We start from the raw sequence: 269,779 nt of genomic DNA on the forward strand, positions 1-269,779 counted from the left end.
CGAGCAGAAATTGATTATGTTATCCGCTACGCTCTTGTGGATAGGGGCAAAGGAAAATCAATTAGAGCAATCGAAGCGGATTTCCGCGCGTATAATCGCGTCGTCGTGCGACGCGCAAAAACGCTCTAATGGAGACGGGCCTTTAGTGTTTTATAATGAATCCTGAACAGGAAAAAGGTCATTTTCGCACGTACTGGCTGTTATTTTGGCCGAGTTATATCTAATCTGAGCTTGGATCAGTGATGAAATATTAAGAGCCCTATATAATTAGTGGGAGATTGTTCTTGAGAATAATTTCAAAAGTGCCTAGAGGTGCTTTGATCAGTTCGAAGGGCTTTAGGTCAAGGATTTCGTTTGTAAATCAATACGAAAATATCCTATTATGGTCTCGTGACTCCTTGCTTGGCAAACTACACTTCTAGCCTCCATGATTGGTCAAAAATGGAATATTTCAACCTTTATTAAGAGCTGTGAGGGCAAAACTTCCCCCATTTCGTATGTGCGGGCAATTTACGCACACACATTTTGCTGAGAAGCAATCGGGATAAAAGGTAGGCCTTATAACTGTTATTTTTCCGTTTAGTTAGCAGCTCGGCTGAAAGTCTTCAGAAACAGCCTTAGTAATATCCGTCCATTATTTTCTCTTTCAGAGGGATGGCTTATACACAAGCGCCCCAAAGCCGAGAAACATTGGCCCGTATTCAAGAACGTTCCTTTATCACTAAGGGAGACTTTAAGCCAGACTTTAGCTTAATTTCATTTCAAGAACCATCCTTTACCTCGGGCTAGAGGATTCCTTTAAATGTCTCCCTTGGGCAAAGGTTGGGTCATTTCTAGAACACTCCTTTATTAGAGGAACTGCTTTATTTTGCCCTAAGGAGGCCTCTAATCGTAAGGTTGGTCTGGAGTAACCTTTAGACCTCCCTTAGCAGCCAACGTGCAAAGACGTCTTCTGATATTTCAGCGATGGGTGATTATGTCAACCGACTACTACGTTTTTATGATGTCAATGTGGGTATGCCACGTATTCGGACACTGCTTCCTCAGTTTCGAGAGAATGTTTTCAGTGAAAACGCCTTTTTTGATCGATTTCGGTTTACCAAGGATGGATTTAATCACCTAATGCACTTCATTTGCGATGACATTCCAGAACCTGAGAACAATCGTGGACACCCCCTGTCACCAAGGACTCAAGTGCTGGTTGCACTCCGTTACTATGCGACCGGTTCGTTTCAGATCGTTCACGGAGATTTGCAAGGAGTGTCCCAGCCATCGGCTTCACGAATCGTCAAAAGTGTTTCAGGAGTGTTAGCAAGAAAACGGGCCGAAGTAATTCGTTTTCCCATTGGATAGGATGCTGTTGGAAAAGGAAATTCTATGAAATGTATGGTTTTCCAGACGTGCTAGGTTGCATCGACGGAGTTCATGTGCCCATCCCAAGGAGGATACCGCGGTGACGTCACGGCTTTTCCAAGATGGCGCTGCATATTGTAAACAAACTCGATCCACGGCCAAGGGAAAATCAAGTCATCAAACAAAGTTAGATTTTTCGCATCAAATCAGAGTTATTAGTACTTTTCTGCTATGAAATAAGTCTTCAGACAATAAGTTATCATTTGAATAATGAAAAGTGCTGTTTTGATGGGGAAAAATAGGGTTTTTTAAACCAAATAGCCGGGCACCGATCTTCCAAAATTAGCGATGGTTTCAAAACAGTCTCCAAGATATGGGGCAATCTTTTCATTATCATAATGGGATTTGGAGGCATGTTTACATATTTTACAAGTTCGAGACCTGTAGGACCTAAAACTCGCATAGATCCCCATAGATCCCCTCTATTTGTCGAGTTAGCGCCCCTGTAAGATCATGCATTTTCGGACACTAGAACGAAATCTTCCTGCGGATATCGCGGTTTCAGTGATGATTAAAGGAGAAATTGACTATTCTTAGAGTTGTATGGGACAGAAATGAGTTCATACTTCATGAATACATGAATATATTTTGATATGATAAGTCAAAACAATAACAAACTCAACTGCATCTCTACCGTGTATCGCGTAGTGCATTGCCTAGTGTATTTCGTAGTGTATTTTAGCGGATACATTATTTCCGCACTTTGGCCACGCCAAACGTCTTTTTTATTCGTGGAAGTTAATCCGCTCTGTAAATTTTATTTTACACAGGAAGAATCCATACTAGGTATTGCAATATTTCATGTCTATTGGTTTTTTTGTGTACAGGAGCGCACCAGACAGTGGGACGTGGAGATGCGTTCTGTGCTGGTGCTGTCAGTAGACTGAATCTGATTGGCCATAGCGATCACTCAGTCAGTTGGCCGCGCCCCCATTTCCGCGTAATTCTCTCTGCGCTATGACGTCACTGCATATCATTACGAGCTCATTATCGCGTACATTTAGGTGTGAAAAATATGAAGTCGGAAATCGATCCTAAACTTGCCAAAATCTTTCTGAATGACATGTAAACGGAACATATTATTCTAGATGAAACATTAATTAGTAGTTTCATTAAGAAAAAAGTGTAAAAAGTCCTGAGGTTTGCTGTTTACGTGACTTTGAACAGCGGTCGTCGCCCGAAAATTTGCAATTTTTTCACGTAATTTTGTTGAATAAATGCACCTAACTCATCAAAAACATCGCGCGTGCTCAGAAGTAAGGACTGATATTTATTGTTATATGTATCTTTGACTGAATAACACGATAGTAAAAATGATTATTTCTGTCGCACGGCTGGAAAATACGTTTAAGTTGCCTCTGATTTTTATCAGAAAATGTTGCAGCCGGATTTAGGTTCCGACCACACCCGAAGTTGAGCCGAAGAGGCCCGAACACTAGGATCGCCACCATCGCTACAAAACGTGTTCTAGAATACTGATTATGAAAACTTGTCCAATAGCCCATCCTGCCGTCCCATCCCTCCTTTCATGAAACCACCATTGCCCAAATTTAACGACAAAATGATGCAAAGAAGAAACTTAACATTAAAGATAACTAATCCTCTCTTCTGCATCTTGAAACTTAACAGTGAAACGCTAACATTGAAACAAGAACACCAATAACAAACAGACAGTCAATTGTTGAAGGGTGTAAAAGACAATGCCAAATTCAAATTCTTGCAAGTGGTGATGTTGAACTTTTCAAGTGGAAGGAATCAAACTTATTTTCATTCGTGACGTTATTTGCTAATGATTGTTTACACCATTCAACAGCTTGACATGTTCATCAAACCCGATTGACTGGAGAAGTGAAAGTATTAGCTGAAAGATAAAACAGATTTTTCCTGAATGACAACAGCATGGATGTACAATTACAACAGACAAATTGATGACAAACTTCAAGTTAAACCAATCACAATCTTGCAGGAAGATGTCCTGTAATAGGTTAAGTTTACACCTTTAACACTGGCATTGGTCATGCTGCTCAAATTACATACTTTATCAGCTTTTTGTTATTATCTTTTACTGATACAGCAACTCTAAAAATGAGATGATGGCAAGTTCTGTGCGCGATGTCTGGCACAAAATAACTCTTGTGGGGGTACTGATGAGGCTATTCCCGGCTTTATAAGCATCATTGATGGCTTGGAAGCCCGTTCAGACCCAGGCCAGGGTCAGGGAAAATAAACTATCCATCCAAAGGTCGTCCAAAATTACCAGAAAATGCCTATTATTGAGCCATGTCACCTAGTAGGCCCTGGTGTTTTGGACCGTTAAGATCCACATTGTAATGTGTATATGATTTCTTTTCCTGAACTATGGCAGCCTTTTACAGGCAAATCTGGCAAAAAAGTGCCTAAACATAGGCAACTAAAATTACCAAACAAACAAAAGATATATCATTATGAGAAAGTTTATTTTTACAGAGGATATACAGAGAAATTTCTGAAGAATCAGCCGGATTGCCCAACAGTAGTAGTAGACATCTCAGTCACCTGGATCTTTTCGGAAGTGAAGCATCATGGCTCATGCTTTACTGTTTGAGCACATCCACACACATCGATAGTATTTCTGGTCAATATCAATGACGATATGGTGGAACACATGACATACCTCCAGTCTCATAACATAACACTCACTCAGTCACTGTCGCTCGGACATTTCTGATGACTATTCTACCAGTAGCTTTATCAAAAGGCTCAAAATCATCTGGTCATTTGGCCACAAGTTGTAGAAATTATAGTCAGACTAAGCATATTCATCAACAGAACTCAAACAGGCTACCATCATGCCATTCTCACTTTTAACCACAATTTTTTTGAGACACGCTGTGCATTAAAATATTTTTACAATATCGCGTCGTGCACGCAATTGCCGCGAAAAACGGCTTGATTAACATCACGTGATCCAAAACGTCATAAATATTAATGAGATTTCTTCGAAAAATAACCAAATTAAGTGCCAAAAAAGAAATATTTAGGAAACCGGGTGCTCAAATGTTTTAAAAGATATGAATTCATTTGGGATTGGTCAACCACTTCGCAAAAAATCAATTTACCAAATATCGTCGCAAAGTGGGAAAATATCTTTGAGTGAGGTATGTTCAGCGAAGATTGCGAAAATATCATCTTTCGAAAAATTGATCCAACTCGGTTGATTTTGCTTGGAATTTGATGAAATAAACACCAATTTTGTCTTTCAATAACTAACAATTTCGCCATCTTTGATCAATCGCTCTCCCCGAACAGACGTGCATGCTACAGAGGTTTTAGTCTCTGCCACAAATATGGCGCGAGTTAGTACCAAATTTTTACCGATAGGTGACAGTAGCAGCGCAACGCAGAGAAACGCTTTTTGAGCGCTGCGAACGGGGGCGCGGCCAACTGACTGCACTAATATGGGATGTGATCACGTGATATGACGTCACCGCGGTATCCTCCTTGTGCCCATCCAAGCCCAAGCTTGGAAGAACGTGAAATTTATAGATGTCGCAAGGGTTTCATGTCGCTGAATGTTCAAGGCATAGCGGACGCAGATCTGAAATTCATAAACATTGTTAATCGATGGCCTGGGTCAACTCATGATTCACGTATTTTCGATAATAGCCGGATTTGTTTCCAGCTTGAACAACGCCAATTCGATGGCCTTCTGCTTGGAGATAAAGGCTACGCTTGCCTCCCATTTTTAATGACGCCATTTCGGAACCCAGCTGGCCGTGCACAAAATCGATACACCAGATCACACAAGGGAACACGATGTGCAGTTGAAAGAATGTTCGGCATATGGAAACTAAAATTTCCGTGTTTGAAACAGGGTATACGAGTGAAGCTTGATACAGCAATGTCTGTGATCACTGCGACTGCAGTATTGCACAATATTGCCATTGATCTGAAGGAGCCAAATTTCGGTGGGAATAAGGATGCGGAGCAAGATGACCTTGTAGTCCATAGGGATGATGATGTCATGGGGGCTGCTATACGACAAACAAAGTTTCAACAATATTTTCAGTAAGCACAATATTTATCGACAATTTTGTGGTGGACTGCACATGAACTTATACATGTAAGGTTAATATTATTTCAAATTTTATCTGCTGGTGATAGATCAATGCAATGTACGTACACCAAAGGGATTTGATTGTGCATCAAATGACAAGTTTATAAGTATATTACAACTCTGTATAAACCTGATGGAATAAATGAAAGTCCTCTACAGGATTGTTGTCTGTGGCGCCATGAACTGTGACTACCTCAGATCCTCGACTAGTCAGCTTCCTCAAAAACGAATGCTGCAACTTGAAACCCTCCATCCGTTGTTCATGTTCCTCTTTTGCAAATTTGATTTGGTTCTGCAGATGCGTCATCCGGAGCTCGTGCTCATCCCTCTGCATTGTCAACGCTGAATCCACTGCATTTGCGCGGTTGGCTCTACTACGGCTAATGGAGACTTAATACTACAGGCATTCTTAACATTGCGGGTACTGGGAGCTTCTTCATCTGGGGTGTGGCTGGCCGCGAGATTGGTTCAAATTCTTCAATGACTTGGGATTCATCGGATTCATAGTCGTCAGGCTTTCCTGCACTAGCGCTAGCAGATGGGTTTGTTTTCTTGCCTGCAAAAAACGTTCCGCTTTAGATGAATATGATTTGTCATGTTCATTCAATAGCAGCCTTTTACATGTTTTAAGCCTCTTGTTTTAGCCAGAAGCAAAAATGAATTTAGTTTTTCATTTCATCCAGATAACTGCTGGATATTTGTTATTGTGGCTTCAATAAAGTTGGGGAACGTCCCTAACTAACATGATTAATGTTCTTTAATTCAATGCGATATCATGTGTGCTAAGGATACGTGGTACTCGGAGGACAGAGCCATATTGGACCAGTTACAGATGAAATTGAGAAAGGTGGGCGCAGGAGTGAAAAGAGTATAATATTAGTTACAAGGAATTTTGGTGATGAGTGTCATGAGAGTTGAGACAGCAGCCACCACAATTGGCACATATATTTCGACATTAAAATAAATAATGAAGTATATAATCACTACTTTACCTTCTGGGTTATGATCGCCTGTATCATCGTCAAAATCATTATCCAGTGGCTGTAGTACTTCTTTACAATACGATGCTACCATGTGGGATACATCATCAGCTACAGAATCTTTCTGCATTGGTCCACCTCCTGTGAGTTGGCGACTTTTTTTTCCCTTTGCAACGTCTTTCTTTGCCTTCAAATTATCGATAACTTTCTTGAGCTGTGGGGCATCGCTAGGTTTGACACCTGGCTGCGCATTGAAATTTTTCGTAATTCTGTCCCAGGCTTCATTTTTGCCAGTCAGAACCTTGGCAGTATTTTCCCGCAGGTCTACTATTTTCTTTTCCTTTGTCACTAGTTGCATTAATAGCTGTTTTTCTATTTCGGTGAACTGCCGACGCGGTTTTGGGATTTTCCCGTCGTTATCCTGAGAACCTATTTTTCCTGTTTTCGGCATGTTCTGCAATTCACTACCATGTACAACAGCCACAGCAATACCAAATGAACTTTCCTATGTTTTTTAAGTCTTAGCTGCATATGCTTACTTCAGATCAAGACAATTGCATAATACAACAATGGTAGGGAACTGCCATCTTCCTATTACCTCTGATCATTGGAAGGATAAAGGGACCCTTTAGAAAATTTGAGGTGAAGGACGACCTTAACATAAGGGTGATAAAAGTGTTGTTCTTGAATACCATTTTTTTTTTTTTTACAAATGGGTGATTTATTTACTAGCTAATAGAATGATACATAGAAAAAAGGCTATTTTGCAGACAAAAGCCAAAGGCTTAAACCATTACAAAATGTGGTAACTTAACAGAATTTTACAGAATTATACAGAGAATTATTATGGAACGTGGGTACAGAAATGTAGTAATCGACTAAAAATAACTCATTTAGTGAGGTTTCGCAGCCACCCGTCTGGGCCCCACGACCACATTTATCCATTGTGTGAGTTTACCCGAACAATATATAAACGCCGTCCTAGGACCCAACCGGGCGGCTGCGAAAGCTCACTAATATCGAGTGCATGTGTGCGGTGCGGTGCGGGTGGGGGCGATGGGTTTCGGGCTGATCTTAGATTTGTTTATTGAGGCATTAAGTTTGGAAAGCGGTCAGTTGCTGCAATGAAGTTTAAGGTAGATTTTATCAGAATAGAATTTTCGCTGTCCGAGAGGGTGAGGTGTCCGTTGAGCAGGATGTTTGAAGTCAGAGTTATATTGTGGCGTTGTATTATTTGGAGGGTATTTGCTTTTAGAGAATGACGCGGGTTATCGTAGTTGGGACATATAAGTAGAAAGTGTGAAGCAGTTTCCGGGACATCCATGAGACAAAGAGGGCATGTGGGGTGATCAGAAACGTGGTTTAGAAAAAGGTCTGCGTTGAGTCCGCTACATTTATTTCTTATGCGTGCAAGGATGATGTTAAGTGGACGAGGGCCGATGTCAAGCCAGGAAGGAGAGGGTTTGCTAGAGAATTCCGGAAGTTTTGATAAAGAGGATTTGAAAGAACTAAGGGTTGGTTTGTTACGAACTGTTATGTTTAAAGCATTCCAGTCGCGGATTGTAGAGGGGAAATAGCTTGAGTATAGACTGTCTGTGCGCCACGTAAAAGGGGTTATGGCGTTGTTTGCTGTTGTGCGAGTGTTGTGATTGTGTCTATTGGCGGCTAACTCTGGGATGAAATCTTTGAGGTACGTAGGAGCAAGCCCCGTCAGAATTTTGTAGAACATCACGAGTCGGTGGAATTTTCTGCGCTTTTCGAGTGGTAGTAAACCCATTTCTCTGTAAAGATCACGGTGGTGAGAGCTGACGGTTAGTCCTGTGATGCAACGCATTGCATTTGCTTGTGTCTTCTCGATTTTGGCGGCTAGGTGCTGTGGTAGACCGTCCCAGACTGCATCTGCGTACTCGAGTTTACTTCTGACAGAGGTCTTGTAGAGGGTTAACAGTGTTTGTTTATCTAATTTGTATTTAAGGTTTTGAAGTACGCCAAGTCTGCGGTTTGCAGTCGATACGATCGATTGGATGTGGTCGTCCCAGGATGCTTTGTCGTTGAATATCAATTTCGAGATGTTTATTGTTATGAACTTTTTCAATTACTATGTTGTTAAGGTGACAGCGGATTTCTGATGGTAATATTCGTCTGCTCGTGACCATATAAACTGTTTTCGTGGGGTTGTATGTTATGGCCCATTTGGTAGCCCATGCAGATATATTGTTTATGTGCTGTTGGATTTCTGGTGTGCATGCTGGGAGGTCTACTGATGATACTATGTGTGATGTGTCGTCGGCAAAGAGTTTCGTACTGCCATCGGTTTCTTCCGTTACGTCATTTATGTAAATCAGGAACATGAGGGGGCCGAGGATTGATCCCTGGGGGACATCGGCATGGACCTGTAGCCACTCTGAGGTTTTTCCATCGATTACTACCCTTTGCTGTCTGTTTTGTAGGTAGCTTGTGAACCAGGATAGGAGTTTTCCCCGAATGCCAAATTGGTGAAGCTTGGATACGATGCCCTTGTGGGAAGTTTTGTCAAATGCCTTGGCTATGTCGCAAAAAAGAGAGAATACTTCTTTTCTATCATCAAGGTCCGTGAGAATATGGTGGTTGATTTCAAGGAGCTGTGTGACTGCAGAGTGATTTGCCAGGAACCCTGACTGATTTTTTGAGTTGAGAGAGCGGGTATGATTGTAGACATGTTTATGGACTAATTTTTCAAATAGTTTGCCAATGACGCTTAGAAGAGATATTGGTATATAGTTGCTTTTGTCGTGCCTGTCGCCTTTTTGAAGATTGGAGTAATGTTTGCTTTTTTCCATAGATCTGGGAAAGTGCTTTCATCTAGAGATCGGTTGAATAGAATATGGAGTGGTTTAGTCAACTGCAGTTTCAATGAGTGGACAATGCGTGGGCTGATGCCGTCAGGGCCGGTGGCTTTTTTCGTGTCCATCAAGGAAATTTGATCAGCGATGTCCTGTTCAGAGATGATGATGTGGTTTAGCTCGTCATTCGTAATGTTAGGGAGATCTTCTTGCGTTGGTATATTCGATTCATCGAAATTACATATGTCGGCAAAGTGTGAGTTTAGGATATTGGCTTTGGTTGTAGAGTCGTCAATGGATAAGCCGTTGACGTTCAGGGATGGGGTCTTGTTTTCTTTACCTGGACCGCAGACACTTTTGGCAAGTTTCCACCACTCCTTGTCGTTCTTGCCATTCTTCAACTTGTCAGCTATCGATGACAGCTATCGATTAATGATATGACGTGGTTGCGTTGTTTTTTGAAGGTGTTATAGTCGAGTAGAGCTCCGGTTTCTTTTGCATTCCTAAAAAGCGTATTTCTTTTGTCCATTTCCAGTTTGATTTCAGCCGTTATCCATTTTTTGTCGGTTGAGGAGAATTTGATCCGTTTGTAAGGGATGTGTATTTTGCTTGCTTCAAGTAGAATAGTTGTAGATTTTTCTATCGCAGTGTTGAGGTTGGCTGTGTTTAGCTGGTCGTCCCATTCAACGTGAGACACTTCGTGTTTGAGGTTGTTCCAGTTTGCTTTTCCTTCAATGATATAACCCCCCCCCCCCCCCCCCCCCAACAAGCTGGAGCTTCCGCTCATGAATGTTGTTCAGGCGATGAAAAAGCCTTCGTACAAAAATATATTCGTCCAATATTTGAGTCGACAAATAATAGATTAAAATATCCTCACATTATTGAAGATTTTGTAAACATTTGTTCTGTCCACGAAAAACAAAGGTCGCTTTGGAAAAGATAAAACCTTGGGCTGAAAAATGCGAAAAATACCACAAGGATGTTGTTTCACGAAAGGCCTCTGTAGACAAACTCATGGTGCGGGAAGAAAAAGCTGTCGAGACTTTTATTTCGGGCGTGAAAAAAAATGAAGAAGCCATGACAAAATGTCACTGTTTCTTCGACCAAAAAACCACAGCTTTGCAAAGTTGTAAGGGCTGTCTAATGCACTGTTTGCCTGTTTTGACGCAAGCTATCAAACCGTTTAGCGGAAAGCCATGTGGAAAAGGACGTGGGGGCAAGAAAAAACAATGACTTTTAACGAAAACAGGGAAGAGAATGGCTCCTTTAAAAACATCTTGCAAGAAGAGCTCCATTCATGTCATCTGCGATCCACGAGAATATTGTATTCCTTTGAGCGCGAAAAAAAAACACAGCACATACCAGAAAGAATGACACTAGCACAGTATGAATTTTACCTTTACATAAAATATTTGGCAAAGAAATACGCAAATAAAACAACCGCGCGCAGCTTAAAACAAACTAACTCTTCGATAAGAAAACAACATTTGTAACAAAACAGTTTAGAAGAAGCTCACTGGAGCTGACACGCCTGGAATCACTGTTGTTGTTGTTGTTGTTGTATATATTTTTGTAAATAAATTATATAGCCTGTACTTTGAACATATTAATACTGGTATATGAGTGAAAACCAATCGCTCCTGCTGTCTGTCTATTAGAAAGGTACATTCTCTTGTTTGTATCACATAGCAGAGAAAGGCAAGAGAGCAGTTCCCAATGTCTACGCTCATTAGGGATTTTTTGTGAGCTCTCGAATCGTTTATTCTTTAAGATCTTTAACACAAATATATCCCCGATCTTGACTTATTTTGCTGAATTATGGGGCCATGAGGAGTTCACGTCAATTGAATGAGTACACTATTGTGCATGCAAGCATTTTATGAATGTTTCAACAAAGGCCCATAATACTGCGCCTTTCGGAGATTGTGGCCGCCGTGAGTAGTTTCCTATTCCAAAGCCAAGGTTCTGAAATACTGGTCAGGATTGATACAATATTTATGTGTCTTGTATTTGCCTTTCAATCATTTATAAATATCATGTCTACAAAACGTTATGCAATTTTACGAAATGTATCGGCCACGTATCAGCAAAAAATGAAAGAGCGGATGCATTAGTGTATGTGTATTACAATGTACAATCATGTTCAAAAGTTTATGGACACCAGTTTTTTCTCAATTTTCCCGAAAACCACTGGGCCAAAAATTGCCCGACAACTATCAATAAGTGGAGAAACTTTTTGGGTACAAGATGAGACTAATTTTGCTGACCGGTGTGATGACATAATGATGCTGCAATGCAATTTCCAAGGGCATATTTTTTCAACTTTTTTATTAACAGACTTTTCTCTGTATTTTTCCGCCCTAACTATCCACCTTATCTAATAGACATTCCAGCATGGTCAGTTACAGCCATTACCAATGGAAAGGCCTTTTTTCTTCACTTTTCCACTTGGAATTTCCACCAGTTTTCAATGGTGTCCAAACACTGATGAAATGGTCCCTCAGTGTTCATTGAGCGTTAGGCCATGAATGACACTAATAGTTGACATAATCGGGTAATGCCAGGAAGTAGGTACTTGTTGCATAAATGAGTCGTATCTTACACTGAGGAGTTCATTTCAATTAAATTACTTCTCAATAAGGGAAATGCTTTTATTGACTTCGGGGTCAACATAGCGAAAGAAGCATAGGCCTTCAAATGAAAGCTATTGTTAGGCAATTTCTGGATTAACCTCTTAAACATCGTTATTGAGGAAAATGAAAGGATCTAATTGTGTACTCATGGACTGAAAAGAAAACGGAAGACATGGGATATCTATCTTACAAAATTATGTTTCATGACCTTTTTGGTGAACTACAGGACTATCCAGGAGTAATACTTGTCCCCAAAATGTCCAGAATTTTCAATTCCTGCTATACAGGGTGTTTAAAGAAATGAAATAAAACCAACAGTTGATTTTGTAATCCACAATGTTCAGAGTATCTGAAGTCTTATCAGATTCTTCGCAGTAAACTACATTCCCAAAGTCACAGAACTCTTAATATCCATGGCCTCTTATGGCTTAGTATCTGGTCCAGCCTCCTCTTGCTTCGATAACTGCCTCCATACGCATTGGCATGGACTCCACAAGATTATTCCAGTATCCTTCATCCTGACAGAGGGCGTTCCAAGTGTCCTGAATCCTGGTCCAAAGTTCATCAGTATTTGCGACACCTTCATATTCAATACTCTTAACCATAGCAGCCCAGGCGTTTTCGATGGGGTTCATGTCACAACCTTTTGGTGGCCAGTCAATTACTTCGAAGGGTTGAGTAGCGAGGTAGCCCTGGATCATGCGAGCAGTATGCATGGGGGATCTGTCGTGCTGAAAGATGAATCCCTCTGGGATATGACGTTGCATATCAAGCAGGTGTGCCTCCAGTATCTCCCTGTACTGATGTTGATTGAATCGCCCATGTATCCGGTGCAGAGAAACATTGCCACGGTAATCCATCCAGCCCCAAAGGTTAACGCTGTATCGACCACTTCTTTGGCATTTCTTGATATTTTGGGAATTGTCCAGGCGCTGTTGCTTGTGACCTTCTGTTAAAACATCTTTTTTGGCAGCGGTTCGCCCAAATAATCCAGCATCTCTTAGACGGCGCTTTATCGTTGCTCGACTGACAAGTTGTCGGTGTTCCTGCACATCGACTTGGTGATGTTTTGGTAGAAGGAATGGCTCACGGCGTGCTTCCCGAACTAAGCGACGATCCTGTCTCCGGTTTGTAACCCTTGGACGCCCAATCCTAGGCTTGCCATCAGTGTGTCCCTCTTCCAAATGACGGAGGATCCAATTTCCCACAGCACTCTTACTGCAGCCAACCTGATCAGCAATATTTCTATATGAAAACCCAAAGTGACGCAAGGCCAGGATTTGCTGTTTTTGAGCTTGGGTAAGCTCAACGTCATCTCTAACTTTCCCCATCTCTAGTTCATTGACCACACATTTCTTATGCACTACATGTATTTCTATATTTAGAGTGGAATCCGTTCTTATTTTCATAGTTACACAATTAGACAAAGGGCCAATACCTAAGCAATTCATCTTATCTCCCTATTTGGTCATTGGAACTTCATAACTGAAGATTATGATGATTAATTGTGTTCGGATGAAACTGACATCATGCGACAACCCACACACTTGTTATCCCATTCAAGTAGCTTTGTGAAGGCAGGCCTATTACACTTGGCTGCCAGTAGAATTAGAACAAGGGGCCGTATCATTGGGAATTTTTGTGTAATGCAGAACCTCAGCGCGAAAAGGCACCAAATAGGAGAAAAAAGCACAATATCATTAGAACGAGCAGTGATTTAGAGTTGCAAAGCTGTTTTTGTAACAAAATGAATATTATAGCGAAAAAAAGCAGAGAAAGTATGTTAATAAAAAAAGTTGAAAAAATATGCCCTTGGAAATTGCATTGCATCATCATTATGTCATCACACCGGCCAGCAAAATTAGTTTCATCTTGTACCCGAAAAGTTTCTCCACGTATTGATAGTTGTCCCAGTGGTTTTTGAGAAAATTGAGAAAAACTGGTGTCCATAAACTTTTGAACATGATTGTACATAAGTATCATCGTGTCTTCCTATTGTATCATCCCGGTGTATATGTCTACATTTTCATGCTGTAAGGTGGCCTAAAATCAGTTGAAATAAATTGAATTGAATTGTACCGATAGACAAACCACAGGGGTGCCACTAAGTGAAGACACGTTTTGAAATTAAGAAATTAAGAAATTAAGTGTTCGCTGCAAAATATTTTAGCTCAGCTGACAAAGTCAGCGGAGCTTGTCCTATACCTATTTGATTGGTGTCTGTCCTTCCATCGTTTCATCCATCCATCTGTAGACAAAGTTGGGCAGTTGTAACCGTAGGACCTAGGAACTTTAAATTTGGTTTGGGTGGTAAAACTAGACGACCTAAGCAGTTTACCAAAAATTCAGCGCGATTCGACTCAAATTCAGCCCACCAGGGGGAAAACGTGTAAAGTACAAAACGTTTTTTCGCCGCTTTATTCCAGCAAATAAAAGCTTGAAATAAAGTTGAAGAGGTCCGTATTATAAAGAAGTTTTGATATAAAATAGATTAGTTTCGATTTATATCACCAGTTTGCAGTAGTGAGCAAAATGTCGTTTGACCACGTTTTTTTCCCGATTTGAATTTCCCGCCCCGAAATAAACATACATGTACACCCCTGCTAGAATTGGCCGCCATTATTGCCGAGTATGCCAACGTAATGTATAATGTACGGTGACTTTCTAACATGGAAGCTAGTGGCAGAGGATTTGGCGGGAGATCTTGTGTTGGAGAGTGTGCTTGCCCGCTGACCCGTATGATCACATGATAGAAAAATGGCGACTATTTTATTTCGACTGCATCTATATTATAAGAGAGAAGACCGTTTCTTACGCACGCTCCTTTGAGACTCTGGGATCATGTACTGTACCAATGTCGGTACATATGTAATGGATTAGTATCAATCTGGGTTCTTAGCACAAAAAAGCTGAAATATGTGGTGTGAATGGATGTTTTTGGAGGCATTTCATATGTGTGGGTGCTCCAATCTATTTTTAGATGCAATGGGATTTCCTGCTGTAATGTCATCATCAAGGGATTTCCTGTGAGATTCCAAGAGGCTCTTTCTTCTCTGTTCTTGGAGGGCCTTTGGAAACCGGGGGAAATTCTGGTGTTTTATGGTAGCCTCAGAGTCGTGATTGCCTGTGGTTTTTCGTTTAGAAGATTATCACTATTAGTGTTAGAAGATGGTCGGAAGACACTGAAATAACTGGGGTGAGTTTGGTTTTTTTTGGTACTAACCCGTTGTGTGCCCCAATCTATTTTTAACTCCTAACATCATCAACCAAGGGACATGGTTTGGGGTATGACACCATCAAGCAATGGACATGGTTGGGGGTATAAACTCTAGGCCTAAATGGCGGCTGTTTTTTTGCGTCTTGGCAATTTTGCAACAAATCTCGCCATTTTACGTTTGTTTTCTCCCTGTCTGGTCATTGGCCGTGACAACAATTATTTTGAAAGTCACATTATGACGTAGTATGAATTCCACTGCAGTTTCGTTACGCAGCAATGCTCATGTTTTTGGTTTGCAATCCTGTACTGTCTGTACACTCTAATAACACTGCGCTGTGAGTGGCTGTGCTGTAGGCTGTAAAAAAGACAAAAACGATAGCCTAGCCCTATATATGCTTGAGTATAACTCAACAGGCCATCGTGATTCATTTGATGGACACCCTATTTGATAGTACCTCATCATTAAGTCCACTAAATCCTGTTCTGTCACATGTCGTAGAAGATAGACAATTTTCAAAATGAAGCACACCACTCGGTCATCTTTAAGCCCAGCTCTCGGCTCACATCATGTGAGCACGGTTGGCTGTTGAGTGTTATGGTTCAGTCTGTGAGACTAATTTAAAGAGGTTACACTTTTATTTTGAATTGGAAAACAGCCCACAGGACTCCCACAAGACTGACTTTTTACTGAGTAATTGATTTTTTATTTATTTATTTATTTAATTGTACATAATAGTACATTCAACAGAGTGCAGTGCTGTATTGTGCAGTGAGAAAATAAATAGATGGAAGAACATTTTAAAACAAGTTAGAAACAGGCAGCGATTGCCACAACTAAATACCAGTGATACTCAATTGAACTTGTTTATACAGATATTATATTGGCCATCAACAAATTATAAGTGTGCCCTTCGAAGGTTAAGTCTCTTTCTGGATTTGCTTCCATAGATGCCTTGTTCAGGATATCATCTGACAAATGCCTGATCAAGCACAGACTCTATCCGGTGGTGTACATTTCCCCGTCTATGTCACCCTTTTTTAGCTCAGCTGACAAAGTCAGCGAAGCTGACCATATTACCAAGGGAATGGTGCCCGTCCTTCCTTCCATCCGCGTCACTTTTGGGCATTTTATAACCGTAAGACCTAGGCACTTTGTTGACGCTGCTAAATTAGGAGTAGCCGAAGGGGAACTCAGAAACCAAATATCAGCGCGATCCTACCTACATTCGGCGAATGAGGTCATCGGGAAGTTTAAACTTCTTTCCTTTATACCTCGGTCCACAGAGGAAATTTTGTTTTCAAATTTGGCCGAATATTTTTTAATAATTTTTCATTTTGACATGTAATGGAATTAGTTTAGTTTTTACCGCCAATTGGCGCTACAGGCACATTTGACTGATTTTTGACCATTCAAAAGCCCGGGTTATGACGTATAGTTGCGCAATTGTATTCTGCGCATTGAATTGGCCAAGGAACCAGGCTAGTTTCAGCATAGACTAACCACTGTGTGACCAGTCTAAAGATGGAAGATTGATTTTGCAACAAGTAACCAATTTTCTACTAAAAAGTAGTCAAGTAGGCGATATTATCACTAGTTCCTTTCAGTGGGTAGTCATAAGGTCTTAAGGGAATACTTTCAGAAATTAGTTCTTGAAAATTTCGCCACAATTCTGTGAAAACGATATCGGAAGTGCACGCTCTGTTCGCGATGTATTTTGAAGTGGAGAATTCCCACAGTATGTGCAGTGAATCGGCATGATTCCGTTTGCATATTAGTTTTTAGTACTACGATTCTTACATGAGTAAAAAGTAGACATTCCAAGCAACACAATAATGTTACTCCCATAAAAGTTGATTCAAAATTGACGGAGCTACGGCATTTTGTTCGGCAATTGGCAGCGCTGATAAAATACATTGCATGCTAATGCATGCCAAATGGCACACTTTAAAAAGCGCTCATTGGACAACGTAGGGAATCACCAGAAATGACGTCATCGCTGGTCTAAATCTATATAATAATACTGGAAGGGGGACGAATAAACTCACACTTGCCGATGTTGTTTTGCCTCGAAATTCGGCATGGTTGTTTGGAATATACTCTCCTGATGCAACGTATAGTTCAAATCGCTAATCATACATGAAAAGTATTAAAATTTAAAGATTTTATATAGATTTTTCCCGTCTCAGTCTTACTCCGACCGCCATGTTTTCGCAGCAAGTGTCAGTAAATTTTTAAAGATCGACCATTTTGCAACTTCTTTTTAAGCCCTCGATTCGACTATACGATTCGACATGCATTTTTAAACTTGCTTCCTCGGCACCATTTGTCAAAGTCAGCGGCCAATTTATTCTTGCATTTGTCAGGAAAACGCAAGAACTCACTTGCTAAAGCACTCATTTGCGATTTCGCTGGAAGTTTCTCTACGCGTTGCTAATGACGTCATCACAGAGAGAATCACACCGTTCGTGCGAATTTGCGAGATTGTCCAAGTTGAATTTGTCGACTGCATGTTGAGCAAGGCGAGTGCAATTTTGTCGTTCTAAAAAGGAAATTTCCCACAAATAATGACTGCATGCCGGAATATCTGATCGACCCACCGCCACGCCGACAAGTTGAGTCGCGACGGCGCGGTGTAGGCCTAGCATACCGCCTGGCCCAATAGATCGCGCGCCATACACCACCAATGCCAACGGCCAAGCACCAATCCATCAGCAATGATCAGCGTGTCATTGTCAACCAACGCCAGTCGCCCAGCAACTTACATGTACAAAGGTTGCACTCATTTACGTTCGTATGTTCGTTCAGTGATATTGTCCGGAAATAGGTAGGCCTAGCCGAGGGTGGTGGTAGCCGGCTGGGTCCTATCATGCAAAAGACAAAAGTCAATAAAGAAATAAATGCGTGTCCGGCAACGCCCCCACACCTGGCCTTTTGGGTGACTCCAGAAACTACCGGGCCGATTTCTTCAAAGTTTGGTTTTTATATTTCAGTAACCATGGTTACGATATAGGGGCCATTTTGCGTACTCTAATACATTAATTTGCTGTACATTACTTTGTATCACCTATGCGTACACGGGGGGGGGGGGTATCTAACATTGTTTGGGAACGCTCAAAAATAGATTGACAAGTTTTTCTGTGTATCCCCCCCTATTGAAAAGTCGTGGTCTCTCTAGCTGCCTATTGTTTGGAAACACTGACACATGGGAAACAACCACAGATGTTACACCCGTATACCTGCTGACCTGTTGAACCCAGGTTAATGTTATTTTCAATCCACGATTGCAGGTCACCTGGTTTTCGAGATTTCGCGGGAAATGAAATTGTAAACAAACGCATGTGTGCAGTTCAAATGTAAACAAAAATGTATTTTTGGTACTGTTGGTTGCTGGACTTGGGTTTTCCCGCAGTTAAGAGTTTGGGTCAAATTGCTGGTCTATTGTTTATGGGTGGTGTTTTAGTCAGAGGTAGCCCTTGATTATGAAGGGATTTTCAAATTAAGGTGACCATGGTATTTTTATGTGCTCACCACAGCTTTCAATACTTGATGTATCTGCAGAGGCGCGCTGAACCTGACATGGCCTTATCAAGGAGCTGCTCACGGTGCTGAACTTCTAGCTTGCCTGTCGACTACGTGCCTTGCCCGAGACATGTAGGAGGAGCACGCATTTTAAAGTTATAGTATTGATAGTACAGTTGGTTCGAGCCATTTGGAAGCCGGTATGTGAAGGCCTATCTGGGTTCTCTTTCTTCTCCGTATAAAAGGGGCATATTGCTGACTAAGGAACAAGGCATATTGACATTGCCTCATCATCTCTATCGGACCGATTGATATACTTTTATATGCACGCATACATCACGACATTGCAGGGTCCGAATCTGTGGACAATTGGTTTGATTATTTTGTCTCTTTGATATTGCTCCTTTATTGCATTAGATTTTCATCGCAATTCGATCTATTCAAGATATAGCCAATTTGAACCTGTCTCCGCCACGGATAGATTGGTTCCCGATCGACTCACTAGGGATACGCAGTAGAGCACAATGCTGGTAAAAAATAGATTGGTTACCGATCGACTCTTTAGGGATACGCAGTAGAGCACAATGTCATGAAAAACGACCCTTTGTATTGTAAATTCCAATCACCTGCAGGACAGGTCAATTTCTCTCAATGAAATTAATTTTGTTGACTCCTGTAATCTCTACCTTATAAAAAAAAAGACAGTGGTGTTGGGCAGAGACATGTATTCATCCACGACCGGAAGTGTGGCACGTCACATAGAGCTTATCAAAATGTCAAGTTGTGGTAAATACATGGCTGGGATAGACCAAAGTGGAATTAATTCTCAATCTGTGGTTGATTCTTAATCTACAGAGTCGGGCCATCACAGAAATATGCCTTTTGATAATATATTTAAGAAAATGTGGTCTCACTGGTCAGTTTAGAACTTTTACTTTGACAGGGCCATATCAATGCGCCAGTGACGTTTTGATGGATATGGTGTACGGAAATCTCTTTTTCTCAGGCAATCGGTATTGGAATGTTTTTAAACTTTATTATGCTATTGGCAAAGGGTTCTTCTTGACACATATAACATTTTGTGCAGATTGGTTGGTCCAATGAGTACTTTTTTTACCAAAACTTATGCACAACAATGTACACGTAATGTACACATGTTTTAATAGAGGACTCTGGCCTGTTAGTCCCAAACTTGTCATTTCTATTTATTTTGACCTCTGTTAAATCAGGATACCTCTCAATTACAGACAGCATTTTGTATCCTTGTGCTGTACAACCCAGCCAGGACATACTACAGTTGTCCATGGAGAAGTCACATCCTCTCTGACACTTCTTGTCTGTAAAGCTACCGATACCACATACTGAACTAGGGATATCTTTCATTGCCTCCTGTAATATTTACATACCATGGATGATTAGTTCAATCATATTTCATCAAGCTGGCAGCTCTGCATTGGAAATTTTAGTGGTATAACGTGTTCTCTTGACTTTCAAACAGTAGTATAAAGCCGATATTTACTACTTTACACCCTCAGTCATGTGTCACGTATCATATTCGAGGCCTGATGGGCCGCAGCCTGGTGTAGGTACCGACGTTATGAAATGCCTGGTGTAGGAACCGCCAATCTCCTGACGCACACCATGTTGAGAATGCCTGGTACAAAATATATGGACATGTCCGAATTTACAAGCTAGATTAGAAATGCCACTACGTGTTTCGTTGTTTGAGCTCGTCCGAACTTTCCCTTAGTCATTCGTAGGATTTCGTCATTTCGTTCACTGGATTCGCATATCTTGATTCTTCGAACTCTTTGTGTTGTTTTAATTATTGGACTCATAACTTTATAACCGGACTTGTATTTCATTCAGGACTTGCATATTCGGTAGGAGGAGTCGACTTCTATATGTTATCATCATATATCATTCATTATTATAATCTATTTAATTTTGTGTTTCATTTCGTTAAATTTATATATTGTTATATAACTGTTCCGTGTCAGTAAGTGATCAACCCAATGCCTTAAACGTCCGCTTTTTCACAACGTATAACAATATTCTCGTGCGGATGTTCTTCCTTGTTCGATCCATGAGTTAGTTCCCCAAGGCAGAAACTCCCAGGAGATCGGAAGTGGAGCCCGATAACACTCGTTTTACTGCTTTCCATTCCCGGAGAGCGTTATCAAATATCTGCCGCAAGGCAACATATATCTGCCGCAAGGCATCAAATATCTGCCGAACGGCTTCAAATATCTGTTGAAAGGCATAAAATATCTGCCGCACCAATAAAGTTCATTTTGATAACCAACTCTTTATCTCCTTTCTTTCATATACAAAAAAGACCATCCCAAACATTTGGCTGCATCCACTTCATCCATGTCCAGACAACAGTCGGTTCATTTGACCATTGTAAAGCACCAGGCCCCACCTCACAAAATACACTGTAATAATTATGTACCTTGTGTCCATGTGCATGTTATTAGTTCCACCTACGCTGCATGAAGACAAGGGCCCAGTTCCTGAAATAGCGCTAGACTTAGCGTGGCGCTACCCCTAGCACCAAGCTAGCCAGTGATAGCTGGCGTGGCGCTAGATAATGGTTCCAGCATCAGCGTTAGGCCCAGCGTTAGGTAGCGCTGGGCTTAGCAGGACTTGGCGCTGGTTGTTAGGGATTTTGATCATGTGACAGGAGGTAGGGTCCCCATCTTTGTGAATTCAAGATGGCAGCCATGGAGGCAAAAAATGATACCAAAAAAGTTAGATTGCCAAATTTTAGTCAAGCCGAGATGGTCACACTGACCCAATACGCAGTGGAAGAACTTTCAAACCTCAGGGCCAAGTTTGGGCCACTCATCACCCATGAGATTAAGGTTTCACGATGGGAAGCCATAGCAAATGTCATCAGCTCTCTTGGAGTGGCCCAGAGAAGCTGGGAGAAAGTAAGAGAGAAGTGGAACAAGATGGTTTCTCAGGCGAAGACCTATAATTATGAGAGAAAGAAGCATGCAGGAGGCACTGGAGGGGGCCCTGCATTAAAGATCGACCCAATTAAAGAGCGGATAGCAGAGGCTTTTAAAGATGATCCGAGTTTTCAAGGAATAACTGGAGGCACTGAAAGTGCCATGCCAGCACCCCCAGCAAAAAACCAGGGTAAGTTTGTCATATCTTCTCAGATTCCATTTCTAAGCAGCCACAACAATCAATTGGCTTGGCCTACAGACAACTTCTACTTTTAATTTTGTTTGCATGTTGAATTAAGGCTAGCATATCATCGTTATAGTAGGCCTAGGCCTAGGGAAACATCATGTCAAATGATCGTCTGCATTATAATAATTACCAATTAAATCACAATAAACTTATCAAATGTTCACTCATGCCTTTAGGTGAAAAAATACTGATTTTTCAATCATTCTCAATTTTACAAATCACCAATCACAAAAAGAAATAATGATGCAATTACCCAAAATAGATGAGATTTGACCACTGGTATAATTCCGCCATCTCAGATATCGGCATCGTCACCACCACTTCAAATTCTAAAGTCTTATTCAGGCCTAATATGTGTCACCTGATGTGGTAAAATGGCTTGTTTTATCAATAAATAACAAAATATGATCTTTGTAAATAAAATCGGAGATCTTCTGGTGTGTTTTTATGTGAATTTATTACGAACTATCAATGTAGCGCAGGGCAGCCATCGTGTTCTCATGCGTAGTGGCGATGCGATAGCCATCCGCGGCACTGCTTTTCAAGATGGTGGCAATTGCCCAGTGCTAGAGGCGTTGTAAGGAAAATTGAGAGCAGGCCCCTAATGAATGATTTCTCAACGATATCGATATATTTTCGTAATTCCAGCACAACTGTTCAACAATGAACGTCCACCGACAATCCCACTTAACGAATATTAATATTCATATCATGTATCTTAAAACGCTTTTATTTCATTTTAAAAAGAGTTATCGAGTGAACGATGACCTCCTACCGTACCCTCGAAATAAACAGCCAAAATGACCACAAAAACACCTTTTTAGAAAAAAACAGCGATTTTTGCGAAATAAATGTCATCAGAGACGAAACTAGACACTAATTTAGCTAGGTATGCACAGTAATAGTACCTGAAGTGATCGATTTCAAGGAGAAAATACACTGAAAACAACTTTTCAGGAACAGAAATAAGATCACATTGTGAATAATATTCAATTTTATGTTTAGAATGGATATTTGGTTCGTTTAGTTTGGCTTGTTGCACTTGGCTCATTTCAACATTTAGATACCACCCGGTTGAATCGCTCAATAACTCAATTTAGTATATATCCCATACCATTATAGGGCCCGTCCGGTATAGTCGATAGCATGGGCTAAGTATAGCTGCATACCAAAATAGACACTGATTTTTTGAGAGGAGATAATGGCAAACTTAATTAGAGTTACCAAAGCCTCGAAACCTTCTCCATACATACCATTGACCTCATAATTTGTGCAAAGTGAGCATTGTTTTTCTACAGAAGCGCCACATGTTAAACTGAAGTCCGAAGTATAGCCATAGCATCGCTAGTATATAGCCCGGTCGTTTGTATACCGTACCCATAGATTGGGACTACTTCTTTGTAGCAAAAATCTAGTTAGAAACCGTAGTGATATCTTTTGGGTCAAATTTGTTGATGACGGCGCATAGGAATATAACGGGGTTGTGTCTTTTTCCATCGAGGTCATACATTTCAAAAGCTCATTTCCTTTGGAATTATTTTGGCAAAATGGCAATTTTTTCAGAAAAAGATGCGATGACTCAGGAAAATCTTCCAAAAGCGCGTTTTTCTAGGCTCCGCAACTAGAACTAGTTAAGTACTTCAGACGCCAAAGCTCTGATATTATCATAGTTATTTATGACCTGTAAAATTTTGTGGGTGAGGTTTTTCTACCATGAAAATGATATTAGATTACAGTGAGATATTGGCAAAAGTTTATGGCAGTTGGTGTCCAGTGTGAAATGGCTTAAAATCCAGTAGCCACCTCAACAACCCGCCGGCTAAATAGCATGATTGCGTCATCAGAATAGTCGCGACATCGAGTCATCGAGTCGATTACTACAAGCCGATACACATAGCTTAATGTAATGGTTGGACTAGTTGTGCGGTAACGGATCTAGCCCGCTAATACCTGTCCCTATTGCCGCTGGGTCTATTCATTATAGTAAATAAGTACATGGGGATTTTCTGTATCATACTGTGTAGACGCTACTTAGCCAGTTTTGGCGCATCTGTTCGACATAGGCCTTTTACAGGTAATACATGTCATTCTGTACTGGCCTTTTCTACAGCCCTTCAACCGCCTTAATTGCATGTACACAGTATTATATAAATGGCCTATTTGGTTCAGCAATAATCCTAAACAGGCCCTAAATCTCTTAATCAAATTCGGTATAAAGTCGAGATAGAATTCCACTGAACAAGAACCACTAAGCCCTTGCAAATACATAACATAACACACGTCCCGTTGTTTTGTTAAAGTTCGCTTTCAGTTAATTCTCTAATTAATGCGTTACCAAAGGACTCTTAACCTCCACAGTTGTAACAAAGTAGGACAGAAGGGCAATAGGGATTGCGAAAAGCAGTGGTCATTTGCGAGATGTAGCGGTTTTTCCTTAAAATACGCAAGGACGATTTTTTTAGCGAAATGGGTTTGAGGATTCTTTCGCTAACTGTGATACTGGTAATAACCAACTGGCCGACACCGACTGACACCCAGATACCAAATTTAGTACTAAACCCATGGATATTATTGAGTCAAGCTTTTGGATGGCCCCTCATAAACCCATCAACGTAAGTATAACCACATGGCTAAGTACTAGCTCGTATCATTGTTCAATTTCATACCGTAATTTCCTCTTTAAAGCCCGCAGCACACTAGCCGCCAACTTTGGCGACAAGAAGCGTTCGGCGGACGCCTCTCGACGCCAAAGTTGGCGGCCAGTGGATCCCGGTCAGAGCACACCTGTCCAGAACTGGCGTCCAGTAGCGTCTTTTTCGCCACTTTAGGCTGCCATTTTGAAATCATGTCAGTGACATCAAGACGCAAGCTGATTGGCCATAGCCTCGCTGCCGACGCCAAGTCAGGCGGCCATCCGTAGCACACCTGGCTTCTTCTTGCGTTCAAACGCGGCGACACGCGTCAAAAATCAAACATGTTAGATATTTGGCGTTTAGCTGCGGCAAGTGGCGTCAAGTTGCGTTCGCCGACGCCGTTCGTAGCAGACTAGGGATTTTTCAGGCGTTCAGGCCTCTTGCGGCAAAAAACGCCTGTGAACGCCGAAGTTAGCGGCTAGTGTGCTGCGGGTTTTAGGTTTCTAAAATGGGTCTTTGCCCCCTTTAAGCAAATTTTGTTTCTTATACTTTTTTCCTTTGTTTTCTCTGTATCAATATTTTGTGCGAAATAGTACATTTACTTTGATAGTACCAAAACTGGTCGCACACGTATGCACATTATGCTGGTGTTCAAAAAAGGGGATGTTCATTTTCGGACGCTGCAGAGTAAAACAATATTGTGTTACAATAACACAAATTTTAGTGTCCATTAGCTCCAACGCCAAAAAAGTAGTGTTCAGGTCTGAACACCAACTTGTCGTCAGTGTTAGTACAACATCCGCAGTGGTGTCAGGTATTTGACAGTTTGAGAAGGTGTACATCCGCCTCTGTTTCACAGTGAAGGCTTACCAATTCTCTTCAACTTGGCAGTGCTTCAATGATATAAATTCCTCCCAACTGCACAAGCTTTCGCAGGCACCACCTTGGTAAAATGAGTTGGGCTCTCACTTCATCCCAGGGGTGTGAGGGTAAAAATATGAAGTCAGCGACAGTATCTTCATCACTGACAAACCACCACAAGCATTGTATAATCAGATTTGCGAAGACCCTTGCCTCATATTTCCGCGACACTTTAAGCTCTAGGTTAGCACATTGAAACATGAAAATTCGTTTTGAGTAAATTAAATTACTTGTCCTTTGCATTTGCTTCGTTGATACTGCCCGAATATTGTTTTTCATCAATTGGTTTTGAGCAAAATAATGACAATGATTCTCACATTATTCGTTTACTTTCTTAATACCACTTTAGACACCAGGTTTTGGTGTTATCACAGACTCGACACTACATTTTAGTGTCGGATGAACACTATTATCATCTGGTTATCGTTGTGTCTACCGTCGCTTAAAACACTGGTTGCAAGTGTTAAAAATCATTTACACTGCATGATCACTGAAACTACTTGTTTGTGCTGAAACTGATTGACACCATTCAAACTGATGAAATAATCCCCAAACATGTAGGCCTGGGTTTTCAATGAAGTGAAGCAAAGTTGTCTCAAGTTGCCGTCGACAAGGACAGAATTCGCATTTCGATTATGCAAAATATGATTATGTTAGATACGATTATACTTTTTCCACTCTGTCTGATAATTTAGTCAGATGTGGATAACTTCTATTTGATGTGTTGTTATATCTGCACTCTCGAAGAAAGTTCGCGGGTGTATATTGTTTTTTTCAGATCCGTCTGTCCGAGCGACCGTCGGTCGCGATCCGTATGCCACACTCTTGTGACTTTTCTGTATTCTGAACAAGTTCACATCGACATTTCATATCCGGCGTGCATGTGTTTGGGCTAAATATCAAGGCCTAGTTCGATGGCTTATCTCGTATTCAAGATGGCAGACCGTTAATACTCCGTAGTGTATACGCCTTTCTCCTTCATCACGAACTAGTGTAACCAGTTCAGCAAATCTCGCCCAAATGCATAGATCATCATGTAGCCATTTATTGCATTGCGCTATTCACAAAGTTCCTGTGCTACGTTAGCTACTGATAAATGTGCGCCATTTTGCAGCGACTTCGGAATGATTTTTTGCAGTGCTTTGGAAGGGGACAAAATGATGCGAGAGGAAGTTTGATTAAATCCAATGTTTCAAACTCAAGTCATTCGGCCTTCTTTAAAACGCACCTGTTTTAACTCTGGTAACGGGCCGCATAACAACCTGAGAGTCCAGTAAGATCAATTCGCTCTAAATGAACCGTTTCGAAACATGGTCACAAAAGTTATCTGCTTTGGCTTAGTGCTTTCACGCAACACCAAAATATATAGACTCTCTTTTTTACATTGTCTGCTCACTCCAGAGAAAATTCAGGCACCTCCCACCACTGACCAGGTGACCTGATGACGGGTAGCAATTTTGTTTGCGAGACAAGACCACTAATGAATATTCATAGGTTGGAGGGTCCAGGCCTATCTATTAGACGAGTGCATGTTTTTTACTCTCAAGTACATATTTGGAGAGGTATTGAAAAAATATTTGTTGTGGCAAGTCTACAGATATAAAGAAATTATTTGATGAAAAAATTAATTTCGAATTTTGCTAATTGGGTAATAGGGGGCGTGTTTTGAGTTTTTTCTGCCAGTTGGCTGAAAAGAGTGGAAATATCAAAGTCTGTCTAATTTGTCGATTAAAAAAAAATTTCCGTGGTCAATCACCATTTTATTTTTCACCATTTACTTGCCCGACTGTCCGGAATAACATAATCTAAATTTCAGATTCACAACACCACGCGTTCTTTGATGCGTCGCGGTCAAACATTGACAATTTAACTGCTAAAAGGCTTAAAAAATCAATTGTGGTCTTGTCTCTATTTACACTACATTTTGGGTCAATATAGTGAAAAATTTGAATGTGCTCAAATCACTCTAATTCATTTAGAATATTGTATTGCTGATGATTTAAGGTCAAAACAAGCCTAAATAATGAGAAAAAAACTTAATTTGACCCAAATAAGAGTCAACCTAACCCCGGTCTAAGTTCGTCTTCATTTTTACAAGTCTTGTTGTGTTGCCATTCATTTTGTAATTTCTTTGAAACTACTTAGGCCTTGATTCTGAAAGTTGTGCCCTAAGCAGCAAAGATATTCCTAAATCACATCCTAAAGTTTCAGCTCCATAGCTTGCTTATTCAGGCCAGGGCAGGTCTTTGAATTTGGTGCTGTTGGGTGCAAAATCATGACTTTTTGTCGATTTTGTCCTCTTTCGTCGCTTTGGCACAGTTGTACCACTCTTTGAAATGTCTCTCATTTCTCCAAAAATGTCCAGATATGACTTTCCTTTATTGGAGAGTTGTGGGATGTCATGTACATTAGTTTGAAAAAAATCTCAAAATGTTAACCCCTGAAATGTACCTTCATTGAGACAAGACCACTAATGAATATTCATAGGTTGGAGGGTCCAGGCCTATCTATTAGACGAGTGCATGTTTTTTACTCTCAAGTACATATTTGGAGAGGTATTAAAAAAATATTTGTTGTGGCAAGTCTACAGATATAAAGAAATTATTTGATGAAAAAATTAATTTCGAATTTTGCTAATTTGGTAATAGGGGGCGTGTTTTGAGTTTTTTCTGCCAGTTGGCTGAAAAGAGTGGAAATATCAAAGTCTGTCTAATTTGTCGATTAAAAAAAAATTTCCGTATCAATCACCATTTTATTTTTCACCATTTACTTGCCCGACTGTCCGGAATAACATAATCTAAATTTCAGATTCACAACACCACGCGTTCTTTGATGCGTCGCGGTCAAACATTGACAATTTAACTGCTAAAAGGCTTAAAAAATCAATTGTGGTCTTGTCTCTTGCAAAGCCCATTAAATGGGGGCTATCAATTTCATGCTCGGTTGAACTGAGCTTGGAACTCGATGATTATTTCAGTCACTTGCTGTTTGAACCGTACGTTGGCATCTGCTGGGAGTGCACTGATGTTCTTGTTCTTTCTTCGGACTGATATGCAATGGCGTTCCATGAAACCTTCCGCCCAATCAATCAATCAATCAATTAAAATATTTATATAGCGCCTGATTCGAGGAAACAATTTCCTCGACTCTCAGGCGCTGTTGAAAAAAGCATGCCTGAATAAGTGAGTTTTTAGAACGGCCTTGAAAGATACCACTGAATCCGCCTTGCGGATGGACGTAGGGAGTTGATTCCAGAGGTATGGAGCAGCCCTGCAGAATGCTCGGTCACAAAATGTCTTGCATTTGGTGCGCGGAACAATCAGCTGGGCGGCTCCATCTGAACGCAGAGAGTATGAGGTCCCCCGCTGTAGCTCAACCATATCACTCAGATAAGCTGGCGCAAGTCCATTGAGTGCCTTGTATGTGAGTAGAAGTATCTTGAACTCTATTCGGGCCTTGACTGGGAGCCAATGGAGTCGCCTGATTATCGGAGTGATATGATCAAACTTAGGGACAAGGCAGACCACCCAAGCCCGAGATGCCTGAAATTCGGACATGATGACAGGTCGGCGACGAAAGAGTTCATCTTGTCTGGATTGAGGTATACCATTCCAGCAAGCTTGTAACATAGTTTCTGCTCTCTCATGTAGATCTTTGATGGATACTGGAAGGGCCTCGTGACGTTGCTGGACCAACCACATCTCTAGCTGCTGTTCCATATCTGGCGACAGACCATGATGATCTTCTGTGATCTTTCTCTTCTTTCCTTACTGCCTATCTGCCGCCATTAGTAGTTGCTGTAGATTCCATTTTCGCATTTTGTGGATTGGAATTCGGTAGTGATCTGCGTAGTCTTTCACTGTAGCAACTCTCCCTCCGAACAGACGTCACATGAAATATCTTCTCCTCAACATGGTAGCTTCGCAAATATCTTGGTAATGGTTCTGCAGCCATGGTGGAACTCTGTTGAAGCAGTGAAAGTCTGGGAGGTGCCCGCGGCATTTTCTCTGGAGTGACCAGACAATGTCGAAATATACCATCCGTCAGAATTCAATAGAGCCTGGGACTTTTCCAGGGGGAAATTTCTATTTATTATACTAGCATTATATTCGTGGCGCAGGTAGGTTCAAATGGGCTTATACCATGAATTGCATTGGTCGAAAGATCGAATTGCAATGGAAATCTATTGCAATATCAAAGGGGTCATATCGAAGAGACAAATTAAACCAACCAATTGTTCACAGACCCAGACCCTGTGCTGTTGCTTGCATTTTAAAGTATATCAATTGGTCCGATAGAGATGATGAAGCAATGTCAACAGCAATAGGCCCCTTGATATACGGAGAAGGAGAACTCAGATAGGCCATCACACGTCATGTCGGCTGCCCAATTGCTCCATACTCGCACAGTGCCAACATTTAAAAAAAAATTGTAAGGAACGAAATCCGTGCCTCTAGTGTCGAGATGGCAATGGCTTGAACCGATTACAATAGAGAGGATAAGAGATCCTTCCACTAACACTAACGCAAACGCTTTTTGTGTCGCGTGACCTTCACCCTGATAGCGTTGATACGCAATTCGCCCAGCCGCGACCGAAAATCTCGTCCCCAAATCATCTTCATCTAGACATATACTTTGACAACACGCAGAGCTACTGTGGCTGGTATCACCTGTAGTTGTGAGGATAGGTCCTTTTACGTCTTTCTTATCACAATTTCGTCGTTTCAACATTGCCTCGAATAACCAACTTGGTAACATTTATTGATGTCATTATTACGGAGTCTTTTCAGCCCTATTACGACATGCCATGTTAGTCTGCGGATAAGTATCGGTAATAGACTAAGCCTGATACCGTGCCCACCGCAATTTTCTGACACTGATTCGGCGGGCTTACCGTTCCAAGTACTACAACCTTATTTCAATGAAATGAAGAAGATCGTCAGTCATCAGGTCGACCACTGTTCAGAAGTTGGTGTGCCAACACATTTATATCAGAGTGCTGTTTGAGTTGAATTTAATTGTTTATTCTTCTTTTCAATGTAGGAACACAGTGAAAGGACATCACATGTTTCTGCCAAGTTTATTGTGATCCGAATCTTGTATATCAAACTATTGTCCAGCCCGCACTGTATGATCGCAAAGATGGTCCCTTGTTGACGGTTGTGTTTGACGTAATTACAATTGGAAAGAAATAAACGTTAGCGGTGAAATAGCGTACATTTTCCTTACCTGAAATACGTTATACGATAACGTTAAAAATAGTGTTATAGTTATCGTTAGTGTTAGCGGAACGATCTCTTATCCTCTCTTATATCACTACTATAACTTTAAAATGCGTGCTCCTCTTAGCAAGGTCTCTGGCAGGGCACTTAGTCGATAAGCAAGGAGGCTACGCGGTGACGTCACATCGCGTGATCACGACCCATATTACTGATCGCTATGGCCAATCAGATTCAGTCTACTGACAGCACCAGCACTGAACACATTTCCACGTCTCACTGTCTGGTGCGCTCCTGTACACAAAAACACCAATAGACATGAAATATTGCAACACCTAGTATGGATTCTTCCTGTATCAAATAAAATTTACAGAGCAGATTAACTTCCACGAATAAAAAAGACGTTTTGCGTGGCCAAAGTGCGGAAATAATGTCTCCGCTAAAATACACTACGAAATACACTAGGCAATGCACTACGCGATACACGGTAGAGATGCAGTTGAGTTTGTTAAAACACTTTCAATAAACAAGATTTAGAAGTTTGGTGGAGTTTGCAAACCTAGTTTTTGAATAATTATCACCAGAAAACGATCTTAGTATGCGTCCAGCTGAAGTACTACTACTTCTAAATCTTGTTTATTGAAAGTGTTTTAGGAGCTTGAAAACATTTTTAACCATATACACCCTATTATTTCGCGTTGGACGCCACTGGTCGCCACTGGACGCTAAATAGGATGACCCGTCTCGAGCGCCACCCAACGTCTGTTTTTTTATACGACCGCGTTCTTCGACGTCCTCTTTCACAAAGACATGTGAGGGAAGTTTGCGCGAGCGCCACCCAGCGTCTGTTTTTTTATACGACCGCGTTCTTCGACGTCCTCTTTCACAAAAACATGTGAGGGAAGTTTGCGCGAGCGCCACCCAACGTCTGTTTTGATATACGACCGCGTTCTTCGACGTCCTCTTTCACAAAAACATGTGAGGGAAGTTTGCGCGAGCGCCACCCAACGTCTGTTTTGATATACGACCGCGTTCTTCGACGTCCTCTTTCACAAAAACATGCAAGACAAGTTTGCGCGAGCGACGACCGCTTTATACAAAAACATGTACAGATTTTTTGCGGTTTTCACGGCCCATAGAGATGCCCAATTTCTCTATTACATGTACTTTGCAAACTCCATTAATTTGCGAGAGGAGGGTGTGCACAATGTGGTACGATTACTAATATATTAAACTGACTTATTTTTCTTTTCAGGCCAAACAATTGTCCAGTAACTGTATACTATAGTCAGAGATATTCGACAAACTGCGGGTTTATCGGCTGGAGTTCCTGCACCAAATACCGCCAGAGTTCCAGGCAACAGCCCACTTGCTGCACCGGCTATACTACTGAGGACACTAATTATGAATGCACAGTCCGTAAGTATCGTTGCAGTGCCGATGTCGTATCCGAGCAAATACGGGTTTTGGTCCGTGGAATGTGAAATAGATGGCTCTTTTACAACCGTTCATGTACACTCTCGCAACCGACTTATTACATGTTCTTATTACATGTTTGTCGAAATATTTTCATCGACATATTCCAAACAATAATCATATTTATGTCCAAAACAACCGAGTTTGAAATTAGCGCATAATGTCGAAACATTTGGCAACTTTTGTCCAAACTTTTGCAACAGTTTTACACTGTAGTCATGGCAGTACAAAATATAAAATCAGTGGGAATTATGGAAACCCGGGCAAAGTATATTTCAATACACGAATGGCGCCTGCTATCACCAAAGCTGGCTATAATTTATTTAATACTGTATTCAATATTTAACTTAGGAAACATGTTCTATAATAAAAATGACAAGGTGTCGGAAGGTCGTGATTCCTTCATCTAACGTGACTTTATAAAAATGTGTGAATGCGTCGCCTGCCAGTCAGAAACGTCAGAGGTTTGTGCTCTCAGAATTTGAAGAGCCGGTGAAATAAAGGCTTTTCGAAATGACGCATGGATCAATTAAGGAATCAACAGCGTCTTTGTATTCGAGAACAGGAGGGTGGCGCTAAATATTTGTTCACAAACCTATAATGCCGAAAGTTTTATTTGAGACATAAACGACAGTATATCTTCATCATCATCACAAAGCCATTGGGGCAACTCCTTTTGTCAATGAGCCACCATTGGGTTCGGTTAGCCCCTGCTCCATTTATTCTTCAACCGAACCCTGGATAATAATGTTCGCCAGTGAGCCCTTTGCACTCTGTCGTTGTCTGGTGTGGAATCTGGATCATGAAAAGGAGACAACATTTTCCAAAGATATTATGCCAGAAAAACGATCCCTTACGCCAAATGTAGGCCTAATTTTCCATTGATCCCTGATAAAACTTACCCTTGTTGTAGATATGGATAAGAAATATGCGACGGATAACGAACAAATACGTTTTGTCAAAAGTTGGTACATTATCCACCTCAGTAGATTTGTTGTCTTCACTTTGTTCAAACCTTTAAAATCCTAACGTTGGATTTGCCGAATACTGAACATGATCAAATCAGCTTCGCTGCAACCAATAAGATGTTGAGATGTGAAGAATTCCCTCCAATATATTAAATGTGGCGACGACAGTAACAGCACACTCCGGCATTCCATTTTTGGCGCACGCGTTACTGTATTGATTGCAACAGGAATATCAAAAAAACTATAAAGCTATAATACTAAACGTATGCGAGATCATGGACTAGCATGTTGCGGTTATCTTTTTTTTTTGTTAAATTCGATGAACTTTTATTTGTGGCCACCCGATAAGGTAAAATGGGGTAATTGTAGCCCCTTTTTCACCTATAACTTTGGTTACGCAAGAGATTTCCAGGCAGATTCACTAAAACCGGCCTGCATCTTGTAGTGGCACTTCTTCCAATTTTACAGCCTGCAATTTAGGACACTAAATATAAAACAATGCCTCTGAGAGACAATACCAGACTCGTGGTCAGGGGCTACAAATACCCCGTTTTTTTCACAGGTTTATGGTCTTTATTGGTAACAAAAATTTCCATATTATTCCAATCTAGGTTGACGACAAGATTTTGTTGGTATCAAACGGTATTTACACATTAAGGGATGTTCGATGCAATCACTTACCAACAATTTAAACAATATCGACGCAAATCAGACTGTTTTTTAACTGGTGTAAAAACACAAAGTTCTATTTGTTGCCTCTGTTGTAATTACACCTTGTGTCAGACAACATCTTGTGATATTCTGAATTAACTGACGGTCTTGTCGTGCTCCATTAAAAACTGTATTTTCAGGTATGGGTCATGTATCAACTCCAACTATAGCTGGCATCACTTTATGGTAATGCAATGTACCATAAGAAATGCTGCTATCTAGTCAATGGTGTGACTTTAACTAGGGACACCAGTAACTTTAAAAATATTAACATTATTTCGAAATATGTTAGATAAACTAGTATGAAACCTCAAATGTATCATTGTTGGAACATAAAGAGTTAACATTGTATCTAAATCGGATAGATTTATGATCAAATAATATACTTCAGGTAAAAGAATAAAGAAACCTAGCATCTTCATGATTTTTAACAGGATATATTGAGCTTTTTATAGGGGTTACAAATACCCCGAACCAACGGGCTACAAATACCCCGAGGGTATCCTGGTCAGAAAAGTGTCTCTGAAAAATTTTATTTTGATAATTACATCAAATACCACATACAGCATTCTCTACACTCAATACTGATCACCTGAACTAAGTTTCAAATATATCAGTGCGCTTTAAGTGTGGAAAATTCATATCTGCAAAAAGTTCGATCCCAACTTTTTTTGTGCATGTGTCTGATTTGTTTACTTATAGCCAAAGCTCTTACATAACATGCTGCATAATCCAAAAGTATTTATGTTGTGATACTCAAGAGTCGCCTCTTTCATATCCATACTTGCGTTGGCTGAATAAATCTATGCTTACTAGAATATGAATCACAAACATTGTCAAGGGCTACACTTAGACCGGGGCTACAAATACCCCCATTTTATATTACATAAAAACCATAGCATAATGATATCTTCACGAACTGCTTTTGTTCGTTGTGGTCAAACAAATGAAGATTTAAAGCGTAATTTGATCATCTGATCATGAGTACACAATTATATGTCGTTTCAATTTTTTTTTGTAGCCATCTGCGGAGGAAAGACGGACCCTGATGCCTGTAATATTGACTACCCAGCCGGTCAGATCGTGATAGGACACACCAACTCGATCACTAGGAGTGGCGGGACCTGCTCAGCACCCGACTCCTGCACGGGATGCAGCGAAGGCTATTATCCAGATACATCCCGATGCTATTGTGAGTCATTTAATCACATACTACACATATCACTCTTAAAAGTAAAGGTTTCGAGCTTTTAGAAAACTGTTTTATGATTTTTTCAGCTACGGACAAATATGGACCAAGTGTAAGTTTTTCAGGGATATGAAAAACTATTCGACATGGGGGGATCCAGGAGCTTGAAAAAGAAGGGCATGCACAGCACTTCTCATTACAATTCCTGGTGTTTTCTGAAATTTCAGGGTAAATTCTAAAGGGTTTTTATGAATTAGGGGCGGGGGGGGGGTGCATATTTGTGTATACCCCAAATCATCATTTTTAAAAGTGTATGTCAATCAAGAATAAGAGAGTTTGTCAGACTTTTTTTGATGTCCACTTTGGGAAACCAAACTATTGATATCAACTCGATTTATACCACCACTTAGCCATTCATTTATTTTACTTGGTTACATTACGTAAACGTCTACCTTTCATGTCGGGATTGCGATTTGCAATTATTGATTCTGGGTTTGTTGGCGCTGGTTTTTGCAGATGCGGATATATACGATCTCGGCGATATAACGGAGATGATAATTACCGTGTATATAATGAACGTACTGATGCAATTATGTTTTAACTTACTAATTATTCAATTAAAAGGCAAATTCAATCATTTGTGATACGGACTGATGCAAATAGCAGTATGCAAATCAGAAATTTAGGAATTAACGTGTGCTGTGGTGCGATTGCCTTAAATGAATTCCTTTCCTTTCAGTGTGCACCCAAATTGGTAACTGTGACATCGAGCACTGTAGCAACAGTGGCGACCAGACATGCTATAGATGTAACGGCAAATATGGCGAATCGGTCGGCATGAAAGCATATGTTCCCAGTGGTGACGCAAGGTCCTGCCTACGTGAGTTAGCAAATCTTTCTTTCACAGACCAAATGTTACTACTTCACTTTTACTTTAGTGTGTTGAGTTGAGCCGGTGTAGCCGCTAATACTATCCGATGATAGAGTGACCCAAAGTCAAAGGATTGTATCTGCGCTTAATCTCGGAGCTAATAAAGGAAGAGACGTTCCTCACTTTCTTCTTTAATATAATTGTAACAGCAGATCAACCGGTGACCCGCTAGAGACGGGTGCACTACCAACTGTTGAATGCCGGGGCTGTCTTGCTACGCATTGATGTATGGCACGTTGCCACATTCAGTCACTGCTTTGCTTCATGATTTAGTTTGAATCGGCACTTTATCACAGCTCCTTGTTACATCAAATTGTTTTTTAAGGATCGGAGACCGGGAACGTGATGATATGGTAAAGTTTTTCATTGCGTTAACAGCCATTCAAAAAACCGTACAAAACTATATTGTTTCGAATTGAAAAATAACATCAAAAATGTTTGCTAAAATAATGACAGAACACAGAATCCTGAAATCGTTGATATCAACTTCATTACATTCGAACAACCGATGCCAGAGATATATGACAATAAATGCAATTTAAGGGACGCACTAAAGACAATGGCCTGCAAACCACGCAATAGAAAACAATCTGATAACTCCCATTGCAAATAGTACAGCCGATATAGCTTTTTATTAGCACAGCAAATAAAGGGGACACATGAATTACACTTTACGCTGCATTACTTTTGCTTTTCTATCACATTTTAAAAACGTTGAAATTCCAAACAGTTTGCGCTGTTCGTGTGAATACGTCAAATGCATAAGTCCAGCGTATGCACGAGCATTAATCTAAAACTGCTGATTGGAATTTTTGACATGAGTCATTTCGGATTTCGCATTTCGGTAAATTGAATATAAGTCCCTACAACCCAAGATTTTACATAAGATTAACCGTAAGCTGTTATGTAACTCGACCAAAATTAATCTCAGTAATTTAAATCGTGAGCACCGAGGCGCAGAGAAATATTCGCTTCACCAGATATAAGCAGATTAATGGCATATCGACAATGTCAAATATTGGGAAGTATTACTTGAGGGATATAAATAAAAGTTTACTGAAAACCGCGAACTAAATGTTTACCAACCAGCACCGTTTTCGTTAACTTACTCTTATTCATTGCTCAATACTGCACATTCCAACGACGTTGCATAAATGGTAAACTACATGTATGGCTAAAAACTGGTGGTCGAATGACGCCCCGCCTCAGAACATCCGGATACTACCTGCTCCCGACAATCAAACACACATTTGGTTCAAAATACATTGTACAACAAAGCAAATGTCGTTCCCAAAATCGTATAGATTCTGTATTTCTTATGTTTTATAACATTTGCTGAACCTCTGCCACAAACAAGTTCGTATTGGCCGCTTGTGAAACATTGCTTGCAGACGTTAGTCCCTGACGCATGTGAACTCATTTTTGACAATGATAAATTAGACAGTGGTAATCTAGACACAAGGATAGGTAAATTAGACAATTTGAAGAGGTTGTTCAGCTCTTCAAATTCAATACCAAAGATTAGGAAATATCTTCTTTTTGGGAGTTGGCATGATCTTAGGTCTATCAGCACAAATTTGATCAGTTGACTATTTGACTGTTATTTCTCAGGTAATTAAATCAATAAATGACCAACAACAGAATGATCGTTTTCAATTACTTTTATTCAAAATTGTATTCTTTTCTTCACAGATCCAAAATTCAATGGTACAAGCAAGCACATAGCAATCTATTTTTCTTAATGAAATAATTATGTGAATGGTTGAATAGCAGAACTTACCTTTGTAACGATGACCATCTTGTTATCAGGGTCGTGATTGTGTTCGGTATTCATGGCAAGTTTCTGGATTGCTAACGAGGTACGGACTCGTCCGGGACATCCATGATTAACAGTCAGTTTTTATAAGAATCAGGCGGATTTCTATTAGAGGGTGGTATATGACTGTCTCAGATTTGCCTGAATTTATTTTCGCTGGAAGGCCTGTGGGTAGATAAAAAAGTCCTGAAATTCCATGTCCCTGAGGTACTCAACAATGTGTCGGAACAACTGTGCCATAGTTTGTTTAGTATGTGAGGAAATCTAAAAGGATATTCCCCAGGCCGGTTTACCGTCCCGCGGGGGTTGAAGGCCAGTTTATCGTCCGGCGGGATTTGAGGCATTACCTACTTCTGTGGCTCATTGACTTGAAAAACTTCGTCAATTTTCAAGAAAACAAATAGAACCCCTATGTTCTTCGGTGAGTGATTTAGATATTTGTGGACCAACCATCAATATTTAAAAGCTTTTCAAAGGTGTCAGAATAATGCTTCCATGAACCATATTTGGCGTCATTGCTAGCTCCAAAAACTCGATATACATGTACAGGCTGTTAACCAAATTTTATGGGTAAAAAGGGTTAATTTCTAGGATATCCAGGCTATATGGCAGTGAGATTTAGTGCATCATAAGTCCATACTGTTCTTTCCATTCAATCATCTCACTAAAACAGTGTGGGGATTCGGAGAGTGTCGGCAAGTCACTGTCCACTATGGTTACCACAGCGCTAGCAGACGACAGTAACAAATTTGAAAACTCCGGCAGATTCAACGGCGAATAATTCCTGTTTTATGGCACTCGACGTGGATTTCTTGGTAGATATTTCTATGTTGTTCATCCACACAGTGCACAACACATGTATCGCAAGAACTTCTGTACTTTTTGTACGAAATAAACAAATACACATAGTAAATATGATATGTATTGTGAAAAGTGCAAGATTTCTTTTTTTCTTTCAGAGGCCTGCAGTTGGAGGTCTAACAGTGACCTCTGCTACCCAGGAGTCTGTGGAGGTGAGGAGAGGTCGAAATGTACTTGTCATGCAGGACACTCCGGGGCTCACTGCGCAACAAGTAGGTATATTTCATACAGGCATAGACATCATTGCACAGCTAAGTTTGAAATGCGTGAAATAAGTTCTTTTTGTGTACTCCGATAGTTACCAAATTTGAACGGAACAACGGTGTATCGGTTGTCACATACATTACCTACTTGTATGATTTACCGAAGCCTAGGCTTCGCAAATTTTTTAAGTACGTACAGTCCTTCAAAAAAGTAAATGGACACACAAAAATCAAATTTTCTTGAAAACGGCTGGTGATAAATCGATGCGGTTTGCTGCATTTGATAGGGCATTTAGTTGTGCATCACGATATCTACCACTTGGAAATTTGCTATTTTACCTATAAGTCAATTTTTTCGATTTATGAAAGGTCCCAAAATCAACTTTTTTATCACACATTTTTTGGGGGCAAATTTTATATTGACTGGAAGCTTCTGTTGAGTTATGAGTGAATATCTAAGAAATTCCACAGTTTTCACTTGAATCTGCAACTTATTAACCCAACATCCCATTTATATTGAAATTGCTGACATTCAACATGCTCATCGGGCCTATTCACAAAAACTGAATTCAAAATTTTGTAGCGTGTGACCGGGTTCAATACACTAGCATGTTCGAATTCAATAGGCTTGGTGGTGAAGATCACCAGGGGGTTTCTCCAAAGTAATTCCAAAGTCAATAAACAAGGTGCAAAATTTTGACATAAAATGCTGTTTTCCCACCAATTAACACAAGATATTTTCATCACCTTAATGGGGACGTGGGTTTTTCATCATGGTGATTCATCCTATCAAGAAAAAGTACGAAAAAAATCGGAAACGAAAAAGTTGATTTTGGGGCCTTTTGTAAATCAATAAAAGTCGGTATTAGATAAAATGGCTAATTTTTATGTGGTAGATACCATGATGCACAACTAAATGTCCTATCAAATGCAGCAAACCGAATCGATTTATCACCAGCCGTTTTCAAGAAAATTTGATTTTTGTGTGTCCATTTACTTTTTTGAAGGACTGTACATATTATGGTTCATACAGTCGGAGTGAGTGTGTCTAGAAGAATAGCCGAATACAATAACACAGATCCCGGCGTGATCATGTAACATGTGTAGTGAGTAATAATATCCAAAACCGAGCCTGAAAGTCGTAATAAATCCTGAAGATGGCCTGTTATGAATGTCTGGTTTTTACTAGGCTGTGGAATTATTGGTTATTCTTTTGATGACATTTCACGATGTAACTGTCGCTTCTAATACACATGACGTAATCCTTTGACACTGAACATGACTGGCGTGTTTTTACTTTCACAATTCTATGAAATTGAGATGTGACAGTGTCAAAAAGTTGTTAAAAAAGCAAATACCCAATGACAAGTATTCTCACCTGAGCAGAATTTTAGCCATGAAACATATATGTTGTCAGTAATTGAATCAATAAAGTTGGTTCTTCTAAAAGTCCTTGGTCCTGGCCTATGATTACTTCCAAATGGGAACGACAGCCGTTTCATGTAATTTGCTCCAAACGAGGCGCAAAAGATGATCGCGTACCATTTTGTTATAAATTTGCTCAAGAGTATACTATATAGTAATGGGGACAACCAAAGCGCCGAGGTCTTCCCCATTGCCCATGATTGTTAACTGTGTTTTGGCCAACGATCAACAGAAATGTCGCACCGCCGAAGCATAGACATAGCAACATTCTCCAACCTGAATACTTCCCTACGCAACAAATTATGTCATGAATGAGTGGTCATTTGACACCCAAGTATGAATGGCTTTATGGCGATGCTCTTCCTATTTACCCCCTTTTGAAATACTCGGACTTGAAAAATGTACGGCTGCTCAGGCTGTGGCAAATTATACAAGTAGGTACTGTATCAGTTGGGTCTCAATACAGATAACATAAATTATAAAAAGCTCTCTTGAGATATCAGCTTTTAAAGTTAGAGGGGACCACAAAAAGCGCCGTGAACCCACTAGTGTGAGGGTCTTATTGACCAATTTATGTGATGATAGTTCAGCGCACGCTGACGATGTGGCGACACTGATTCATTCAATCAATCAATGTCATTGATTATTTCAAACCGCGCCTCCAACACGCCTCCTCATCTGAATTAAAAGGTGCGGAATAACCACCTAAATGTATTGGCCACCCATGTAAGAATGCATATCGTTGGCTTTTACCTAACAGATTTCAACACGACACATTAACTGACATGGGTAATGTCATACAACTAGTTGTGTATGTTGCATAGAGTGAAGAAAACAAAAGGCATTTTGAGCGAATTTTTTGAAAACTGTTTTGAGAAAACATGAAGGACTTCATCGAAGTCACACTCGAACAAGCAGGAAGACAAAATGTCTAGAAAAGTCAAAAATACGTGAAGGAAAATTCAGAGGTGATGTTTAAAACTAATTGCCAAATGCACCTCCACGCAGTTGGAGTCGAAATTGGGCGCGATCTCGGAAAGACAACGGCCGATTGGCGCTCAGTTCGCTAATGAATGCGAATACATTGCTAAGGCCACATTACGCAGCCTATTATTCGGCGAAATTATCCCAATGAGTTCAGGTCTAAGTTATTGTTGAAAGGAGAGTCTGAACGACTCTGCTGAAAGTGAATCTTACGGTTCTCGAAACCGTCCTTACCTAAAATTTAATTTGGAACATGCATTGTGGTTTCGGCTAAAGCAATAATTAAGTATGATATCCTAAATATTGCAAACCAGCCCAAAAACGAAGCGTTGCCATTCGTACGTTATTTGCCATATGTAGTCAGTAATTCTGTTGAAATGGGTTAGGTATGCAAGAAAGTAAGATTAAAGCTAACATGTATGTATAAAACCCCTTACCACTCTGAAACATGCCATAAAAACTGTTCAAAAACTGGTAAAACCAACTAATCTAAACATCCCAAAACTTTTTTTCGGCTGGTCATGTCAATGAGAGTTTGTATGATCGGTGTGTTGCCGTTTTTATTTCAAAATAGGATCACAAAATAAAAATTGAAAAAGTCCAAAGAAATTACCACTGAAAAATCAGTCACAATTGTGCACAACAGAACTGAAAAACATCTCAACCAACATATCCATGATGTATAGCAAACAAACATTGCCCAAAGTCTGCTATGGGCACCACAGGACAAAGCTGACTACTTTTCTTTCTGTATTGTGAGTTTGGCAAGCATGTAGACTCAAAGTGTCAATCATGTAGGCTCCCAACGTTTATCATCTGATGAAGTTGCACAATCTGCCACCAGATGTCTCACCTATACTAATAGTATAATGTAAAGAGTTAGACCAAGTAAGGAAAAAATATGTGCCAAGGTATTATTATAAGAACCCAAATGTGCTGAAATTTGGAGATATCATGAGTGAATGCAGCAGAAACATCAATATGAGGAAAAAAATTACCTCCTTTCTAAAAGAAACTTCTAAGATAGAAGGTTTAGTAAATTCTTAGTTACCAATTTTTATTGTCATTGTTACATGTATGTAAGATTTTATTTTTGGCCTTTATGGCCTCCTGTTCGTAGTATGTGTTAGTATTCATTGTATTTTCAATTATGTTACTTTCTGTATCGCACCAAAGGTACATTCTGTACTATGGTGGAATAAATAAATTCTAAATTCTAAAAGAAGCCTTTGGATTCACAATTGTGGAAAGTGTGGTGAATGCTGCTACATTACTGCGTATCAGTGTAGTACACCTTACTGTGATGTACACACTTGTGACCAAGGTGACAGAAGGGGTTTTAAGACGCCATATCGAACTAACAATAAATTCAATTTATTTCAAACTGAAAATAGTACGGTCCAGGATGGACTCGAACCAATCACTTCGGAAACTTTCGACTAAAGACTCCGTATTGGCAGGGTTACCGTCTTGGCCAACGAGTAACTTCGTCAGAACGGCATCAGAAATCGTCATTAAGGTCTAGCTATACTTACGCGTGGTGTAAAACTGCCCAACTTCAACTCGTGATAACTCATTGATACAATGATTCAAAAAAAAATGGTACGGTACGTTACGTATGAAGCATTTAAGTAAACTTTCATCCTAAATAACTGGATCGTATTTCTGGATTACCCAGAAAAATGACTTTTTGGGGGAAGGTAAAAAAATCACCTTGATCAATTTTACGGGAAGATCAGTGGCGCAGTGGTTAGAGCACCGGGCTCATAATCAGGAGGTCGTGGGTTCGATTCTCGGAAGGGTCACTGCTGTTTCGTCTTTGTGTCTTTGAGCAAGGCACTTAACCCTACTTGCTTCTCTCCACCCAGGATGGATACCTAGCTGGCAGAGATGGCAAACTATGAATGTTAGTCCTGAGCGCTGTATAGCTGCAGCTCGGACCTGTAATACTCCCAGAGAGTAGAGCTTGAACCAAGAATGTACAGGGGTAATAATGTGAAGCGCTTTGAGCGACTGAAACCAGTTGCATTCTAGGTTTTAGAGGGGCTGATGTATGTTTCACAGGTGACCTAATAGGGTTGCGTCATTTGTACGGACGAGTGCCGCGGCGGAATAACACGGGGTGTCCCACAAAATACTCCACCGGTTTTTACGGGGTGTTTGAGTACCTTAAACGGGGTACCTTTACGGGGTGTTTGAGTACCTTAAAAAGCGTAAAAAAGGCATATCAAGGCTTGTTTGCTAAGTGTAATGGATGATTGAAAGAAAAGAACTTCGAACAACAATGTCTGGTCCATAGTTTGGAATCCGGGAGAATTACCTTGGCATTTTAGTTGGGACACCACGTATGCTTAAAAGGGCAAAAACTATTGAGTAATCAGTGAGGTTTCAGGCGTATATAAAGTTTGGGTACTGTCGGAAACCTCTTCTTGCCTTGCCTACAACTTGTAGAAATATGGATGAGCCACTGCCTAAAAGAAAGCGTAGTTATTCCGTGTCGGAGAAGCTGCGATACCTGCAAGACTTTGAGATTGCCATTGGAAATGACACTGTGCGAACGATGACAGAATTTGCCAACCACCACAACATACCTTTTGAGACGTTTCGCAGGTGGAACCGTCATGACCTGGAATTGAAGGAGCAGAACCGGGGCAAAGACCGAAAGGTGAAGCAGAGGTTGATTGGTTACTGGCCTGAGGTCGAAGACCAACTAGAAATTTGGTTCCGGGTTGTTCCGCGAAGACGTCTACCTGTTGTGATCCAGGATGTCCAGGAGAAGGCCGTGCAACTATTCCACACCTGGTGGGATGCCCTCCCAGAAGAGCGCCGACAACTCGCCACAGAAGCAAAACCACTAATGCATGATTTCCATGCATCCAACGGCTGGGTGGAACTTTTTATGAAGAGGAAGGACACCAGCCTGCGAAAAGTCACGAAGAACACTACCACAATTCCAGAAAACGCCGTTGTCCTGGTTCGAAACTTTCGCGATGAAATAACCAACACCATCGAAAATTTTGGTATACCAATGCGCCTGTTTTTCAACATGGACCAGACTTTCCTCCTTTTTGACCACCGCCTAATGTACACCCTCAATGAGAAAAGGCGGCAAGGCTGTTGATGTACGAACCTCCAGGAAGAATCCAAAGCTGGGATGTTCTGTTACACTTTGCGTGGCGGCGAATGGCGATAAGATGCGAGCCCACATCACCATTCCGAGAAGAGGATTTGTTCGCGCGCTTCGAGCTCTGGAAGAGGCCGAGTTGCCCGAAAACGTTGTGGTCACATCGTCCGCCACGGGATGGGTCAGACAGGAGACGATTCACCATTGGCTTGACGAAATCTTCATACCATACGTCCATGAGGCCCATGCTGAACAGTTCATACTTTTGGTGGATCAGTTCAGAGTACATCGAACGGAGAACTTTAAGAATCGTCTCGCAGCAGAAGGGGGCTGACTCAACTTTGTACCGGCCGGATGCACATCTTTGGCACAACCCCTGGATGTGGCTGTCATGAGATCCTTCAAATGTCACGCCAGACAAGCATGGAAGTCATGGAAGACCGAAAACACCAACGAAGCAGGCCAGTGTGATCCAATTGGACTCAGAGATGTTGTCAACATCGTCAGCCGTGCCTTGGAAGCGATCAGCCCAGAGGTCGTCGAGCATGGATTTGAGAAAGCGTTACGCCCACAGAACATAGACGCAGGTCCACACCCAGTTCCAGATGACGACGATGACGATGAACAGGGGGTAGAATTCCTCAATCTGCCTGATGAGTTTGAGCCTGAGATAGCAGGGCAGTAAGCAATCGGGTCAACAGAGACAATCGGCAACCGGACCAGAATAAAAATCAAAAATAATGAATAAAAAAATTAAAAAAACAGAAATGAGAAATATTTAAAAAAACGATGAATAAAGGCAAAAAAAGATGAATAAAGATTGGCTGAAAGCCAATCTGAATAAACCTGAATGCATGAAGCGTCGCTGTCTTGAAGCGATGCTGGTAGAGCCCCCAAAAGGCCTGTGATGCCCACTCCAACGCGTTTTATGTGAGAAAGGGTTAACGTTGATCTATCAAACAGACCCAAACCGCAAAACCGCACTGAAACCGCAAACTCAGACCGCAAACCACAATAAACGCGAGCGCTTTGCATATCCTATGTGTCTCGTTAGGCCAATCTGTCCTTCTACTAGTAACACACCTACTTCATTCAACTTTCGACCAATGAGTGAAATGGTATTGTGCCCTGTGCTCGCGGTAGGCGTATGCATTAAGCCTAATGAACCGGTCTTACATCTATGAAAAGACGGTATGTCTGTTTATTCCTACTATATAGAAGATTACAAAAAAATCAAAGCAACATATAACAACTAATGTACACTATTTACATACTTCTAGCTGTTGTCAAAAATATGGAGTCTTAGGCAAGGAAAAAATATGTAGTCTTAGAAAAAATATGTAGTCTTTGGCAAGGAATACATTTTAGATAATTAGCCTAAACATTCCAGCACTGTGCTGTGATCCGAAGAAGTGCTACATTTTCTTCATAATCAAAAGCGGAAAGTTGTTTCCCGAGCAATCTTTCTGTGAGTTCATCGTCGCACATGTTCCACAGTGCTGTGCTGAGTTCAACTGGGCGTTCATTTTCAATTTGTTCCCAAAATTTCTCACGTTGGGAGGAAAAACCTGAACATCCACAGAAAAAATGAAGTTGCGGATCGGTATAACATTGTGTACATCGATTGCACTTTGTTTCTGTGATAGTTTCTGGTAGTGTGTTTAGCTTAGCTAGGAAGGCATAGTTGCTTTTGTGCTTCCGATCAGTTTGAGCGGTTGTCCATATTAAAGGACGGATAGTCCAGAGACTTTTCAATGTTCATTATTCTGAAAAGATTATTGCGTGTACATTCTGCTCTGAAGTTTAAGTTTTCTTGAATGAGAACAGATTTTTGAACTAAAGACTACCAGGGGGTACCAGTTGGCACACTTAGTTGACCGCTTTCAGTGAACTCTTAGTTGACCGCTTTCAGGGAGTTTGAAAGGTTATACCTGTCCATTACTGTTTGGCACATACCCGAGACAAGTTTCGGAACTATTTGTTCTGTTCAACATTGAGCAGAACCGAAAATTGAAAACACGCCTGGGAAGTAGGTGCTCAGGCATTCTTGTTAACTGTCCAAAGAATAGAAGACATTGTTTATCGATGAGTGCTTTTAGGCTTATACTTCCTATCAATGCTTGTGTTGTTACAGTTCGAGTGATTTTGCTAAATCCTTGCATTCGTCTGAGACAAAATCTGTTAGCACGCTCTAAGATCATTAAGTCACGTTCAGACATTATAGGTCTGTCTCATAACAGAACGTTAGGAACGGACGGGAACCAAAATCAACGTCCATGGACGCGTAGTAGGATTAATCTAATAGGCCTTCACATGTCACGTGGAGTACGTTTGCGTTCCAAGTTCTGAATGGAGGCTGGCCATGTAACAATGATCTTTGCACTGGATAATTGCATTCAATGGCAATAGACCGCCCATATGGGAAGGTTCATGTAATTTTCCTTTATTGTGCGTCTAGCCTTATCCCTGTGGTGACATGATTAGACACGCATTGAAAATGGTCAATAAAATATCATTCCTTTGTCCGAAATTGAATTGATTATTGATAACATTTAATTGCCATGGTTTGTGTTGGCCAGCAGTCGCTTGGCCTCACGCTACTTTCACCATGGAGAGAATTAGGATGTTTTTGTTCGCTGCTCCGCCGCCCATACCACCGCCACCAGTTTTGCTTACACCAGCATTTCATAATTTAGAAGTGCGTCCGCCTCCGTTGCCTCCAAGACTTGATGAAGTTCTCACCAATCAACCAAATAGTCCATACGGTGGTAACGACGTCTTTACCAGGATTAGAAACCACCAGATGGACTTTTGGTATCTATCAGGTGAGACAGTGGCCTCTTTCCAGCACCTCGTAGAGGACATTACGCCCCTTCTGGAAAACAGGCCAGGACGGTACCGAGATCATTTGCTGTCGGTGGAGAACCGCTTACTACTTTTTTTCTATTGGATCAAGAAATATCCGGACATTGTTGCGATGAGTGCAATGTTTGATATCAGCAAGCAATCTGTTTGCAGGGAACTTTATTTTATGACAGATGTTTTGTGGACTTATTTTCAAGACGGTATAACATGGCCGACCGATGAAGAGTGGGAACAACTGCGGGGCAACTGGGATACTATTCCAGATGCTGTTGGGGCGATAGATGGAACGGTACACGCAATCGAGATCCCAAAGACTGAGGATCCCCACCTTATCATAGTCATAACTTGTTACTGTTACTCAGCCACAGTCCAACAATGAACCGCTTTCTTTTGCATAGTAACTACTTAGATAAAAAAAGACACTCAATTTGGTTAATACGAGCCAACCAGGCTTTTATCAATAATTGACCGCTTGTCTATAACAAGGCCTATTCGGTAACATCGGTAACATCGATTTCCCTTCATTGACAGTTAACCAATGCACGTTGTATGTATAGGTGGGCGTTCCTAATGTGCTTTGGTGACCACCAATCAGAAGAAGGACCTTACGTATGTATTCATCACAGCAGCGCAGCCCTGGTGGTAATGCTCGTGTAACCAATAGCATCAAAGGTAACAAGCATGGTACGTTGAATTAGGTACTTCTTAGGTTCCCGTCTGTCCCGAACGTTCTATCATGAGACAGACCTATTGGACCATAGTTCACTGCCGTAAAGTGCCTTCGGGAGGCATATTCTACAGTAGATATGGTAACTGGAGATGGGATTAAATTTGTTGGGTTGCATCCCCGGACCTAGTATGCACATGAGAGTTTTCTTTAGCTTTTGAGCGGCGGAAATTGCTGTTGTCGTTGTTCGACCCTATTTGTTCTGTATTACACCAAGGTGTATGTGCGAAGCGGCTTCCTTAACCGGTTTGTCTCCAAGCGTCCACGTTCGTTCATGAGAAATACTTTGCCATTGATGCTGTGTCACACCAAACACCACAACAATGCACTTGTCTGAGTTATAGTCGTACCTCCACTTGATTGAATATTTGAAACTGCATGACATCATGTGATCAAGACCATATTTGGCAAGTGACACGAGGGTTAGGTCGTCAGCATGACAGGGGGAACCACATTCTATGTCTCCTAGTTTTGCGCCAAAATTTGTGTTCTCTAAGGTATAGAGGAGATTGTCCATATACAGCAGATAGAGCCACGTGGAGAGCACTCCACCCTGACGAACGCCATGTTTGATGCTAAACCATGGTGAGTACATATCATTTTCCATGACACAGCTTTCAATATTTTGGTAGCAGGTTGCGATAATGCGCCATAGTTTGCCTCGTACTCCAAGGTTAAACAGTTTGTAAAGCAATCCGTCTTGCCAAACAGTGTCATAAGCCTTAGCTGCATCTAAGAAACAGGTGTACACTTCAGAATGCCTTTCCAATAGATGCGAGATTGTTTCTTGTAGTACGAATGTCGTTGAGACACAGCTGCGCATTTCTGATACGCGCTCTGCTGTTGATGGGGGGGAAAATAATGTTCTCCTCACAGGTCCATGTTTTAAGCCGCTCGTATATGAGTCTTTCAAACAGTTTGTACACGGTTGGCAATAGGGTGACTGGACAGTAGCTGTTTGGGTCACTCCTGTCCTTTCCCTTTCTTTTGTGTAGGGTATGGATAGCACCCTGTTTTGCATCTTTCGGTACATGTTCCGTTAACATAAACTGATTAAATAGGTTCGTTAGCGCTTTGTGAAGTGCAGAGCCACCGTATTTTAAATGTTCATTGGAGACTCCGTCAAGTCCCGATGCTTTGTCGTTTTTAAGAAGTCGTAGACATGACTACCTCTTCTTGGGTAAATGGGTCGTCAAGCACAGATATGTGGATTCCTTGCGATTGGTTTGCCATTTCACGAATTCTTTTTTCCACTTCCTCTCTAAAAGTCTCGTCATATTTACCACTCTGGTCAGGTTTGTAAAGATTCGCAAAGTAATCTGCCCATTTGGAGCAGATGTCACTGGTGTCATATACCACTTCCCCGTTAAATCGCATGGGAGGAGGTGGTCTCTCTTGATTGCGTTGTTTACTTTTCAGTAATTTCCAAAAGAGCGTTTGGTCAAATTCTGCTGCTTCATTTATTTCATCATAGAATTGCTCCTGAAGTCTTTCATTTAAACGTCGCATTTCGGCGCGAAATCCTCGTTTGCTGTCCTTATATTGCTTTCGTGTATCACTGGACATTGCTCTGGGTTTTCCCGCTAAGACCCAAGCATGGCGTAATTGACGCATTTTTGTATGCAGGTCTTTTAAGCACTCGTTCCAATACGGACGGAGTCTTTTGTTAAGATTGCTTTTCGGAATAGACAGCTCGGCAGCATTTACCATGGCGCTCATGATTTGATTGTAGTGGTCATCAATATCACAGTTTGAGGCTGAGGGGCTGGACTCGAATGCTGGCAACGTAGCTTTTAGGGCTGCGCAATAATGCTCGATTCTTTGGAAGTTTGACCGGATACAACGTGCCCAATGAAATGTTGTACGTTTCGGTCTTCTCACATTTTCGCGATTATCAGTTTGCTTTACATTTCTATTCTCGCAGGCGTATGTCATAATCACGAAGAAGACTGGGAGGTGATCTGATGTATTGAGTGTTTCATCATCGATTACCTCATTGTCCTTTGAATGTTCTAGTATTACCAAGCTCACACAGATGTGATCTATGAGCGTTTTGTGGGAGCCTTCGTACGGGTCAAATGTAAATATTGGCCCTTTACAACAGGAGCTGACAGGAATTGAGTGCAAGTTAGCATTATTAAGAAAGGCTGTTAGCACGCGCGTTCTTTGGCAGTTCGGCCTTATTGGCATTCTCTCCCCTGTGGTTTGAGCGTTTAGATCTCCTAATACGATTACGTTTCCAACCGAGTCATATGCATCATGCACTTCGGCAAGGTAGTCAACATATTCTACGAAGAACTCCACTGGATGATTGACGCTTGGTAGATATACCATCAGGATAAAAGTGGGTCTGCGATTTGGGATGCTAACACATATTCCGACGATTCGGTCACCCACTATATCTAGTGTTCTTATCAAAGAGGAAAGGGTTTTGTGCCACATGATTGCGTTTCCAAACATTATTATTCGCAAATCAGTGGGCCATTGAAAACGAAGCCCGAAAATTGACTGAATAGTTACAATCAGTGCGAACCGGTGTAACAGTAACAAATGCCCCCCCCCCCCCCCCTGGAAAAAGTGTACGGCCCTATTGTATTCTGCAATATGGTTCTATAGAGACCCTGACCGTCAATAGCTCAGATATTGAAGCGCATAACAGAATCCTTTGTTTCCCGGGCATTCTATCCTAGGTCATTTTAAACTTCTACACCGGCCGACTGGTCAATTTAGTAGGATCCAAGTCCGCAAGAAAAGAGTGCATAACCCATGAAACGCACTTACGCTTTGATGCGTAATATCACCGACGGCTGCTTTGCGGTTAGGCATCAATAAAAGTTCCTTGACGCTGCCTAAAATCGGCGAATAGAGTATAGGCAATTATGTTTCATTAGTTACACTCCAATTGGTAGCTTGGAATGCGCTTACCTTGGGAAATACCCCTTGACTATAGCTCGACCTTAATGACTTTACACAGATTTTTGAGGCTGACAATACTATTGAAACTCCCGATTTCTGGGATGTATATACATACGTAACATAATTGACATTATCATATTTATAGCTCAATAACCGAAACCTTGGTGCCCATTTTGACAAAAAAATGTGTATGTCCATGCAGGTCTCAAGATGTGTTCAGGGAGTGTACTTTCTGATTAGTCAAATCTCCAAGATATACGGCATTATCTAGACATTTCCTCATGTGCCCGTGTAATAAATGCCTTGGTTACGTCCCGTCTCGATTTTCAGAACGGTCTGCTTCTTGGTCTGCCGCATTATGAGTTACATCGGCTGCAAAAAGCACAAAATGCTGCAGCTCGGCTTCTCACCCAGACCAAGAGGCGGGATCATATTACACCTGTCTTAAAGGAATTGCATTGGTTGCCGTGAGTTCGCGCATTGAGTACAAGGTCTTCCCGATTGCCCACAAATCATTGCATCAGGAGGATAGTCCCAGCTACTTGAGAGGGTTGCTCAGCCTGAATGTGCCGTCCCTTGTGCTTCGGTCCTCAGATGATCCATGGCTTCTTACCATTCCACGTTCCAAGGGGTCATATGGGGATCGGAGTCTTGGTGCGATGGCTCCCAGGCTGTGGGACTCTCTCCCAGTTTCTTTGCGCGATCTTGCGGACACCAATGCATTCAAAAAACGCCTAAAAACTCAGCTTTTTATAAGATGTTTTAGTAATGTCTAGTCAACTTTTTTATCAAAAATGTCAAAAATTGTCTTTTATAATGTACTAAAATCTACTTCTTTTATTTCTGTCACACTTATTTTATGTCTTTATATATATATTATCTTTTGTAGAGCGCTTAGGAAATGATTTTATTCGTTAGTGTAGCACTCTAATTTAATAAATAGTATTATTATTATTATTATATAATAAGAAATGCTCTGCTTGATGGAGCCATTTTTTGCGAATAACGTTCTCTAAGACGAGCATGAAGGTGAAAAAATGCCAGCAAAAACTGTTATCAAAATTTTTTTGTCCACCATTGCTTGGATGTTTGGGCCCATTGTGCGGTCTCATTCCTGGAGCTGTTCGCTTTTGTTTCCGTTAGCAGACGACAAAAATGCCTCGCTTTGACTGAAAATGCCCTGTTTCGTTGGATGTTCGGTCCCATACCTCCTAACCCCTGTATAAGGCCGATTCCCAAACCCACTCGGAATGGTATCCTGAAGATAATTGTATAGCGATAACCGTCAAATCAAACACGGAGCCGGGGTGTAAAAAAGACCTAAATTTGTTATTTTCCGCCAAGGGTTGCGTAACTTTGCACGGCCAAATGGCATGAGGAATAGGATGTACACGATGTCCCATAAAAATGCATCAAATGGAATTTTAATAGGATTTTCGATTAAAATCATTTTCGAGAATTTGTTTTCTTGTTCGATAAGTTAGTCGTATGACAGTATGCAATGGGTGAGGTCAAGTATTGGATTTAATCAGTTTTTAAGATCAAATTTTTAAGCTAAAATCAGTATTTGGCCTCTCAACTAATTTTAGTTTCAAACTCAATTTAAACCGCTTTAAGAAGGTTCTATGACTAGTTTTAAGACTTAAATAAAACTTGGCAAGTTTTAATCTGAACGTTTCGCCCATGGAACATTGACGCAGGTCCACATCCAGCACGAGAGGATGAAGACGACGAAGCCGATTTAGAGTTCCTTAACCAGCCAGATGAAGAGATGGTGCTGTAAACCGACAAAGCCATTTGTAAACTTATAAAATTAAAAACAAGATAAAGTAAAAACAAAACAAGAGCAAAAAAGAAATACAAATCGCACGAGAGCACTAATAGTAATTTCAGACGGCAGCACTGAAAATCTGAAATCTAGTTGAAATGTTAGTGCTGCCACCTATATTTTCACACCGGCTCTCGCACGAAAAAATAGATTGGAGCACCAAACTCAGTGCCATTTTTTATGGTGCACCCTTCAGGCCTACGCATGAAGCGTGGGCACCCGCTATTGCAGAACCCGCGATCTTAGATTTTGCAAAGGGTTAACGACCCACTCGCTCATTCAAACAAGGCTAATCCCACATAAATTGTAGAAGCCTACAACCATAATCACTTTCGCAAAAAAATATTCATATCTTGCGGCTAACCTATCTGTCTTTACTTTTAACAGAGGCCCAGCTTCGTTCCATTCCATTCCATCAGACCTACGAGAGTGCGGGAGTATTGTTCCCGTTCTTGGTAGCTAATGAACCGGCCTTATAGCCATGAAAAGACAGTATGTTCGTACAAAATGTGGCAAAGGGTTTTTAGATTCACGAACGCTCTTATTATTCTCAGCCGTTGCCGTTTGGGCATGTTATTAGAGAGGTTAAGAACTCGAACGATAAACGACAACGGTAACGACAATGCCGTCATTAGGTTTATCGTGAAAAAATAACATTAGTTGGGTTAAGAAGCATACATTGAATTCCCGGTAAACGTAAAATGTTCATTTGGCTGACACTGATCCGAGTCCGGAAAGACTAGGATTAGGCCTTTTAACTCACTTTAAATATAATGTTTTAATGTGACCTGTAATGACAATCGCATCCTACACGAATATTTCTTGGCCTTCCAGGGCCTGTTGTTCACGGCTATTCAATGAATTACCTCATCAATTCTAGACGTGTAGATGTGCATGACACTTTTAGATCCAATTTTTGTAGTCAGTATTGGTCAACACCAATATGGATCCACTGCTTCTTTTGGGGTTCACAGTGACATCTTCTCTCAGCAACAGCACATCTTGCTCGTGAGAGAAACGAAACTTCGGCGGTATGTTTCATTCAAGTGACTGTACAGAAGTGAATGATCAATTAGCCCGGTGTAAAAGGAATTGACGTCCTAGGAATGCAGGACCCCATACAATAGCCGTGCATTGTCAACGAATGTGGTTAATGGTTTGGTTAGGGGTAGCTAAATAATCTTCAACAAAGGAACTCGGCGACTCTATTCACTTTAAAAAACGGACTTAGATTCCGCGGGGACTTACATTGCTTTTACACCAGGTCGACAGGGTTTCGACATAAATTCGACGCGCTGAACGAATTAGCTCATTACAGATTATTACATCCGTAAAGGGGGTTAAAGTAAGACGCAATAAAAACGGCGGCCGCCGTTAAAATATTTTTAAATGCTTTCAAAGGATGAAAATGTCCTAACTTAAAGAATAGTCTTAGATCTAAATAACAGAATATGAATTTGAAGCCTGTCCTCGACCTGTAAGCGTGCATTGCTGAACAGTAGCTTTCAGTGAAGAATTCAATATACATTTATGTGCTTAATTATTTTCAGTTGATGCCGCGCCTCCTTTAATCTATCATCATATCATGCTAAAGGACGCAAATGGGCGCCCTCTTGCCCAGAACGAACCTAACCCTCCTGCAGACGGGGTGGCTGAGGGCACTGTCTGGACCAATGCTGTGTCACCACCTACAGTAAGTAAATAGAGAAAGGATGGCCGTGACAATCATGATTCAACGTGAATTTAGAAATAGTTTATCAGACTTTCATTAGACGGCCGTGCAAATTTTGTACGATCCGATTTTTGGCTGCTTTGGATTGCTGTGTCGTGGAGGACAATCGAATAGAGGAGTGCCTTCTCAAAAAAGTAAGCTTTGATGACTCGATAGAAACAGCAAGTGCAATGCCAGATTCCAGACTCCAAGCATCTCAGAATCATGTAGAGGTGTACCGACGGTGGGCACCTAAGCATTAACATATCATCAGAGTAGACATTGAGAAAGTATCCAGGCAAATAATATTGGTATCAGATGTTTCTGCTTTGTCAAAACGTTGGCCAAAATAACTGTTTTCCCTGCTTCAAGGGTAAACAAATATTGTTGCCTGCATGACCATTTATTCAATAATGGTCACTGATTTTGAGGACACATATTGATAATTTGGGTATGTCCTTAAAACTTTATGAATTTAGCTTTACACCATATGTCTCATACCATACAAAAAAAACCACGTCGAAATCTAGTTTATTCGACTGTCATGATAATTTGCCAATAAATTTGAAGATATCTTATTTTATTGCCAGAAAGATACAGATTGTAAAAACACAATTACAAGAAAAATAGGTGCACGTTTTCACTATGATGTTCTTAAAATCAGTATCGAACTAAATTTTTAACGCCAAATGAATACTCGTGGTTACGAATAACGTAACGCAAAAAACACGCCGCTCACTACCCTTCATTCATTAAAGGAATGGGCGGCTTTTTATTTATGCTTCTTTTTCGCTTATTTCATTAGCGAACCACTTCTGAAAATATTAGACAAATTATGAATTTTGTTCTTAGGTATGTGAAAAACATGAAGTGGGCGGAATCCCGTGATGTCAGTGACACTGAGGGCAGTGAAGGCAGTGTTGTTTTGCCGAGATTGGGGGGGGGGGGGGGGCTGGAGATTTTCGGAGCCACTTTAAGAAAATGTTACAAATCTACGCAGTGTATTTTAATGTGTTCAAATAATAACCAAGACCAGTTCTGACATGGTTGATTGAACTGCTTTGTGCTCAGTCATCTGTGACAGTAAAATGGATTTCTTGGTGTCATTAAAAGAAAGAGTATATCATTACGTAATAAATGGTAGTTGCCAATTTCCAAAATATTTAGCCATGTCAAAGAAATTGACAAGTTAAACTCGGTTTCCTTTATTTAAACACTCTGTAGATTCATATTTTTGATTGGAAACAACGTTTACGAAAGTCTTCCCAATATTTTCCTATTTTCGCTTTTTCCGTATCAGTTAAATCATACCATTGGAAAGAAGACGTTTTTTAGATTATAATGGCTTTGATGTTTTAGTGATTACCCGTAGCACTAAGCAACCTCCGAAACGACCAAAGTTTACTAAAACTCGTGGGATTTTGGTATGTTTTGATCATTTTTTTTGTAATCCAGCATACAAAGTTGGCTTAAAAGGGTTGTGTGAATTAGGGGTCCAAAACAGGAATTTTGTCTTCATGAGGCCGGATATATCCAAAACGAGGTTAAGTTACGGAAAAAATGTATATAATGATTTTTTTTTCGAAAATGACCGTAAGTTTCGAATTTTCCGCAAAATGTCCTTATTACGTCATAGTGTACCGGCTTGCGAGCCAGCGGCAGCGCGAACAATTAACGAAGATTTGCCGTTTTGCCACAGGAAGTACCGTTTAGTGATAAACATGGCTGCTTTCGCATTAGGCGACATTTCAGAACATTGCCGAGGCATTCTAGTCTTTGTTTTGTTTTGTTATGGTTAGCCTACGTCAGACATGTCAGACGCGATCGATCGTGTGCGAATGACCACATATCGACTGAGTCATCGCCGAATGCATTCTGCTCCACAATGATACCACGCCCACGCATGCGCGAACTTCAAATTTGTGCGGGAAGTTGCGGACCTTGCTATGCGGATTACTCGGAAACTACTGGGCCGATTTTTAAAAAAATGACATTGGCATCTTCAGCTCAGTGTCTAGAATTTTCACTTCATAATGACGTACCTTTTACTTCACACAACCCCTTTAATAGAAAAAAAATTAAAATCGTATCTAGCATAATCTTATTCTGCATCTTCAACCTCGTCCTCAGAAATGATACCTAAACCAGCACACACTGTTGCTACGTTACTACTTAGCATGTGAACGAGGTTTTAAGTAATGGGCGGTATGATTGTTCTTCCTCTGCTTCATCAATTAACTATTTTCCTAAACTTGTTTGATGCTTTTCCAATTTTTTTCCAGCTCTTAGATAGTAGAAAAACGCGTTATTCGCTATTTTTAGAGCGCTCTAGTCCTGGCTGAAAGACCTTTCCCACCACGTTAGTGCACACCGAGATCCGAGTTCATGTCACCACGCTATAAGGCCTGTGTGCACTAGTAAAATATTAGCAACATTTTTACAACATTTCCAGTTGCAACAAATGTTGCAAAAATGTTGCGTAGTGTGTCCAGAGCAAAACGCGTCTTACAACATGTTGTAAAATTGTTGTAAAATTGTTGCAAATTAAATGCAATGCAATTCTTTGTTGCATGTTGTAAAAATGTTGCAAACTCTTCAGCCAATCAGAAATAGGATTTGCGTAATGTGATCTACCTGAAGTCATGTGACTTGAACAAGAAGCTGGTATAGCAACTCTCAAGTGAGTGTCTTGCTTCGTAGGGTGGTGAAACCTTTTCTAGAAGTTTCATCAATTCGCAGGAAGTTTTTGTATGACGGCTTGTCAGTCAGCCGCAACTCCTTAAACAGGCAGTGATATGTCCCATGATCCACCCTCATTTTGATCCAGGGCCTGGTCCATATTCTCTTTGGTTCGCCGCCTCTTCCGCCTCCGCTCAACAATGACAGCTAAAATTGCTGCGGAAGCACTCACAACACATCTTCTCTCCTTGGAATCATCCATTTTCCCTCCAAAATACCTATTTCCCTTTGTTCCCACTAAAAAGTTTGCAACAATTTACCAACATGTTGTAAAAATGTTGCTAATTTGTTGCAATTTTGTTGCTAGTGTACACAGGGCCTTGAAGGGCTTGCTGCAAAATTGTTGTAAAAATGTTAGTAAAATGTTGGTAAAATGTTGCTAATATTTTACTAGAGTGTTTCCATTATCCTCGCAGTAACGGGGTAATCAAGCCCCATCAGCCAATGTCAGTGTGACGTCGGAAATATCGATATCTACACCAAGAAGTCACAGGGTAGATCCATGACTTCAGGAAGCATTTTACTGGTGCGTCGTTCCAAATGGAAAGGATCGACGCATGACGCATGGAGAGCTTACTTGGGTCATATCCGAGTCAATGGCTAATATTTATAAAGACTAGTAAATGCTTTTACTACAGTTTTCTACAGAGATGGCAAGTGTAAATGTACATGAAGTTTAAAGTAAAAGCATTTACTAGTCTTTTATAAATATCAGCCGGAAAGCATTATAATTCAGTGAGATTTTGAATTTTTCCTTTTTTTGTGCAATTTGTTGATGGAAACTACTTATGTAGAATAGGAGGTGACTGGGTAGCCAACAGCTTGGTAATATTGCCCTTAATAATTCCAACTCGAAAATACCAGTGCTCCGAACGGAGATGAGGCTAAGCGCTTTCGACCGTACACTTACCAGTCAGTGTGTCATGGCCTCTGTGGTACGGATGAAAGTTACAGTATTTCTTTGAAGGCAGCGTTCTGTGTTATGTTTTTTTCCTGTCGGTGGCCTTGTGTGTTGTTGGTGCGTCTACTTAGATTCCTTGAATATCATTTGCTTAGAAATGTTACATGAGAAGGAAATATTCCGTTAGGTGTCACAGTGACTGCCACTTAAAAATCTGTTGGGAGTGATTCAAAAGTTGCAGTTCAAATTCTTCACGACGAAACGTTTTATTGAACTTCTGAATCGGGCAAATCATATTTTTGGCGACCATATGGAGGCATGTTGAAAATTAAGAGAGCCGTGATAAAATGCCTTCTCTCACGGAACTCACGAAATAGGCTGCGGGAAAGCATTTTCCTGGTAACGGTTCAGGTGGATATAGTAAAAACTTTTTTTTTCATGATGAATTAATCACATCACATTATAAAAATATTCTTACAAAAAATGTAAAAAATTGCCTGCATCACATCATGTTCACCAAATTGAATAAAACAAGTGTTGAGATGATAGATGACTTTTGCCAGCCAAAACCCAAATGTATGTGTATATGTATATATTTGTTTGAATTCTCTGATATCGCACTTGGCGACAAGCTTATCAAGGGCACAGCGCATTAAAGCTACAGCCAAGGGCCAAGGTCATTGCTCCATTGTTGCACTTACAATGTAAAGCAGGCTGTGCACCTGTGACATGAAATTTTACGGAAAAAAGGGTTTGGAAGGAATGATGGATGATTCCAAGAAAAGAAGCAATGATTTGAGTTTTTTACAGCAATTCTAGCAGTCGTTGTTGGGAACTTAAGGGGTATAACGTCCTCAAAAACCAAAGAGAGAGGGAATCAGGTTTCAGAGGGGACACTATGGTACATACTGGACGTTTAACGCTGTGTCCCACAATGGCAGTTATCCTATGCACATATAAACCATTCGGTATATTTTTGTGTCCAATTGCAGTGCGTTATATCAACATGCACCACGGGGGATGTTATTTTCTCCAAGTCACATGACTTCAGGTAGATCATACCACGCAAATCCTTTTCCTGATTGGCTGAAGATTTAACAAAATTTTTGGCCACATGCAACAAAGAATTGCTTTGCATTTAATTTGCAATATTTTGACAACACATCTTGTAAACTGCACTTCCCTCTCTGTACATGCTATGCAGCGTTTTGCCAACATGGTGTTGCAACAAGGAATGTTTGCAACTATAGATGTTATTCCAAAAATATTACCGCTATGTACTACATCATTATATATTCATGCCTTTTAGATTTAAGCTAAGATTAAAATAAACTAGATTTTGACAAATTCAGCTTGTTGGCGTAGCAATGTTTGAACTTAGGAACATATGGTGAGGGCCGCCATATGGCTTGGCTGTAATTAGCAAACCACTTTTTATATAACCAAGTGAACGTTCACCACTAAAATTCTTATATTCCAGTTCTACGCAAAGATGACGACTATTCACAAGCTGTCTGGTACCGCCCCCTCAAGACCGGCATATATCACTAATTACGCTGAGGGTGTCACTAATGCCCGAGCGAAGCCATGGGTTGCTAGGCATGGTAGGTATCACTGAATGTCATGACGGGGGGGGGGGGGGGGTATCCCTAGGTCCCGGATTCGATATAGCCCATACACGATACCAAATCATTCCCTTTAACAAAATACACCATTTAAAAATTACTAGATTGCTGTCAGAAGGTAAGTAAGTTTCCATACAGTCAAAGAACAGTGACGCTTACTCAGCGTATTGGTTTCATATACCAGATTAGTGTATATTACATCGTAAAAAGAATGAAAATGTTGTCTGTTGGCTAATTAGAGCCACTTGCAAATGATACCCGCCATCGGGCAGGTTGAATTAGGCTATGTTGAATCATGTGGGCTTATTCAATAAGATTGCATTGGTAGACATAATGATTGTTCATCTTACAAAGACGTGCTGGCCACAGCCACGTGTGCAGTGAACCTATTAGTATCAGGCAATGAACTTGCACACGATCCTGCGGGCTTATTACAGTGGATAATGGGTGAAATAAGAAGCAGTGTTTTGAAAGTTGTTTTTAGGCCTACCATTATTATTGTACCAGGAAATATCCCCCTCCCCAAAATGTTTGCTTTTGCCCCACGTTAAAAATATTTTATAATTGGCTTACTGTACCATTTCCCTCCCCCCTACACTGTTCAGATACCAAGAAAATTGACTTAATGATTTCGGCAAGTGTTGCAACTGCGAAGGTCAGAGTTGTTAAATTGCTAATACGGAACTGAACTGGTAACTGCAGTGTATTACTTCGTAGACAAAAACATGTAGAATGCCGTAATCAAGTAAATGAATTACGGGTGAAATAACAATCACAAATTTTGCTGTGCTGCAGTGAAAAATGGCGGCATTTTACAAACAGAGTGCAGCTAACGTGCATTCAAAATTCCCGCCTGCGAACTCACTTGCGTATCAGCGTGACAGCACTTATGAATTAGTATCGCGGTTGGTGTTGTGAAAAGAATGTCAATATCCGAACTATATAAAGTTGGTTATCTACACGATATTAGAGTGTTAGAAATGAATGTCACGATTAAACCATGCCTCAGAGAAAAATCGTGGTGTTCGAGCGCGGAAATGCGGTGAAATGTGAACATCAGCGGGAACATCAGCGGGAGCACGGTGAGCAAGATGACGAATGGGGCATATAGGAGAGCCATTCTGGTGTTTATTAGCAATTCCAGCTCTCTAGTGGTGTCCTTTTCTGAAAGTCGACACTATTCTCAACAGGCTTTGTGTGTTTAGAAGTGTCTTGCTGAAAATTAGTAATCGATATATAAAAGCACTATCGGACCACCAAGATATTTGACTTATGACACCCTTAAGGTCAATCTTAGGCCGGTCTGGAAGTCGATGGTTATTGGTTATCAGATCAGAGGGGCAAAATGAGGCGAGAGGGGGAAGGAAATGTTACGGCAAGCCAATTCTAAAACATTCGGAACTTAGGGCAAAAGCAAACATTTTGGGAGGGGATATTTCCTGGTACAATAATGGTAGAGTGAGAGGTGCACATGACATAACGTCATGTCTGAAATGCGCATGTCGTGTAGAAGTTGCACCCAAACTCAGTCGAGCCAGTTTTTATCACGTGAATCATGATTGGATGACAGCATACCTTTGTTACTATAATTTTGTTTGATAAACAGTCATAACTTCAGTGCAATCTGTGCATCTTGTCACGTGTCTGTCATGTGTTAGTAACATGGTCCTTCAAATCCAACCCTCAGGCCATGCAGAGTTGAGCTCGCGAAGCTCATTCGGTCAAAAATGACGTCACCAGAGTCGGACCTCGGGGCAAAATTAGAGTTCGGCTGGATATCGATCAGATCGGGTCCAACACCACACTACACCCAAACTCGGCCTTAGATATGATCCACATGCACTAAGCCGAAAGCTACAACATTCAACGCATTTCCACAGCCTCATTTTGAAACGCAATTCGGCTCCTTTTTCGCGGCCAAAATTACGTCCATTATACATGTAGTATAGACTAACTACTGTATGATGGTCCAAAACCACCCCAAAACATTTCTCCTTCTCGTAGCCGCAGCATCAAATGAAACTACGGAAAGAAAAAAATGTCCGATGTCTTACCATGAACTGCCATCGTATAGACGGAATAAGGAACATTTAATCGAATGATTAACGAAAGGATTTAGAGAAAAGGCGTATGTAAGATTTCTGAATCGCACACAGTTTAAGTTCAATCCTTTGACATCACGAATATTATGAGGTGCTACATCTTGTGGTATTAATATGTTCAGGCTTAGCGTTTTTTCTCACCTTGTTTTATGCCTGAAGTAACAGACCCAACGGTGTATCTAGGAATGTATGGACTCAGGAAATAGTAGGCTATTACGGTTAAAATGAAGTGAGTGAAAAATGTATGCAGTTTTAGTAGCATTTCTGCCCTAAAGTCATCAAGAGAATGTGGTGGACCGAGCATGTTGAGGATTCCACGATGTCAATACTTACTTCCTGGAGTTTAGTACCCCTGTTTGAGGAGCTACGTGACGAGAACACACCCTGCCACAGGAGGCTTTTGTGACGTAGATGTCGTGACCATTACATTGAAGTGCATTACCCCACTGGCCCATTCTAATTTAACACTAAACGATGATTTTTGAACTGAGCTGACCGAGTAACCACTGACTGGGGAAAAGCATGTTTTGTTGGTCCTTTTCAGCGTTCAATCCATCAAATTCTTATACGCGGTCCTTAGTTGAATATAACACAACTCATGACCAGACTCATTCATATTTTTATGCTGTCATCGTCATCAACTGGCGCCGACTCTAACACGTAATCGTGTTTCTGATGCGGAAACCTACGAATATATGTACAACGCAAGCAGATTTTCAGGGAGATGAAACGAACTGCCACCAAAAACATGCTTTTTCTTTTGTGTCTATTCCATTCTAATATCAAAAACATTCACATCAAATTTTATGCGGGATTTAAATCAACACCCTGAGGATCGATTTCGTTATAAGTTGGGTTTTGGTAGAAAAATGAGTTAACGTAGGCCTTCAAAATGTAGGTCATAAGTAAAAGGGCTGACGTATACAGGGAGCCGTATATACTCAGCGATTTCAGACAGCTTAGATAATTACTTCGAAATCGACACAAATGCAAAGCCAGTACTATTAGTGTCGCAAACTCATTGTCTATCCGAATTGAGTTTGAGTACATTAAATGGCATCGAACGACAGTGTATAATATTTCATGTTTCTTGAATATTTAGAAACGGTCCTTATGACATACACGCCATTCTCATACTTCGATCAATTAAATCGGAGTATGAGTATGTATGTCATGTTTACATGGTAAAGGTTTATTGTGTAGTTAGGGCATTGAAATGCTCAGAGTTGCGGGTTCAGCCTCGTCCGTGCGATCATCCTCAAAACAGACATAATATTGCGTATTATTGAGATCGTCAAGCAGTACACCAATTCGCCAATTGGGTTTATTTCTGTCTGCAATAATGAACAGCATAGCCAGGTCAGTCATCAACAGCGACAGCCATCAGCCAAAATATAGCGCGTTTGTATGGCGAGCTCTGATTGGCCAAAAGGCACTGGTGGAATCGAATCCGCACTCAAGTTGCATTGTTGATAGGAATAAATCGTAACCTAGGTTGGGCTTTTCCTCAGGTCATTTTGCTATGCGTTCCAATGTACGCAGATGTTTATAAGTATAAGTTTTGCTATAAGTTGCGGATCTCGAACTCTCTAATATATGTCTGGATTCGAGATGGTGTGCATTAGAATAATGGACTATTATTGGGCAAGGTTTTACCACCGCCTCATGTATGTGTGAGAGAGGTCTTATTTCAGCATGGGTTTGTGTGAGTGTGCTTTAGAAACCATCCAAATGCCTGGTATGGGATGATGTGGAAACATCTTGGACTTGGCATAGACGCGACTACGTCAAAAGAAACTTGAAACAAAAAACAGTTTGATTTCAATGATGAGCTACGTCATTGACCAAATACTATAGACGCAACTACCTCATGAGTAACTTAAGAGAGTCATCTCACAAGTTTCAGCACAACAGTGACCTTGCATGCGTAATGCGAGTTGGATGTTGCAAATTTATATTTGTTATCTTACTTTACATATATTATGTAAAACATAAACAAATAAATGCTGGATCCGTGCCTCTACTTAAAATCGGCGACCAATGTCATATCTGTATAAAGTCATCAACGTCACCAGTATGTCGTCATTCCAGGTCGCTCTCTAGTGAGTTCAACCGAGCTGCCGTGTCCAGGAGCAGCCACACTGGCCAACCCCGTTTCTGTTGAATACAGCTGTGAATGGGAGCTCCCCATTGCCATCGGTAGCTTCAACCATATGGACGTGTAAGTGATAATTTTCTTTTCTTTCTAATAATATTTGTAATAAAGAGTGATGTGTCTTTGCTTTAGGCCATGTTTACATCGGGTTCACGGTGTGAAATGTCACATTTCGCGTGTCGCATGTCACTTGTCGCGAGCATGATCCTTCATTGCATGTTTGAAAACATTACGTGACATCGAAGAAGGGTAGAAATAAATCAGTCTCACCTATGTAGCCGCTCTTTTGAAATAACGTGTATGCTCTGCAGGTCACAAGCAATGTGTCACCCACTCTTTGGGCATGTTGGGTGCTTGTTAGTTAGAAAACTTCGATGTAAAAATCCTACTTTATAAGTTAGAGGATGTGGGGGGGGGGGATGAACAGCGCTATTTAAAGGCAGCAACCGTGTATATGCAGTTGTGCAACGGTCGATTAAAGCTCTGGCAGACTCCCCTGTTAAGGTATTTGCTTTGCCTTGGCTTGCCTTTAACAACAGGGGAGTAGCGACTCTGGCAGGTGCCTTGGTCCTCTCCCCTCTAGCATCTCAAGTAGATTTTCCATGGTCCTTTGGGTGACCTGGCTCATGTGTCTTCCTTTGCCGACCCCGGAGTTGACTTCGCCCCACGCAATTTCTCTACCTAAACGTCTCTGCTTTGCCCATGACGGTGGCTGCTCCGGGATCCACTTGCAAGGACCGGCTTTTATCAGCAATGGTCTGCTCCAAGTCTGCAGGAGTCTTTACGGGGTTGCCGAAAGGTTCCGCTCCCCCAGCCAACTTGTCCGGCCGCTCACTGAGTTCGATACCAGCGTGTTCTGGGATGTAAGTAGTTTCAATCCTGGCCGGGTTCTGCAAGATGATTGGGATCCATGTGCTCAGTACCATCCTATTCTGCAACATGCTAACCAAGCTCAGTGAGTCAGTAAGGATCAGTGCATGGTCCTGTTCATTGGTGTTCTGAGACAACCATACAGGGCATCCTGTAGTGCCTCTCCTTCAGCCCGAGGACATCCTTCCATGTCTGCCCGTTGACCATTCCAATCTGGTTTTGCCGTCTTTCCATACTGTCTCGCCCCAGGCAGTGACCTCATATCTGATCGATTCATCCGTCGCAATCGCGATAGTTGGTGCCCTCTCATAGATGTACAGTACTCGCGTACCATGGCACTGTTCAGGTCTTTAATCCTGTCCCTCCATTGACGAGATGATGGTGGTGTCAATAGGGTGCTTGTACCACTCAACCCAACCATCCCATCTGATGTCGTCGATCGGGCAGATTTCCTCGATTCTTTCGCGCGCATTATAGCACACCAACGACTTCACTGTAGAGAGTTGGTGTGGTGTCCGTTCGTCTTCTCTGTCGATGAGTTCTGCTTGCCGGGAAAGACTTCCTGTGTTGATTGCATTCAGAAGGGCTTTTGCTCCCAGTATGATCTGCCTCTCTATGACTGTTGGTATCCCTAGCCAGTGGCGAAGAGCGTCATTTGCATTCCTGCGTGTGCTGCCTGCAACGATTCTCATGGCCTGGTTCTCGACACGCTGCAGTTGTTCCACTGCCCTGTGGGATGCACATCTAGCTATGTGTAGCCCGTAGTCGGCCCTACTGCACGTAGTGGCCTTCATCGATTTCAGTTCACTGCGACGACCTTGGGTGTTGAGATTCCCTTGAGGGCATTCATGTTCATTCTTGAATTCAGCACTACCCGGAGACCTGTTGCTTGCTTTACCAATGGCACTCCCTTATTTAATCGACTCTATTCTGCTGCCTAGAAATATTTTTAGGCACAGTGTCGTTAGATTTTTTGACCTCACGAAAAAAATCAACAACGCAGACTTCGACGCGACAGTGACTTCGAATAGGCGTCAAACCGAGAGGTGCGTCATATTTCCAAATGTACCTATATACCGACGACTGTTTCTATAATCGCTACATTTAGTCTGTAAACATAGCATTTCTGGGAAGCTGACAATCCATATATTGATATTAGCAGTAGTTCAAAATCTATTTATGTCTACCACCTCCTCAACCGCTTGATGGAATCTCCTAATTTTTCATATATGTACAGTCCTACCAGAAGTAAATGTCCACAGGTTTTTTTCAATATCACAGAGATAGAATAAGATAATTGAATGCGGTTTTCGGCAGAGAATGGTATATCTAGTTGGTTATGTATCTGATGTATTTCGACTGGCTAATCCTCTCTCTTCATTATGTAACAGGAAATTCAAAAAATGACCAAAAAGTGACTTTTTATTTTATCTTATTTTCGTTCTTTTTCACATGTATGGGTGCAACAAAGGTTTTTTTGCTTTCATTAGTAGAAAATTCCTGCTAAATTCTTTCATTTTGAAGATTAGTTTTAGCTCGCTACAGGTGTTTGTTTTTTCTGACAGCTGGTGACCTTTGAGAACAACCCACAAAGTCAGCAACGCAGTCTGTCAGGGTCTTTATGGCCAGCTCAGCTCGTACATGACGGATTGGGGGTCTTTATCAAAGGTTATGGAAGAGATTAAAAAAATTACATAAAAATCCTAAGCAAAAATGTGCATTTGTCATGACGATCGAACACACGCACTCTATGGAATTGCAAGTGCCAAAAAATTATGGTGATAAAACACAGTTCATGGGCTCATTTGAATTTTTGAAAAGGCACATGAAATTTAAAAAAAAAGATTTTTGGACCTTTTTGGAAATGTTTGTTACATGATAAAGGGATGGAATTAGATGCATCCAAATACAACAGATATACGACCAACTAAATTTATCATATTGTGCTGAAATACAGTTCTGAGCATTACTCGTGCCCCCCTTCACATTGACTGGCTGCTCAGAGAGTAGGGTCCCATTGGCGTCTTCAACACAACTTAGCCGGCCTGACTTCTGCTGGGTGAACTCCTTCATGATGTCGTAGGATACTTTGGTGTTGTTTGCAGATTTGACTGGATGCTGTCACATTTCTGTTGGATCCAGGTCTCCTTTGCCTTGCCCACCTCTTTTTTTACATCCTTGTAGATGGCTTGTTGGTAGTTTGTCTCTCATCCAACTTTTGGAGGATCGAGTATGTTACCCAGACTTTCTGTTTCCTCGGACGTATTTTCATGAGGGTCATGTTGGCCGCCCTGAGCAGGTTTTTGTCACTTGAAGTCTTCTGGTTCCAGCTGCAGCGTCAGCAACGGTGTAAAATCGGCCACCAATCTCGACTTGGTACTGGCCTAGGATGCTGCTGTCCTTGAGTTTATCGAGGTCGTAGCTTACTCTTTTGCTCTGCTTCTTCTCGATGTTCTTAAGGTGAATGGCCAGTGCAATCATCACAAGGTCGTGGTCGCTGGCCATGCCGCATCAGCTACTGGGAAAGTATGAGCTTTGGCGAGGTTAATGCTCCTCTGGAATCAGTTATCAACCATGATGTTGTGAGTTCTGCCATTTGGAGAATGCCATGTTGCTTTACGACTCAGCTTCCCAGTTTGGAATGTGTTGCAAATCATTACCTCATGGAACTGTACGAATTCGAGTAGCTGCAAGCCTCTAGCTGCCAGTTGTTATCATCAGTACAGGCTGTCTTTCCAATCGTGCCTTATCACTGGTCGTATGCATCTGGACCAATTTTCGCATTTCCATTCGCCCATCAGAAGGCGGATACCCTGCTTTAGGAGCCTTTGCAGTGTTGCTGTGACTGCATCATAGAAGCAGTTCATCTGGTTGTAAGATGCGTCTGTGGTTGGAGCATAGATCTGCATGATTGAGAGGTTGAAGTGTCTGGCACTTGAGATTGGTAGGCATTCCCTCATTGCACCTGCTGTATCCTTGTGAATTAGGAAGGCTGTCCCGCTTGCATTTCGCTCACTGGTAAGGACAGAAATCTTGGAAAGGACAAATCCAACATGGTGAAAGAAGGGGTGTATTAGCATAAAACTAGGCCTTTGTCATAAAATACACAAAAACTAAAACAAATATAGCATAATTAATTAAACAATTTATTTTCACGGAATAATATAATGATCTGTTATCAACACTTCTTCAAATTAGTGAACAATTCACTCCATTTTAAAACTTTTTTGGGCAGGAATTGCATAAAAATAGTAGCAACAGTTTGTTCTAAGAGACAATTTGTAGATTTTGCAAGATTGATTGAATAAACAATAATTACTGGATCCACTCACCAATAGGATCCCAAGCCCGACGATACCCGATTTGTACCACTATTGATCAAAAGGTGTTGGTCGAGTCTAAACAGCCAAACACAATAGTAGGCCTTTCGCAGCCATAAAAGCGGTGGGATATCTATTTTAGGGCTAACAATGTAATCGTCATGTACAGTCATGACTCTACAGCGGAATTTTTCATATTACAATTAAAGACCAATTGGAAGAAACGAAGACAAGATATCCCACCCCTTGTATGGCTGCGAAAGGCATGCTTGTTTTTAGGCTCTACCCAGCAGGTAGTAGAACTCGGGTATTGTCGGGCTTGGGATCTTATTGGTGAATGGATCCAGTATGCATCAAAAGGAAACTGATCGAGTAAAAAACATTTGTTTATCCTAAAATCATATTGAGCAGGGTAAGCAAACTTGACAAAATACGGTGTAATTGGGGACTGCAGGGATAACAATGAGTTCAAATTGACATTTTGTCATGTTTAATTACCCTGCTCGATATATTCAATTAAGATAAATATATGCTTTCTACTCAGTTTCCTTTTGATCCATAACCGTAATCCTTGCAAAATCTTCAAAGTGTCCCTTAGAACAAACTGTTGTTACTTTTTATGCAATTCCTTAAAAAAGAATTCTCACAGGCTTCACTGAATTGTTCACTAATTTGAAGAAGTCTTGACACCACGTGGGCTGAGGACTAACTGGTTGAATGTCCACAAAGCATGAAATGGAGAACAAGAGGCCCAAGGACCTGGCACTCAGCTGAAATACATGGGTACAATGTACAAAACATGGAAAGTACCTGGTAGATCTCTTTCAACCTCAATTTTGTTAACATATCGTTATGCCTTTATCACCCATGTATACCAAAGAATGGCAAAACGTGCCACTTATTAGTGAAATTTAAGAGCAAGAGCCCTATAACCTTGTAAAATTGAAAACCTGGGTGATATGTTTTTTGTGATGGAGACTTATTTATTAGATACACCAACCATTTAGTCACTCTAGCTCCACCCAAATGGTTAATATGGCAAAATATGATTTCCAAGATGGCAACTTGCCAAAATTAAAAAAAGAAGAAGAAGAAAATGTATGATACAAGTGAAAAAAGAAAAATTGGCCCTGAAGAGGGATGGAATCCAACTCCTTAAAGGCCATATATCAAGGTTTGAAAACATGCTTGATACTCATGAAATATGTTGAGGGTTAAAAAAACAAGATCCCAGACATTAAAAAAATTCTAATAATAAAGTCATTATTTAGTTATTTCAATTTTCAATTTTAAACTATTTGAATTTCCCACCACACACAACTTTAGATTAGTTCCACATGTGGCCGCTAGGGATTTTTTTGATGACGTAGATCAGGTCAGTCAGAACAAAGCAAGATGGCTTCCGCATACAGTTCAGAGAGTGAGAGCAGTGAATTTGAGGATGTTTTGGTCGATACAGAAGGATATTTAAACGTTGAGCCGTACATGTTCGAGCCATTAATATCACTAGATCATAATGAGAGTGATCATTCGGACGAAAGTGATTAGAATTTGTGGTTAATCAATTTGCATGGCAGACCTGCGATATAGCAAAGAAGACATTGATAGACGGTTGCAGATGCATAACATGTATGATTTTGAACAGACTAATGTTGCACAATATTGTTTCGCCTCGTCAGTGTTGTATCGCCAGTTATGTCATGACGCTGAACTACTATTGAAAAGTGACGGTATTATGCACAATCATCTTGACGTGACGATATAATGCCGTGCAACGTTAGATAGGCCTAGATGTCAGATGACAATAATCTGTCATTGACAGTGGCTGTCACTGACACTGACCTGTGTCGCTGTCACCTTGCTATGGCTGGAACACAAGAAGACACTATGCGGTATCACAGGCCCCAATAGGGCCTACACATTATGTATAACAACCGACCTCAGCAGCCTCGGGCATTAAATGCAACTGACATGGTTGGAACAGCTGTTTTTAACAAGTGGCATTTAATATTCAGTTGGATGCAGATATCCGGCTTCATGTGATAATCCGTATCGATAAAGTGATCACTGCAAAGTTTGGCCGAAGGCCCAGGCTTCCAACACTCCAAACGTTTGCACTTCCGAATCCACAGCTTCCTCCTCTCTCGTTCAACTGGCTTTGGAAATTCATGAAAATGGGTCCCATCCGTCATTCGATTGTTCTTTGTGCTATCCTTGACACAATTCGGAGCCACACAATACACCATAGTGAATGAAACACATTACTTCCAGGTGTGCATAATTAATTAAGGCCCTCCTGCTTTTATGATTGCATGACATGTACAGATGACCTGATCTACATCACAACTTTTGCTGAACCCGCCGCCTGGCTCTAACAAGCCAGTTGCTAGCCTGATTAGGTAATCAAGTTGTCAAACACATAATTGGCTATATCTTCAAAATGGATGGAGCTAATTGCATTTGGTTTTTCTGTATTGTATAAAGTGTTAGGTACACTTTTGAAATCGTCTTACAGCAGAAAATGGCAAAAAACCTTGATATATGGCCTTTAAGAGTCATACAAGAGCGGGAAATTCAAATCAAGTAAAAACTAGGTCAACACATATTTTTTTCTCCGTAACGCCAACTGGTAGTGGGCCTATCGATCAAAACTATTCCAATTTCATATCAAATCCTACTTGCATGCAGACTTCTTAAACTTTATTTCAAGCCTCTATCCCTTGGAATAAACCAACAAAAAATGGTTTGTAATTTCTGCCTGTAACCCCCGGTGAGAAGAATTTAAGTCGAACCGTGCTAAATTTTCGGTCGGGGGCATTTCCTCATGACCAGATTTGAAGTGCCTAGGTCATACGCCTACAAGTGTGCCCCATGTTGACGGATGGAGGGACAGACGCCATTCTGAATAGTTATTTTACCAGCTCTGCTGACTTTCGTCAGCTGAGCTAAAAAAAACTGTCAAGAAATACAATAAACTACATCTTTATCATCAAATGAGAGGAGTTACTAAAATCTAAAGATCTCAGATGCCAAAAATTTACAAAGATCAATGTGAAAGACCCTTTTCAATATCATTAGGGTCCATGTCCAAAGACATTTAAGTTATTTTTTTTAATTTGATTTTGATATCACAAAGTTCTATATGCAGTGTCATTTGATATGGATCCAAATCTCTGATTGGACGAAGTGGACATACATGCAGAACCTTATATTCGAAGAGGGAGTTGAAATTTAAACAAAGTCCTTTGTGATTTCAGTGATTTTCTACTAACTCCCTCTTTACATTGATTTAAGACAGAGACAGGTTTGATTTTACCAAATGTGGACATAGAACCAGTTAATCTTTAGTGTGAAAATAATTAGTTTAATTAACCAGGCTATATTAATTTTGTTTTAGTTTTTGTGTATTCTATGGCAAAGGCCTAGTTTCACCTTGCTGGATTTTCTCATTATCCAATTTAGAGCATTCTAGCATGACACACCATTGGTCCTCAAGAGTTTGACCGTATGAATGCCTAAATATTAAAATGTTTATGACACAGTAGCAGTTCCTGTGTTCCTCTGATGGTCCTGTTCAGTGGATCTAATAACATTTAGATGGTTTACTGATTTAGGAAGATCACAGATAAATCACGGGTATTTCAGATTTTTCACGAATAATCCAGAAAAATCACGGAAGAAAAAATCCTCGATTTTTGTGGTTACCAGTGGCATGAATTGCCACCTGCTGAAGAACTGGTTTCCTTCGGGTGTTCTTGAGTCCCCTAACTGTTCACAATATTTTACCTCGCTGTTAGAGACGCCATACCTTCATTTTCAGTTGTAAACTCGTCAAAAATATCTGGCCAAAATATCATGATTTTTCTTTCACCGATATTGCAAATTTGTTGCGTAATGTCGTTCCAGGATCGACGTGAACTTTCTGACAGAGAATGGAGCTTGGGCGGACATAAAGGATTGGGACACTAATGGCGGCTGGAGGAAGTACCACGCGGGCAAGAGTTTCGACCAAAGCTTCACCATTACTTTCGATTATGTGCTAGCTTATTCGAACAGTGGAAGTTTTCTCGAAGTCGGTGATCTTTATCATGATGTAAGTGAAACAAAAAATGTTTTCAATAAAATCTGATTAAGGTTTGCATTGAGATAGGGGATGGTTATCTCTTTTACTGCCGCTTGAATGCAGTTTTACATACGTATACCACTCAAAGCAAATCAAATAAAATAGTTCAAGCTGATTGCTCAAATATACATTCCTGGGTTATTTCGAGCCGGGCACTCGGGATTGTTCTTGAAGTGCATTTGGATCTTCTTGAACAAATTTCCCCCAGTGCCCGACTCGAAAGTGAGACATTCTCTACAGGCACTGCAGTTGGCCTAAGTACGCTTTGAGTGAAAGCATCGAGCGACCAGCAGACAAAATATCCGGTCGGTAGCATCCAGCCACGACTCTACTACCCGCCACCGCAAGGCGTTCATCTACAATATTGTATGCAAATGACCAATGACCTACTAGTAGCTTTTAGAATAACGCCATCTGGTCTGAATTCAAGATGGTCTCGAAATACATTCTAACATGTTTCGTTTACCGAGATTGATGTGGTGATTCAATTAATGACGAATCTAAAATTTGGAAATGAAATTGATAGAGAAATCGCAGATTATACGCGTCAACATCGGCGAACGAATTTCATTAGAATGACTGCATTTGGAGACAAATATGATAATAAATCGAAAACAAATAGAGCGATTTGTTGGCGTTGGTTATTTATAGCTACAAATAGTTCGGTCAATTTATCTTTGAACTATTTCGTACATGAAAACCTTATTAATAATAAATGATGATAATAAAAGTGCTTATACAGCGCACTACGTTTCAGTGAAACCTCAGTGCGCTTTACAATATGGAACATTATTGATTTTGAAACATTTTTAAAACCACATTTAAAAGGATTTAAAAAGGTGGGTTTTAACCGCGACCTTGAAGCTGTCCACCGAACCAGCACACCTTATGTGTGGGGGCAGATCGTTCCACAGAAGGGGAGCAGCGACTGAGTACGCCCTAGCACCGTAGAACTGTGTTTTGTAACGAGGAGGAACGATCAGCCCCATTAACGAGGAACGTAAAGTTCGTGCTGGCTGGTGGACAACCAAAAGGTCGCGAAGGTATTTTGGTGCAAGTCCATTAAAACATTTGTATGCTTAGAGCAGAAATTTAAAAACACATCTTTGTTTGACTGGCAGCCAGTGGAGCATCTTTAAAACCGGGGTGATGTGGTCATACTTCCTGACACGCACAACAAGCCTAGCAGCTGAGTTTTGGATTAACTGTAGTCTATTGATGTGTGCGTCAGAAAGGCGGAACAGCAAGCTGTTACAATAGTCCAGTCGAGATGTTATAAAAGCATGGACTAGCTGTTCGACTGACTGTTGGTCGAGTAGGTGACGAATACGACCGATTCGCCAGATGGCAAAAGAAGCTGCCTTTCAGACATTGTTAACACGGTCTCTCATTGAGAGGGTCTGGTCAAGAGTAAAACCAAGGTACTTTACAGATGGTTTTGACTGGACTGCTGTTTCCTCGATATTGACAATGAGCGGTGTTTTGCTCTGGTTTGACCGACGAAAACGAGATATTAGATGTAGGATATCTGTCTTTGGATCGTTACATTTGAGCTTATTTTCCTTTAGCCACGCTCGACTTTCTTTTACACATTCTTCTAAGGATCTTACAGTATCGGGGTGATCTCCTGGCTTCAGTGTAGCGAATACCTGATTGTCGTCAGCATAGGACATGAAACCATGCATCACAATAATGTCATCTAGGGGAGGCTTTATCGATACAGAGAGGAGGCCAGACATTGAGTCGCTTTCGGACGTAACCGTCCGGATATTTTTTGTACTGATCTTCGCATTCACTTTAAGTGTACTCTACGGCGTCGTTTTCGAGTAATGCACTGTGGGTCTCAAAATACAATGTCGAATATCGAAATTCACAAACCAAATATGTAAGAAATTATTTTGAGACCAACTTGTGATATATTAGCGTTGATTATTTCTTAATATACAAATAGTTTGGTCAATCTATCTATCATTTTTCATTTTTAGCTCACCTCATTTTTAGCTCAGCTCATTTTTAGCTCACCTCTTAGCAGCGTCGTTTTCGAGTAGTGCACTGTGGGTCTCAAAATACAATGTCGAATATCGAAATTCACAAACCAAATATGTAAGAAATTATTTTGAGACCAACTTGTGATATATTAGCGTTGATTATTTCTTAATATACAAATAGTTTGGTCAATCTATCTATCATTTTTCATTTTTAGCTCACCTCTTAGCAGAGGTGAGCTTATCCCATACCGTGGCGTCCGTCGTCTGTCGTCGTCGTCGTCGTCCGTCGTCCGTTAGCAGGGCACGTTTCGTAACTGTTAGAGCTATTGAGTTGAAACTTGGTACACATGTACCCTTATGTAATGACACCTTGGAGACCAAGTTTCGGTCTGATTCGTTTCATGGTTTGGCCACCAGGGGGCCAAACGTTAAAAGTGAAAATATGCAATATCTCCCTTAATAGTAGTCGGGAAATTTTGAAAAAAATATGGTAGGTACTTCTAGCAAAGGTGCATCATATATCCTCCGGGTTTTTGATTTGACCTCCTTTTCAAGGTCACAGAGGTCAAATGGTGTAAATTGGCCGTTAGGATGTAACGATGGCACGTTTCTAAACTACAATGGCTATTGATACCAAATTTGGTACACATTTACCCCTTAGTCAGGTGATCTAAGGGACCGAAGTTTGGTCCAATATGATTCACCACTTGACCACCAGGGGGCAAAATCCAAAAACCTTAAAAATGTGATTATTCCTTAACTTCATGCCCGATTGCCACCAATTTGATATCATGGGTACATCTAACCACCATACAGTATATGTCACAAAGGTTTTTAATTTGACCTTCTTGTCAAGGTCACAGAGGTCAAATGGCGTAAATTCGCCGTCAGGCCGTAACTATGGCACGTTTCTTAACTGCAATGACTTTTGATCACAAATTAAGTACACATGTACCCCTTGGTCAGGTGATCTCAGGTACCGAAGTTTGGTGCGATCTGATTTGCCGTTTGGCCTCCAGGGAGGGGGCCAAATCCTAAATTCTTCAAAATGCCATTATTCCTAGTAATGACTTGCCCGATTGGCACCAATTTTATATCATAGGTACATCTAATTCTAACAACCATCCAATGTGTCACCCGGGTCTTCTTTGATTTGACCTACTTTTCAAGGTCACAGAGGTCGAATGTATTGTAAATTGGCCATTTTGGGGGAATTGTAATTGCTTGGACCTACATCAAACCTAACACTACATGACACAATACCATGCTCTTTATCCATCTTTCCTCCACATGAGGTGAGCACAATGGCCCTGGCCATTTCATTTAAGTAAAAGCCTTTAACCTTAGTAGTACAGTGCGAAGGATATTGGTTGAGTAATCCTAAATGACAGATTCTTAAATTTCTCAAAAGGGATTCTAATTTGAAATCTCGAATTTGAGATTTATATTGAAATATCAAATTTAAACGAATGAGTTACAGCATAGAAATCGACGATCCAAATCTTTAAGAATGTATTCCGAGACCAGCGTTATGATTTCTAAAGATAAAAATAGCTTGTCTATCTCGCTTTGCATTACCATGTTTTAAATGAAAGCTTTACCAATACAGTGCGGAGGCTAGTGGTTGAACCGTTTTTAGATTTTTCGTCCAAATATTAGTTATATCATATTATTAATCTCTGGACGATTTCACTCAAAATGCACCCTACGGTGTCTGCAGAGCATGCCTCGCACAGGGGTAATGGGTCTTCTTCTTCTTCTCCGGTGTTCGCTCTGTACTTGGAGGTGATTTTCTCCAGGGAGTATTTCTCCTCCAAGGCGGGATGAGCTTTTATGCGTGACACTATGGTTAATGCGCCAATTGGGTTTATTGGTCTAGTGAATCCGACTTCGGCGAGAGGTTGAGTCCACGCAAGCTACTCATGTTTCTCGCTTGGTTGGGTCTTTAACCTGCCCTGGCATAGAAACCAGATAGAAAGAACCTCGGTTTTAAGTCTAATTCGAAGGACTGTGAAGAACCATGAATTGTAGTTCCTTGAAAAGCCACGCCGGTTCATCCAGAAATGAAATCCTCAGTTCTCCCCGGGATCGAACTCGGGATCTATTGCGTGGTATGTGTAACCATGCAGTGTTCACCACGAGGCTGTGAAGGGTCTATTCAGTAAAATATCCAAATATACATCAAGAACATTCCCGAGTGCTCGGCTTCGGATTCACTCGGAAATGTTTATTTGATCCGTCAACTTTAAGGCGCCAACGGACCAGCTGGAGGCTATCGATATCTGTAGTTTTTTTTACCTCTTCGTTTACGCACTTTGATATCCTCCTCGTCTAATATAATTACCTAAATACATGATACTAATATAAGTACTAATTGCAGACTTCACATCTTCCAGACGCGCACTCTCTCAGCAAGCTGGGATGGCTGGACAGACGACGATTCACAGCTTGACCATTATGAATATGAAGTGTTTAAACTTACCTACGCTGACGGAGTGCTAAAGGAACTGTCTGCCCCTGTGACACAAGGGAATCTAGAGAAAACGGTCACATCTGTCGAGGTAAGTCAGATGGACCGCCCTGCGTCCTTTGGCGTCCGTTACATTTAATTTTAAGAGCTAGTCACACCTAACCGAATTGCATTAACGGTCGTCCAACGGAGAGTAAAATATCCAATACATTGTTGTACGTTCTCATGCATTCCCTGTCGGTTAGTCGTTCGACGATTGCGTTCCTTGTCAGGCAAGATCGGAGGAAGTCTGCTCCATCCGGTATAAAATGCTGTGCATGCACAAACCTTGGAACGGACTCCACCGACAAACGCGTCCGCCGGTTGTACGGTTCTCTTGCGCTCCACGTTCATTTTGCTCGGAAGTCGTGCGTTCCTACTCCAATCCTGCCTGACAAGAAACGCATGGGAACTGAGGAATAACGGATGACCAATGGGGTCCACAGGACAAAACGGACTGCTTCAGGATTTATAAAGTAAGTGCCAAACATGTATATAACGGGTCTTAACCGGATCGTGGACGGAGGACAGCGTGCATCCTGCGAGCTGCAGCATAATGCGCCTCCACTGTCACATCACTCATTGTCCTTTTTATGAAGTATTTATTCTTTGTGTTCCAAAGACAGGGGTGCTCCTTAACCAATACCTGCCCAAGACTTTGCCTTCTTCCAGTTCATCTCGTCGATGTCAAGACTAATTTTGCTGTTTCTTTGACTTTGATTTTTAAAGACTGGTCCTGAAATTGAATCGCCATTTTCAGTCTCAGAAAGGGATTGTTCGTGTCCTCTTGTTCTTCAGTGTCTGCCTCTGGGGCGATAGCCGTTCATAGACATCCGAGGGAGGATGGAGTGGAGGATCTGGCATCCTTACGTGTTGACATGAAGTGCCTTTGCCCACGGATCCCCCCGCAACCCCCACCCCCAACTTTTACATCCGTTTCGTCTAGTTTCGTTCAGCTTTCGTTTTGACGGGATCTTGTCTGTTACTCTCACGACAACGTCCGTTATAGTGCTGGCAATTGTCCATTACGAGTCCCGTGATTGTCAGCTCACTTTGCGTTTCGTCCGCTATCAGTTGTTCTTCCGTTCATAGGGCCACGCGCGTCTATGGATTACTCTTCTACTCGCCCACCACCGAATACTCTCCTTTCGTGGATTGACACGATTATGTGTTTCCCCCTATTACAAAGTCATGGTCTATATAAATCAAAATTAAATCAAACCAAATTTAAACAATTCACGTCCTCCCAAGATTGGGCCTATTGTTCCGTGAGCCTAACCCCTGAACAGATAGTGAACAATAGGGTATAAGCTCTCAGTGAATGGGCGGGTCAGATAAAACGATGGACATCACGCGATATGACCAACACTGGTCAAACTAAATAGATACAAACTCGTTATTTTTCAGTCGGTTTTAAATTTGAAAAAAAGGCTATTTGCAGGTGAACTGTCTGTTAGTTTCCAAAAGCATCGCAGCAAAATGTTGTATTCTTTTTTTCTTTCGTGACTGGCGGATTACACAACTTATTTGCTCTTCTGGGGATATAAGACAAAATCTTGATAACTCTTGATGTAGGTTCGTATCGGGTGCCTGTATTTATGTTTACCATAAGATGGGATAACAATAAAATGATAATAACAATATTGAGTTCTTACAAGCGCTTTTCCATGTTTCCCTGTTCAAAGCGCTTTTGGGATATCATATTATTACCCCGGTCTCCACAGAAATCAATCAGGGGTTTCAAGGCGCATTCAGAAGACGCTAACTTGAACTCGACCAGTAGGGGAACCAAGCAGTGACTCGGCCGGGAGTCGCACCCACGGCCTCCTGACCATGAGGCCGACTCTCTTCCACTGCGCTACCTTTGCTCCATATAAGTTTTGCATTTGGCTGGCCAGAAAACTAGTTTGTCATGCAGGAACCGTAAGTGAGAGGTAATGAACAAAAAATCGGGTCAGGTTATACATTCCGAGTGATCGCCTAAATCCGGCAGTCACGTGGTAGATGACGTATGACAGTTGTATGGGTGTTACTAGGGGCAACAGTGCAGCCATTTTGAATTGCTAATCAAAGTAGTCCCCAGACGAAGAGGTTGACAGATTTATCTTACAAAGCCTGGTACCGAGAGCTAGATAAATAAAATATGTTACAGTAGTATGCATGGTATGTGGATGAGACAACCCAAACTGATATCATTACCGTAAAAAACCCCAAGCAATCGGACCCACGTTGAATCTTGCAACTATGATATATGTATAATTTGTACTGTTTTAATGCCAGACATCGGTCGACGAGGATTACATGTACTCCTTCGTATTGGTACCGTATGACGTAGCAGGCAATTACATCACAGCAAGGAGAATCGTCTGGACCGACACGGATACTGAACCAGAGGCATTAGTAGGGACGGAGCTTGTTATATCCAGGTAGGTTATAATTACGGTGACTCAAAAGTACGGCGACCCATAGCGACATAAGGGGACATGCATCTTCTTTTTTTCTGAGGAGAAAAATTGATTTTGAGGGAGAGAAAAATGTTTCACTTTGGCTCGAATTACCAAGTTGAAAATTAAAAAGGCATTCATCTCTTCTGTTTTCTTCAAAAGTGTGAATAAAAATGTTTGAACAACTTATCTATGACATCTACAGTCCAAGGGACGCAGGAAAAGTGAGAAAGCACGTTGATTTCGTTTTTTGCAGTGCAATGCAACCCAAATCTGGCGCAAGTCACTTTTGTCTGAAAGAGCTGATGTGTGTCAGAGACGACAACATTTCAAGCTCGGTAAGTCAGATAGTGGCGTTACTGATGTCTAGCTCCGGATTGCCCCCCCCCCCGCCCAAATACAGCCATGTTTTAAAGTGTAATACATGTCATTGACAACACTGACGAAAAGCATTATTAGAAATCAGCGTTTACTGATCAACTACTACTTAACACCAAATCACAACTATCTTATTGCAGTGGAGCAGATAACACAACCCTGGAATGGCAACATGACCTTGATCAACCAATGACCTTCACCTTTACGAATCGCTACATGAATGTGCATCATCACAACCAACACCTCCTAGCTCCAGTCGATACCTTTGTGCAGCAGGATGCAAAATACGACGACACTGTGGGTGACAGGCACCATTCTGCCATTACTAACCACCAAGGTAAAGTACAAACTGGCTTAGAGTCACAGAGAATTTATGTAAAGGTTTGTTGACAATAAACAATCCCTAAATCAGTTGAGCCAAACGCCCAAATTTTGGTTTTACCTCCCTTTCAAGAATAAAGGTTATTTACATCGATCTGTTACATACATGTCATAACGAAACATTTTAAAAATGTGGGTCTGGCTCTAAACTCTGAGATGTTGGGAAACGTTATTAAAGCATTTTTAGCACAAAGAGGCATTTTCTTCTCCAAAATGTTACCTTTACAAAAGCACCCGATTTCGAACAGGAGATGCAATTTTCGCTCACATTAAAAAACTTTCTACCCGGTTGAAAACAACCGAAGATCAGTCTTCCACGTTAATAACCTCTGTCTAAAGTATTTGTTTTCGACAGTTTTGATATATTTTTTTCAAATACTTATTTGTCAAAGAAAGCTAATGTCGGTATAACCAGACACAATTAGTATGAGACTGTTCGTAGGATGCCTAGTTGTGAACATAATACATGTATATGAATAGTTGTGCACAAATGACAATTTAAACCTTTTTTGTGAAAGTGTCCCTTTTTAGTTACATATCTTTCCTCACATTTGACATAGGATGAATATTTGGGTGACCAGTCCAAAGTTTTGTGGTCATGGATCGAATTCGTCAAGACCTTTTACAAGCATGTATTGAAATTGCATTATGAGAAGTCCAAAATATTTGCCACGATGGCCCCAACATTTTGTCATTTGCCATATGCTGTTCGTTGGCTGAACATTTCTTGTAGGGTATCCATAATCGTGGCGATTTATGAGAAAACGGGAATGAGGAATACAAAATGGATGCAGTGGTGGCCACCGTATGTTACTGACCATGTTAACATCAAATTGGGCCTGACTAAATTGGCGCATTGACATAGTTTTCAGATAAGATGGCTACAGATGAAACCGGACTAGGTTGGTGTAATGGTTTGGGCAAATAATAAGGACGGGCGAAAAACGGTCAGTCGAAAGGGTCTGCAATTGAATATACTGATAAGAGGCCGCATGCTGCTAGCTAGTTCCACATCATCATTTTGCTGGAATGGTGCAGCATCTGGTTATTCTTTGTTCTTGTTTCATGGAATGGGATTCCTTATATGAGCGAGACAGAGCCACACACTTAGAATGGGGAAGGTTTTATTACCTATTCAAATGACGAGGCAAACAGAGTAAAGTTGGTCTGCCGACCACGCTCAAAACAGATGTATCTGACGGGTATTTCATCATGACACCTAATATTGCTAGAAGAGAAAGCTGTTGAACATATGAATTGATGAATCATGATTAGGGACTTCACAAGAAAATCACATCTGCTTTAAAATTTGTGAACGGCCGATTTCTACAATCTTCAAAATTTGGTGTTTTCTTTAATATTATTTTGGGTCTCAAGAAGAATTTCACATTTCAGTTACGATGGATACAAGTATTTCTTTTTGTACATTGATGTAGTGCATTGATTTTGACAGTTTCTCCTCTGCACGGCTTATTTTTGGATTAACTTACTTTGATGACATATTAAAGCTGAACTGCATGCAAAAAACCAGAGCGTCCCATGCGGCAATGATAAGAAATTCGAACGATCGAAAGGTCCTCCTGAATACGGCCTGAAACATGATAGACCTCCAATGCTTCGATGCGCTTGATTTCACAAACCAGCAAGCCACAGGACGATGCGGACACTCTCGGAGAATTATGGAAGAGAAAAAAATCAACATCTTCTCCAGGGATTCGAACCCGGGAACTCGGGCTCAAAATACGAACGCTCTAACCGTCTGAGCTAGGGGGGCTTTCTTGTGAGCTGCTGCCAGCAAATATAAGAATGGCGATTATGCTTTATTTTTGAGAGATGAACCAGAAATTTTCTCAAGTACATGTGATAGAAGAAGATACCAAGACAAAGGTTAACATTGCTAAGAGAAAACGAAGACTTCGCATACATAATCACGCACAGCAAAGAAAAAATGACTTTCTTCCTGCAGTTGCCCACTGGAAGCAGCTCAAAGATGTTGAACAAAGATTACACAAATGTTTGCACATTCTATGAACACGTATAAAACGACATGCATTTCATGCAGCCCAGTGGCCTTGAGGATAAGAGAGTTGGCAAGTAAAACCAGAGGTCTCGAGTTCGAGTCCGGATGAGAGGACCTTTTTAGCTCAGCAGACAAAGTCAGCAAAGCTGGTAATATTACTAAGGGAATGGTGTCTGTCCTTCCTTCCGTGTCACCGGGCATTTCGTAACCGCAAGGCCTAGGCACTTCGTTGACGCTGCTTAATTAGGCGTAACCCAAGATGACCTCAGAAACTAAAAATCAGTGCGATCCGACCTACATTAAGCGAATGAGGTAATCGGGAAGTTTAAACTTCATTCCTTTATACCTCAGTCCACAGAGGAAATATTGTTTTCACATCCGGCCGAATTTTTTTTGATAATTTTTCATTTTTACTTGTAATGGAATTAGTTTAGTTTTCACCGCCAGTTGGCGCTACAGGCACATTTAACTGAATTTTTGACAATTTGAAAGCCCGGGCTATGACGTATAGTTGCGCAGTTGTATTCTGCGCATGGAATTGGCCAAGATATATTTCAGCACATACCCACTGTGACAAGTCTAAAGATGGAAGATTGATTTTGCAACACGGTAACCAATTGTCTGCTAAAAAGAAGTCAAGTAGGCGATATTATCACTAGTTCCTTTCAGTGGGCAGTCATAAGGTCTTTAGGGACTACTTACAGTAATTAGTGCTTGAAAATTTGGCCACAATTCTGTGAAAACGATGTTAGAAGAGCACGCTCTGTTCGCAAATTATTTTGAAGTGGAGAATTCCCACAGTATGTGCAGTGAATCGGCATGATTCCGTTTGCATATTGGTGTTTAGTACTATGATTCTTACATGTGTAAAAAGTAGACATTCCAAGCAACACAATAATGTTACTCCCATAAAAATTGATTCAGAATTGACGGAGCTACGGCATTCTGTTTGGCAATTGTCAGCGCTGATATAATACATTGCATGCTAATGCATGCCAAATGGCTAATGCCGAATGCCTAATGCATGCCAAAATACATTGCATGCTAATGCATGCCAAATGGCACACTTTAAAAAGCGCTCATTGGACAACGTATGGGAGTCACCAGAAATGACGTCATCGCTGGTCTAAATAAAAAATAGATTGGTTCCCGATCGACTCGCTAGGGATACGCATGAAAAACTACCCTTTGTGAATTCCAATCACCTGCAGGACAGGTCAATTTCTCTCAATAAAGTTAATTTTGTTGACTCCTGTAATCTCTACCTTATTAAAAAAAAAAGAGACGGTGGTGTTAGTCCCAAACTGGTCATTTCTATTTATTTTGACCTCTGTTATCAGGGATACCTCTCGATTACAGACAGCATTTTGTATCCTTGGTTGTGCTGTACAACCCAGCCTGGACGTACTACAGTTGTCCATGGAGAAGTCACATCCTCTCTGACACTTCTTGTCTGTAAAGCTACCGATACAGCATACTGAACTAGGGATATCTTCTGTTGCCTCCTGTAACATTTACAAACCATGGATGATTAGTTCAGTCATATTTCATCCAGCTGGCAGCTCAGCATTGGAAATTTTAGTGGTAGGCCCCTATAACATGTTCTCTTGACCTTCAAACAGTAGTATAAAGCCGATCCCTCAGTCCTATATTATTACTAATATTAGGTCATCCAGCTGAGCGCCAGGCCCTTGGGCCTCTTTTTTTTTTCCTTCCAGAATTCTCTTCGAGTGTCTGCACCGTCCCATGGCTTGCTGGTTTGTGAAATCAACCACATCGAAGCATTGGCGGTCTATCATGTTTCAGGCCGTATTCAGAAGGGCCTTTCGGTGGTTTGAATTTCTTACTATTGCCGCATGGGGTGCTCTGGTTTTGTGCATGCATTTTTTCATGTCTATCTTTAAATGTGCAAAGTTTCAATCAAACACAAGCATAGAAAAATCAGTCCCTGCCCAAGGGTCTGTTATGTCGATCTGTCTCTCGAGAATTTTTATTATTATGTCAATATACTAAATTGTATCACTGAGTTGCAGTTCGTTCTCGTATCCATTTCGCCCTGGTCCTCAGGCTGGGTTCACATAGAACTATACTATTCGGGTATTCGGTGCACGTTTTGACAGGGCACGCGGGTACCTGAAATCGAACAAGGAAATTTCACAATACCGGGCACTATTCGAAAAGGTCGTATACCTGCGTATAGTATAGTATAGTGGGAATCGTGCACGTTCGATTTTCGTGCAGCGTATACCACCCTGTTCAGAAGTGACCAGAGGAATTGGTATGCATTTTAATGTTATCTATCACAATTATTAAACGATTTATTGCATACTATATGATAAGTTAGAAACAATAGTACTAATTTTTACTCATTTTATTGCAATTTCTAAGTACAGGCCTTCATTACATGTTTTATTGCTAATCAACTAAATGATTCTTTTAACTAACATATAGCGAACTTGTTCCTTTCTTTGGTCTTTGTGCCTGGTCAGCTTCATCCTCGGCTAAGAGGAGAAGAGCCAAATCTTCTTCGTCTCAGTGAACTGTCAATCTGATCGGCGCCAAAAGACGGAATACCGCACGCATGCTACCCTACCCACGCATGCTACCCTCCAGATTAACATCTGGATGATCCATGAGGTTTTTAAATGTCCTGTGGTACTCCCCCAACAGAGGTCTCATCTTAAAGTGCTGCCGCACCCATTCTGTTCTTTCTTCTTTGGTCTTTGTGCCTGGTCAGCTTCATCCTCGGCTAAGAGGAGAAGAGCCAAATCTTCTTCGTCTGAACTGTCCATCTGATCGGCGCCAAAAGACCGAATACCGCACGCATGCTACCCTATGTGACTCGCCGTGCCCGTATAGCGAATACCGAATAGCGTATATCGAATAGCGTATACCGAATACCATATAGTTCTATGTGAACCCAGCCTAAGGACTGAACTCCTTCAAGAAGGAGATTGTTGCCTCTTATGGTCTGGACAAAGTCCACTGCAGTTAGTTATTCGACGAGGGACATCGTGTATGAGATAATGGTGTATGCTTTCAGTCATCCAGGCGTTTATACAAATAACACTATGACGTTAAATATGTACTCTGGACTCGCATTACTGGATATTATCTACAGTTTCACCAATTTCCACAGTGGCTTTTTCAGGATTGACGTTGTTCGCGTCCCAAAGACAATCTCCAGGAATGTGAGTTCAGAGAACAACTTGAATGAAAAAGTGTTATCCTGCGTGAGGTGGCCAAAGAATAAAACAACAACACTGTCACTCTCACCATCTTAACTACTGACTCCCAGTATTTATTACGAATCTGACTGAATTTAAATCTAGCCTAGCCATTAGCGATACTAGTGTAAGATGACCATAACAAATATTACCCTTCGCCACAACTACATGTATATAGAACTGGCCAAAGACACCCCTTGAATAAAGTAGGATACATGTTAACAATCGTATGCAACTATAAGATTTGATATTGACCCATGTATATTGCAAGACCTTATGGTCACTATCAATCATTATTTGATAGTCTAGGTAACTGGTTTCAGATAACAAACGTAACGAAATATCCCCGTCTACAAACGGTCTTAACTATGTGCTTCGACATTTCTTTTACCCGATCCACTTTATTTTCAGCTGTTATTCGGTTTGAGACAGCGTTCAAGGTGGATCATGCTGCCGGATCATCTATCACTGAAGTCCCGGCTGACGATGCCTTCAGTTCTACCAGCGACCTGTTTGCTGACACCCAGGATCACACCATTGCCAGAAACGATGGTGACACGGTCAGGTAGGTTGTCAACGCACGCATCCTGGTTCTTTGTCCTTCATGTAGATTCATTTCACACGCCTACAATTGTGTGGTATCAGGGGTCAAATTAACCCGGCACAGCCAAAATGTAAATTCATGAGTCAAAAATCGTACAAAATGACCCCAAAATTGTAGACCCCACAAGCTCTGATATCAACATGGTCAAATTGCCCACAATGAAAACTTGATGGTTTATGAAGTATTTAAGTTCGGTAAATTATAGCCCTCCGGGTATAACTTTCATCGGAGAGGCTGGGAACGATTAACGGCTGACTAATTTTTAAGCATGAATTAGTGTGGACAACTTATCTTAGCGCTTAGTGATTGGGTCGAGTTCCATTGTTTTCTGGACATTTTATATTCTGATTTCTACGGTGACTGGGAAAGGACATCGGTATCTTTTTTTCTTGGTAGGATGACTTGAAAGGGTGCACGGCTTTTTACTTCTGTATATATCTTCATCTCCTGTTGCATTAGCAAAGGTAAAGGTAAAGGTTTTTGACGGTTTTTTTCTTCCTCTCAGGTATAAGAAAAACACGATTTTCATTAACCTTTGACCTCGAAAGGTCCCAGCGCGGGACTTGCTTTCCCATATTTAGGTCTGACTAGCCAGTGGTGGTCAGGTCGGGATTGTACCCTCCCAAAATACAAGTTCTTCACTCTCGGGCGATTACCATGGATACAGATGGGCCTACTCTATCCCTATTGCTACTTGTTCAAATGTAAATGTCCGATGTTTTTTGTGAAGGGGTAGCTCTGACCAATATTTGAGGAAAATACCAGCTTCTTCTGTGCACTTGCGCGCTGAGCAGGCCCTGCATGCTATTTATAGCTCAACAGGAAGTTGACAGAGACTAGTTCCTGTGACATTGCACATGTTCTCAAGGTAAAATTTCGTGGGCAAAAAACTCAAACAAAAGCCGCAACGACACCCTATTTTTATATAAAATATTGAAATAGTTGACAGTTGGCTTTCTAAAGGTGATGAGTAGATGTGTATGAAAATTTTTTTTCACCATCCTTGATAATCTTGAAGTTATAAGGCATAAAGGTGAAATTTTTCAAATTTGCGTTAACATCCAGGGTATCTCATGCATTGTGTTGCATCAGTCTATGCATGACTGTATCTGTAGACGACGTTGAAACTTGGCCAGATGTGTTCTAGAAGTGACAGGCTGTTCAGAAATGTATAGGTTTGTGTGATAGTAAGGTACTGCCAAGTCTACAGCCGCTGGAACTTGGGTATGCATGAAATGACGTCGCATCATTTTTGGAGGCAGGTAGCCCTGGCCTTCGCACTAGCTAGTCAGACCTTAAAGAAAATCCTTGCTTTCCGGGTAGCCGAGGTTGGCGGAATTTCATGACGTCATATCGATTTCACCACGTTAAAAAGAGCAATTGAAGGCCGCGAAGACAGCTTTTTTTGCCAAAATTTTGGAAACTAAAGCCTTGCTAAGTTCGCACTCCTAGTTTTTCGAAGCCGTGCAAGAATTGACATAGTGTATTTTATTTCTTAAAACGATACCAAGTAAAATCATTCGCCACCAAGTTTGATTGGGGCTATCCGCAGAATCGTTAAGCAACACGGCAAACGCGATATCTACAGCGTGACGTCAAGTTGTAGAGGCATTGTTCGAGACAGCGCCTTATGTGAATTCAATGCGAATTCAATGCGAATTCAATGCGAATTCCGGAGACCGTTCCCTGGAATTCGGATCGGGTTATTCCGGATCAAAAGCGGTGGGGTCACACTACAGGTAATTCGCATTGAATTCGGATCAAACGCCGTCACACTGAATGCGGAATATCATATGCGCCACCACTGGCCCAACATATGAACCCTTCAATAAACTATTCGCAGAGGTGAAGGTCATTCAGTGGTAAAATAGGCCGAAATATCGATGAAAATGCATTAAATGACAGCTTTCCCTCCATAAGGTCTCGTTAGGGAGTTTTTCCCGAATGTACGCGATGACGTGCCCCATTAACACTGACGCACATTCCAAGTTCAGTGTACACATACGTCGGCAACAACAGTAAAATGCGTAGTTTCTTGTTAATGTTAGCCGCCTATTGAGTAGCGCTCCAGGTTTCAGAAACTCCAAAAAACATATATTTGCTAAAACAACTGCTAAATCAACGCTGGTATAGTGTGAGGACCAAGAAATCAATGATTTTTTAGGAACTACGGTTAGGGCTTGGCCGCGCATGAATACAAAAAAACCTCCCTAATGAGACCCAAGTTATAACGGAGGTAGTCCACTGCACATGCACGCACAGGTAATAGTTCCGGAGATGCTCGTTGATTCGGAACAAGCGCGCCACACTGCAATCTTGATACGAATCAGCCAATGCGGAACAGTTGTTTCATATTGAATTCGCAACAAACAAGCAGATTCGTTATTTCAGATTCACTTCATTTTGAAGCGAATTGAGTGTGACGCCTTGATGTGGAATAAGGATTTGTTGCGAATTGAATTCGGAATAAAACCCAAGTGTGAACGCACCATTTGTGGCATCGCTTTACGCGGAGAGGATCTCTGCAAGGACAACTATAACGTCATTTTTTCTATTAATTTTTTTCTATTAAAAATGAGTGCATTTTGTACCCTGAATTAGGCATAGGTCTACAACAATAGTACTTTCTCTACTTATTCAAGACAGCTACATCAATATACACCTACATATATCTTTAAGTTATGATCTCGAAATTAGAAATGTCTACCAGAAAATCCACGTCGAGTGTCATAGAACAGGAATTATTCGCTGTTGAATCTGCCGGAGTTTTCAAATGTTGTTATTATCGTCTGCTAGCACTGTTGTGACCATAGTGGACAGTGACTTGCTGACACTGTCCGAATCCCCAGACTGAAAACGGAAAAGTTTTATCATTCACAACAACGGCGTCATCGCATAGTGGGTAAGACGGCAAGGATCATGGTTCGGGGGTCCCAAGTTCAAACCTACTAGAGGAATATTTTTATTTTTTTTATTTTCGTGAGAGCGTCTCCCTGACCTGTCTTGTCAATGAACTTCTTGTTTGTGCGCAGTCGAGTGAGACCAGTTGCTGGGTGTCTATCATGTTTTTAGTACAGTTGGTCGTTTGGTGGTCAGGCTTTTGTGTTTTCTAACTTGGCCGTTTGGGGTTTATGCATGCATGTCACCTTTAACCCCATATTCATGCACACCGAAAGTGAAATGTATACGTGAACTCGTTCAGAATGAAAAGAGGTCACGAGTACGACACGCGGACGGACGGTCTTGCGGATCTGACGGAAACTATAATATCCTCATATGTTCCTGGAAGGTGCAGATAAAACGATTTCGTCTCATTCATGCCACTTTTGACAATGAGGCCATGACCAAGCAAAGGTGAATTGCTATGGAATAATGCATTGTGTTCCTCCAGAACTTGAAAATAAAACTACTGGACGAGTTTGATATTTTTACACTTGAACACGTACACCACAACAAAAGGGATATGCTGGAAGGGCAATTGTTGTTGTGTGTTCAAGTGTAAAGAAATATCAAATTTCTCAAAATATTGATCAATAATATCCAGAAAACATGTGCCTTCTCAACATGTTTGTCAAGTTTGTTACAAATAATTCGGTCAGTAATTTTCTAGTCTGGTTTTACGCAATGCATTATTCCATTGCATCTCACCTTTGCCTGGTTAAAGGCCAATACTATCAAAAGTGGTCTATACTCATGAAATATCTCTAAGAATCAAACTTATTATCGGGCGATTTTTTTCGAGGAGGGAGGCCAATCAAATAATACGAATTAGCCATGACCAAGAATCATATCAGCAAATTTACCAAAAGCAAATTTTGCATGTCTATCTATGCAGCGCTATCATCATGCAGTAATGCTCGATTTCGTTCATACGTCACCGCAACTGCCCTAGAGAAATGACGGTCATGTCCGTTCCGTCAGTTCGTTGAAGCCCAATTCGCTTGTTGGATGAATCCTTGGGCACCACAGGCCAGCAATGAACTTGAAAAACTTCTTCTTTTTCAGAATGTGGATAAGAGCTTTTGATTATTTCGAACGATATGTCGAAGAAGAAAGGATGATCCACATTGACTCGAGTAAGCCAATCATCCAGAACTTGTGGTTGTCAAGGGAGGGTGTCACCCAGCTGGCTGTGCATAGGATTGATGAGCTGAACAACATGACGTGAGTAATGCAATGTGAACGGTTCATTCAAAACCACTTCCCCAGGAAAAAACTTTAGAAACTTTAATGTTGTGTACCAGCATGTTCAACTATCGTTTAGGTGTCACAATGAGTAGCCTGCCATTAGTTGATAAAAAGAGGAAAGCCTGACACATTTACATGTTCACTCCCATCGGTAAACAGGTGAGTGAACGCTACAAATAATATATCAAAAAGGACTGAAATGCAAGTTACCGGCCAAGAGATGAAAAGACAGTTTGACACTCTGCAGTGAGGTAATTTAACTGATGGATATTATCTAACAAATCCCCATTTGCTATAATTTTTATATTTTTAAAGAAAACCTCAAAGCCATTGCAGTCATTATATGATCAGTATTGCTGATCTAGACTACATATAGCAGTATTTTCTAATCGAATTTATATCGAATTCCCTCCACTCTTTAGGTTACAGACTGCACTCTCTGCTCGCGCTTCGTAAGCGGTGTCATTGCTGTCTAACAGTACAATTACCATCACTAGTGCAACCCGCCGCGGATGCTCAGCGATGCAGAGTAATGCATTGCCAATGCATTGTGATGCACATGCAAAGTGCATAGTAGACTATTGTCCCATAGCATGGTTAACATTGTATACACTAAATGTTAACCATGCTATGGGCCAATAGTCTACTATAAACATAATATTATTATGTTTATCCACAAATATAAATGTTTTATTTTGAAAGATTTGTCTTTGCCCAAGTGGGGTTTGAAAGTTGAACAATGGCATTAACCATTTTAATGTATAAACATGCTATGAACAAATATTTCTTTCTCAAATTTCCTTTTTCTTTTCTTGATAGTCATGCTCTATAATATACAGCGAAGATTAGTGTCTGCTACAACCCAATTGTCTACAGTGAATCTTGCATAATAGTGTATTTGGGCTCAGCGTGTTGCACGAAAGACAAAAGACCCAATAAGTTTCAAGTTGATTGTAATGATATAATATGATACTGCTTTGTAATTTTGCTGTGCTTGACGTCTCGCTAATATTTTTTAGGATCGAATTTGAAGCCTATGATCTTCACAGTGGCATAAAGGAGGTATACTGGAAGGTTTTCGATAACTACACCAACACTGATGTCGTCCATGGCCACCAAAATATAGGGCACCAGGGTACCTACGATGTAAGTGTATGACATATGACACATAGTTTTGCGATTTAGACAGAGGTAGCAAGCACCGCTTAGGTCGATTCAGGTATAAGATTCATTAGAACTCCACTGTGTCATGCTTGATACATTCGAAAGCGGGTGCTACAGATAAACAAGAGCATTATAATGAAAGTCCTACCAGGAATTGAATGAATTGCCTATATTGCTTTAAAGTCTAAACAAATTACTTTTGTCAGAAACAAAATGACCGCTTTGTGTTAAAACTCAAAATTCCTTTACCTGTGTACCAAGTAAGGTAGATTATGCAAGGGAGGACCTGCATAATTCCTTTTTTTATCTAGAGCTCCCACTTTTGAATGTTCCAAGAGTGACAAACTTGAGTTCTGGCGCATCTCAGTTCAAACAAAAGCTTTGCTGATTGCTCTAAAACGATACTATAATGTACAAAAGTTTGAATAATATTTTATGTACCAATCAAAGGCATAGATTTCCATGCTCAATGAATTTCGATGCCCAAAAAATTACTTTTTGAAATGCAATACCAGTCGATTATAATAGCCAAGTTATTAAGGTATCCCCTGAAGAAGTGAAAAGCTATCATCCACCAAAATTGAGATCATAGCAAAATATTTTATTAAAAGTATTGTTGGCCTATTAGTTCCCCGTTTCAAATCCTTTTTATTTGTTTGATATTTAGAATATGAACTTAAGAATATATTTACTATGCTACTAAAATGCTTTACCAGATTTAGAATGCAATAAATAGGGCTATAATATGTCTTGAGTAGACCATTCGTAATTGACTGATATCAGGCTCTAAAATTAAAGCATTTGACAAATCGGTGATGCTTTGTACAGTTGACGTTGACTGTCCGAGTGGTGTGCTGTTTAGGACAGGTATCAGCCAAACTCACATCTTATTGATGCATATGCACTGGCGATTTCCTCTAACATTCCTCGTCACTGCAGAAAACAAAACTGACATACGCTTCTGGCCCTAAAGACATGATCCCATCAGCATTTTGTTACGTTAACAACGGCAGGATGTATAACTTATATATTTGACAGGAATTTGGTCTGCCACTTATAGAATTCCCGCCTCGTGGTGGTGGATAATACTTGTCCAGAGTTCATAACAGTGGGATGCCGATTAATCACTGGTAATACACAACCGCAGGGCTGAGTTGACATCTTCCTCATTGACTAGCGCGGAAGACTTCTTTCTGGTACAAAGTTTATTCAGCAGGCAGAATGGCAGCACTTCTGACCTTGTGAGGGTTCTGACTCGGCACTAAACGGGACCGAAGTCGTGGATAGGCTAGGCAACCTTGAGTGAGCCAGAACTGACTGTATTGCAGTGAAAATTCACTGATATATATATATACAGAAATTGGGCCCAGCCTAAGGTTCCCTGAGTCGAGCCTGCACCAAAGCCATACATGATGTTGTAAATCATACATAAACTACATATTCTAAATCATGAAATCAGAGAAATATTTCCCCCATCCCAAGGTTATGTAACAGCAACAGGTGGATATCGATAAACGGATTCCCATCAGCTTGTTGGCAGGAATATCCCAGTGCACTGTTCTATCAACAGGCCTGTGAATCCTGTTAACTAGGGTTGGAATACTCTAGCCGATGCAACCTCCAGATTACCAATACCCCAATTATAGTATGCCCATGACTCATGAATCTGCTGAATTATTTAGTACTAGCATTGTACCCGTGGCGCAGGCAGGTTCAAATGGGCTATACCTTGATTAGATTGAATTGCAATAAACATCTAATGCAATATCAAAGGAGCCATATCGAAGAGACAAATTAAACCAACCATTTGTCCACAGACTCGGACCTAGCTGTGGCGTGCTGTATGCGTATAAAAGTATATCAATTAGTCCGATAGAGATGATGAGACAATGCCTCGTTCCTTCGTCAGCAATATGCGCCTTTTTATACGGAGAAGAGGGAGTACCCAGATAGGCCTTCACATGTCGGCCTCCAAATGGCTCGAACCAATTGCACTATCACTACTCTAACTTTAAAATGTGTGATCCTCCTACATGTAGCCAAGTCTCGGGCAAGGCACTTACTCGACAGGCAAGCTAGAAGTTCAGCACCGTGAGCAGCTCCTTGATAAGGCCATTTCAGGTTCAGCGCTCCTCTTCAGATCAAGTATTGAGAGCTGTGGTGAGCACATAAACATACCATGGTAACCTTTATTATCACGGGTTAGCTCTGGCTAACACAGCACCCATAAACAATAGACCACCAATTTGACCACAGCTCCTTACTGCGGGAAAACCCAAGTCCAGCGACCGAAAGTACCAAAAATACATTTTTGTTTACATTTGAACTGCACACATACGTTTGTTTACAATTTCTTTCCCCGCGAAATCTCGAAGATCAGGTGACCTACAATCGTGGATTGAAAATAACATTAACCTTGGTGCAGCAGGTCAACACGTGTACAGGCTGTTCCAATCACCCCCCCCCCACAGCCAGCCGTTCAACAGGCCGGTAGTGTTAGTCACCCCACAGGGAGTGCAGGTGATTCATTAATCCCCTGCATAACTAAACAGCAATGACTTGGCTTCCGTGAGTGGTAAGGAGAATTGACCGTGTCCGATTAAAAATCCCTCATTACTGCTCCGCTGAAGTAAATTTCCGAAAATAAACATGACGTTGCATCAGGATAACATATCACCTGCAAACGTGCAAAATTTCGAGACGAAACACGACCCCCAAATGGCACTTTAGCGAGCCGCCTTATAGTATTATGATATAGATATACGATTGCACTAGTAATATGTGTAATGTTACCCTTTGGTATCACTGGTGTGCGCCAATCTTTACTGCCAAACCTTTCCCGTCGAAAATCATTCAGACGGACTGCCGAAAAAATTAATTGAATTGATCGGGACGTCCTGAATCGGGACGTAGTGAATCGAAGAAGTGCAACCTGATCATGAAAGCGAGGTTGCCAACATGGGTCAAATTACATTGATTGTGTTAATGAAGACAGACCGTTGTCCTTTTGCCCCAGCAATCCAGCCCCGGGGTCCACCCCGGCCCACGCACACGACTGTTTTGCGACCATTGACCACGCAAAGCACAAGAAGAGCTAGAGGGGAGAGGACCAAGGCACATCAAACAAATACGTGGAATTTTTTTCGGACAAGCAAAATATTTTCGTGGCAGAAGATTTTCGTGAGCATGACATGAAATTCGCGAAAATAGCCTGCACGCACAACGTTTCTATTCTAAAGATTTTCATCACATCCTTGCGCTTGTGTGTATAATCGTGGATTTTTGGATTTTTTTACCAGATGACCCCCAAGTTCGTGCTGTATCATATATTTCCATATAAATCTTACCGTTTGTGAATAATGTCAAGTAAGTTCTTCATGTATAATGGGGGCTTTCATTGCTAGTCTCCTGCGTCACCACGAGTGCATTATTAGTGCTGTCATGATATGGAGGTGGGGCAGAAAGGAAGGGAATACATCGAGACTAGAATTACTGCAGCTATTCTATTCTCCCTACGTCTCTCTTCTATAACGTAACTAAAAAGGAAGAAATGATGGTTTGTTTCATGAGGAATTAGTTCGAATAATAAGTTGGTAAATCATGCAATTGAACTCATGACCGAAAAATCAATATGTTTTGATGGCTGTTATTAGTGTTAAAGTTTTACTAGATGTGGGGGACAACCAAAAATGTACAACAGCACTCCTGTTACCTCATTTTGCGGATCTAAGCGACGGCCAGGAGTGATCTCGACGCACAACGCCGATAGATCAGCATGTCATGGTAGGTAACGAGCATAGCCGGTAGTGCAATGTTGGAGGGGTAATGGAATAAGAAATGTGGGCCCTATGTGCCCCCTCACAATAATCTAGTATTTTGTCCGTCTGTTTCTTTTAATTTTTCATTTCCTCTTTAGGCAAACCGATACCATTACCCAGCGTGATTTATATAAAGACCCATATCAAGATTGTCTACTGGTCTCTCTACCTCTAGCCTGTAGCTTTGAACGATGATTTGAAATCTAAAGATGAAATTTCTTTTCTCATTTATTTCCCGACATACCTGACATGAGTACCGGAACTTTATTTTCCACGCTTTGCTCTTTTTTTACTTCAGACAATTGAAGCCTGCCAAGCAGCTCATTCCTCATCAGCCTGGGGTTCTGATTGTTACTGTTGCCCAATTAAAGGTTGCTTCCACCAGGATTTCCTGATTGTACCTTCTATTTCAAACGATAACGGTCTCTACTCTGACAAGTGGAGGGGCAATCATGATCACGATTACTACCTCTACATAAGAGTTGTAAACTGGGCGAATCTCTGGCAGGAACTGGACTTTCAGGTGAGATAAGTGTGACCTTTAAGCTTAACTACCTTAACTACATAATTACTGTTGGTCTACTCCAAGTGAGGTTTATCTATACGTAGCCTACATTCAGGATGTATACTTTACTACCTACCTAGCGGAGATTATTATGACTCCAGCTCTCTCTCACGCTGGAGTCAGTATTGTTGTCGCTCATCATCCGAGTTAAAAGTGTTTCGTGCACTCATGTGGCCCAAGAAATATACTAGCTTTCAAAGTTTTCTTTTGCCTTGAAAACATTCCTGGGTAATTTCTATGAAATTTTAGTGAGATAATCATGTGCCTCCCGGGGCGTGCCCTCCCGCTTCATTGTAGGTTTGTTACTTTTGTGAGGGCGGGATGATGTACGGCGAAGATAACAGCCAAATTGACATCCCGTCGAATGTTAAAGATTACATCATTATTTAATCTGATACTCGCATTTAAAATATTAATCGGTAGAATATTCCTAGACAAATTCGGCTGTGTTTTGATTGGGGAAGTAGATCCTCATGGCTTATGATGAAAGACGCCCGGACGCTCGATCACGTCCGCCGCCCACCGACGCTCGGTCTGCAGATTTATACCTTCTGGAAATGTAATATTCAATCCACGATTGCAGGTCACGTGATGTAAATAAACACACGCGGTCAAAACTCACTTCGCACTTCAATACCAATACGGATATGGATTGTACGGATTTGAACTGTACATATTAATAAAATGAAAACCACCAATTTGATTTGCATTTTGTTGACATTCGAACTGCAAACGTGCGTTTGTTTACAAATCTCAACGATCAGGTGACCTGCAATCGTGGATTGAAAATAACATGCAGCAAGAGGGGCGGGAAGAGATAATGATAAAATATTTTTTCACAAACATCAGAAGTTGAAGAAACGTGTGAAAATAACACCCAAACTTCATGCTTTACTAATTATCAAAAAAATTGTATATTTTAAGCAAACTTACGATTAGAAAGTGAAAGTATTTCATTACATGTCTATCTGGGGTTTGATCTGTCACCATTCCATTTCGGTAAAGGTAGTATGTGGACGCCGGGCGGGGCGTGGGCGTCCAGGCGTCTTTCATCATAAGCCGATCCTCATGCATGTGTTCGCTCTCATGCTTTATGAAAAGATCAGTGTACATATTGAGAGACCTGTGAATGCTTTCGTTAGTGCAGATTATGAAGGTGATACCTCATTAACTAGGTGATCGATCGACAATTAGTGTTAAATTGCAGCATGCGCTAATACCCAAGTTACACAGTGTAAATCATGGAGGCCGTAAGTTAATGAAAACACTTCATATGTTGAACATTTGTAAGACGTCTACAAATCGATGAATTTTCGATGTTAAAGCAGTGTATTCGGTTTATTCAGGGACACCCTAATCTGCCACAAGCCACAAGCCACGAGCTCTCAGAATAGAGGTTCATTCGTGAGTCACAGATGAGTTCACTGATATGCACAGTCAAATAAAGGGAGGAACAAATAATCAAAAGATGTGGAAAGAACAAGACATTTTCATATAACTTGAGCGATATCGCAATCCCAGCGTACACTAGATTTATCGCGAAGGTGACAGATTATTGCTACAAAGGGGATAAATCGTGTACGTTGACCACGGTGGGGGGAGCTGAACGCGAAAGTGGAGTCCATGGATTATATTTCCTGCCAGCCATTGTTTTGACAATTTTATCAATCATTTCATTCACCACATCGGACTGTTGGACCATGTGACATCATGCGATGATATGATGTTTACAAGCAATGCATCAAAATGAACATATTTACACCTGGCAAATTATAAAGAATGGGCAGTCTCTGGCTGAATTTTTGAAATATCAAACGCGAAACCGTGTGAAAAAATGACAACATCATTTTTGTTCCCGGTCACTCAACGGAGATTGCAAAATTAATTAATTCATCCAAATTGTTTTGACTAGGCCTACACAATCTTAAAATTTATTAGTTAAAACAATTCATCAGGCCTCCCAGCCTAATATTGATTTTACCCCACTAAAAATTCTTCCGGTTTTCTTCTTCTTATCACCTCGATCTGAAGCCCAAACAGTTTTGAATTTTTTAATGAAATTTTACACAAATATCAGTTGTGGGGGGGGGGGGGGGGTATCAACGAATATGACATTATTATGGGCCCCAGACCACACAGTCTGGGGACCATATTGATATTGCTGGAATTCTGCATTCTATCTGTTACCAAACTTTAGTGTGAGTGTTCTCTGAAACAGCTGAACAAACCAAAAATCTTTCACCCCAAACCCACCAAGCATACCCCCATCCAAGGGACGTCACTAAAGACTTTTCAAAATTTCGGCTCATTTTGATGTTATTGACGCTTTTATGCTGAGATTCGTCTGATCGTCTTCTCCCAACATGCCGAAGTCGCGATTCAATCTGACATGCGCTGTGACATGCGCAGAGGCGAGACGCTGATACATTAGCATAAGCTCCGCCCCGTCATAATGACGTCATTATTCTCAGGAGTTGGTCGAGCGATGGGACGATGGAGGTATTATAAAGAAACCCAATTCGATTCATGGACTATCGCAAAACGATTTTTCAAAACTCAGAATATTTCGATGCTTTAGATGCGTTTTTATGACTCCAGCTCCTCCCTCTCTGGGAGCTGGAGTTAGTATTGTTTTCGCTCAGGTTTCTCGTCCAATCACGTGACCTCTCCAACACTCGATAATGCACTCTTTTCGTCCACGTTTTAGGCCAATCTTCGGCATGAACATGAAATCTAATAAGCGCAGTACTTAAATCAGATGTTTCTCTCGCCTTGAAAACATTCCTGGGTAAAATCCATTGAGATTAGCCGAGTTAATCTACTTTTTCCGTGATTAAAATCTCTGCCGCTGAATTCTATAAATAGAAACTATTAACATCGCGGCAGTGTGGTTCCCATTGTGCGCCCTCCCACTTCACACCATGTCTGCAAGTTTTACGGAGAGGGAGGGCGTGCGGTAAGAAGAATGGCCAAAATGACGTCACGTTTTCCTGGCAATGCCTCTTGCCGGACCAGTCAAGCATTGGGAAAGCATCTTTAATTCTCAATGCTATTTCAATTTCATCTCAAACATGTCTTTTTACAGACCCACCCCTTACACAGACAATGGGTAACATCAAGTCTTCTGTTTTCAAAGTGTTGGAGAAAGTGTTTTAGGCCTACCTCAGTAGCTGAACTGATAAAACACTGTCCAAGATCAGCAAAGCAGCAACTGAGAATGGTGTCAACAATGTTTTTAACAGAAACAAGCCTCAAACACTTTCCCCAACACTTTCAAACCCAAGACTTTACCTCACCCAGTGAGTGATGCACTCTGAACTATACTTACCAAGAACTGTCTCCACCCTCATTCTCTGGCTAGGATAATGTAATCCATACAACAGTTTACTATCGCTAGGATAACCCAATGCTCCCTCCATCCAATACTCGGGGGCCCATTTAATTTGCTGTTAAGCAGATTTCTCAATCTAGTTCATTTTATCATTGATTACGCAATTTTCATGAAATGTATTGCTAAAATTCGTCCATGTGGTTTGATTTTCTTTTTCAATTACATAACAAAATTGCATTCTAAAACACTGCGGGACAGCATCCGAGTTCGCCCCGCCAACTCCGGGCACCCCCAGTTTGGTACTTATTGTTGCGCCGGCTGTGTAATTAGTAAAAAAAAGTTGTGAAACAAACCACTAATCATGGGTTGTTCGAGGTAAAAAAGTACCATTGAAACGGTCTAGAATAACTGTCAATAGTTAAAACTGTTTCTAATTTTACATAAGGTGCAATAAGAACTCCCAGCATAGTATTAAATATATTATGAAATTGTCCATTTCATTATAGGAATCATTTTCAGGAGTACACTCTGAAAAATTGAGCTGGCTACACGATGCGTCTAGATTGGAATTCATGTGACACAATTTCGGGGTCTTCTTGGGTTTTGTCTGTTCCTTTCTTAGCTTGTCTCATGCAAACAAGTCAGATCACTATCGCGTTAAAGAGGCGGCGTTTCCAGTGCTCAATGTTTCGCCGGGGTGTTCACTAATATTGATTTTAGGTTTTATTTGTAGATATTAAATCGTCGGATATCAATACAGATTAATCTTGACCTCAAGTTTGATTGTTTCGCAGATCACGGTTGATAACAGTCCACCACACACCGGTGCCATCCACGACGGTGCCCAGGGAAGCCCGGAGGTTGATTATCAGACATCGACAACCATCCAGGGACATTGGGATGGCTTCTTCGACAGGGAATCGGGAATACGATTTTACCAGTATGCCTTCGGTGACCATTGTCGAGATGCCGGCATCTTCTCGATTAATTATGACGACAGTGATGTAAGTTGCTTTGTTATTATTATGCTTAGGTTTTCATATCTTAATAAGCGTCTGCATTTATGTTGCTTGGCGCTTTCTTGACACACATTGATAAGTTTGAATGTGACAACGAGCTTGCAAAATAAGTGCAATCTGAAATATTAACTTGATAGTCGATGTTAACGCGTATCGGGTATCCAAGAACACTTATTCCACTGCACAGTGATCATTTTCATCTTTTGATGTAGTTTTTTTTGTTGATTTCGAATATCTTACTTGTATACCTTTGATTCACAATGACAGCCCAAAAACAAGAACACGTACAAGATAATCCTGAGCTTACAGATAACATAACGAGGCATTTTCAATTAAAGCAAGGTTTTTTTCTGTCGTCTGCACACGGAAACAAAAGGAATGGGAGTTTATTCCCTTCAAACAGCGGAGAGCTTCAGGAATGGGACTGAACCATATTTTTCGGACCGTGCATCCAATTCACGCAGTGGCGATATCTCGCTAAGGAGTGATTGGTTTCGATAAAGATGTTATGGTAGGTACTCCTAGCATGGATACATCACATACAATCATGTATCATGCGGATTTTTGATTTGAAATACTTTACCCAGACGTCCAATGGCGTAAATTGGCCATTAGAGTGTAACTGTTGCTCGTTTCATAATCGCCAAAGCTGTGAACCTGAATTTCGGTTCAATCTGATTCTTGACTTGGTCACCAGGGAGCCAAAACGTGCGATAACATGTTTGTTAGTGACTTGTTTTCTATGATAATATAATGGTAGATATTCCAAGCAAGGCACATCACATGTCATACCAATTTTGATTTGACCCTCTTTTCAAGGTCGCATAGGTCAAATGCCGTAGGCTGATCGTTAGGCAACAAGGGCACGTTTCGTAACTCCAGTGACCATTAATCTCACATTTGGTAAACAGGTACGGTATCCTATAGTCAGTTGATGCCATGGACCGAAGTTCGATTTGATCTGATTCACTATTTGGCCAGTCCAGAATGTCAAAATCTTAAAATACGATTATTGCTTCATAATTACTTGCCTGATTGCCACCAATCTGATATCATGGGTACATCTAAACACTATACGGTATTATATTTATAAGTCACATGGGTTTTTGACTTGACCTACATTTCAAGGTTACAGACTCGGATAAATAGCATAAAATTTCCATTACCAAATATCTATACGGTGAGCACAACTATGCATGACTATGCTTCAATTTATACTTCAATTTCTTTTGTTTCCGTGAGCAGACGACAGAAAGTGTCTCCTATGACTGAAAATGTCTCGTTTTCGTGGTAATGGGGGGGGGGGTATGGGATAAATGGTCCCGTACCCCCCCTTGATTATGTAAATTCGTTCCTTTACTTCCAGTTTCACTTCTGATCATTATTGTAATAATTTTGCCTTTTGATGAACTTTTAAATCAAGGTTACGCAAACACCTGGCCAGACGTCCAACACATGGACAGCCCCGGGAGACGGTACCTACTACCTTACAGTAGTTGCCTTCAATGAAGCCTTGGAAAGGTCTCAGCCAGTTTGTAGCGATGGCGTCATGATTGACAATTCGGCCCCATTCATCAAGGAAATAGCTATCGATAATCTCAAAATGAAGGAAGGTCTTATAAAAAATTCTGCAGGGGAAGTTTGGGTGGTCAGGACAGATGGACATATATTCCCGATTGATAGTCCGAGCTCCGCCTGCAGGTAGGTAAAAGGAATAACATTGCTATAAATTATTAACGACTTCCAAAATGCTTCGGTATTTCTAGTAAGGTCCAGGTTTGTTAGCACAACTTCGTGGGTATATCATAACTTTAACATTCAATTACTGCCAGGCATCATTAAAATATTTCAAATAATTCAAATTTAAAACAAAAATCAAAGTTGCTAGGTGCCTTGAATACATGCATCTAGGTAAGTAGAAAAAGTAGAATAACGTGTCTTTGAATTAGAATACCGTGTACAAGCAGTGTACACGAGTACACTGTATTGAAAGAAAGCAGACCCAAATGGTGACGTTGGAGAAAGTGCCTAAAGGTTTGGAAAACAGGGAGCAACTTATATTAAATAGCGTTCTGATTGAGCAAATGTACAAATGGTCACATTCCACTCCGCCAAGTTGACAATAAAATTCTGGTTTTGGGGGATTTTAGGAGAAACTTAAGGAGAAATAGAAAAGGCCGGGTCTTTTTGGCAAGCCGCTTGCCGAACAGGCATCTTTTTTTGTCCTGTTTGGAGAGCCGCTTGCCAAACAGCACTAAAAAGCCACCCTTTTCGGCCAGCCGGGCTTGCCAAACAGGTAAAAAATCTACCCTGTTTGGCAAGCTGGAGACTTTACTTTAATATTAATGAGTTCGGCTCTCCATTCAGGACAAGAAAAAGTCGCTGTTTGGTAAGCCGGGCTTATGGGCTTGCCAAGTAGTCACTTCCAATAGAAAAATGTGAAGTGTCTTTGTACACGGCCAGAATGCAACTGTTTTCCTACAAAATGTATATGGCTGTACATACATTTGCAAAATGTACATGTCTATAGTTGATTTTGAGAGGAGGAGCCACCAGACGGTGTAGAAGAAAATATAATGGAGATGTTTAGAAAATGGGAAAACACACTTTGGTCTCCAACACCAGGGAACATTTAAACTTGAATCGTCTTTATATTGCGGGAACATACAATAAAGAACCCGGTGAACATGATAACCTTAAATGCATTGCCTCGATATTTGATTCTAAACACACATATATGTGGTGTTTGCAACAAAGTGAGGCTTGTGTCCATCCTTATTATATGCTTTTAAACTTGTTTATTTCTTCGAATGTAAGTAATTCAGCTTATAAATCACATAGGCCTACATTCATTACCAGTCAAAACTTTGTGATGCCTGACAGTCATCGAATCCTAAAATCACCATGACACACCCGTTGCTTCAGGAATTAAAGTTTGGTGTGTTTTGGCCATACTGTATAGGCCTATATAAGATTGCATGGTGGATGACTCAAAAGTTAGATGCATGCTTTTTACATCATCGAAATGTGAGGAGAGTACCACCTTATCTATTGGAAAGATAACGGCAAAAGAGTTGGGCATGTCACAGCCATGATTAAGTCTTTTGGCTGGTTTTGCTGGAAGCATTTCTTGTTGACTCTTTGTTGATGAGTCTAAACAAAAGCACAGTGTCAGTACTCAGTCGTCAGTCCATGTCCGAAACGATTTACCAAAAAGTGTGGTCTGTTTCTGTACCACTATACATGTATAGCTATGAAGCTTATAGTCATGCATGGGCGATTTCTCAAAAATCAGAAGGGCCAGGGAGGTGAAAACCACGAACCAGGTCATTTGTTTGGCTAGAAAAAAAATATTTATAACGATCGCCAATCCAATCTTTTCAGTGGGAAAGCAACAACTGCGGCTAACTTTGACCTGTATCCTTTATGGAGGTTCGACAACGGCACCATTCGAGAAACTGGCAACACCTCATGGTGTGAATCAGATTCCGCTGTTGGTCTTGGATCAGGTTACAACTCGTATCTTATTGAGGACAATTACGTAAGTAAAAAACGTCCTCCACCACACACTGATTCATTGTTGCTGATCTTACATTTCAATTTTTCCTCGAACTCGAGCTTTTTACTGAGAAGTTCTAAAAATGTCCTTATCGAATTAACTCGTTTCTCTGTTGCGACGTGGCTCTGTTGTGTTTCCTGACGCCGTCTGTCATTGTGTCTTGTGCCATAAACTGTATACTTAGTAGACGTGGCTGGTCGGGAATAACTAGGCTAAGGAATTAACAGAAAATAATGCAGGTGTGCATGTTATTAGTTTTATCCGTGCATAAAATGGTTGGTATTGTCTATTTTTTTGAATGATTCTGTTTAAACCCATTATATACTTTGCTTTAGATGTCAATCAACTGGACAGGTGGGGATGGCGAGAGTGGCATCAGAGAGTACTATTTTGGAATCGGTAGCACTGGCTGCAGCGCTCCGGATATTCTCGGCTGGCAGCAGTCAAAGAAGGGAGGCCGGTTCTTCCAGTATCACACCGGACTATCTGCGGGGACCACGGTCTATGCTTGTGTCAAGGTGATAAACCAAGCAGGAGTTGACACTGTACAGGTAAATAAATCATTTGCTTCCTTTTGATTTCATCACTGGAAATCCATTAAACGTTCTCCGTTCGAAATACGTTTATGTTTTTCCTCCGGTGTTCACTGAATATTGTTTGAGGTCTATCATTTGACTTAGTGCCGCACATCGAGATGGAAATTTGAAATGAAGTTCACTCCTTAACTCTTGGGCATTATAGGATGATGCATGTAGAGCTCTGTGGGTATTACGTTGATATGAGGATGATGATATACTATGGCGTATCAGGTTGTAAATAGTCAATTCATTGCTTGATGCACCTCTTCCAGTGTATTTTGCTTGAGACTGCCGATATGGGTGATATAAGGTTGGTGTATCTCTTCTTGTCCATCTGGAGAAGAAACAGCCTATAGTTTGCGGTCAACTTGTTGGTTTAATTAACTCATGCGAGACTTTTGAACGATGTAAAAGGGTTTATTATTTTTTCTAGTCTTGGGGACCCATGATTGTTGAGGTGACTGCACCAAGTATATCTGGGTCTGCACCAACTACGACCTTAGAGAATGGATACCTCGTCACGACATGGACAAGTTCAGTGTTCACTGACTCTCAGGACAATGAAGCACTTATTATTGAAGTGGCATACGGTAGGTAGAACTGAAACCATCCACTCCAAAATTGAGTTGCCATTGATTGTCGGTCATCTTTAGATACATGTAAATTGTAAAGACTGAGACTGATGGTTTTTTAAACATGTAGCTCTATCTAACTTGGATATTTCTTTTGCTAGATGACAAAAAATGCACATTTTTATCACAATTTTTAATTGCCAAATACCATACACTAAACAGTGTTCTATGAATTTAACTTGTAAAATTTATTGAATGTATACGAATAGGATTATGTGACATCATTCATAGGAGCTCCGATTCTATACGTCATCACTGATATGCATGGGACTTCATAGCAACTGCCAGGTCTACGCCTGCGACGTGCAAAAACAGGGAATGGTAAACAGTTCGGTTTTCGCCGTTGACGGCCCCTCAGTGGATTTGTAAAAACGTCGGCGTTTTCTTGTTGCAAAACTTTCGGCAACGTCTGGTAGACAAATGGGTATACTGTTCACACTGGTCATTGTCAGTTATTGTCAACTACAAGCAACAGCTAAGTTAAATGAATCTTTATCAAAGCAACTTAATTTTTTACATTTACTTGTCAGGGTAAATTCGTTTCATTTTGGTATCTTTATTCGTTGGTTGTATTTCTCTTACTGTAACGGTCTTGATTTTGCATTTGATAATAGAGAAACTATATTCAAAGTTCATTTGATGATTGAATTAAAACTGATATGGGTTGATTGAAGAATACTAATACATCGACTTATGCGGATAATTCTGCTTTTGTATCTCGGTCAGAATTAGACAGATAGAAGTGAGATAATGCTGTTCAAGGACTTGAGTTCAAATTGCAAACTTGTACAGCCAGTGAACTATATGTAGTGAAGTGTACTTAGTAAGCACCCTGCCCAGAGAGCAAAGCTATAGTGTCATCCAGGGAGAATAAGAATACATGATTAAGTAACTTACACAAACTTTCACGGTTGTGTTAAATATTTGCCAGGCAATACATAGGTACATGTTCTTCATATTTCAATTCGATATGAGCTTTCTGGTTTGGGAAGAGCAGGCTAGGTCATAACGATCAAAGTTCATCGCAAGATCTCCATGAACTAACACATTTTTCGTCAACATTTGTCATCTTTTCATAGAGTGCTTCGAACAATATGAAAAAAATGCGTTATTTGCAAGGCTTTAGCCCCCCAAATCTCTGCAAAACAACACTGCCTTCACTGCCCTCAGTGAACCTGTTTACGAGGTGAAATCGAATTGACGTCGCACAATTTCGCCGTCTTCGCGGAGTGGGAAAGAAATGTGCATGCTGTGAATCCATTGACCCTTTGAGGGCTGCCCTAAAAGGTTCAACGGCCGCCCTAAAAGGTTCAACGAAAATCTTGATTTTCGTAAACCTAAGAGTAAGAAGAAAATTTTAAAATCGTAAAAAACTGTCAGAAGTACAGGGTGCTTATGGCACGCCAAAGCGGAATTATTTCAACCCTGTACAAAATATTAGCAACATTTTAAAAACGATCCAACATTTTCAGAAAACAAGCCAACATTAGCGGAATTATTTCAACCCTGTACAAAATATAAGCATTATTTTAAAAAAAAGATCCAACATTTTGAGAAAACAAGCCAACATTTTTTTTTTTAAATGTTGACAAAATTTTACGGCAACATTTATTTTCGTTCAGGATTTTTTTCTTGCAACATTTTTTTTCGTCAACAATTTTTTCGTCCAACAACGAGCGCCACCTGTGAACAACTAATTGAACTATATCCCCTCGAGACGAGGTTTAGCTACGGGATACTTCTGGCATGTTTCTTAACACGAATATCTTACGCACGTGGTTGTCACTCGTCATGAATGTGTCAGTGTCAGATTTTTACCGTCATTAAATTACATAAGTTTAACCCCTACAATCATGACAAACAATTTAAATTTGCTAGCGAATACTAGCGATTTCGGAGATTTGCTGAGAGAACTGCGGAGATCTTCCCAGCTTAACCTCGTCCCTGCGCGCGAGTTCTATTAGCAGTTCATAGGTGGTGCTCGTTGTTGAACGGAAAAAATGTTGAACGAAAAAAATGTTGCCAAGAAAAAATCTTGAACGAAAATAAATGTTGCAGTAAAATTCTGTCAAGATTTTTTTTTAGAAATTGCGTGGAAAATATTTTTAAGAGAAGAAAAAAATGTAAACGAATTTTTCGAAGTATCACGAAAAAAAATTGTTGGCTTGTTTTTTCAAAATGTTGACATGAGTCTAAAAAAGTGTATCTTTTTTAAAAGATTGTCGGGTATATTTTTGAAAGTTTAAATAGTATTTCTTCTCTGTTGCCAAGAAATTTGTAGTTGCTAATATTTTTTCAGGGTTGAAATAATTCCGCTTTGGCGTGCCATAGGTGCTAATGAAACGGCAAAATAATAAACTTAGTAAAGTAAAAAGCCGCCCATTCCTTTTTAGCTCACCTCTTAGCAGAGGTGAGCTTATCCCATACCGTGGCGTCCGTCGTCCGTCGTCGTCGTCGTCGTCGTCGTCGTCGTCGTCGTCGTCGTCCGTCGTCGTCCGTCGTCCGTTAGCAGGGCACGTTTCGTAACTGTTAGAGCTATTGAGTTGAAACTTAGTACACATGTACCCTTATGTAATGACACCTTGGAGACCAAGTTTCGGTCCAATTCGTTTCATGGTTTGGCCACCAGGGGGCCAAACGTTAAAAGTGAAAATATGCAATATCTCCCTTAATAGTAGTCGGGAAATTTTGAAAAAAATATGGTAGGTACTTCTAGCAAAGGTGCATCATATATCCTCCGGGTTTTTGATTTGACCTCCTTTTCAAGGTCACAGAGGTCAAATGGTGTAAATTGGCCGTTAGGATGTAACAATGGCACGTTTCTAAACTGCAATGACTATTGATACCAAATTTGGTACACATTTACCCCTGAGTCAGGTGATCTCAGGGACCGAAGTTTGGTCCAATATGATTCACCACTTGACCACCAGGGGGCAAAATCCAAAAACCTTAAAAATGTGATTATTCCTTAACTTCTTGCCCGATTGCCACCAATTTGATATCATGGGTACATCTAACCACCATACAGTATATGTCACACAGGTTTTTAATTTGACCTTCTTGTCAAGGTCACAGAGGTCAAATGGCGTAAATTCGCCGTCAGGCCGTAACTATGGCACGTTTCTTAACTGCAATGACTATTGATCACAAATTAAGTACACATGTACCCCTTGGTCAGGTGATCTCAGGTGATCTCAGGTACCGAAGTTTGGTGCAATCTGATTTGCCGTTTGGCCTCCCGGGAGGGGGCCAAATCCTAAATTCTTCAAAATGCCATTATTCCTAGTAATGACTTGCCCGATTGGCACCAATTTTATATCATAGGTACATCTAATTCTAACAACCATTCAATGTGTCACCCGGGTCTTCTTTGATTTGACCTACTTTTCAAGGTCACAGAGGTCGAATGTACTGTAAATTAGCCATTTTGGGGAAATTGTAATTGCTTGGACCTACATCAAACCTAACACTACATGACACAATACCATGCTCTTTATCCATCTTTCCTCCACATGAGGTGAGCACAATGGCCCTGGCCATTTCATTTTTTAACAAACATCCATGAACAAAAACAACTTGACTTCTCGTATGTTATTTATTCATTCAACGTTGTTTTTCTTCGACGCTTTGCAGGTGAAAATGAGGCCGGTAAAAATGCTAATCTATTAGACTGGGCCCCAGTACGATCTGGCGGGAGCTGTACTGTCGAGCCGTCAACTACTTCCACATGTACGGCCGTGGCCGTGACTGAACTCAAGTGGTCTCTTCATGGACTCCGATCATATGTTCCAAGTATAAGGGCAACTAATTTCGCTGGTTATTCCGCCGAGGTGAAGGGAGCTGCGTATGTGCATGATGCCGAGCCTCCGAATGAAGGCATCGTGATTGAGATTACTCCAGCTTCCGATGTCACCGAAAGGAATATTGTCTTCGGGGTGAGTTCCACTCTAGTTTGAAATCTACAATGAAGCTTCAGTCGTAAAGTGGCAACGGTCTTTCCAACTGCAGTGGGTTTATAAAGGTTGCGACAGTTGGTACATTCCTACGTCGAAAAATGATAAGCAAATTACACAGACATACAAACATATGCTCACATGAGTGTATAATAAACATACAACAACACTTTATTTCGGTTTCTTGAATCGTTCGATGGTATTCCGGTAAACCGTTTTACTGTCTGACTAGATGAGCTTTGGGGGGAGGGGGGCAACTGTTGGAAGGATTGCAGTTGCTGAAAATTGATAAATATTGCCTGCATGGTGCTATGGCAATCAAGCCGAAGACAATATGAGCACAACATGCGATCCCAAAAATTTATCATTCGACAAATAATGCCATCTAATGTCTTGTCACTCCCATCCGAAAATATATTTCTCTATAGGGGCAAGCACACATAAGCCTATTTATTGGAGTAAGATGTAGTAATATAGAGAGTTATGTGTAGTTCTCTTCGATCTCGCTGCATTTACGGATCAACAAAACATTACTGCTAGATAACACAAAAACAGTATTAGAGTGAGCTTTATTAAAATCATTCCATTCTGATTTCAGAAAGCCGATGATATAGACCATCAAACAACTAAGAATCAGCTGATAATAGAATACTGGGGTTTCGAAAGACCAAATGCACCAACTACCTACCAAGTTGCCGTGGGCACGACACCCGGCGCGGTTAACACTCTCAACTGGCAATCAACAACCACACAGAGACAGGCACTGGTTGTTTCCTTGCAGGATTTTACGGTGAGGGATTATATTTTGTAATAATCATCTTTCTCCACTTCTTTCGACTTAGGCCATATCGATAATGTCATTGTTTTAGCGGAACAATGGATGAGCAACTGTTACTCATTCCTTTTGTACTTCCTTCTTTTAAGGATTCTAGAGTTTGTTATGTAACTTCTAACGTGGGAAGAAGATCAGTGGCGTAGTTGTTAGAGCATCGAGCTCATAATCAGGAGGTCGTGGGTTCGATTCTCGATTCTCACCACTGTTTCATCTTTGTGTCCTTGAGCAAGGCACTTTAGTCCAATTGATTCTCTCCACCAAGGAGTTAAATGGGTACCTGGCAGAGTTAGCAGACTATGAATGTTAATCCTGCATGAGCGCTGTTTGCTATGTTAGTCGTCGTAAAATCATCGCGTCAGATTATCATTTGGCCTTCGATATTTGAGTCTTATTTGCGATGATTCGATTCGAAAAGCCTCAAAATATTCAAAATGTTGATTTTCACCGTGCAGTTTTTTCGTTTATGACGTCATCAATGGCGGGTTTGGACTGATGCAGTTGTTACTACGGTGACTGAAAAAAATCGACCTCTATTTTTTCAGACTTATTACGTCAGCATTAAGGCAACCAACGACTACGGAGAAATCACTGTGACGTCAGATGGTGTGAGGGTTATGTCAACTGGTGCAACTCTCAACGGCATCACCATTTTAGATGGCCTCTTCTGTGTTTGTAAGTCGATTGGATTACTTTCAGCTCACCTGGGTGATGAGCACGTTTCTCTTGTCTTACTTGTTGTTTGGTACATTAACGTCTTGTGTGTTGGGGCAAAACTATTGGTATCACGAAGTTCGCGCATACGGATTGAGTTTGGGTCACCAAACGTGGAATACATGCGTTTCACTACGCAATCACCAAGAACGTTGTTAAGCTACTTCGGCATGCGAACTGACTGGTTGAAAGAGTGCGTTTTTTCAATGCATTTCAAGGTATTTTGGGCCTTCAGTTGACCCCGTGGATCTGTCCGAATCTAATCAAACTGGAGGAGCAGAGTGTCTAGATTCATATTTTGTATCAACGGTCATCTTGGCTGTTGATAGAGTCAGCGAAAATCATCGACTCGCGGTTGGCCCTCTTCAATAGTAAACCGTCCAAAATACGTCACAAAATGTCACCTGTCATCTACCGGCCGATGGTAAATTAAAAAAATTATTTAGAAAATGTCTCGTGGGTTCGATCCCGGCGAGGACGGCTCGCTTTCGATCTTTGGAAAATACATCTGCCCTACTTTCCGCCCCCACCCAGGTGTGATTGGTAACAGTTATCTGCCTCAACGCGTTCTGAAGTCAATTTAAGCTTTACATGATATTATTTCTTTTGCCTTTGCCTTTCCAAGTTCCTTGGTCCTTTCCCCTCTAGTACCTTAAGAAGATCTTTGACTGTGCTTTGCGTGACCTAGTCAGTGGTCATGAGTCAGTGTGCGTCGGGCGAGGTGGATCTCGGGGTTGGATTGCTAAGAAGAAGGGGATTGGTCTGCATTCAAAAATCAAATCAAATGTAATCCCCCTGCCCCTCTTTTCTATCAGGCAATTGTATTTGCGTTTTGTGTGTTTAATTATCGATGTGCTCCCATTCCCAAGACTCATAATTGATGCATGTCAATTTAGTTGCCGTTAATTAGAACGTCTTGTTGCAACAACCGATCACAGGAATGTCCTCCCCTTTACCTAACAGAAAATCCATGTGGAAATGAGGCGTTTCCGTTCCCGAAATAACACTTCGCATTGGGTTTTTTTTCGTTTAAGAACAACATTGAGCTGCAGGAGGGCTCTAAGAAAATGTGTCGATGGGGTAACATGACTTAACAACATGGCGGTAAAAACCAACATCACTAGATGCATGTTGGGTACCAATTTGATTCAAACATACCTGAAACCTGCTATCATTAATTTGAGTCCACTTAATTGTTCGATTGCTGCTAATAGTGTTTCTATAATGACATGGGGTTTCGATTTGATCTACATTTCAATGACACAATGGTCAAAACAGCTTGACTTTGCTATGTTGTTTTATACTATATATTGTTTCTTCACGAGAATCACATTTGCATGCCAACGAAAGATTCCTTCCGACCGGTGAATGCACTGACTCCCGATGCCTGTATTATACCATTATTTCCGACAGCTCCAACCGCGTCAGTTGACCTTTCCAACCATGACCAGGACAACCGCCTCGCCTGTGTTGATGACATCGAGTTTCAGGCGTCACGCACTGTGGTTGCCGCTCACTGGGCCATCCCACTCAGCCTTGCTCCTTATATCAGTACCACCTGGTGGAAGATTATGGAAATGGAAGATGTAGTCGACAGTAAGTTGCACTTCTTCTCCATTGCATTCGGTACTAATCTTTTTCTGACGATTTGAATTATGCTACATTTCTTTGCGGAATCCAGGTTTTACCGGGGATTGGCTGTACACATACACGCCAGCCAAAGGGTGTGAAGTGGTCTCGTTCGTAAATATTTAGCGAATCGAAATCGACTAATTAGCGGGCAGTACCGCGATTTACGGTAACCTGTAAGGCGATGACTAAAGGCGGTTTCAGACTATACAAACAGTTTAAAACTTGTTTTAAAATTGGTTCCATCCCTTCAGGTAACTTCCTTGGCAGTGTGGCCGCTCCGCAACACGACTTTGCAAAGTAATTTTATATTTTACAACATGTTGGTGGTTGGAGCAGGCTGCTCTATTCTCGCCAACATCTTTGTTTATGTTGGCTTTTGTGTTGACAAGTGTGTTGGGTCCTAAGCTTGGTTCACAAATGGTAATTCTGAAGGAAAAAAAGTCCTGCCGTAATTTTCGTCCTGACAATTTTTTTTTAAAACGGGAAAATTAATTATTCTGAAGGGAAAAAAATGCATGGCGGGATAGGAATTTTTACCTGGTGTTGTAAAATCTTTGTCCCGAGATAAATTATTGTACAGTTTCGCAATTTGTAGCGTGATTCTGGCGTAAAAATTCAGTCCTGATGTAAAAAATTTGTCCTGAATAAATTTCGCTTTGGCATGCCATAGTTACCGGCTAAAATTGTAGCATAGCAGACCCTTTTTATTACGTAGTGCCAGCATCACTACACCCTTGGTCGTTGGAGTATACTCCCGAGTCCATGCTACACCTATACCATGTATACTAGCCTATGCAATAATGGGCATCCCTCGGGGGGGGGGGACACCATGCTGTGTATTTGATGTACACTGTAAACTATGCTACCTCGTGCTACCTGTGCACGTGTTGACCCATATCCCTTTGCTCTGCTCACAATCGTGGTTGTAAACATTTTTCACTGTGGTGGGAATTATTTTCCACCACGGTAGAGGAGGCATCCTTATCAAGTACAAAGACGAGGAAGAGACAATCTACAGGTAGATCCTCCAGCAACTACAGAGCTTAATCTGTCGCAATTGAAGAGGCAGCCAAGCGACTGAAGCAGAAGAGGAATAAGACCAGACGACCAATAGTCATCTTCACTGATGCCCTCTCTGTTCTAAAGCCCTGCAAGATCCCAAGAAAGAGAAAATGCAGAACCTCACCACATCTCCTTAATCCCCTATGCATATGCAGGAAAAAAGGTCGATCTACGGTGGATCCCAGCTCACTGCGATATCAAGGTGAATAAGAAGGCTGGCAACCTAGCCAAGGAAGGAAGCAAGATACGGAAAATCAACCTGTCCCTAACCTATAAGGAGACAAAAACGAAAATCAAACCTGCCTATCAGAACAAGTGGAAGCAAGAGGGAATAACGTTATATCCCCCTGGTGGAAGGACGAGCACCAGGAATATGATGCAAACGCCAGCTACAAAAAATTGACAAGAAGGGAGCAGGTGACCATATTCAGATTATGTACCAGCCACTACAGGTTACGACATCACATGTTGATCAAATTTAGAATTGGAGAGAGCGACGTCTGCCCATGCGACATGGAACCCATGACCATGGAAAACATCCTGGGGAGATATAACAGATTGGAGGAACCCTAGGAACGACATCTGGCACGAAGGAACTTGCCTACAAAACCAGCTTTACGGAGACAAAGAACAACTCCAGAGAACCGCTGAGTTTATCATCAGATCGAAGTTGACTGTCTAGCAAACGAAGAAGAAGAAGAAAAAGTAACCACTGAAGCTACTGATCCCAATCTCGGTATATATTTACCCCTAGGTATTAACAGTAGCTTCGACCTTTCATTATTCCTGGTTTGGCCATCTGCGGCGCTATGTAAAAACACAAAACATTTGATAACTCGTTTAATATTGGTCGCAGCTTCCTGAAATGTTTATGGCATGTACTTCTTATGAGGGGACATAATGTGCCCCACTGGTTTTAACCTTGATGTTTTTTTCGAGGTCACAGAGGTTAAAGATCTTGTCAAATTACAAAATTTCACATTTCGTAACTACTGCAGCTATTATTGATCCCAATCTCTCTACATATGTACCCCTACGATGGTAACTCATAGATCAGCCATAGTTATGCCACTAGGGCGTGTTACATAAAAACATTAAAAAAATGCGATTACTCACCGATGGAGAGTCGGATTGGTTGCATATTGCTGTGGGACTGGAATGTGGGAGATGGGTAGGGGCCTAGTAATTTTCGACTGATTTCGATATCTGGTATGGCCGCCAGGCGACCATCTTGGATTTTGCATTCCTGATTGTAACTGCTGAACGAGACGCCTGATTGGCTTGAATTTTTCGTGAAATGATGGGGTGGGAGGGGAGAGGTCACCTATTGTTTTTGGGCCCGACCTAATATCAAAATTGAGTGCCAGGTGGCAATCATGGATTTTACATCCTCGGTTGTAACTGCAGAATGATTGTGGTGGTCTTCCATTTTAGTAATAGTAGTAATATATCACCAAGTCATATCAATGCAGCGGCATAATGTATAATGTACAAGCCACATTCTCAAGTGATAGAAATGCTTTACACACTAGTCGATGATACCTTGTGGTTAGTTTTGGAGAGCGGAGGACGAGCGCATACTGCCGCTTTGCGCTTCACTTGTTGTTGAAATCTTTGCAAGGAGGATCTAATTCTAACAGTTGACTTCATAGAGTGAATGTTAGACAGCTTTATTTCAAAGCTGTACCAATATTTGGACGGTCTGTGTTTTTTTTTACAGTAACCTCATGGCGTGAGTTCCGCGTGTCGGAAGAGATTGGCCTGACGTATGAGATTTCTGACGCTGAGGTATATATGACCCCAGGCCGTCGATACAAGGTGGAGGTGACATTTTGCTACGACCAGATCTGCTTCGCTTCGCTGCAGAGTAACGGCTTCCATCTGATATCAAGCCCACCGACCGCTGGCTTAATTACTGTCGAGTATCAGGAACCACAGACGGTAAGCAGATTCACAAAATAATGCATCCTATTAGCTATTCCTTTAAGTATACCAATTGTTGCACAACAACAATTCAAACCTCATTCAATGAAGGAGAGGTATGATTATCTGATTCATGGGCATACATTTATTAGGGTTAATGACACCATGATGTACGAAATGTCACTGATTACGCTCCTACCGCTGTTGAATAGATATTTTTTAGTAAGAATTATACATCGTTGTAAAAATCTTGCTGGTAGTGTATAGTTGTGAGGAAATAATTGTGTGTGACCAACCCCATCACATTAGGAGGGTATATTAGCAGTGGGATATTTAGTGTGGGGATGTGAACAGTGTCAGCAAGTCACTGTCAACTATGATTACCACAGCGCTAGCACTGCTAGTAGCAGACGACAATAACAAATTTGAAAACTCAAGCCGATTCAACGGCGAATAATTCCTGTTCTGTGGCACACGACGTGGATTTCGTGGTATTCTAGATAATAACTTGAACACATCTGTTAATAGGTTTGTGTCGGTGTAGCTGTCCTGAATAAATAGAGAAAACAGTGTTTTTGTAGTCCTATGCCTAATTCAGGGTACATGTTGCGCTTATTTCTACCATATCTGCATAAGTCGTGAAGATTATTGCATGTACTGTGTTGTGTAGGATGTACACCAGATTTGGCAGATATGGTCATAAGTACTTGGCTTAAAGTATTCTATAAAGTGACTTAAAGAGTAATTTAACACATCTGTTAAAACAGATCTGTTAAAACAGATCTGTTAAAGGCCATGTATCCTGCTTTTATGATTACATGACATGTACAAATACTCAAAGACTGGACTTAAAACTCCATATTAAATCAAGTTTGATCAAAATTGAAGCACCTAGTCCAGAGATATAGCAAATTAACTGTTTTGTTTACATGTTATGTAACAGCCTTGGAAAGGTTTCTAAGTGAAGTCAGGCGGCAGGTTTACTGACATAGATCAGGCTGATGTTGGATTTCTGACCATAAATAGTATAAATTTGCATGTATTACCTTACCTTATTATAAGGTATATCGAAGTTTTGAATTAGAAATACATTTTGATAGTTTAAGTAATGTATAAATTGATGCATTTGATGCCATTTTCTGTAAAAGAGTCGAATTTGAAAAATTAATTAAGTTCTATAAATTTGCCTAAATTGTCTATAAAACCTAAATTGAACCATATTTGTGGGGGTCTATATTGTTTTTTGGCATTGATTTTGTTTTCCCACTTCTTGAATTAGGTCAAATAACATTTTCCAGATGTGAGATTTGGCTTCTAAAATAAATATAACCGGTTTTCCAAAAAAATAAAAAATTAGATTAATTTATTTTTTGGAGTACATTAAACTCATTTATCATGGGCAAAAATATGCTTTTATACTTGAACATTGAAAAAGTCAATGAAAAACAGACTTCATATCAAGTTTAAGAGCTTTATTTGCTATTTGTGACCCATTCCAGCAAAACCAGTCGCATGTTGCTCTGAGCGTGGCAGGTTGAGACGGACTGTTTGTTCATTTCACTATTGTCTGCCTTTTGTGAAATCTGAGGACATCAATTTCTTCTATTATCTCCTGGTGTCATATGCTCATCTTATGTGCGACATGCGACTGGTTTTGCTCAAACAGGTCACATTTGTCCTCCCAAGTAGGGCAATAGCCTGATCTACATCACAACTTTCGTTGAACCTGCCGCCTATCTCTAACTAGCTAGTTGCTAGCCTGATGCAGTTGTAAAACACATAAGGGCAGAGACATGTATTCATCCACAGGCGGAAGTGTGGCACTGACACATAGTCCGTACTGAACTGTGAAGCTGTGGTAAATACATAACTGTGATGGGTGAAAGTGGATTTATTCTTCAATCTTTGGTGGATTCTTAATCTACAGAGCCAGGCCGAACAGGGATAACAGGGATATACTTTTTGATAAGTAAATTAAGGAAATATATAAGGAAATATTGTGTCAATGGCCAGTTTAGAACTTGTATTCTAATAGGCCCATATCAGTCTGCGAGTGATGATTTGATGGCAATCCTGTACCCAGATCAATGTTTCTCAGGCAGTCGGTATTGGAATGTTTTGAATTTTTACTATTATTTTGATAAAAGCCTCTTCATAACACATATAAAATTTGGTGGGAATTAAAGCACCCTTGGTGTACTTTTTTCACCAACCTATGTTCATTAAAATGTACACAGAATGTACACGCTGGCTAATAGAGGTCTCGGGCCATAAATGGCCATATCTTCAAAATGGATGAGGCAAATTGCATGGGGTTTTCTGTATTGTATTAATTGTTAGATATACTTTTGAAATCGTCTTACATCAGGAAATGGCAAAATACCTGGAGTCATGGCCTTTAAAAATATCTGCTTTTTCTACTTATTCAAGACAACTACATCAATATAAACCTACTAACAGATGTCTTTAACTAAGTTATCATCTAGAAATGTCTACCAGCAAAAATCCACTTCGAGTACCAGAGAACAGCTGTTGAATCTGCCAGAGTTTTCAAATTTGTTATTGTCGTGCTAGCGCTATTGTAACCATAGTGGACAGTGACTTGCTTACACTGTCCGAATCCCCTCACTGATACTGTCAAAAGTCACCACAAATAGGAATTATCCAGGGTTGATTTTTAACCAGAAAAAGTATGTTATTTCAGAACTAGTGTAAGATATCAACATGAAAACACACCAGGCAGTCATACTTTTGCTGCACTACAACACAATTGCTTTTTTCGAGAAATTAAAAAGTTTGTCAGACCTTTTGTAAATATTTTAAGAGATGTCATAGGTTGATAACAGCGAGCAGGGATTTGAGATATCTGACTGATAATTATGTGGCAAAAAAAATCTTAAAAGGTGACCAAATGTTTTCACCACCTGATGCACATGATGTCTTAACACACACGGATCCACTCTATTGCAGTTGGTTGTTTCGTTCGAGAAGATGTTTGACCCTGACGTGCCAGCGAACTATCGTGATGTGGCCGAGACAATGATGAACTACTATGATTGGTCACTTTCGGCGGGTGGCCATGACGGTCGACTAATCCACCAATGGGAACAGCTTGGTTCAGTCGATGAACACAATGTTACCTGGGTAAGTCTATACCTGTTTTAAAGATTTTGAATTACGCTGTACTGTTGAAACCTTTAGTACCAACATATCCAATCAATGTATGCACGCAAAACTGAATTTTTTTATGCAGAAAACATGCCACTCAATATATTGCGCCCATAATCTGCCGTGAAATACGTAAGAAGTTACAATAAGTGACCGTGTGAACTAGATAATACGAATAGTTTCATATACATATGGGCATAGCCAATATCTCAATTTACCAACAAGCCTGCTATACTAGTGACGCTATGGGATAGAGTAGAATTCCGCAAAAGAGAATTCAAGAAAACACTAGCTTTACATAATAAAAATGCGCAAGCTATACCCCGCGCATCTGGACAATTACTATAATGTGCTACATGTAAACCCGATCTTTGGTTATTGCTATTTCCAGTACAAGTGGACTCTCAACATGGTCACATTTCTGCCAGTTTCAGCAACAGCGCCTGTCCATCACTCTGTATTTACTATAATAAGAAGGCAGTTATAAAAAGCCACCTCGTAATGTTTTGGACCGCATTCTATATGGACAAGAAGCTAACAATTTTGCGATTGGACTCGGAAATGATTTTCATCGATTAGCGTGATGGCACTGGTGATCCATACCAGGAGCCAACATGGTGATGGGTGGGAGGGGATTATATTGTTGTTTTACTTTTTATGTACAAGCCAGGGCGTTTCGCCATGTTTTCTACGGTCACGTTCGGCACATTAAAAAAAATAAATGTCATGTACCTGAAAAAGAGTATTGGAACATGTGGCCAGCGTGCTCCCCCTCCCCCCCCCAACCTGTCGATTCTAGATGCGCCACCTCCCGTTATCTTTCTGAAATATCAAACCAAACTTCAAGATAAGAAATAAATAAAAGTTATGCCGGCGGAATCGAACCTTGGGCCAACGGATAAAAGGCATGATATCCCAATAGGCCGTTATTACCCATTAAAGAAGGCATCAGAATCAGACATTTTTACTCGACGTGCCCTTTATACTGTGTGTCCCAAAAATGAATCCACATATTGGTGTAATACAATGAAATGTGGGCTGTTTAGCTCATCTGGGGAGCTTCTATCATCACTTCTTGCCCGTCGTCTGTCGTCGGTCCGTCGTCCGTCCGTCAACAATGGTGTCACGTTTGCTCACTGTTGCTCACTTGGTGTGTGGATGTCTTATGACAACTAGACTTGACACACAAAAAAACATTGCCATTTGGCCTACTTTCTGGGCTCCAGGCGGCAATCTTATTTTGTCATGAATAATGATAGCTAGAACCATGACATTTTTACTGTCAACACTTCTGATGATACTTTATGACAAGGGTTTTTTACCTACTTTTGAAGGTCACAGAGGTCAAACTCTAAAATTTCATCATTGGTGGCACATTTAATCATTAATTGTCCATGACTCTTCAAATTTGATGTGTAGACACCCTTTGGGCATCTGTACATATTAACAAAAACTCAGGTCAGTCTGACCTACTTTTCAGGTGTACGTAGGTCAGGTCATAAAACTTAATGTCGGTCATCAAGAAAGCTTCGCTATGTGATCATTGATTGATATGATCAAGCTTAAGATAGTGTTTATAACATTTTGACCTTGACTTAGTTTCCAAGGCGGGAAAGGTCAAACTCTAAAATTTCGCTGAAGGTTGTATGTTACACGACTTTTTTTGTCACAGATTCCTCTAATTTTATATGTACAAGTTGACCCAATTTATGTCAATTGTGACCTAATTTTGACCTAGTTATCAACTTCACAGAGGACAAACTCTAAAAGCGTTATTGATGGTGCCACATTTTGACATATTAAAAAGTCAATTGAATGTCCATGTCTCATTTCATCTACAACTAAATCATTCCCAGGTGAGCACAATGTCCTCAGGACATTTCATTTATGTTTATATCTGGTGATGAAAAGCTGGTCTGTCTTAAGTGGCGTGATCATTTTAATCGACTCGACGCTTATTCTGGCAATGGATGATTGTACTGTGGCATATTGGAGCGTGACATTGTCCTAATTGTGATTGAGTGTTTCCGTTTCTGAGTATTTCCACTCAGTGTTGGGAAGGTTCTAAGATATATTGACGTGTTATTCTGTATCAACTCCCATTGAAAAGTTATGGTCTCTCTAGCTGTCTATTGTATTGAAACACTAAAATGAGGGAAACCACCACAGGTGTTACACCGGCAGAAGTATGCATAGCACATGACGTGTATCAGGTTTGTTTACACGCAATCATTAATTAGCTTTTAAAAAAACAGAGAATGCGCTGATACCTTGATTATAAATGTACAGGGGCACAGCCGTAAGCGATCTAACTGTTGATCTTGGCTATGTCCCTGGCTGTTCTTTTCACTACTATTGAAAATTTCATATTTGAATTATGTTGTTGGCCAAATAAACTTACCTATGAACCTATGTACCTAGTCCCTTATACCGCCACTGGAAATATAACCATTCATATGAAAAATCTCACGTTATGCTTGGTTCCCATAATTACAGAAATTAAGCCCTTTCCCCTCCCGCCTATCGCCATGTTGGTTCCACGGATGGATTACCAGTGTCATCACGGTAATCATTGAAAATCGATTGCGAGCCCAACAACAAGATTGTGAGCTTCATATAATTTTATGTCCTTATTCTTGGCTAAACGCGTTCCAAATCATTATGAGATGGCTTTAATATGTCTGGCTTCTCGGAAGCAACGAATTGGGATAATGTCGTTGTCATCACCGACTTCCACATAATCCTTTCAGGTGAAGTGGACAAATTAAATTAATCTTAATCTTAAAAAACAAATTAAATTATTACTGGAAAGATGTCCACACAGCTTGGACAATCTGGAGACAACAAAACGTAGACCCACGTAAATAACCAACTCCCCACAATTGTTTAACCGGGGAGCGGGTACACTGAATGATATGGTTAAAAACACCAGACAAATTTACACATGGGAAATATTCAAACAAAATCTTATTTTGTGGATAACAAATAATTTTTTGAGATATGCAAATATGTCATCAGTGCAAATCCAAAAAAGGTTGAAAGTTGACGTGAAACATAACGGACAAATATTTGCAGAGGTAAATGTTGGCAAAAAATTAAAAAACAAACAGGAAAACAGTTTTACCCAGAAAAAAATGAAGAAGCAGTTACATTTCCAACTGCTGAGAAAAACAGGACATTTATCATAAACAAAGAAATAAATCGAACTTAATGGCAATATATTCACAGTTAAGTAGACGAAGGCACCAAATAAACAAAACTACGTATGTTACAAATGAAAGTATTTCATTAGGATCCTTCCAACCAATGCATGGCTGCTCAAATGTAGATTGAATCTACATAACATTTTGTATCTTGTATCTACAAAAAGCGACTCTTTCTGTAAAATAAACACCGGTACCATACAACTCATTTTCTAGGACTGCTAAATCATAAAGAGCATACTAAACTCCCAGCGGTATTACCTCCGCCCATACCACTGAAGAAATGAATACATGTCATTTTTCTGTATATCACGCACTTCACTTTACGGTGCACCTCACCCAAACAACTGCGTAAGTTTCAACGTAAAGCGTATTGTGGTTTTTGAATGAGACACAAAAATAAAATGCTTCACTTGCCGAGATATCAGACCGCTGACGGAGCAATAGCAATGGTCATGTACCACAGGTACGTACCAACAGACCCCCCCCCCCAATGCAAATTGTCGTAAAAATGTACAGTGTACTCAAACTTGTCCCCCCGCAATGTAATTCTCATATGCATGTGTATGTCAACACAGTCTCCATCGCCTAACTGTACATATTAGTAAAGTAAAGACCACCAATTTGACCACCCATCTCCTACCTATAATCCCCCTTTAAGAAAAACCCTTTTCAAAACACCAGTCCAGCAACCACTCATGTGCATTTTGTTGACATTCGAACTGCGCACGTGCGTTTGTTTACAATTTCATTTCCCGCGAAATCACAACGATCAGGTGACTGCAATTGTGGATTGAAAATAACCATCAGCAAGAGGGGCGGGAAGAGGCCATGTAACAAGATAAATCCAAAATTGAGATGTAATAAAATATTTTTTTCACAAACCTCAAACAGTTTAAGAAACGTTTCAAAATAACACCCGAACTTCATGCTTTACTAACTAAAAAATACTGTATATTTTGAGTGACCTTACGATTTTAGAAAGTATTTCATTACATCTCTATTTGGGGTTTGATCTGTTACCATTTTATTTTGGTAAAGGTAGTCTGCAGACCCCGGAGTGGTGGGGCCTGGCATAGGCGTCGGGCGTCCGAACGTAGCCGTAATAGCCGATCACTTCAGCTTGAAATAGATTGCATACATTTTCGTCGCTCGTTAATTGTATGTCAATACATTGAGGGTCAAGATGATGGCAACGACGAATGGCTCAGGAAGACTTAAACAGCCAACGTTTAATATTAAACATGGAAAGTGTAATACTAATTGCATGTGGGGATTCGTTCGGACTCACAAACATCAAGTTTATAAAACAATATATTTATCATACAACATTTACTTCCAAACATGAAGGGCCTTTTATCAATTGTCACTTACAAAATAATACAATATTGACAATCAATAAACTTTACCATTCCTAAACCTTTCGGGAATTTTGCTACCAACAGTTAGAAGGAAATGACGTAGAATCCTGGTTAAGCTAATATAATTCAGAAACAGGTGATTTGTTCAGCGTAGTTTGAACCATCGCAGCATCTTCCTTCGCTCCGTCCCATAATTGTAATAAAATGCATGTACTCTGTTTAGGACTAACGTATTCCATCTTTGGAAACGCTTTACTAAAATTTTAACTTTGGGTATAAATAATTGGGCATAACAAAAGAAACACAAGTGTGAAAACCGTATAAAAATCAAACTACTCATCTTAAAGTTATAGCAGTACGTAATTCAAACATTCAAGGTATAGTGCAGGAAGAACAAACTGATGATTAAAATTGTGCTATACTGAAATAAAGTTTTGATAGTTTCATGCTTATATTCTAATTACCTTGTCACATGTATGGGCTTTTAGTAAACATGTTAATGTACAATTTTAAAATATTAAAGGCTTGAAACTATAAAAAAACTTTATTTTAGTACAGCACAATGTAAACCATCAGTTTGTTCTTCCCGCACCACCAGGAATGATTGCATTTTATACCTGGCATAACTTGAAGATGGGTAGTTCGATAATTATACGGTTTTCACCACTGTGCTTGTTATCTTATGCCCTATTATTTTTTACATAATTTGAAAAGTGTTGCAGGTGACCTTTAAGGGACTAATATCTCGCATACCTAATACAAAGGTTACAAAGGTTACAAAGTTATGTAGGCCTAGTGGATTGGCCTGATTGGCTCAGATCGTGGCGCAGGCCTATGACCGGAGACACCCACTACTTGCAGTCCACTACCATTGGACCATGGGATTAACGTTTGACCAGACAATCGTGTTTGGGCTTTATTCATGGCGTGACCGAGGCTGAGCAAATGGACAATACCCGTTCATCACGTGGGCAAAGAAAACCGACCCTCATGTGGTGAACCCTTTTGGGCGTACCCACCCAATGTATGGACACTGTTATTTTGTATTAGCGGTAGGAAGACGAAACACGTGAGGAAACAGGGTATTATATGTCATATGTTGGGCAGGTTTTCTTTGTCACTTTAGGTTTCATAGTCATGCTTTTGGATGTTGCAGGTCACGTGTTGATGGTTTTTCCAGTGCAAAATTCCGGTCACATGACATAGGGCTTCGTCTGAGAAACAAGAAATTTTCAATGACGTCATAGAGTTGACATCCGGCTTTTTAGTCGAGATATTTTTATTGTGAAGCCCTGTTGAGCACGTGCACGATGTTTGACACTGAGCGTATATGACGTCATGACTAGATGTCATGTCCTTGCATTCGTGCCTGCATGTACAAAGCATTTGTTGGGGATACCCCCCTTTTTAGCTCACCTCTTAGCAGAGGTGAGCTTATCCCATACCGTGGCGTCCGTCGTCCGTCGTCGTCGTCGTCGTCGTCGTCGTCGTCGTCGTCGTCGTCGTCGTCCGTCGTCCGTTAGCAGGGCACGTTTCGTAACTGTTAGAGCTATTGAGTTGAAACTTGGTACACATGTACCCTTATGTAATGACACCTGGGAGACCAAGTTTCGGTCCGATTCGTTTCATGGTTTGGCCACCAGGGGGCCAAACGTTAAAAGTGAAAATATGCAATATCTCCCTTAATAGTAGTCGGGAAATTTTGAAAAAAATATGGTAGGTACTTCTAGCAAAGGTGCATCATATATCCTCCGGGTTTTTGATTTGACCTCCTTTTCAAGGTCACAGAGGTCAAATGGTGTAAATTGGCCGTTAGGATGTAACGATGGCACGTTTCTAAACTGCAATGACTATTGATACCAAATTTGGTACACATTTACCCCTTAGTCAGGTGATCTCAGGGACCGAAGTTTGGTCCAATATGATTCACCACTTGACCACCAGGGGGCAAAATCCAAAAACCTTAAAAATGTGATTATTCCTTAACTTCTTGCCCGATTGCCACCAATTTGATATCATGGGTACATCTAACCACCATACAGTATATGTCACACAGGTTTTTAATTTGACCTTCTTGTCAAGGTCACAGAGGTCAAATGGCGTAAATTCGCCATCGGGCCGTAACTATGGCACGTTTCTTAACTGCAATGACTATTGATCACAAATTAAGTACACATGTACCCCTTGGTCAGGTGATCTCAGGTACCGAAGTTTGGTGCGATCTGATTTGCCGTTTGGCCTCCAGGGAGGGGGCCAAATCCTAAATTCTTCAAAATGCCATTATTCCTAGTAATGACTTGCCCGATTGGCACCAATTTTATATCATAGGTACATCTAATTCTAACAACCATTCAATGTGTCACCCGGGTCTTCTTTGATTTGACCTACTTTTCAAGGTCACAGAGGTCGAATGTACTGTAAATTGGCCATTTTGGGGAAATTGTAATTGCTTGGGCCTACATCAAACCTAACACTACATGACACAAGACCATGCTCTTTATCCATCTTTCCTCCACATGAGGTGAGCACAATGGCCCTGGCCATTTCATTCTGATCATGTCGGGCATGTCCGTCAAATAAGAATGTGGCCATTAGTTTGCGTTTAGACATCGCGTTTGTGCTATTCATTCGGGTGACATCATACATTATTGTATTTGTGTCCATCTTGATTTTCGTCAGTAAAAACATTATGTTAAAAAAAGAAAGTGAATATTGATGACTTGGACAGTATGGATGAGATTGATTGATCTGAAAGAAATAACTGAACATCTCTCTGAGCCGTCAGTGATCGGTGCCAGATCATTAGCCGCGTAGAAGAGGTTAAAGTACACTGCCGTATTGCTAAACAGATTCGTATATCCAAATAAAGAAATGAAGACCATCTATTACCTGAAGTTTCCGATCTGCTTTACTTTGAACTTTCAAAGAAAGTGTGACACGCGTGGTAACAACAACAGGGGTGTTGGTGAACAGGAGATAGAAGGTATATGTGCACTACCCACATTAATTTACTTGTGAAAAATACTTTCATAGAGGTTACATGGATGTTTTTTGGTAAAAAGAGAAAACGATTAGATTTGGTGAAAAGACAAACCTATCTCATACCGTGGGTATTATTCTTATTTACAGGACCAGTTCACGGTGACATTAAACAATCCACTATCGTTTACGGAGTGTGTGCTGGTAGCTGTGAGAGGTTGGAACAAGGTCAACATGTTCACCAGTATATCAGCAGAAGTCAAGGACTGTGACGCATTTGATCCTATTCTCATCAATCCAAAAATGGTCATCGACGCAGTGGGAACACAGAAGCTTGACGAAGGTAATTCATTTTAAAATCTAATGACTAAAGTATGGCGTTTTAGAAACAACAATTTATGTCATTAACTCGCCGACACTAAAGTGCCAGCTATTCTTGCTCAAACAGCGATCTCTGCACCTGAGGAAGTTATCAGGTCTGTGTAACCCTCGTCGAAGACGTCTCACCTAGCATGTTGGAAAGTGATTTGCCAATCATTTTTAAAAAAAATTAAATACGTACTGATGAATGTCCAGTGTATCGAAGAAACTCGGTAAATGACCACTTTCAATTTAATGTTTTTCAGACACTGATGAGCCGATCCACCAAAACGGCGCCCCTATCTGGATGGAGCAGAATGCCCATTGGGAAGTGGAGGACCAGGACTACTCGCCGTGGACCAATATTCTGTCCGCAGTATGGCCAACACTCAGGCACAGGAACTACACCTACGCCGTCATAATGGACAGTTCTCTCAATGCATACACCCACTATATTCGGCCTGATGCCATGAGTTACCCAGATCCGTGCTCACTTCCAACTGCCATTGCATGTGGTGAAACAAGTATGCTCAATATCTTTTGACGTCATGTCGAATTAACCAATCAATTAATGATTCAATGAATTAATCCATTAATCAAGCAGTCGATCTCCTACAGGATGGCCCAGAATCATTTTCCCCCACACGTACAATGGAAAATAATTCTGGGCCACCCTCTAGAAAAAGGCCATTCGGTTTTTTGACTTAAAGGAATGGGCGCCTTTTACTGCAGTTCTTCTGGTTCATCAGTAATCGTTTTTTCTTGACGTGTTTGATGCTTTTCCAATTTTGTTTCAGCTCTGAGATTTTGAATTTTTCCTTTTTTTGTGCTATTTGTTGATGGAAACTACTTATGTAAAATAGGAGGTGACTGGGCAGCCGACAGCTGGGTAATATTGTCCTTAATAGTACCAATGATCATTTAACATGTTAACGTCTCTTTTTAACTTTGCACGAATCACTAAGCATACATACTGTGGCTTAGAATGATGAACTTTTTCTGTAAGCTATTTTCTATCTGGAAGAAACTTCCTTTTTACATTTGATTTCTGATTAGGTAATGAATATGTGAACGTGGAGTTCCCAGCTGGTACCTTGATCCACGGTAGACGTTACTACATCTGTATCCACGCCAAAGCAGTTAACATCGAATTTGAAAAGTGGACTCAAATCATTCCCGAAGCGTATAACTGCTCTGATGGTGTCACTGTTGATCTAACTGCGCCAACCGAAGGAGACGTCTGGATTGGATTCGATAAGGGAGCAGCATTCACGGTGAGATTCGATGGCAAAAAGTGATATTACATGTCCCAAACTCTCGTGGTATTACTTGGTTTTAACCACTGCTGGAGGCAGCTGAAATTTGCTTTTAAATGTCGTGCAAACAGCATTTTCCACTGCTCCTTATGAGTCATTAATATCATCAGTGGTAAAGTGTGCATGAAATTACATCAGTTTTGCCGCAATCCATGCGGTGGCCTTTTGCCTCCCTGGGCAGATGGTGAAAATTTTGAATAGCCTACAAAAAAGGCTTTCAAAACTATGTATTGCATCACATTGTGTTCATACAATGTCCTACTTTATTTCCTGACAACACTAAAATGGCTACCCATTGAGGAATATTCGCTTCTGCTTCAGACGAGCATCTCTGAAATGTACGTCAACTGGGACACATTTGTTGATGTAGAGGAACACAACAAGGCTCCTCACCACGCCGGGATTGCATTTTACGAATATGCCATCGGTACCACACCCAAAGGTATCGATATACAGGACTTTACCAATGAAGGTCTCAGCAATCATGGACGGGCTCATGGCATCTCTCTACAGAATGGCTATACCTACTATGCCAGTGTTAGAGGTAAGGCATTTCAGTCATTCTCAATTAACTTTCATTCAATCTGATAATTTCATTGCCATGTAAAACCTGTTTCATTAAAAACGTTATTTTGTGAAGTATGTTGATATATCGAGCAATATCTTATTTGTTTGTGAAGATTAGTCATCCTGGTGTCGTAGTAATTCCATGAAAGGTTAAGTCAAATAACTACTGGATTGAGAAAGAAACTTACAGAACGTTTCGAATAGCATCCCCATTTCCTCGTCAGCTGATCTACTGCTGTTGTTGTTGTCGTTGTCTATGTGGGGGAAACTTCACGGGCCCTCAAGGACTGTTTCAACCAGCACTGTAGACCTAGCGCATGTGGCTCCTCGTCAGCCATTTTCCACCATGCTAAGGAATAACAAGGACATTCATTCAGCCTGGAATCCACCGAGATTCTGTCACGGGGATCTCGATGGCACGAACGTGGCATCAAGGAGGCTTTGAAAGACTCCATGCCCCTGACCTTAATCGCAAAGGCGGCCTACGAGTGGAACTTTCAGGCACCTGGGATCCCGCCCTCTTGAGACACACTTCCGAAACCTCCCGTACCGAACAATGACAACAACAACAGCAGTAGATCAGCGGACGAGGAATGGCGGATGCTATTCGAAAACGTTCTGTAAGTTTCTCTCGTCAGTCCAGTAGTTATTTGACTTAAAGGGAAGCTATGGGAATGATTCCCCATTCGACCAACAGTTACGACCTTAACATCTACGTAAACTGCGTATTCTTAAAAACAACTGTGAATCCTTCGATTACAACCGTGCATCAGCAGAAGAACGAGCAGGTCTAGTTCCCTATGTGTTTGAGCCAAGGTACCAGGGCAGAAAAAGGTCTGAAAGCTTAGTGGAAACGAGTAGTACTCGCCTTGATGAAAAAACTCCACTGCATCCATGACGTCATTCGCCGTGGGAGATTTGAACAAACATGGCTACCCCCGCAAACTGCTTATTAAATGCAATTTTCTGCACTATCTAGGAATATTCATCATATCCTTGGTGTAGAGTATTTGTTTGTCATGTACCTTGGTATGTATTTGTTTAAAAAAATATTTTGATTGGTGCATCAATTTATTCCAACAGATTCCCTTTAACCTTTCATGGAATATCTTCTTTGATACCGGTACTTTTTTATACTTTACAAGTATGTCGGTAATTTCTGGGCATGGTTATCGTTTTCGACATCTTATTTTCAGCTACTGATTTCGTTGGCCTTGAGACGGTTGTGACATCCGATGGCATTACGGTAGACACCACACCTCCACTGAAATCTGACGCCAAGATTGATATTGGTCACAGGGTGCACACGTCTAAGACATCTGTGACGGCTAGGTGAGTTTGAAAAAGACGTTTAAAATAGATACGATTGCTACCGACATGTCCGAAGGCGCCGTTCAAACGACCGATTACGTCAATTTCTGCGACATGCGATGGAGCCAAAACAACATGATGATAGACTGCAATTTAGCCGTCGGCGGCCGCATATATTTCAACCAAAGTTGTGAGTGTCATGACTGTTTCGCAGGTAGCAACAACCCAAATACCTCGTTTGTGCAGTGCCTAACGTGCCGGGTCATATTAGCCAAATTTACGGACCATATCGACTTTAAAATTGAATTGCTCCTAGCCATGACGGATTTCCGACTCCTAATGAAGAAATCTGGAATACTGAAGGAATTTTGCGTATGATAAAAGCCAAACAATTTTTTAAATGGCGTTTAATTAGGACAATTACTGATACAATAACGTCGGTATTTTCAACACAGACAGGCTAATCACGCCGAGCTCCGTTTTCCAATTCACCAATTAACACTTGGAATCAACGCACAGTAACTCTTTGCATCTCGTAACAGAGCCCTTTTTGCAATTTAGTTCACGTTTAATGAATAAATTGCTAATAAATTTTTTAAATCGTCTAAAACGCGCAAATTTCGAATTTTCGTTTTTTAAAGTACCTTCTGAAAATTGAAAAAAAACCCCTCTCTGTTACGTGAACGCGAATGTGTATACGATATGAATGCAACTATCAACTTCCGAATGCAATGTTCCAAAAAGGGCAGTAGGAAGTTGAATTTCGTCAGCAATGCATTCGTATTAGTAATTAGCCAAATTAAGAGGCATCTTTTAAAATCTTTTGTGCTTTTTACTTATCAAACATACATGTACATTTTGCTATTCAGATGGAGTCGAAACTTCGTGATGCCTGGCACTAATTGAATGTTTAAGTCACGATGCCCCGCCTATCTTGGTAACATAATCCGGCACCTTAAAACGTGGGATCGATGATAACTCTGAGAACGTATTCCTGTTGTTCTTCAACTTGATGGTTATCGGGCCATCTTTATCCGACTATTACGTCCAAAGAAATCCGGAATAGTTGCTTCAGTGTGTCGTGAATCAAATATGTTCGAAATACCACGAGTATAGGTTTTATTTGAAGACAACTCCTCAAAATCATTTCTTCATGTCTTCTGGACCTCGATTAACAAAATTGAATCACTAACCCCATTTTCATCATCTCCTACAATGATTCCCAAATCATTTTTTTCCAGATTAGTCGATTCATTAATTGTTTTTTGAGTACTTCTTTTCTTTGTCTTCCAGTTGGATTGGTTTATTTAGTGACGCTGAGTCTGGCATTGCGTACTACATGTGGGGTATCGGCTCCCTTCCCGGACAGGTAGATGTGATGACCTGGGAGAAGGTTACATCGGATACTGTTGTCTCTCCTCCGAACGATCCACTCTCGCTTAAGGAAGGACTCACATACTATGTCTCAGTCAAGGTATACACAAAAAAACAGATAAATACCGCCCCCTTGCTTCGTCATCCGAGCCACCGTTATGCAATTATGCGTCCATGATTACAGGCCCTGCCAATCGCTCTTGGGCATGTTGGGCAGAATGTAAATATTACCTTAAGGAAGATAACGGGCCATTTAGGTCGTTTGGAATCAGTTGTTTGTGCGGTTTCTGCGACTTCACCAGAGACATGTAACTGGTCTGTCTGGAGCCGGGAAAACAGCTTACTCGTCTAGTTTTTTAACCGGGTAGATTGTAGAGTGACAGCCTAAAAGATAGAAACACGCGTGTGTTGTTTCATTCAATAGTGACGTTGTATTGCCTTTAAGTATCTTGAGAAGGACAATCTTACAATCATTACTTACAGACGAAAACACAATTGTGTGGTTTTGCCACTTCTTCTTAAAGTAAATGCCATTCATGATATTAAATGACAATAAATATTATCGCAAAAAAAACAAAATTACGTAAGAAACTGTTTCAAAATTACCATAGCGGGGAATCGAACCCGGTGTCGAGGTTTGAAATCTTAATAACTTAATTATTATGCCCACTCAAGAGGCCTTCTTTACTTGTCGGACAACGATTTCCAATCAGTTAGCATTTCGTACAGGCGAAGACTTGTATCCAGTGTTCTAGGGACAAGCGATATCTATATTGCATGAATAATCATATTTGAGTCACGTTGTAGTGTCATAAAAAGAAATTTCAATTGTCATTTGGGCATCTTTAAGGCTGTACCAACAAGTTGTCTTGACTCTCCATACCAGCGGTACAATCTTTAACTAATTTTTACTAACTAGAAAATATCTGGAAACAAAATGTGGCCTATCCCGGGGACCACACTCTTCCCATTGGATGCAGTTTTAGTATATTTGCGCATAAGCATGTAGAATTCTGTTCCCTTAAAGCGAGGGCCAAAATTGAGAAACGCTCAGATTATTTCTTGAGTAAATATGTTCACAGGTCATTTTAACTTTCTACCCTCATGCCCATTGCAGCAACATTAGTTGTGTTGTTGCAGATCAGAGTAGTCTTGATTGCATCTTACTGAATGGAAGTCACATATTTCTTAACCCAATGAACCGATTACTTTCAGGCTTATAACAATGCTGGTCTCTACAGCTCTGCCAGTTCGTGGGGGGCTGTCGTTGACAGCTCTTCACCTGTGATTGGGGTAGTTCATGATGGTGGTGAGATAGACCTTGACTACCAAACCGATCGCTCTGTCCTCATTGGCTGGTGGCAAGGCTTTGAAGATCCCCATTCGGGCATGTCCCACTATAGTTGGATGATTGGAACTTGTGAGGGATGCGATGACGTGCTTCCAGAACAATTTGTTGGTCAAGAAACAGGTTAGTTGTTTGGGGATATACATTTATTACCTGTAGCTCGTTCCCTCATACCGTGTTGCTTCATCCACATTGGTGGTATCGATGCATCTTCAAATTTAGATTCACAGCTAATAGGCGGCTTCGAAAGAATTTAACAAATTGAAGAAATTGCAGAAGTCCTTCCGTGTGGGGTAATGAATGATGCATTCGTGCATACTCAACAATTGTCAGATAACAGTGAATTTGGTAAATGCAGCTTTTCAAATCATAAGTCAGAGACCGAATTTAAGAAATGTCCTTGGCAAAATAAAAGCAGTTATGACATACCAACATTTACTTTCCAGATGCCTCTGCCACGAACCTTGACCTAGTTGCTGGTCACATCTACTACATCACCGTGGTAGCTTGCAATCTGGCAGACATGTGCGTTCAGAAGTCATCAGATGGCATAATCACTGATGACACACCACCAATTCCTGGAGTCGTCTATGATGGTCTGAGCGGCTCCGATATGTTGTATCAGGTTTCAGAGTATGTATTGGACCACCCAAGTTCTCTTTCTTTATATCCTTCTTGTATGTGTGTTGTATTTTATATCCGCAATAAATTCAATGCAACTTGGTTACATTGCTCTTACTGAAAGCATCTCAATATTGCTGATAGACATTATAACTATTGAAGCAACTGTCATCGCGCGAAACACCTTCATGAAATATTTTCATGAGATCTTCCGAATTGACCATGACCTGTCGAGTATATGCACGTTTTGACATGAAGTTGAAGCTGTTGTTTTTTCTTCCAATTTTCGACAGGCCTATAAATTGATGATGGTCACTGAATGAGACAAAGATACATGACGTACCTGCAATGTGATATAAACAGTCTTCATGCTATTCTCTCTTAGAAAGAAACGATGTTTGAGCTTTTGAAAAACCTCTGTGGTTTTTCAGCAAACATAAATTTATATCCCGTTTTTTTAGGCGAATAAAAAGCATCCTTGCAACTATGCAGGGCTCTTCATTCCCCGAAAAACCTCTGAAACTCTTTTTTACTGCTGCCCATCCGATACAACGACATACTCCTGGAGTGCTTCTATCAAGGACATGTTCATGTAATTACTCTGCAATTTTCACCCAGCTTGTCTTTTTTAATACTCACTTATCTACACATTCATGCCGTTTTTGTACAAAAGTGAGCGCAATGGCGCCTTGTCACACTTGTTCTTAGCAAATATTGACTAGTATGTTTCTTGTGTTTCTTCCCAGGACTAAGATAGGCTGCAAATGGTGGGGCTTCAATGATCCAGAGTCCGGAATTGATCATTACCAATGGTGGGCTGGTACAACTTCGGGGGGAGACAACGTAGTTAGTGCCACCTATGTAGGTCCTACTGGTTTGGCCTTTAAGACAGGAGTCAGTCTGCCCATTGATACAAGGATTTACATCACCGTCAAAGCTACCAATCACCTTGGTAAGTCACACATAATATCACTCAGGTAGTCCCTGGGAAACGCAGCAGATGCACTTCTTCTAAGCCATCAAAGTTTCGTTAAGTATGTTACTCACACGTAGTTGTTGTTCCGCTTGGCCTGTTTTTCTTTGCGCAGGCGGTAAGATGGTAGGTGTGACGTGCCCCTTTCCTAATAGCCGGGAGATTTAACGATGTTTTCTTCAGGAGGCGCTTAGTTATCCTTACAATGATCAGAAGTGGGTCTGTCTGAACAAAATATGGACGCCTGGTAGAGGTGTGTTTTTTGTTAGAGTTTTTCCTCCATGTAAGTACAACTACTTACTTTATTTCCCACTTTGGGGAGAAAAGGTTTCGCGCATGTAGTTCATCGTTACGAATCTGAAAATGACACATCGATCAAACTTGAACTTTTGCTATACCCTGAGCTAGCTCTGTTTCCAATCTACCAAGTTAACGTGGGTCTGTTCAATCTCATTTCAAAATTCGCTATTCAGTCTGGGTTTCAGCATTACATGAACAATGTGAACAATTTTATGTAATGAAGAACGAAGTATAAACTTGTGGGAAACAACATATACATGGGTGATATGAATAAAGTTTACCAAATGCTTTTACTTCAATTTTGTACAAAAAGGCCTTGTGGAAATATACAAGGAGTTTTAGATAAAAGCATTTGCTAGTCTTTATTCATATCACCAAAGACAGATTACTTCAAAAAAACCTACAGCTTAAAAACCATAAACATAGCCTTTCTTTCGGCAGCTGTAGATCAGGCACCAGTCGACCGATTCCATCGATTATTGTACCACTGATCGAGCTGCATTTGCTCTCTACTACCAAAATGCATTTACCGTACTTCTTAGTCTTTCAGTTAAGCAATTCATCCCCATTTTGCACTGTATGTACAGCTGTTTTTACAACTGGCCCCTGATTCTGCCAACTTTGAAGCAATAGTCCTGTTGTGTTGTTTTATCCCCCTATGCACCGCTCGTGTAGTAAAATGGAAATTAGAAATAATTGCTCACACATGACAGTGTTCAAAAATAGATTCTGCTTTGATTAGTTTCCTTTTGTACTTCTCAACAACAGGGTTTGACTTGATAGCCAGCATGGGCAGAAACAGCGATGTAAGAGCTTGGTGAAATGACATTTTATTCATATCACATGACTTTTCCCATTCATCGATGGTTTGCAAATCTTGATGCCACTTGTATAGCTAATTAGGCCTACCAGCATTTTGGTAGTGTGAGGTTGGGACAAAACCTCACAGCAAAGACGGGCAGTTTTACGATGGAAGAAATTGAAAAAACTGTGAACAAAATCACTATTTACTCATAAACTGTATATGTGATTTCTTTCTTCAAAATGCTAGCTTGTCCTAACAATGACCCTTATTCATGTATTGATAAGGTTTTTGGCAGAGACAATTCAATAGGTTTCCTTATTCCTTGCACCAAAAAAGTTACTTTGTTTGTCATAGTTACAGTGTTTACTGACCCCAAATTTATACTTGATATAAGATAGCAAATCACAGTTTTCATTTTATTTCATGAATTTGGTTGCAGTGTTGTAACAATTCACCCAGTATCTCTTCACCTTAATCTTCAAACAAATTGGGGGTTTCTTGGACAAGGCATGTTATTCATATTTGTGAAGTACATGTAATTCTTCTGCACTTCAGGTGAAGTATGACATATTGGGCCTGCCAAATGGCATTCGTCCTTGGAGTTAAAGAGCCGAGCACAGGGAGATTATCCCAGCAGCAAAAGTTTGTTGGTTCAATGCTCACATGTGCTCTCTCTCAAAACTCCCCTTTTTCTCTATTCCCAAACTAGCAATGCTTCTATTGTTACCATGACCAAGTTGGCGGGTGAAGTTATGTGTGTTGGTTTAGTGGTATATGCAAATCAATCTATGCGCGCTCTATTGGAATATTTTGGCACATAGCACTCCTCATGACCATCACACTCGGGCAGTTTTTGCCAAAAACAGATGTGCTTATTGTCTTCTGGTGATAAAGTGGCTCATTTAATTGTTAAATTCTCTTGTTCTTCTGTAAGGGGAAAGCATTAGCCTCATTTTGAGAACCATTACGATCCTTCAAAAACTGCGACCGCCAGGTAGGGGTTGAAAAATGTCAATTTCATTCAAAAAATTTAGGAAATCCCGGCTACAGGTTTTTGGCTCAACACAACACCACAGTGTCCGTCGTCGTCCGTATCCTGTTTCAAAAACAGTGGCACGTTTCTTAACAACTTGGACTATGAACTTGTAACTTTGGACAAAGGACTTCCCCCTAGGTCAGGTGACCTATGACAATTAATTTCTATCGATCTGATTCATGACTTAACCACCAGGGGGCCAGAAGTGGAAACCTAAAATGTGTGATATCTCACTTATGCGTGACTCGTTTTCGATAACAAATTTATGGTAGGTTCTCCTAGCAAGGATACATCACATATCATACAGGTGTTTGATTCAACCTAATTTTCAAGGTCACAGAGGTCAAATGGCGTAAATTGGCCGTTTGAGGGTATGTTTCTTAACCGCTAAAGCTATGAACGTTAAATTTGTTACCCATGACTCCCTACGTCATATAACTGCTGACACCGAATTTCTGTCTGATCTAATTCTCGATTTGGCCACCAGGGGGCCATAACTAAAAAAGGTAAAAAATGCAATATCTTGCTTATTAGTGACTTCTTTTCGATGATTTTATGGTAGGTACTCCTAGCAAGGAAACATCACATATCCCACGGGTTTTTGATTTGACCTAATTTTCATGGTCACAGAGGTCAAATGGTGTAAATTGGCCATTTGAGTGTAACTATGGCAATTTTCTTAACCACTAAAGCTATGAACTTGAAATTTGGTACACATGATTTCCTATGTCATGTAATCTCGGACACCGAATTTCAATCTGATCTAATTCTTGACTTGGCCACCAGGAGGCCAAAACTAAAAAAGGTAAAAAGTGCAATATCTTGCTTATCAGTGACTTGCTTTCGATTGTAATTTATGGGTAGGTACTCCAAGCAACGATACATCACATGTCATACCGACTTTGGTTTGACCTATATACTATACATGTAGCATGTTTCTTAACCAGGATGAATTCCTAACCACCAAATATCTATACGGTGAGCAAAATGGCCCTTGGCCGTTTCATTCTGTCTTTAATATCACTCATTGTCAGGGATCTTGGGATGCAGAGTCGCAAGTCTGGCATCGTTGACAAGATTGTTAAGATGAACACATTATTGCTGCTCATGTTAGGCAAATCTTAACTTAAACCAAATATCTTATTTGCAGGATTGTCCTCTCAGAGAACATCCAATGGATTTATCGTCGACAGCACTGCACCTAGCTTCACCATGAAGCCACGCTTATTTAATGAGGCAGGCTCGGGAGCTGCTGATACCCAGATCTATAGAAGTACCTTGAAGGCTGTGTGGCAATCACAGGATGCGGAGTCACATGTTAAGGACCAATACATTTCTCTATATACACATCTTAATGGTGAATTGACTGCACCTACTGTTCATGTAAGTACGTTATTGAAGATATAGATTTTTGTTGGCATAAGTACTACGCCCAGAATGCTCATTTGAGGTGGCATTTTTTGCTCACTTCAAAATTCAAAATTCAATTTTGAATTTTGAATTTTGAATGAGCATTCTGGGCTTTCGTACTGAAGAGACGGCTTTTTAATGCAACCAACTCTACTCGGGAAGTTTTGATAGGGCGATTATCTCGATCTCGGATACTAACCGAGCATGTCCTGTGACGCTGTGTAATGGATCACTGTTTTAAAAGTGTCCCGGCTAAAGTATTAATATTCTACTCAAGCCTTTTCTTGGGCTGGTCAAGCCTTTTCTTGACCTGCTCGGAAACGTTTTTTTATAAGGCGCTGCTCCAAATTTAAACACCCGCGGTTTTAGGTGAATAATCCATAATGAACCGATCCGATTGTCAAGTGGGTAAAGGCGCTACTCCACGAGACAGATTATGTTGACACTTTCTGTCAGCAAAGTCTCGACAGAAACGTCAAACGTCTATCCACTGCAGTAAAAAAGGTCACGGAAGTAACTGTCGATTCATTATCCACAAGAGATTTTCTCTCCGACAGCACCTTCCAACATTAAAAATTGTCTGGTGGAGTAGCGCCTAAGACGTCAACTTCTTGAACGGGTTGTAGTCGTGCCCTGTTGGTAGCTATTTCCAGTGCGGCCGATTGGTCAGCTGCGAGCTATTATAGCGTAAAAACTGCCTTCTCGTCATGCGCCAGGCATATGAGATAGGTGTTTGGAAGTAAAGAGTGTCTCATTAGCCAAAATTTAACTAACCTTTATTTCTGACACAAATAATAAACAAACTTTACATAAATTGTTTGGTTCAGGCCACTTCATTCGATGACGGTACCTAGACTCCCACCCATATCAAGTCATCAAGTAATTTGACTAAACTACAGTATAAACTAGGCAATTGCTATACATGTAATATATTTTGCTATAAGATTTCAGACCGTCTGAGACATGTTGTGTGTCGGGTGTGGTGGGTGAACAAACAAAAACGTTCCATTTTTAAAAAACGTGTTTCTAAGATAAGAAGTAGCAGTCATGTTATTTCATGTTAACCAGGAATTGCCATTTATTTCTTTTGCACAACCTGTGCAAAATTTAGCTTAGCACTACTTTTCTAAATATGTGACTCGCTCCACCAAAACTAGGCGCTTGTCGCATCTGAACTCGACAGGTTGATACGGACTTGTTGTTCATTTCCCTATTGTAGACCTTTTGTGAAATCTATTACAAACTGATTTGGTCACATTTCACAAAAGGTCTACAATAGGGAAATGAACAACAAGTCCGTATCAACCTGTCAAGTTCAGATGCGACAAGCGCCTAGTTTTGGTAGAGCGGGTCACATATGTGACCCGCCATGACAAAACAGGTCGCATGTCGCTCTGAGCTTGACAGGTTGAGACAGACTGGTTGTTCATTTCACCATTGTCTGCCTTTTGTAAAATCGGAGCATATCAATTACTTCTATTATGTCCTGGTGTCATTTTAGGCTCATCTTCTGTGCGACATGCGACTCATTTTGTCGTGGTGGGTCACATATATACATTGTAAAGAGAGGGCGATATGAAAAATTCCGATCTTTATGTCACTAAATCTTTTACTTTTTGTTTGGTGTGAACGCTTAGAAAAGAAATACCGTTTGCTGTACTACTGTAACATATCTGGTCACACCACATTATATCCGATATTGTCTGTTGGCAGATTCCTGGCACAGCTCGCGACTACACATTCACCAACGTGTCTCTCTATGATGCTGGCAAGTACATTGTACATGTCATCGCCTGTAATACTGCAAGACGCTGCACAGCTGACGAGAGCTTGGAAATCATGGTAGATGCCACCCCACCTTCACGAGGTAAGCCTAAATCCAAGACTGGGAAAAGGATGTTCTTTCAAAACAAATGCAAAAAAATAAAGATATTCTAACCATTGAAAAATGCTCATTTTCTTCACGCAGTCTTGCACGTGCCAGGAGTTGATAGTAATTTCCCTTTATCCTGCAGGCAATTGGGCCATTGAAACAATGCACGCTGCCCGTCTGACAAGGCATCAGGACGGCTGGATGAGGTGGACATCAAACAACCTTAAACTCTCCTGGCTCGGATTTACTGACCTCCACAGCGGTGTGGTTAGTTATATGATTTCCGTTGGAAGGGGGCCATTTGGGACCGAAATGACTTCGGTAAGTTTTGATGACAATTGAGATAGAACCGTAATCATGGGTGATGGGAATCGGGCACTGAGAAATGTGGGTTATGCACTCAAAAATACCGCACCGGTCTTACCTGGTGTTGATTTTCATTACTCCAAAACATGCGTTATGTAGGCTATATTAACATGTCAAAATTCAGTATTTTGTAATGGCCACACTTTGAATTAATCGATATCATGGAGGATTATTTTTCTCTTGCTGATGATCGGAAACATCAGGCTGAACTATGCCAGAAACAATACAGTGTACATGTACGTCACCATCCATGAGAGAGAGATGAATTTTTGGGGATTTTTTTAATCTCAGGATATATTCCTGGAGTTTTATCCAACTAAGATGAGACTGCTGTCGCATATTTTTGTTCCAGTAAGTTTTTTAATATGGTTAGGTAGTACACAATGTTGCAGCAAAGACATAGAGTGGACATCATAATACTGCACATCATAATACTGCACATCATAATACTGCCCGTTGATTTTTTTCAGAATGGTTTCCGAACCATATCCCATGCTAATACAGGTGTTGACAAGGCCGACGAAGGAAAGGTCCAGACTGCTGACGTCAGCCTTTCTCAGACATTGAATAGTAATGACCAAATTTACATCACCATGTATGCTATTAACGGGGTATGTATAAGTTGAATGAATCTTAACAATATATGATCCAACTCATCATTAGTTTAAACAGCAGACACGTCAGAACAAAAATGATCAGGCGCAGGTGTGTCATATGGGTAGCCTGAAAAAAGAAACAATTTGATGAAGAAAAAAAATGTTTTCATGTTGGGGCCATGTTCTGTTGCAGTTTTTTTATCCTGGTGATTTCTCTGTAAATCAATCTTGAGTTTTTAGCCAAAAAATCGGTAAGTCAGTTTAATTTTGTCACGATTTTATAAAATCGAAAAGTTAATTTCAATCGCCTTTCAAATGATACTGCACTTCAGAAATAATTTGTTTTGTATTAAGTTTCTATGTACACCGCGTATGTATTCTTGATATTTGCTTCTACTTTGTTTAACGTGTATATGGCCTTGCTGACTTCAGCCTTAGGACTCAAACCAAACGTGTTTAACGGGGTAGGTTATCATGCTTAGCCTAATATGATGACTCTTGGGATAAGTCATGTCATTTGTGTATCAAGGAAATGTTTCCTTCCCAATAAAGGTACACGATTCGGCTGCGATGCTTTTGAGAACTAAACAGTTCGCTCACAAATATAGTTCATATGTCAAATTATATCAAAATGCTTTTTTTATTTTTAAGAGTACAAAATGACAATCTGAGGACAGTTTTACTACCACTAACTTCATTTTTGTCGGATATTGATGCCATTTGTTTATTCGCAAGGCACATGTAAATTTCGGTAGAGGTTTTGGCCAGGAGATATGCCTATATGCTACTGCAAGAATGATATTTGTTTTAATACGATAGAACATTTGAGGAGCTAGTTTTATATTAAACGATTTTTGACCAGGTGATCGGGATAAGCGAGATGTGGATCGTTTTCTCCTCACTCTTTTGTCCTAAGATGACGATGACTATGATGATTTTAGACAATCACGTTTAGAGACCAGTTTCTGTTACAGCAGCAAAAGCCCTGCTTTCGAATACATTGGATCTTAGAGTTACCAGACTTAGTCTGGTTACTCTAAGAGTGGATGAATTAGCATGTTAATTATTGGCATATAATTGGTAATTAACTGCCCGCAAAGGCTGAGAAAGCAGCTAAACTCTGACAGTGTAACGCTGCAGTTGCAGTTGCATGATCACAGAATATGCTATGAAAACCTTCCGCATAATTTGTTTGAGGACACTTCAAGAAACTAGGTTACAATCCCTCGTACATGTGGAAACACATTACTGTTGTCGTGGTTCCTCCCCTGGTTCGTCATAATCTATATTATATTAGTGGATCGCACTTTCTGTAATAAAGTAAGAACTTGCAAAAAACGGCTGTTTTAATCACGCTGATGTTTGACTTAATATATCCTGTTACATTTGAAGATGGCATTCGACCACCTTTGAAGTGCTGAAATGTCATTTAAACTTGGTAAAACATACTTCAAAGACGAAGAAAAACCAAAATGACCTGATGTGATGTGATTACAAGCGCTTGGTTCTAAGTGTTCTATAAAGTGACTTAGCAAAAATATATGGCAGGCTCTCCGCTCACCTCTGGGCACCTGTGTGACTGTCCGCTATGGTTACACAATAAACATAGTTGACAGTCATGACAGTGCCCACATGTAACCATAGTGGATAGTATGCCAGCTATAACTGCATTTTAAGTCATATTATGAAACACTTAGAGCTTAGTGCTTGTTATCACATTTTCCTAATCTGGTGTGCATGCTACACAACACAGCACGTGCAATGACAATGACAATTAAGGCAGATATGGTAGATATGTGTGAAATTTGTACCCTTAATTGGGAGTAGGGCTACAAAAACACTGATTTCTCTGCTTACCTATTAACATATGTGTTTGAACTATCATTTAGCAATACCAACCAGCAAATCCACGTTTAGTGCCATAGAACAGGAAATATTCGCGGTTGAATCTGCCTGTGCTTTCAATATATTTGCTGTCGTCTGCTGGCCGCTTCGGTAACAATAGCGGACCGTGATTTGCTAAACCTGTCCGAATCCCCACACTGGTCATCTTACTTGGGGTATACACCGTTTCTAACAACCGGAAATCACCAAAGTCCAGAAAATGATAAAAATCAGTTCTACACAAAGCCGTAGTGCAGTTATTATTCGAACGAATTTGCTTAAACGTAATATTGGTAATATTTTTATATACGTAGTATCTGTCTTCACATCAGCACGTATCTACACGCTTAGAAAGTTTCAAACTCGAGTACGAATGTTCTTTACGAACGGCGAAGGTCATAATAATCAATGACATGGTCATAAACAAGTTGCCGTCACATATCGAAATCAGACCATGATATGGAGATCACTTTCGCACTGGTTTTGATTTTCAGTTCTAATCTTTAGGCAGAAGATATTTCGTTAAAAGTATCTAAAAAATTTCACTAGTAAAATATCCGGCGTGCCTCACAAGCAGCTTCACTGTGACAAAAATAACGGACTGCGTAGCAAGCATGTGCTTGCCAAATAGCCACTTCCAATTAATATTCATTAGAGGGGCGTATTCTGCTACCTTGTGATTAGATCTTCACTTTAGACGGCAAGCATGCTTGCCACCCAAGTTAAAAATAATTGCTGCATAGCAAGCATGCTTGCCAAATATCCGTTGCCTAATATAATTCAAAGCGATTTTATGTAAAACCTGGCTCAAAGTAGTTTTTAAACATGGGACCTTTATGAAATATCACTACGCATATGCAGGGAGAATGATGGTCAGGTGCACTGAGTTGGAAGTCAAGGCCGTCAAGGTGCCTCAGGTTGTGACGGGCGGACGTGAAGCCTGAGTCAGTGTTGGTCTCTCGCGGTATATAGATATTGTTTTATTATAGTCTTTCTATGTTGATTACAGGCAGGATTAGAAAGTCGGTATATCATGAATGAGTTCAAGGCAGTGCCCGGTGGCCACTTGAACCTTATGCGAAGATGCACTGCACAAAGTTGTGAGGGAGATTGCGTGTGCGCAGTGGAGGACCAGCGATGTGCAGATCGATTGGGTTCATGCGTTGACCAATCGGCAGGTGAGTTAATTTATGCTATAATCCACCATTAACTTTATACTGTGTATTACCCTTTGGTTGCTCCCCCAACTGCAACAATAAAAGATCCTCGAAAATACAACATGTGGGCTGACAGGAGAAGGCGTGTTCAGCACACGTGGACCCTGCAGAAAGTTATGTTGACTGCTTTTCCTAAAAAATGACTTTCGTGGATTTCTATTGTCTGCATGTGTGTACTGAGTGTAGTATAGTATATGAAAGCCGTGTGGCGTAAATCGAACACGTGCAGGACTTGATGCAACCACAGAACTTCGTATTCCGTTTTTCGTAAGGGTTGCGAAACCTACCTGATATTATAAACGGCGTCACGAGCAGGTGTGCTGCAAAAAAAACTGAAACTCGCAACAAGAAGATACTTTATTTCATGAATTTTTATAAATGTGGTGAAAAATACTACCATTTAGTTTTGTCCAAATGTTTCAGGTACTTCGAACACCGAATACGATGTGTTGGATGTCCTGGATTTCAATTGGAATGGAAATCAAATCGACGTTGATTACACCCCATCTAAATGTACCCTGATTGGACGATGGAATGTAAAGACTGCCAAAGGAAAGGCTGCTATTAGGTAAAAAGTGCATTTTACGTTTTTGTCAAATTTACCCTTCATGTTTGGATTGGTTGCCTGTCCATAGGAATTATTGGCATCAAGATTTGAGGACTGTAATGCTCAGTGATGTGTGGCTGCAGAAATGCAATGAAAGTATAATCGATGTTCTTAGCTTGATTGGAGTGGAAAATGTAAACTTTATTATGTGATGATATTGAATACCTTTTTACAAGATCATTCAGTGGAAAACAACTACATGTATGAAACCGAAGTTTAAACCATTTTACTGCATAAAAGAGTTTAGGAGCGTACCTAAGCTTTCGACTCTGCCCAGAGCATTCATCGGACATGCTTGACACATGCCCGAAAGTATATTGTCCAAGATTTCTGGAAGTTGGTATCGCCCCCATCCCTGTAAGAGGGAGGACTTGAGAGTCCTAAGCTGCATAGCTTCCTTCATGCCATGTTTAAACCAGTCCTGAACCTGATCCAATATTTTCACATTGTCGAGGTTGATGTTGTGTCCCTTATGGTGATTATGAGTATGTTGCGAAACCTCCGATGACGTGCAGCTGGACCTGCGATGCTCCATGAATCTAGCTCGGTTTCCCTGAGAAAAGATGCCTCACAGGGGTCATTGTCACTGCCTCACATTTGATCAGATACACTGGTCCACACCGTTCCTTGGGGGGAGTGGGGTCCTTAGGCCACACCAACAACTGACCTAAAGTGTTGGTGGGCTTGAAGTACACCTGTACACCATACTTCCTGAAAACCCGGCGTAGGTTTTCCGAGACGTTCGGTACATAGGGTAGCGTGATGTGGGCGCCCGGTTTGCTCTTAGTCGCCAGAGTAGTCCTTGGGACTGGCTTTGGACCTCGGCTTGTTAAGGGTCCAGCCAGGGTAGCCACAGGTTGCAAATGCCTGTTTGACATGGGCTACTTCCTTGCTCCTCTACTCAGGTTCCGTCACAACAGTGTCAGCCAAGTGAAGAAGAGTTCTTATCACCCCAAGGTTCTGGTCGAGGGAGTGGTTGGACGAAAAAACTAGGTATTGGTCCGTGTGAGTTGCCTACCGATAGACCCTTGTTGTGATACCGCCATCCTGAGATAGGTTGGACAGGGTATCCAGAAACGCCAGCTTCCCATCCTCGTCGCATTCCGTAGTGAACTGAATATCAAAATCAATTGAGTTCAAGTGTCCAAAAATTTCGGTGGTGTGCGGGAGTATGAGTATCATCCACGTAACTGAATCACCGGTGGGTGAGAGGCCGCGGAAGGGCCTTTGGTTCAAAGTCCTCCATGTACAAGTTGCACAGAATAAGCGACACTGGTGAGTCCATGGCAGCGGTAAAACTTCCCTTCAAAACTAAACTAGGTACATCTTGCACAAAGTTCAAGCAGTTGGATCACTTGTTGTCTGCAGGTACACTGGTGAAAAGAGCGCTGACGTCATAGCTGTTCTTCTAAGTTCTTCCTCATCATCATCTTGACACTTCGTGATCGCTTCACAAAAATGCTTTGAGTTTTAGACATGGTGTTCCCTATTACCGACTAAATGTGACAGGATGTCGACAACATGACTCGCTGAACTGTAGGAGGAAATTGACCCAATACTACTAACTACAGGTCTGAGAAGCATGCCCACCTTATGGATCTACTTCCAGAAATCTGGGACAATCTACTTTCGGGCATGCGTAAAGCATGTCCAAAAGATAGGTGACGTCACTCAGATGAAGGCTCTGAACAGAGTCGAAAGCTTAGGTACGCTCTTGAACTCTTTTATGCAGTAAAATGGTTTAAACTTCGGTTTCATATATTTACTAGCTGCATAGATGAAACATTTCAATGTGAACTACATGTACAGTGTATTGAATACGAACACTTCCATCGTTACTTGTTCTTCAGATTTGAATGGAGTGCTGGCTATTATGATGAACCAGAACCAGCGGGCATCTTTGATATCGCCACAGAGGTCGTCTGGCATAATGTTGGCATGTCCACTCATGCTATTCTGGCACTTCCAAGGAGTAAGTTGACTGTAAAAAAACGACTGACGCAGTAAGGGTATCCCACAGTCTCGAACATCTGTCTTCAACGTTTTAATTTTAGATGAATGGATTTGGACAATATCTGAACAGGTTCATGCTGTTGCACAGTTCTCGACGCAGTATATCTTAGGCAGTGAACAGAGTTTGAAAGTTGAGGAAAAGTGGAGAAATGTTGATTAAGAAATAATTCGTCTGTTTTACCATGCTTACTTTTTATTCATTGAAATGATGATAGATCTATTTGCTTTTGCAGTTCGTACTAGAATATTTTAGGTAGTGAAAAGAAAACAGACATAGCGATGGCAGCCAATTAAAGCCCTTCAAAATCTGCCACCGACCAAACACCTCCTATTGGTGACGTACTAATACCAAACACAACTAATGAGTCACGCTGGATTCGATTAATGAGCGAAAAGGTGTATCAATGATCTGACCATATGAAACATGCCTTTAAATGTTTTTTTTCCAGCAAAGACACTCGATATCCATACGAAATATAAGTTTTTTGTGCGGGCCTGGTACTCATCCACAGAGTATGCACAGTTCACATCAGATGGCGTCATCCCTGATGTCATGCCGCCCGAGATCACGACTATCAGAGGTGCACAGGTAAACCATTTTACACCCATAGATCTAAGACCGGTGAAATGTGTGTGGTTGTTCCACATAAGTCAGTCCATCAGTTTCTCTTGCACTATGTGAAATCTACTTTCGGCTATAAAAATATTGTCATGAACGTTGCTTCAGTGCCCGCTAAAATCATACTTTTTTCGCTGTAGAAGCTTTTCATGAGACTAAAGCAGTGCTCTCTCTTCGGAGAGATACCATATACATGCCATTGTGACCACGCCACCACGTATATATGCAGCGTGGTCAGTATTGCTTTTACTCAGGATTTTTCTCTCCCACTTACGATTATAGAGCATTTAAGCGCAAACCACTGTACAGTATATTGTTAAAAGTTGGAGATAACGAGAATCTAATTTACCTGTATGCTTCAAGGAAATCTTTAACGATATAAATGTCTTTCCGGCGAGCTACGATCTTTTGATACAAATTCTATTCCCAGCCGCTATTTTTAAACATGGTATAGAATATAGATTCTAGTTTTGTGAAAGGCCTTTCGTGCAATTCATTCACGGCCTTTTAAACTTCAATGCATGAGCGAGGCTTAGGAGCGGGGTGGGGTCATGAGGTAATGGTTGTCATTGAATGAATAAACACACAGACTACAATCAATTACGAGGTTTATTTAACAGTTTACTAATGACATTGTTTTTTTGTGTCAATTGCGGTTACAGTATTGTAAACGCCCTTATATAACCTCTACCATAGGAAGGAACTCCAATCTATCCGCATTCCCTTCAGGCAAATCATTACCGTCCTCATTATCGTCCCCTTCAGCTTCATTGACGTCATATGGTAGAAGTCCTGCTGATCTCCATCCACTTCGCACCACATTAGGTTGAACGTCACCCAAAGAGTCCGAGCTTAGTCCAGCAACTTATCTCGGTGTGATATGGTTACAAATGCAGTCGTCTTTTGTGGAATTGGCCTTCCATGTCGTCCAACAGTTCCACAACTTGCTTTTGAAACTCTCCATGACTGTAAGGTCAAGGGGCTGCAAAAGAGAGGTGCACCTCGCCGGCACTAAAGAAGCCGTCCCTACGATCTGGATCACCCGCATCTGAACATCCTCGTTCGCATGGACTGTAAATCTATCCTAGAGCAACACGAAGTTGTTATCACCGTCCCTATCCTCAACGGTGACGAAAGGCACCAAAATCCCGTCGATGTACTCATCCATTGTTTGCATCCTCACCCAACCAGTGGGAGTCTGGATAACAAAAATATTAGGTGGGGAATTATCCTCTATATCCTGCGCTTGTTGGCAAGTTAACGACTTGAAGATTACTTGTGGTGTCATTTTCCCACCATCCAGGGTGATTCCAAGAGTCACCGTGCAACCTGGGCGTGCGTTTCCCTTGGAGGACCGTATATCGACCTGTTTTTCTCCTTTCCTGTTGAATGTGTAGTTTGGCATAGCGTCGAATAATGCAAATGTCTCATCGATATTGATGATAATCCTTGGTTGAACATTTCTGATGAGAAGTCTAAACTCAATGCGGAAGTTTGTTACAATTTCAACTGCATTATCTAGTGTGAGCTTACTATCCTTAGTTCGTCTTCGCTGGTGATGCTGTGCCTTTTTAGAAATATGGTGACCCATCCATCTGAAGTGGTAAAAACTGAAAGGTGTGGTACGGTGCTTCTCTAAGAATGTGTCCTTGATGTTCGGCACCGAGTCCATTCCACCAGGCGGTATACTGCTCTCTTGCGGTCTTCACGATGTACTTCCTCACGACAGGAATCCCCAGTCCTCGTCGTCCCTGAAACCAGTCAAAAACGTTCGCTTTGACGTCTGGGAAACGAGCTGAAAAAAATGTCAATATTCAAACCGGTTCTTCTATCAGGGAAGAATATAGGGTTAAGCAGAAAAATCCTAATGAAACAGTGCCAGCTCTGTTGCCTGCCTCTTAGATGGCCCAATAAAATTGTTCATTATAAGGTCCCTTGACACTAGCTTGACTAATACAAATGCCTGCTTTGTACATGGTCACCTGACGTCTGAATAGGACACCCTGTAGTGATTAGTAGTGTTGTTTGTGCCCCCTTCTCCTTATACTCCTCCCTACGGGGAATTTTATTGGGTCACTCTGTATGCCAATAACAATTGTCCACGAAGAGCCGATCGGGACTAGGTTTATTGATAACAGCCGATTGGGGCTTGGTTTATTGATAAAAAAGGAAATTCCTTTATGTGATAATTAGTCAACCCTAGTAGTGGGTGAACATTGTTTCGGGTCCACTCTGTAGATTCAGTCTTTTCTGCAAATACTCATTAATCCAAACTACTTCCCGTTGTTCGACGTAGGATGTTAGAATTTACTAATTGGCTATGTTCTAGTTCTGGTCATTGGTCAAAATTGTTCGTACCTTGTTTCCTTCATTGCCATCTCTGCTCCATCCCCTTTCTCTTTGATGCGTGGTGATGCTGGAGAATGTCTGCCTCGTCTCTCACCCATCATGCGAATGTGTGGTACGGAAGGTGATGATCATTTTCGAAATTTCCCACTGTGGCATTCGTGCTTCGGAAGTCTCACAGCAATTTTTCTTTTTCATTTAGACTGTATTGTCGTTTACGACGAGGTGCTACGGCAGGGTCACCTTCCTCCTCCATTCTTAACAATGAGCGTACATTTTGGATAGGCCTAAGCTCTCTTGTCTATGCTCTCTTGTCTAGGCGTCGGGTCATGTGCACCCATGTTGTAATGTCTTGTCTGTTGTCACCGGGCCTGATTATCAAAGTATTCAGGCTTACGTGTAAATGACAAGCACCCGTCAATGATGGCAAATCGATTACGGAGCGTAATGTCCAGGCTTACAGACAACTCTCCGCCCCATTAGTCTAAAAGTGGGAGGTACAAAACAATTCAATATGGCGCTGGCGTTTTCTCTAAAGTGCACGGATCCAGTATGTTTTAGCTCAACATGATACCAGGGGCAGTCAAGTGACCATAGAAGCGCGCAATGACCCCTAGGTAAACGAGGTTGGTTCAATGTGTATTGTATGTCTTTGGTAACCAAGGCAGTCGACAACAAAAAATGGAGTAGTTATATAACTGTGATGTCTTCTTTGCTTATATTAGTAGGAAGGATAGACTAACCTATGCTTGTTGGTAGTTATAGACAGCATAAAGCTAAAACACATTAGTTTTATGGAGACAGATACTGCCGGCAGATACTGTTACCAGCATTGAGTAGTACGCTTCCTCCTGTTCCTACGACTTGGATACAAACTAGAGAAAGTCTCTCCTTCAATGTTTCCATGTCTCCTTCGGCCAGGAGACAAATACTGCGACCAATACCTCAGACACTGTGCAATGTCTTTTCTACCGCTGCTTCGCTGCCAAATGCAGTTACTCTTTAGTTGAGTACTGCATTCTCAATGTGATATCTACATGTATTTTGCCCTTGGTAGGAGAGCGAAATCCTGTATGATGTTTCATAACATTTTGAAATTCCATAGGTGTGATATCTTATGCAATCGGTTTGAAACTATTTTGACAGTGGAGGTTCCAGAACACTTTAGAATGGGTGGGGATCGGTGAAGGTGCGATCTTGGAAACTTGGTTGCGAGGGCTCTGCCTAAGAACTAATTTGAATTCTATAAGTGTTCCGGCCATCTCTGGGACCAGCTAAACTTGGACTGAAGCACTTTGAATTGTTGCTCTGATGAGGAGGAGGGGGGATTTTGTGCTTCATGATCAACCCTCCACATCCGACATTGCGTGATCATGGGCATGACTTGTCGACCATGTTTTCTGGATCTCCCAATACCACCCAAAAACATTGGCCTTGATGATTCCTGGCCACAGAGAGCAGGCTAAATACCAGTGTTGTCGTGGTCACAATCAGAACAATATCTAACTGTCCAACAAAGTGAATAATTGCTGCCGAAGGGCTTGTTTTATTGCGATTTCTTTTTGAAACTGATGTCTTCAAAATGTTCGACCTATTGGCTTGAGATCGTAAATATCAGTATGATGATTGCTGAGAAAAATTATCACTTGATGCCTTTTATTTGATTTCCTTTTTCAGTAGTGTACCCATTGTTTTGTGACCCACTCGATATATACTCGTAATATTTCTGGTTTTAGGTGAAGGATCTCATTGATATCAGTCACGACTGGGACGTTGACTTCACATCGCAAGGAGATTCTCTTGCTGTCACATGGAAAAACAGATTCCGGGATTTCAGTGACGCTCTTAGTTTCTTCAATGTGTCCATCAGTTCCTATCCTGGAGGTAAGCGCTATATAAGAACTCAATATTATTATCATTATTATCACTGGTGCATAATTTTAGACAAGAAAACGAAATGCCCTTAGCTTTATAATTAAAGGCCCCTACACACCAAAAACACGCGCGTTACCGATCCAAAGACAGTTTCTGAATAGTCAAACAACGGAAGATATTAATAGTTGGTCACTCGATGCCATTCAACATGTTCAGAGTGGGTTAACGATACCATAGTCATGACGTCATCTTTCGGTGTGTGTGGATTGCAAATGAATTAAAGAAGCGATCATAGTTAAGTGAAATTCGAACAATCAGGTTTGTTTCTGAAGCAATTAATGAATTGTGTACTCGTAGTCGCATCTTAAAGCAGTCGGGTCCTAATATATCAGCTCTTGATATGATGGAAGCCGAGCAATCGGGAATATTTTTGTTATTTTTTCTGATTATACCAACTTCTCAGTTTGTGCAGTTGAAAGCAAGGACGCTGTCCGTATGTAAGCACTGTAAGGTACACATCGAATGAAAAACTTCAGTGAAGCAGTCTGCAATAAGTATACTATATAACAGTTATGAGTGGCACCGTCGGAACACGACTCACCAGTCACTGGCCACTTGCCTGTTGCACCGAGTGTCTCTTCTAAAACATTTTATTATACAATCCATGATCGCGTAACTTTAAATTAGTCTTTCCAAACATGTCGCTCGTATGTCTTTCGATTAATCGTTATCTAGTTCACATCGAAAAACATACTTATATATTTCGTGTGTTCAATTCAATGCTAAAACTGTTCTCATTGAAATATCAAGTACAGAAAGATACTGCATCAAATGCAGTAAAATGAAGCGACAAGAAAGTCGTACGAATGTTCCTGATTGCTCGGCTTTGGCCTGACACGGGAGAGTGTATTTGACCCGCTAGCTTTATTTAGGCAATACATACTGTGTACTGTGTCAAGTATGGATTAAATCTATACTTGATTCTGTGTATATTGATGTTATGATACGGGCAATATCTGGAAAAAAATGGTTGGTTGATGGGGGGGGGGGGGGGCCTCATAGAAACACAGCAGAAGTTTAATACTTGGGAAAAAGTATCAATTTTCCTTCACCTATAGAATTTTAGGGATTACCGGTCACAGCTAATTGTTCAAAATCATTGCATATGCTGCATATACTGGTATAACATATCTCTTTTTTTAGGCGAGGATATAAAGGCTTTTGCCCAGGTTAATGGTGGAGTAGGCGCTGAGAGAGTGACAGTTACAGGCCTTGCCATGAACCAAGGAGACAAGTACTATAGTAATGTAGTCGCATATAATCAAGCTGGTCTCCACAGCACAGAGCATTCTGATGGTGTTGTTATAGATACGACTGTGCCTTTGAAGGGCTACATTGAAGATGGTCTTGGTAAGTTCACGTCGTATTCAAAGTGGCTTAGCCACGGGCATCGATACTAATAATTTTTAATGATCTTTGTTGATCATCATTGGATGTATTTTCCTCATCGGTATCTATACCAAAAATGTATACGGACATTTTGGTTTTTCCGTTTTTCACAAATAGTCAGCCGTCTAACCATTCCATATTTCAAAATCCTCTCACTGTGCTTATACACTTTGTTGGTTGACTTGAGCAACTTACTTGTGATTCTCCTCAAGTGTCATGATTTAAATGTTTGAAACTATGATACAATAACAATTTTATAGTGGTCTAACATTCCACCATTATTCTCACAGGACTACACGATCTAGAGTACACTAGTGATGCTGCTATCGTATCTGGCAAGTGGCATGGCTTCACTGACACCGAATCGTTTATTGACCGGTACAGTTTCTGTGCCGGTTCAACTGATGGGCCAACCGATTGCGGTCTAGCTGCATGGCAGGACGTAGGTTTGAAGACGGCATATTTTGTCCATCTCCAGGCACCGATAGCGACAGGTAAGATCATCTAACCAACATATCCGTACAAAAAATAAGACAAATTTGAAACTTCACAAATGCCACAAGTCGGCACTTCTTAAAGTCCTCACTCGGTTACTTATTTCATTATGTAATTGTGAGTAATGTATAAAAGCAAGTTGAACAAAGGGATGCCGTGTTCGGCACTGAATTCTCGAAGCAGAAGAATATATCTGGTGGATGTAAAAAACGTTCTTCATTTCTGATTTATTTCTGCTACTCTAAAGTAAATTAGTCTATGCATAGATCTGATATTAACAGTGGCTGGGAAAAGACATGGTTATTTTTTTTCTTCATTTATCTCGGGTGCCTGACTTACTAACTCAGGCGACTGACTTACGAAAACGAAGCTGGAAAGGTCAAGATAGATGCCATCATTAAGGAATATTTCGGTCTTGCACTTCATTAGAAGGAAATCCTCACTGTTCTCAAAGAGTGGTTCATGACCACGTCTTTATATGTCAAATGTAAATTGTCCAGTACCGCGTGTATCAAACAGCCTCGTTTTTGTAAAGCAGGCGCCTGTGATAGCAAGTCAGCCGCCTGAGTAAGTCAGGTGCCTGGGTTAGTAAGTCTGGTGCCTGAGTTAGTAAGTCAGGTGCCTGAGTTAGTAAGTCATCAGGAGCCTCCAGGTAGTAAGTCAGGCGCCAGAGATAGTAAGTCAGGCGCCAGAGATGGTAAGTCAGGCGCCTGAGTTAGTAAGTCAGGCGCTCAAGAAAACAAAAAATAAACATTGTCATTGAGAAGAAAATCACCATGTCCTTTCCCAGCCACCGAAGTACGATATTAACGAGCTTATTATGAGCATTTTGTGCAAAAAGGTTAGTTAGTCTCTCCAGCTAATTGAAATAAACATGTCCAAAATTGCAGTGTCCAAAATGGTCCATGGTCCACCGATATATATGATTAATTTGAGATCTGATTTTTCTCTAGACAGACAAATGTCATTGTCCGAAACAATATTTTCTTCAGTTGTTGCACGGTAGAAGAGGCTTAGAACAGTATGGAAGCAGGGTAGTGGGCCAATTCATAATTTTGTCTGATTTGCATCGGTGAGTCCCAGGCAATAGTGCCGACATTTAGACAGGCACTTCCTTTATTTGACATACCTTGAACACCCGTGGCTATATCGAAATGACATTACCACACACTGTGAAAGAAAAACACGTGCAGATCGAAAATGTATTTCTATTATAAGTTTACCAAATGCATGTAATTTCAACTATTTTCAGGTGGAAAATATTACACCAAGGTCAAGGCTGTAGATGCTGCAGGACTCTGGTCAGATGTAGCAGTTTCAGATGGAGTCACAGTCGATACCACTTCACCGATCTCACTTAAGAAATTCTCATTTGGCAACAATTTGGTGCAGAATCCATCTTTCGAAAGTGCGGGGTCGTCAGCTTTAGACTTACTTAATTTGGACTTTGAGGACCTGAGTACGCAATCAATGACTCCAGCTAATTGGATTCTAGATACGACAGATACAAAGTGTGCCGTCTTGAGTGGCTCGGACAATGTGGCACACCAGGGTTCAAATTTTGCTATATTCTATGGCTCGTTAAAACAATCTGTCTCCGGTTTAGCTTCCGGTGAGAAGTACAGGCTAAGATTCTACACGAGTCATATCTTCCCGACCCACACTCCGTTGCTGACATTGGAAGGGCGTATCGAAATTCCCGGATACAACCATGTTTTCAAGCTACACAATCGTATATCGCGTCATGACAGCACCGTGGAGAACAGCATGGAGTCGCTCATCTGGCAGGAACATACATACTACTTCCATGCCACTGGAAGCAGTGAGGATATCAGGATATCTACCATTGGGTATAGAAATGGCATGGCTTTAGATATGGTGTCTGTGGAACTCATGTCTATTGGAGATAGGTAAGACATCAGCACAATAATGACAATGCTGGTTATTTGAGTTATTGATGTTTTATTTGTTAGCTTTTGTCCAATAGTGTAATGTTCTTTGAAGTTTCGTTTTTATTGATCTAAGCTTCAATTTTTCGCATTATATGATCACCTGGATAGACCAAACTTCAGGCAATTTCTCTGTCAAACTTGGCACATGAGATGATGGACACGAACAATATTCACCTGAGGATTTCACCGAGATTGATCAAGAAATATAGGGTATATACAGAACGGAATATGTCTAATTCTAATGCATACATGTAGGTCTGTACAAATACATACAGAAATATTCATTTTGTGGCGATATGATTACTAAAATGATAAATCATGTTTAGTTTTTTTCCCCAGGTCAATAAAACTAAGCTACAAAATCATTCAATCAGTAGTTAGCGTTCCAGCGCCCAAAACGATGCGGACTTAAACGTTTACGAATAGACTATAGCTCGTGGAGTGTTGAACTTAGCCTTTGCACACCATTACATTTAAAGTGTACATGTTGAAGCTGTTTATTTCGTTGCAGGACACCTCACCCTATTGCTAACCCTTGGAGTGCACTGCAGACTCCCATCCACGTGCACACGGTCTTGATTAGTGACTGGACATCGGTTCATGCTGCATGGGACTTCATTGATGTCGAGTCGCCAATTGTGGATTACACCTGGGCCGTTGGTATGTTGCCTTTTCCTTCAAACGGTATACTCCATGAAAAACAGTTGATGTGTTGCGCGCCCTATCAACTCCCACTTTAAATGGAACTGTTTTATAAAATTGCAATAGAGTCGAAGGTAAAAGTTAGGAATTATCTAGATCTGATCGATGACTCTCATATTGGTCAGATATTAGTCAATTTCATTTGTTGAACATGTACTGTCTTCGGCGGAAAATATTGTTTTGTTTCATTAACATCCGTCCTGTAATTACTGAAAAATACAGAAATTTTTAGTATTGATGTATATGAAGTGTGCTGTACGTTTTCTTTGTCCAAAATGTGGTTAATATTTATGCTGTGATGTCACAAAAGGAAAGGGATAAATCTGACACTTATGATATTTTGCTGATACAGGATTTATTTCAGCTTGTTGATAATACTTGATTTGGATGTTTGTCATTATAGTATTCCCATCTTTATTTTCTTAAGTTAACTCTAGTCCAAGCAAGAATGTTCGTTACAGATAAACCTTTGTGACACCCCGTTTGATTGCATTGTTTTGTCATTTGGTTTCTTAAACATTCAAATCTAATGAAACTCGTTGGAATTTTTTAACGAAATAAGTAATTCATCTGTATATTTTATATAGCTTGAATGCATCTTTGGTCATTTCATCAACAACAAGTTATACATCTTCAATGTATTAATTGATTCAGTACTTATTAATAGATTCAATACTGACTGCGTCTTACTTTTACTATCGTATAGGTACGGTCAGAGGAGGCACCCAACTTCAAGGCTACAAATCCACTGGGAGAATTAACTTTGGGGAGAATGTGGATCTCCGTCTTGATCACAACTCGTATGTTTATGTGACAGTTGTGGCAACAAATGCAGCTGGTCTCCACACCATGGTCTACTCCGACGCCATTCTAGTTGACTTGAAACCGCCAGTTATCGACTTTGTCTACGACTCGGAGATGGGTAGGTCATTTTTGATAAAATCATCTAGAGTATATCCGAGCGAGTTTCAAAAAGTGAATTGTGCTTGACACTTAAAAAAAGTGATTTCATGTCAAAATGTATATCTAAGTGTTTATTAATTTTTTATTTCATTGAAAAAGTATGTCACACTTCTTCAAAATTAGCGTTTTAAAGCTTGGTCTTCGCCAAATTTTGGTGATATCCATTTTTAAGAAACACAGATTAGTTAGCTCAAAATGTTTACTTCAGGAAGTGCCACTCTGACATTCCCTTTTCTTACACTCTTGAATGTTTCTGTCTTGTCTGCTGTTAAAAATAATAAAGGTTCATAACTTCAGTCGCCGGAGAAACAAAAAAACAGATTTGAATTTAGAAACTAAGTTTACTGGTATTAGCTCTCTAAATGGCGGTAATAACTTTGCGGAAGGCACGGCACGTCTCAATTGGTATGTTTAATTTTGTGGATAATTTGTGAAACAAATATAACCATTGTTAACGGTCACTGCGTTTTGTTAAAAAGCAAGAAGTCGAGCAATAGGAAAATTAGACTAATCGACAATGATAATCTGAGCATTTTTCTTCTTATCATTTATAGGTGACGATATTGATCTCCAAGTCGATCCAAATGTTGGGGGCAATTGGAACGTCAGTGATGTTGAGTCATTGGTCCACTATTGCGAATACTGCATTGGGTTCAACCCAGGTTCATCTGAGGTCATGACATGGACGAAACTTGCTCACGGCGTGAATAACTTTGTTGAGAACATGGATACGGCTTTAGTTGGAGGGAGAAAGATCTTCACAACGGTCAAGTGTTATAACTTTGCTGGATTCTCTAGCATGATGTCCTCCAATGGAATTATAGTTGTGGTCAGCCCACCTAATGTTGATAATGCTGAGTGTCATGTGGTGCAGACGTCACCCACACCGTTCCCAACCAGGGATCTATATCAGAGCAGGACGGACAACGTGCAACTTGTCTGGACGGGATTCGTGGATCCAGTAGGAATCGACTTTTATCAGGTACTGAATTGGAAAGTTTTCACAACCTACGTACGCAAGCACTCAGAGTATGTTGTGAGACAGAAGTAGATTTTCTCGTTAATTGTGTGCTACCGTTGTACCATATCCTTGTTGTCCTATATAAAAATGCTTAGGACAAGATTTCGGTCAACACTATATTAAGTAAATCTAGCGAAGTCAATTTGGCATTCGCGAAGGCTCAGAGATTCAATAGGGAGTTTTCGCAAATCCCCCGAAACGCAAACGTAAACGCCTATCCCATTATTCGACATTCTGATAACTATGACGAACAGCAGTGGGGTAGGCGTTCGCGTTGGTGATTCGAGGACATTGAGGAAGCACCCTACTATAAAGTATATTCTCTTCCGTGAGTCCATGACTAATGCTTTACTGTTTATTGAGCGTAATATCTAGGGGCAGATACGCAATTAAACCAAATAAATACTTAACGTGTTATTTTTCAGCGATGGATTGAGATGTTCTTGATATAATCTATATTTTTAGAGCATTTTCAAGCATTATCCTTGGAGCACATTCAGGACATGTCTATCATATTTTACATGTACAGGTAGCTACTTTTTAAGTTGGTGTACTCTGAGATTGGGGGTAACTTTCAAGATGGCTCGCTTCTACATTTGAATTGTCTAAACGTCATCCACTGATTGCCATGAAATTTATGATGTTGCTTTTCCAAATTACAGATCCAATTGACAGGTGAAGGTATCTGGAAGCCAGTCTGGTATAGAGTGGCGGAGAATGCACAGAACTATCTAAACATCAGTAATATGAACCTAAAGACAGGTCGAGAGTATACCTTGCATGTAAGGGGCGTCAATGCCATGGCTATGGCCAGCGATTCTATATCGACATCTTTCATGGTTGAGACTGAGACGCCAACAGTAACTTTGACTGCCGGGAGTAAGTTGATTTCTCATTGAATTTGTTAAAGATTAGTTGGCTTAGTGCACCTTTATAATTGGACAGAAATAACCTTAATTGCTGACGTTCCGTCTTTCTTTCATACCCTCGTGTCTGCGTTGCGTAATCAACACAATTGTACACCAATAGTAGTTTATTAGAGAACCTCAATAGTTCATTTGATCAGTCGGTATTGCCTTAGACCGTAGAGCAGTCTTGAGTGTCCCTTACCTTATAAAATAATATGCTTCCCTATTCTCGGTATTCAAAGAAATGGGCTATTCTAGCGGGCAGTCACTTCCCATTAAGCTGAATAATCGGCAACAAGTAGGTAAATTCGCTATTTCCAAAATAACCGTAGATGACTTCTACGCAGTTTGGACGCCATTTCTGCATATATATACATTATTTGGAAGATCTTCCGACACAAACCTCAAACAAATTGACGGGGTATAAATTGAGAAATTTGGTAAGATATGATGATTTTGAGGTACAGTCCAGATTAATGTCAACACCTTCTTCATTCAATATCTCCCAAACCAATGCACCAATTCCAATGCGGTTTTCAGGATATTATCAGATATCTTGTTTTCTATTTATACATTATGGCAGGAATGCGAATGCACAAATCTTCAATTTTTATGATTTCTAGCGAAAAATATTTCGAAAAAAGTTTGAAATAAAAACATTTTTTTTGTGAGGATTTTTTAATTGGCTGATTACATAATGACTCACTCATGCATTCACATTCTTGCCATAATGTGTAATTAGAAAACAAAATCCTGAAAACTGTATTGGAATTGGTGTACTAATTTGGGAGATACTGAATGAAGCATAGGTGTTGATATCAATATGATCACGACTGTACATAGGGTTTAAGTCAAAAATGATGCTGTTCTGTAGAGAAACAATGCTACACAAATTATAAAATCAATGCTACATAATATGTATAAAATTTCGAGACTTTGGTAACTATTGAGTTGACCATTATCTCCTCTAAAAAACAGTGTCTATTTGGCATACAGCTATACTCAATTCATTTTATGGGCTTACTAGATGGGCTATACTAAATTGAGTTTTTGCTCTAAGACCGACGAATACATTATTTGCTCAAAATGATTCGCATATTGCTTTGTAATTTATTCCAAAGAGCTAAAACTGTCTCCTTAACAGGGCCTTTTGCGTGAAATGAAACCGAGGACCCGTAAATATTGAATTATGGAATATTATAGGCACTAAAGTGGAACCTTGCTTCAATGAATTCTTTGGGATCAAAGTATGACATTGGATTTTTCATATCAAATGTAATACTTCCTGCAGCTAAATGGTCGTTTGTACACCGTACTATTGTTGACTCCAGAGACCTACCTCAATACCTCAAGGGTCAGAAATATATGATAAATTCCTTGCCCCCAAGACCCAATTCCGGGTATTTTGTTTTACACTGCCATTTCGTTATCGGTGATTTTAATTCCGGTCAGAGGAACTGGATCAACTGGATATTTTTCGCTATTTGAAATTTGCTTTGAAAAATTTAAAAAAGAGAGTATCAAATGGGGTTAAATATTGCTTACTGTAAAATCAATACGATCCTAGGAGTTGCCGTTATCTGACCGAAGTTTCAACTTGTTGCGTTTGCGCAAGCAAAGTCTTCACAGCATTGTGTTTGGTTTTGCTGAAGTGAAGTGAAGAGTTTAGGCCTCACTGCACCCTACCAAACCAACCAAAGGTTTTCGGGAAAACTTGCATTAAGTATAAACTTTTCCCTCACAGGGCATACCATCATGACCATCGCGATCTTTACACAATTTCTAAGGCCTTTTTTGGCAGCGATATTAACTTGTGGTTTTCCCCACTCAATTGTTACTGAAGAGATTAGCAAAACGGTCAAATAAAAATCTCTCTCCTGAAAACTTTCTAACATCTCGGTACAATGTTGATTTCTTTGCAGATGATACTGGTCTCCACGAAACTTGGGTCATGAAGGATGTAAAATTCCAGTTCCAGTGGGATGGAATTTTCGGCAGTTCTACAGAATTGGTTTACGAAGTGACTGTGGGATCAACCGAGGGCGGAAGTGACATCATCCAGTGGCAGGAGACAAAGGGAACAACGATGTTGGTCAAGGTGGACGATGTGCTCAACTCGAAACTTGAAGCATATTATGTCACTGTCACCGCGATTAATCCGTCCGGTCTGTTCCGTACAGTCAATTTCATCATAGACCCTGCTGGAATGTCCTAATTACTGCAAAACATTAAAGCTTCTTTTGTAATATTGCTAATTACCTGAAAACAATTATGAATCGCTAGGTGGTGCAATAGGTTTGTTCCCAATCTTGTGAATTTGGGCAATCTGAAATGACAGCAAAGTGAGCGACCGCCCGGTTTGAACCTACACGTTGTCAGTTATGAGTAAATCTGGGGTCGGCATTTGATATTTGTTTGTTATTGAAGATAATGTGCTCATGTGACATGGGAGTGTTAGTAGAAATAAACTGGGTAAGAAGGAAGGTACTCTCCGTCACTTCAGAAGTAAATGAGACAACCATGAGTGACCCCTAGCATACCACGATCTGTTACACGGACTGACGTTATGCAATCCCGGTCGTTGTGAAGTTATTTTAAGTGGCATTCATGCTCTTTGGCATTTCCAGGAAAAAATTGTCATCGGACACCACTTTTATTTCTTTAACCTCTCTCTTGCTAAAGGTCTGACTTTCACCTAGGATCAAGATCAACATTATGACGAGGTTTTTTTTAGATAAAACTGAAAAGTGACGCACAGAACAGGGGTCGTTTTAAAAATCAGCCGACGAGCACCGTTCCACTTAAAACACGGAGCGACAGGACTGGGTATTGATGTGAATGTACATTAACTACTGGTATTTTTTTCTATATGTGAATATTTTTCAATTACAGTCATGATTGATTCATACAATCAATGTCGGAGGGTATCCCAGTGATCGCAGCGATTGATATGTACACTTGTACATTCTGTTGTTTCTGGTGACAAGATAGCTTATAACTTATTGCAGGTTGCAAATTCAGGCCGACTAAACATGTGTTTTTTCATTCTTTCTTTTGTGATTGATATCATTGTATGCTGTTTTGATTAGCAATATCTGTGATAAAAAATGATACCATTATATATACTCCTTGTTTATGAACATTCATTTGCGTTGGTTGATTACAAGGAATACAACCTCTGGAGAAGGAGTACCGCAACTTCCGATGGCAACTCGGCAAGTGGGTTTGCAAAAGTCAGGAAAATTCAAAAATAGCATCGCAAAGCCTACCCCTCAGCCTATTAAGGTTGATGGTGAGATAATGGTGAAGTTGGCTTAGTGGAGTGGCTAGTTTGCATATGGAAATTATAATTGTGGAAACCTATTTTGAGGATGTGAGCGTGGTGGCCATATTAATTTCGAATCGCGCTGATTTTCGAAAGGACCCTTCCCCTTACTAAACTGCATTAGGCCTACACCGGTTCATCCCCATTTCGCCTACACCCATTTCGCCTACAAAATTTACCCGTTTCGCCTACTCACCATTTCGCCTACACCCATTTCGCCTACTCACCATTTTGCCTACTCACCATTTCGCCTACACCCATTTCGCCTATTCACCATTTCGCCTATTACCCATTTTGCCTCCATCATTTCAAATGTTTTATGATAGTGACTTCAAATTCAAAAGATGCTTCAGCCTTCTAGTCTAATTTGAAATGTCTATTGGTGCCAGAATTTTGTAACGCTTTTAGAAATATGCAGTTTATCCAACTAAATACCAACTAAATACTATCAGACGAACTGAGTAGGGTCATGAGTAGGGTCATGATTTGGCTGAAAACAGTGGAAATATCATGGTCTCTCAAATTTGTCCAATTTGAAGACAAAAAATTCGTGGACAACCACCAGTTTTAATAAAATTTCACCATTTACTCGCCTGACTGTCTGGAATGTCATATCCAAATTTCAGATTCCCAACCCGTAGCATATTTTGATGCAAGGCGGCTTAAAAAATCAATGGTGGTCTTGTCTCAAGAGGCCGGGTTGGAATGATAAAGTGTGGTAAAGTTTAACTGGGAAATATGCTATAATATGAAGGAAAAAAACCAAGCTCAACAATTCGTAAAATTGTTCAAATGTCCAGCGCACACCACTCTTTTCCTTTTTAGTAGGCGAAATGGTGAGTAGGCGTAATGGTGAATAGGCGAAGTGGGTGTAGGCGAAATGGTGAATAGGCGAAATGGGTGTAGGCGAAATGGGGGTAGGCGAAATGGGTAATAGGCGAAATGGGTGTAGGCGAAATGGGTGTAGGCGAAATGGGGTACACCCCTACACCCATTAAAAAAATGGATTCCATCCTCCAAGCCGTTCTCCTCGAAATTGATGGAAACCGATTTCAAGCACGTTGCCCTGGTGACCATATTGAGAATCAGAACGAGCCGGTTTTCGAAAGGCGCCTTCCTCTAGTCACCCCCCAACGTACATACCAAAAATGAATTAGATCGGACGAACGGTTCTCCTCGAAATTGACGGAAACCGATTTCAAGCGCGCCACCCTAGTGGCCATATTGATAATCGGAACGAGCCCGTTGTCGAAAGGAACCTCGCTCTAGTCACCCTCAACGTACATACCAAAAATGAATTTAATCGGACCAACGGTTCTCCTCGAAATTGACGGAAACCGATTTCAAGCACGCCGCCCAGGTAACCACATTGAGAATCAGAATGAGCCCGTTTTCGAAAGGAACCTTCCTCTAGTCACCCCCAAAGTACATACCAAAAATGAATTTGATCGGACGAACGGTTCTCCTCGAAATTGACGGAAACCAATTTCAAACACGCCGCCCTTGTGGCCATATTGATAATCGGAACGAGCCCGTTTTCAAAAGGAACCTTCCTCTAGTCACCCCCAATGTACATACCAAAAATTGAATTGATTGTCAAAGCGGTTCTCCTAGAAATCGACGGAAACCAAGTAGCAGACGCCCGCCCGGACCGACGGTGCACGTGACGACAATACCCCCTAGCCCATTTGGGCTGAGGGGTAAAAATGAATTTAATCGGACAAACGGTTCTCCTCGAAATTGACGGAAACCGATTTCAAGCACGCCGCCCTGGTGACCATATTGAGAATCAGAACGAGCCGGTTTTCAAAGGAACCTTTCTCTAGTCATCCTCGACGTAAATACCAAAAATGAATTTGATCTGACGAACGGTTCTCCTCGAAATTGATGGAAACCGATTTCAAGCACGCAGCCCTAGTGGCCATATTGATAATCGGAACGAGCCCGTTTTCAAAAGGAACCTTCCTCTAGTCATCCTCGACGTACATACCAAAAATGAATTTGATCTGACGAACGGTTCTCCTCGAAATTGACGGAAACCGATTTCAAGCACGCAGCCCTAGTGGCCATATTGATAATCGGAACGAGCCCGTGTTCGAAAGGAACCTCGCTCTAGTCACCCTCAACGTACAGGCAACGTACATACCAAAAATGAATTTAATCAGACGAACGGTTCTCCTCGAAATTGACGGAAACCGATTTCACGCACGCCGCCCTGGTGACCATATTGTGAATCAGAACAAGCCGGTTTTCGAAAGGAACCTTCCTCTAGTCATCCCCAACGTACATACCAAAAATGAATTTAATCAGACGAACGGTTCTCCTCGAAATTGACGGAAACCAATTTCAAACACGCCGCCCTGGTGGCCATATTGATAATCGGAACAAGTCCGTTTTCGAAAGGAACCTTCCTCTAGTCACCACCAATGTACATATCAAAAATTGAATTGATTGTCAAACCCGTTCTCCTAGAAATCGACGGAAACCAAGTAGCAGACGCCCGCCCACAAGTCTTTTGCATAGTTTATGATTTATGAGCGTTGTTTTCGACATGACAATATTACCAGCGCTCGAAAGCTATCACAATTATACTGGTTAGTCCCGCCTACCAATTACTCTGGCCAATCGGAATTCCTCTTACATGTTGATTGGCTGATGCTCGTCAATACAAGGATAGTCACAATCTAGAGAAACCATCTGTGGCACATCGATCTTAGAACATACAAGATGGCACAATCTGTCCTCACTTGAGCAAACTCCCATACGCACCGGAAAATATTTCTGTTGGAGGACCCCCTACATTGTTGTCTTGGGTGGAAATGTGCTCCGAGACAATCTTGCCCTGATTTCCCGTCATCGCTGATATATGCATATTTTTCTCAGAAGACATGATTTCTAAGAAGGATCTCTAATGCCTTATAGACCATTGCATGGTGACATCGTCACAACCTAACTCACTTGCACCAGTCGGCCATCCTATCGGTACCCAAGTAAGGGTAGGAATGGGGTACAGCCCTGTCCCTTCAGTATTGGACGAGACATGTCTGAGACCGTCAAAAGTACGTCTTGAGAGAAAGCCTCATCAATACTCGTATTGCATTCAAACGTTTGTGTTTGACCCATCCCAACCCAAATAGTTGTGACCTTGTCTTCAGTAGAGTACATCCTGCAGTCAGACTGCCTAACCTTTGGCAATGTTTCCAAGACAGGCCTGTTGTGACTGTCTTATAGCTCTCTCATTGATTCGACAACATGTTGGAAGTCCCAAGCTCAATTCAGTCTGGTTGTGACTGTATTATCTCTCTTATCGCGTTGGAAACACAGTGGGGCTCCCAAACTAGAGTCTGGTTGTAGCTGTCTTATCTCTCTCATCGATTTGACAACACTCCCAAGCTCAATTCGGCCTGGTTGTAACTGTCTTATCTCTCTCATCGATTTGACAACACAGTGGATCTCCCAAGCACAATTCGGCCTGGTTGTGACTGTCTTATCTCTCTCATCGATTTGACAACACAGTGGACCTCCCAAGCTTAATTCGGCCTGGTTGTGACTGTCTTATCTCGCTCATCGATTTGACAACACAGTGGAGCTCCTAAGCTAGAGTAGGCCTGGTTGTGACTGTCTTATCGCTCTCATCGATTTGACAACACAGTGGAGCTCCTAAGCTAGAGTAGGCCTGGTTGTGACTGTCTTATCGCTCTCATCGATTTGACAACACAGTGGAGCTCCCAAGCTAGAGTAGGCCGGTGTAACATCTGTGGTTGTTCCCCATGTGTCAGTGTTTCCAAACAATAGGCAGCTAGAGAGACCACGACTTTTCAATAGGGGGGATACACAGAAAAACTTGTCAGTCTATTTTTGAGCGTTCCCAAACAATGAGGGGAAACACTCACACACGGGAAACACTCACATATATTACACCGGTTTGTGACCGTCTTATCTCTCATCGTGTTGGAAACAGTGGAGCTACCAGGCTCAATTCGGTCTGGTTGTGACTGTCTTATCTCGATTATTGTAGGTTGTGACATCATATCGAGCGATCGGGTGTTGTTGAGACACTTGACAGATGGAAATACTGTCCACAGTGACATGGTCTTTACGAGAGACACTTTGGTCGTGTTGGCAGTTGTTTACAGGTGATGCATGGTCTTTGTGACATCATATCGAGCGATCGGATGTTGTTGAGACACTTGACAGATAAAAATATTGTAGGTGGGGCATGCAATAGCAGAATAGAGAGCACCGGGGTTTTGACGTCAGGTACGGTGAGACGTGAGAGGGGACGTAAGGAGAGTCGTTGTACAGCAACAAAATGGAAAGAGAACAAACACGTATTATTTTGTATTCGCTCTTTATTTATTTATTTATTCGACGGAACAGGTTGTGACATCATATGGGAAATAAATTTACACATGTTGTATTTTCGTAAAGGGCGTGTAAATAGTGACAACATAAATCCTGTAACAAAGTAAATAGATTTAAAGCTTGTGCAGTAACGCCACTTTTGATCTGCAGTCCAACATGCCTGCCAATTCAACGCCATACTATGACTGATGCTGATTATGGTAGGCCTATGCTTATGGGTAGGGCTAGATCCAAAGATACTCGGCCCCCTTTGTTGACATCGGCTATTTTAAGAAAAGCACATGGTAACTCCTTACCCACAATACATTGCGGACAAACATTACCACGTGTTTTTTTGTAGTTGTGGTTGTCGTGAATTATCCGCCACGAGGGCCGTCCCCGTCCGACTGACAATTTCCCCCCAGTCCAACTATTGCATATAAGTACAGTGGAACCTCCCTTAGCGGACACCTCTCTATAAAGGACAACCTCTCTATTAAGGACACTAGTTTTGGTCCCAAATTTGTTGTTTCCATTCAATTTGACCTCTCTAATCAGGACACCTCTCTATTACGGACATTACTTGTCAGTCCCGTGGGTGTCCTTAATAGAGAGGTTTTACTGTACATCTATATGTGGAGCTTTACAAGTACATTATATCAAAAAACTTCTTATACAAAAAAGTTTACCGCAATGTATTGTGGGTAAAGAGTTACCATGTGCTTTTCTTAAAATAGCCGATGTCAACCAAGGGGGCCGAGTATCTTTTGAGTAGCCCTACCCCCCAGCTACCCCCTGGCAGAGGACGTCCGCTGATTGACCCCGCTCGATGTTGTGGTAGTTGGTGTAGGCATCGTTGAAGGCCTGGAACCAACTGGCACCTCTCAACACGAGTGAGTTGTCGCTGATGAACTCGGTAACGTCAAAGAGACACCTGGAAGAGATGGTATTTACAGTACAGTACAAATGGAAAATTGCCCTACCCGTTTTTAACGACCGGGACGCCAAAAAAATATGTATTATAAAAGTCACCCCCAATAAGATTCGAACCCTCAACACTTTTGGCGACACTATTTGTAAGTCCGACGCGCTATGCTGTGGACTAAAGTGGCTCTTACCAGTAGTGGACGACTTTGGAACGTTGGATCCGAGAGTTTGATCAACCCTTTCTAAGACAATCTGCGCGTGTCCTGTCATCATTAACCATTTGCGCATGTCTCTGCTCATTCATTCCCGATTTCTCGTGTGGGATAGCTGGAATTTTACGAAGCTCATCTGATGTAAGTATAGAAGTTTCTCCTAGTTCGTATTCCAGATAAAAACGAATCGAATATAGTCTATAAAGGAGTTTAATTCTTAATCATATAAGAGAAGACACACATGTTCATTTTCGCTGTTTATTTGACGGTTTTAGTCTCTCTTGAATGTTTAGGCCTTAATATTATGTTCTAAAGCGACTAATTTTATTCAACATCAAATCAATATTGGTGAAATGAAACGGCCAGGGGCCATTGTGCTCACCGTATACATCTTTTAGTAGGCAGGATCATGCTTAGTTTAGAGGTGAATATGGTGAACACAATCAGGCATGAAGACTTTTTTTAGATGTGTATTGATGTCAAGTAATAAGACAGGGCAGTATATATAAGTTTATGATCCAACCAATAATTGTCTATGACATCAACAAGATCAATATCGTGTAATTGCTAAGAGTCCCTGCAATAAAAAATTCATCGAAAAAAAGTCATTAATAAGCGAGATATTGCATGTCCTACTTTTTCAGTTTTGACTCCCTGGTGGCCAAATCAAGAATCAGATCAGGCCAAAATTCGGTGTCAGAGATTATCTGATGTAGGGGGTTACATGTACCAACTTTCAAGTTCATAGCTTCAGCAGTTGAGAAACGTGCCATAGTTACACTCTAATGGCCAATTTACGCCATTTGACCTCTGTGACCTAGAAAAGGAGGTCAAATCCAAAAATCGTAGGACATGTGGTGTATCCTTGCTAGAAGTCCCTGCCATAAAAATTTTATCGAAAACAATTCACTCAAATAAGCAAGATATTGCACTTCTTCCTTTTTCCATTATGGCCCCCTGGTGGCCGAATAAAGAATCAGATCAGGCCAAAATTCGGCATCAAAGGTTATCTGATGTAGGGGGTTATATGCACCAAGTTTCAAGTTCATAGCTTTACTGGTTAAGAAACGTGCCATAGTTTACACTCTAACGGCCAATTTACGCCATATGACCTCTGTGACCTTGAAAAGTAGGTCAAATTGAAAACCCGTAAGACATGTGATGTATTCTTCCTAAGAGTACCTACCATAAAAATTTTATCGAAAACAAGTCACTTATAAGCGAGATATCACACTTTTCAGATATCCACTTTTGGCCCCCTGGTGGCAAAGTTGAGAATCAGATCAAACTGAAATTCAGCACCAGAGGCTATGTGATATAGGGGGTTATATGTACCAAGTTTCAAGTTCATAGCTTTAGTGGTTAAGAAACGTGCCATAGTTTACACTCTAACGGCCAATTTACGCCATATGACCTCTGTGACCTTGAAAAGTAGGTCAAATTGAAAACCCGTAAGATATGTGATGTATTCTTCCTAAGAGTACCTACCATAAAAATTTTATCGAAAACAAGTCACTTATAAGCGAGATATCACACTTTTTAGATATCCACTTTTGGCCCCCTGGTGGCAAAGTGGAGAATCAGATCAAACCAAAATTCAGCACCAGAGGCTATGTGATATAGGGGGTTATATGTACCAAGTTTCAAGTTCATAGCTTTAGTGGTTAAGAAACGTGCCATAGTTTACACTCTAATGGCCAATTTACGCCATATGACCTCTGTGACCTTGAAAACAAGGTCAAATTAAAAACCCGTATAATATAAAATGTATATTTGCTATGAGTACCTACAACAAAAGTTTTATCGAAAACAAGTCACTAATAAGCGAGATATCACACTTTTTAGATATCGACATTTGGCCCCCTGGTGGCCAAACAGAGAATCAGATCGGACCGAAAATCAGTGTCAGAGGTCAGCTGACCTAGGGCATTCTGTGTACAAAGTTTCAAGTTCATAGCCCTTGCAGTTAAGAAACGTGCCACTGTTAGGATACGACGACGACGACGACGACGACGACGACGACGACGACGACGACGACGACGACGACGACGACGACGACGACGACGACGGACACAGCGCTATCGTATAGACTCCCCTTACGGTGAGCCAAAAAGTATACCCCGAGAACACAAGTCGGCGCCATCTTGGTTTTTTTAGAGAAAATATTTAAGCATTTGCGTGCATGTACATCATGCACATTCTGACGGAACCATGTGGTTGAAAAATATATTCCGCCTATCGATATTTGTCAACGAGGTAGGAGTACAGCAAAAACTGAGTACAGAATGAACGGTATTACCTCCCCCCCCCGCCCGCGAGGTTTTTTTCCCTGGACGTTTGGGGCAGTACAGTGTACATTTGTACATAGAGTCTTAACCAATCAGAGTTCGACTTTGAATGACGTCATCTGAAAGCTGAGTGAACATGGCGGTAGATTTAAAGCAGTTTGACATGTCTGATTCCGTAAATCTTGCTGATTGTGGTCGCAATCTTGCCGATTGTGATCGTATCAAGGTATTTTACTTTGAAATTATTATTATCTAGCCATAAATTAATATGCTTAAGTGACAAATGGTTGATATACGGCGCTCAAGGGACATTTTATTGCCCTTCGCTCAGCGCTGACACTAGACGTGTGTCAATGTACTATAGACATGTGTGTGTAATTTAGTAGTAGGCCTATAATACAGTATAACCTCTTGGGACTGAGAAGTGCTGTTCTTAAATAGAGAGGTGTCCAGATTACAGGGGTCAAACTAAATGGAAGCTATTAATTCTGGACCAAAACTGTCCTTAATAGAGAGGTTACCTTATTAGTGAGGTGTCCTCTAAGGAAGGTTTCACTGTATCTGTTCAAAAGAAGAATAGGCCTATAACACCTTATGCTTTGGCTCATTTGTTGCATACCCGAAGCAAAGAACTACCTGGTCACCGTAATGCCTCAAGAATATAGACCCAGAGTCTTTCTATACATGATGGACCCAAACAAACAAGCACTTAATCTTATCTGTAGCTAGGCTTTAGTGAATTCTTTTCTTTTGCTTTTATTGCAGAAAAAACTTCCTCCCGGGTTTGAGTATCACTTTGTTGAATCCCACGATGATCACTGCACCACAATTCGTGTGAATCTGACAGATGCTGAAAAAGCAGATCAATGGAAGAAAGACCTGGAAGAAATCAGTAGAGTGACTTGGAGGCTCAATGCAGGACAGAGGGCCGGAGGAAAATTGAATGTCTATAAACGTTACTTTAAATGTCAACATAATACCAATCCTCGATCCCTCACTGCTGATGACCGGAGCGGCTCAAAGAACTCCACCTGCCCTGCTTTGCTCAATATTACAATCAAAAGGACAGATTTTTCAAGGAAGTCTCGGTATGTTTAAGATTAGTAGGCTACAGGTACATCACGATGTGTGACATTCTTAACAGTTAATCAGTTGAATACCGGCGACAACAATAGTCGGTAGCTATTGAAGTCAAGTTTTTACCGCTGCACGGTTTTTTCGGTCGCTGCCTAATTATTTTCTGTACACAATTAGGTATAGCCCATCGTTATTTGATCGGTGTATGGAGTTGCTATGGGTTGTACGAAATGGCATGAGAGCCTCTAGTTTGACCTAAAATGTATAGATGGCGAAACTTTTGATTATTTTTGGCGCTGAATCAGGAAGTCTCTGAGAAGCACATGGCGTGTATCGTGACTTTCTGGATCGTTTCTATTGTATTATTTTACATTAGATATGAGCTCGTGGGCTAAGTTTGGGGTGGAGGTGGCCCTTTCTAGGATATTAGAGGACTCTCAAGACTATGACACTAGTGGTGAGGAGTGTCTTGATGGGGTCGATGACCTTGATGAAACTGATTTGCAGTTTCCAGCATCAATGGTTCAGGATGATTTGAACGATGACCGGTGTGATAGAGACGCTGCTTGTGATGATGATAGCTAAAAATCACTTATCAATAACCAATTAATAACCAATCGATCGCTAATCAATAACCAATGAATCAATCAGTATTCATGTTTATATCATTATGTTTGATCATATAGGCATCTATGTTGAGTATCCTTGCTTCAAAAGTCCAAATTCAAAGGACAAAGGTTGATGTTATAGGACGTTGAAAATCTCGATAAGTAGTGATTGATTATCGATCAATATCGATCAGTAACTGGTCATATATAAATTTTTACTTGATCTACTGTTCATTGACAATAAAGAGAAGACATGTTTTGCAAAAAAATCTGTTTTTTTCCTATCTATATAGAAAATCACAAAAATCAATCAATCGATATTGGTGATTGATCACCAATTTACAGATATGAACTGGCAACCAACTCCAATCGATAGGCCTGTCGATTCCCTTCACGAAAAATGTATAGTTTTTGGGGTCTATCACCAAAAACCTAATTGATATAATTTTTTGAAAATTGGTATCATAATTCTGAATAATTACTCTAGGTAATACGGTATAGACGCGTTCGGACGGTACCGGTAGTCAAGAGGTTAACATCAGTTATTTTTGCCTTAGACGAGATATTGGAAAAACGATTGAGGAATTTGGCATGTTTGTTTGGCTGCTCAAGTCTCATTATGTCCGAAATTATCATCATGAGGAAGTGATTATGTCACACTGGTAATTTAGATAAGCAAGTGCCACTAAGGCCACTACTGTAAAACTGCTCAGGAACTGTCATGATTGTGACGGGGCATTTGTTCAGGAGCTGCTACCAAGGTCAACTACTGTAAAGCTGGTTAGGCGCGTGTGAGTGATAATGCTTTTATGACTCCTGAAAATAAAATCAATTGATTTTGGTGATACATAACTAAATCTTTCTTCTGTTTTGATTTCAGTGCAAAAACTGTAGATGAGTATCTCCCTGACTTCCCTGGCATCATTAAATTTAGTAATGATCATAACCACCAAGTCTTCTCCTCGGACAGCTTACGTGAAAGGGATGTGTCCGAGGAGACTGAAAAGAAGTTGCGGGACCTATTTGCAAATGGCCACTCCCCATCCTCAGCAGTCGAAACCATCAAGATGGACTTACAAATCGCTGAAGTAGACAACTACGTGTTTGCTGCCGCAGACAGAGCTAATTGTCCTGACCTTGGTTACTGCTTTTGGTTAGTAATAGACTGTTGCTGAGCTCATAAAACTAAATGTCATCTTCTCAAAGAATTTCATTGCTGAGAATTGTGCAGTGCTCCAATTTCTCTAAATAAACTGTATTGAATTGAAGGTAAAAAAGAACTGGGGACTATTTCCGTCAATTGCCTCTCTTTACAGACCTTTGAAATGGGTACTTTGCCATAAAGGGAATCATGTTTGGTTGCAGGTCTCTTTAAATTTCTTCATAGTATTTAAATTCTTTTTCAGACTGTACTACAAGATTTTTCAGAAGTCTTATGGAGCAGTTAGCGGGGAACAGATGTTGAAAGACCTGCAGTGTCATGCGGAAAGATTTAATGAGGAGAATGATGGGGAGGACTGCGTGAAGATGCGAACAATTGATAAGGACTTTGTTGTGGCAATATGTACACCCGTAATGAAGAGAGTGCATAGTCTGATTGAACAGAGTGGCGAACTAGTATTTGTGGATGCAAGTGGTGGTGTTGACCGTCATCACTGTCGCATCTTTTTACTTCTGACACATTCAGCAGCTGGGGGATTGCCTCTTGGCTGTATAATTACGACATCGGAGACAAAGGATGTAATTGCTGCTGGTTTAGGGCTTTTTAAAGAACTTCTTCCCAGTGATGCATTTTACGGGCGTGGTCTAGAGGGCCCACATATATTCATGACAGATGATTCTTTGTCAGAGAGGAATGCTATTCATGATTGCTTTCCAAATGCAAGTCTGCTGCTTTGTGTGTTCCATGTACTGCAAGCCAACTGGCGGTATCTATGGGACGCTAAGCATGGGATACGCAAAGAGGACAGACCACATTTGCTTGGGCTCTTTAAGGCAATGGTCTACAGTGTATCCAAGGAAGAACTTGATGATAAGTATGCAGAGACTAGGGATGACCAAGTTGCTAAAAAATATGAGAATTACCTTGCATATTTAGAGGACATCTTTGAGAGACAGGGGGAATGGGCAATCTGCCTTCGACAGGAGTTGCCAACAAGGGGCAACAATACAAACAATTTTGTTGAATCAGCCATGCGGGTATTAAAGGATAAGGTGTTTCTGCGCGTGAAAGCTTTCAATGTTGTTCAGCTATTGGACTTCATCTTGACGCGCTTTGAGTCGTACTATGTCCGCCGTCTTATAGACATTGCAAACAATAGACTGGATATGCGACTGTCGCATCGGTTCCTTCCAGTATATCAGAACAAATTAGGAAAGGACATGGTCAAGCCCATATGTAATTCTCTGTACACTGTGAATAGTGAAACAAAGCCTGGGGTTGTGTACCATGTTGACATGTCAATTGAGTTGTGTACATGTTTCAATGGTAATACTGGTGCACCTTGTAAGCATCAATATGCGATAGTAAGACACTACAGTGTGGAATCCGTCAATTTTGTTCCAGTCCATTCACCAGTGCTACGCGGACGTCTTTACCAGATTGCAACAGGTTGTACAAATGTTCCTGATGGATGTTTGCCAGCCTTCGGTCATCGCCACCTGCTGCGTCACATCCAAGCACTGTGGAGGCTCCAATGTCTGCAGACCCGAATTCCGAGGAGATGGATATTGTCGACGAAGATACGAGTGGACCAGTTCAGCAACCAGGCTTGGAGAGCCTTCATCAGCAGAGAGAACTGCAAAATAGATTCCTTGGACGCCAAGTGACCGGCACACACATGAATATTGCAAAACCAGGGAATCATGATGCTGAAATCAGTGAGGACATTAAGAAAGTGCAGATCCAGATCAAGGAGGCAGCTGAAGACATATGCCAAAGACTACAAAAAAATCCCAGCTTGTTAGTTTCAGCTAAAAAATTTGTAAGAAAATCTGGGGAATTGGTAAATGACAGTGCACTAGATTCAGCGCTTGCTTGTTTTGGGCGCTATACTGGTGCTGGGTTGGCAAAGTGCACCAAATCAAAGGGAAAGGTGATGCAGCATGGCAGCAAGATAGGGGTACAACCAACTGCTATTGCACGCAGGAAGTCTGCGTTGGGTGGGCGGAAATATCTTGGAAAACAAAGGGAACACTTTGTCCAATGAAAGAAAACACTGATGAATATGTGCGGAGTGTTATCCCCAAAAAGAGACCTCGAAAAGCACCACACAGCCTAGTAAGATGTGTTGAGAGCAATCAGAGCCTTGGAAAGACTCATAGTACAAAGAAATTAATCTCCTAACCCCCTGTCAATTAAAGGCATCATTAGTGCTAAATTTTGTATAGCCAGTGGGTAAGATTGATGATTTTAGTAAAAGATTTTGGGGGTCACCCTGTAGATGTGTTTCAGAAGCAGTTTTGAATATTATTGATGTAAGATAGGATTCCTTGGAGTCCTTGCTGTCATTTACAGTGGCTCAACCCACTCTTTTTTATGATTCTTTGATATAACTATGCTATAGAGTATAAATCAAATTCCTGAAGCCAGCATAAGAGTACACTCTATGTTAGAAAGTACACTTAAGAGATGTATTGTCTATCACTTCTCACAACATGTGGAAACTATGAATAATCAGTTAAACAGGGCTTCGCACCCATACGCAATTAACGTATTTGGTACGCGTTGTGATGTCTGAATACGCAAGTACGTAATTGTAAGAATTTGTACGCATTTCATTTCATGAATAAAGTACGCAAATATTTTTCAAAATACGCATTGATGTTTGTTAAAATTGTACGTTATTTCATGTGCTTTGTACGTTTTCTTTAACAACCCCCAACGATTTCAAACCCCGCCCCGGTCCGCCGCCCCCGGTCCAACGAAAGCTTCCCGATTCCCGCCTGCCAGTTCCCGCCCTAGAAGAAGTTAGTAGTGGCGCCTATCAGCAGACAATCGAACCAATCCAGTCTCGCTCGCTGTACTCGAAAGGCTGTGTATGTGTGCGGTGTATCTGGAGGTTTGGTTTGCTTGAGGCGTTGCTTGAGATCTTAAAATGCAATGGATTCCGATTTTGACAGCGATGACGAGCAAATTGCTCCAAGTCCACATAGGAAACGTCCCTGTCCCTCTTCTACCGTTGATGTCCTGGACAGTGAAGATTCGGCAGGTGATGGTGGCCCTCGAGCCCAAAAAAAGAGAAAGAGAAAACAAGTATTTTTGCCTGAGTACACCAAAATGCCAGGTATCGAGGCATCAAAGAAATCTGTGTTCAAAGCACGGTGTACATACTGCGATGTGGATTCAGTATTGCCGCTTCCGGCAAGTTTGACATTACCCGCCATAAAGCCAATCGGAGTCATCAGAAGGCTGTTAAGTCCTTGAAGAATAACACTGCAATTACTAACTTCATGCCCCAAAAAAACATTGATAATGATTTGGATGCTCAGGTGATCAGGGCCGAGACTATGTACGCTGATTTGATTGCAGAAAATAACTTGCCGCTGTCATTGGCCGACAAGTTGAACCAGGTTAATAAGGCTGCCTTCCCAGATTCTAAAATTGCACAAAGACACATGGCAGGACGTGACAAAACTACGGCAATTGTGAAATTCCTTGGTCGTGACGAGGCAATGGGCGTGGCTGATGAAATAAGGAGGGGGCCATTCTCCATTGCAACAGATGGAAGCAACGATGTCAAAGAGAAACAATATCCGATGGTTGTCTTCACCTCGAGTCTAAAGGATGGTGTCAAGCAGAGATTGTTGGGGATTCCCTGCCTGCCATTGCAGGATAAGTCTACTGGTAAGTCAATAATAATAATAAGTTACTAGAGATGTATGATTCCTTCTTGTAGTACTCAAATATGGTCAAATTTCTTTCTACAACTTGTACTTTTTATTTCAGGCAAAAACATTGGTGGACTTGTCGTGACCGAGGTAAACAAGCATAACGTGCCATGGGCACATTGTATTTCCTTTGGCTCTGACAATGCTCCAGTCATGGTTGGCAAGGTCAATGGGGCGATTGCAACAATTCGCAAGGAGCAGCCAAAGATTTATCTGTCGGGATGCCCGTGTCACCTAATGGCCATTGGAGCAAAGAAGGCTGCTGCAGCACTGCCATTTACTCCGGTTGGAATTGAGGATGCGTTGGTGGAGACTCACTATTATTTTGACAAAAGCAGTAACCGCCTGGGGGAATTAGAAAAATGGCAGCAGTTTTACGAGGTTGAACACATGACAATATTGAAACACATCTCAGTCAGGTGGTTATCTGTAGGAATGTGCTTAAAGAGGGTAATTGAGAATTGGGATGCTCTCAAGCAGCTGTTCAGGGAAGCCAGTGAATCCCTCCCAGAAGACCAAGATTGCAAAGAACGCAGGCTTTTCAAGTTCTATCGATCACCTACAAACAAGCTTCTTTGCCCTTTCCTTGTCCACACCATGAAGATATTCGATAATGCAAACAAGCGTCTTCAGCAGCAAGCTCCCCTTATCCACGAGCTGAGACAAGATTTGAACAAGCTAGTGCGAGATTTGCTACTTAGATACAAGATGCCAGAAGCCATACGGCATGTAGCTATTGAAAACATGAACGTGACAACGGAACTGGGGCAGAGGCAAGATGCAGACCTCTTCATCGGGGAAGAAGCACGGAACTTCATTGCTGATAAAGACAATAATGGTCTCCGAGGCCATCGTATCAAAGACTTCTTCTCTGGTGTCCGCAAGTTCTTCATCGCTGCCTGCAGTTACCTGAAGGAAAAGCTACCCCTTCAGGAACCACTCCTAAAGCACGCTGAGGTTGCTGACACCAAAAAGAGGATAAATGGTGCACAAGCGGCTGACCTCGGATATTTCTTGGATACATTCCCAGCATTGATACCAGAAGGTGAGTGCAATGTTGAAGCATTAAAACATGTAATGGCATTTTCCTCCACAGGTGGTGAGCCACAGTTTAGAAGTATGATGCCTGCAGAAAAAGACTTCTCTCTGAAGGTCCTTGGATGATGGGCTACAGATATCAAATCAGTTTGATTACTGCTTCTAACATTGTCTAATTATGCTGCTGCTGATATGTTCTGACATGTGTGATGTTTCTTTTCGATAATGGATTAGCTATAAAAGCCACTTGGTGGAAAAGACAGACTAGCTAAAAGTGACTCAAATATTAAAGCTTTACTGTTATTCAGAGTTTCTCTTAAAAAGGTGGTATTCACAACTTGCTAGTTTCACCTCTGATTCATATGCTGCTGTAATGTACTGTCCTCTTAATTCCAGGTGTCTCAAGAGAGACAGTGGAGCTTGAGTTCGCCGAGTATCAATCGGAGAGTGAGATCCCAGTGGCTGAAGGCATTGATGACATAGACAAGAAATGGGTTCAAATCGGAAAGATGGAGGATGGAGGTGGTGTGCCGATGTTCAAGAACCTGGCCCATGTCATCTTGGGTATTCTGACGATACCCCATTCGAATGCACAATGTGAACGTGTATTTTCATCAGTTCGCCAGAATAAAACCTGGAATAGGAGCAGCATGGTTCTGAAACAACTGAATCACTCATATTGATGAAAACCAGGCCAGGGCAAGCCCACAACCGAGTGTATTCTGCAAACAAACTAAAGCAGATTAAGTCTGCCTACGACCAGCACCATTTGAATAAACAGTAGCTCAAACACAGCTGGTTTGGTCTACTCAAATGACTCTTTGCTCAATTCATGGACAAAAATGCTTTTCTGACTTTTTTCTTAGATAATATTAAATAACTTCTAATTCAATTGTGAGGCAAAACCAGTCTTATGGACTCTCTGAACTTGGCTGGTTGAGACAGATCAGTTCCCTGTTGTAGGCCCAATTCTGAAATCTGTTCAGAATTGATTAACTCAGATTTCACAAAAGGAAGACAACAGGAAATGAACAAACAGTCCATCTCAGCCTGCCAAGTTCAGAGACCCCATAAGAATGGTTTTGCCCTGGAGGGTCAAAATTGTGTATTGGCCTTGAAGTGGATCTCTTGAATATTTTTGGCATGGTTTGCCAGATAAGTGATTAACATTTTTTTTCTAGTCTTCGTCTAGTTCAGTTCAGTAATTACATGTACATGTACATGTACTGCAAGGTATATTCAAGAGAGATCAACACTTCCCAGGTAGCAGCACAGTCTGGGCATGAGGACAACTGCTGCCATCTGAAAGGGGCAGATAATCTCCTGAAATACCCTACAGTAATTAGTCAATATTGTTCTGACCTTGCTGCTGCATAATGTTTATTTATATGGATATTTTAGGCATGGTTTGCCTGTAATTATATTTTTATTCTAGTTTCTTGTCCTTATAGGCTTAACTTTCATGACTGTAAAGTACCTTAAGGAGATCGCCATACATTTCAGGTCACAGCACATTCTGTGTGAAGCTATTTCTTACTCAATTGAAGTTGGGTGCTGCTATCTGGAATGTGGCAATCTTTCCTAGGGTACTATATGTTTTGATAAAAGTGATTAAGATGCTGCTGTATGATTATTTTAGGCATGGTTTGCCTGTGATTAAATTTTTTCTAGTCTTGTGTAGCAGTTCTACTGTTCCTTTTGACCAAAAGCTACCGGTAGTGTAGCAAATTTGATCCAACACTCATCCATTGTGGAGCAATTCAAGACATTTAGGCAGCATAATTGCTATGCAATACCTCTCATTTCAAGCCTTGGTGATTATTTTATTTCTTCCAACATTAAATTAAATTTAATGATTGGCTGCTGCTGGAACATTTTGAAAAGGCCACTCAGTGATTTTTTGGACTTTTATGTATACCTCAAAGCACTTAAACGTGCCTGTAAGATTTGAATTTTGTGTATGTGTGTGTCTGAAAAGTGAAAGTTGCAGTCAAAGCGCCAAGTGTGCATCCATTTAATGGAAGGTATTAGGTTGTATAGCTGTGTCGACAAATCAGCAATGTTTTGGTCTGAAAAACCCTTCAAAAAGTGGGTTTCGTTCGCTCATTGTATTTTCTGTGTTCAATATTGCATTAAAATAATTGAAAATAGAGGTGTTTTTTGGATACTCATTTATTGCAAATAATACTCATTTCTTTCATTCAAAATATCAAAAATACTCAATTAAGAGGGAAAATACTCAATTCTGGGGGTCACAATACACACCAAAAAAATCTGGGGTGAGCAGCCCTGAGTTAAATCATATTTGAAACTTTGCCTTTCTTTTCCTTCATGTACCAGTATTACCTGTTCACAAGAGAGGTTTCGACTCTCCAGATTGTGTAATATGATACCTTTTGCGACATACGCCATCTGGTGATCTCTGTCATCACTAGATAATAAATGACGTTTTATGTTACCTGATTTATGGTGTCCTGGTCCATTTATGATACATGGTACCAGAAGTTGAAATAATCTAGAATTATCGCTCATCTAGAAGCTAAGAAATAGCATAACGATGGAGCACATAAAGCCGTCGACTCCTCTGAAGTTAGGAAACAGTAATATCGCTGATGCATGGCGTAAATTCAAAGAACAATTTGACTGGTATCTGCAGGCTGTAGATGCAGCCGCGGCCAATGATGCACGTAAAATAGGCTTACTGTTGACCGTAGCAGGCAGTGATGCACAAGAGCTCTACCGTACATTTACATATGGCATTGATGAGGACAAAACCAAGTTTGATACTGTGGTAGCCAAGTTTGCAGCTTTCTGTAACCCTCGTAAAAACGAGATCTACGAACGATTTGTTTTTAGAACCAGAGAGCAGCAGGAGGGGGAAATCTTTGAACAATATTTGACTGATGTACGGGTCAAGGCCGATACTTGCAATTATGGTGCTCTAAAAGAGGACCTGATATGAGATCAACTTGTGGTCGGGGTCAGAGACATTAAATTAAAAGAAAAATTGTTAAGAACACAAGACTTGACTCTGGAAAAATGTGTGCGATTTGTCAAACGCAGGAAACTTGCCAAGAACAGATGAAAACGCTCAGTGCTAGTGGGCAAGCTGAAGCTAAAGTGCAGGCTGTAAAACGCACTAAACCTATTTCTGGAAAACCCCGACGTTTCGGCAGTAAACCTGACTCTAAAGCTAGTCATGCTGGTAGTTCCGGGAAGAAAAAGCAGTGGCAATCGGGCGGTTCGCGACACGTGGGATTTGTTACGTAACGGTAACACTTCAAAATGGTGAAACGAAGACGGGAGTCCGATTTGTAGTCATGGATGGAGCTGGAGCACAATCGATTCTTGGTGTCGGTGATAGTGAACGGTTTGGATTGGTAGCTAGGGCTTGGGATGTTCATAAAGTGTTTTGCATCAGATCCAAAATGGAGGCCAAAGGTAAAACCGATGAAACCAACGCCGAGGGTCTCACCAAGGACCAGATTCAAACTGAGTATTCTGTCTCTTCAAGGGGATTGGTTGTCTCGAAGGGAAAGTCAGCATTAAATTAAAATCCGATGCCTCGCCAATCATGTGCGCCCCTCGAAAGGTCCCAATCGCACTTAGGGACAAGTTAAAATCAGAACTTGACAGGCTTGAGCAGCAGGGTATAATTGAGAAAACTCAAGGGCCTACTGATTGGGTCCTACCTTTAGTCTTAGTCGAAAAGGCTAATGGCGCTCTGAGAATCTGTATGGATCCGTTAAAATTGAATGAATATGTGTGTAGAGAGCATTGTCACCTCCCAGAGAGGTCTGAAATACAAAGTGATATGGCAGGTGCGAAATATTTTTCGAAGTTAGATGCTTCACAAGGGTTCTACAACCTTCAGTCAGACGAGAAAAGTTCTAAGCTCTGCACAGTGGCGACTTCGTTTGGCAGATTTTCATTCCGTCGCATGCCCTTTGGCATAGCTTGTGCACCTGAGATCTTTCATGCGAAAATGGCCCAGTTTTTCGAAAGCATATGGATGGTGTTATAGTGTCAATGGATGACATCGTGATTTATGCAAAGATGAGGGCAGAACATGATAAAATTCTAAGGAGAGTGTTGGACATACTGCGCAAAGCAGGAATTAAGCTCAACTTGAGCAAGTGCGAAATCGGTGTTACGGCGTTGACATTTGCTGGTGATGGACTGACCGGTGATGGTGTACGGCCAGATCCGAGGAAAGTTTCAGCTATCGATGATATGCCTGACCTTGCTAGTAAAGAAGATTTGCGGAGAGGTCTGGGCAAGGTAAATTACCTAGCAAAGTTTGTTTCAAATATGAGTGTGAAAACCACACACCTTCGTAAGTTGTTACTAAATGACAGTGATTGGGAGTGGACTCCTAATCATGCAAACGAATGGAAACAGCTCAAAAGGGAACTAACTTGTGAACCTATCTTGCAATACTTTGACCCAAAGAAAGAAATCAAAGTTTCGTCAGACGCATCCAAAGCTGGTTTGGGTGCAGTCCTTCTGCAACTAACTGGTAATCAGTGGAAACCTGTCGCATTCGCCTCAAGGGCAATGACGTCCGCTGAGCGTAATTATGCGCAAATAGAGAAGGAACTTCTAGGTATTGTTTTCGCCACCGAAAAGTTTCACGAATACGTGTATGGAGCATCTGTGATCGCAGAAAGTGATCATAAACCGCTAGTCGCGCTGCATGCTAAAACTCTGTGTGATCTCACGCCAAGATTACAACGTCTAATGTTGAGGCTTCGCCGATATGACCTCAAATTAGAATATCTCTCAGGTAAATTCCTGATCGTGGCAGATACCCTGCAGCGGGCCTTTCCGGCTGAAGTTCCGAAAAGTAGTGCAACGGAGAAAGAAATAGAACTGCATGTAGCCTTGGTTAACTCCGCGCGTAGCTTTAGTGACCCAATGTGGGAGAAGATAGCGCTAGCAACAAACAAGAGGCCCAAGGGCCTGGCGCTCAGCTGAAATATATGAACATGGAAAGTACCCGATAGATCTCTTTCAACCTCAGTTTTGTCAATATATCAGGCAAACATACCAAAGTAAAAAGACTTTTAAATGGTGACAAATATGCCACTTATTAGTCAAATCTAAGTGCCTGAGCCAGGCTGACCTTGAAAAGTAGGTCAAATAGAAAGCCCATGTGATATCATGTAAAGGAGACTTATTGTACACCAACCATAAAATTCATGTCACTCTGGATACAGCAAAGGCTTTAAAATAGAAAAAAAAAACCAAGATGGCCGCCCACCAAATTATTCAAAAAAGTAAAGAAAATGTATTTACAAGTGAAAAAAGTAAAAATTAAAAAAAAAAAAAAATTGACCCGAAGTGGGATTGGAACCCACAACCTTCAGAGTCATACAAGAGCGGGAAATTCAAATCAAGCTTAAACTAGGTCAACACAGATTTTGGCTCAGTAACGCCAACTGGTAGTATCAATCAAAACTACTCTTAGTAGTTTCAAGACCTACATGCATGCGGTCCTTTTCAACTTTATTTCAAGCTTCTATCTGCTTGAATAAAGCGCCAAAAAATTGTTTTGTGATTTAGGCTTTTTGCCCCCTGGTGGCCAAACTGTTAATCCTGCCGGACCCACACTTGGTCTATTCAGGAGTCCTGAAGGGTCTAAATGGCTTATAGGGAAAATCTATCACCTATCCGCCATAGTTTTGAAACGTGCCTGTTTAACAGACAGACAGACAGACAGACAGACAGACAGACAGACAGACGGACATTCATTCTACCATTTACTCAAATGAATAGCTCAGCTTGTCAGCTGAGCTAAAAACGATGAGACTTTAAACGTGGTTCAGAAAGCCATTTTCAATGGTTGGGACAATCATAGATCATTAAAGCCATACTATCACTTTCGTGAGCAACTGACTGTAATTGATGGGGTGATAGTAAAAGGGTCAAAGGTCGTGGTTCCGAATTCCATGAGACAGGAAATGTTAGGTAGGATACACGAGGGCCACCTTGGTATCGAACAAGAGGCCCAAGGGCCTGGCGCTCAGCTGGATGACCTAATAACATAGGACTGAGGGTGTAAAGTAGTAAATATCAGCTTTATACTACTGTTTGAAGGTCAAGAGAACACGTTATACCACTAAGATTTCCAATGCAGAGCTGCCAGCTGGATGAAATATGATTGAACTAATCAGCCATGGTATGTAAATATTACAGGAGGCAACGGAAGATATCCCTAGTTCAGTATGTTGTAAGTGTCAGAGAGGATGAGACTTCTCCATGGACAACTGTGGTATGTCCAGGCTGGGTTGTACAGCACAAGGATACAAAATGCTGTCTGTAATTGAGAGGTATCCTGATTTAACAGAGGTCAAAATAAATAGAAATGACCAGTTTGGGACTAACACCACTGTCTTGTTTTTGATAAGGTAGAGATTACAGGAGTCAACAAAATTAATTTTATTGAGAGAAATTGACCTGTCCTGCAGGTGATTGGAATTTACAATACAAAGGCAGTGCATCACGTATAAGGGGCACGATCGCGCTCGCGCTCCTCCGCGCTCCCAAAATCAGATCAAGGAGAGTGAAAAGTCGCGCTCCTTGCATTTTATAATGTTTTTGAATGTTTTTACACTCAGCTGATCACGGACATTCCCGAGCATTGCCGAAGTGTCTTCGGCAGACCCTGCCTTGGTTTGCAGTACGAGCTTGCTGATTGGCTGTTAGAAGTTTGTCATATTCTTTCCGACCAATCAGCAGCTCCGTCTTTCACAGCATTAACAACATGGCGTCGAAGAAGAAAAAAGATGATGATCTGGCACTGTGCAATTGCACACATTTCTCAAATACCATAACTCTGACAGCTTCGGGTACAGCACATATATGAAAGACGGCAAAACGTACGTCTGTGGCGTTTATTGCAAAATATGCGCCCGTTATGCTGATCGGCTGAGAGGGGACTTTCGTGTGCGTGGGAATGCCGGAGAAGCATCGCTGACATTTTGTACTGGGACTGATTTTGTGTCGAGCTGGACTCCGAAGAGGCACTTGTCAAACTCTCTCTCACATTCGAAGGCTCTTAGATACAAGGAAGAAGAAGATGATTCAGCAGACGTCGTTGCTGTTACTAGTGTTAGTTCAACGGCAGGTAGGTGCACAGTCACACTATGTTTTACGCTTCTAGCATGTACATGTATACACAGTCACAGTGTAGTGCAAATGTCATGCATGCACGCATGTACACTTAATCGAGTGTTGCTAATATGCAAGTTGCAAGTTGCAAGTAGGAAATGCAAGTTGCAAGTAGGAAATGCAAGTTGCAAGTAGGAAATGCAAGTTGCAAGTTCGAAATGCAAGTTGCAAGACGAAAATGCAAGTTGCAAGTAGGAAATGCAAGTTGCAAGTTGAAAATGCAAGTTGCAAGTTCGAAATGCAAGTTGCAAGTTCGAAATGCAAGTTGCAAGTAGGAAATGCAAGTTGCAAGTTGGAAATGCAAGTTGCAAGTTGCGCAAGTTACAAATATATTTTCATCAAAATTACAAAGATCCCTTCACAAAGTTCAACCAGCTAAAGCCCACAACAAATAAAGGTTTGTTTTTTTATGTAAACAGTTTCTCAACCAAGTGATGAAGAACCTTGTCAATGAAAAACATTCTAATTGTTTATATCGGCCAGTGGGTTATTTTGATCTTGGCAATTAAATGCTTACATTATGTAACCATACTGTGGTATCCATTCTAGAATTAAACCCTTGTATAAACAGATAGTACCTTGGGGATGGGGGTCAAATGGATATTTGGGTCATTTCTATGAGAGGGCTCTGTTCTTTTGTATGTACTTCCTGTTTTAAATCCTATCTTATTTCAACCTCGTATTATACATTAATTAATACATAAAGACTGAGCTGATACGGTATTGTTAGTCTGAAGCTTTATCAGTACAGTGTTGTATCTGTCTTATACATCATATCATTATGCAAGTGGACTTGTAGCCTTCTTGGTAGAGAAGCACCACTGACCTCATGTGCTTGGATGGAGTTAGCTGGTCCTTGAATATCATCTGGAGAATTATCACATTCTGAACAGAAGTCACTTCCGTCCATCATTTTGCGTTTGCATCGGATTCAAAGACCACAGAGACAAGATATTGGATAAGGTAAGGAAAAATGATATATATATGTTGCCCTATCGTTATCCTGGTCTCACTTATGTGGGTGGGCCCGGGAAAAGGGGGGGGGGGCTATTAGGCCATGGTTGGAATACATACTTTAGTAGGGCTTACATTAGGGGATTCTTTGGAACATCTTCTTAGGTGAATTTAGGATGGTTTTCTCTGATAAGTAGCATGGAAATGATGATGATGATGATGATGTGGGTGTGTCCATCTCTATGCATGCACATGACATGCATCAATGAATGTGCTGATGCATGTCATGCACTGGCCATCTCACATTAAATAGGCCTAATTAAGGTCCCAAGCCTCATAATATAATATAATTTACCATTAAAATGGGAAATCCACATGAACTTGTTGTCAAGTAGGGCCTAAAAGTGTCTAAAAAATGTCAAAAAGCATCTGGTTGGGAGTTTTTTTTTAGCACCTGTTACGCAATAACCATTGATGCTAGAGAGGTGCGACCTTCACTATCGAATATATAGGCCTAGTTTATGCTGGTACCAGTTGCTCTCTTCTACGTTACCTGTATCAAATCTTATAAGAGATAAAAAATCTTTTGCCCGGACAAAGTTTACCCAGCACCGTCCTGGGTAAATCTTTTCCTTACCCAGGATGACATCCACCCTTTTGGCGTGACTATCCAGCAGAAAGGAGGCCATTTGGGTGTATGATACTAAATTTTTGGGCCAGTATCACAGATAATGGCAAGGCAATGTTTGATGTCTTTTACTTTTTTAACAAGACTGGGTACATCTAGGCGATAATGACCAGAACAACATCCAACTTAGTGAATAAGGGAATTTATGACAACATGTTTTCTCTTTCAGACAGTTCATCATGTTCAAAGTTCCGATCACCTTGAAAACGAAGCCTCAGACACACGATCTTCCTTCTTTCGAGGAAAATGAACTAAGCAGCCTTCGTGAAGTAGGCAGGGGGACCTATGGCATTGTGTATGTGGCCAACAAGAATGGCAATCGAGTTGTTGTGAAAACGAGTCTAGCAAAGCAACGGCATGAAAAGGCTCTTGTCCTGAAGGAAGCTAGGCTTATTTGTAGCCACAGACATGACAACATCGTCAAGTTCTTAGCCTTTAATGAACGATCTTCATCGATGCTGCTGGAGTTCATGGAGTTCCAGTTCCAGTTGCTATCGATTGACAAGCAGCCTATAAACAATCTTGGGGAACTTCTACAGGAATGTGACGATCTATGTGATTTCGAGAACTTCGAGCATATGCAGGGCTTTATCATGAAGGATGTTATATCAGGATTGGCCTATCTACACAGAAGCAATGTTGTGCACAGGGACTTAAAACCTGACAACATCCTTGTGTCCAACCAACATTTTTTAAATCCAGGTTCCTGCATGAAAGACCTGTGGAATACATGTCCAGTGATTGCGAAGCTGACAGATTTCGGTGAGGCTCGGTCAGACCTCATACAAACGTTTCAACTGTCGCGGAATACTCGAAAGCTTGTCCAAGGATCAGCGGCTTTTATGGCGCCGGAGGCCCTGCTGGAGACCCTTGTCACTGCAAATTTAGGAGATTTGAAGAGAATGGACATCTGGTCATTAGGCATGGTTGCACATTCCATGTGCAATCCAGACTCAAGCTTCCCTTACAGGAAGGAAGTGGAAGAATCAGAAGAAATGAATCAAAGGAAATATCTGGAACGTCACATGATGAAGAAAAGGCGACCATGCAATCTTCCGAAATATGAACTGACCCGGAAAAGATATTGGGATCCGGTTCATGAGGTTTTCCTGATTTGCTCGGTATTTGACTCAAAGGAAAGGCCGAGTATTGAAGATGTTCAACGAATCTTCAGCAGAAAGATTACTCCCAAGCCTGAAACAGATGACGATAGAGGAACCGGTAAGTTATTCATCAAAATTCCCATTTTACATTCTACCATTCAAACACAGCGGTTATCTTCCCCATTTATCTCTTGGCAGGAGCTTCTGTACACATGTACATCAGCTCTTTTTACCGTCCACCTAATTCCAGGGGCCTGACATGCTGTGCTGGGTACTTGGTGAAAGTGGTTGGTTGACTTTGGTGATCAGTAATTTTGGCATGTGCAGGTTTAACATTGCAGCACCCACCTTATTTTCTGAAGGAAGTCAGCCACGGGGGTGTGGCACTGGGGTCTTTATCTCCATAGACAGTCACTATTGTTTTGGTGGCAGAGGGACCCATGCCATCCTATTCCTCTGACATACATAGTAGGACACGCAGATGCAGGGTCCATATGCCTTGATGCTCAAGATAGGCTGGTACTAAAGCAACTGAACAAGTGCGACCTCCTCTCTGAAATAGACACTCTCAGCGATCAAATTCACACAAGGGTATGCAATTATCTGTGGTTTTTCCAAACATTTTGTTCTGAAAATGAATCACATCGCGGATACTATAGGAAGTGATACGATAAACGGTATTTATGGGTGGTACATCTCCGCAAAATTAGACGTTCCCTCTCAATAAACAAATCACCAGGTATAGCTTAATCTGAACGCATCCATAACTCAAATAAACGTTAGGTGACGAACTGCTAGTTTTAACAACGGATAGAGAGCAATGTAAACAGCCTGAATTGGAATTTACAATCAAAACCTCTGTCCATGCAATGCACCGAGAAGAAGCATGTTTCAAAAACCAGCCAGGATGAAAGACTAGCTGGAATTTGAGTGGCGCCACTGTATTTTCCCCCAGCTCCTTCAGTATTGAACCCTTGGAACCAAGACGTATATCATATTTCTCAATTGAAACAGTCTAGTCAGTGATTGTACATGTACATGTATGTTCCATGTTGCATAAATGATAGATAGCAATACATTCATTTCATTCATAGAACATGAGATGACATCAAGCCACCCTAATGGAGAATCAACCAGTAGTCAACAGAATGCAGACAATCTTCGACTAGAATTGGACTCGACAGACATTAGCAAGGTCGACCACCAAAAGTAAGCCTTTCCTAGGGGTTATCTAATTTTGAAAAATTGATTATATTTTATTTAACATTAAGCCAACTTCTCAGAGTTTTGTTATTTTCTGGTCATCCTAGAAAATAACTAAGTGGTCAAAGTCTGGTTCTTTTCTGATAGCCTACTTAAAAAACAGTACCGTATAAAGAAAAGAAAAAATTCTAATTTCAGATTGTCAGAGCCTAATGTTGATGAAGACCATCAAGGAAGTCGCAGTGCTGAAAGTGTGTCAAACGGCAGTGGACGTTTAAGAGAGGTAAGGAAGATTGGCCATTTACCTACTAGGCGAAGTTGCCATGAAATGAATTTGCGGCTTGATTTCCACACCTGATCATAAATTTTGTTTGCTCTCAAATTGTGCACAATCATTTGTATCTGTATGGTCAGTGACAATTCATGAACACTGTGGTCAACTACACATAGACGCTAGGCGTTTACCGCATAGTTGAACTTTCGAAAGCAGATGCTATATTTGTCAAAGCACATTTTGGTTGCCTTTGATGCCCAAATCAATCAATTAACACCGGGGTCTCGATTTTTTTATACTGGGTAACCAATTCTTTATCTTGCGTGACATTCTTTAAGTCATTCTAATTTCTATCTTGTAATAAATTCTAAACGCGATGTAACCCTTGCGTTGAAAAAAAGTTCTGTCTTTGGAGAAATAGGGACATTTCCAGCATTCAGTCCCAAAGGGAAGAATTCAGGTACAAATGAAACATTCTATTGTGGGAAATTGTACGAAGTTTGAAGGTTTTGCTGAGATTTGAGGCAGAAAATGTAAAGAATCTTTAAAAGTCGTACACCCTAGACGCCATCAACTTTTGTCTAACTTCACAACACAATGCACTCGATTCACTGCAAGTAAGCAAGTCGGAATTGCGTCAATGCGGGTGAACGCCTGGCAAGTATCTGTACGTTGACCACAGTGATAAATCTTACACCAGTGTACATTTATATTATGTTATCATTTTTAATTCATTGTGAGAGACATGCAATATTTCACTGAATAAGCTCTGCTTTAAAGGTCACACAAAAATCGTACAAACTTTTGTTAGAAGTCCGTCTATCCACTTGGTGGACATCCTTTCAACAAAATAGTGCGCCAACATCAGACATTGGCCCCAAGTATTGGTAAATTGGTCACATAATTTATTTTTAAGGACAACAATGACTTTGAAGAAATACCGGACATCATCCATCAGCCTAGACAAAGACATGAAAGACATGGACGAAAGCCTTATCAAGTAACGTAAGTACAATACGTAAACCTATTAGCCAATCTCAGCTGATCTGAAAATATGATCGATACCGAAATGTGACCAACGCCCTTGCAATTGGCTCACCGATGGTATGATGTCAGATGATTCATGGGTTGGCCACCAGGACGAAAGGTCAAAGATGAAAATTTGCATTTTCTCCTTTACGGGTCCGAAGAATAGGAGAAAAAATATGGTAATGTACTTCTACTAATGGTACATCGCATATCCTCCGATTTTTTATTTGACCTAAAACTTTAGAACAGAATATATACGATTACTCACGAAAAATTTGAAAAATATATGGTACTTGGTAGGTTTTCCAATATTTATAGCAAAGGTACAATAGCCTCCGCATTTAAATTCTTTCGACCTAATTTTCCAGGTCGCAGGGTCAAGGTCAGATAATTTTGTCCTTAAATGTCCTTAGACAACTCTGCCGCCCATGGCAAAATGAAGTACAGTTGGTTCAATGTTAATTCTGGATTTATTCCAACTTAAATGTGCCAACTCGTAAAGTTGACCATTTGTCCATCAGACGTCCTGTTTATTAAATTAACCCTATTTTTCCTCCTCCTGGCTCCTCAAATAGAGGGGGTAGACCCAGAGGCTGTACACCGCACCTTATTCAGTATTCTTTATCATACCAAATTTTGTTTCTGCTTTCAGAAAGTCACTAACAACTGTGCCACATGAACCAAAAGACCAAATATCGGTGAGTAAGATATTTCATTTGTTTGTGGTCTTTTCTTCCTTTTGAAAGGAGCAGTGTATGTGTTGCAGAAAACTGTAAATGAGAGGGCCGCTATTTAGAAAAACCCATAGGGCACCTTGATTGACAGTTGAAGACTCATGACATTTACCATTGACCATCTACTCTTAGAGTATAGAAGGCGTCAAGTGTGGCCTGAGCTGGATTTGAAACGTTATTTTAGGGGTCTAAATGTTTGGTTCATAAATAGACTAATAAGAGATGACAAGAGCAATGCAGGGTGTGGCTTATGCCCCCGACCTGGTCCAGAAAAGATGTGCTTTTCTAAAGAAGACAAATGTAGAATATGTTATGTCCCATCATTAGATGCATCCAACACGAACATTTGGTTGAGCTGTTTCCAATGAAAAGGGAGAAATTGCACTGACTTTGTTTCCACATCTAACCCTGGTCCTCTTGTGGCCAAACGATGGATCGTACAAGACCGAAACTTAGTGTCCAAGTCAATGTTGTTACCTAGAGGTACATATGTATCAAATTTGGTCTCAATAGCTTCATTGGTTGTAAAGAAATGAAACTTCAATTCAAATTCAAATTCGTAAATTCAAGTACACTTTGACCTCTGTGACCTTGAAAAGTAGGTCCATTAGATGGCGGATATGATGCAAAGCTATTGTGTCACACATGTGTTGGACAGGGTCAGAGCTGGCTGTTTACCGTCCCTTTCGGGGTGGTCGGGTCTGAAGGGGTTAAGAGTACTTTAAGGTTGATGATATCAGATTGCGACTGCCCTGCTTCAACTGGCGATTCCTTGCTAGAGATGGTGACCATGAATGACTCTGGTGTCAGATACATCCTCCATGAGGCCGAAAATTCCTGTAGATTGCACTTGAAATTGCCACCATATGAGAATCATACAATATTCGCCATCACTTAAAGCAGCAGTGTACTGCCTGAAGTTATGCTGGTGACAAATTAGTCAGTTTGTGCTTGAATTTTTATTCTATCTCTTTTTGCAGGATGATGAGGAGGGATATGCAGTATTGGGAGACTTCCACCAGGCCTCCGACTTGATATTTAATTATGCATTTGCCGGTTCTCAGTGCACTTCCATGAGTGTGATGGCAATTGTACTTGCCCTTCTCAAACCACCTGAGAATTGGACGAAGTTTACTCTTCACCAAGTGCTCATTGAGGGACACCGGGCACATGCGGAAGCACTGGAACGTCTCGGATGGCCAGAGAATAGGACAGACTTGACAGTAGATATTGATGAGATTTCCGAGATCCAGACTGGTACTCTAGATGAACAGCACATACAAGCCAACATTGGTGTGTTAACAGAGCCACAATTCGGTATGGAGATGAAGGGTTTAATCAATGAGCAGGTGCAGGAGGAGGCGGATATTTCATATGTGCTGAGAGTTGGTGACCGATCCAACGCAATATTGCCAGGACGGAATGGAGCATGGTTTGTTTTTGACAGCCATGCCTGCCAAGCAAAGGGCATGTCCGACCCAGATGGAAGTGCATGTTTGATAGTATTCCGATCGAAACAGAAGCTCATTCAACACCTCACAAGACGATATCCTGATGACGGGCAGCAGATAGATCTGTTCAAGGTTAATGTGCATAGTTTGGCAGAAGAAGGTGAGTAATTGTCAAGAATGGAATGAGTGGTGGTCAATGAAGTGATAACGATTTACCATATAGTTTTTTAAACACTGGTAATCCATGGATTAAAAACGCAGCACACTGCAAAATCTGGCTTGCAGCTATTAATTGAAAGGGGATGTACAAATATACTAAAATTGCACCAATAATCATCGTGATGAAGAAACAAAGAAAAGTTCCAACTCTGACTAGGACTCTAAATCCACGACTTCGACAACACTGCCTCGCACAAATGTACCAACGCCTTAGCCCTCTGAGCTAAATCGCCATTCTTAAAAAGAATGGTCATTTATTGTCGAGGCAACCATTTTCAGTTGACTAAGATGTCTTTCAACCTAAGACTGTAGGCCTATCAAAAGAAAACCTTTTCAGAATTCTCAACAGAAACCATTTGCTTTCAGTTATTGGTCGTAGAGATGACAGAAATCAAGGAAACTGCAGCAAGAGAGATGAAACATCACCTGGTAAGATTATTTTTTGTTTTAGATTTAGATTTAGATAGCATTTTTGATGTTAACATGAAAACCTGGAACGTCCCCTGTCTTTGGTTGATGGTACCACAGAAAATTTGCGTCTGTCAGACCGCCTGAGATAGAAGATGGAATAAATAAAACAACATGGGTGTCTTCCCTACCTTTGACGAAGGTGTCCCATAAAATTCATGTCCACGAAAAAGAGCGGTTCTAGAAATTAAGATTCAAACACTAAGATGGTTGCCTGGCCGACATCTTGGAATTTGGGTCGGAACCCAGTCAAAGATACCACAAACAATTTTAAAGTCTAATGGGCCACGGGTTCTTTTTAAAGGTCAGGTTCTTTTTAAGGTCGGAATTCATAAACTAAGACGGCTACCTAGCGGCCATTTCGGATTTTGAATTGGATACAAAATCAGTATGTAATTTACATTTAGGTAGTCGATGGGATGCCTAAAAACTGAAGTAGACATGCTGGATTACTTCACTTTTGGGCAGAGGGTGAAAGTGAAGGCTGAAAATTGATAGGGAACATTCAATGTGCTAGGGCAACACCCCATAGAAATTTCCGGTGGGGTGCCTATGATTTCTCAACAGAAACCATTTGCTTTCAGTTATTGGTCGTAAAGATGGAGGAAATGAAGCAAACTGCAGCAAAAGATATGAAACATCACCTGGCTTTGTCAAAACAGGTAACATTCTTTTTGTTATGATTTTTGCCACATAGCACTCTTGTTGTTAACCCTTTCAGTGTCGATGTCAACCAATTTCCAGCCCTTTGACCCTGACCAGAAAATGGACGTGGGGACATGTTTTTCACCCCCAGTGCTGCCACCAGTCGCAGTGGAAACAGGCCTTAATGCCAGCGTTAGTGAATTACACCGATTGTGCAACTGGGCCCGGTAGTTTAGGCAGGGCCTGCTTACCTACCTATAGTTCTTATCATATAAGTTCACTTTTTTCAGATGATCTCCTGATATCGTCTATTGACAGCACAGATGAGACTGCTACAAAACCGAAGAAGAAGAATAGGTATAGAAACGACCAGTATGATCTAATACATTGGGCAGAGTGCCAGCCACGAAAGGTAGAGGAACTTCCCCATGATATTGATGGGTTGAACACGTACCATGTTCCTTGCAGTTAAAAGAAGGTTATGATGAAGGTCTCCAAAGATGGTAGACCATGGGCACGTTACTGTCTAAGTTCAAGAAAGGGATTTTCAGGAGAGCGGAGACTTGCTCATTGCAAGGGATCCCCAATATTTGTGAATGGGGAGTGCCAGTTTCGGCAGATGTATGGCAGCCAAAATCGAAAACAATTTAAGAAGGAAAGTGACACTCAGGTGTGTTTTTCCTGCGGTAAACCTGCTGAGAGTGTTGAGTGCCCAGCTACAAAGATTTGGGAATTTCGCAAGGACTTTGTGACAATTATGCACACTGGTACACATACATGTGTAGCCACAAAACCCAAGATTTCGTTGGATGTCATTGAAAAAGATCTGAAGCAAAATCCAGGTATCACTCCAGGTAAAATAGTTTCATCAAAAATGATGAACCTCATGTCCTCAGAAAACTTTCAATGGGAAAATATAGAGGAAGTCGCAGAACAATACACTGACCTTAAGCGAATGCACAATGTTCGGCAGAGACTGAAAGCTGACACGTCTCCGGGCGGTGAAAATTTTGAAGCACGAGCCGCATTTAAACATAAATGCGATGAGAAGGACCAGTTTTTCATCTTCCGCATGAACAACAGGGCGTTCAATGGTGAGCATTCTTACGTGTTCAAATCAAGCAAAGGGATGGTCGAACTGATGCTGGCGATGGACAAAGATGGGGGAGGTGTGCTTTCCCGAGAATATGCCTATGTTGACGGAAAGCACGACCATTGTAAAGGATTTGTCACTCTGACCCTTTGGGTCTATCACCCTGTCATGCGAAGATTGGTACAGCTAGCCATCTGTGACACAGAAAAGGAGGACACCACAAATTTACGAACATTCTGGACAACCATCAATGCGATGGTCGCAACAGCAACTGAGACTGACCAGAAATTCAACCCTCACGGATTTGTGGCTGACGAGAACCATGCCAACTGGCGCAGTATTGAGCAGGTTTATGGGGAGGATGGAGTGAAAAGAACAGTCTCCTGTGAATTTCATTGGAAGCAGAGTGTTCATCGGCAGGCAAAAAATGATGCCATCACATCAGGTTGGTGAATTCACTGAAATAACAAACGAAATGCTTACCGCTTTAACCATTGCTGACTACAATAGTGCCTGCGCCAGAATGACAGAGTTCATGAAAAGTGGCGTCACGGAAATTGAACATTGGTTCAACTGGTGGCATAAAAGACGCAGCCACATCTTCAGGGCATTCAAGCCAAGTGACGCACCATCATCCAACCTTGCTGAAGTCGGTCATGCCAAGATGAGCAGTATCGGGAAAAAAAACATGACGCTTCTTGACACAGCCAAAGAAGATGTTATCGGAGCGATCCGTCAAGAAGCGGAGATCAAGGGCTTCTACGAGGGAAGATGTCCTGGGGGTCGTGGTCGATCTACAAAGCAGAAGAAGGCTGACCAGTTCAAGGCAGATAAAAAAAGAGGTGCTGCCTTTTCTAAAGAACTGGACCGAATTTATGTGCCGGAGAGCGGTTCTCATCGCCCTACAGAACAGGGACCTAAATCTAAACGCCGAAAGAAGTCCCAAGTTTCCAATACGCCAAAAGAGCAGAGGCAAAGAAATGAACCAACTCAAGAACAAGGCACGGCCTTCAAACATGCTATGGGTGCAAGCATCAATTTGCAGACAAGTATAAAAAGCCACCAAATGATGTAATTCTCAAAACATTCCTGAAGAGGACATACATGGTTAATGGGGAAGAACGCGTTGCTTCCAAGACTTCTGCAACATACTTCCATTTGAACATCAACTGTGTTCAAATCAGTCAAATTAGTCAAATTGTTGTACATGACGAGGTGAAACCTGATTTATCTGAGGGACACAAGAGAGTTCTCACCAAGTTTGGCGTGCACCTTTAATAATTCAGTTTTCAAACAATCTAACCTGTCACTCGAGGTGCCCCCCACAACAGAAGTCTGACACCGCATAAGTCTGACAAGGGAGATATCTTTTCTGACCTTTTCCCATAAGTCCGTCACACAACAAGTCCGACATTAAAGAAAAAGGTATCACAAGTCCAACTTCCCATAAAGCCACTATCCAAATCCCAATGGATGCTCTGTTTTTGGACAGATGGGACGTCTGGTCAGACCTATGATACTTTTTTCTTGAATGCCGATCGGACTTGTGGGGTGTCAGAAATATGATGTTTCAGACTTATGGGGAGGAGGGCACCGTCACTCGACTAGAAAGGAAAACACACTGGAAAATTTTGTAGTCTGTGTACCGAATTTTTGAACTTGTTGTCCTTAACTGCCAGTCAAATTTATTTTCATTCCAATACAAGAGATGCTAAAAATGCTTCTCGACCTATGACAACAGGTGAGCACATGGTCCCACTTGACCATTTTATTGTATTTCACCGTGTAGTGCGATATCTATTCATGCATGTTTACTGTCGTTCGCAAGTACGATTCATCTAATACATGTGTTTCTGTCCTGATAGCAATTTTGCTCAAAGGTTAATGCTGTTTAGAGAGCATGGCCTGGTCAATTCATAATTTTGATTGTACATTGTATTTTGATTGTATACCGGTAGCTATATATCATGCCAAGGCTACTATTATCTCGATCAATCTCATGTCATGCATGTTGCCTGACTATGCCTACTGGACATTTTTAGCATAGTCTATATTGGGTTGTTCACTTTCCAACGTTTTCACTAGGTTGCTAAGAGTACTCTTTCCCTTAGACCCCCCACCCCGGCCCTCATAAAGAGTAGGCCCCCTACAGTAAAAAAATGTTGATTTTAGAGTTCTAGATTCTAGAGTTTACAGTGAGCTTGACCACACACATCCCCGGCTCCCAAGAGCGCATACTTTAAAATTCCACTTAGCTGACACATTCTAATCAAACTGAGTCCAACTATAGGGTAGGGTAGATGAGCAATGCAAAGAACAGCCCAGGTTAAAAGGATCAGATCTGATTTTGCCCTGGGCTCTTCCGTTGTCGCATTGTCAAATTGTCCGACCGCCTCAATTCCAAGGGCCAAATTCATGCATGCAAGTATGATTGATAAAGCTGCCGATCGGTTAGGGCCTATAAAAAGAGTGTGTTGACTTTTTTGGTCAAATGATAACTGGTGTAAAGGTTTTAAGTGTCCTGGGTAAAGTGTCCTATGAACAATAGCTTGGCACTGATATAGAGTTAGGTTTGGGATCAAATAGATTTTGTAATATTCAAAATACATGCATGCTGTATTTTGGACGAAAGCGCGACAAAGGCAACAAATCGCGTCCGTGGGTATAAGCCTTTACTGTAGTTTTAAGTCTAATTTTAAGTTCTTTGGCACTATCCTAGAATTTTTCCCACGTTCCGGTTATGGGTGGTTTCTAGAGAGTTGAAGTTGGATGCTGTCTAGATAAATGATTTAAGAAAGCCAGGAATTCCATTGCATATTTCAATATTGGGTTTCTTGATCTGTTTTCATCACATTTTGTGCATGTTACGTAAGCCCTATAGTATTTTTAGCATAAATTACCTTTTTGGGAAGCCCAACCAATTTTTGCCTCCTATGGGCAATGATCAAAACTGAAGCTAAACACACTCAAGGTCAAGATTTCTATATCCTTTAAACATTAATCATGTATATGCGTGGTTGCACGTGATTTGGAGTAGTGGGATAGATACCCTGCCAGAGCCACTGTGTAGTTAACTGTGAACTGGCCGAATTGCCAAGTGTAGCGCTGGTTGTAGCATTCCTTGATTTCTACTGAAGGTTTGTGGAGAGACTGGGTGTAAAGAGCTGAGAGGGGAAAATCATTGATTTTGCATGGTTGGGACCAAGAATTTTACGTCGACTTAGGGATTTTGGCGACTAAGAGATGGCAAGTTAGAAAGTTAGAAATTATAATTCTGTTTCATCTCATTATCACGTCACTACGTGATCACTTGAGATAGTGTACGCCCACTAGCTCCTCACTTGTGACCTTGCTACGCTCCTTGCAAGACGTTCTTTGTTTTACTTCCACTTGTGACCCATTTCGGATTTTATCATGGATTCTGAAGTTTTGGACTACATTGATGATGATGATGTTCAAGCGGGCCCCTCTAATAAGGGTGCCACGGATACTAAGGATGCCGGGGGACCTTCCCTCGGTGCAATTCTGCTGGGTATGTCCCAGACATTAGAGCGCCTTGATAAGCGCATGGGCGAAGCAAATATTGTTGAGCAGCCCAAGAAAAGAAAAGTCACACAAGAAGCGCTAGACGCTGGTGCTGACGATGATGTTGAAATGGCCGACGATGATGATGCTGAGGCCCTGCTGGCAGGATCGTCTGATGACGATCACCCTGCCGAATATAATGAGGAATCTGAGGACGACGATCCGTTTTCCTCGATTGCAGATGAGGTCGTAGAGACCGAGAAGTGTGGCCCTGAGCTAGGGGCGACTCTTGCCAAAATTATAAATAAACGGTTCTGGGAACCGACGGCCCTTGACCTAATCAAGGAAAAACAGGCAAATTATGCAAAACCAAAGAACTGTGAGGCTTTGACGGTCCCACAGGTCAACCCGGAGCTAAGACGCAAACTGTCCAAAGAGTTGAAAAACCAGGACAAAGGGCTCGGGTTTTGCCAAAAAGATCTGGTGAAAGGGTCTATTGCAGTTGCTCAAGCAACTCAAGAAATATCCAAGCTAATAAGCAAGGACAAACGGGAGCCGATCATTAGAAAGCTCACCGACGCTCTAGCGCTATTTGGCCATTCTAATTATTCCCTTTCAATGCGACGGAGGGAATTGATCAAACCGGGCCTAAAAGCCAAATATGCCGGTTTGACCTCCGAAACGGTCCCTCTCACGAAAAACCTGTTTGGGGACGAGATAGAGAAGACCTTGAAAAAAGTTGGTCGTACGGATGATGTCGGCAGAGATGCCGCTATCAGTTACAGAGGAGGCCACCGTAGTTATGGTTCAAAAAACTACGGAGGCTACAACCCCCAATACGGCCGGGGGAATTATCGAAACAACCAATACAGGGGAAGAAACTCAAGAAAGCCCTGGCCCAGACAATCATGGAAGAAGCAGCCCGGCAGCGGGACAGCAGACAGAAAGTAGAAACTAGGATTGTCACTCCGCAACCCAGCTCTCCAAAAGCTGTGGTGAGTTGCTGTCTCCCTTCTTCTGCATGCATGAACTACCAGAAATTTGTAGATAATACAATTAAGATTTCAAGATCTGAAGTTGAGAACTTTGAAGCCGGCAGAGTGGCTAAATTCAAAGATAGGTGGAAAAACTATACCTCTGACCCAGTCATTTTAAACGCTGTGTCGGGATAAAATATTGACTTCATACAACAACCATATCAGGTTAAGCCACCTCATGAGACGAAATTCACCGAGGAGGAGGGCGCAATAGTTGACAAAGAGATCTCGCAACTCTTAAGAAAGGGTGTGATCGAAGAATGTGATGAAACGGTACTCTTCCGAAATAAGGAGGGTGAATTTATTTCTACTGTCTTCACCCGCCCCAAAAAAGATGGGACGTCTCGAACAATCCTGAATCTAAAATATTTGAACCGGTTTGTTGAATACCACCATTTTAAAATGGAATCGCTGAAAACAGCTGTTGAAATGATGACACCAGGCTGTCACATGGCGACAATTGATATCAAAGACGCCTACTACTCTGTACCCATTTCAGAGAAGGACAGAAAATACCTCCGATTCCATAGAAAAGGGACAAAATATCAGTTCAGGGTCTTTCCCAACGGACTTGCCCCTTGTCCTCGTATATTTACCAAACTTTTGAAGTCTGTTGTGGCAATGTTGAGGAGAAGTGGAGTACAACTGGTAGTCTACATTGATGACATTTTTACTTGCGCTGGAAGCTCGTCGGAATGCCAGCGCAATGTTCGCCTAATTGTTGAAAGCTTACAGACGTTGGGTTTCATAATCCACCCAGAGAAATCATCTTTACACCCCAAGCAAACAGCTACTTTCTTGGGATTTGATCTCGAATCTTTATGCATGGTTGTGAAAGTTGCAGCCAATAAACGACTAGGGATAAAAGATGCATGTAATGAACTCCTCCAACTAACCAATCCCAGGATAAGGTTTGTGGCTGAAGTCACTGGGAAACTAGTTGCAGCATGTCCGGGTGTGCAGATGGGACAACTTTATTACCGGCAACTTGAGAATGAGAAAATCAGTGCACTGCGGCTTTCCCATGGCAACTTTGAAGCCCGGATGACATTGTCTGACCTCGCGAAGTCTGATCTGAAGTGGTGGGTCATAAACATTGACAGTACAAGTAAACCACTCTCCCTTGGCAACCCAGACTTTGCAATCTGGACTGATGCTTCAGATGCTGGATTCGGTTTCTCAAGACCGGATATTAGTGTGACCAATGGGGACACATGGAAACCAGATGAGGCTGGTATGCATATAAATGTGAAAGAAATTACTGCTGTTTGGTTTGCATTAAAGGCGCTGTGCCCTCATGAAAGAGATAAACATATAAAAGTATTCACTGATAATATGACCACCTTGGCGTACATAAGAGACTTTGGTGGGAGCCATTCCTTGCAATGCAACGAAGTGGCCAGAAAGATTTGGGTTTGGGCTAGGGATAGAGACTTGTGGATCTCTATTGCCCATGTTCCGGGTGTTGATAATGTTACAGCGGATCGGGCTAGCAGGCACTTTGATCATGAAACAGAGTGGATGTTGGACCCAGATGAGTTCAGAAATATTATGCAACATTATCCAAAATTCGATATAAAGCTCGACCTTTTCGCATCGAGAAAAAACTATCAGTTGGATAGATTTATATCCTGGAAGCCCGATCCGGATGCAGAGGCGGTAGACGCATTCACCTTGAATTGGGGAACTGAAACATTTTATGCTTTCCCACCTTTCAGTATAATCAGCCGAGTCCTTCAAAAGATCATCCAGGACAAGGCCTCCGGCATCCCAGTGGTTCCAGACTGGCCCACTCAGCCTTGGTATGCGACAGTGAGGAAGCTGTTGATAGACAAGCCCCACATCATTCAAGCGAGGAAGCATCTCCTACGAATACCGGGAGTAGACAAGCTCCACCCACTTTGGAAACGAATAAAGCTATTGGCCTGCCCCTTGTCAGGGAGTCGTTGTTAGAGGAAGACATTTCTGCAGAGGCCGCCGAGGTTATTTTACGGTCTTGGCGGGGCGGGACACGTGTCGGTTATGACTCATATCTCAGGAAATGGGAGTCTTTCTGTCTCAGGCACGGGTGTGATCAAAGACATCCATCTGTGAGCAAAGTGCTTGATTTTTTGCTACAACTATATAAGACTGGCCTGGGACATAGTGCACTTAATTGTGCAAGATCAGCGCTGTCTACCATAATCATCTTTCCAGGAAATGTGCCTTGTGGACAACATAAAAGAGTTTGTCAATTCCTCCAGGGTGTCTTTAACGAAAGACCTTCATTGCCACGCTATACGGTTACATGGGACATCAATCTCGTCCTTCTTTACCTTGAAAAAGTGGACACTTCTTCCATCAAAGAGTTGTCGCAAAAGACAGTTACCCTATTGGCCTTACTTACAGGTCAAAGGTTACACACAACATAAATTAAAAAGGGAGAATCTCAAGTTTTCAGTTGGTGTGTGCAGTTTCTATGTGGATTCTTTGCTAAAAACAACTTAGCCAGGCAGACATCGGAAGGCCATTGTCTTAAAAGAATTTACGGATAGGCCTGATTTGTGCATTGTTGACACGCTTAGACATTATGTCTCACGGACAGATGATGCCTGTACGGACGGTGCTCTGTTTATTAGTTATGTGAAACCTAATAAGGCGGTTAGCCGTGACACACTTTCCCGTTGGGTGTCGTGTTCTTTAAGAGACTCTGGTGTTGACATTACATCATTTTCACCACATTCTTGCCGTTCTGCCTCTACCTCAAAAATGAAAGCGATTGGTGCGCCGATAGACGATGTCTTGCATTGTGGAGGATGGGCAAATGCAAAAACTTTTGCGAAATTCTATGATAGGCCGGTTAACACATCTGATAATGATGCCAATGCTGGACAGGCTCTAATTAAAGCGCTACCTGCTAAATAGTGTTTTGCTGTCGTGTTCTGGTGACTTATGCAACTTCATACAATATAATATGTACTAGTAGAGTCGAGTTATTACATACTCTAATACAGTAACTAAGGTAGTTTGTTTATTGTTACTCATGTCCTCAAGTCTTTCAAGTCTCAAGTGATCACGTAGTGACGTGATAATGAGATGAAACAGAATTAAAAATATACACGAGACTTACCTGGTAAGTTGAAGTGTGATTGTGATTCTGTGAATCTCAGAATCACAAACGGAGGGATCACGCACCCTCCCTAGGTTTGTTCCCTTCCCTGTGATCCTTTTTTCTTTGAGGACATTCCGTATTTGTTTAGCTGAGGATTCAGCTTCGTTCAATAGTGAGGAGATAGTGGGCGTACACTATCTCAAGTGATCCCTCCGTTTGTGATTCTGAGATTCACAGAATCACAATCACACTTCAACTTACCAGGTAAGTCTCGTGTAATTTTTTAATTTCATACTGTACCTATTATAATAATCCTTCTTATGTCTCAATGTTCATGCTTCAATGATGTCAGCATACAGAGTGTTTCATAAAAAATAGTTCTGCATTATTATATGATGATTCAATAAAGTTAAGTAAACATTTTTTTTCTAACTTTTTGTTGATGCATTCAATCCTGAATAGAAATCAAAAAACTTCCTGTTACTTTAAATCGAGGAACCAGTTTCTTCACTGGAATCATATTGAAGATCAAGGAATTTACTCTAAAGGGAAACTGAAAAATGATTATTTGCATGATTTTGTTCAGTCTGTGTTCAGTAGACTCAATAATTCAGTCTGGGGTCACCGCAAAACCCACTCTATCCCCTGTTTGTGTGAGTAGGTGCGAGGATAGACGACTGGATTAACGAGTGTTCAGATGCTGAAAGTTGCCAGCTGCCTTGATTAGGAGGGTGAACTGCATGCCAGAGTCACAGAATAAGGCGTCAATGGCCATCTTATAATCCAGATATGCATCATACGCCAATCTTGTTGATAATATGGTGTACATACTATACGATAGATTGATTTGACCAAGCCTGCTAGACCTTTTTAAACACGAGAGCACAGTATCAACCCCCTATCAAGTTGAGACGTTGGGAAAGTTTCATGAGCACAGGTCCATTGGTATTTCCGCAAAGTCCCGTAGTCTATTCTTTTAATAGTATAGATAGATGGAGAACACAACATAGAAAATAACCCAGTACATGTTCACCTCACAATGACCATGGAATAGAAAATGGAATAGACACGTCAATATTTAAATGTGGGTTTAAAGAGTTTACTGAAGAAACCCAATACTGGCCTACCAGATCTTTTCCTGCCATTTGGTTCCTTAGACAATCTATAGACAGTCTACCTCGAGTAGGCCTACCAGTAACATGGCATGAGCAATCTACTTTGAGTACTACATTGCATAAGATTTTCAATTTGATTGATTGAAACTTGCAACTTGCATTTTCAACTTGCAACTTGCATTTTCAACTTGCAACTTGCATTTTCAACTTGCAACTTGCATTTTCAACTTGCAACTTGCATTTTCAACTTGCAACTTGCATTTTCAACTTGCAACTTGCATTTTCAACTCAATATCAAACACTGCCGGCGTTGCGAAACTTCCATTTTGAATGACGACAAGGCCGGTCTAAAAATAGATTTCGCCAATTCACACGAACACTCACAACCTCAAACTTGCCTCAAATGGGCTGCCAGAACTTCTTCTAATCTTTCAAAAAATAAGTTACGATCATAAAATCATACTGAGCTGGTCCGAAACTTTCGAAAATACACAATTGTCACCGCCCCATGATAGCTTACTCGTAAATCCTGATCACAAAAGGACGAAATTCATCTTAAACTTCCACGCCGGAACTACTTTTCAAGATGGCAGCCACTCATTGATATATACTAGAGGGTACTTTGAGCACCGAAAAAGCACTCTCTAGTGTTAAGTTTGCATTGAATACAGTCCTCAAGGCTATTGAGCACACAACACTGCAGGGGGGGGGGGGGGTTAAGTGCAAGAAAGCATCGTGAAGTGGCAAGACCTATGGAACAGAAGTGAGACAGGCTGATGGCTGGTCTATTTGTTTGCCTCTGGAAAAGGGTATATACATTTTTTGTAACTTGCATTTTCAACCTGCAACTTGCATTTTCAACTTGCAACTTGCATTTCCTACTTGCAACTTGCATTTTTAACTTGCAACTTGCATTTTTAACTTGCAACTTGCAACTTGCAGAAAAGAAACCCTCCACTTGATCATGATTATGCACTACACTGTGACTGTGCATGGTCCAGGCCAGCTCAGTGCAATCATTATTTGGTGCATATGAATGTATTACAAATGCAAGAGTTAGCTACTAACTGCAAAGTCAAAGAAGGCCTATAGGCCTACATTACATGCTATTTCAGCTATCAATATCTTCTGGGCATGATGAACTAAGTTAGTTCTTAGTCTAAGATGAACACAATCACATGCTGTGGTGTGCTGTGTGTGGTGGTTCTCTAAACGGTTCTGTCTTTACTGCATCAATCCATGACTCACAACTCTTTCCTCTATCTTCCAGGTTCAGCACCCCTCCCACCAAAGCAAAGAAAGATCGATCAAATGATGCATGTCCAGTTAAGGGATGCCTATCGCCGACTTCTGATAGCAGCATACTTCCTGGCAAGAGATGGGCAACCTTTGAGCTGTTTTAAAACGCTGGTGAATTGCATGAAGGCCAATGGCGTGAAGCTGATAAGCGGGTATGACAACTCCAACCGAGCCAGGGAACTAGTTCATGCATTTGCCTCAGCTATTCGTTCAAAGATCAAGAACATCCTTGTTACCGATGTCAAAGTGTTCTCACTTCTTTCTGATGGGTCCCAAGCCAGGAAAACCGGTATAGAAAAAGAACTCATCTACATCCGTGTAGTCCGTGATGGTAGGTTTGGTATGACATTAGTTACATTGTACTTACTGAGCAAGTTGTTGGGATGACAAATGGGTTCACCAACAATGTTTATTTAAGTAAACCTGATTTGTTTTATATTTTGTGTATCAAGGATGGAGGATTCAGGAAGTATGATAACCAACCACGTAAAGTTTTTAACTTTAACTCAGTCACAAGGTAGGCGAAAAGTGCATGACTATAACCATGACACCAAGCTCTGGTCCAGTTAGTGCAGGATCTACTAGTCTACTAGACTTTTGAACTTACTTTATACTAAAGTGATTTTTCTGAGAGTGAGTCTCATGAACCTTTGCTTCATTTCAGGTCAGCCACAGTTTATTTGCATTGCTTTGCAAGAAGTTACTGGGGATGCTACTGCAGAACATGTGAAGCAATGTGTGGATGACGCCTTTGATGATCTGAAGATTCCCGAGGACACGTACCAAAAGACGATGGTATCTGCCACAGCTGATGGAGCATCTGTCAATACAGGGAAATACAAGGGTGTCCAGACACTTCTGAAGAATGGAAGGAGCTGGCTTCTAACCATTCATTGTGTTCTTCACAGGGTTGAACTCGCCCTGAAGGACTCGTTACTGCAAGAGAAGTGCTTTTCAGATGTGAAAGACTTCATAATCCTACTTTACTATTTGTTCAAACAGTCTGGCAAAACAAAGAAAAACTTCAGAGATTTTGCCAGGGATATCCTGAAAGTTCATAGCTATACATTCCCCAAGGTGCATGGCACTCGGTTCGTCGCCCACCAGAGGCGAGGTCTTGATGCCCTACTTCATAACTGGGTTACCCTTGCTCAGGCTATTGAAACACTGATGGCTGATCGGTCACAGAAGACCCTGAATGCAAAACTAAGGGGCGTACACAAGAAGTTGTCAGATACAGAATTTCTCACGGTCAGCTTGTTCTTCCGTGAGGTCCTTGAGAAGGTAGCTTGTCTGTCCCTCAAGTTGGAAAAGGGGGACATCATGATCTTTGAAATTGCCCTGAGTGTTGGAAGAACAATCAGAGCTCTACAAGAATTAGAGGTCAGTGATGTTGTTTGTGGACCACAACCTGGGCCAGACCAGCAGCTGAAGCTTAATTGTTCTAGCATATGTTTTCACTTGCTTCCTCAGGTTGACCCAACAGTCTTTGATCACTATCGCCATTCCCGTACCTCTGAATCTGATGCTTCTTCTGAGACTGTCACCGCTGTGACTCAACGCTATTCACACATAAAGTGTGAACTGTTGAAGGTAGGTCACAACAGAATGAAAGCATCAAACAGGGAGAAGGTTTCTCTAGTGTTTGAGAATGCTAAAAGCACTACTGAGGCAAATCTGCAAAGGAAAGTGGATAGCCTGAAGACCAGAGTGGTCCCTGATGTAGTTGATCAGTTGCAAGAGCAATTTCAGTCCTTTGAACAGGAAGTGTTCCGCAACATGGACTGGTTAGACCCAGCCAACTGGGTTAATACTGCCAAAGAACTAGGGTCAATTCAATATCTGGCAACTCGATTCAAAACACCTCTTGAGTACCATGGGTACGAGGAGTCAAAGGTTCTGGGAGAGTTGAAAGATGTAAAACTCTGCCACTCACGCTTCTATGCTGATGCACCAGTAAAAACATTCTGGGAGAAAGTTCTCCGGTTCAGACGAAAAGAGTTCCCCAACATATGCTTGGTTGTTGAGCTAGTCTTGTGCATAGGGCCAAGCAATGGACAAGTTGAGGCTGGTTTTAGCATGTTAACTGCAATGTTGTCTGACAGGCGGCTGAGTCTAAGCCATAGCACTATGAATGACCTGCTGATAATCAATGCAAATGACCATGTTTGGAAAGAGGATGAACGGGACGAAATAATCGAGAGTGCCTTGGATGTGTTCATGTGCAAGCGCAGAAAATGTAAGATTGAAACGAGGCAGTTCAATCAAATGGGGTGATGTGTAGTATCAGATCCTTATCCTTCAGACCCACCAGTAAATCAAGTGACAGATGTCTCAGATGAAGATGTCCCTCCAGATTCTGACTCTGATTCAGAATCAGATATTGGAGACACAGCTTTTGCTGAAGCCATAGTGGAAGGTGAGATTATCTTCCAAACACTTGCAGGGTCAGATGATGATGATGATGAGATCGGTCTGAGTCGGGGTAGTGATGATGGGGAGACGGAGTCACTCTCACTGTCAGCTAATGCCTTTCCTCAGCTTGAAGAACTTGGATTAGCAGGTGGTGAAGCCCAACAACTCGGTGAGACAGAGAGTGGTCATGGTGATATACTTGAACCAGCCTCCTATGAAGAATCTGAGATGATGGATATAGTAGATGATTCTGATTCTCAGTGGGAAGACATCTCCGACTAAGTCCAGCATAGCAACCTGTTAAAGCATTGGCCTACTCCCATGATCATTCCATGTGAATTCATACTAGTATCATTATTCAGTTCAAGTGAGTCAGAGACTGTCTAACTTGCCCCAGTAGTGTCCAGAGAGTGGACTGTGGTCAGTCTAACTCTGCCTGTCAGTGTCCCACTACTCTTTTCTTCGTCCAATCCCATGATACAGTAATGTTTTAATTCCTAAGTAGTTACATACATGTACATAATAGTATATTTGAGTTGAGGCAGTGTAAGTAACTGTTGAGTATCTTTATCTTATCAAAGGCAGGTGTCATGTTTTAAATCTTCATTTCCAGTCAAAACAGCCTCCTGCCTAAGTTTTTAAAATAGAGGAAGAGAATGACTAGAAATGATCATTGTGTGAGTGACCCGGCACTGACCAAGTCTTTGGTTGAATCACTGTGAGATAGAAAATAACACTGCAGTGAGTGATGTGTTTCTGACAGTAATTGTTGTCAAACTATGTTAACTTTCTATAGTTTAGTTTTTGTGCCCACACAGACATGTTCGCTTGTGAGGCATTACAACAATAGGGGGGTGATTGGATTTTTTTATAAATCTACAACAGAGCACACTACTTTTGGGGGGGGGGGGGCTCTTGGTTATTTAAAAAACAGTAAAACTAGTGCTGCCACCTGACCTACTGTGTTAAAATACCTCACCTATCTTACTTAAGGATTTTATCATTTACTGTAATTAATAGTTTGTTTTTTACAAGCCTAGTCAATCATCAGGCTGAGGATCATAATGTTTCAGTTTCTTCTTGATGTTTTTATTACTGATTTTTATTTTTAATAAATAAAGTTACTGTTCAATTTTGATTAAAATAACTAGTTGTCTTTGTTTTCTCACAGGACAGACTGAGAAAAAGGATGGATGTAATGGATGTCCCTAGCCCTGACACAGGCAGTGGCCTACAGTAAAGTGCTGATGCTGTTAAGCTTTGGTTGAGTGTCGTCCCTCAGTCTCATTTTCTCGGGTCTCCCACTCTGACTGTTGCACTTCATGTACTGCAGTACAGGTGACAGAATGAAAGGGAATGTATACAAGGCCAGGGGTGGTTACAGTCTGACTGCTAGTGTTGGCCTATGCAGCAGCTCCTCACTTTATTGCCTGTCTCTCTCCCTTATTGAGAATGGACTCTGCCATATGGGATGATTTAGGAATCAGATCCTCTTGTCACAGTCTCATGCTCACCATATTATGCTCACTACTGACTGCAAAGACTAAACAAAGTTTAGCCAGTGCCAGTGGAGCTGTCCCCATTTTTCAGAGGCTTGGAACTCTCTACTTCTCCCCTAGTTGGCACATTTCCTTCCTCCATCAATCAACTATAAGTCAAAGCTTTCCTTAGTGGTGGTGACACCTTTATAGTGGGTGTCGGTGTGAATTGAGCAAACTGAAACTACTAAGCTAAGTTAAGTAACACTGCTGCACTACACCACACGAAAAGAAGAATAAGCATTAGCAAGAAGGACATTCGAGGGTGAGGATAGGAATACAGTGCTAACTAAGGAGAAGTAGGCAGGGTTACAGCTACCACCAATGAATTAGTTGAAGTCAAAACAACATATAAAACACACATAGATCATGGACATGCAATTTAATGACATGTTACATAACAGTACATGCAAACAAGCTGCTCGTCATGCTCCTGCTCTGTGGTGCCGATCCCATCAACATGACTTTTCCCCATTACCCGAACTGAGCTCCTAGCTGCTTCAGGGGGTGTGATTTTGGTGTGTGTGATTCACACTCCTAGCATGATTAAGGAGAGTGAAAAGCCACTCCCCTGCTCTTTTCTCCTGTGATGCACTGCAAAGGGTCGTTTTCATATATGAAAATCCCTTCATAATCAAGGGCTACCTCTGACTAAAACAGCACCCATAAACAATAGACCACCAATTTGACCCCAGCTCCTAACTGCAGGAAAACCCAAGCCCAGCAACCAAAAGTACCAAAAATACATTTTTGTTTACATTTGAACTGCAAACATGCGTTTGTTTACAATTTCCCGCCAAATCTCGAAAATCAGGTGACCTGCAATCGTGGATTGAAAATAACATTTATCTGGGTTCAGCAGGTCAGCAGGTATACCGGCTGTTCCAATCATCCCCCTACAGCCAGCTGTTCAAAGGTAATGTTATTCACCCCACAGGGAGTGCAGGTAATTGATTAAGCCCCTGCATAACTTAACAGCAATGGCTTGGCTTCTGTGAGTGGTAAGGAGAATTGACAGTGTCCGATTAAAAATCCCTCATTTTTGCTCCGCTGAAGTAAATTTTTGAATAAAACTGTCGGTAATTCTACAGACTTCAAAGGCACAGAAACACTTGGCGTAGTATCAAGTTTTATTATTCTTTCGCTCGACACGATGACCTCTCCGGGCTGAGAAAGACACCAAAACATGTGTCCACCATAAGGGGCTGTAAATTATATTCTTTGTACGATGAGATGACGGCAGTGAGAGATCAAATAAAGTTCAGTGTTATAATAGAAACCAACCGAGTCACTTGACGATTTTTACCGCTCCTCTTTTCCCGGAGCAGAAACCCCCAGAGTTTCGACATGGTGCCGTGACCAGGATTACACTCAACAACACAACGCAACGACTACAACACAACGCAACGACTACAACACAACGCAACGAGTACAACACAACGCAACGAGTAACCACGATGTCCAAAAAGCAAGCTAAGGACTTTAAAAAAGGCGTTCTCGCCTTACAACAAAAAAGGGATGTCCGGCTCCGAACCTTAGACACGGAATTCGGGACTGCAACGGCAGTTCTCGAAAACGCAGATATCAGTGAAGATGATATTGCCGAAGTGGAGGGACATCTCGAGGAGATGAACTATCTGTACCAGACGATAGTTGAAATGAACGAACAAATTGAGAAGCAACTAACCGACCTGAAAGATAGTGACGCCATCGACAAGGAAATTACCGACAGCAGCGCAATTCGCAGTCAAAGTAGAACAAGAGGCCCAAGGGCCTGGCGCTCAGCTGAGTTGATATCATTAATATCTTCCCGGTGTTCAGTTCATTATGCATGAAAATGGCATGCCCCATGGTATTTGATATCCTTTTGCGTTCACTACGGTACCAATGTTTTTGGTTGACATAATTATGCCACTGTTCATTCCTCAATCCTGACCATAATTCGGGTGAAATCATCGTATGAAAATATATACCGAAACATTAAGTTTATGCCATGAATGAGGACACTCATTGTCATAGCCTCGTTTACAAGTACGAAGTATTTTCCCGCGAATATTCAAAACTGCTTGGCTCCTTGCCAGTTAAATAACATGTGACTATACACAAAATAGAAAACTTTGATGGAAATTGTAAATCATTTTTTTATCTATCAGGGGAAACAAGCTGATGATGATCAAATAAATCATTCATGAGAAAACGTTTTGTTGCTGAAGCTTGCATGACGAAGTTAATGCTAAACCTTTTGTTGTGCTCTACTGCGCCACCGTAGTTTTCTATTTATACCAGCGATGACGTCATTTCTGGTGATTCCCTACGTTGTCCAATGAGCGCTTTTTAAAATGTGCCATTTGGTATTGTACAGTATGCAATGTATTTTTTCAGCGCTGCCAGTTGCCGAACAGAATGCCGTAGCTCACTCAATTTCCAATCAATTTTTATGGGAGTGACATTATTGTATTGCTTAGAATGTCTACTTTTTACTCATGAAAGAATCGTAGAACTAAAACTTAATAGGCGAACAGAATCATGCCGATTCACTGCACATACTGTGGGAATTCTCCACTTCAAAATACATCGGCGATGTCATCGCGAACAGAGCATGCACTTCCGATATCGCTTTCACAGAAATGTGGCCAAATTTTCAAGAACTAATTTCTGAAAGTAGTCCATAAAGACCTTATGACTACCACTGAAACGAACTAGTGATAATATCGCCTACCAGACTACTTTTTAAGCAGAAAATTGGGTACTTGAGTGTCATTGAGCTCCAGGCGTAAACAACATGCCGCCATTTTGTCTCCGCTTCGGTATTTCGTACGCCGCTTATAATGCACCTTCTCAATTAAAACCAACATAATAAGGCCTTACATCGTTGATTGAATAGGAACACCACACAAAACACAATAAAGTGGGGTTACAATCGATTACGAAGCTGAAGTGAACAGTGATTTGTTCCTGGAGCTAGGCCTACTGCTTTTGTTGTGTAGCTGCCATGTTTTGAGAACTGGCAAATAGGAGACTTCATTGATGGCTGACGTCATCGGGCGGGAATTTGAATCGGCAGAAATAACTAAAAGGCAGGTAGCGCCCTCTCCTGTTAAAATTTTGAACTTTTTCTCAATAAAATAGATTTTCAAGAATTTTATCTTAATATTAGAGCATATTTCGACTAATTCTGCTGCTCCTAGGCCGATATAGGCCAGTTTCCTTCATGCACTCTCGCTCGCAGGAAGTAGGTCGAATGGCGACAAATTTTGTTTTGAAAGTAGAGTTTGACCAGAAGTATCCAGAAATGCAAAATTGAAGTCTCTAGGTCTTACGGTTACAAAATGTGCACCATGGGTTTAACGGATGGACGGATGGATGGATGGATGGATGGATGGATGGATGGATGGACAGACGGACGCCACTGAACAACTTATTTGACAAGCTCGGCTGACTTAGTCAGCTGAGCTAATAAAACTGCTGAAGGTCAAGAATTCGTTAGCTCGACAAACAAAACGGAATACGACTTCGAGCCCAGATGTCACAACCGAAAGAAGGAAGAATAGGACCGCCCAGTTGCCGAAGCTAAAATTACCGATATTTGATGGTAAATTCATGGCGTGGACAGCATTCTGGGACGCCATCGAGGCTGACGTCATCAAAGGAGACTACGCGGACATTACAAAATTCAATTACATAATAGGACAACTCACAGGGAACGCCAAGGATGCTATCACCGGACTACACCCGTCCGGAGAAAACCTACCAGCTCTCATCCAACTATTGAAAGACAGATTCAGTCAACCAAGGAAAATAACGAGAGCTTACGTCTACAACCTCCTTGATATAACTCCGCCAGGGGGTCACTACGCCAGCCTCTGGGAATTTCACAACAAGATTCTTGGTGACATACGGTCACTTGAAAATATGGATGTATCAATAGAACAATGTGCAACATTTATAGTTCCTGTCATTGAAAGAAAATTACCAAAATTTCTGCGCGAGAAGATCGGTACCGCTGGTCAAGGAGACCGTTACCAGGTTAAAAAATTCATGGATCGATTCACTGAGGAATTAGAAAATATAAGCGAAAGAATGGATACACCAACGACAGCAACGCAGCAGAGGAATAATTCTCACGCAGGAAATAACAGGATCTCCGTGGAATCGTTCGTGAGTGTGCCGAATACTACTTATACTAAACCACCGCCGCAAAACTACAACCGACCAAAAGTGTGCCCTTTCTGTGCAGGACCGCATAACCCTTTCGAGTGCAAACTACCAGCGCATGAAAAGTTCATTGCCGTGCGTCAACATAAACTTTGCTCAAACTGCCTCGGACCGCATTTCTACCGGGAATGTCAAAATCAAAAAAGATGCCGCACATGCGACCGGTTTCATCACACCAGTCTGCATGAATATTTCGCCAATTTATCCAGAATAAACCCGCCTCAAAATAATTCTCAACAACACGCAACTAGTGGCTGTGCCATTGCGCCACAAAGTCATTGCACCGCTACCGTTAGAAAGGAACAACCGCCAATCGCAAAGTCAACCGCGGACCTTACTAGGCTGAGGATCAGGGAGAATCTAGACTATTACGAACAGTAAACCTTAACCGAAACTCTCCAGCGCACTATGGATTACCGAACGCCAGATAAATGGACAAATTTTAATGGACTAATGGGGTAGCAAGTAGACCAGGTCTTGACCCGTCTACTAAGGAAATATAAGGTGTCTCCTTCCCCTAGACAACCTACGGGCCACCCCATGAGCAGGGGTGCAGTACCGGTTTTAGCTTTCCTCCGTCGGGGTACGACGCCTGTCGTCATGATACTAAGAAGAAGAAGACAGCAGTACCGACGAATTACCACCAGACGAATCAAGAATTCATTCAAATTGCATTTAATCAACATTTATTTTAGATTAGGTTAACTATATATACTTTTCATTTTTGCATAGGGAACCACACAGGTTAATTAACAAGCCTATGACCAATTATTCTTATTTCTTGAATCTTAGTATAATCGTAGCAGCCACTCAATTATGTAAGAGAAATAACATAACCTGCATTCAGTTCATATCAACACGTGAGTTTAATCTTAGGTCATGCAGCTGATCTCGACAGAAACACTTCTTGGCCGCCGGGAGTGTCGGTAATTCTACAGACTTCAAAGGCACAGAAACACTTGGCGTAGTATCAAGTTTTATTATTCTTTCGCTCGACATGATGACCTCTCCGGGCTGAGAAAGACTCCAAAACATGTGTCCACCATAAGGGGCTGTAAATTATATTCTTTGTACGATGAGATGACGGCAGTGAGAGATCAAATAAAGTTCAGTGTTATAATAGAAACCAACCGAGTCACTTGACGATTTTTACCGCTCCTCTTTTCCCGAAGTAGAAACCCCCAGAGTTTCGACAAAAACCAAGACGTTGCATCAGGGTAAGGTGTCACCACCATTATGCAAAATTTCAAGGCGATCCAACGCCTCTAAGTGTGACTTTATTCGTCCCCCTTCTAATATTATTATATAGAAGATTTAGACCAGCGATGACGTCATTTCTGGTGATTCCCTACGTTGTCCAATGAGCGCTTTTTAAAGTGTGCCATTTGGCATGCATTAGCATCCAATGTTTTTTATCAGACAATTGCCGAACAGAATGCCGTAGCTCCGTCAATTTGCAATCAATTTTTATTGTGTTGCTTAAACCGTCTCCTTTTTACTCATGTAAGAATCGTAGTACTAAAAACTAATATGCAAACAGAATCATGCCGATTCACTGCACATACTGTGGGAATTCTCCACTTCAAAATACATCGCGAACAGAGCGTGCACTTCCGATATCGTTTTCACAGAATTGTGGCCAAATTTTCAAGAACTAATTTCTGAAAGTATTCCCTTAAGACCTTATGACTACCCACTGAAAGGAACTAGTGATAATATCGCCTACTTGACTACTTTTTAGCAGAAAATTGGTTACTTGTTGCAAAATCAATCTTCCATCTTTACACTGGTCACAGTGGGTATGCTGAAATATAGCCTGGTTCAATGCGCAGAATACAACTGCGCAACTATACGTCATAACCCGGGCTTTTGAATCGTCAAAAAATCTGTCAAATGTGCCTGTAGCGCCAACTGGCGGTGAAAACTAAATTAATTCCATTACAAGTCAAAATGAAAAATTATTAAAAAATATTCGGCCAGATTTGAAAACAATATTTCCTCTGTGGCCCGAGGTATAAAGGAAAGAAGTTTAAACTTCCCGATGACCTCATTCGCCGAATGTAGGTCGGATCGCGCTGATTTTTGGTTTCTGAGTTCCCCTTGGGCTACTCCTAATTTAGCAGCGTCAACAAAGTGCCTAGGTCTTACGGTTACAAATTGCCCAAAATTGACATGGAAGGATGGCAGGATGGCAGGACGGACACCATTCCCTTAGTAATATTAGTATTATTACCAGCTTCGCTGACTTTGTCAGCTGAGCTAAAAATGCCAAGCCAGGGCACGACAGGTGATGTACTGGCCCAATGTATCCAGAGACATTGAAAACCTAATCAACAGGTGTAGTGTATGCCAGAAATTCCGTTACAAACAGCCTAAGGAACCACTCCAAGGACATGATGTTCCTACAGAACCGTGGTCAAAAGTTGGGCTGACTTATTTCGTGAACATGGAACTGACTATTTGTTAGTAGTGGATTACACATCCAATTATCCAGAGATATATTGTAGTCACAGATCCGGGTACACAGTTTGACTGTAAAAACTTTGCGGAATTTGCAAGCAGTTACGGTTTCAGACACATCCAGACTAGTCTGAAACACTCGCAGAGTAACGGCAAGGTGGAAAAAGGCGTCCAGATCGTGAAGAGACTTTTAACTCTTTCAAGCCCAGGCACGAGTATACTCGTGATGGCCAAACATGACGGATTGCCCAGGCACGAGTATACTCGTGATGGCATATTGGCCCATTTCAAACTGGTTTCTGCTTTCCTAGAGCCTTCTATACGCCTCCTACTCACAGCTGATGAAACTAACGATCTATTCCAATCATTTGACAGCCTTGCAGACGATATTTAGTTATTTGGCGGTCGGATAGAGGGCCTCAAATGACACATGTCAAAACCAACATGGCCAGTGCAAATCGGTCCCGATTTTTTTCGAAAAGAGAAGTTTTAGACGCGCTTGATGGTGATTCTGGTTCTGAATTGGAAGTCAATTCTGATTCAGAAGGTGAGGAGGAAGACTCTGACGATGCTCAGGCCCCAGATTATGGGGATAGTGGTTCAGATTATGAGCCTGAGGCTTCAGGTTCAGGTAATCAGCATGCATCTACTGACATTAGTGATAACGAAAGTGATACAGTAACTGCTACACCTGCCAATGCCCCTAAACGTAAACGGGATGCAAGTCCTGCCCCATCTTCTGATAGTCCTTTATCAAGAAGCCCTTCCCCCCAGCCTAGGGATCCAGTGCAGGCCCAAGGGCGGGGCAGGGTCCGAACACGTGGCGGTGGTGTTAGAGTTCGTGGACGTGGACGCGGTGTAGGGGGAGGGAGGGCTGGCCGTATTGCACCCCCTCAGAGAGCTTGGGATGGTGATCCTGCTGAGCTACCTGATTTGCCAGCATTTACAGGAGATCCTAAAGTGAACCTTGACTTTGGAGATGGCTTCCCTACTGCTCTTGAAGTTGTTGCTAAATTTCTTGATCAGGATTTTTTCCGTCATGTCAAGGAACAGTCAAATCTATTTCATAGGCAAAAGAAACAAAGTGGTAAAAGGTATTCTGTAAATAGCTATGTGGAAACTCACCAGACAGTCACCATAGCAGATCTGAAAATCTTCCTGGCTATTTCGATACACATGGGCCTTGTAAAAAAAACCACATATTCGAGATTACTGGTCTATGAAAGGGGTGAACAAAACTACATTTGCTAAATCCATTATGCCTAGGAATAGGTGGTGTTCTATCCTGTCTATGCTTCATGTGGCAGATAACACACACTACATACCTAGAGGGCAAGATGGACATGACCCTCTTTATAAAATGAGGCCAATAACTGATATGTTTCTGCAGAAATTCAGGGATGCTGTGTCTCCAACCCGAGAGATCAGCCTAGATGAAGGAACATGTGCATTCAAGGGCAGAGTGTCATTTCGTGTTTACAATAAAGATAAGCCAGAGAAATGGGGGATAAAACTCTATGAAGTCTGTGAATCCAAAGGTGGTTATTGCTTCGAATTTGAGGTGTTCACCGGACGAGAAAACCAGCAGACCCAGGATATTACTTACCATACAGTGATGCGTCTCTGTGATCCCTATCTGGACAAAGGGCATATTTTGTACATGGACAGATACTACAGCAGTCCAAAGCTATATGATGAACTGTGGAATAGGGGAACTGTTGCCACTGGGACTGTGATGGCCAACAGAAAGGGACTTCCACCTCATGTGAAGGACAAACTGAGGAACAAGGGAGATATCGTTGCTTGGCGCGAGGGCTCTCTACTTTGTCTGAAGTGGAAGGACCGGAAAGATGTGTTGATTCTCTCAACACAGCACAACAATGCCACCCAGCAGGTCATGGTAAGAGCTCAAGGGGGTAGAAGACCCAAACAGAAGCCAGTTGCCATTCAAAACTACAACGACTTCATGTCAGGAGTAGATCTTAGCGACCAGATGATGCAGTACTATGCATTCAAAAGAAAAACTCTAAAGTGGTGGAAGAAATTATTCTTCCATATGATATACCTTGCTCTTGTCAATGCAAGATGCATCTACAACAAACTGCTTGCTGCAAAGGGAGATGGCAAGGTGGCTTTGAAACCTTTTCTTGAGGATGTCTGTGAGCAACTTGTAGAATCTGCTGGTGTCGACCGGGATGATGATGACATTGATGACGGGGACGCCGCGAGACTCGTTGCTCGTCATTTCCCATCCCAAATCCCCCACACAGACAAGAAGCAAAAGCCCACCAGGCAATGCAAAGTCTGTTTTGCTCAAGCCCCACATCAGAGAAGAGTAGAAATTAGAGGGAGACCTGATAATAGACGAAAAGAAACATCCTACTGGTGTGAGGAATGTGGGGTTGCCCTCTGCGCTGTCCCATGTTTCCGGCTGTTTCACACAGTGAAAAACTACCATTTGATTTAGAGGTCAATTTGAGGCAAAAACCCCAACAAACTTTGTAAATATGTTAGAACATTGTTCCTTTTCAATTGGAATCAAGTTAGGAGTTACAAAAGACAATTATTTTCATAATCTGGTGACTTTATTGACTAAAAACAGTTTTCCGCAACTTTTCCAAAAATTCAAATGACACAATTTTACAGGATTTTGGGACAAAACATACAAAGTAACCCTAAAGGATATATAGACTTATTATACATCAAAAGAAAGGGCTTGGATAGCTGATTACAATGGTGCAAAGTTTTCCAGAATAGGGCGAGTAGAATTTTTTTTAAGTTCTGTTGAATATTAGCATTTTTTCAGAAAATCGCCCGGGCACAGGCGGTCGCGCGCGAAAAAATCACCCGGGTCTGAAAGAGTTAAAGAAGTCCAGAGACAGTGGACAAGATCCATATCTGGCACTCCTAAACTATCGTTCAACTCCACTCGCTTGTGGAAAATCACCAGCAGAGATTCTGATGGGTAGAACATTGAGGAATAGACTTCCGAGTGCCGTGCAGCACGAGAACAGTAAAGTACTTAAACCTAAGGACACGAACCGCAATAAGCTGTATTATGACCGCAATAAGCTGTATTATGACCGCAATGCGCAAGTGTTGAATCGCATCCATCCCAGGGACACAGTTAGGGTTCACCGTGAACGAAACAAAGGTGTTTGGGATGAGAGAGCAAAGGTGTTAGGAGAAGTATCGCAAAACTCCTATCAGGTGGTGTTAGAAAATGGTCGTGTATTGCACAGAAACAGACGTGATTTGTTAAAATCTGTTGAGCCATTTGAGCCTATAGTAGAATCAGAAAATGATGATGTTGAACCAGTTGAGATTGCGCATGATCAAAAAGGTTCAAGTTCAAGTGCAACCTCATACCGGTACACAGGCCCCTGTAATGCCTGCAGCAGTAGTCTGTACGTGTAGTGGTCGAAAGGTTAATAAGCCACAAAGACTTATTGAAACTTAAACCGGTTTGTTTCAGGTCTAGACACGGGTTGAGAGTCAGATTGTGACATGTAAAGGACAGTTTAGGTGAGGACAGTATTTCTGAGGTTGAAATATTTGGGCACAAGTTTCTGAATTTAAAAGGCATTGTCCAGGTGTTTCAAGGTTTTTGTTTTTCCAGGTTTTGGACTTTTGATAATTAATTTTTAGCACTGGTTTCTGAGTTGGAAGTTGGTACTCATTATTTGCCAGGTAGCAGTTAGTGTTGTGTTGTTAGTAGTTCTTGGACTTTCATAATAGCGGTATACAGTACCATGAATAGCTTTTGAATGTCTTTGTTTTAAAAAAAAAAGGGAGATGTAACATGATACCTTTTGCGACATACGCCATCTGGCGATCTCTGTCATCACTAGATAATAAATGACGTTTTACGTTACCCGATTTATGGTGTCCTGGTCCATTTATGATACAGATTGTAGTAACTGTCACTAAAATCTTGGAGGAATTAAATTTTAGACCAGTGGAACTGTATTCAATGATTGATCCCACAGGCACAGAAAAAGCATAGAAAACCGATTGCAAGGCAGGCAGGTGGCCCTCCAGCCCGTGGTGTTTCTTTGAACTTCTTGGAATACATACCCCCTGGTCATTAAAGAGAATTTGAATTCGAATTGGGATTATGATGGTCAGAAGTGATGCGCAAAAGGAATCCACATCAAAGACTTCCCAATACTGAAAATTACTAAGTCCAGATTGTAAACAACATGCACGTGCCTGCATACTGACGTCATTCAAAGTCGAACTCTGATTGGTTAAGACTCTGTGTACAAATGTACACTGTACTGCCCCAAACATCCAGGAAAAAAAAACTCGCCCCCCGCCCGCCCGTGAATTTATAATTCCCAAACTGAACTGACACAAGGTCATTCTGATTGGTACTTACTGACCACGTGACTTATAACTTTATTCAAGATGGACCCGTCCATACTTTGTCGATATGAGTTGGAAGGTGAAGGCAATAATGAAGAAATATGCATTGATAAATTCGCTGAATTGTTTGTAAGTATATAAGAACGAATGCATGATATGTATAGATCAAAATGAACTATTTATTTACTAATAAGACTCCCAGAACACGTTGTATTTCTACCGTGAATCGCCACTTTAGCTGTGTGTACGGTGAATGCTGTACATCTCAATGGAAAGGCTATAGGGCCTTGTGTACAATGTAGTGTATTAGGCCATCTTATTCTGTGTACAAAATGTACGTGGCTTTTTGGGACTATACTTCGACTTCTGGCTCGTTTTGTACAGTCAGCAAATGGTAGTGTCAATTCATAGCAAGGGGTCATACACATCAATTAAAGGCTCTCTAGCCTACGTCGAATAGTTACTCAAAATGCGTCACGTCGCGTTGTTTTGCCAGTCAGCTGTCAGCTAAACACACTATATAGGCCTGTAAGCCTAAAGGGATTTATTGAATCATTTCACTCAATTCTCCTCCTCTTTTTCAGGATACGCTCCAGCGAGACCAATACAGATACCACATGTGTAGGTACAAGCCACTCACCACTGGTTATCATACTGAATTCCGTGTCAACGTCAAGGACATTGAAGGAGCAAAGAAATGGTTGGAAGAATACAAAGCATCAAGAAAAATAACGTAACAGGTGGAAATGACAAAACCCATTGTTCAGCCAAAGACCAACATCTTCAAGACATATTATAGATGCCAGCACAATACTCTTCCAAGGTTATCTACTGCTGATAGCCGGAACTCATCAAAGAACACCAATTGTGAAGCTAAAATGGACATCACTATCAAGAAATTGAGTGAACCTGGTAAACGTTGCAGGTAAGAGTCCCACCTGTAAGAATGAAAATGTTATGACTGTCAAAAAAGTCAAGCTCTAGCTTGTCTGGCAGAGAGCTGATGATAGGGTAACATTGCCTGATTGTTTAAATCTGCAATTTCATGTATACAGTATACTGTATAGAGGCCTAGTATTGGTACGGTTGTAGGTTGTAATTTGCATTATACTTCAGATTTTTTTATCATTATTTTTCTTTCTCCTTCCAGGGCCAAGTCGATCGACCGTCATTTGCCTGACTTTCCCATGGTCGTATGAATTCAGCACGAACATAATCACTTGATAGATAGTGCCGATGCGATCAAGTTCCGTGACGTTTCTGCAGACACCGTTGAGAAATTCAAGAACTTGTTCTCCAAAGGCCATTCACCGTCCTCGGCTCTAAACATGCACAAGATGGATCTTCAGATGGAGCATGGATCCGACTACATGTATGCAGCTGGTGACAGAGCAAAATGCCCAAGTCTCGCATTTTGTCACAAGTAAATAGGCCATGGGAATACATTTTGGTGAATGATGAATTGAGGACTGCTCCATTAGCATTGTATTCAATGCAGAAAACTGAAAGTAAATGTCCTTCAATTGAAGAATAACTGCCGTGTTCCCTGATCGATTTGTGCACATAGCGAGCACATTATACAAGCTTACTATAGCTGATGGAGGATCGGAAAAGGGGTATATAGGCATCGAGTACAGTCCCCTTTAAGACTACAATTACAATTTCCCCAAAATGGCCAATTTACAGTACATTCGACCTCTGTGACCTTGAAAAGTAGGTCAAATCAAAGAAGACCCGGGTGACACATTGAATGGTTGTTAGAATTAGATGTACCTATGATATAAAATTGGTGCCAATCGGGCAAGTAATACTAGGAATAATGGCATTTTGAAGAATTTAGGATTTGGCCCCCTCCCTGGAGGCCAAACGGCAAATCAGATCGCACCAAACTTCGGTACCTGAGACCACCTGACCAAGGGGTACATGTGTACTTAATTTGTGATCAATAGTCATTGCAGTTAAGAAACGTGCCATAGTTACGGCCTGACGGCCAATTTACGCCATTTGACCTCTGTGACCTTGACAAGAAGGTCAAATTAAAAACCTGTGTGACATATACTGTATGGTGGTTAGATGTACCCATGATATCAAATTGGTGGCAATCGGGCAAGAAGTTAAGGAATAATCACATTTTTAAGGTTTTTGGATTTTGCCCCCTGGTGGTCAAGTGGTGAATCATATTGGACCAAACTTCGGTCCCTGAGATTACCTGACTAAGGGGTAAATGTGTACCAAATTTGGGATCAATAGTCATTGCAGTTTAGAAACGTGCCATCGTTACATCCTAACGGCCAATTTACACCATTTGACCTCTGTGACCTTGAAAAGGAGGTCAAATCAAAAACCCGGAGGATATATGATGCACCTTTGCTAGAAGTACCTACCATATTTTTTTCAAAATTTCCCGACTACTTTTAAGGGAGATATTGCATATTTTCACTTTTAACGTTTGGCCCCCTGGTGGCCAAACCATGAAACGAATCGGACCGAAACTTGGTCTCCAAGGTGTCATTACATAAGGGTACATGTGTACCAAGTTTCAACTCAATAGCTCTAACAGTTACGAAACGTGCCCTGCTAACGGACGACGGACGACGACGACGACGACGACGACGGACGGACGACGGACGCACGGTATGGGATAAGCTCACCTCTGCTAAGAGGTGAGCTAAAAACCAGTAAATTAGAAAACTCATGTTATTCTTTGTCATGTTTCAGACTGTACAAAGAGATTTTCAAGACCAACTATGGCGCTGCATCTGGTGAGAAGATGATTCACGATCTCGAAGCTGCTATTTCTGCATACAATGAAGGACAAGGAGACGTGTGTGCCAAGATAGGAGAGACGAACGGGAAAATTGCAATTGCTGTATGCACTCCGATGATGAAAAGGATTCACGAACATCATGAGTATAGTGGGGAACTTGTGTTCATAGATGCCTCTGGAGGCATGGATCGGTATGACTGTCGAGTGTTCATGCTTCTGACACACAGTGCAGCTGGTGGCTTGCCATTAGGATGCCTGATAACTACTTCTGAATCACGAGAGTGTGTTACTTTGGCCTTGAATCTTTATAAGGACATTGTACGGATAGTGGTTTTTCTGCGAATGGTCAAAAAGGACCTCTTGTCTTCCTCACAGATGACAGCGAAAGTGAAAGGCAGAGTCTTCATGCAGTGTATCCAGATGCCACATTGGTATTATGCGTTTTTCATCTGCTGCAGGCCATGTGGAGATACTTATGGGAAGGAAAAAATGGAATACGCAAAGAACACCGCCCCCATTTGCTGTTCTTGGTGAAAGTGATGGCATATTCAAAAACTAGTGATGAACTTGGCTCATTATAGGCCCTAAATGAGGATGAAGTAGCCAAAGAATATCCAAACTTTCTAACGCACTGTGAAAAACTGTTCGACCGCCGCCGAGAATGGGCGCTGTGCTACAGGGAGGACCTGCCAACAAGAGGCAACAACACCAACAATTATGCAGAGGCTGCGATGACGGTGCTGAAAGATCAAATATTTGAGAGGGTTCGGGCCTACAATGTCGTGCAGTTGCTGGACTTTTTGCTAACTCGCATGCCGAACTACTATGAGCGAAGGCTTACATACATTGCTAATGGGAGGATCGATGTCACGATTTCCAGGAAGTATCTGCCTGGTGGAGGGGTCATCGAAAAGGAGGATGTAAAGGAGGTGCGAGAGTCGGTGTACGAGTGCAAGAGCCAGTCTAAGCCACATGTGACATACATGGTGGACATGTCCATCTCAGTTTGTAGTTGCATTGTAGGGATGACTGGTGCTCCCTGCAAACATCAGTACGCCATTGTTCGCCACTTCAGTGTGTCGTCATTGAACTTCGTGCCACTTCGCGATCAGAAGATGCGTGAACATTTGCTGTACTTGGCAACAGGGCTTCAGGTCAGTCAAGTGAAGCCAGGTTGGCTTGTCCCACTTCGAGAGGGCAATGTTCCTGCCTCTGCTAGCGTTGCCAAGTCTGACCAAGAGGATGCTACATGTTCAGCTGACCCGTTGCCCTCTGACGTTGATGATTAGAGCTCGCCTCCCACTGCTGGATCTGAAAATGCTGCATTAGACTCGCTCAACCAGCAAAGATTGCTACAGAACAGGTTCTTGGGTCGAAATCAGGGCGCTATCCCGTTGCAGTCATCCGCTACTCTTGCTAGCGATTCTAGTTTGGATGCAAACGGTGCGTCCCTTGTTGACAATAACAACAACCAGTTGGCCTCTTTGGAGACGTCACTTAGGGACACTGCAGAAACGTTGGTTTCAATGTTGCAGAAGAGTCCAGAAGAGTTTCAGGAACCAATTGCCTGCTTCATCAAACAGTTTAATTCGTTAAAGACCGACTCTGCAATAATGGTTGGCGCCCTGAAAACATTTGGGAAATACACTGGAGCCAGCTTAGCTCTGAAGAAGAAAAGGAACCCTGAGGAACGCAGGAGGGGCAAGGCTATCAAAGTGCAGCCTGCTGCTGTAAGTCGAAGAACCACAGCTCTTGGTAACCGCCGGTGCTTGCAAACTGGAAGAAAGGTGATGGAAACTTGACTCAATGAGAAAAAGCGAAAAATTTCCACAGATAGTTGCCAGTTAGTGCCAAAGAAAAAACCCAGGAAAGCCCCACATGCTCTGTCAAAATGTGTGAATAAGAATGAGAGCATTGGTAGGAATAAGTCGTCGAAGTGGTGAACAATGAGAGCATTGAGATGGCTGGAACCAACTGTAAGGTGACCTGTGTCACCTGCTGTCACAGTAAAACCAAGCTCATGTTGTCAAGATTTTGAAATTGAGGTTTTGCCATTACATGTAATACATGTACATTTTACCGATATATGTACAGTAGAACTCTCCTATAACATTCTTGCATATAATGGATTTCGCCTGTAACGTAGGAAATCATCTTGTCCCAATTGATAAATTGCCTATACATTTCTTTCAAAACAGCCTCGCATATAACGTCCTTTGCGTATAACATACGAAAAATGGTGATCCCACTTTGTACATTATAGGCAAGTACTGTATAGAGTTCGTAAACTCAAGAGAACCTAGCAGTGAGCAAGTTGATCATGGTCTCTAAGAACAGAGGCATTGTGTGGTATTAGTCTTCAGTTCTGTAACGCGTTACCAGGTTTAAAGGGAATAGAGCGCTGATTTCGCATCTCGGGGTTATTTGTTACAATTAATAACACATCCTATTTAAACAGCAAATACTAAATCCGTGCTCTATTCCCTTTTAGAATTAGTAAAATGCTCCTTGATAGTGTACTTTTTCCTTACATGAGGCTGTGAATAAAGACATCATTACAATTTACCTTAATACAGTTTTGTATTCTTTCTGTATATCTTTGATACACATTCGGGTTACTGCCTCTTTAAACCTCCAATCCAGACGAAGCAAGGATGAATCCAGGGTGGAGGACAAACCCAGTTCCAAGCAAGAAGTGATCAAGAGTGCTGCTCCAAAATGGCTGTATTGAGGCCAGTGATGGGGCATTTGGCACTCAGGCTACTGCCCCTTTAAACCCCAAAAATCCAGCCCAAAGAATGCAATCCTTCAGCACCATAACTGCACCGGCCATCACTTTACTCTCTTCCCTCCCATGCACTAAAACTGCATTCATCATGCATTAATCCAAGCCCCCCCCCCCCCCCCCCTTCATGGCACATTAAAGAATATAATCCTGATTGTATCGTTTGATGAAATAGTTGTTTATCAAAAATAAAAGACTTTAAAGAAACAACATAACACATCAAAAAGCCACAGCAGGGGTCTCGATCATGGAGTTTGCCTGAATATGGAACTTCTTCAATCGAAGGATGGATGACCAGCACTGCCAGGCAAGAATGAAGAAAGGGAATACGGAGTGGTCGTGTAATTCGTGAAATTTGGATCGATTCTGTTAAACAAAATCGGGAGCAAAAGGAATCATCTGATTGCTCAGCGAATGCGACAGCTTGGGCGACTTCCTTGTTGAATTCCGACAAGTTCCCTTTATGAGATTTTAGATGGCCAATACTTCGACCAAGTCATCAAGGCTACTAAAGTGCTGTGCAAAGCCGGTGAAGGAACCACAATGAATGGTGTTTCCCTGTTAGGAACACCATCAATCGGATTGCATATAGGTCACTCCCTAAAAAAGTGTGCACTTATTAAGCAACGCATTGGTCTCAGACAACAGCGGAACGAAACACTCGTTGAAGCCCGAAGATTCACTGACCTGTTCAATGCCGAGTGGACGGAAAACATTTCGTCCCATGCACTGCAAAGTTTAAAGGAGAGGCGATACAATGCAACAGAGCTATTGCCGGTTACAAGTGACATCCTTACATTGAAGGATCATTCAGCCGGAGAACTCCTTCAATTGGAGAAGGAATTAGCTGATAATCCATTGCCGACAACATGGAGGCGCTTGTCAGAAGCCATATTCACATCAGTGACACTGTTCAATAAACGCTGTGGTGGGGAAGTTGCCAAAATGCTTCCTACATGTTTTGTCAAGCATCCAAGTTGGAGAGCTGTCGGAAATGAAGACATTCTGCTGTCCCTGTCACCACTGGAAAAGCGGCTTCTCAAGAGGTAGGGCTTTCTACTCTACGCATGATAGTAATGTGGATGGCCTATGGGTTTTTTTCGGCCATGCATGACTTTGCTTGATGTCACAATCATTTTTCACGGTGTTTCAGAACACAGCGTATCAAACACGATGTTGCAGGCGAATCGTTTTCCTTTTGTTTTTAAAACCGTTTGAGATGCTAATCAATTTAGCTTTTTTTCATTTGCACAGCTGGCAACGGTCTGCAGTGCTGTTATGGAATAAATGTTCACGTGGTGTCTGTCTGAAGGTCTCTGTCTGTCCACAGTGGCATTTTTGTGACCGAAAAACCAAGACATTTTAGCACACGAGGTTACATAGGCCATGGAGGTACCTTCATGCATTAGGCAAAGGGTAGTCTAATGCCAAAAAATTAACACGCTCCGATTGTTAGTGCGGCTTATAAGAGGGGTTAGTCTTCTCCAAATTCTTTCACAATGAGGCCGAAATGACACAATGATGAATGCCTAACCCAGCCGGGTTTCTTATCTGACCTATTCTTCAAGGCCACATTCCTCAAATGCTGTGAATTGAGCGACGGTGGCACTCATTAATGTTGCAGCTACTACGTTTTTGTTTTGAAGCTGAAGTGCATTATATTCCCTGTGTCATGTGACTTAGACACAGGTCCAGTACCTAGCTGAATAATTCATACCCAGAATCAAGCCCAAATAGCCACACCCACCACAAGATACCCGGCAGAATTACTTTCTGGTGATACCAGATATGCATGCATTGTCACCGTATAGGTGAACATTGGTATACTTTTCCCCTGGGCTCCCAGTCTACTAGCCAGGTTTTGTAACTGTTGGAACATGTAGACTGGACTATCGATTTGAAACAGGGGATATATTTTCCACTGTGTCATGTGACCCTTGACCCCTAATTTCCGTGTATTCTTATTCTTGGTATAGTCACCATTGTGCTGAAACTGAAAAAGACAAAAAAACTGCTATTTTACCTGAACTATTATGCCCTTGATCTTTTTGCAGACATGGCACACCGATAGATGACATTCTATTCAGTTTACAACAGAAATTAACAAAACCTACATTTTCCAATGTCACATCCTAAGGCCGAATCGGTAGATGTCGTCCTGGGTAAGACTAAAGTTTACCCACGACCAACCTGGGTAAGACTAAAAGTTACCGAGGACCGTCCTGTGGGTAATCATTATACCACTGAAGCGACCCAGTTTGTCATGCGCACTTTTCCAACCTGCGACCAAGGTTGAAATTGGTAGGCTTGCAGCCTAGCAAGACACGAAACCTCGATGACAGGTTGGAAAATTGCGCAATGACAAACTGGGTACACTTTAGTTGTCTAATGCTTACCCAGGACGATCCTTGGCTCCGGTCTGTTCCTCAGTGTGTTTGTGTCGAGGGGGAAAGGGAGTTTTATCTCCGGCAAGAAGATTGAATAACATGGTGCTGGCGGATGCCTGTCCCCTCAAAGTGGTTTTGGCTTTCAGCTGAGTGCCAGGTCCTCGGACCTCATGTCACCATTTTGTACGCTACACCTGGCCTGATCACATTTTATTTTTAGCCTCACACCATTTTTTGTTATATTATATCATTGCAGTCTTGATATGGTCCATCTTCCTGGTAAACGAGATCGGAAAGTTCCACTACTTCTTAAACAGGAATGGGTGAAACCAATGCAGTTGCTTGCAGACAAAAGGGCAGATTGTGGTGTTGAAAGCGAATACTACTTTTTTGAAGGAAAACCCACTTGTCACCATGGAAGGTATGACTCAATCCTCAATGCTAGAAATAGGATAATTGTAGGCCTATTTCACTTTAGCACTCAACGCTTGGGCTTTCACATCAGAATCCGGCATTGTATGTTGTTTACAATTATTTCCGCAACTTGAGGTTAATGCAATATTCTGGTATGCTCGTACGTAGAATAACAAAACTTTATTTTGTGAGAAAATCAAGTATATTACCCTTCCATTGCAGGTGTTAAATGCTGCTGCCGTTAATGCAGGTTGCAAATGCCCAGACTTGATTTCAACCACACGCCTGCGGAAATATACAGCAACAGTAACCCAGGTATGTTCGAATGCATTACGCCAAGGATTCTTAAAAGAAATTTTAGTATTGTTTCACTGTGAATAGAAAGCTACATGAAGACACTTTGACTCTCTATCAGTGTTCATGAATCGTTGAAACTCAATGCTTTGACTGTCGGTTATTTTTGATAATACCGGTTGGGTAATATAGATTTTTATAGGCACTAAAGTTGTGCTGCTTTCAGTACGGTACGCGGTATACATTTTACTCTTATTATGTGTATTAGCTGCGAGTTGTGTGCCAATGGCTGGTCCACATAAAACATTGTCCCCTAATCACTTTAATACCTTCTGAACGATGAAGATTCAATGAAAATATTCCCGGGTGTCCACATAGGATAATAGAGATTATACTGATTGCAGACATTTTGACAAGTATCTGATCCATATGAACCCGACGGAAAACTTCTTTTCATAGTGGACCTATCAGGATATCACAAAAGCAACTTCCGTACATCATGTACCCAGGAACATTTTTTTTAATCAAAAGTATATGTTATATATATTTTTCAGGTCCTTGGTCTGAAGGAAGGAGAACTTGAACGGCTGTCAAATCACATGGGCCATACCGTGGATATCCACAAACAGTCGTACAGACTACATGAGAGCACCATCGAAATGGCGAAGGTCTCAAAGATTTTACTGGCAATTGACAGTGGCAATGTTGGTAGATTCCAAGGAAAATCTCTGAGTGACACTGACCTAGACCGCAAGTACTGAGAGTAGACACATTGAAGGCTTACAGGGCAAACATTACATGACGATTTAAGTTCATGATCATATTATCTTAGGAGCTTTTGATGGAAGGGTAAATTAACCCAGTTTCAGGTTCATAGCTTTAGCCGTTAAGAAACGTGCCAAGTTACACTACAACCAATTTTTGCAATTTGACCTCGGTGACCTTGAAAAGAAGGTCAAATCTAAAATTCGTAAGACACGTGATGTATCCTTGCTAAAAATCCCTGCAATAAAAATTTCATCGCAAAAAAGTCATTAATAAGCGAGATATTGCATGTCCTACTTTTTCAGTTTTGACCCCCCTGGTGGCCAAGTCAAGAATCAGATCGGGCCAAAATTTGGTGTCAGAGGTTATCTGATGTAGGGGTTTACAGCCTCAGGTATCAAGTTTCAAGTTCATAGCTTTAGCAGTTAAGAAACGTGCCATAGTTACACTCGAACGGCCAATTTACGCCATTTGACCTCTGTGACCTAGAAATAGTCAAGACGTGATGCGACTGCTTGGGTCCAATGATAGTACCGTTGTGAATGACGATCTGTCAAACTTGCGAATCTTCCGTTTGATTGTCCTATACGTCATGACGTCTGCGTGGTGTTGTGTGACGACATATTTCCCCTGCGACGACACCGTGTGTTGTGATGTCGTGGCCAAGATGACGTGTGGTTGTCAGGGGTTCTTTTGCGCGTATTTGGACATTGTGGCGCCAAAAGGCTTGTGCGGGGATAGGCTCGAAGTATTATGCCTGGGTAACGGTTTCGGTGTAGATATAACCTCATCAGTTATCTTATAGTGGTTCAACTGGCCTGCCATTGCAGTATGACAGCAATGACCCTGATGTCGATTAATGTGACGACTCAAAAGAATCTTTTAGATAAGAGACAATGGATGGTAGGCCTGGGTGGTGCCCAGATTGGGGTCATAACTTGGTGTAGCAAAGGCTTACTGGAATGGTATTTTTCAGGTCGCCCAGTGACGTGATTTGTGGTGAGGACAGGGGCATTGGGTGATGCCCCGGCTGAGAGCTGGTAAACGGAGATTCGGAGAGTAAAGGACAGCAGCGCTGGTTTAGTGCTGCGAGAGAAGAGTAAAAGGATAACCTACATGGAAAAGGAAATAGTAGATACGCTAGCAAGTGTAGGTTTCCTATTACCAGGACGTGTTGTCCTTGATGTTGAGACCGAGCGGTGACATGGTGCGCAGTCGATGGATCCATGTAGACTCTTTGGCGAGTCTAAAGCCTGGTCTACACTAGCAAACATTCGCCAACAATTGTTCGCCAACATGAGCCAACATCATGTTGGCGAATGTTTGGGGACCCGTCCACACTATCAAACACAGGCAAACATTGCCAAACAAGTTTGACTAAGTTTGGCCGTGTTTGGCATGAATTTGAGGGCAATTTGGAGGGAAAATCAGTCATTTCTCTTCATTTTTTCTTTAAAACAATGGAGAACCACAGGAAGAAAGCATGCCTAGGTGCTTCAGCAGCAATTCGTTCAGTTGTGATTAACCCCCGTTGCCGCCGCAACTGACAAAACCCATACTTGTGGAAAAAGCATGCATGGGGCCTATCACTGCCTCCTTCAAGAGTTAATGGCCTCAGACTTCAAAAGCCTCAAGAATTTCCTGCGGATGGATGAAGCTTTTCGTATTCTGAAATTAAGTGTTCAATTTCTTGAAATTGCCATTCTCTATCTTTCATTGAGGCTGCCATTTTGTCCCAGTAGCTCCATCACATGATCCAAATCTGTTCCCTGATTGGCTGCTGATTGCCCAACACCAACCAACATGTTGTTCAGAAGTAGCATGGCCTAACATAGGCCAACATTGGCCAACAAGTTGGCTGATGTTTTCACTTGTTTTTGGACCCGTCCACACTGGCAAACAATAGCAAACATGCCTCTGCAACAAGGCCCAACACGATGTTGGCCAATGTTGGCCAACATTTGTTGGTTCATGTTGGCTAGTGTAGACCGGGCTTAATGTTTTTGGAGTTATCCGCGTCTGGGGAGGCGTGGATGAATTCTAGGACGAAGATGCGTACATCATCCAGTCAATGGTGGTCGGTTTGATCGAAGTGATGGCCGATGATTTCAGCATGGTTGTGCTTGGTTATGTTGTAGAAGTGTTTCTGGAAACGACCAATGATTGTCTGTTTCGTTTCGCCCACATACTGTTTGTTGCATGTTATACATTGGATACAATAAATGTCATTATTGCTCTGACAACAGATGTTGTTCTTTGTTCTGTAAGACCGGCCTGTGGTGCGGCTGGTGATCCTACCTGTGGGGTCCAGACGTGGGCAGTATCGACACCTGCTGGGTGAGAGACAGATTAGTTGGTTTGTCTTCGTGGTTGTGCTTGTCAAGTTGTCAAGTTTTGCTCTAACTAGAAGGTCTCTCAGGTTTGGTGGGCGCCTGAAGCCTGGAGTGATGGGGGATTCGAACAGGTGTAATGTCGTTCGGTGCCTGGCGAGAATGTCTTTGTTTTCGCTGATGATTTTGTACGGTTCAGTTTGGGCTGGGTTGTACGTAGTGACAAAGAAGAAAGGTGGTTGTGCCTCTTCCTCAGTCGGTGTATTTGGTTGTGCGGTGATGAGGGCTGCTCTGTTTTGCCTGTGGGCTTTGATCAGTGATTCCTCTATGAGTTGGTTGGGATAACCTCTCCTGGCGAAGTGTTGTGCTAGAATGAGTGAGTGGTGTTCAAAATCCTCTAATCTAGAGCATATTCTGCGGACTCTCAGGAATTGTCCGTATGGGATTCCCCGTTTGCAAGAGGCAACGTGGGCTGACGAGTAGAGAAGGTAGTTGTGCGAATCTGTAGGTTTGACGTATAGGTCAGTATACAGTTCGCCAGTGGGTAGCAGGTTTACCGTTGTGTCCAGGAAGTTGACACTCGAGTCTGAAATCTCTGCTGTGAATTTAATGGTGGGGTGTTGTGAATTCAGTGTGTTTACAAAACCATCCACTTGTTCCCTGGTGTGGGTAAAAATCGCAAATATGTCATCAATAAAATGCCCCCAGAAGTGTGGTTTTATTGGTTGGTTGTACACATAGCGGTCCTCGAAGTCCGCCATGAATAGATTGGCAAAGGACGGTGCAACTTTGGTGCCCATTGCTGTCCCAGATATCTGTAGGTAGTTCTGGTTGTTAAACTGGAAATTGTTCTTAGTAAGGACTAGATCCAGTAATCTAATAATCGATTGGTTTGTGGGACCAATGACGTTATGTCCACCTGGTCTGTGTCTTACGAGGTGGCGGGCGACTGCTCTCTTTCCTTCTTCTGTGGGGATGTTGGTGTAGAGAGATGTGACGTCTAGTGTGACTAGAAGGGCGTCCGGTGGGAGTGGTCCCAGGGAGTTTATTTAGTTGGAGGAAATGTGTCGTGTCCTTGATGTAGGATTTGGTCATTTTCACCAGTGGTTGGAGGAAGTGGTCTGCTAACTGGGAGATGCGTTCAGTGGGGCATCCATTTGCTGACATGATGGGGCGGCCTGGTGGTGGCGTTATTCCCTTGTGTATTTTCGGTAGGAGATAGAACTGGGGTGTTCTAGGTTTGCAGGGATCGAGATATGCATACATTTTTTCAGTGATTTCTCCTGTGTTAAGCATATCTGTCAGGAAGGATGTGACCTGAGTTGCATAGAGGGGTGTGGGGTCCTCCGGGATGGAGCGGTAGTGTGTCAAATTTTTGAGTTGACGCTCTGCCTCCGCAATATAATCTGTTTTGTTCATAATGACAATGGCTGAGCCTTTGTCTGCTGGTTTGATGACAATTTGGGACAATTTTTGAAGTTGGGAGATTGCTGCTTTCTCATTCTCAGTGAGGTTCTGGGTGTGAGGAGCTCGGATTGGGATCCGATCAAACTGGAATTCATTGGTGCGAATGAAAGCCTCCAAGTCGGGTGGTCCCGGTGGGTTCCACTTAGAGGGTAGTTTGAACTTTTGTTCCAAAGAGTTAACATTCCCGGGGGTGGGTGGGTCCGAATCAGGGTCATCACTGTGGAAGAATGCCCGTCTCCTGAGGCTGACATGGAATTTGTCCAGGTCTTTGAAAAGTTCCCCAAAATCTGGTTCGCCCGGGGTGGGGCAGAAGTTCAGACCCTTACTCAAAAGGCTCGTTTGAGATGGAGTGAGAGTAACATCAGAGAGATTGATAACATACTCAGAGTAACTGTTCTGGGTCCGTGTGCGGCCCATGTTATTTATTTCTTTAATTTCATTGATTATGTCAAAAAATCGGTTTTCTGTGTTCGAAATTATTGACGGAAGGCCTTGATGAGGGCCTCCTCCCTGGCTGTCAGAGTGTAAGCTGGACTGGGACGTCGTCTCCTTGGTGAGGCGGGCCTGGCTTGTCGTCTCTGTTGTTGTGCTTGTTGTGGTCTCCTCAGAGACCTGGCTCGGCTGTTTGGCTGTGCCTTCTGTTGTCGTTCCCTTGGTCGCGTCGGCTTGGGTTTGGGGGCCTGTCCTCGTGGGCCAACTTGCATGTCTGTTGTGGCTATGCGAGTGGTCCCTTTGTAAAAATCCTGTTTTGGGATTTGACGGGTTTGGAGACTGTCGCTGATGGCTTTGTGGGACAGAGCTGTGCGATTCTCTTCTCTGGTGCGGAGTGCGGCACGTACTTCCGCTCTATCTTTGGAGACCAAACTGTTGAGAAGGTCACACTCACTCATTCTAGCACAACACTTCGCCAGGAGAGGTTACCCCAACCAACTCATAGAGGAATCACTGATCAAAGCCCACAGGCAAAACAGAGCAGCCCTCATCACCGCACAACCAAATACACCGACTGAGGAAGAGGCACAACCACCTTTCTTCTTTGTCACTACGTACAACCCAGCCCAAACTGAACCGTACAAAATCATCAGCGAAAACAAAGACATTCTCGCCAGGCACCGAACGACATTACACCTGTTCGAATCCCCCATCACTCAAGGCTTCAGGCGCCCACCAAACCTGAGAGACCTTCTAGTTAGAGCAAAACTTGACAACTTGACAAGCACAACCACGAAGACAAACCAACTAATCTGTCTCTCACCCAGCAGGTGTCGATACTGCCCACGTCTGGACACCACAGGTAGGATCACCAGCCGCACCACAGGCCGGTCTTACAGAACAAAGAACAACATCTGTTGTTAGAGCAATAATGTCATTTATTGTATCCAATGTATAACATGCAACAAACAGTATGTGGGCGAAACGAAACAGACAATCATTGGTCGTTTCCAGAAACACTTCTACAACATAACCAAGCACAACCATGCTGAAATCATCGGCCATCACTTCGATCAAACCGACCACCATGGACTGGATGATGTACGCATCTTCGTCCTAGAATTCATCCACGCCTCCCCAGACGCGGATAACTCCAAAAACATTAGACTCGCCAAAGAGTCTACATGGATCCATCGACTGCGCACCATGTCACCGCTCGGTCTCAACATCAAGGACAACACGTCCTGGTAATAGGAAACCTACACTTGCTAGCGTATCTACTATATCTGTGACCTAGAAAAGAAGGTCAAATCCAAAAATCGTAGGACATGTGATGTATCCTTGCTAGGAGTCCCTGCCATAAAAATTTTATCGAAAACAATTCACTCAAATAAGCAAGGATACACTTCTTACTTTTTCCGTTATGGGCCCTGGTGGCCGAATAAAGAATCAGATCGGGCCAAAATTCTGCATCAGAGGTTATCTGATGTAGGGGGTTATATGCACCAAGTTTCAAGTTCATAGCTTTAGTGGTTAAGAAACGTGCCATAGTTTACACTCTAACGGCCAATTTACGCCATATGACCTCTGTGACCTTGAAACGTACATCAAATTGAAAACCCGTAAGATATGTGATGTATTCTTACTAAGAGTACCTATCATAAAAATTTTATCGAAAACAAGTCACTAATAAGCGAGATATCACACTTTTTAGATTTCTTTTTGCCCCCTGGTGGTAAAGTTGAGAATCAGATCGAACCGAAATTCAGCACCAGAGGCTATGTGATATAGGGGGTTATATGTACCAAGTTTCAAGTTCATAGCTTTGGTGGTTAAGAAACGTGCCACAGTCACACTCAAACGGCCAATTTACGCCATTTGACCCCTGCGACCTTAAAAAGTAGGTAAAATTAAAAACCTGTATGATATAACGTATATTTGCTATGAGTACCTACAACAAAAGTTTTTTCGAAAACAAGTCAATAATAAGCGAGTATCACACTTTTTAGATATCAACATTTGGCCCCCTGGTGGCCAAGTTGAGAATCAGATCGGATTGAAATTCAGTGTCAGAGGTAACCTGACCTAGGGGGTTCTGTGTACAAAGTTTCAAGTTGATAGCCCTAGCGGTTAAGAAACGTGCCACTGTTTCTGAAACAGGATATACGACGACGACGACGACGACGGACACAGCGCTATCGTATAGACTCCCCTTACGATGAGCCAAAAAGGTGTCAAGGACAAATCAGCCTGATCCGGGTTCAGTTTGCAAATTTAGGATCCTTGCCTGATTGTTACATAAACTGCTTTGAGAAACATTGAAAACCTCTTGGTAGGAATACCCAATTGAGATCAGAAAAAAGTCTAATGTTTATGTATTAACACAACTCTGGTCTTAAGGATACCAATATACCGAAAATGACCAAAAATATGAGAACATACTTCAACTGCATTTGGCCAGCGTGTAAGTGAAGCATGGAAACGAGAATAATTTCTAAATATCATCTCAAAGCTGACCTCACTACCAACGTCATTCTATTGGCCTTCTTGTGCACAAACACCACACAAGATCGAAAAATTAGTGTGGGCGAGTCTTGTATGGTGGGTCCACTTATCCAGGCATGCAGAGTTGAGGGCGAGGCGAAATGAACTCTTTTTTCCAATTAAACTAACAAGCATATCTCACGCTACATATGTATCAAATGTCATGACTGGTCAAGTTATGACCAGTAGCATGGCCTGGTACGCAGCCCAAGGCTCGAACCTTGAGCATGCTGTAGAAATGCATTGGCATCATCAGTTCCGAAAATGAGGCTCGGATTATTCATGCACCTGATTGCTGGCCAATCACAGGTCGGCAACAGTGTAAAACAGGGTCATTCGCTATGATCACCCCAATTTTACTCTAGCATTCATTCATGAGTGTTGTTAACCAAAAGCAGTCTATCGCAAAGACATTATCAATCGTCACTAAGGTGCCCTTGCTTAAGGCATTCACTGGTAATAGGACTATGGTATTAATGCCCCCAACTCAACCGGCTGAGCAGAGTATAATAAATGAGGTTTTAAAATTGATTCACAAAAAATAAATGATGAAAACTAGAAAACATCATCTAGTTTTACTGACCCTTGCCTTAGGTCTTCACTGGTAACAGTGGCATTAAGGACTGCCAAAATGGTGTGGCGGCTTTTTCTCCAATGGCAGCCATGCCCATCAAGATCTCAACCAAATTCCTCCTATCTTCTTTAACAAACATGTCATATCCTTGAGAATAGGATATGTAGGCCTTTGTATCATCATCCAGCTCTTTGAACTTTTCTTCCTGTATGAGTTCGAAGTGCTCAAGTGTGATTTCTAGCCATGTGAGACGAACCTGAAAAACAGAAAAATGCCAAAAGATAAGTTTCCAAGGCCCCAAAATCTACGAATTGGAAAATAGACATGGAATTTACATATTCAACAAACACAGAATTTGTCCGAAATAAAGTACAGACTTTCGGGTTTTCAAATTTAAAATGACAGCTTTTGATGTGCCTTTTTAGTTTTTAGCATTTATTAGTACTCATGGATGGGTTATAATGAAAAAAAACAAAGATGCCAAAGGGCCAGGGATTCAGCTGAATTGCATGGTAACAATGTATTAATAAAAATACTGTGCCAAGTCCATGAAGTCACAGGTGATACCCCTCGGCCCCCTTGGCGGTCATACTGAAAGGAAACTTCTCCTAATGAAACACAGGTAAAAAATTGGCTTGACTAGATAAAACATTCTCCATGAAATCAATGGAAGCCAAATTCAAGATGGCAGCTTTGGCTACCAAACTGAGAAAATCGGATCACGCCTGTTTTTGAAAGGACCTAGCAAGATATATGTCCACACAAGTTCAGACCATTTATATACAATGAACAGAAACCGAACGTGCCACCTTTTAGTGACAAGGTTTACACAAACTTGATTTCTGTTACTCTGAAAAACAGGTCAATAAACCAACGTTGCTAGAAGTACCTAACCTTAAACCTACCATAAAAATTCACCAAAAATGTATAGATATTTTCTAGGAAGTGACTATTTGGCAAGCCCGGCTTACCAAACAGCGCCTTTTTGCTTATCAGTTAAATCACGTTTATGACTTTTTTTGTAAATCCATTCAGTCATGTACATGTACATGCTTCTTCATGGATTATTGACCAAAACCCGAGTTAAGTAACAGAAATTGAATCGAGAGCGGGAAGTCGGCCATTGTTAAATATGCGCATATAAATTTTAATATGACGTCACTGCTCTCTAATTGGCCAACATGTTGTAACCTATCCGGCTCGCCAAAGAGGGTAGTATTTTTGCCCTGTTTGGCAAGCCCGGCTTGCCGAACAGAGTTGATTTTTAGTGCTGTTTGGCAAGCGGCTCTCCAGTCCAAGCAGGGCAAAAAAAGATGCCTGTTCGGCGAGCCGCTTGCCAAATAGACCCGGCTTATTTTTTAAGGAAAAAATATTATGCTCTCTGAATTACAAGTGTATACCACGTTAATTGCATGGTCCCATGTTTAGGGGGGCGACGTGCACCACCACGTCATGCCCATCTGAAATATTTATTCGCCAGCACTTGCGTGCATCCTTCCTAAATTCGCCAAACGCACTTGGAAATGTTCAGTTTTATCCTAATAGTAGTAAAGATGGCAACACTTTTGAATAGTATTGACCGTTCAGGCGACACTTTTGAATAGTTTTGACCGTTCAATTGAAAGTTAGTTCAACTGCTTATTGGTATTGACAGGCAGCACATGGTGCCGCAGTGAAAGAGTTTTAGTTGTGAGAAATCATCATAATGAATTTTAAATCCAGGACAAGAGGCCCAAGGTCTTGGCGCTCGTCTGAAATATATGAACATGGAAAGTACCCGATTGGTCTCTTCCAACCTCAATTTTGCTGACTGTAGTGTAATGTCTATATCAGGCAAACAAACCAAAGTAAAAAGACTTTTAAATTTAAATGGTGACAAAAAATGCCACTTATTAGTCAAATCTAAGAGCCTGAACCAGGCTGACCTTGAAAAGTAGGTCAAATCAAAAACCTAGGTCATAGGTGACATTATGTAAAGGAGACTTATTTGTACACCAACCATAAAATTTTAGTCACTCCAGATAGCTTACAGCAAAATAGGATTTAAAATGGCAAAAAAAACAAGACGGCAGCCTACCAAATTATAAAAAAAGTAAAGAAAATGTAATACAAGTAAAAAAGAAAAAATTACAAAAATTAAAAATTTGACCCGAAGTTGGATTGGAACCCACAACCTTCAGAGTCATACAATACAAGAGCGGGAAATTCAAATCAAGCTTCAACTAGGTCAACACAAAGGAAAGAATGAAATTAGTACAGAAAAATCAAGTTGCCTGGATTTCCAGACCTACATGCATGCAGACCTCGTCAACTTTATTTCAAGCTTCTATCTTCTGGAATAAAGCGACAAAAAATTGTTTTTTAATTTAGACTTTTTCCCCCCTGGTGAGCTGAATATGAGTTGAATCGCGCTAGATTTTCTGCAAACAGCATTTCCTGCCCTGTTCATATCAAATCTTAGATTTGAAGTGCCTGCCGCCGTATGGTTATAAAATGCCCAACCCTGTCTACAGATGGCTGGAAGGATGGAAGGACAGATGCCAATCGAATAGCTATTTAACAAGCTCTGCTGACTTGGTCAGCTGAGCTGAAAATGTTATTATGAAAGCCACTCACCTTAGTGCCTTGTATGATCAAGCCTAATGCACACTTCATTTTTTCGGAATCTCTCACTGTAGAAAATGGAATCTCCATGAGAAGTTCTACAGCATGCTGACCTTTGATATCATCTGGGAGATCAACCTCTTCTTCCACCGGTACTGCCTTCAATCGCTTCATTGGTGGAGAAGATGAAATCTTTTCTGATGTGGTCGTGCCAGTACTTGGTTTTACAACATCCCTAGAAGAATGTAGGCCTATACCAAAGCGGCTTCCTTCAGTGAAGGTAGAAATTTTCTTAACCTGAATATGAATAGAAAATCTTGTCAGCCATTGATGATTTAAATAAGGGCAATTTTCTGGAAAATATTCTATGATCTTGTCCATGACGTTTGGAAATCTTAGAAATTGCTCTTATTAAAAACTGTGTTTACAAGGAAACCAACCGTTACCTCAAATGAACCTTCCCAGCTAGTCCCAGCGTTTTAATCCATTCAAAACCTTGCTCCGACTAAAACCGCACCAAAAATGTTGACTTTAAATGTAGGCTTAGGTCTACATTTTACCAGCACATGTAATAACACTAGCAATATACATTTGCATAAAAAAGCTGCATGCAATTTGTTAACCCGGTACCTCTATCAGACTATGTGTCTCAAATAATATATTGTCCCCAAATTGAAATTTGACAACATAGGATTGCATTTGTAGGCTCAGGGTTGTTGATTGAGTACAGAGATCCAACAGGAGACTGGTACCACCAGGCATTTCACGGGTTTTGAAAACTCTTCAAAAACAACCGCCAACCTGCCATTCGCCAATTGCCATCTGCCAGGTTTTTTGCCGACCCCGAAACGTGCCCTGCTAGTGCTAGTGCTTACGGACAATGAGGAACCGGCGCGCTTTATCCGCCGCGTGACGCTGCCAGGGCTGCTCACCCCAGATTTTTTTTGTGTGTATTGTGACCCCCAGAATTGAGTATTTTCCCTCTTAATTGAGTATTTTTGATATTTTGAATGAAAGAAATGAGTATTATTTGCAATAAATGAGTATCCATAAAAACACCTCTATTTTCAATTATTTTAATGCAATATTGAACACAGAAAATACAATGAGCGAACGAAACCCACTTTTTGAATGGTTTTTCAGACCAAAACATTGCTGATTTGTCGACACAGCTATACAACCTAATACCTTCCATTAAATGGATGCACACTTGGCGCTTTGACTGCAACTTTCACTTTTCAGACACACACATACACAAAATTCAAATCTTACAGGCACGTTTAAGTGCTTTGAGGTATACATAAAAGTCCCAAAAATCACTGAGTGGCCTTTTCAAAATGTTCCAGCAGCAGCCAATCATTAAATTTAATTTAATGTTGGAAGAAATAAAATAATCACCAAGGCTTGAAATAAGAGGTCTCAAGCAACGCCTCAAGCAAACCAAACCTCCAGATACACCGCACACATACACAGCCTTTCGAGTACAGCGAGCGAGACTGGATTGGTTCGATTGTCTGCTGATAGGCGCCACTACTAACTTCTTCTAGGGCGGGAACTGGCAGGCGGGAATCGGGAAGCTTTCGTTGGACCGGGGGCGGCGGACCGGGGCGGGGTTTGAAATCGTTGGGGGTTGTTAAAGAAAACGTACAAAGCACATGAAATAACGTACAATTTTAACAAACATCAATGCGTATTTTGAAAAATATTTGCGTACTTTATTCATGAAATGAAATGCGTACAAATTCTTACAATTACGTACTTGCGTATTCAGACATCACAACGCGTACCAAATACGTTAATTACGTATGGGTGCGAAGCCCTGCCCTGCAAGCGATCATACCAAAACTCTCCATTTCCAATGCATTATCATGTTATTTCTGAGCCCGAAAACGATCGCTTATTTTCGACCGATTTCGGCGACGTTTGCATCTTCCTGTTTTAAATCTATTGAGCTATCAGTTTCTTAAGATAATTTTGCGGAAAATATGCGCGATGCCAGTTATTGGGCACGTTTTCTGTTGTTGAAATCCTGTGCAAAAATGTACGCAATAGTTTCCCGTGATTGACCTCATGCGACGTCAACAGACCAGAAAATGACGTCATGGCGTCAGAAGGTACGATCGATTGTGGCGCCGCCACTGGCATTTATCTTAACGCCGGTTCCTCATAACGGACGAAAATGACGGACAAAGATGACCGACGCCACGCTAGAGCAAAAGCTCACCTTTGAGAGGTGAGCTAAAACCAGCGTTCTTACCTCAGCAATTGTGACCACAAAGCTGTCTCTTTCAGCCTTATCACCAGTAATATCAGAGTTGAGTTGATAACGAAGGTCTGGCTTGCAAACAACCTGTTGTCCGAAAATTTTCATGGAACGTGCATCCTCTGCGTCACCTGGCCTGCAGTGTATAGAAAGTATTTGTCAGTAGAGCTTGGAAGAACTGGTTGATAACACACAGAATTATTTCAGAATTTGCTCCAAATTCATCAAAAGGATGAAATGGGTAACATCCTGAATCATGACATGACCTGACATGCCTGATTTTATGATATTTTTCCTAAACTTCTGTTTTTTTCAGAAGCATAAGCCATATGACATTATCTTAAGACTAGAGCAATTATAGCACTTACATAGCACCATGATGGTGGCAGAAAAGGCAGATGTTGCGAAAGCACCCAAATGAGGATGGAAACAGCGGTGTCTGACCCTTGGGTGCTTGGGGTAATAATATGATAAGCCTGACTAGCCAATTTTTTCGACTCCTGAACAAAAAAGTATTAGGTTACTAACTGCCCCATGAGACATTGAGAGTATTAAAAATTCTTCCGCCCTTGTGGAGAACACTGAAAAAGACCAGCTACCAAAAATGTTATACTTTTACCTGAATGGTATCATAAAAATATTGGCAAACATCCGAAAAAGATTTTGGAAGGCAGCTTCCAGAGGTGGTCTTCCCTGTTCCCAATTGCGTAACATAATCTGGAAATCCCCTAAAAATAGGACCAACTGTGTAATGCTGAAAGATAAAAAGAACAAAATCAATTTAAATTCATATCAACATGCACCATCACTCAAGTCAAAGTGACGGTCTTCAATACAAGGCGGTATTAATCGGCTATGTCACAACTGGTTTCGACGTTAATACATTCTGGTTTTGCCCAAAATTCCTCTGTCATGTCTGTACCGACTTACCGTTACTTTTTTACAGTCTCATTACAGAAAATTTCAGTACCGGTAAATTTCAAGCATTACAGGTCCCTGGGAGCATACCTCATTTGAGTGATTGTCTGGGGACGTAAAAACCGTGACGTAGCCGACTGATAGATGAAATTACACCAGTCGGAAGAACAAACCAGCAGCAAACAAAGCCTGGCCCGCATGGTCGAATGCCATGTGTTCTTTTGTTTGTTGTGCCTATTTAGGTTTGACTTCCTCCGACTGGTGTGATTTCATCTATACTTTGACCTACAGGTAGGCCTATGTCTACAATTGGAGCTTTTATCTTCTGGAATATTTTACATCTAAGAATGTCAGAAGTTGGCTTAGGCCTAGGCCTATGTGCCGATGGTTAGAATAAATTGCATATTGATCAATACATTATTCTGTCAGTGTCAGGCGTGAAATACTTACAAGATATTTTTTAAGGGACCTTTTTGGATACCAGTTTTCTCAACCATTTGGTCCACCACACAGGAAAACTCCAACCTCATCTCCTTGCACCCGTCACCCACTGCCCTGCGTTCAGCCTTCACGAATTCTATGTCATCCTCATCGGCGTTGTCATCATCTTCGTCAGTGGAACCAGTCGTTGTCATGTCCTTCTTCGACTTGGGCCTGACATGCCTGATGGCGTTGTTGTGGTGGGAATTCAAGATTCTAATCAGGCGACTCATAGATGACGCCGATGGGCTGTATGGTATCTCATCCATCAGATCTTTAAAAGCTTTCACCATAATCCCCCATTTTGATATGGTAACACTACTGCTAATCTTCTCTTTCAGAAGTTTCCGCCATTTATCCTGTTCAACTTTGTGCTGCCTAAAACGGATGCCGATTTGTTCAGCATCCCAAGCCTTCCACCGGCTGGCATTCTTTGGTAATACAGGCGTATCGGCAAAATTTTCATATTTCTTCAATTTCGAAATCGGTGAAGACGACGTCATCAGGGTCATAAATACGCACTTTTCAGCATGTTCAGGTCTCATTGGGGAGGGTTTTTTTTATTCATGCGCGGCCAAGCCCTAACCGTAGTTCCTAAAATCATTGATTTCTCGGTCCTTACAGTATGTCAGCGTTGATTCAGCAGTTGTTTTGGCAAAGACATGTTTTTCTGGAGTTTCTGAAACCCAAAGCGCTACTCAATAGGCGACTAACAAGAAACTACGCATTTATACTGTTGTTGCCGACGTATGTGTACACTGAACTTGGGATGTGCGTCGGCCCCGTGTTGAAATGCCGTCCAGTGCCAGTTGGTGCGTTTTTCGCTGATTTGTGCAAAATTCCACATATCTCAAAAGTTTGGGCCGTGAAAACCGCAAAAAATCTGTACATGTTTTTGTAAGCGGTCGTCGCTCGCGCAAACTTGTCTTGCATGTTTTTGTGAAAGAGGACGTCGGAGAACGCGGTCGTATACAGACGTTGGGTGGCGCTCGCGCAAACTTCCCTCACATGTTTTTGTGAAAGAGGACGTCGGCGAACGCGGTCGTATATCAAAACAGATGTTGGGTGGCGCTCGCGCAAACTTCCCTCACATGTTTTTGTGAAAGAGGACGTCGGCGAACGCGGTCGTATAAAAAAACAGACGTTGGGTGGCGCTCGAGACGGGTCATCCTATTTAGCGTCTAGTGGCGACCAGTGGCGTCCAACGCGAAATAATAGGGTGTATCAAACTCGCACAGTGCCGAAATTAAAATTCAATTTCAGACACTGGAATTGGTAAAATTCCGCCATCTTGGATATCGGTATCCTGAGATTCAACTGCGTCACCACCACTTCAAACTCCAAAGTCTTATCCAGGCCTAATAAGTGCCACCTTCTTTCATAAAATGACTTGTTTTATAAATAAATAACAAAATATGATCTTTGTAAATAAAACCCGAGATGTTCTGGTGTGTTTTTACGTGAATTTATTGCAAACTAATATGTAAAGTCAAGGACTTAGTGAGCCCCCCTTTAGGTCGGGGGAGCTCCCCCGAACCCCCCTACGAGCATATGTTATAAGTGCAAGCTCTAACAACTACAGCTGTTACAATGGGGGGGACACCCCCCAAACCCCCCTCCGTCGACATAGGTTTTTACCAGTGCGTTGGGGGGAAGCTCCCCCCAAACCCCCCCGGTGGACAGTCAACTAGCCCTTCTGTGTCATACTGCTGGAGGGGGGGTGCGATGGGACCATCCATATAGTTCCTTCCGACACATTTTTGTTTTGGTAATGTAATACATTGTGATTGTCCTTATTCACGGGAATCGGGCGTTTCCAGTGATATACGACACAAATAGGTTGTCCTCATGCATTCACTTTGGAAACGCATTTTAAAATAGATGTTACGTCCTGTTAATGGGGCACGTCATCATCGCGTACATTTGGGAAAAACTCCCTAACGAGACCGAAGCAGACGGCTGAAAGTAGTTTAATTATTGGCCGCTAGGGGGCAGAATGTCGCTCACCCGAATTTTTCACGCAACTTTTGCTAAATAGAGCTAGTTCTAGTTTGTGATTCATTTTGATACTTCAGATTTGGGCAGAAGACCAATATAACTTAGTCGTCAGTGTGGTTTTAAGCTGGAAAACGTATTTGTTTTTCTTAAAGTGCCTTTTTTGGACGGGTGTGTGCGATTGTTTTGTTTTTATGTCACGTGACCTCGATCATGTCGACACAAAATTGAAATAAACCACCCTTTTCTGTCATTATTTAGGACGGATATTTCTCTAATAAAAATATTAATATAATTGGCCAATTTCTTAGGCATGTGATGTAGCGAATTCCCATGAAGATTTAAATTAATTTAAATTAATTTCAATCAATGGGATAGCAACCACCACCGGAAGATCGCGGAGAAATCGGTAAACTCAACGGAGTTAATTCAGAAAAATACCAAAAAAAATTGTTTGTAGGATATACAATATTTACTCTCTTTATTTCTCATCAAATCAGTATATACTCCCACACACACGTGTATCTTAAGAGCCCCTCCTTAAGGGGGGCTTATCAATGCAGCGTAGTGCAGCCATCGTGTTCTCGGACGTAGTGGTGATGCGATATCCTCTTTGCAATTGTAAAGATTCTTTACATTTCCACATCCGCGGTACTGCTTTTCAAGATGGTGGCAGTTTAGCAGTGCTAGAGCCGTTGTTTAGGAACGACATCAGCGCCTCTAGTGTCAAGATTGAGGGTGTATATGGTTAAAAATATTTTCAAGCTCCTAAAACACTTTCAATAAACAAGATTTAGAAGTTTGGTGGAGTTTGCAAACCTAGTTTTTGAATAATTATCACCAGAAAACGATCTTAGTATGCGTCCAGCAAATGTACTGGACGCCATGTTTGTTTTAGCTGCCGTTCCTTTGGTTTATAGAAAAAGCGGAATCGGGATCTGGCATCAGGTTGGCATACTAAGATCGTTTTCTGGTGATGATTATTCAAAAACTAGGTTTGCAAACTCCACCAAACTTTTAAATCTTGTTTATTGAAAGTGTTTTAGGAGCTTGAAAACATTTTTAACCATATACACCCTATTATTTCGCGTTGGACGCCACTGGTCGCCACTGGACGCTAAATAGGATGACCCGTCTCGAGCGCCACCCAACGTCTGTTTTTTTATACGACCGCGTTCGCCGACGTCCTCTTTCACAAAAACATGGGAAGTTTGCGCGAGCGCCACCCAGCGTCTGTTTTGATATACGACCGCGTTCGCCGACGTCCTCTTTCACAAAAACATGTAAACATAACATAACATAACATAACATAACATAATTTATTTCTCTCCAAAAAACCCTTTCGGGTATAAGAGGTTACATGATTTAACATTTACATATGGTGGACCAAGCTGATGAATTCTTTACAAAAACTATGAATATTGTCTAAGTTTACCCGGGAACATTTAGTCATAATGCGATGGAAAAATTCATGATAAAAAACCTGAGGTAATTCTTTTAAGTTTGGAAACAACCTTACTCGCATGTGACGGAAATACGGACACGTAATAAAATAATGAAGTTCGTCTCTTACACAAACCTGGTCACAAAGACCACAAATATTTTCTGCAGTTTCATTTCTATACATTCTGGTTACTGTTTCTGGGAATTTTATAGATCCAGTACGAAATTTACAAATACTGACCGTTTGATATAATGGTAATTTTTTAACATAGGGCTCCATATTCAGGTTTTGTTTAAACATTCTATAAATTATACATCTGAAATCGTTATTTACCTCGTTTCTCCATAGTTGTTCACACTGGTCTCTCATTATCTGTTCAACTACAATTTTCAGTTCTCGTAGGGACAAAACCTCGGGAGTATACCAAATTTGAGTGAGGCCACAGCCGTCTAGAACAGTTTTCACACTTTTACACCAGCCTTGGTTTAAATAACCCTTGTCTAAATGCTCCCTAGTTATGTTATAAAAGATATAAGCCCATTTATCTGTTTTTCCAATTCTGAGTCTGTTCCAAAAAGATAACATTCGCACGGCTATGTGAATCTTCAAAGAGTGTCGCCCAAGTTCTCCCATTACCATTACTGTAGGAGTTCTTAACGGTAATCGTAGCAAATATTTGCAAAATTTAACTTGTACACGGTCCAGCAACTCGGTGTTTTGGTTACCCCACACCTCACTACCGTATAGCAAAACTGGTGTGACTACTTTGTCAAATATGTCTAGACTCAATTCGACCGTAAGAGAAAGTCTTCTACACGCTCTCAGTACACCAAACATGGCTTTCATACCTTTATTATATCTATCTTTTATTGCCCTCGCAAAATTTCCATTATATGAGAATGTTACGCCTAAGTATGTGAAATGGTCTTCCAACTCGACCCTACCCCCATTATATCTAAATTCCGGTATATTTACTCTAAGCTTTCCCCGAGAAAAAATCATTGCCTTGGTTTTCTTAATATTTACGATCAGATGCCACTCCTCACAGTAATCGTGCAATAAGTTCAGGGCGTTTTGTAACTCGTTAGGATCATCTGCCATAAGAATCATATCGTCCGCATACAATAATATTGCCAGCTTCAAAAAAATCTCCAAGTTGTCTAAAAACTCACATCGGCTATTGATATGTAAATCAGAAGGACCATTAAAACCATGGTCGTTCAAAAAAATTTCAAAATCGTTTAGATATAACGCAAATAAGAGTGGCGACATATTTTCGCCCTGCCTAACCCCTATGGAACACGGAAAATAATCTGATCTATTATTGTTAATCTGAACACACGATTTCGCTTTATCATACATATTTACCATGACATTCAATATTTTACCGTTTATACCATTTCCAATAAGTTTACGCCAAAGTCCTAACCTCCATATTTTATCGAAAGCTTGTAAGGGAATGTGAGGGAAGTTTGTGCGAGCGCCACCCAACGTCTGTTTTGATATACAGAGCATGCTCCGCACAAAACAGTGAACTCTTCACTGTCTCCATTTTCCGCTTACACAGTGGACAGTTCACAGTTGGCCAGATGCTTTCGCCGTCTATTATCCGCTTCTTGAACTAACAATGAGTGGGCCCATACGTGAGACAAAAAGTTACCAGATTGTGACTCGTGGCTGTGAATGATAGGACCCTGACCCCTGACCACTGCCAAACTTTATATGTGAGACAAAAAGTTACCTGATTGTGACTTACGGCTGGGAATGATGGGACCCCGACCCATGACCACTGCCAAACTTTATATGTGAGACAAAAAGTTACCAGATTGTGACTCGTGGCTGTGAATGATAAGACCCCGACCCATGATCACTGTCAAACTTCATACGTGAGACAAAAAGTTACCAGATGGTGACTCGTGGCTGGGAATGATAGGACCCTGAACCATGATCACTGCCAAACTTCATATGTGAGACAAAAAGTTACCAGATTGTGACTCGTGGCTGTGAATGATAGGACCCCGACCCATGATCACTGCCAAACTTCATACGTGAGACAAAAAGTTACCAGATTGTGACTCGTGGCTGTTAATGATAGGACCCCGAACCATGATCACTGCCAAACTTCATATGTGAGACAAAAAGTTACCAGATTGTGACTCGTGGCTGTGAATGATAGGACCCCGACCCATGATCACTGCCAAACTTCATACGTGAGACAAAAAGTTACCAGATTGTGACTCGTGGCTGTTAATGATAGGACCCCGACCCATGATCACTGCCAAACTTCATACTAGGGCAAAAAGTTACCAGATTGTGACTCGTGGCTGGGAACGATAGGACCCCGACCCATGATCACTGCCAAACTTTATATGTGAGACAAAAAGTTACCAGTTTGTGACTCGTGGCTGTGAATGATAGGACCCTGACCCCTGATCACTGCCAAACTTTATATGTGAGACAAAAAGTTACCTGATTGTGACTTACGGCTGGGAATGATGGGACCCCGACCCATGACCACTGCCAATCTTTATATGTGAGACAAAAAGTTACCAGATTGTGACTTGTGGCTGTGAATGATAGGACCCCGACCCATGATCACTGCCAAACTTTATATGTGAGACAAAAAGTTACCAGATTGTGACTCGTGGCTGTGAATGATAGGACCCCGACCCATGATCACTGCCAAATTTCATACGTGAGACAGAAAGTTACCAGATTGTGACTCGCGGCTGGGAATGATAGGACCCCGACCCATAATCATTGCCAAAATTCATACTTGAGACAAAAATTTACCAGATTGTGACTGGCGGCTGGGAATGACAGGACCTAACCGCCCCAACCCCTCATACTCCTGGCACATAGGGGAAAAAGGTCTCTTATTGTGACATGTTGTTGGAAATGATACCGCCTGTAGCCGCCCATCCTCACTGCTAAAATGAAATAAAAGAGTCAAAATTTCAAGTTCAAATTGTCTATTCGGCTACAGTCAAAAACTATATATAGAACAAATTAAAAACACGTGGTCATTCAACAATATTCCAGATTATCATACCTCATTAGTATGTGAGCCAATCACGTCGCGTCATTCACGACCACGTGCCATGCGATAATTTTGACTATTCCACGGCATTATTCCACGGCTGACGTCATCGATGACGCGATATTGCAAATGGCGGCCATTAAGATTTCGTCGAAATCGGCGATAAAAAACAGCATATTTACGGCGTTTTAAGCCAGGAAGTTGCACAGTGATACTGTCAGGGTCTTGAATTACACCCACAAAGTAGGTAGGTTGCATTGGGTGGGACTGTTACATCCACGAACAGAAAGTACAAAGCATTCAAGTTGTGGCCTGGACTCGCTTCAAACAAACATCGTCTGCTAATGTAAACACACACTGTCTACAGTACATAATGTACACGTCTTGGCTCCATACATGATTTGCGTATCCGCCGATTAAAAATCTCGCAAAGCCTCGTGAAATAATTTTTTACCTGACAAATAATTTTGACTATTCTATGGCTTGACATGCAATATTTATATAATATTCAATGGTATTCTTCGTTGCGCAGAGAATGTGCGCAAAAGCAAACACACAGTAGAATGTTCACTCACTGTTTAATGCGATATCGACAACAGTGAAATGCTCTACTGTTGTATAGTAGAGAGTACGTTGTGATATACGACCGCGTTCGCCGACGTCCTCTTTCACAAAAACATGCAAGACAAGTTTGCGCGAGCGACGACCGCTTACAAAAACATGTACAGATTTTTTGCGGTTTTCACGGCCCATAGTTTACCCTCGATTTTTTTAAATTTTTGTGTAGCGTAAGCAACTGTCTTTCATGGGAGAATGGTCTCTGTAAGAATTATTCAGAAATAAATGTATGATATTTGGGGGTTTTCGTGATTGTCCGGCCGAATTGGCAATATTGCCATTTGGGATGGTGAACAGAGCTAGGAGCAAATGCGACGCTTATGATTTATTTAAAGAAATAAAATGCCCAATTTAACATCCTGCAGAATCAGGGGAATCGGGCGTTTCCAGTGATATACGACACCAATGGGTTGTTCTCATGCATTCACTTTGGAAACGCATTTTAAAATAGATGTTACGTCCTGTTAATGGGGCACGTCATCATCGCGTACATTTGGGAAAAACTCCCTAACGAGACCTCAGAATGAGAACCCTTTGCCAACGTCGCGGCCATTGTTGTAGCTGGAATCTGACATGCGCAGAGGCTTTTTCCGGTACCCTCACGGCTGCACCGTAAACCCTGGAAACACCTCTACGTCATCACACGAATCTTACGATGACGTAGCAAGTCTGACCTCTGCAAACTCGAAATTTAGACACTGGTATTGCTAAAATGCCGCCATCTTGGATATTGACATCCTGAGATTGAGGTGTTTTCAATACGGCGTAACCAGTTCCACCACGTACACCCACCAGTTTACTAGCTATAATTTCACTTGCTTCACGGACATGTTATGACGGGGCTATTCAATAAATGATGCCAGAGGCTTTGTAAGGAACGAAATCAGCGCCTTTAGTGTCAAGATTGTCACCTCTGAACCGTCTAGTCATTCTCCATAATGCCTCGCATGCGTCGTCTGCTATATCCTCCCCACTTAGAAGAGGGCAGGCCCGATGATAACCGGAAGTCAGTGAAGATGCGTCTAGTCGTTACTACTGTTTCTGCGTGATAAAAACATTTTTTTGGCCCACGAAATCAGTTCTAAATAGAGACGTCTCATTGTTTAGAACAAAATATATAATATCTTGCTACCTGCTAAAAATAGCACCACAGTATAAACAAATCCATGTGGCTGCGGTTTGATCATGATGACAAGATTTTTTGCAGTTAATTCACACTAATCATGAAACAAATGATAAATATTTGTCAATACTATGCTACCAAATGTTCTTGGCCAATAGCGTAACTCGATTCACATCATGTGATTTCAAGTCATCACATCGTATCGGATCCAAAAAAGCAATAACGGATCCAAAAAAATGTCGTAACGGATCCTAAAATATACATTTTGTATATTTCATTAAAAACAAATTGTTTCATTATTTTCCTTTGGATTGATTTCTTTGCCAAGACTCGCAAAGCCTCGTCCGCCATGACATTTCTTCGTCCATCAAAATTCCATATCGGACTCCCAAACATCCACTATTTGTATAATGGTATTCGGGATGGTATTCTAGTTAGAGTTGTAGAGAATTTGAATGCAATAGCATTCCGCGAAGTTACTATTTATAGCTCACAAGGTCATTTGCATAAGATATTGATGACGTTTTAGTCACGTGACAGTCGGACATCGACACTTATTTCTAAGCATTTGAGCTTATTTCAAAGTCAATTATCTTTGACCCTGCATTGTTTTTAGCATGAATGATACCATACAGTCAGAGAGAGAAATATTCAGAACAATTATGTAGTATTTCCAACACTCGGACATGTGCCAGATTGAATCAAACTGCCCTAGTTAGATTAAAGCCTGAATCCATTACGAAACCGCATGTTTGTCCGACATTGCCTGTAATTCAGCGATGGGGAAATAGAGGGCAGCAGCTGCAGTGACATCATCTTCGCGGAATGCTATTCCTAGTTTATTCGCCACTTGCGGAAATTTGATGCTTTTATTTACAGTAAAGTATAACCTCAGGTCAAGAGCCATCCTCGGCACCAGTGGTTTTCCATATGCTCCAGCTCTCGCTATTACTATTCGTAGAGACGTAGGAGTATCAAAAACCTGAATCTTAGGATGGTCAAGAGCGAGAATTCAGAGGCTTAGATTTCTGGCCAAAAGCAAAATATCTATGACCTCGTCATAATCAAAAATCGACAAGTGATATCGCGCGATGTCAGCGATGACTGTGATTATGCAAATTGTCATTAACGAATCGAATGGCTTTTTAGCATTACGGGGAGATTCAGACACCCTTACCTTGTAAAAATGTTTGGAATTCTCCCTCGTGGGGGGGGGGGGACGTACAAATAGCTAGGGGACTGGGGCCAAAACTGCATGCCCTCCCCGTATCCGAAAGACATATTTTCATGCAGATCTAAGCCTTCTGGGACGGAACGTAGGCCTAGTGTTTCTGCGGCCGAAACCACACTGGTCTTTCGTATGCCTACACTGTTTTTCGCTATCTGCTAATGGGTAGGGCCTATGCTCGACCGGGAGTATGAGTTGACTAAATTGATGATCTTACTCTTCTTATTGTCTTAAATATTTACTACCCTATTTAGTAGCCTTGGCCAGCACAGGCTTTATTGTTGACGTGGCGAATTGGTGTGTCCATTGATTGTGCCTGCATGAATGCAGCTGAATGAAAAAACATTCAGGGACTGTCTTGACAGCTGTGAGTGTTGGACCGGATATTGTCATAATGTCTCGATGAGTACATCATATTCTATACTGTGCATTCCTTGCTTCAATTGTTCTTGTATCATATTTTTCAACATTTCTCTCCAATCGCAAGCCGAGGATAAATACTCCTTTCAAGATAGCGTAATCACACTCCACTTTTTCAAGACAAACCACACCATCCCACAACTATTGCATGATTAACCCCTAACAATGACAAGTTCTTCATCAAACTCTCCCTTTCATATAGACAGGTGAGCACAATGGCCCTGGCAATTTCATCTGCCATAGCAGCAAGTATGGGTTCACTAGCTGGAGTTAAGTCATCGTCATCTCCCTTATCTGACCTGTAATTCTGGAAGAAAATACTTCTAATGAAATCATTCATACCATAAATCATTCAAATCTTTTATTCTATCCTTGTGAGGTTCCTACCGAGGCTGTTGACTACACTGTTTTTGGAATCACCGGAAATGGTGACATCAGCAGACAGATAAAGAGATTTTGGTACAAATAATGTGTTCTCCCTCAATGCCGGTATCCTAACGTAGGTACAGTGTTTCTTTTGGATTGAGGGGTTGAGGGGTTATGAGTGATAATGTGACGCTGTCTGTCAGCCTTCAATCCAAGTGGAATCATATGTGCTCTATCAGTGTTTAGTAAATATCCTTTTGCCATTCTATTTATTATTAATGAAAAATTCAATATTTATTGGTAAAATTCAATATTACTTCTTACTAGTACCATTTAAGTGACTAGGACTCGGACTTGGACTTGGACTTTGCCCTGAGAGCTTAGCCCGACTTTGTCGTGAGAGCATGGCTCGGCTTTACTGCTTTAACTCCCCCTATAAAACCATAGATTATTGAGCTAACAATAATAATAATGAAACGGCCAGGGGCCATTGTGCTCACCGTATACATCTTTTATTAGGCAGGATCATGCTTAGTTTAGAGGTGAATATGGTGAACACAATCAGGCATGAAGACTTTTTTTAGATGTGTATTGATTTTTAGATGTGTATTGATGTCAAGTAATAAGACAGGGCAGTATATATAAGTTTATGATCCAACCAATAATTGTCTATGACATCAACAAGATCAATATCGTGTGATTGCTAAGAGTCCCTGCAATAAAAAATTCATCGAAAAAAAGTCATTAATAAGCAAGATATTGCACGTCCTACTTTTTCAGTTTTGACCCCCTGGTGGCCAAATCAAGAATCAGATGAGGCCAAAATTCGGTGTCAGAGATTATCTGATGTAGGGGGTTACATGTACCAACTTTCAAGTTCATAGCTTCAGCAGTTAAGAAACGTGCCATAGTTACACTCTAATGGCCAATTTACGCCATTTGACCTCTGTGACCTAGAAAAGGAGGTCAAATCCAAAAATCGTAGGACATGTGGTGTATCCTTGCTAGAAGTCCCTGCCATAAAAATTTTATCGAAAACAATTCACTCAAATAAGCAAGATATTGCACTTCTTCCTTTTTCCATTATGGCCCCCTGGTGGCCGAATAAAGAATCAGATCAGGCCAAAATTCGGCATCAAAGGTTATCTGATGTAGGGGGTTATATGCACCAAGTTTCAAGTTTATAGCTTTAGTGGTTAAGAAACGTGCCATAGTTTACACTCCAACGGCCAATTTACGCCATATGACCTCTGTGACCTTGAAAAGTAGGTCAAATTGAAAACCCGTAAGACATGTGATGTATTCTTCCTAAGAGTACCTACCATAAAAATTTTATCGAAAACAAGTCACTTAATATAAGCGAGATATCACACTTTTTAGATATCCACTTTTGGCCCCCTGGTGGCAAAGTTGAGAATCAGATCAAACTGAAATTCAGCACCAGAGGCTATGTGATATAGGGGGTTATATGTACCAAGTTTCAAGTTCATAGCTTTAGTGGTTAAGAAACGTGCCATAGTTTACACTCTAACGGCCAATTTAAGCCATATGACCTCTGTGAACTTGAAAAGTAGGTCAAATTAAAAACCCGTATGATATAAGATGTATATTTGCTATGAGTACCTACAACACAAGTTTCATCGAAAACAAGTCACTAATAAGCGAGATATCACACTTTTTAGATATCGACATTTGGCCCCCTGGTGGCCAAGTTGAGAATCAGATCGGACCGAAATTCAGTGTCAGAGGTCACCTGACCTAGGGGGTGCTGTGTACAAAGTTTTAAGTTCATAGCCCTAGCGGTTAAGAAACGTGCCACTGTTTTTTAAATAGGATACGACGACGGACGACGGACGACGACGACGGACGACGGACACTGCGGTATTACATAAGACTCCCCTACGGTGAGCCAAAAATCAAGAAAATGTAAGATACAAGTCAGAAAAGACAAAAGGGAAAAGATAAAAAATAATAAAATAAAAAAATATTTTTGGCCGTCCCTGACCGGGGTTTGAACTCACGACCTTTGGATTGCCACAACACGAAAAACACAAAACATGCAATTTCGGCCATATCTGTGTCTGCGTTGTGACCTCTGTGACCTCGACAAGTAGGTCAAATTAAAAACCCATATGATATATGATGTATCCTTGCTATGAGTACCTACCACAAAAGTTTTATCGAAAACAAGTCATCAATAAGCGAATTATCACACTTTTTAGATATCCACATTCGGCCCCCTGGTGGCCAAGTTGAGAATCAGATCAGACCGAAATTCAGCACCAGAGGTTATCTGGTATAGGGGGTTATATGTACTAAGTTTCAAGTTCATAGCTGTGGAGGTTGAAAAACGTGCCGTAGTTACACTGAAACAGCCAATTTACGCCATTTGACCTCTGTGACCTTGAAAAGTAGGTCAAATTAAAAACCCGTATGATATATGATGTATCCTTGCTATGAGTACCTACCACAAAATTTTCATTCCAAACAAGTCATTAATAAGCGAGATATCACACTTTTTAGATATCTACATTCAGCCCCCTGGTGGCCAAATTAAGAATCAGATCGGACCGAAATTTAGTGTCACAGGTCATCTGACCAAGGGAGTCCTGTGTACAAAGTTACAAGTTCATAGGCTTAGCGGTTAAGAAACGTGCCACTGTTTTTGAAACAGGATACGACGACGACGACGGACGACGACGACGACAGACGACGACGGACGACGGACACTGCGGTATTGTAAAGACTCCCCTACGGTGAGCCAATAAGTGCTATGATCATGTATTCAGCCAGAAAACCACAGCAGCCACTGATTTCAATAGGAATGAGACAATAGAGCCGATTATTCCAGGTAAAGCTGCTGCTGATTTCTTGGCCAGGTCTTTCAACCTTTCACCAAACTTCTTGAGGCCTTCTTTTACTTTATCTGGTATTGATGGTTCTGGTTTTGGCGGTGTTGGTAGTGTAGGTCCTGGTGGTGTAGGTTTAGGGACAGCTTTCAGAGCACTACTAATACTAAGACCTAGAGTTGTGAAAAACATAATTACAGCTATTACTATGGCACCAATAGTTATACCATCCATCTTAAAAAGCAACCTTATTCTATCCTTTAGTGGAATCCTTGAATCTGGTTTCTTCAAAGCATCAGTGATTAAGCGTTTCATCCTGCAGGATGTACTCTCTATCATTTTCTATCCTCCAGACCTTTGTCTTTTCCTCATACGATTTGTCTTCTAGTTCATCTATTTCATTTCTCAACTCGTCTCTTTCTCCAACATCTTCTTCTACCGAGTTTACATAGTCTCTTTGTAGATTTTCAAGCTTTTTCTCTAGTTCCTCAATCTGCCTTTCTATTTGCATTTTTACTGTAACATTTTTACTGTAGCAAGATCATCACCAGCCCTTCTTAACCCTCTAAGTTCCCTAAATGCATATTCTGTGAAACATAGTGATTTGAGTTCATCATCGGTTACGTCTATCAACCTATCTATGGGTTTTGGTGAAATGTTTACCTCATCAATGAGTGTCTGTGTTTCACTTGCTACTAACTGAGGTTGTGTTACACTTCTACTACCTTCCATACATGCCATAGGTGTTGATATAGTGGGTGCCGCTGGATCAGGTTTTATTAGTCCTTTAATCGTTCTTAGAAATTAAACACCAAAATCTCTTTTTAATGCGTTCTCTGCATAGAACTCACCCTCCCTTTTAGTCAAACGGAGCATCCCCCAGTCCCTTTTCCCCATTAGCATTTTTGATAACAATAAAATTATCGTTTTGTATTTGTTTCTCTGTAAAATCTTTAAGTTCTTCCTTTGTCACACTAAAGAAAAGTTCTTTACCTTCCGTTCCAAGCACTTTGATTCTTGGTGCTAGACGCAAGGGCCCAACGCGCCGCGTAGCGGCAAAAAAGCGAAGCTGGCGAAACATTTATAACGGGTCACCGTCACTTATTATTGGACTTATAGCGCATTTACGGGGTTGCAACTATTTTGCTTTATAGTGTCACCAGGAAAGAAAAGCATGCGACCTAACGCCGATCTATTTGTATAAAGTGATAATTGGAAGGTATATAGTAGGAAATATCAATAAAATAATCATTCCATGTCGTCTTTTGAGGGCATTTTTGATTGTAAAAAATATATGTGTACGTCACCGTAGTCTCTGCAATGATAATTTTATCAGAGCAGTCTCGCGCAAGTAGAAGTTCTTTACCTATTAGTTCTTCACTTATTAGTCTCAACGTCTGGCGCAAAGCCAGACGTTTTCCATTACGATTTCACTACGATGTTTGACAAGAAGGAGCAGTGCGCGAGATATGCTAATGAGCAGACTTCCCTCGCTTGAGTTTCTGAAGAATGTTCCATATCGCGCTAAGCTCATCACTACTGATTATGACAGGCGTGCAACGGTAGGTATCTGCTCCCCAACTTCCACCCTAATACGGTACAATAAGTTACCATTTGATGGGAATGGGACAATGACCTCACTGTGTATCGAGTCATAGGGATAAGAAGACATTATTCATTAGTGTTGGTACAAGTGATTTTGCCCAAAAAGCATGCGCATTCAAAAAACAAAATATGCAAGGTTACGGTATCACGTACATGACCATGACGACGTGCAGAAAGTGCACTGGCCAGTGCATACCCTATGGCTATGTACTAGTAAACATGGTAAACATGAACAACATCATTATTCATCGGCAGTTCATTTTACTCCGAGCTTTTCCTGAAACATATAGCCATGATGATTAGGCCTACCATGTACCATGACCAATAACAGCACTAGATCATGTAGATGTGAACAAGTTCACATGAACCGTATAATCCTGCATGGCGCATGTGGGGCATGCGTCTAAACCAAAGCCCCAAAATCACTTGTTTTGGTCTATTTCACTTGTGTTTCCCCCGTCTCCCAGTCCATAATACATTTACAGTTTACAATCCCCGATCATGGCCCAACAAAAGGTCATCGGTTGACTAAAGGAACACAACTGTTCAATGGATTTATAGTTGAATGCGATCAAACTACGTCTTTTCAATCGTGGATTGTAAATTTAACCCCATGAGCCTAGGGAAGGCCCTATAACAATACTTTCGACACAGTTATTATCTCCGCTGCCTCCACCATGTTACACACAGTGCTCACTGCTGATTCTAAAATGCGCCACCTAGTCAAAACAGGACATATGTTCTTCTAGGAATAGATCTCTTTCCAATATTTCGTCATTCCACTATCGTCATCACCTCATCATACTTTCATTGACATTACAGGCACACATCCACAGAGCACTCTTCAAATCATCTACACAGTGGTTATCCAACTAGGATTATATAGGTAATTTCTTAGCCCCACACAGTGGGTTTCAGTCTTGATAAAGGGGCACTATTGCTAGCAGCTAGGTAGGCAAGATAAAGTTAGACGAAGTAGCCGATAGGGGTCTCTCACCCCTCAAAGTCCGTCACAACTATTCAAGCTTGTACAAGGAATACATGCAGCGCTGACTCTAACAAGACCCAATGGGAATGTCGCACAGTCATCTGTCAAAAACAAGACCTATGTTGCAGTATGATCTCTTGCCAATATTTAATAATTGCACTATCGTCATCACCTCATCATACTTCATTGACATTACAGGTACACATTGACATAGACCACTGTTGCAGTCAACGACACAGTCGCTATCCAAGTAGCATTATAGAGGTAATTATCATTATCATACCTCATTAGCATGTGAACCAATCACGTCGCGTCCTTTGCGATCACGGCAAAGCCTCATGGAATAATGTCTTTCACCGTTGAATAATTTTTCATATTCCATGCCTACAACTTCAATTTCTTCATATTCCATGGCTAGAACTTCAATACTAATATAATATCCAAGATAAAGTTACAAGAAGTAGTCAATAGGGGTCTCTCACCTCTCACTGTATGTCCACACTATTCACGCTTGTACGAGGAATACATTCAATGCTGAATCTAACAACACCCAGGGCCCTTACTCTGTATATTAGTCACTGGAAGATGGCCCATTTCACTCCTTGCTTCTACTTCACCTATAGTCTCATTGCAAACGCCTCAGTTCTATGATATCACATTCACTTTCAGCTGTCATGCAACGCAACAACTGTGCTATCTGCCATCGCACATCAACGAAGAAGTGCAGCCGCCCACATTCCACCTCACGTCTGTCCGACCAGCTGCAATCCTCGAGGACGCCCCACTGTACCACGATTTCACTACCATGTTTGACAAGAAGGAGCAGTGCGCGAGATAGGCAAATGAGCAGACTTCCCTCGCTTGAGTTTCGGAAGAATGTTCCATATCGCGCTAAGCTGACCACTGCTGACCATGACAGGCGTGCATTGGACTGGTACAGGTTGGAACTGAACATTGAGTATGCTGGTGGTGACGCTTTCTGATGAGATGTTGGTCGTGACTGATGCAGTATCCTTGGACTTGTCCACAGCATCGTTCAATCATTGCTCTCTGAGCTGCCTTGATTCTGTACTTACCCAAATACTAAGACCAAATGCCTGTTGACTGTGCTTTAAGAGAGACTGGCGCCATGCCTAGAGATATGACTGACCCCTATTGGCAAATTTGTATGACTTTATCTTGCCTACCTAGCTGCTGCCTATAGTCTCCCTTTAACTGCGGAGCACTTCAAAGTCGATAAAATGCCATGTTCCACCTTTTAATGTGTTCAGACCGCCATTTTCAAAATAATCAAGTCAGGACACTGCCTTCTAGTCTCATAATAAATTTTGCTTTCCTCAATAATAACATTTCTTCTTCTTCAATGCTTTCATCATTCCAAACTTCTCCTCCTCTGACTTTTACAGGGGTACAGTCATGGCAATCAAAACCCAAATACTGAGACCAAATGCCTGTTGACTGTGCTTTAAGAGAGACTGGCGCCATGCCTAGTCTCTCTTAAAGCACAGTCAACAGACACCAACCCCCTCAGACTCAGAAACCACAAACGCCCAACCCTTCCTGCTACCTTAATACTTCTGGATTACTTAGTTAATTCTTGTCATAATCCATCCTGTTCCCTTCATTGCTTTATCAAGTTTGTCCTCAATAGCTGTGTATTGTCATTCTTTTTCCATCAGTTCTGGTACAGTACTTCTTACTCTTTCTGGTGTAGAGAATGAAGTCTCCGTAGTCAAAACACTTGAATTTCCTACATTAGTGTTGTAAGTTGTTGCATCATCATCACGAATTCTATTGGAAATACTAGTATCAATAGTGTCATCAAGTGGTTGTCTAAAGGTAACGTCACTTAAATCACCCATTTCAAACTCTTCACCGCCCTCAGCCATATTCATTATTTCTGAAATTATCTAATCATAAAAACAATAACTGTTCCAACCACAATGTAAATAATGAATTTAATTGACTCATGGGTATCATCATCATTTTTGATAGTAGCAGGAGTAACAACATTATAATAATAATAATAATACGAGTCTTATATAGCGCAGTATCCAACCATTAACTGGCCGCTCAAAGCGCTTGATAGGCCTCTTTAAAAAGCAAATGTTTCAGTTGTCCCTTGAAAGATAACAGAGAGCTGCAGTTCCTAACAGTTGAAGGAAGTTTGTTCCACAGCTGAGGGGCTCCAATTGAAAATGCTCTACCACCGACTGACATGACATTGGTCTTTGGGATAGACAGAAGAACGGCCGAAGAAGAGCGCAGAGTTCGAGAAACGGTATGAACGGAGAGAAGTTCTGAAAGGTATTGGGGAGCAAGTTGGTGAAGACACTTGTAAGTAAGAAGGAGAACCTTGTACTTGATGCGCTGTTGCACAGTAATAGATCTACTGGCAGTACTAGTATTAACATCACTCTGTCGTTTAGCTCCAGTCGCACTTTTTCCTGAGCGCCTAGCGGCAGTAGGGCTTTGTCCTGAGGGCGTAGCTCGTGTAGGAGTTTCAACTCAACATTAGTCTTAACCCTTGTTGGCTTAGCACTATTGCCTTCTATTAGTGGGGGCGCTATTATCTTCTCTTTATTGATATCATTCCTACCAGGTTTAGCATTACTTGCAGCTATTAATATGTTGTTATTGTAGTTATATACCTTACCGATACCCAGAAGTATTAGGGTAGCAGGAAGGGTTGGGCGTTTGTGGTTTCTGAGTCTGAGGGGGTTGGTGTCTGTTGACTGTGCTTTAAGAGAGACTAGGCATGGCGCCAGTCTCTCTTAAAGCACAGTCAACAGGCATTTGGTCTCAGTATTTGGGTTTTGATTGCCATGACTGTACCCCTGTAAAAGTCAGAGGAGAAATTTGGAATGATGAAAGCATTGAAGAAGAAGAAATGTTATTATATATTGAGGAAAGCAAAATTTATTATGAGACTAGAAGGCAGTGTCCTGACTTGATTATTTTGAAAATGGCAGTCTGAACACATTAAAAGGTGGAACATGGCATTTTATCGACTTTGAAGTGTTCCGCAGTTAAAGGGAGACTATAGGCAGCAGCTAGGTAGGCAAGATAAAGTCATACAAATTTGCCAATAGGGGTCAGTCATATCTCTAGGCATGGCGCCAGTCTCTCTTAAAGCACAGTCAACAGGCATTTGGTCTTAGTATTTGGGTACAGAATCAAGGCAGAATCAAGGCAGCTCAGAGAGCAATGATTGAACGATGCTGTGGACAAGTCCAAGGATACTGCATCAGTCACGACCAACTTCTCATCAGAAAGCGTCACCACCAGCATATTCAATGTTCAGTTCCAACCTGTACCAGTCCAATGCACGCCTGTCATGGTCAGCAGTGGTCAGCTTAGCGCGATATGGAACATTCTTCCGAAACTCAAGCGAGGGAAGTCTGCTCATTAGCCTATCTCGTGCACTGCTCCTTCTTGTCAAACATCGTAGTGAAATCGTGGTACAGTGGGGCGTCCTCGAGGATTGCAGCTGGTCGGACAGACGTGAGGTGGAATGTGGGCGGCTGCACTTCTTCGTTGATGTGCGATGGCAGATAGCACAGTTGTTGCGTTGCATGACAGCTGAAAGTGAATGTGATATCATAGAACTGAGGCGTTTGCAATGAGACTATAGGTGAAGTAGAAGCAAGGAGTGAAATGGGCCATCTTCCAGTGACTAATATACAGAGTAAGGGCACTGGGTGTTGTTAGATTCAGCATTGAATGTATTCCTCGTACAAGCGTGAATAGTGTGGACATACAGTGAGAGGTGAGAGACCCCTATTGACTACTTCTTGTAACTTTATCTTGGATATTATATTAGTGTTGAACTTCTAGCCATGGATTATGAAGAAATTGAAGTTGTAGGCATGGAATATGAAAAATTATTCAACGTTGAAAGACATTATTCCATGAGGCTTTGCCGTGATCGCAAAGGACGCGACGTGATTGGTTCACATGCTAATGAGGTATGATAATGATAATTACCTCTATAATGCTACTTGGATAGCGACTGTGTCGTTGATTGCAACAGTGGTCTATGTCAATGTGTGCCTGTAATGTCAATGAAGTATGATGAGGTGATGACGATAGTGCAATTGACTAGGTGGCGCATTTTAGAATCAGCAGTGAGCACTGTGTGTAACATGGTGGAAGCAGCGGAGATAATAACTGTGTCGAAAGTATTGTTATAGGGCCTTCCCTAGGCCCATGGGGTTAAATTTACAATCCACGATTAAAAAGACGTAGTTTGATCGCATTCAACTATAAATCCATTGAACAGTTGTGTTCCTTGGCTTTAGTCAACCGATGACCTTTTGTTGGGCCATGATCGGGGATTGTAAACTGTAAATGTATTATGGACTGGGAGACGGGGGAAACACAAGTGAAATAGACCAAAACAAGTGATTTTGGGCCTTTGGTTTAGACGCATGCCCCACATGCGCCATGCGGGATTATGCGGGATTATACGGTTCATGTGAACTTGTTGACATCTACATGATCTAGTGCCGTTATTGGTCATGGTACATGGTAGGCCTAATCATCATGGCAATATGTTTCAGGAAAAGCTCGGAGTAAAATGAACTGCCGATGAATAATGATGTTGTTCATGTTTACCATGTTTACTATACATAGCCATAGGGTATGCACTGGCCAGTGCACTTTCTGCACGTCGTCATGGTCATGTACGTGATACCTTGCATATTTTGTTTTTTGAATGCGCATGCTTTTTGGGCAAAATCACTTGTACCAACACTAATGAATAATGTCTTCTTATCCCTATGACTCCATACACAGTGAGGGCATTGTCCCATTCTCATCAAATGGTAACTTATTGTACCGTATTAGGGTGGAAGTTGGGGAGCAGATACCTACCGCTGCACGGCTGTCATAATCAGCATGCAGTGATGAGCTTAGCGCGAATGGAACATTCTTCAGAAACTCAAGCGAGGGAAGTCTGCTCATTAGCATATCTCGCGCACTGCTCCTTATTGTCAAACATCGTAGTGAAATCGTAATGGAAAACGTCTGGCTTTGCGCCAGACGTTGAGACTAATAAGTGAAGAACTAGTAGGTAAAGAACTTCTACTTGCGCGAGACTGCTCTGATAAAATTATCATTGCAGAGACTACGGTGACGTACACATATATTTTTTACAATCAAAAATGCCCTCAAAAGACAACATGGAATGATTATTTTATTGATATTTCCTACTATATACCTTCCAATTATCACTTTATACAAATAGATCGGCGTTAGGTCGCATGCTTTTCTTTCCTGGTGACACTATAAAGCAAAATAGTTGCAACCCCGTAAATGCGCTATAAGTCCAATAATAAGTGACGGTGACCCGTTATAAATGTTTTGCCAGCTTCGCTTTTTTGCCGCTACGCGGCGCGTTGGGCCCTTGCGTCAAGTACCATGTCTGACCCTATGATGTACAGGTCAGGTCCTATTACATAATCTAGTCTTGTACGTGTTTTGGAAACTGCATCCTGGTATCTTCGAATTGAGTTCGGAATATCAGGGTGTTGATCTATCGAATCCCTTAGCAGCTTGTTAAACTCCTTCTGAGCATCTAATTCTGTCCCGGGTGTTCAAACTATCGGTGTTCTAGTCTCTGCTTGTGCTCAAAGAATAGAGTAAACATATGTCCTGATGGTGTCATTCAACCCCTGTATCCCAGGACTACTTAAACCTTTAGATTTTTTTAATCATAAACATCTTATATGTTTGAGTAGGCTTCTGGTTTTGAGAAAAAAACACATGCTTATGTTTATCAAGATGATCTTTAATCCACCCTTAACTTTACTTTAGTTTATCCATACCAGTATCCCAGTCTTTACTGAACATTGGTGGTGTTCTATTTTCATAAACCTGGTGTAACAAGTAATTAAGTTTAGCATCAATAAGGTAAAACCCTGGATCCTTTGTCAATGGTATGTAGAGTGGCTCACTCCAACCCTGCCAACCACCATTTACAGTAAATACTGAGAAATCATACTGGTCCTTTAAACCGAACTCACTCAATAGCTCTCCAAGTTTCTTGCGGTTGATGTTGTTATTACCCTCATTGAAACTACCTTCACCTGGTGTTGGTATCTCTAGATTTTTAAGTATCTTTAACATTTGATAGTTAGCATGAAACCTGTAAATTGACCTAATCAAATGATCACTGTGGTTCAAATGGTTGTCTATTGAAATCCCACAACCAGTTGTGGCAAACCATACAGCTGGTTCTGGTAGTTCAAGAGCTGGTTCTGGTAGTTCATCCTTGTATTTATTGAACTTAAAATACAACAGAGAACCGTTTTACAATTGTTTCCTGGGGTTGAACTTTAGGCATGATTCGTGGCAAAAAACGCATTGTTTTCCCTGGATTCTGGCTGGTTATTCCTTCCATTCCTGGATTGCATTATTGTATTTCTTGTTTGGACAGTGATTTTGGCTGTATTTACATTTTGAAGTGAAGACCATGTGCTTTCATCTCGATACTGGTTGACGTTCGCAGGTGGCAGCACCTTGCGGTGCTAGGACAAGCTGTCACTGTAATTCTTGTGTCTGGCTCCTGGACTTTGTAACCTTTATAGGCGTTCGTAGAGATGTTAGACCAATTAAACAGATGTCCAGGGATTGTTTAAGGGATAATTTGGATTATATTGGGGTGAAGTTTTGGTGGAGATGGTGGAGACATTGTCACAACATGGGACGCTGGGTTGTCACAACCTGTCTTTGAGTTCATGTAGATTTACGTAGTGCCTCTGTTTCTGGTCTTGCCTCTCTGATGTTCTTGGTGTATCTGTATGAAGAGACTAAGGAGTCCTTCCAATTGTATATTTCAGTTTTTACGTGAACCTGATGTAGTCTAAATGTGAGTCCGCTGTACGTGACATGCTGCTATTTGAACCACTACCCGGTGATACACTATTAAAGGGAGGGATATGTAGATACGTCTTTCGATATTTTTCAATTTATCTGCGCAGATCAGCTTTTAAATTAGATATTTAATTAATTAGTGAGAGTGGTTGTGGTATGATGGTTTCAAGTATGTGTTGCTATGGGCACTCATGTGTGTTTTAGTGTTGGAAATGGATTTTATGGCTGTGGAAATTCGAAAATTCGAAAATTACAACTTCGAGTCTCTTTTATCCCTTTTTCGTTCGCTAGGCCTGTTGTTGGAAACTGGTCCACCTCAAAAGACATCTATTCTTAGCTCAAGCTCGAGGTAATCTTGCGCAGTGTTTCTTCGGTTCAGATACATTGTTGTGGAAAACGTCTAGTACAAAGAACGCCTAGCTTGCGCCAGACTAATAAGTGAAGAAGGTATGGATGCGCGAGACTACGGTGATAAAATTACCATTACAGAGACTCTGTGACGTAGGCATATACTTTTTACAATTAAAAAAGCACTATACATGCAAAAAGGAACCCTACGTCCTGGGCTTCGCGTGATATGGACCATTCTGGGAAAACTCCATGAGGAAGGTATGCTCATTAGCATAATCTATTATTAACCCCTGCTCGAGTTAATCTTGCGCAGTGTTGCCTCTGCTCACATACACCGCGCTGGAAAACGTCTCGTACAAAGCATGCGCCAGACTAATAAGTGAAGAATTTCTGGCTGCGCAAGACTACTGTGATAAAAATGGCCATTGCAGAGACTCTGTGGCGTAGGCATATATTTTTTACAATTAAAAATGCTCTCAAAAGTTATATGGAATGATTTTTTATTATCATTTCCTGAACTATATACCTTCTAATTATCACTTTACATAAATAGGTCGGCGTTAGGTCGAGTGCTTTTCTTTCCTCGTGACAATATATAGCCAACCCCACAATCTTGCTGTAAGTCCATAAAAGGCCACGGTGACCCGTTATAAATGTTTCGCCAGCTTGGCTATTTTGCCGCTACGCGGCGCGTTGGTTCCTTGCGTCGAGGTTATGATACCTCGACAGTTTTTTTAGCAGTTTAATGAAAATTTGCATATTTCTGACCAAGACCGTGTCCATTGAAACGACAATAAAATAAACAACTATGCCTTATTACATCTTGAAAACTAACTTACCTTGTTGTCAGCATACCAACAGAGTTGTCCAAGTTTCATTCAAATTCGTTCGTTGCTTGAGATGTTATTAAGTCCCTCAGGTAACCTCATTGAAGAAAAATGAACATTGAGAGTTGAAAAATTGATCACACACCGCGTCATTATCTTTTTCGTGAAATTTTTTTAAATTTCAAAAAATTTTATTGATTTTATGACCCTATCAAAATGTCCTCAAGATCTGCTTTGATATTGTTCTGTTTTATCGCATACCAGCCCCATTTGGTGTCCCTTTCCATTTATTTCATCGACGCGCATCAAGCTTCCGCTTGGAACGCTTTAAAGTTTTACCCTGGTTCAGAATTTTCTTCATTTGTTACTCCGTCTGGTTGTCTTTGGTTCGCATTCTGCCAGAGGCTTCTGGATAATCTGGAAGGCCCGATTCAGTCATATTCCTGACCAATCCAGTGTCACCCTCATTGAAGATGGATGTCGCGTGGATACAAGCAATGATAATATGAGAACGGGTGACGAAGGTTTCTTTGAGACGAATACCCCAAAGAAGGTTGTGCAGTGATACATTTACATTGGTTGTTTTTCCTGTCACACACTTCTCCAAAAGGGTTTTATCACTGAGTCTCTCGTAAATCGGCTTCCGTACGTTTGCAACAACTGGAAGGATGTAATCGTGAGGGTTATGAGCCCGCGGTGATTTGCCTTTTGCGAGAGCTCTAAAAAAATAAACACAAAACCAATCTGCACCTTCGTCACGTAAGGTGTGATTGTGCAGAACAACATTAGGGCCATAGATTTCCTCTCCTTGAATTTTGTTAAAAGTTTTTGTTCGCCGTCGCCAAGAAACTGGTTGTACACGAATTTGTGTAATGCAACCGATCTCCGAGTCAAAATCAGGCCTATCTCTTTCTCTTTTGCCTTCGGAGAACCATTGAAGTTGATATCACACTCATGCTCCGCTTTCTATGCTGCATATTCTTCAGGGTATTTGTTCTGATCCAGTGAATGACGACAACCAAAACAGTATGTTGACAGAACGTCGACGGCCACAAAAGTCGTGTCAGAACCGAAAAAACCAACTACGGTTTTTGAACCCTGTATTTTTTGCGATGAACCGAACTCACGCAAGTAATGGAACATCATGATCATCTCTTTTGAATTCGATCATGACAGCCCTATGTGCTTTTTTCTACATCTTCTCCATAGTACCGGTGGATTTCAACAATGGCACCTTCGAGTTTTTTCTACATCCCTTTTACTGTGGCAATGTGGGTTCCATTGTGCATCGACGCTGACATACCCATGTAAACTGAAAACTAATTCATTTCGCTAACCACAGCCAACATTACGCATTGCAAACAGGCTTGGTTTTTTTACATCGAAGGCAGATCCGCCACTCTCTCTTCCTCTCTTGAATATCCCTTTTTGATAACTTCACCACATTGACGACAAACTAGATATAGCTTCATGGCAAAACCATTGACATCACCGGAGACATGGCAGATTTCTTTCTCATAACTGTCACATTTGGGACATTCTGCCGGTTCTCTTGCAAATAAGATCTAACTACCCCCCCCCCCCCCCACCGCACGCAGATATGTTAATTTGAGTTTTTCCTTCTCTGTGGTAAGCACGGTGGGTAACACTGGTGCACAATTGCCATTGTAACACAATAGAAACAAGGCGGTCCCATTACAGTGTTGGAGGGGTATACAATCGGATATATAATAATCAGGTATACAAAAATAATAAATCGGGCCTTTCGCCCCTCAAAATGAACTAATCTTTTGTCTGTTTCTTTTGTGACATCATTTCCTCTCCAGATAAACACGTATTTTTCTTTGGGAAACCGATACGTTTACCCACCGTGGTTAGGGAGAGTGAATAGTGTGCTTTGATCAACCAGGCCCTGTTCATGCTGTGGGTGCTCGCCAACTGGTGGAGACAGGGATGGAAAACTCAACAAGTCGGGAGTCGATTTCTAATCTTTTTTAACACCATAACATGGGGTTTTCTGAAATAGTACAAACATGTGTCACAATCAGAAACAGTACATCATAACCATACTTGTAGTATACAAATGTCCTCAAATTTGTCTTCCCTACAACATCGTCTTACACAGAGAACTAAAACCTACATCTTACTGTCGCACAGATCATTGAAAACAGTCCTCGAACATGTCAAAAGTTGACGATAGGCAAATAACGCTGGGAAAATAGGCGCAATATTCAAAACACCAAGATCATATCACATTTGTGTGTGGATCCAGTATCTGTATGTGGTTTTTGTGTCTGTTAACTATTTGTGCATACATGTACTTCTCTCTCTCTTCATCTTGTCAAAAGTTGAACTTTTAGAAAGTTGCACATTTTATCAACTGTTAGCATGTCTAGATCATGTCGTACAGTAAATTTCATCTATTGTATCTTTTATGCACGTTTTCCTCTATTTTTGGCTCACCGTAGGGGAGTCTATACGATAGCTCTGTGTCTGTCGTCGTCGTCGTCGTCGTCGTCGTCCGTTGTATCCTGTGGCACGTTTCTTAACCGCTTGTGCCATGAACCTGAAACTTTGTATGTATCATGCTCAAGGTCATATGTACCCTGATACTGAATTTTGCTCCAGCCTGATTCTTGACTTTGCCACCAGGGGGCTAAAACCGAAAAGTTAAAATGTGCAATATCTCATTTATTACTGATTTGTTTTTGACTAACATTTTATGGTGGGTACCCCTAGCAAAGATACATCACATATTTACGGGTTTTTGATTTGACCTACTTTTCAAGGTCACAGAGGTCAAACTCTAAAATTTCACCGATAGTGGCACGTTTTGTCTTTATTCGTCCTATAGTCTTGAAATTTGGTATGTAGACACCTGTTACGTAGTTCTACATGTTGACAAAAAATCAGGTCGATGTGGCGTACTTTTCAAGGTCACAGAGGTCAAATGGTGTGAATTGGCCGTTTGTGTGTAAATATGGCACGTTTCTTAACCACGAAAGCCATGAACTTTAAACTTGGTACACATGAACCCCTAGGTCAGATGACCTGTTTCACTGATTTTCGGTCCGGTCTGATTCTTAACTTGGCCACCAGGGGGCCAAAATCAAAAATTTGAATAGTGCCATATCTCGCTTATCACTGATTAGTTTTTGGTATAAATTTTATGGTAGATACTCTTAGCAAGGATACATCACATATGATACAGGTTTTTGATTTGACGTACTTGTCAAGGTCACAGAGGTCAAATGGCGTAAATTGGCCATTTGAGCGTAACTGTGGAACGTTTGTTAACCCCTAAGGCTATGAACTTGAGACTTTGTACAAAGGACCCCCTAGGTCAGCTGACCTCTGACCCTGAATTTCAGTCCGGTCTGATTCTCGACTCGACTCCAAGCAACGATACATCACATGTCATACTGACTTTGGTTTGACCTATATACTACACATGTACAATGTTTCTTAACCTGGATGAATTCCAAAGCACCAAATATCTATACGGTGAGCACAATGACCCCTGGCCGTCAGTTGTGCTACACTTTTTGCTGAATTTCAATTTAGAATGTTTGTTACGCTGAAGAACAAGATGGGGCAGTAATGGACACAATTATGTCGGGAGTTGTCGAGGAACGAAAGCCAAGGCGACTAGGCGCGCCGTGCCCATTTGAATGGCGCCGATGTGGGCAGAATACCTCCCATATGCCATATGGAATCTGACGTGCGCATTGATATTGTGTTTTGGCAAGAATCGAATAATCTAATGTAATCTAATTGAAAAGTTCTGGTCATCAGAATAAGGACGACAGACGATTCCACTATGGACTGACTGTTCACCCGTACGAGTTCTTTTAGTTTACCAAGCATCAGACACATCGGGACGCAACTTGCTGTCTCATCCGACCCGGACGTCACAATCCTGGGCCAGGATAGCCAGACCTGCATGCCGCCATTGCCGCCTCACTACACTAATATCATTGCGCTGGACCTGCTCAATTTATTTCTTGCTTTGCAGGAACGCTGACAAAGACATGACTTGGAGAAGAATCTCGGCCAAGAAAGGAAGGAACGAGTCCAAGCTTAAAAGCATGACAATCTCTCTTACAAAATCTACTTCAAACAACACTGCAAAGATGTAGTTCTAGGTACAATGTATACATGCGTCATGCACATATTCCTCACCAAGGAGCTATTAAAAAGATATATTTCAGAACTGAGAGATGCCGTTTCTTCTTCTTATTTCCACATATTATAAATATGGCCCGGGGATATTTAGCAAACCGCTCGCCGAACCATTTTTTGTCAGTCCTGTTTGGAGAGCCGGTTGCCGAACAGCACGGAAATATCAACCCAGTTTGGTAAGTCCGGCTTAAGTAGTGCATTCCTCTTGTGAAAACAATAACAAAAGGTTTGTACCGTAAGTAATAAACACATGAACAGTTTTTGATGTGT

The 269,779-nt window shown here is 41.3% G+C and overlaps 5 protein-coding genes across 8 annotated transcripts; 4 read left to right on the top strand and 1 right to left on the bottom strand.

Annotated features, from left to right (window-relative positions):
• Positions 1-67,362: 67,362 nt before the first annotated feature.
• On the top strand, positions 67,363-160,877 carry LOC135492940 (uncharacterized). Its single transcript, XM_064779686.1, has 46 exons — positions 67,363-67,367; positions 72,012-72,198; positions 76,613-76,777; positions 79,006-79,151; positions 79,688-79,884; positions 85,587-85,740; positions 89,785-89,943; positions 90,987-91,113; positions 95,248-95,472; positions 99,640-99,849; positions 101,288-101,565; positions 103,249-103,405; positions 103,759-103,974; positions 104,435-104,591; positions 108,267-108,568; positions 109,185-109,376; positions 109,964-110,093; positions 111,546-111,728; positions 114,547-114,767; positions 117,720-117,893; positions 125,611-125,803; positions 126,087-126,344; positions 126,877-127,094; positions 127,458-127,680; positions 128,900-129,035; positions 130,308-130,488; positions 131,604-131,859; positions 132,183-132,369; positions 133,104-133,309; positions 136,622-136,854; positions 138,595-138,748; positions 138,897-139,075; positions 139,591-139,731; positions 142,610-142,778; positions 143,241-143,385; positions 145,275-145,396; positions 145,887-146,026; positions 150,139-150,286; positions 151,481-151,687; positions 152,017-152,220; positions 153,474-154,131; positions 154,685-154,833; positions 155,582-155,797; positions 156,393-156,820; positions 157,522-157,738; positions 159,690-160,877. Exons 1-46 carry the CDS (start codon positions 67,363-67,365, stop codon positions 159,980-159,982), a joined length of 9,246 nt encoding a protein of 3,081 aa, XP_064635756.1. The 3' UTR covers positions 159,983-160,877.
• LOC135493045 (uncharacterized) lies at positions 130,752-242,251 on the bottom strand. 4 transcript variants are annotated; one of them, XM_064779881.1, is made up of 6 exons: positions 241,568-242,251; positions 240,819-240,953; positions 240,194-240,335; positions 237,949-238,233; positions 235,342-235,588; positions 130,752-130,772 (listed from the first exon to the last, which is right to left on the bottom strand). In XM_064779881.1, exons 1-5 carry the CDS (start codon positions 242,140-242,142, stop codon positions 235,349-235,351), a joined length of 1,377 nt encoding a protein of 458 aa, XP_064635951.1. In that variant the 5' UTR covers positions 242,143-242,251; the 3' UTR covers positions 130,752-130,772; positions 235,342-235,348. The 4 variants fall into 4 exon arrangements, with proteins under 4 accessions (XP_064635951.1, XP_064635948.1, XP_064635950.1 ...); XM_064779878.1 differs by lacking the exon at positions 130,752-130,772 and adding an exon at positions 165,443-166,370 and having other exon boundaries at positions 241,568-242,134; XM_064779880.1 differs by lacking the exon at positions 130,752-130,772 and adding an exon at positions 226,076-226,118.
• On the top strand, positions 175,874-177,159 carry LOC135492941 (uncharacterized). Its single transcript, XM_064779687.1, has 2 exons — positions 175,874-176,483; positions 176,873-177,159. Exons 1-2 carry the CDS (start codon positions 175,874-175,876, stop codon positions 177,157-177,159), a joined length of 897 nt encoding a protein of 298 aa, XP_064635757.1.
• LOC135492878 (uncharacterized) lies at positions 196,788-199,837 on the top strand. The gene is made up of 2 exons (XM_064779568.1): positions 196,788-198,030; positions 199,791-199,837. Exon 1 carries the CDS (start codon positions 196,925-196,927, stop codon positions 197,984-197,986), a length of 1,062 nt encoding a protein of 353 aa, XP_064635638.1. The 5' UTR covers positions 196,788-196,924; the 3' UTR covers positions 197,987-198,030; positions 199,791-199,837.
• On the top strand, positions 208,988-212,126 carry LOC135492942 (uncharacterized). Its single transcript, XM_064779689.1, has 2 exons — positions 208,988-209,282; positions 210,979-212,126. Exons 1-2 carry the CDS (start codon positions 208,988-208,990, stop codon positions 212,124-212,126), a joined length of 1,443 nt encoding a protein of 480 aa, XP_064635759.1.
• Positions 242,252-269,779: the final 27,528 nt, after the last annotated feature.

The sequence above is a fragment of the Lineus longissimus genome, chromosome 8 (genome assembly GCF_910592395.1).
Source record: "Lineus longissimus chromosome 8, tnLinLong1.2, whole genome shotgun sequence".
Lineage (NCBI taxonomy): Eukaryota > Metazoa > Nemertea > Pilidiophora > Heteronemertea > Lineidae > Lineus > Lineus longissimus.

Excerpts from the sequence above, each read along its gene's own strand:
- LOC135492940 (XM_064779686.1), top strand. Across the intron at positions 133,310-136,621 it reads CAAAGCTACCAATCACCTTG|GATTGTCCTCTCAGAGAACA; the intron begins GTAAGTCACACA and ends TCTTATTTGCAG. Across the intron at positions 157,739-159,689 it reads AGTAACTTTGACTGCCGGGA|ATGATACTGGTCTCCACGAA; the intron begins GTAAGTTGATTT and ends ATTTCTTTGCAG.
- LOC135492941 (XM_064779687.1), top strand. The coding sequence starts at position 175,874 with ATGTGCTTAAAGAGGGTAATTGAGAATTGGGATGCTCTCAAGCAGCTG. Across the intron at positions 176,484-176,872 it reads CCCAGCATTGATACCAGAAG|GTGTCTCAAGAGAGACAGTG; the intron begins GTGAGTGCAATG and ends TCTTAATTCCAG.
- LOC135492878 (XM_064779568.1), top strand. The coding sequence starts at position 196,925 with ATGGATTCTGAAGTTTTGGACTACATTGATGATGATGATGTTCAAGCG.
- LOC135492942 (XM_064779689.1), top strand. The coding sequence starts at position 208,988 with ATGTCCAAAAAGCAAGCTAAGGACTTTAAAAAAGGCGTTCTCGCCTTA. Across the intron at positions 209,283-210,978 it reads CAGCGCAATTCGCAGTCAAA|CTGAGCTAATAAAACTGCTG; the intron begins GTAGAACAAGAG and ends TGACTTAGTCAG.
- LOC135493045 (XM_064779881.1), bottom strand. The coding sequence starts at position 242,142 with ATGAGACCTGAACATGCTGAAAAGTGCGTATTTATGACCCTGATGACG. Across the intron at positions 240,954-241,567 it reads GGTCCCTTAAAAAATATCTT|CATTACACAGTTGGTCCTAT; the intron begins GTAAGTATTTCA and ends TTTATCTTTCAG. Across the intron at positions 235,589-237,948 it reads TGATCATACAAGGCACTAAG|GTTCGTCTCACATGGCTAGA; the intron begins GTGAGTGGCTTT and ends TCTGTTTTTCAG.